The sequence below is a fragment of the Geotrypetes seraphini genome, chromosome 1 (genome assembly GCF_902459505.1).
Source record: "Geotrypetes seraphini chromosome 1, aGeoSer1.1, whole genome shotgun sequence".
NCBI classification, from domain to species: Eukaryota; Metazoa; Chordata; class Amphibia; order Gymnophiona; family Dermophiidae; genus Geotrypetes; species Geotrypetes seraphini.
Window position 1 is genome coordinate 123,476,843 of NC_047084.1, and position 269,141 is coordinate 123,745,983.

Here is a 269,141-nt window from a genome sequence, read left to right on the forward strand (position 1 = left end):
CAGCGAGAAAAACGTCCATCTGGACCTTAAGCCACTTTTTGGATGTTATTCTTTTTGAAAATGAGCTCTGTAACATTGCAGATAATGACAGATAAATGCCTGTATGGTATAAATGGTGGTAATATCAAGTTCAATAATCAACATAAACATTCATTCTGCCCAACAAGATAAACTCATAGATAAGATGTGATATCGCTTTTCCCCAAAAATAAGACAGTGTCTTATATTCATTTGGGGCCCAAAAAAGGCACTAGGTCTTATTTTCAGGTAGAGCTTATTTTTTTCATGTACATGATCATCTCTCCCTTCCTCTCCTTCACCCCAATTCTTCCTCTTTCCTTTCCCCCACATGTGTAATATCTTTCCTCCCCTCTCACCCATCCCCTTGTGCCTTCTCTATCTCTCCATTCCTGCCATCTCCGTGCAGCAGAACCCTTTCCCAGCTTCCATCCTTCCCTCCCTCACATCCCTAGTACAGCAGAACCCTTGAGCACCCACCGCTGCACCTGACACGCAACCGAATCGCCAAACCCCCGCTGACCCTCCATCCTTCCCTCCCAACCGAACCCTGCCGACTGCGACCATAATTATCTTGCTGCAGAGGAGCGTTGAGCCAGCAGCACTCACAGGCTGCTTCGCGCCCTTCTCACTGGGGCTTTCTGTGTACTGATGATGTCATCAGTACACAAAAGGCCCCAGGTCTTATTTTTGGGGAAACACGATGCTACATATGCATGCTTGATCTTGATTTGTCCTTGCCATTTTTAAGGCACATGTAAGTCTGCCTGGCTCTAGTATTGTTCTCCAACCGCTGAAGCTGTTGAGCTCTCGCCCATGATTTCTGCTGAAAACATTGAACTGCCCATGGAAGTGGAATTAGTTGGAAGACAACTATCTCCACTACCTGCTTATCTCATGGATTATAATAAACATGAAATTATTGATACTGATAAAGGTATAGACCAGTGTGTCGCAAAAGTTTTAAGGTGTGGCACACTAATCTCATGACCGCAGATGGAGGGCACCTAGAAATGCACAGACATCGATGTGATGATGTCATCATGTTGATGTCCACGCATGCGTGCATGTCCTACAGCCACAGACCTGAGCTTCCTATTATCGCCAGTGACGGGGGGGGGGGGGGGGGGGGGATACTACAGAAGAAGTGAGGCGAAGAAGCAGAGGCGCCAGCGAGAAGAAGTCTAACTACAGGATGTGCCTCTTGCCATGAGAGGCATGTCTTATAAGCAGTTAGCCAGTGCCGGCACCTCTCCTCCTCGCCAGTATCTCATGGCACACCTGGAATCTGCCGGGGCACAGTTTGCAATACACTGGTATAGACAATACACCATAAAAACTTCTAAGAACTGTGATCATATAACTCTGACTTTAATCTCACTTCACTGGCTTCAAGCACTATAGAAATAATTAATAGTAGACTGTCTTATTTTCCCTGGAGAAGGACATCATATTTGGGAAGATCAAAGGAACCAGGCGAAGAGGGCAACCTGCAATCAGATGGCTGGATAGGTTGAAAACAACCATGAGGATGACGCTGGAGGACCTTTCTGGACTAGCAAAAAACAGATTTCTTTTTAGATCCACAATTCAGCAAGTTGCTAGGACTTGAGCACAAGTCAATAGCACCTAACTAACTAGTAGTAGTAGAACAAAGAATCATCTTTAAGTTTCTCTGCCTAGTTTACAAAGCTCGTCATAATCTAGTCCACCTCCCACCCCCTGCCAATTTCTGCATTGTTACCAGCCTATCAGGATGCTACGTTCCTCTGTTGATCTTCTTCTGGTAGTTCCCTTCATATGATTGGTCTTATAGAAATCTCTCTTCAGTGTCATAGGACCTAAACTTTGGAAATGCTATGCCTTCAACTCTCCGTACATTGTCCATCTTTGGATCTTTCAAGAAAAAAACTCATCATATTTCTATATTTCTATAATGCAGGGGTTAGACCAGTACCTCTTATAGTGAACTTTGTTTTGGAACTGGATCATTATTGGGTACTGAAACTCTTTTCACCACAGAGATGTTTTATTTCATAACTGCAAGGTCAGAGTATACCCAGATGTGGCTAGAGCTACACAAAAGTGAAAGTGACAATTTTTGAAGTTGAGACTGCAGATTCTTCAGATTGGAGGACTTTTGGGTTAGATTTTCCTTGCAACTGTGTAGTGAAGTTTAATTCTGTGTAATATGTATATTTTGATCCTGAGCATTCGCTTGTCTTTTTCAAATCTAAATCTGCTGGTTCACTAGTTCTTATGTCGCAGAAACCTTCTATATCTGTACCATAATTTACCCCCTCCCCCCTTTTACTTAGCCATGGTAGAGGTTTCTACTACAACCCAAAGTGCTCCAACACTGCTCTGACACTCATCAAATTCTATGAGCATCAGAGCATTTAGCACCCCGGGTCGTGGTAGAAACCTCTAGCTTGGCTTAGTAGAAGAGGGCCTTAATTAGCCTGGTTTATTCCTTCTTTTTTCTTTAGGTCTCAAAGCTAGTTGTCTTTATTTTTCCTTGAATTGTGTTAATCCCCTTTCTTAAGGCCCCTTTTTGCAAAGCCGCAGGAGTGATGCTGCCATGGGAATTGAATGGGCTTCAGTGCATTTACCGAGGCAACATTGGTGCTATGGCTTTGTAAAAGGGGCCCTTATCGTGGACTGCTAGGAAAGAGCATCAAAGTGGTATGTTTTCCTTTTGATATTTGTTTCTTTCCCAGTTGGTTTTGGATTTTTTTATTTTTATCATTATTATTATTTTGCTCTCTTGTTTCTGTAACAAGAATTTTCTTGGTTCCAAATACCTATAAGAAAAAGATTGCAGATGGTGACATACAATAATTTTACAGTTGGTTGAAGACTAAGAGACTCCTTATCAAAACATAAAGACATCCGAAAACAAATCGCATAAACCAGCACTTGGATGTCCTAATTGCCAGTACATCCAAGTGCTGATTTTTGAAACTGACTTTCTTAACATTTTGCTAGGCTTCTTAGCTTCTGTGCATCTAATATTCTAGGGAGGGGCATGTTAGAGGCATGTTATGGGTGGGATTTGGGCATATTTAGACTTGGACATCTTGCATTGATAATTGAACCTTTCTCAAGACGACCAGGACAGTACTTAGGTGTTTGGAGCTAGACCTGTTTTAAAAGTGTCTCTTAGGATTGGCAATTTAAGTGATGCTATAGTGGATAAAATGTGCAGTCTTGGAGTCATTCTAAATTTCAACCTCTCCATGAAGCACCATATCTCAAGAGTGGTTTTTGTGGTTTCTATAAGTAAAGCATTATGAGACGTTTACATGTGAGCCTAACTTTTTCTAACTTTCGCTCAGTAGCTCAGGCCTGCATTTTTCCCTGTTTTGACTACTGTAAGAGCCTTTTAGTGGTAACCTCAAAGAAGCATCTGAAAGCCCTACAAGTTTCTCAAAATGCCACAACTAGAATCATCACTAATATTGTGAAATTTGACCATTTTACTCTGACTTTAATCTCACATCACTGGCCCCCACCCCCAATTTACCAAGCTACGTTCCTCTGGTGATCTTCTTCTAGTAGTTCCTTCCATATAGAAGATCTCTCTTCAATGTCATGGGACCTTCACTTTGAAATTCTGTGCCATCAGCTCTCCATACATTGTCCAGCTTTGGATCTTTCAAGAAAATACTCAAGACTATTATTTTCCTTCATGCCGATCGGGTCTTCATGAGTGTATCCACTGCCTAGCTGTCTTGGTTTGGTGTTTTTATTAATTATCACTAACTGTTCATTGTCTATTGTTTCATTTAATGCTGTGTATGTCTGTTGTAAATATCCATCTAGAACTTTGGATAGTGCGAAATAGAAATGTAGAAAATAAATGTACAATTGTTTAAAAATGAATGGAGCTATTCTAAAATTGGTCCTATAATGCCATGGTTTGTAATCATTTTACAAGGAAGGTTTGGTCAACTAGATCAAATGCAGCTGACAGGTTTAATGATACTGCCAGCGCAACTCAACCACTATTTAATACTGAGGGCTCCTTTTACTAAGGTGCGCTAGCATTTTTAACGCATGCATAAAATTACCACACGCTAAACAGCACAGTACGCTTCTAGAATAACACCAGCTCAATGCTGGCATTAAGGTCTAGCACGTGCTATTCCGTGCGTTAAGGCCCTAACGCACTTTTGTAAAAGGAGCCCTGAGTGTACCTCACTATGGAAACCTGTAACAATTGTCTTGTTACTAGGTCCAGAATGGAATTTAGATTGGTGTGGGTACAAAACTGAAGAACAGTCAACAAAAGTTGTTAGTTGTGTGAACACTATCTTCACTAATTTCGAGAGGAAAGGCAAATTAGATAGGGTTGAAAATTTGATGGAATGGATCAGCCCGCTGTGATCTTCTTCAGGAGAGGTTTTAAAATGGCATGTTTTCACATAGCTGGTACCAATCCAAAGTTAATGACCTCATTAATAATGGAAATCAACAACTGATTCAGTCCTAGGGAGGGAAGTTTCAGCCAATCAAACACAATGGGATCATGAGCATATATGGTAGATCAAATTTCAGATATAACTAATTGAAAATCTGACCATGAATGGTCAAATCCTATACTTCCAGAATTATCCAGCAAAGGAAACATATATCTGAGTATGCTACTTGAGAAGAAAAGTGTCTTCAATAGGTTCAAATATAGCTTTTTGATATAGCTTTCAATCCTTAACCCTTCTCCTCTGCCCTCCAAACCAGCCAGCTGATTAACTGTTCCTCTTAACTGTATCTATGGCATTCTGTTTTTCTGTCTTGCCTGTTTAGGCTGCCCTGTGAACTTCAATAAGATAAGTTGCTCAGCATTTCATATTCTGCTCTTTTCACTGGTTTTCAGCATTATATCTGCTTAATTTCTCTTCTCCTCTCGTTTCTTACTTAAAAAAAAAACCAAAAAAGCACAAAAAAATAAACCCTTCTCTTTCCTCTGTTAAATCTTATTTCCTCTTCCTCTTCATAGGAATAAGGGTAAGACTTTATTAACTCTAATTAAATCCTGGTGGCTGTGGCTCAGGGTGACTAAAGTAGGGAAAATCCTGTTATAAATCCTGTGTTTTAGGGTAGCAACTGATTTGTTATAGAACCTGCATTTCTGTTTAAAATACTGTGTTTTAGGTGGTATAGAGCCTATATTTCTTTCTTACTAGTTTTCAGCCATTGTTTTCTGCTGATTAGGGAGGGCTCTGTTTTACTTCTAAGGTTAATTGCATTATCTTTGGGTCATTGCTGTGAACAAGGCTGCCCTGTGAACTTCAATAAGATAAGTTGCTCAACATTTCATATTCTGCTCTTTTCACTGGTTTTCAGCATTATATCTGCTTAATTTCTCTTCTCCTCCCTGTTTGTTACTTAAAAAAAAAAAAAAAGCACAAAAAAATAAACCCTTCTCTTTCCTCTGTTAAATCTTATTTCCTCTTCCTCTTCATAGGAATAAGGGTAAGACTTATAGTTCCACCATATATAGAGACCCAAATCAGGACTACTCAAATCAAGTCACTTCACAACCAATCAAGATGACCTTTATTCTTTGCAATCACTGTGGTGCTTTAATTCCAAGACATACTATTTGGAGGCTTAAGGCTTGCCCCATCTGTCTTCAACTTGCTCGTATTAAGGAGGAGCTCTACAAACTTAAACATGAATTGAATACAATTAAAGCAGCTTTCATCACTCCACAAAATCATACCAACTTACCACCTCTACCTCAAAGAATAAAACAGCCCAGGAATAAATGGGTCACAGTAGGCTCAGGAAGACTGCGACATGTAACACAGAAACATCCACCTTCACAAATATTACCTCTACAGAATTCCTTCGCTCCACTAGTGCACTGCGATACTCAAGAAAACAGAAGGGAGGTGGGACTGGAACCAATGAAGGTAACTCAAGAGAGCAAGCGCACCCTAAGCACAAATAAAAAGGCCAAAAACAGAAAACTATTACTGTTGGGGGATTCCATCATCAGAGGCATTAACCTTGGAACACAAGGCAAGGAGACCAAAATAGTGAAATGTCTTCCAGGATCCTCAGCTACCAGGAGTTCCAGGCAAATACAGACTATAATTAAGGAAGAAACTAAGGATTTTAACACTGATGTTGTCATCCATCTGGGAACAAATGACCTGGCCAAAAATTCCACACTTGCAGCACAGAAAGCTTTTCGGGAGCTTGGTGAGGGCGTGAAACCTTTTGTAAACACTTTAGCTTTTTCTGAAATACTGCCTGCATATGGAAAGGGAGAGCAAAGAGTGAAACACACAGAGAACTTTAATAGATGGCACAAAGCCTGGTGTCATCAAGAAGGCTTCAGGTACATAGGAGGATGGGAAAATACATGGAAGGACAAGAAGCTATATTGCACTGATGGGCTACATATTACTACAGCAGGAAAAAGAAACCTTGCAGAGAAATTTAGACAATATTTTTATAGGCATTTAAACTAGAAGGTGGGGGTGGTGTATGTACGAAGGACAATTATAGAGACCACCCCTGGCAAAAGAAAAGATGTGATAGTAGTAAAGACTGCAACATAAGCAATATCAGCAACTCATTTCTTAGTATTACAATGGAAAGTGAAACGACACAAAAATCCATACAAAAAAGGAGATTATCGCTGAAAAATAGCTAGAAAGCGATGACCACAAATGCTCGCAGTCTAAGCAACAAAGTTCATGATCTGCAAGCCCTGATGTTAGAGGCAGATCTAGATATTGTCGCTATCACAGAGACATGGTTCAGTGAATCACATGGATGGGATGCAAACATACCGGGATATAATCTTTTTAGGAAGGACAGAGATGGTCAAAAAGGTGGAGGAGTAGCTCTCTATGTAAAGATCAATATCCAAGCGACCAAAATGCAAGGGACCTGGGGAGAGGAAGAAGCGATATGGATTGCTCTGAAAAGAGAAGATGGAACTTCTATCTATGTGGGTGTAGTCTACAGACCTCCGACTCAATCGCAGCAAATTGATAAGGATCTGATTGTGGATATCCAAAAGTTTGGAAGGAAAGAGGAGGTTCTGCTGTTGGGAGATTTCAACCTGCCGGATGCGGACTGGAATGTTCCATCTGCAGAATTGGAAAGAAGTAGGGAGATTGTGGATGCCTTTCAAGAGGCTCTGCTCAGACAAATGGTGACGGAACCGACAAGGGAAAAAGCGATATTGGATCTGGTCCTCACAAATGGAGAGAGTATCTCTAATGTTCGAGTGGGTGCTCACTTGGGAAGTAGCGATCATCAAACGGTTTGGTTTGATATAACGGCTAAAGTGGAGAGCGGCCGCACGATACTTAAAGTCCTAAATTTCAAAAGTACGGACTTTAATGCAATGGGAGAATACCTGAAGAAAGAGCTGTTAGGATGGGAGGACATGAGAGAAGTGGAAAGACAGTGGTCTAAGCTGAAAGGAGCGATAAAAATGGCTACAGACCTTTATGTAAAGAAAATCAATAAAAACAAGAGAAAAAGGAAGCCGATATGGTTCTCCAACCTAGTGGCTGAGAAAATAAAGGCAAAAGAGTTGGCGTTCATGAAATATAAAAAAAAACAAGAAGAGGAGAGCAGAAAGGACTACAGGGTGAAACTGAAAGAAGCCAAGAGAGAGATACGTCTGGCGAAAGCACAGGCGGAAGAACAAATGGCTAAAAATATAAAAAATGGAGACAAAAATTTTTTCAGATATATTAGTGAAAGGAGGAAGATGAAAAATGGAATTGCTAGGCTAAAAGATGCTGGGAACCAATATGTGGAAAGTGATGAGGAGAAAGCGAATGTGCTAAACAAATACTTCTGTTCTGTGTTCACAGAAGAAAATCCGGGAGAAGGACCGAGATTGTCTAGCAAAGTTACACGAGAAAATGGAGTACATTCTGCGCCGTTCACAGAGGACGGTGTTTATGAGCAACTTGAAAAACTGAAGGTGGACAAAGCGATGGGACCAGACGGGATTCATCCCAGGATACTAAGGGAGCTCAGAGAGATTCTGGCGAGTCCTATTAAAGACTTGTTCAACAAATCTCTGGAGACGGGAGTGATTCCTGGGGACTGGAGGAGAGCAGATGTGGTCCCTATTCATAAAAGTGGTCACAGGGATGAAGCAGGAAACTACAGGCCGGTGAGCCTCACTTCAGTTGTTGGAAAAATAATGGAAGTGTTGCTGAAAGAAAGGATAGTGTACTTCCTTGAATCTAATGGGTTACAGGATCCGAGGCAACATGGCTTTACAAAAGGTAAATCGTGCCAAACGAACCTGATTGAATTTTTTGATTGGGTGACCAGAGAGCTGGATCGAGGACATATGCTAGATGTAATTTACTTGGATTTCAGCAAAGCCTTTGATACAGTTCCTCATAGGAGGCTGTTGAACAAACTTGAAGGGCTGAAGTTAGGACCCAAAGTGGTGAACTGGGTCAGAAACTGGCTGTTGGACAGACGCCAGAGGGTGGTGGTTAATGGAAGTCCCTCGAAGGAAGGAAAGGTGAGTAGTGGAGTCCCTCAGGGATCAGTGCTGGGGCCAATCCTGTTCAATATGTTTGTGAGTGACATTGCTGAAGGGTTAGAAGGGAAAGTGTGCCTTTTTGCAGGTGATACCAAGATTTGTAACAGCGTAGACACCGAAGAGGGAGTGGAAAATATGAAAAAGGATCTGCAAAAGTTAGAGGAATGGTCTAATGCCTGGCAACTAAAATTCAATGCAAAGAAATGCAGAGTAATGCATTTGGGGATTAATAATAGGAAGGAACAGTATATGCTGGGAGGAGAGAAGCTGATATGCACGGACGGGGAGAGGGACCTTGGGGTGATAGTGTCTGAAGATCTAAAGGTGAAAAAGGTAATGTTAAGAAATTCTATTTTACGGAGAGGGTGGTGGATGCCTGGAATGCGCTCCCGAGAGAGGTGGTGGAGAGTAAAACTGTGACTGAGTTCAAAGAAGCGTGGGATGAACACAAAGGATCTAGAATCAGAAAATAAGATTAAATATGGAACTAAGGCCAGTACTGGGCAGACTTGCACGGTCTGTGTCTGTATATGGCCGTTTGGTGGAGGATGGGCTTTACCAGGGTTCAAACTCTACAGGAGAGATAGGCCACGCAAAAAAGGTGGAGGAATAGCACTAGATATAAAGGATTCCATACCTTCAACCAGGATGGAAACAACAGCAAGGGCGGATGACTTGGAATCACTATGGGTTAAGCTATCCGGAGGAACTGGAGCAGACATAAAATTGGGTCTATACTATCGCCCACCGGGACAAACGGAAGAAATCGACCAGGATCTGGAGGCTGAACAGGGGCAGATATGCAAAAGTGTGGTGGTGATGGGGGACTTCAACTACCCGGGAATAGACTGGAGTATAGGGCACTCAAACTGCATGAGGGAGACCAAATTCCTGGAGGTCACGAGGGACTGTTTCATGGAACAACTGGTCACGGAGCCAACACGGGGAGATGCCACTCTTGACCTAATCTTCACCGGACATGGGGGACCCGCTAAAGAGGTTGCGGTACTAGCCCTACTAGGAAACAGCGATCACAACACGATCCAGTACAGGCTAGAAATTAGATCATCAAAGGTGAAAAGAGCTACAACGACAGCACTGAACTTCAAAAAAAGGAATTATGATGCCATGAGGAAAATGGTGGGAAAGAAACTCAAGGACACCACAAGGAAGATGGAGTCCGTAGAAAAAGCCTGGACCTTACTCAAGGGCACGGTGCACGAAGCACAAAACCTGTGTGTCCCCAAGTTCAGGAAAGGATGCAAAAAAAAAAATAGAACAATAAACCCAGTGTGGATAACAAATGCAGTGAAAAAGGCGATAAGTGACAAGAAGGCATCATTCAAAAAATGGAAAAAGGACAAATCAGAGGTCAACCAAAAGGAGCACAAAAAACACCAAAAGGAGTGTCACCGAGTGGTTAGGAAAGCAAAAAGAGATTATGAAGAGAGACTGGCGGAGGAAGCAACAAACTTCAAATCATTCTTTAGGTACGTCAAGGGGAAGCAACCAGCTAGGGAGGAAGTGGGACCCTTGGATGATGGAGACAGAAAGGGAGTGGTAAAAGAAGAAAAGGAGATAGCTGACAGGCTAAATGAGTTCTTCACTTCAGTTTTCACGAGAGAGGACACAACAAACATTCCGGAACCCGAGGAGATCGTAAAAGGAGATCAGGATGAAAATCTGGTCCAACTAGAGGTGAACAAAGTGGATGTCCTCAGGCAGATAGACAGGCTAAAGAGCGACAAATCGCCAGGTCCGGACGGCATTCACCCAAGGGTACTCAAGGAACTAAGGAACGAAATAGCTGAGCCACTTAGACAAATATGCAACCTATCCTTAATAACTGGAGAAATTCCAGAAGACTGGAAAATAGCAAATGTCACGCCCATCTTCAAGAAAGGCTCAAGGGGAGACCCAGGAAACTACAGGCCGGTGAGCTTGACCTCGGTCCCGGGAAAGATGATGGAAGCGCTGATTAAAGACAGCGTCTGGGAATACATCGAAAACACTGGGCAGCTAAAGCCGAGCCAGCATGGCTTCTGCAAGGGCAGGTCATGCCTCACTAACTTATTCTTCTTCTTTGAGGGGGTAAACAGCCAGGTGGATAAAGGGGAATCAATAGACATCATTTACCTTGACTTCCAAAAAGCCTTTGACAAGGTACCACATGAAAGACTGCTAAGGAAGCTATGGAACCACGGGGTGCAAGGGGAGGTCCATCGATTGATCAAAAACTGGCTGGCGGACAGGAAACAGAGGGTTGGAATAAAGGGCCATTACTCAGACTGGCAATGGGTCATGAGCGGAGTGCCTCAGCGGAGGCAACTTCTTATGTTCTTATGAGGGCTTCAATGGTTGGGAGGATGTAGATGGGCTGGAGTGAGTCTTAACAGAGATTTCGGCAGTTGGAACCCAAGCACAGTACAGGGTAAAGCTTTGGATTCTTGCCCAGAAATAGCTAAGAAGAAAAAATTAAAAAATTTAAATTGAATCAGGATGGGCAGACTGGATGGACCATTCGGGTCATCTACTATGTTACTTCAGTAAAGCATTCGAAAGCGTACCACACCGCAGGTTGCTGAGCAAGATGAGTTCTATAGGATTGGGCGACACACTGGCTTGGAGGTAGGCTTTAGAGGGTAGTGGTGAACGGCACCCTCTCCGAAATGACAGAGGTAATCAGTGGAGTGCCGCAGGGCTCGGTCCTGGGCCCGATCCTATTCAACATCTTTATAAGAGACTTGGCAGAAGAGCTGCGAGGTAAAATAACATTATTCGCCGATGACGCCAAACTAAGCAATGTAGTGGGCAAAAGCACAGACATAAATTCAATGTCCGACAACATGATGCACGACCTACTCCTACTGGAGCGCTGGTCCAGGTCCTGGCAACTCAGCTTTAATGCCAAAAAAATGCAAAGTCATGCACCTGGGTAGCCAAAATCCATGCAAGACTTACACCCTTAATGGTGAGATCCTAACAAGAACTGAAGCAGAACGAGACTTAGGGGTGATCGTCAGTGAGAACATGAAGACTGCCAATCAAGTGGAGCAAGCTTCATCCAAGGCAAGGCAAATCATAGGTTGCATAAGCAGGAGTTTCGTCAGCCGTAAGCCTGAAGTCATTATGCCATTGTATAGATCAATGGTGAGGCCCCACCTGGAATACTGTGTGCAATTCTGGAGGCCGCATTACCGTAAGGATGTGCTGAGACTGGAGTCGGTCCAGAGAATGGCCACCCGGATGGTCTCGGGACTCAAGGTTCTTCCGTACGAGGAACGGCTGGATAAGTTGCAGCTGTACTCACTCGAGGAACGCAGAGAGAGGGGTGACATGATCGAGACATTCAAGTATCTCACAGGCCGCATCGAGGTGGAAGAAGATATCTTCTTTTTCAAGGGTCCCGCGGCAACAAGAGGACATCCGTGGAAAATCAGGGGCGGGAAACTGCACGGGGACACCAGGAAATTCTTTTTCACTGAAAGGGTGGTTGATCGCTGGAATAGTCTTCCACTTCAGGTGATTGAGGCCAGCAGCGTGCCTGATTTTAAGGCCAAATGGGATAGACACATGGGATCTATTTACAGAGAAAGGTAGGGGAGGGTCATTGGGGTGGGCAGACTAGATGGGCCGTGGCCCTTATCTGCCGTCTATTTCTATGTTATATGCTGAGCCTTCTGCGCAGGGTCTCCCGGGGGAGATATATTTGGACTCTGGATTTACCCGGTCTGGACCCTGCTCATTTGGCTATGCTGAATGCCCCGTTGTCGGAAGCGGAGGTGGATTTGGTTATTCATCAATGCCCAACTTTGAAGACACCAGGCCCAGATGGCTTTCGGGTGGAATTTTATAAGTTGATGCGATTGGATATTGTCGCGCCGCTCACGGCTATGTTCAATGTCATGGTGGATGCGGAGGCTATGCCGGCTTATCTCAATCTGGCCCAAATTATAGTTCTTCCTAAGCCGGGGCGAGACCCCGCTAGAGTGGAATTCTATCGACCCATTTCTTTGCTCAATTGTGAGGTGAAGATCTTCGCTAAGGTTTTGGCTAATCGGTTGGCTTGTGTTCTCCCTGAGTTCCTTCATGAGGCCCAGGTTGGGTTTGTGCGGGGACGTTCAGTTGAGAAGAATATGAGACGTATTCTGGCTTCTTTGGAACTTTGTACAAGCAATCAACTGCCTTCGCTTCTGGTCAGTTTTGACGCAGAAAAAGCCTTTGACCGGGTGCGTTGGGACTTTTTGCCACCGTGGCCAAGTATGGGTTTGCGGGACGTTTTGTTTCGGCGTTGAGGGCCTTATATGCTTCTCCGGCAGCAGTTCTTCTGGTGAATGGTTGTAGGTCTTTGTCGTTTGAGATTTCCTGCGGCACGAGACAAGGCTGTCCTTTGTCCCCGCTTTTGTTTATACTCACATTAGACCCCCTGTTGCGTGTGATCCATCTGACTCCTGAGGTGAAGGGGGTGACTCTCGGTTCCCGTTGTTTTAAGGTGGCGGCTTTCGTGGATAAACTAAACTAAACCTTAGGTTTATATACCGCACCATCTCCGTAGACGCAGAGCTCGGCACGGTTTACAGGATTTAGGATGAGAAAGGAACTCCAGTGGAGGGTTTAAAGCTTAGGTGTAAGAGGGTGGGGATGGGTGGGAGAGGCCAAAGAGGGGGAAGTGTTACAGTTTTGAGAATAGCCAGGTTTTTAGGTGTTTGTGGAAGAGTTGGAGGGAGCTTGAGGTTCGGAGTGGGGAGGTAAGGTTATTCCAGAGCTCAGTGATTCTAAAGGGGAGGGATGACCCTAGTTTGCCTGCATGTGAAATACCTTTTGTGGAAGGGAACGATAGTTTAAGAGTTTGGGAAGATCTGGAGGAGGTAGGAGTTGCGGAGTTCCAGGAAAGAGGAATAACGGCAGGAAGGATGCCATGTAGGATCTTGAAAGCTAGGCATGCACATTTGCAGTGGATCCTGGGGATTATTGGGAGCCAATGGAGCTTAGACAGGAGTGGCGAGACATGATCAAATTTGCTTTTTGCGAAAATAAGCTTAGCCGTGGCGTTCTGAATCCGCTGAAGTCTATGGAGGCTTTTCTTGGTTAGGCTGAGGAAGATAGAATTGCAATAGTCCAATCTGGAAAGGATGATGGATTGTACTAGGACGGCAAAGTGTTTTTGATGAAAGTAGGGTCTGACTTTCCTTAGCATATGAAGGCTGGAGAAGCATTTTTTTTACCAAGGAGTGGAGATGGTCGTTGAAGGATAGAGAGAAGTCCAAGGTGACACCCAGAACTTTGCTTGAGAACTCGAGCTGTAGTGAGGAGCCGGAGGACAATGGGATGGAGGAGGGTAAATGGTCTAATTTTAGGCCGAGCCAAAGGAGGGGATCCAGATGGGACAGTATCCTGCAATACTGAGAAAGGTGCGTAGAGCCTTGCAGTTATCAGGGAGACTACAGACGGCCTGGACCTGGGTGTGGGAAGGGACCTGGAACCCTGGGAAATGTGAAAGCCAAGGTAGATGACACGAGGAAGACATACTTGGAATCAGTGTAAATATGGCCACAGGAAAATTTAAAAGGCAGACCCACTATCTGAAAGACTCAGATAAATAATAATAATAACAGTTTATATACCGCAATACCGATAATCCATACACACAACGTCTCAGTAGAGACTTACTCCCCCTCCCTTCAGAATTTCACAGAGGAGAGAGAGTGACTTAAAGATCAAAGCAATCAAATTACAAATGTGGTTCTTTTCAGAATTCCTTAGGTTTAAAAATATACGTTCACACACATTGTCACTCAGTACTAACAAAATCGGCTACTACTCTGAACCAGGTCTGCAAACCCTGATTACCATGTATTGCAATTTACAGAAAAGATGGGCACTTAACCGCCACCTTTGTTAGGTCAAGTGTAATTAAAAGTTGATTATTCACCTAATCAGACATTCAGGGCATTACACAATTCTAAAAATACTTTATAAAACAAACATGGAGAAAAATTCATACTAGACAGACAGAACTCATAAAGAACCCAGAATAGACATACAAAGGATGGGGATTTTGAATGTCATGCACACACAAACTCCCCCCCCCCCCCACATACATGCAGATAAACAGTCCGTGCAAAAAGCAATCTTTGTACTTTTGTACAAGTTTAATCTCATATCTCTTTCTGATAGGCTTCCAGGTTCAGGAGCCCTTTTAATCAGGTCAGAATTCATGCTTTCAACATACGCGTATATTCTTGATTCCACTGCCTGCTCTGAGCAGCTACAAACACATAACAGTCATTAACGAGCCTAGCAGGCAAAAATCCAAGATATTTATTACCCCTCCTCCATCTTCCTTTACAAATACAGCACAATAGAAATATAGCCAGTTCTAACCAATTCCCTGACTCCTGAAATGTTCAACCTACACCGTTTTTTTTTTGTGTGTTTTTTTTTTTCAGGATGCATCAGAAGTACATCTTGACTCAGGGCTCATGCCTGTAAATACAAACAGCTTACGTCTATTGTCTAACAGATTACAGTGGTGCCTCGCATAACGAACGCCTCGCACAGCGAACGCTGCGCACAACGAACTTTATGTCTTGCTCCCTACAACGAACTTCGTTTCACACAACGAAGTCGCCCGAGCTGCATCCTTCCGCGCAGGCACTGCGCTTAACTGCCCTCTCTCCGCCTGGCTCCCTCTTGCCCCCCCGACTCCCCGACACGATCGGGGCAAAAAGGAGCCCAAGCCCTCTTGCCCCGCCGATTCCCCAACTCCCCGACAATATTGGGCCAGGAGGGAGCCCAAGTCCTCCTGGCCACGGCGACCCCCTAACCCCACCCTGCACTACATTACGGGCAGGAGGGATCCCAGGCCCTCCTGCCCTCGACGCAAACCCCCCCCCCCCCCCAACGACCGCCCCCCCCCCCAAGAACCTCCGACCGCCCCCCCCAGCCGACCCGCGACCCCCCTGGCCGACCCCCACGACACCCCCAACCCCCTTCCCCGTACCTTTCTGTAGTTGGCCGGACAGACGGGAGCCAAACCCGCCTGTCCGGCAGGCAGCCAACGACGGAATGAGGCCGGATTGGCCCATCCGTCCCAAAGCTCCGCCTACTGGTGGGGCCTAAGGCGCCTGGGCCAATCAGAATAGGCCCGGGAGCCTTAGGTCCCTCCTGGGGGCAGGGCCTGAGGCACATGGGCCCAACCCGACCATGTGCCTCAGGCCCTGCCCCCAGGAGGGACCTAAGGCTCCCGGGCCTATTCTGATTGGCCCAGGCGCCTTAGGCCCCACCAGTAGGCGGAGCTTTGGGACGGATGGGCCAATCCGGCCTCATTCCGTCGTTGGCTGCCTGCCGGACAGGCGGGTTTGGCTCCCGTCTGTCCGGCCAACTACAGAAAGGTACGGGGAAGGGGGTTGGGGGTGTCGTGGGGGTCGGCCAGGGGGGTCGCGGGTCGGCTGGGGGGGCGGTCGGAGGTTCTTGGGGGGGCTGTCGTTGGGGGGAGGGGGGGGTTGCGTCGAGGGCAGGAGGGCCTGGGATCCCTCCTGCCCGTAATGTAGTGCAGGGTGGGGTTAGGGGGTCGCCGTGGCCAGGAGGACTTGGGCTCCCTCCTGGCCCGATATTGTCGGGGAGTTGGGGAATCGGCGGGGCAAGAGGGCTTGGGCTCCCTTTTGCCCCGATCGTGTCGGGGAGTCGGGGGGGCAAGAGGGCTTGAGCTCCCTCTTGCCCCGATCGTGTCGGGGAGTCGGGGGGGCAAGAGGGCTTGAGCTCCCTCTTGCCCCGATCGTGTCGGGGGTGCCAGGGACCACACGGAGTCACCCACCGTACCACCCGATTCAGGTAAGCGCAGGTATCGGTGGGTGGCTTATTTGCGGGGGGGGGTGCCTTATTTTACATTTTTTTCTAAAAAGGGGGGGCTGTCTTATTTGATGGCCCTGCCTTATCATCGGGGAAACACGGTAGAAAAAAAAAAAAAAATGAACAGTTAAGTCCCAGTTTTTGCCGCTGAGACTCTGCCCTCTCTCACTGTAAAATTAGACTCTACTTAGTCTGTCTTTAAATTTAAAAAATGTGTGTTGTTTTAAAAAACAATTATGTTTTTAGATGTATCTAAATAAAAATAGTAACCAAAAATTTATCTTTTTTTATGTCACCTTAGCATATTTTATGCTACAGAACGAATTATTTTGTTTTACATGTATTCTTATGGGAAAACGCGTTTCACACAACGAACGTTTCACATAACAAACTTGCTCCTGGAACGGATTAAGTTCGTTGTGTGAGGCACCACTGTAGTTCAGTTTCGTTTCCCAGACAGACACAGGTCCTAGAATCTCTCCCCGCGGTTTCAATGAGGTATCAAGTCATTTACTAAGGCAAGGGAAGAGAAACAGGTGGAATGATCAATTCCTTACCAGTATGGTGGCCAACCCCAGACAAATACCTGTACGTTAAGCCAGGATTCGAGGAATCAGTTGAGCCAGTCCAAGATGTGAGTACTACCATTCTCAAGAGGAGATTAGCCGGCTGGCAGACAGATTCTCAGACCGGCACAAGTGACCAATCGAATAGCCAGCGGTCAAAAGACCTCCAAGTCCCTGTTCGGATGCGCCAAATGAAAGGTCATTTTGGGCAGGAAAAAACCTTAGAGACTTGAAGAAGGCACAGATGGTTTATTCAGCATATGCGGACCTCTGAGCTCCAAGCTGGCTCAGAAGTGCCAAAACCAGGAAGTTAGAGATATTTATTCATTTTCTGGCTATACAACTGAATTCTAGAAAAAGCTTTTCACGTGTTACTTTTCTTAACACTCATTGGTTCTAAGCTCACACTAGCAGGTCACTTATCTAACTCTGCAGTCTTTCTGTTACATGTCCAGGAGGGCGTAATACAATATTGTGTATACTGAGATAAGCATAAGAAGCTAAAATGCCCAAGCTAACACCCAGTGCAGGCAGGCTAGAACATCAGATAAGTTAGGTCTGCAGCTAAACATAATTCAGCATTTTATTAAAGAGAAAACTCAGTTCAACAGTTGGAAAACCAGTCCCAGACTCCTTCAGTTGAACTGAGAATTATTTCCTTTATCTTTTCTTTATTTCTAGTTGAATTAGCATCTTGTCTCCCCATTTAGTGGGCTTAAAAAGGATTTATGTATGATGAATTATGTAATGTGTATGTAGATTCTCTTTTTTTTTTCCTTTATATAATTGGATAATGTATTATTCAAACTATAATAAAAAATTAAAAAAAAAAAAGTTTCTGGATAGTGCTCGGGCCCTAAACACTGGAGAACCACCGGTGTGGATCAGTAACTGAAATGGGCTGAGCACAATGTTCACACTTTTTAAAACCCATCTGCGGGCGTGACATTGACGAGAAGACTACAACATTGCGATCGAAACCAGAGGCCAAGATGGTACAACAGGCCCCCACCGGGCCGAACCCGCGACAGGGGGAAAACAAAATTGGTCGTTTTTTGTTTTTTTTAATAAAAGAAAGGAATTAAAAGAAAAGGTGATTAAAAAGTCACAATCCGAGAGAGCAGGAAGGCAGCAAAAAGACAAACTTCAACAGCCGTTGAAAACGCGACTTCTTAGTTTCGCGGAGAATAAGAAACTGAAGGGACCGGGTGCCTCCATCGGATGGGAAGGCACTCACGCATGCGCAGGCTATTGTGAACTTTCTAAGACCTTAAAGTGGTGCTGCAGTTTTGAAGTGATCCGTACCAGGGCTCTGTTGATGACATCACCCATTAGTGAGAATATGCTGTCTGCTTGTCCTGGGATAAAATTTGTACCCAGGTAACAGTGTCCCATTGATTGTCCTCCTTCCACCAGGTCTCTGAAATGCCTATTATATTTACCTCATCATTCAGTGCTATATACTCTCTCCTACTTTATTTTTTAAACTTCTAGCATTTGTATCTGCTGAGATGATGACAGGGATAACTTCACATCTTTACTCTACTTTCCTCTTAAGCACTCTTGGCTTTCTTTCCCCATTTTCAAAACCTCCACTCTGAACCATCTGCTCCTGGGCGACTATCAGCTTTTCCCCCCCATCTTAGTTTAAAAGTTGCTGTATCTCCTTTTTAAACATTAGTGCCAGCAGCCTGGTTCTATTCCGATTAAGGTGGTCCATCCTTTTGGAATAGACTCTCCCTTCCCCAGGGTCAGGGGCATCTGTGCAAGAACACTTTGCAGGCAACACCGAATTGCATTTTAGAGACACTAACTGGGCTTTATGACCCAGATCGAGCTTTCTGCCTCTCCTGACCTGTGAAGTGACCCAAGGGGGCTAAGCCCCTGGCTCCCGCCCCCTAAATGCTTCACAGCAACATGGTACAAGGATTTTAGAGGTGGGAGACCTTTGGGACACTCTCAGAAACCTTTAGTTTTGCTGACTTCAGACCTACCCTGATTTTCCCATAGACAGTACACCAAGCTGTATTCACAGATCTGCTCAATTTCATTGCAGTTGGAAATGAATAGAATTCTTTTTTTTTTTTCAACATTTTATTGATAACTCTTCAAACAAATACAAGATATGGAAATCATACAGACAAACTAAAGGAAATTATCATATATAAATTTCCATCTAGCCGACATTATGAAAGGAAGGTGATCTATTTAAAAAAAGAAAATATACCACTCCCTCCGTATTCGCTGTGATAGGGGATTAACAGACCCACGAACACAGAAAAACCATGAATAACTTTTTCATATGTTATTCACTGTTTTCTATTAAAACCCATCGTGAATATGGTGAAACCATGAATAACATGGTGGGAGACCTGGCCTGTTCCTGAAGGAGAGGTAAAACACAGTGAAGAAAGTGCCGGGAATCAGCGATTCTCTCTGCAAACACTTGGAATCAGCGATTTCTCTATGCAAGCTGATGTAATTTTGGGGGAGGAGCCATCAAGCTAAAAACTGCAAATAATTGAAACTGTGATTGCTGAAACTGCGAATATGGAGGGAGAAGTGTATGCAATTATTCAGAAAATTAGAATAAAAATCAGCCATTTTCTCCTTCATGTATTTTAAGAAATTTTTCTAATTGTATTGGTTCCCAAAAAACAAAAATCCTTACTTTCAAAATTTAGAAAACATTTACAAGGAAACTTCAAAAAAAACAGTGGCACCTAAGGCCACAACTCTAGATTTCAATGTAGAAAAGGCTTTAAGTCTGAGTGAGCTGTATCACCTTGGCCACATCTGAAATGAACAAATTAGCTCCACAAAAACCCCTGACTTCTTTTAAAAATACAATATTAACATTTTATCACTTTCATTTAGGGAAGTCACTAAAAGGTCGGTTTCTAGTTTGTATCACATCTTGTGAAACTTCAAGAAAATTTGATAAAATTCATTGGCTGCAAACTGATCCAAACCCTGCTTAATTGGAAAATTCTTTTTTTTGTAGGAATATAACAATTAGATATGGAAAATGTATTAGCATTCTGTAAACCTAGGATCTTTATTTCCTCAAGAGAATCTCGGGTGAAATGAAATGAGTAATAGGAAAATTAACTAATCACAAGTTTCTAACTCTTGCTACATTCTCAATCATCTCAAGTTTCATATGTAAATTATAGGAATCTAATTGCAGAGGTGGAGAGCGTTTGCAGAGTGGAAACCTGAATTTCTACTACTTGTAAACGTTTATCAATTATTTGTATATATGAATCAACATTCTCCATTCTCTCAAAAATTTCCTTTGAAAAAGACTGACTTTGAATTATTGTTGATTTCAACAAAACCTCCATTCTGCAATTAATTTGGTACAAATCTTTCAAGGAAATATCCAGTGGTGTTTCTAATAAAACTGGATCCTCAGTCGTATCTGTTATATTCAACAATATTTGAAGCATTTTCATAAATGAAATTTTTACACTAGATATATTCTTAGAGAAGGAGATTACGGCTGAAAAATAGCTGGAAAGCGATGACCACAAATGCTCGCAGTCTAATCAATGAAGTTCATGATCTGCAAGCCCTGATGTTAGAGGCAGAAGTGGAAATTGTCGCTATCACAGAGACATGGATCAGTGAATCCCATGGATGGGATGCAAACATACTGGGATATAATCTTTTTAGAAAGGACTGAGATGGTCAAAAAGGTGGAGGAGTAGCTCTCTAAGTAAGGATTGATATCCAAGCAACTGAAATGCAAGGGACCTGGGGAGAAGAAGAAGCGATATGGATCACTCTGAAAAGAGAAGGTGGAGCTTCTATCTACGTGGGTGTAGTCAATAGACCTCTGACTCAATTGCAGCAAATTGATAATGAACCGATTGTAGATATCCAAAAGTTTGGAAAGAAAGAGGAGGTGCTGCTGTTGGGAGATTTCAACCTGCCGGATGCGGACTGGAACTTTCTGTCTGCGGAATTGGAAAGAAGTAGAGAGATTGTGGATGCCTTTCAAGAGGCTCAGCTCAGACAAATGGTGATGGAACCCATGAGGGAAAAAGCGATATTGGATCTGGTCTTCACAAATGGGGAGAGTATCTCTAATGTTCGAGTGGTTGCTCACCTGGGAAGTAGCGATCATCAAACGGTTTGGTTTGATATAACAGCTAAAGTGGTGAACGGCTGCACAATACTTAAGTCCTAGATTTCAAATGTACGGACTTTAATAAAATGGGAGAGTACCTGAAGAAAGAGCTGTTAGGATGGGAGGACATAAGAGAAGTGGAAAAACAGTGGTCTAAGCTGAAAGGAGCGATAAAAATGGCTACGGACTTTTATGTGAAGAAATAAATAAAAACAAGAGAAAAAGGAAACTGATATGGTTCGCCAAACTAGTGGTGGAGAAAAAAAAGGCGAAAGAGATGGCGTTCCTGAAATATAAAAAAAACCAAGAGGAGTACAGAAAGGACTACCGGGTGAAACTGAAAGCCAAGAGAGAGAGAGATGTCTGGCGAAAGCGCAGGCGGAAGAGCAAATGGCTAAAAATGTAAAAAAGGGAGACAAATTTTTTTCCAGATATATTAGTGAAAGGAGGAAGATGAAAAATGGAATTGCTAAACTAAAAGATGCTGGGAACTGATATGTGGAGAGTGACGAGGAAAAAGCAAATGTGCTAAACAAATACTCTGTTCTGTGTTCACGGAACAAAACCCTAGAGAAGGACCAAGATTGTATGGCAAAGTAACACAAGAAAATGGAGTAGATTCTGCACCGTTCACGGTGGAAAGTATTTATGAACAACTTGAAAAACTGAAGGTGGACAAAGCGATGGGACTGGACGGGATCCATCCCAGGATACTGAGGGAGCTCAGAGAGGTTCTGGTGGGTCCTTTTAAAGACTTGTTCAACAAATTTTTGGGAACTGGAGAGGTTCATGGGGATTGGAGGAGAGCGGATGTGGTACCTATTCACAAAAGTGGTCAGAGATGAAGCGGGAAACTACAGGTCGTTAAGCCTCACTTCAGTTGTTGGAAAAATAATGGAAGTGTTGCTGAAAAAAAGGATAGTGAACTTCCTAGAATCTAATGGGTTACAGGATCCGAGGCAACATGGCTTTACAAAAGGTAAATCGTGCCAAACGAACTTGATTGAATTTTTTGACTGGGTGACTAAAGAATTGGATCGAGGACATATGCTAGATATCATTTATTTAGATTTCAGCAAAGCCTTTGACATGGCTCCTCATAGGAGGCTCTTGAACAAACTTGAAGGGCTGAAGTAGGACCCAAAGTGGTGAACTGGATTAGAAACTGGCTGTCAGACAGACGCCAGAGGGTGGTGGTTAATGGAAGTTGCTTGGAGGAAGGAAAGTTGAGTAGTGGAGTCACTCAGGGTTCGGTGCTGGGGCCAATCCTGTTCAATATGTTTGTGAGTGACATTGCTGAAGGATTAGAAGGAAAAGTTTGCCTTTTTGCAGATGATAACAAGATTTGTAAAAGAGTAGACACTGAGGAGGGAATGGAAAACATGAAAAGGATCTGTAAAAATTAGAGGAATGGTCTAATATCTGGCAACTAAAATTCAATGCAAAGAAATGCAGAGTAATGCATTTGGGGATTAATAATCGGAAAGAATCGTATAAGCTGGGAGGTGAGAGGCTGATATGCATGGACGGGGAGAGGGACCTTAGGGTGATAGTGTCCAAAGATCTAAAAACGAAAAAAGTGTGACAAGGCAGTGGCTTCTGCCAGAAAGATGCTGGGATGTAGAAAGAGAGGCGTAGCCAGTAGAAGAATGAAGGTGTTGATGCCCCTGTACAGGTCATTGGTGAGGCCCCACTTGAAGCGATCCACAGGAGGGTGATGAAAATGGTATGAGGTTTGCGCCAAAAGATGTATGAGGACAGAATGGAAGCTCTGAATATGTATACCCTAGAGCACATGTGTCAAATACAGGGCCCGCGGGCTGAATCCGGCCTGCATTACTATATGTGGCCCGCGGCAAGGCTCCCAAACTTCCCCTTCTCACAGCCCAGCGTGTCTTCCCTCCTGCACTGGTCTGGTGTTCCGTCATGCTGGAGTCTGCCAGCCTCGGCAACAATTCGGCGGTGTTATGCGTGGCACCCCTTCCTGCTTTCTGTCTGCCGTGGTCCACCCGGACTTAAACAGGAAGTTGCGTGTCAGTGGAGACAGACCATGGCAGGCGAAAAACAGGAGGGGGAGCCATGTACATTGCTTGACTGTGAGAAGAGAGGGACCGGCGCTGGAGGGAAAGACATGCTGGGCTGTGAAGAGGGAGATGAAGGGAGAGAGGTTGGACCTGGGGTGGTGTAGAGGAAGAGGGAAAAAGATACTTGAAGGGAGAACCATTGGGAAGAGAAAGAGAGACATGGTGGACCTGGAGGGAAGGAGGCAGGCAGACAGAGGGAGAGATGGGATGGGGGCAATTGGGAAGAGAAAGGGAGAGAAGTTGGATCTGGAGATGGAAGGGAGGGAGAAATGTTAGGCCTGGGGGTGGAAGGGGAGAGAGATGCAGCATCTCTTTTTTCCCCTCCTTCCATCTCATTGTTCAGCATCAAGGGGGGAGGGAAGAAGAACAACAGAAAAGAGATGGAGCAAAATGTTGCACCAAGAGTAGAGGAGGAAAGATAAAAGGAAATAGGAGGCTGGGAAAGGAGTGAGATGGGAAATGGGAGAGCTACAGAATAAGAGAAGATGGAAAATTGATAGGTAGCTGAAAATTTAAAAAGAAGGAGAAGGATGAGAAAGAGGGCGAGATTTGAGTGGACAGAGGCATAAAAGAAAAAAGGAGAAAAGTTGATAGGGAAAAATCAATATGTTGGAGACAGGGACTGGAGCAAGAGAGAAGAGAAGAAGAAAAAAAAAAAAAGGATAGCAGACACTAGAAAGAGAATTAGAAGATAGAAAATAAATTTTTTTCTACCTTTTGTTGTCTGGTCATTTTGCTTTTGGTCCCAGTTTCTCTTTCTGATTTTGTGATTAGAAATGTACATCCTATCAGAGCTAGTATTAGATAGCAATGTGAAACTAGGACCTAAAAGAGAGTCTTTATTTTTGTATGCAACAGCCAGAGTGGGGTTGGAGAGGTTGCATCCCTGTACTTCTAATAAGACTAAACCCCCTTCCTTTGCTGGGGCAGTGATTGATCCGATGATCATAGAAGTCCTGTGAGCGTCGGAGCAGTTGCCGCCGCTGCCAGGGCCCACGCTGTGCATTAGTAAAAGCGGGAGTAAGTATCTTAATAAAAAATTTGGCCCGCGACTTAGCCTGTGTTTTAGATTTTGGCCCCTTATGTGATTTGAGTTTGACACCCCTGCCCTAGAGGAAAGGAGGGAGATATGATTCGGACGTTCAAATACTTGAAAGGTATTAATGTAGAACAAAATATTTTCCAGAGAAAGGAAAATGGTAAAACCAGAGGACATAATTTGAGGTTGAGAGGCTTACTGTAAGAAAATATAATTCTGAGCTGAAGAAAGCAAGAAAAAACTATTATGGAGGTAAAATTGCTAATTCTAATCATCAAAGTAGTATCTTATTTAGACTCTGGCGCAAACTGACCAATTATGATCACTCATCTTCTCAGGCTTTACTTCTCACAGCAGACTCTCTTGCTTCTTTTTTCGAAGAAAGCACAGTTACTTACCGTAACAGGTGTTATCCAGGGACAGCAGGCAGATATTCTTGACTGATGGGTGACGGCACCGATGGAGCCCCGGTACGGACAATTTTAGAGTGATTGCACTCTAAGAACTTGGAAAGTTCTAGCAGGCCGCACCGCGCACACGCGAGTGCCTTCCCACCCGACGGAGGCGCGCGGTCCCCAGTTAGGATAAGCCAGCTAAGAAGCCAACCCGGGGAGGTGGGTGGGACGCAAGAATATCTGCCTGCTGTCCCTGGATAACACCTGTTACAGTAAGTAACTGTGCTTTATCCTAGGACAAGCAGGCAGCATATTCTTGACTGATGGGTGACCTCCAAGCTAACAAAAAGAGGGATGGAGGGAAGGTTGGCCATTAAGAAAACAAATTTTGCAAAACAGATTGGCCGAAGTGTCCATCCCGTCTGGAGAATGCATCCAGACAATAATGAGATGTAAAAGTATGAACTGAGGACCAAGTAGCAGCCTTGCAGATTTCCTCAATAGGAGTGGAACGGAGGAAAGCTACAGATGCTGCCATAGCTCGAACTTTATGGGCCGTGACAGAACCTTCCAGTGATAGTCCGGTCTGAGCATAACAGAATGAAATGCACGCTGCCAGCCAATTAGACAACGTACGTTTAGAAACAGGACGCCCCAATTTATTCGGATCAAAGGATAGAAAGAGTTGGGGAGATGATCTGTGGGGCTTAGTACGCTCTAAATAGTAAGCTAGAGCCCGCTTACAGTCCAAAGTATGCAGAGCCTGTTCTCCAGAATGAGAGTGAGGTTTCGGAAAGAAGACAGGCAGAACAATGGATTGGTTGAGATGGAATTCCGAGACAACCTTAGGGAGAAACTTTGGATGTGTACGCAGAACCACCTTGTCATGATGAAAGACTGTAAAAGGTAGATCCGCAACTAGTGCATGTAGCTCACTGACCCTCCTGGCAGAGGTAAGGGCAATAAGAAAGAGCACTTTCCAAGTGAGGAACTTGAAAGGAGTTGTAGCCAGAGGTTCAAACGGAGGCTTCATTAAGGCTTCATTGAGATCCCAGACTACAGGAGGGGCCTTAAGAGGTGGTTTCACATTGAAAAGACCCCGCATAAATCTGGAAACCAAAGGATGAGCTGAGAGAAGTTTTCCATGAACTGGCTCATGAAAAGCAGCAATAGCACTGAGGTGGACTCTGATGGAAGTAGACTTGAGACCAGAGTCAGACAAAGAAAGAAGGTAATCCAACAAGGTCTCCACTGCCAGGGACGTAGGATTATGATGATGGAGAAGACACCAGGAAGAAAATCGTGTCCACTTCTGATGGTAACATTGCAGAGTGGCCGGTTTCCTGGAGGCATCCAGAATAGAACGAACGGGCTGAGACAACAGAGTATCACTTGAAGTCAGCCCGAGAGATACCAAGCTGTCAGGTGTAGAGACTGGAGGTTGGGATGTAGAAGGGTCTCCTGATGCTGTGTAAGTAGAGAAGGAAACAATGGAAGAAGAATAGGCTCCCTGGAACTGAGTTGAAGCCACCGTGGAGAGATGAGAATCATGGTGGCTTGTTCCCTCTTGAGCTTGAACAAGGTTCACAACATGAGAGGAAGCGGAGGGAAAGCATACAGGAACAGATTGGACCAATCCAGGAGAAATGCATCCGCTGCCAGACGGTGAGGAGAGCAGAGTCTGGAGCAGAAGAGGGACAGCTGGTGATTGTGAGGAGCTGCAAAGAGGTCTATCTGAGGAGTGTCCCACCGAGCGAAGATGGACTGTAGAGTTAAAGGATCGAGTGTCCACTCGTGAGGCTGGAGAATTCTGCTGAGCTTGTCTGCTAAGGAATTCTGTTCCCCCTGAATGTAGATAGCTTTCAGGAATAGTTGGTGATCTGTGGCCCAAGCCCAAATCTTCTGGGCTTCCTGGCACAAGAGGCGAGATCCTGTCCCACCCTGTTTGTTGATGTAGTATATCGCAACTTGATTGTCTGTGCACAGCAGGAGGACTTGAGGAAAGAGAAGATGTTGGAAGGCCTTGAGGGCATAAAACATCGCTCTGAGTTCCAGGAAATTGATGTGATGCTTCATTTCCTGGGCTGTCCAAAGACCTTGAGTTTGGAATTCGTTCAAATGAGCTCCCCAGGCATAAGGGGAGGCGTCGGTGGTGATGACAAGTTGATGAGGAGGTAGATGGAACAGAAGACCTCTGGAGAGATTTGAGGATATCAACCACCATTGTAGAGACTGACGAAGAGATTATGTCACAGATATGTGTCGTGAACACGGATCCGTTGCTTGGGACCACTGGGTAGCCAGGGTCCATTGAGGAGTGCGCAGGTGAAGACGTGCGAAGGGTGTGACATGAACTGTGGAGGCCATGTGACCCAAGAGTATCATCATTTGCTTGGCAGAGATGGAACTTTGCAGAAGTAGCTGCTGACATAGAGATTGAAGAGTTTGGAGACGGTTGGACGGCAGGAATGCCCTCATGAGAACTGTGTCCAGCACCGCTCCAATGAATTGAAGTCTCTGAGTGGGGATGAGATGAGATTTGGGTAGATTGATCTCGAACCCCAGAAGTTGCAGAAATAGGATGGTTTGGTTGGTGGCCAGGAGTACTGTCTGAGATGAATTGGCCTTGATTAACCAATCGTCCAGGTAAGGAAAGACCTGAAGGTGGTGAGAGCGTAGAAAGGCAGCCATCACAATCAGACATTTGGTGAACACTCTTGGAGAGGAGGCAAGACCGAAGAGCAGCACCTTGTATTGGTAATGACAATGATTGATCATGAAGCGGAGGTACTGTCTGGAGGCCAAATTGACCGGTATGTGAGTGTATGCCTCTTTGAGATCGAGGGAGCATAGCCAGTCGCCCTGATGGAGAAGAGGGTAGAGAGTGGCCAGAGAAAGCATCCTGAATTTTTCTTTGACCAAGCATTTGTTGAGATCTCCTGTTTTTTTTGGGGGGACTAGAAAGTAACGGGAGTAGAATCCCTGCCCCTTTTGATCTAGAGGAACTTCCTCTATGGCGTTCAGAAGGAGGGATTGAACCTCCTGAAGAAGGAGGGAAGACCGAGGAGTGTTCAAAGCAGACTCTCTTGGCAGACTTTGGGCAGGAAGTGTATGAAAGTTGAGAGAGTAGCCGTGGCGGATGATATTGAGGACCCATTGATCCGAGGTGATGATCTCCCAACGGCTGAGGAAAGAAGTAAGACGGCCACCTATAGGTTGAGGTAGGTGGGCAGATGGTAGGTAACTGGCTATGCCCTGGAGAACTAAGTCAAAAGGGCTGTGTGGACTTTTGCTGTGGAGGTGGCTTCGCAGGTTGCTGCTGTGGTGGCCTAGGGGTCTGTCGTTGTTGCTGACGTTGGCGCCTAGGTTGTTGGGCAGCTGATGGCAAGGGACGAGCCACATAACGGCATTGATAGGCCGACTGCTGTCTGAAAGGCCGCGCTGGTGGAGTCTTCTTTTTTGTTTTTAGCAAAGTACCCCATCTAGTCTCATGGGCGGAGAGCTTTTGGGTGGTAGAGTCCATGGATTCCCCAAAAAGTTCATCCCCCAGGCATGGTGCATTGGCCAACCGATCTTGATGGTTGACATCAAGCTCCGACACTCTGAGCCAAGCAAGGCAGCGCATAGCGACAGACATGGCCGTTGCTCTGGTAGTAAGTTCGAAGGTGTCATATATTGAGCAAACCATAAACTTACGGAGTTTGAAGAGAGATGACGAGCAGTGGTGAAAAGCCTGTCGTTTTCGTTCAGGAAGGTACTTTTCAAATGAAGCCATGGTGGTAAGAAGATGCTTAAGATAGAAAGAAAAATGAAAAGCATAATTACCAGATCTGTTAGCTAGCATTGCGTTCTGGTATAACCGTTTACCAAACTTATCCATGGCTTTACCTTCCCTGCCAGGAGGGACAGAAGCGTATACACTAGCTCCGGCAGACTTTTTGAGCGTAGATTCCACAAGAAGGGATTCATGTGGAAGCTGCGGCTTATCAAATCCAGGGATATGAATCACTTTGTATAAAGAATCCAATTTACGAGGAGCTCCTGGGATGGTCAAGGGAGTCTCCAGGTTTTTATAAAAGGTTTCCCTCAAGATGTCATGGAGGGGTAGTTTGAGAAATTCCTTTGGAGGCTGGTCAAAATCCAATGCATCAAGGAAGGCTTTGGATTTTTTAGACTCAGCCTCCAAAGGAATAGACAGAGATTCGCACATCTCTTTCAGGAAGGAAGTGAAAGATGTCGAATCTTGTTTGAGGATGGATCGGGGGCAGCAGGATCATCCTCATCCGAGGAACACTCACCCTCAGAAAGAAAAGGCTCTTCGGAGTCACCCCACAGATCAGGGTCCCTAATATGGGAGCTACGGTCTCGAGACTCCGGAGTGGAGGGTTCCAGGTGTCGGGTTTTGCGTGCCGACTTACCTGACCTCATAGACACGGTATCGGGAGATGTTACAGGCTGCATGGGTGCCGAAGTCTGAACAGCCTGGTGTTGCGCTCTCGGTTCCAGTGCGAGGACTGGCATCGAGACCAATGAAGCGGAGTGGACCGGTACCGACAAAGTGGACGCAGACAAAAGAGGCTGCTCCACTGCCGGTACCGGTGGCTCAGACCGGACCGGGACTGGAAGGCTCGGTGCCAAGAGAGCAGGAAGGAGCTGCTGTAACTGCTCCTTTAGCTGCACCTGCAGGACGGCTGCAATGCGTTCGTCCAGAGAAGGCACCGGTACCGCCTTTTTCTTCTGCGGTACCTGTGGTGCCGCTCGACACCCCAAAGATGAGGAGCCCGAGGTCGAGGGACTCACCTCAATAGGGGCGGAGCGCTTCTGCGGGCGCCTCGCGGTCGGCAGGACTGGGCTCGCTGCTATCGAGACCGGAGGACGCTCCAGCGGGGATGGCTTCTTAGCCGGCTTAAATGGGTGTTGCGACGCCGGCGCGGCGTCGACGAAGTGGGTGCCGATTGAGTTGGGGTTGATGCCGCCGGGTCAGACATATCGGCACCAAAAAGCAACCGTTGCTGGATTTGTCGGTTTTTTAATGTACGTTTTTTTAAAGTGGCACAGCGGGTGCAGGTGGAAGCCTGATGCTCTGGACCTAAGCACTGTAAGCACCAGTTGTGCGGGTCCGTAAGAGAGATAGGCCGTGCACACCGCTGGCACTTTTTAAACCCTGGCTGGGGGGGCATGAAAGTAAAAACGGCTTCTGCCAAATTGAAGGCCGAGGCCTCAATGGTGGCAGCAGGCCCCGCCGGGGCAAAACCGAAGAAAGAAAAGAAAAAAGAAAGTAGTAATTTTTTTTTAACAAGAAAATAATAAAAGAAAAAAAGGAAATACAATTTCCTAACAGATTTCGCGAGCGGGAAGGCGTCAGGAAAAAATCTTTTCAACAGCCGTTGAAAAGTGCGACTTCTTAGCTCCGCGGAAACTAAGAAACTGGGGACCGCGCGCCTCCGTCGGGCGGGAAGGCACTCGCGAGTGCGCGGTGCGGCCTGCTAGAACTTTCCAAGTTCTTAGAGTGCAATCACTCTAAAATTGTCCGTACCGGGGCTCCGTCGGTGCCGTCACCCATCAGTCAAGAATATGCTGCCTGCTTGTCCTGGGATAAAAAATTGTTACTATTAGGAATTATTTTTCTGCAGTGAATCTTGGCCTCTTTTTAAGGGATTCTAAGGATAATTCTATGTTGACGCCAGCTGATCGTTTCTGGTATTCATTTGACTCAGTATCTGAATCTCAAGTCTCAAAACTTTGTGCAAAATTGATGAGATGTAAATGTATTCTTGAGGGGAGAGTGTGGTGCAGTGGTTAAAGCTACAGCCTCAGCACCCTGGGGTTGTGGGTTCAAACCCACGCTGCTCCTTGTGACCCTGGGCAAGTCACTTAATCCCCCATTGCCCCAGGTACATTAGATAGATTGTGAGCCTACCAGGACAGACAGGGAAAAATGCTTGAGTACCTGGATGATCTCATGTAAACCGTTCTGAGCTCTCCTGGGAGAACGGTATAGAAAATTGAATAAATAAATAAATCCTTTTCTCTCTTATCTTTTTTTGTCAATATTCCAACTCAGGCGATCAATTGGCTGACTATATTAAATTACACTTTGGAAACAGGATTTTTTTCGCATGATATGGGAATAATAAGTCTTACTCCCCTTCTGAACTGCTACCTCCCACTATAGACTGATTGCTAGTATACCTCTCTTAACTAAACTTATAGAATCAATTGTTGCCACCCAAATCTCAAGTTATCTGGAGAAATTTTCTATTCTTTTGCCTTTTCAGCATGGGTTCCGTCCGAATTTCAGTACAGAAACTCTTCTGGATTCACTTCTTTCTAAGATTCAACAGCTACAGTCTAATAAGAAGCATGCTATCTTACTTCAGTTCAATCTCTTTGGAGCTTGATGTGGTTAATCACAGTATTCTGCATTACCTGCTTTCAGAAATCAGCCTTGATCAAATTGTTCTAGACTGGTTTGACAAATTACTATCTTCTCGCTTTTATTCAGTCAATATGAAAGGCTTCAATTCAAAATCGTGGAGAGCCCTCTGTGGTGTCTCCAATCTTATTTAACATCTACACGAGTTCATTGAAACATTACAATTTGAATACCCGAGAAACTTTACTAACATATGCTGATGATATCTTCATATTACTTGAAGTTGATCCACATCTCGATAATTTAATATTAACCATTTTATTACTAAACTTAAGTCCTGGGCGACCATGGTCCAGATGAAATTAAATGGCTTGGCCCAAAGTTAGATTCTCTTCTTTCTGCTTTGATCTTAGACTCAGGAAAATCTTTGAAAATTGAGTTTTCCTCGTTAATACTTGGTATTATTGATTCTTCACTTACATTAAAGGGCCAACTAAATTCGCTTATTAAAAAGTGTTTTTTCAGCCTCCATGCTATGAGAAGAGTGAGAGCACTTTTTCCACCAACAACACTTCTTTGTATTGGTTCAATCAATCATGTTGTCAAGGCTAGATTACTGTAATTCAGTGTATTTGAGTCTTACAAAGGTTAGTCTGCAGAGACTTCAATTAATACAGAACACTGCAGCTAAACTTATCTATGGTAACAGTAAATTTGATCACGTAACCCCTCTGCTCAAGGAATTACATTGGCTTCCAGTGTATCTCAGAGTTCAATTTAAGTGCATTTATATTGAATTTAAGATCCTATTTGGCATTTTTGCCACTTTGATCCCTTTAGACTGGAATGTTCATAGATCTCATCTTGCCAGAAGTTCTCAAAAATTAAAACTTATTTCCCTCTCTTAGTGATTTAGTTATTCCTTTGCTTTTAAATTAACTGAAATCTGGAATGCTTTACCGCTTACATTAATAAGTTTAGGTTCTTTTGCTTTATTCCAGAAAGTTCTGAAAACTTTTTTGTTTGCTAAACATTTTGGAAATTAACTATTTCAGTCTACTTTTCTTGTCAAATTTATGTATTATGTTTTACATTATTGTAAACCAAATTGAGCTCCACTTGGTTGATGACTCAGTCTATAAAACTAAGTTTTAGTTTAGTTCGGGATCCAAGATGGATGCCACTACCTGCTAGCTGAGAGGACGCCTTCGATTTTCGTCTTACTTTTCCTGTAAAGGGATGAGAGGTGCTCTCCACCCATGCTGAAGAGAAGGGGGAAGAGCGTCGGTGGAGCTTCCGGGAGCCACCAACTATTACCATAGACAATTTTCTTAGACGCCTTCAACAAGGACAGATGCCGTCGGGGAATCGCCTGCTGGAGCTGCCAGCAGGGAGTAATGCTGGGGCGGCTGTTCCTGGGCTAGATGTCATGCTGAGCCCTGACATAAGAACATAAGAAGTGCCTCCGCCGGGTCAGACCATAGGTCCATCCTGCCCGGCAGTCCGCTCCCGCGGCGGCCCAAACAGGTCACGACCTGTCTGAATCACCAGAAGGGGCTCCCTTGCCACCTTGGTTTCTCATTGAAGTCCTATCTTCCCATCGTAGTCCTAACCCTCCAGTCTTGCACATGCACGACCTGTTGGGTTTCTATACTTATTACCTGGTTAGCTTTCTATACTTGTGTTACATCCCAGCTCCTCCCTCAGTATCCCACAATCCCTTTATCCCTCAGGAATCCGTCCAATCCCTGTTTGAATCCCTGTACTGTACTCTGCCTGATCACTTCCTCCGGTAGCGCATTCCAAGTGTCCACGACCCTTTGGGTGAAAAAAAACTTCCTTGCATTTGTTTTGAACCTATCTCCCTTCAGTTTCTCCGAATGCCCCCTCGTACTTGTTGTCCCCTTTAGTCTGAAGAATCTGTCCCTATCCACCCTCTCTATGCCACTCATGATCTTGAAGGTCTCTATCATATCTCCCCTGAGCCTCCTTTTTTCCAGAGAGAAGAGCCCCAGCCTATCCAACCTCTCGGCGTATGGGCAGTGTTCCAGCCCTTTTACCAGTTTCGTTGCTCTCCTTTGGACTCTCTCAAGTACCGCCATGTCCTTCTTGAGGTGTGGCGACCAATACTGAACGCAGTATTCCAGATGTGGACGCACCATCGCTCGATACAATGGCATGATGACTTCCCGCGTCCTGGTTGTTATGCCCCTCTTTATGATGCCCAGCATCCTGTTGGCTTTTTTCGAGGCTGCTGCGCACTGTGCAGATGGCTTCAGTGATGCATCCACCAGCACACCCAAGTCTCTCTCAAGTCTGCTGTCTCCCAACAATGCCCCCCCCAATTTGTAGTTGAACAACGGGTTATTTTTCCCTATATGCATGACCTTGCATTTTTCCACGTTAAAGCACATTTGCCATTTGTTTACCCAGTCTTCCAGCTTGTCCAGGTACCTTTGCAGGTCCTCACACTCCTCCCTGGACCTAACTCTACCGCACAGTTTGGTATCGTCTGCAAATTTTATAACCTCGCACTTTGCCTCCTTTTCCAGATCATTGATAAATATGTTGAAGAGTAACGGCCCCAGCACCGATCCCTGTGGCACACCGCTCGTGACTCCCCGCCAGTCAGAATATTGGCCCTTCACTCCGACCCTCTGCAGTCTACCCGACAACCAGTGCTTGATCCATCTGTGCACATCCCCTCCCACCCTGTGGTTCCACAGCTTCCTAAGCAGCCTTTCATGTGGCACCTTGTCGAAAGCCTTTTGACCTCAGGACTCCGCCTCTACAGCTGACACCGCAAAAAGAAAGCTCCCCGCGAGAAGAGACTATCCCGGAAGAGGAAGTTTTCTCAATCTTGGAGGCCAGCATATCGGAGGGCTTGCCTGTGGAAACAGCACGGAGAGGTAATTCCTCTCTAAATGAAAATGCGGTAGGGACATCTTTGGCTCATGAGGCACAAGCGTCTCAGGAGGTAAAACAATCTAAAGAACTGTACTGTGTTACACCTGCAGTAGCTTTTTCTCCTAAACTCCCAGAGGTTACCCTAGATGCCTTTGGGACTTGGTGACAAATTTAGGTAGCTCTCTTAGTCCACGAATAGTGTGTTTGGACAAAGAAGTGAAAACTCAGAAAGAAGAAATTAAGCTTTTAAAACAGGATTTGGCACTGGTGACAGCAGACAGTAAAAAAATGGATAAAGAGATAACCACAGTTAAACAAAATCAAGATTTAATCGTAAAAGACAATGTTATATTGAGGAGGAAGATTGAGGTCCTTGAGAATAGTAATAGTGTTAACAATTTACGCCTGATAAATTTTCCCAAGATTTCCTCAATCACCCCTCGTGATATGATTAAACGTTATTTCATGGAAGTATTGGAAATACCAGAAAATTCCCTACCTCCCCTTACAAGGGTCCCATTATCTATCTATGAAGTCTCAAGAAATTCAGGACCGTGACCATCAAGAAAGTCCTTTGGATGTTTTTGCACTTTTGGAGAAATCCGATACAGAAGTAGCTTCTCCAGCTACTTTATTGTTGACTGTAGCGTTATCTCCAGATAAAGATTGGATTCTTAAATTGTTCTTTAAAAATAGAATTAAGGACTTTCTGGGGTTTAAAATACAGATTTTCCCTGACGTTTCGAGAAAAACACAGAAGAGGAGACGAGAATTTCTAATGTTGAAACCAGGGGGAACCCAACTAGGGGGTATCTTCTTTTTACGGTACCCTTGCAAGTGTATTATCAGATACTGTTCTTTTAAATATGTGTTTGTAGATCCTTCTCACTTAGTTAGTGTTCTCTCCCTAAGACGCCTGGAAAAGGAAGGTATAATAACTACTACCGTATAGAATGAATAAGTCCCTTGTTTCAGTAGCAGATATACATATCTTTATTATAAATATTATGCTTTAATAATTACTCTTTTTTTCTACTTCTTGGACCACTTATGAGGACTTGTGTAATTAAGGTTATTTGATGATTTTTGTTTAAATTGTTATGTCTCAGATTATGCTCTCTGTACAAGAAGTTAAGCTTGGAACATAATTTTGAAATTTAATAAAATATAAGTTAAAAAAAAAAAATAATTTAGTTTTAGTTTGGTAGACTCAAGAGCAATGTAAGAAAATTCTACTTTACAGAGAGGGTGATGGATGCCTGGAATGCGAGAGAGGTGGTGGAGAGGAAAACAGTGACGGAGTTCAAAAAAGTGTGGGATGAACACAGAGGATGATGGCAGATGACTACTACTGAAGTCTCCATCAAAGCTCACTCCAGCCCATCTTCACCCTCCCATTGAAGACCTCCCCAGCCCATCCTCAACCAAAAGGACATATACAGACACAGACCGTGCAAGTCTGCCTAGTAGTGGCCTTAGTTCTTCAATATTTACTATTATTTTCTGATTCTAGATCAGGGGTTTTCTTGAGAGCCGTATTCCAGTCGATTCTTCAGGATTTCCCCAATGAATATGCATTGAAAGCAGTGCATGCAAATAGATCACATGCATATTCATTGGGGAAATCCTAAAAACCCGACTGGAATACGGCTCTTGAGGACCGGAGTTCCCTACCCCTGATCTAGAATCAGAAAATAATAGTAAATATTGAAGAACTAAGGCCACTACTGGGCAGATTTGCACGGTCTGTGTCTGTATATGGCCTTTTAGTTGAGGATGGGCTGGGGAGAGCTTCAATGGCTGGGAGGGTGAAGATGGGTTGGAGTGAGCTTTGATGGAGATTTCAGTAGTGGCCATCTGCCATCATCTACTATGTAAGAAGCAAAATCAGGACCTAATTCAGGTCCTGAAGTCCAAGAAAATACTGGAGGAAAAGGCGGCATACACTCAGGAAAGCTAAGCGATGCTCCTGAAATAGGTTCAGGTGTAATAGATTGCAAAGGAGACAAACCCAAGGTGGCCACATATCTGTCCATCAGTCCTGATGAAACCAGGAGTAGAGACTTTATTTTTAACTTTGCATTTCTGAATATGGATAAACGTAAACAGCTCATCCAAATTGTTATTATATGTTGCTCCTCATTGCTCAAAGGGGCTTCCAAGGAGCCTAGCATGCCCCTGTGGCCGCACGCCACAACAGCGTCAGCAATTTCACTAAAAAGCTCCGGACCCCAGTGATGTCACTGGGTGTTCTTACTTGCACCAGATGAAATCACTAAAAGTGCTCCAAAGATAGCACTGCTGGAGCACAGAGCCAGGTTTATATCACAGAAGCAAATCTCCTCACTGTTGGACACCGTCAGCAAGCACCTCCTCCGACTGAGCTCCAGCAGAGTTGGCAATTTCACTGAAAAGTTCAGGACCCCAATGATGTCACTGGGTGTCCTTACTTGCGCCAGATGAAATTACTAAAAGCACTCTAAGTACAGCAAATTGCTGGTGGAAACAAGAGCAAACAGCCAGGTTGATATCACAGAAGCAAATCTCCCCACCGTTGGACGCCGTCAGCAAGCACCTCCTCCCGGAGAAGGGATTTCTGCCTCAGACAAGCAAGGCAAGATCCAGGGCTCGCCTCTTCAGGCTGCCTTTTATTCAGTTACCAAAAACCTGAAATCCTCAACCCTTCATGTTTCTTCATGATTCTTTGGGGGTGGGGGATACAGCTGATCTCCGCCAGGCCTCCCAGCCAGTCACAGGATCAGATCAGCTTGTGCACATATGCCCAAATGCAGGGGTGAGCACTGCTCCTAAGGAACCTACCTATTCCTGAGCTCCAAGTGTTAGAGCAGGTCACTCAGACAGGTGTTCTTTTAAAGGTATGACCCTCTTGGCTTCAGACCCCAAAGTCTGGCCTTTCTCCTAGGCAGAGCTGTCCCAGGACTATTGTGAACCTTTTAGCACAGTGAAGCCTCGAACAAGAACAGATTACATCTCAAAAAATCAATCTAGTGCAGAACAGATGAAAAGAGATCTTCTCAACTTGTTTGCAGAAGTTAAAACTGAGGAGAGGGAGTGCTGCCTGGAGAGACAAGGGAGTGAAGAAAATGATTGATGTCTTCTGCAAGCAACTCACAAGTTGAGGTGCTTAAACCCATCCATCCATAAGGAATCATATGCTGTTTGCACAGGAAAGCACAGTTACTTACCGTAACAGGTGTTATCCAGGGACAGCAGGCATATATTCTCACATGTGGGTGTTCAATTTCACATGTGGGTGACGTCATCTACGGAGCCCCAGCGCGGACAGCTTTTCAAGCAAACTTGATTGAAGTTTCAAGTTTGCACACTGCACCACGCATGTGTTAGCCTTCTTGCCCACTAGAGGGCGCATCCCCACCTCGTGGTCCTCAGTTCCATAACCAGCAAAGAAGCCATCCCCGGGGAGGTGGGCGGGTTGTGAGAATATATGCCTGCTGTCCCTGGATAACACCTGTTACGGTAAGTAACTGTGCTTTATCCCAGGACAAGCAGGCATGATATTCTCACATGTGGGTGACCTCCAAGCCAACCAAAAAGGGTAGGTGGGAGGATGGCAATTTATGAAAACAGGTTACGTAACACCGACTGGCCAAACCGGCCGTCGCTTCTGGACAAAGTGTCCAGACAGTAGTGGGAGGTGAACGTATGAACCGAAGACCAAGTGGCAGCTTTACATATGTCCTCCATAGGCGTTGATCGGAGGAAAGCAACCGAAGCTGCCATCGCTCGGACCTTATGCCCCGTGACTCGACCCGAGAGCGGGAGACCAGCCTGAGCGTAGCAAAAAGAAATACAAGCAGCTAACCAGTTGGACAAGGTGCGCTTGGAAACCGGATGCCCCACCCGATTAGGATCAAAGGACAAAAACAATTGAGGAACCTTCCGATGAGACTTAGTACGTTGGAGATAAAAAGCCAACGCCCTCTTACAGTCAAGCGTGTGAAGCGCCGCCTCATCAGGATGAGAGTGGGGCTTCGGGAAAAATACCGGAAGAACAATAGACTGATTGAGGTGGAAATCAGACACAACCTTAGGCAAAAATTTAGGATGGGTGCGAAGAACCACCTTGTCATGATGAAACACAGTGAAAGGAGGATCCGCAACCAAAGCCTGCAGCTCGCTAATCCGACGAGCGGACGTGAGCGCAATCAAAAAGACCACTTTCCAAGTGAGAAACTTAAGAAGAGATTTGTCGATAGGCTCAAAAGGCAGCTTCATCAGTTGAGCTAAGACCACATTAAGATCCCACACTACAGGAGGAGGTTTCAGAGGAGGATGGACATTCACAAGACCCCTCATGAAACGAGAAACCAGAGGATGCAGAGAGAGGGAACGACCCTCGAGATGTCGATGGAATGCTGCAATGGCACTGAGATGCACTCGAATGGAAGTCGTCTTCAGACCAGAATTCGACAGATGCAACAGATATTCCAGCACCGAAGACACGGGAACCGAACTTGGGTCCAGGTGGTTCGAGAAGCACCAGGATGAAAATCTGGTCCACTTCTGGGAATAACAAAGCCTAGTCGAGACCTTCCGAGAGGCCTCCAAAATTTCCCGTACTGACTGAGAAACAGGAACCGAAGTCAAGGGGAAAGGAACCAAGCCGTCAGATGTAAAGACTGAAGATTGGGATGTAACAGCGAACCCCGACTCTGAGACAGCGGAGAGGGAAAGACAGGCAGAAGTAGAGGTTCCCTGACACTGAGTTGAAGCAGCAGGGAAAACCAGTGCTGTCTGGGCCAACGAGGCGCAATGAGAATCATAGTGGCTCCGGTCGATTTGAGATGCAGCAGCGTTCTCAAGATCAGAGGAAAAGGAGGGAACGCATAAAGGAACCTCCCTTCCCAGTCGAGAAGAAATGCATCGGCCTCGAGACGGTCCCGGGAGTACATCCGAGAACAGTAGAGGGGTAGTTTGTGAGTCTCGGGTGAGGCAAACAGATCCACCTGAGGAGTCCCCCAGTGGTCGAAGACCTTGCGTAGAACCCGGGAGTTCAGCGACCACTCGTGCGGCTGGAGAAGACGACTGAGTTTGTCTGCCAGACAATTCATCTCTCCCTGAATGTAAACCGCACGCAAGAATATGTTCTGAGAGACTGCCCATGTCCAAAGGCGCAGGGCTTCCTGGCACAGAGGCCAAGAGCCCGTCCCCCCTTGCTTGTTTACATAATACATAGCCACCTGGTTGTCTGTCCTGACGAGCACTACTTGATCGCGCAGGAGATGACAGAAAGCTCGAGCAGCCAGAAAAATGGCACGAAGCTCCAACACATTGATGTGACAACGACGGTCCTCGGCCGACCATAGACCCTGCGTTCGAAGACCGTCGAGATGTGCCCCCCACGCATACTCTGAAGAGTCCGTTGTCAGGACTTTGCGATGCGGAGGAACGCGAAAGAGCAAACCCCCGGAAAGATTGGAAGAGTTGGTCCACCAACGGAGCGAGCGTCTCAAAGAAGGAGTCACCATTATTGGACGAGATACTGGGTCGCGATCCTGACGCCACTGCGAGGCCAACGTCCACTGAGGAAGCCTCAGATGCAATCGGGCGAACGGCGTCACCTGGACCGTCGATGCCATGTGACCCAGAAGCACCATCATGCGCTGAGCCGATACTACAGGCATCAGCGAGACCTGATGACCCAATCGAAGCAGTGCCTCCAACCGAGGAGAGGGGAGGAACGCTCGGAGGAGAACCGTGTCCAGCACGGCTCCTATAAACTGGAGGGATTGAGCCGGGCACAAGTGAGACTTGGGAAAGTTCACTTCGAACCCTAGACCCTGAAGAAGTGAGATAGTCTGTTGGGTCGCTGAAATAACTCCCTCCCTGGTCGGGGCCTTGATCAGCCAATCGTCCAGATAGGGAAAGACCTGCATCCCCCGGGAGCGCAGGGCAGCCGCGACCACCACCATACACTTCGTGAACACCCGAGGGGACGAAGCCAGGCCGAAAGGGAGGACCCGGTACTGGAGGTGTAACTCTCCCACTTGAAATCTTAAAAACTTGCGAAAGTCGGGATGCACTGGAACATGGGTATACGCTTCCTTCAAGTCCAGGGAGCACATCCAATCCCCCTCCTCCAGCAGAGGATACAGAATCGGAAGCGATAACATACGGAACTTCTCCCGGACCAGGAACTTGTTGAGCTTCCGGAGGTCCAAAATAGGGCGCAAGTCCCCGGTCTTCTTTGGGACCAAAAAGTAACGGGAGTAAAACCCCCTGCCCCTCTGGTCGCGAGGCACCAATTCGACTGCCCGGAGGCGCAACAATGCCCTGGCTGCGTCCAGGAGAAGGGTCAACTGGCTCCGATTGGGCGGGCAAACTCCGGGTGGCATGTCTGGAGGCTGCACGGAGAAATTGAGCGAATAGCCCTCTGAGACGGTCCGGAGCACCCATGCGTCTGACGTAATCTCTGACTAAGCCCCGGCAAAGGCCGTGAGCCGACCCCCGATGGGAAGGGGGTTTAGCGACACTGCGGCGGGGGCCAGCCCCCAGCCACCTATCCCGTCAAAAGGACGGCGCAGGCTTGGAAGCCCCCTGCGCAGCGGGCTTGGAGGGACCTCCCCTACCCTGTTGGGGTGGACGTCGGGGTGGAGGTCTCGAAAAAGCCGGCGTTGTTTTCTGGGGGTACCGCCTAGGAGGCTGCCGAAAAGCCCTTTGCGGCGTGGTCTTAGGCTTGGGGCGCACCAGGGAAGCTAGAGAGCGCTCTTGGTCCGAAAGCCTCTTGGTCGCCGCCTCCAAGGAGTCGTCGAACAACTCCGACCCCACGCAGGGTAGATTCGCCAATCGCTCCTGCAGGTTGGGGGTCCATCTCGAGGGTACGCAGCCACGCCAGCCGGCGCATAGCTACCGCACAGGCCGATACCCTCGAGGCAAGTTCAAATGCGTCGTATACCGCATGGAACAGATACAGGCGCAGTTGGGAAAGGTTCGACATAAAGGTGGCGAACCTGTCCCTATGAGAATCCGGGATCACCACCTGGAATTCGGGAAGGTCCTTCACCATTGTTCTTAAGTATGAAGAATAGGAAAAAGCATAATTTAGGACCCTCGTCGCCATCTGAGAATTCGCATAAAGGCGACGGCCAAATTTATCGAGGGTCCGACCTTCCCTCCCAGGGGGGACCGCAGCAGAGACCCTGGAAGGTTGTGACCTCTTAAGCGCCGACTCCACCAGGAGCGATTGGTGCGAGAGTTGCCCCTTGTCAAACCCCTTAGGAGGAATCGTCCGGTATTTTGATTCCATCTTGGTGGGCACTACCGCGACTGTAAGAGGGGCCTCCAAATTCCGAAGCAAGGTCTGATGGAGGACCTTGTTCAGCGGGAGGCGAGGGGATTCCCGTGGGGGAGCAGGAAGATCCTGCTCCTCCAAAAATTCTTTAGTATAATGGGAACCCGCCAACAGGTCCACCCCCAAAGCCTTCGCCATATCATGCACAAACTTTGAAAAAGATGAAGTTCTTGCAGGCGGAGAAGGTGTCCGAGATCTCCCCGTCGAGCCGAAGGGAGAGGCCTGGAGAGAGTACCTCAGCTCCTTACCGGATCCCGATCCCCACGAGGCACGGTCCCGTGACCTCGAAGGGGTTGGGGACCGAGCCCGCCTGAAGGAACCCCTGGGGGAACCCCCCGGGGTGCGGGGTATGGAGGCCCGTCCCTTCCGTCCCGGCGAGGAGGCACGGGAACTCTCCCCGATCGGGGACCGCAACAGATTGGGGTTATCGAGGCGGAGTTCCTCGACCCGTAAGGACTCGCCCTCGGGCGTCGTCGAGCGACCGCGCCTCCGAGGCGAGGCCCGAGACCGCTTGGCCTTCTTCGGCCGGCGCCTCGCCCGAGGCTTGCCCGAAGGCGAGGAGCCCCGCGAGGACCTCGAGGACGAGGTAGACGAGATCCTCCGCACCCGGCGCAGCTTGTCCCGGGACTGCACTCTACACTCAGGCTGTCCCATCGAGGTCGGGTCCGAGGGGAGCGCCGAGGTCGAGGGTGCCTCGGGCGCCGAAGCCCCGGTACCCGAGGCCGAGGACGCCACCTGCGGGGCCGCCGAGACCGAAGCAGTCGAGGCCGAAGCCTGCTGCAGGTGCTCAATGGCCCCGGACAGCTCCGAGTAGATTAACGCCCGGAGCAAGTCCTGGAATGCCGGGATCGACAGCCCCGGCGGCAACACCTGTCGATGCTCCTCAGAGGGCGACCTCGGTCTCGAGTATTCCCTCGGGGCTATCGACTTAGATACCTTGGGCTGGGCAGAGGCCGATGCCCCCGCTGACGAAGAGCCCGAGGATGGCTTCCTGGTTGATCCTGGAGCTGAGGAGGGAAGTGGAGACTTACCCGAGGCCTGTTTTTGCGAGGCAACCGGCTTCGAGGGCAGCGAAGGTGTAGCAGAGGGACCCGATGCCGAGGTCGAGGCTGAGGCCGGGGCCGAAGCCGAACTCGAGGCCTTCCCCGTCGGGGTCTCGACGGCGAAAAGTTCCGCCATGCGGGCCTTGCGACGTGTAAGAGCCCTTTTCTGGAAGGTGGCACACTTAGCACACGATGCTGTCGGGTGTTGGGGCCCCAAGCACCTTAAACAGCACCTGTGAGGGTCTGTGATCGACAAAAGTCGGTCACACCGACCACACTTCTTAAATCCCGTTACGGGCCGGGACATGGGCCCAAAACGAGGCCGGGAACAGACGAGGTTCCTCGGCCACAGCTACCGGGAGCCCCCGGAGCGATCGAAAATGAAACACTTTTTTTTTTTTTTTTGAAAAACAAAGAAAACAAGGAAAGAAACAGTAGAAAACGCAGCGACCGCGTCGAAAATCAGTACACAGCTGCGGCGACAGAAGGCAAACACGAGCACAATTTTCCACAGGGCTTCTGGCTCCGCGGATGAAATTGAACTGAGGACCACGAGGTGGGAATGCGCCCTCTAGTGGGCAAGAAGGCTAGCACATGCGTGGTGCAGTGTGCAAACTTGAAACTTCAATCAAGTTTGCTTGAAAAGCTGTCCGCGCTGGGGCTCCGTAGATGACGTCACCCACATGTGAAATTGAACACCTACATGTGAGAATATCATGCCTGCTTGTCCTGGGATAATTAACATTTCCACATCACTGACTGGGAACAGTTTAGACTTAATCATTTTGCTGATTACATTAATGAATTAAAAAAAAAAACTGTACCCTTACAATCAAGATCTGACTTTTTTAAACCACTAAATTACATTACATTAGTGACATTTATTCCACCATTACCTAGCGGTTTAAGGCGGATTACATAAGTTATCTGGACATTTCCAGAAGTGTTACAGAGTAGAGCAGGTTATTTCGGGGGATTGAAATGCTTCCTGTGGTGTTAGCTTGTTTTGATGGATTTCTTGAATAGCAGGGCTCTTATTTCTTTTCGGAAAGTTTTGACAAATCTATTCTACTTGGAAGACAGAGATAAAGCAGATTTTCTTTTTTTTATTAGAAATTTAAAAATATTAAGACAAATATTTTTTTCCATTCAGAAGGAACCAACATTTCCATCTTTCATGATGTATTTCATCTGGAACCATTATTCAGGTTACAACTATACAGTTAACATTCTGTGGTACTTCCTGACTAGCACATTTGAGTCATCATGCACTTTAATTCAAAGCTTTTGTTTTTTGAATCAGCAATCATGTGCCATGATACAAAAGAGACAAATATATATTACTCCAATTCCCCCTTCCCCAAAGTTTGAAGGTGAATTTTTCTACTGCCCAGTGAAAATGCGATTAGTACGGCTTAGGAATTTCTGAGAGCAACTGTGCTTGATCAAGAAACAAGGAAGTAGTTGTTAAAAGTTAGAAGACCCAAATCTTATCATTTCTATCCATTTTTGCCCCTACTACCATACACGTGACTTAGGCCCAATGGACCACAGGGCATTACCTTAATCCTTTGTCATCTAAGTACTTTTAAAAAAGTTACAGATTTTTAAGTTTAACTGTCAGGCACTAAAAGGCTTGATCTTGTACAGTACAACACTTAAAATACAGTAACAATAGCATGGTGATTTTTAAAACTGTACATAACACTGGGATATTATGAGCTCAAGTTAGAGCCAGATGGAAATGAAGTTTTTCCTGCTCTGCCCTCTGACCATCGGAAAAGGATGTGGGATGTGAGAAAAGGAATTTAACTGTACTGTCAATATGGGCACTAAATATACACTAAAACTTCTTAAAACTCATCCAAGCAGGCATTTTGCTAATTTAAAAGAAAAACTACAATAAAAAGCCATGATCAATATTTTACATTACTTCATTCACAGCTATTAAAAGCAATACAAAAATAAGGCATATAGTAATTTATAAACCTAAGGTATTTTATTCTCAACACCATGATCTTCAATATATAAATTATGTTTTCTATATTACACCAACAAAATTGTTGACCAATAAAAAATAATGTTAAGGGTTTTACACACAATCTATTTTAGATACATCTTGGAGCATGCCCTTGTTCAGGGCAAATGTCAGAATGGGACCAGCCACTATTTGTTCCTATTACCTGCAACAAGAAAAATGTGTTTTAGTAAATATACACATACATAAACATTCATATCCCCCTGTTCTTATGGAAGATCTTTATAAATCAATTGCTAAGAGAAGATTAGATTCTTACCTTGATAATTTTCTTTCCAGTATAAAGGAACATGAGTTAACCAGTAGGTTATTCACCTCTACCTGCAAGTTTTTGCAAAAGTAATCATCTACAGATTTTCAGCTCTGCTTCCTTGTGTCAATTGGGAGTCCATCTCCCCAGTTTAGCTATTGATCACCCCTATAAAAGGAGAAACAACAAGGAGAGCAAGGGAAACCCCCCAACTAAGTCAAGCCTTTTCTGCTCTGCAACAAAAACAATTAACCTCCTTGAAACTCAATACAAGCATGGCGGACCCAAACAAGCCACCTTCCTGAGTGAATTAGCACTCACATTTATACAGCTATTATAGGCTCTCCTGTGGACTGCTATAGCGAGTTATTACATCACTTATTGTGCTTGCTGGAGAGGTTTAAAAAAAAAAAATAAAAAAAATTCTACATACTCTCTTGGCTGCTCCAAGGCAAGCATTTGGGGAGACACATACATGTCTGAAACAGGGAGCAGGCTAAATTGATATTTAACATAACAACATAAACCGTGCCTCTGCTGGGTTAGACCAGAGGTCCATCATGCCCAGCAGTCCGCTCACACGGCGCCCATCAGGTCCAGGACCTGTATAGTAGCCCTCTATCTATACCCTTCTATCCCCTTTTCCTTCAGAAAATTATCCAATCCCTTCTTGAACTCCAATACCATACCCTGCCCTATCACGTCCTCTGGAAGCGCATTCCAGGTGTCCACCACCCATTGGGTGAAGAAGAACTTCCTAGCATTGGTTCTGAATCTGTCCACTTTTAATTTTCCAAATGCCCTCTCGTTCTTGTAGTTGTCGAAAGTTTGAATAATCTGTCCTTCTCCACTTTCTCTATGCCCTTTGTGATCTTGTAAGTCTCTATCATATCACCTCTAAATCTCCGCTTCTCCAGCAAAAAAGCCCCAGTCTCTCTAATCTTTCAGCTTATGAAAGGTTTTCCATACCTTTTATCAAACGCGGCATCAGGGCAGGCATCAAAACTCATGCTCCTTTATACTGGCAAGATTATCGAGGTAAGAGAATAATCTTCCCTTCCAGTGCAAAAGGAACATGAGTCTTGACCAGTGAGACGTACCAAAGCTGTCTCTAGGGCGGGGCAGATGAACCTGTTGTTAGCACCAAAGCAGCATACATCTGCACTTTCATGTCCACTTTGTAAAAACTTTATGAAAGTATGGAGTGTGGACTATGTAGCTGCCCTATAACTCTCATTGGGACTGCCTGGGATTCTGCCTTGAAGCAACCACACTTCTGGTGGAACGTGCCTTCAAGGAGATTGGCAAAATAGCTATGCAGATCCATCTTGAAATTGAAGTCTTAGATGCTGGCTTCTCCTGGTCCCTCAGAACTGGTGATCCCAAAAGATTATCTGAAAGACGAAAATAATTTGTCACCTTGAGATAAAGGAGAACTAAACTAACTAAACTAAATCTTGGGTTTATATACCGCATCATCTCCACAGGTGGAGCTCGACACGGTTTACATGGTTAGTGAAGGAACGGAACTCCAGTAGATTTATAGAAGTAGGTAAGAAGAGAGGTTAGGTGTGATAATACTAGGGAGGGGATGAGGTTACGTTTTGGAGAAGAGCCAGGTCTTCAGAAGCTTACGGAATGGTAGAAGGGGGCTCAAGTTGCGGAGAGGGGAAGGGAAACTATTCCATAACTGAGCGATTCTGAAGTGGAGGGAGGAACCGAGTTTTATTCTCATTTCTCTTGACTTAGCTGCTGCATTCGACACAATCGATCACTGCTTATTACTCCACCGCCTTTCTTCTATAGGCCTTACAGATCAAGTATTAGATTGGTTTCGTTCATACTTTACAGATAGATCTTCTAATGTGTTCTTCAACAATTCTTTTTCTAAGCTGTATCAAACTAATTATGGAATACCACAAGGGTCTATACTCTCACCATTATTGTTCAATATTTATTTGGCCCCTCTTTTAACACTCTGTCAATCCATAGGCTTCACAGTATATGCCTATGCAGATGATTTCCAACTTCTGCACACCATTGATCCCAACAGTTTGCAGGACATATCTGAAATTAATCATAAGTTAGCTAAAATTCATGAGTGGTTAAATAACAATCAACTCTCCTTAAGTATCAATAAAACCACAACTGTGCTTTTTTCAGGGAAAGAAGGAGTTCAACTTACTAGTCCAATTATAATTGATAATAAACCCCTTGATCAAACTACCAATACAAAAATCTTAGGAGTCTTAATAGACAACAACCTCACTTTCCGAGCACATATCAGTGCAATGGTTAAAAACTGTTTCTACAGATTAAGAATGATCCGTTCACTTGCTCCCCTTCTTGATTCATTCTCTCTTAATACATTAATTCATTCCTTAGTAATCTCAAAATTAGATTACTGTAACTCTTTATTAAAACCACTCAGCCTGTGCTCAAGCGGTTGATAAATCAGGGGTGATCCGAGCTCCCAGAGGAACGCATCCCAAGTTAAGTGTTAGTGCAGGACAGCTAGGCCTAGGTAGGTTCCCTGCGAAAGAGTAGTCCCCCCACTACAACCTTCTGAACTAGAGGCTATACCTTCTCCCAGGTAGAGCTGTCCCAAGATTTGGGAATCTCTAGGGCACCATGTAGCCTTGCACTTTGGATTAAAACCCGAAAATAATAAATCAATTGCACAGAAGAAATAAACCCCTTCTCAACTCACTTTCAGAAGGAAAAACTGAGGAGATGGGAACTGCCCAGTGACACCAGGAGGCAGAGCTGAAAAGCTGTAGATGATTGTTTTTGCAAACACTTGCGGGTAGAGGTGAAGAACCCACTGGTCAATACTTGTGTTCCTTTTGCACTGAAAAACTTTATAGGATGCAACCAGCCAGCCTCTTTCAAGTTTCAAGTTTATTAGGATTTTATATACCGCCTATCAAGGTTATCTAAGCGGTTTTTACAATCAGGTACTCAAGCATTTTCCCTCTCTGTCCCGGTGGGCTCACAATCTATCTAACGTACCTGGAGCTATGGAGGATTAAGTGACTTGCCCAGGGTCACAAGGAGCAGCGCGGGGTTTGAACCCAGAACCCCAGGGTGCTGAGGCTGTAGATCCAACCACTGCGCCACACACTCCTCAATGTTTATTATGACTTGATATACAGCTTTAATTACCAAGACGGTTTACATCTTAGAGAATTATTTAAAAAAATGATTAAAAGTCAGGGGGAGAACAAACATACTAAGAACTTATATCAAACATTGAACAGAAGGGAAATGAGTGAGGATACAATATTTAAAATAAAAGGAAAAACATCACTAGATGCAGCCTGCTTAAATAGTAGGTTTTTAACCATACACATGCAAGGCTCTTTCTTCTGTAAGCAGTGAGAGTTGTATTATCACCACTCCCAGGGCTTTCAACAATACTACACCTTATTCCACTCATCCTCTCTCAGTAGAGATATTGGGGGCCATGCTATTACACTGAATTCTTCATCCATAACCAGAAAACTGTAGCATCTCACAACAATACAAAAAACAACCCACTAACTATAGCTATCATTTATTTCTGATGCAGGTGTGTTATTTGGCTTGGAATATCCCCAGCTCTCACCCTTGGATGGGAATTAAAAATAGATAAAACAAGCATCTGGCAACATGGACAGGCTCAACAATGAATCTCAAGTTTTCTTGAATAATTCTTAGTATATGTGTCAAAAGTGATTCTAAACTATAGTAAACCTGCAACACAAAAGGAATTAAGTCAAATTTCTACATAAATATAAGAAAACCAATATGCCAAATATGATGAAAATAGCTGAGAGCAATAGTGCCTTACACTATAGAAATGCAAGACTACTGTAAAGTATTAATTTACTTAGGAAACAGCACTTTCACTTCACTGTGAAAATTTCAAAGCTTAAAGCTGTTTTGCATCATTTTGATATAATTTCTATAAAACATATTAGACACATTCTTACCATCTTTAAGGGGTGTTTTAGGGACCATATTTTCTTTACTGTCATGTTGAAAAGCTTTTGAAGGATCAAACCGATGGATGTCCTGCATTGCATTCAATTGCTCCTGAAGTTTTTTCCCGGCTTGTCTCTCTTTGGCAAGCTGTGAACGCAATCTGGAAACGTCCTGTAGCACACAGAAAGCAAGAGACATGGCTGCCTGATGTGCTCTTACTGTTAAACCTATTAAGTCTACTACTAAATAATTCTGGTGTGAAGAGTACCCTCTACTAAATTTAGTTTCCTGTATCTCGCGTTTTCAAAGACTGCTTTTAAGAAGTGAAGACTACACAATTTTCAGGTTTGCCCCATATTAATAAAAACTAACTCTATAATCTTCTCTCTTGTAAAACAGCATTCTTATGGATGGTTTCTATATCCCAACTTTCAAGTTGGATTGCAGAAGATACAAATCATTTTTCTCAGTTCCGCCTCCTTGTCTCCCTGGGTAATGTTAATTACAATCTGCTCTGCAATAGAAAACAGAAGGCAGTAAACATTCAAAAGAAACTGGCAATATAAAGGTGGAACCAAACTCTACATCTACCTGTGTGCAACAGCACCAATACTTACATAGCTCTTTGACAATAGTGCACTCTGTGGGAGACTCCAATATTCTGCCACCCAAAAAATTTATCTTCTCATCTCTGGCTGCCATGAGTCAAACTGCTGGAAATTCAGTGCACAAGGACACTCCTGCTTCTGAGAAAACGCTCTCTACATGATAGAGCCTGCAGCTCTGACATTCTCCGTGCCACAGCGACTGCTACTAAGAAGACTGTCTTCACAGTAAGATCCATGAGATAAGCTTCCAAAAAAGGCTCATATGGGGCTTCAGAGAAAGCTCTTAATACAATGTTAAGATTTCACGTAAGAAATGGCTGCCGTATGAGAGGGTGGAGCCTCAATACTCCCCTCAAGAACTCAAGAGCCGGATGAGAGGCTAAGGATGATTTGTCTGCTCTAGCCCTGAAGCAGGAAAGGCTGGCCACCTGAATCTTAAGAGATCTGACTGCCAAGCATTTCTCCAGCCCTTCCTGCAGGAAGAATAGTCCTTTGAAAATGGAAGCCTGGCTTGTATCTAACCGTCTATCCTTACACCACTGCTGAAAAAGTTTCCACCCCTTATCACAGGCTGCTATAGTCACTGGCTTCTTAGACCTTAGGAGAGTCGTGATACCTTATCTGAATATTCCCTTTGCGCCACGGCAGTGCACTCAAAAGCCATGCCATAAAACCAAAGCATTTTGGATTGTCTAGAGCAGTGGTTCCCAAACCTTTCCTGGGAGACCCCCAGCCAGTCAAGTTTTCAAGATATCCCTAATGAATATGCATGAGAGAGATTTTCATATAATGGAAGTGACAGGTATGCAAATCTCTCTCATGCATATTCATTAGGGATATCTTGAAAACCTGACTGGCTGGGGGTCCCCCAGGACAGGTTTGGGAACCACTGGTCTAGAGTTATAGGCCCTTGCGATAGAAGGCCCGGATGCAGCGACAGTCTGAGACAGCTGTCTTGCTGTAACTGGACTAGATCCGCATACCGTGGATGATGCAGCCAATCTGGGGCTACGAGGATCATGAATCCCTGATGGGCCACTATCTTGCAAATGATCCAGCTTATCAATCATGGAGGACACACAGAAGAGATCTTGTTGGACAAGTGTGCACTAGAGCATCCATCCTAACGCTTCCCCCAGCTCGAATATTCGACTGTAAAATAAGAGGGGCTTTCCTGCTGGCCACCAATGCCATGAGGTCAACCATCGGCTGTCCCTAATGACTCACAATGCAGTTGAATGCTCTCTGCAACACAGACCATTTTCCTGTCTGCTGAGATAGTCAGTGTGGATGTTGTCTACTCCTGCTACATGAGCCACAGTTATGGTCTGCAAGTGGACTTCCACCCAGTGGAACAATTGGGACTCCAGCTTCAGTTGAGCACTCTTGGTTCTCCCTTGCCTGTTGACGTACACCACGGCTATAGCATTGTCTAAGAAAACTGACTGCTTTTCCCTTCAGCCTTCTCTAAAAGAAGCCTAGGGCTAACCAAATGGCTCTCAACTCCAGTTTGTTGATGGACCACGTCCTCTATGATGGCAACCATCGGCCTTGTGCTGGATGGCTCTCGCAGTGACCCTTCCCCGATCAGTTGCTAGGACTTATCTAGAGAGGAAGGCCTCTGGAGAGCGACTCTGGCTAGAGCCACCATTGTAAACTGACACTGTCAGTCCATGGCGCTCTGTAGAGGACATAGGTGAGCTCTCTCTCCCATGGAATCACCTCTATGGTCACTACTAGGACCTGTAGATAACTCCAGGCCTGGCCTAGCCAAAAGCTCCCTGCACTGCTACCTGATCTTCAGTTTGTGTGGCTCTGTAAGAAAGGCATGTTGTGTTGAACAGGACACCCAAATACTCCAGACACTGAGTTGGCTTCAGGTTGCTCTTTTTGAAAATTGATAATCCACCCCAGATCCTGCAAGAGCTGAACTATCTGAGTCACCGCCTGGTGACAGTCTAGCTCGGATGGCAATCTGCCAATCGTCCAAAGATGAACCTGAATTCCTGTGCTGCTGCCACCACCGTGACCTTGGTGAAAGTGTGAGGCGCAGTTGCCAAACTGAAAGACAGCACTAAGAACTGAAAATGATTCTCCAGCACATGGAACCCAAGGAATTCCTGTGTTCTGGGAAAATAGGAATATGCAAGTAGGCCTCCGTAAGATCCAATGAGGCCAAAAACTCACCTGACACAACCAAGGCGATCGCTGACCTTACTGTTTCCATCCTAAATCTTGACACCTTTAAGGCCGTATTAAAGGCCTTGAGATTCAGGACTGGTCTCCAATCGTCTGAATCTTTCTTGGACACGATAAAGTATATGGAGTAAAACTTGGAGCCAGAGTCTGCATCCGGAACCGGCTCTGTGGCTCCAATCTGTAATAGCCTTTATACTGTAGCTCTGACTTTAGCAGCTAGAGAGTCCAGAAAGACCTCCCTGAGGGGTCAACAGAACCCCAAGCTTGTATCCCTCTTGTATGATGTCTAGTACCCATTGGTCTGTGGAAATCTGAGCCCAAGTCTCACAGAACTCTGAAAGCCTTCCTCTGATATGGGAGAGCTCAGAGTCTGACCTGGCATCAAGTCTGCACTAGGTTGGCTACTGGACGAAAGCCTAATTGTGGAGCTCTTCGTGAGTTACTAAACCTTTGTCTAGAACCTTGAAAGGATCTTTGGGACACTCTTTCAGGATCACTCCCCCCTTTGCTAGGCAGAGAAGTACTCCTTTGTAACCTATGCCATCAGAGAATCCATCTTAGGAAGTGTAAACAGCTGTTGAAACTCAGCAGCCAAGGGATATAGTTTCATTAACACCCTGGCCCCAGTGAGAGGACCCTCTGGTGTTTCTCAATGCTCTATCATTCTGGTAATCTCTGGGTGTGAAAGGAAGCACATGGACTGATTTGGTACTGCATAACAGCGAAAGCTAGGCAGAAGACACCTGTGGGGACACTAGGTCCAACTCCCACAGAGACACTGTCATGACCTCAGTCAAATCCGCTGGTTTGAAAAGTTTGTGCAGTCGGATCCTTTCCCTGGTTTGGGGCTGCCACTGAATTCTGGTTGTCAGACCCAAACTGAGAAACAGACTCTTCCACTGAAGAAGCCTCTTTGGAGAGCAGAGGAATGGGATCAGACCCTAAATCATCCCAGTCCCCTTCAAACTAGACCTCCTAGTCCTGCTGGACTACCGGCTGCCCCAGGACCCACTCTGAGAAAGGGAATCCCTCTAAGCACTTGCCGGCTGCCACCCAGCAAGTGCAGATGACCCTTTATATTTCTGGTATGCTGCATACATCAAATTCACAAAATATGGGTCAAAGACCTGATCTGGATCCTACCAGGACCTCTGACAGTCTCCCATGTACCTCCTACACAGCTCCAGCAGGGTTTTACTGCCCAGCTCTGGAGGTTTCTGTGACCCCAAACCCATGGAGAGAGCAGAGGGGGCTAAGCCCAAGGCACCTTCTCCCCCCCGCATGCCCCTCTGCATATGGACGCTTCTCAGACAACCATCCAGCGCATTCCTGGTATGATATAGGGGCCAAATCAACTGAGGAGTCCATTAAAATAAATTTAAACCAAAATAAAGGTGTTTTGAGGCTTTTAAAACAAAAATTGGGAAATCCAAGATGGCCACAATAGTTGCTTTTTGCCATGAGAAAAGGCCTATGGGAGCAAAATTAACCCAATGACTCTGGGACTCCCAGTCTCAGCCTCTTCCTGCATACCTGCTAGAGAACACAGGGTAAAAATTTGTCCTAGTCCCCGCCCTGTCTCCATGACCACCATCCCTGTCACCGTCCTGTCCCCACAGCATCCATACAAGCCTCAGTACTGAAATATTTAGCTTATAAATCAAAGCTCTGGCTGCTGAACTAGAGAAAGATGTTCAGCTGGCAGGGCTTTGTTTATAAATTTTTATAAAACACAACTACTATACCAGAAAGTATTTCTTCACAGAGAGAGTGGTTGATCATTGGAACAAGCTTCCAATGCAGGTGATCGAGGCAGACAGCGTGCCAGACTTTAAGAATAAATGGGATACCCATGTGGGATCCCTACGAGGGTCAAGATAAGGAAATTGGGTCATTAGGGCATAGACAGGGGGTGGGTAAGCAGAGTGGGCAGACTTGATGGGCTGTAGCCCTTTTCTGCCGTTATCTTCTATGTTTCTATGTTTACCACTTTATCCTAAAGCAAAAAAAGAAAAAAATAAATATAAATTTTTTTTCTACCTTTGTTGTCTGGTTTCTGCTTCCCTCATCTTCTCATTCAATTCCTTCAATCCACTGTCTGTCTTCTTGCTGCATCTTCCATTTACTCTGTTACTGTGCCTCTCTCTTCACCCCCCACAAAATTGGTCTGGCACCCATCTTCTTCCCTCCGCTCCCTTATAGTCTGGCATCTCTGTCTTCTTCCCACCCTCTGTCTTCCCCATGTCCTTTCAGCATCTTCTCCCCACCCTCTGTCTTCCCCATTTTCTTTCAGTGTCCTTCTCCCCACTCTGTCTTCCCCTTGTCCTCTCAGTGTCTTCTCCCCACCCTCTGTCTTCCCCATGTCCCTTCAGCGTCTTCTCCCCACCCTCTGTCTTCCCCATGTCCTTTCAGCGTCTTTTCCCCACCCTCTGTCTTCCCCATATCCTTTCAGCGTCTTCTCCTCACCCTCGGTCTTTCCCATGTCCTTTCAGCGTCTTCTCCCCACCCTCTGTCTTTCCCATGTCCTTTCAGCGTCTTCTCTCCATCCTGTCTTCCCCATGTCCCTTCCGCGTCTTCTCCCCACTCTCTCTTCCCCATATCCCTTCAGCATCTTCTCCCCACTGTCTTCCCCATTCCCTTCAGCGTCTTCTCAATTTTCTATACCATTCTCCCAAGGGAGCTCAGAACGGTTTACATGAACTTATTCAGGTACTCAAGCAATTTTCCCTGTCTGTCCCAACGGGCTCACAATCTATCTAATGTACCTGGGGCAATGGAGGGATTAAATGACTTGCCCAGGGTCACAACTTCAGGCTGCTGAGGCTGTAGCTTTAACCACTGCGCCACACTCTCCCCAGACAGAGCTGTCATAGGACTAATGGGAAATACTTAGCACGGGAAAGCCTTGCAAAAAAAATAAGAAATCCGATGCAGAGCAGATGAAGACACTTTCTCAATTTGCTTGCAGAAGTTAAGACTGAGGAGAGAAGGCACTACCCAGGGAGACAAGGAGGCGGAGATGAGAAAAATGATTGGCATCTTCTGCAATCCAACTCGTGAGTTGGGGTATAGAACCCATTTGTAAGGAATCATATGCTGCAGAATATCTCTATGATGAATCTTAGCTGCATCTGAAGCAACACTGCAATACTGATATGCATAGAATAACTTCCTTATAGTCACATAGGATATCACAACAGTAGTGCTATCAGAGTCAACACACAGTAAATGAAAAACAAATATTGCCAGATAAAGATCAATACTGCCCAAAATCTCCCCAAAATTCTGCTTTAGACACTTCAAAAGACACCCAAAGGAGCAGAGAAAGTCAATGGGTTCTCAGAGAGAGCTATGCCGCACTTAAAGCAAGGTTAACAAACAGAACCAAGGACAACTTTCAAAATATATAATTAACGCGAGAGGTATACCCTCAGTGTGAGGAGTTAGCGAAATTGAGAAAATTCCCCAGCGCTTAACTGAATTGGTATATGAGCTCCATTACTCACTACACCTGCAAACCATCACTGGGTACACCACGTGTGCATTAAACAATTAGTGATCAATGTATAACTGAAAGTGATACTTAATAATTTAATATGCTTTAAAAGTGCAACACGGAAAGCACCCATCACTCCACAAAATCATACCAACTTACCACCTCTACTTCAAAGAATAAAACCACCCAGAAATAAATAGGTCTTAGTAGGCTCAGGAAGACTGCAACATGTAACACAGAAACATCCACCTTCACAAATATTACCTCTACAGAATTCCTTTGCTCCACTAGTGCACTGCAATACTCAAGAAAACAGACTTGAGGTGGGACTTGAACCAGTGAAGATAACGAGAGAGAGGAAGTTTCTCTAAGCTCAAATAAAAAAAGCCCAAAACAGAAAGCTATTGCTGCTGAGGGATTCTATCATCAAAGGCATTAACCTTGGAACACAAGGCGATGAAACCAAAACAGTGAAATGTCTTCCAGGATCCTCAGCTACCCAGGAGTTTCAGGCAAATACAGACAATAATTAAGGAAGATACTAAGGATTCTAACACTGATGTTCTTATCCATCTGGGAACAAATGACCTGGCCAACAAATCCACACTTGCAGCGTAGAAAGCTTTTCAGGAGCTTGGTAAAGGCTTGAAACCTTTTGTAAAGACTGTAGCTTTTTCAGAAGTACTGCCTGCATATAGAAAGGAAGAACAAAGAGTAAAAAACACAGAGGACTTCAATAGATGGCTCAAAGCCTGGTGTCATGATGTACCATTGATCTGACCCGGCAATGGCTGTTCTAATGTCATCAAGAAGACTTTAAGTACATAGGTGGTGGGGAAATATATGGAAAGACAAGAGACTGACTACACTGTAAAAATGGATTACATCTTACTATATCAGGAAAAAGAATCCATAGAAACATAGAAAGATGACGGCAGATAAGGGCCATAGCCCATCAAGTCTGCCCACACTATTTACCCACCCTCTTAAGTCTACTGACCCCTTAAAGTATAATTGTGATTATACTGTCACTCTACTGACCCGCTCATTCAGTCCTAGTGACCCTATCCCTTGGCATGACCTCGCAGGGATCCCACATAGGTATCCCATTTGTTCTTGAAGTCTGGGATGCTGCGTGCCTCGACCACCTGCACTGGAAGCTTGTTCCAGTGCTCAATCACTCTCTCCGTGAAGAAGTACTTCCTGGCGTCTCTACGAAACTTCCCTCCCCTGAGCTTGAGCGGATGTCCTCTTTTGGTTGAGGGTCCCTTGAGAAGAAAGATATCATCTTCCACCTCGACCCGTCCCGTGATGTACTTAAATGTCTCAATCATGTCTCCCCTCTCCCTACGCTCCTCGAGAGTGTAAAGCTGCAATTTGCTCAGTCTTTCCTCGTACGGGATACCCTTTAGCCCCGAGACCATCCTGGTGGCCATCCGCTGAACCGATTCAACTCTGAGCACATCCTTACGGTAATGTGGCCTCCAGAATTGCACACAGTATTCCAGATGCGGTCTCACCATGGCTCTGTACAATGGCATCATGACTTCAGGTTTCCTGTTGACGAAGCTTCTCTTGATACAACCTATCATTTGCCGTGCTTTAGATGAAGCCTTCTCCACTTGAGTGGCTGCTTTCATGTCAGCACTGATGATTACTCCTAAGTCTCGTTCTGCCGTAGTCCTGGCTAAAGTTTCTCCATTCAGGGTGTAAGTTTTGCAAGGATTTCCGTTACCGAGATGCATGACCTTACATTTCTTGGCGTTGAAGCCCAGCTGCCAGATCAAGGACCAATTTTCTAAAGTACGCAGGTCTTGCTCCATAGCATCCTGAAGATTATAGCCATTTACTATATTGCATAGTTTGGCGTCATCAGCGAATAAGGTTACCTTGCCTTGAAGCCCTTGAGTTAGATCCCCAATGAATATGTTGAAGAGGAGTGGGCCCAGGACCGAACCCTGTGGCACTCCGCTGGTCACCTCCGACATTTTAGAGAGGGTACCGTTGACCACCACCCTCTGAAGTCTGCCACTAAGCCAATCTTTAACCCATGCAGTTAGAGTCTCTCCTAATCCCATCGATTTCATCTTGTTCAGCAGCCTGCGGTGTGGGACGCTGTCAAACGCTTTGCTGAAGTCCAGGTACACGACGTCCAAGGACTCTCCTGAGTCCAGTCTTCTTGTTACCCAGTCAAAGAAGCTGATTAGATTGGACTGACATGACCTACCCTTGGTGAATCCATGTTGGCTGGGATCCCGGAGATTTCCCTCGTTCAGGATCGTATCTAATTTATACTTAATTAGTGTTTCCATGAGTTTACACACTATTGAGGTGAGGCTTACCGGTCTATAGTTCGCAGCCTCAGCCCTGCAACCCTTTTTATGTAGAGGAACGACGTTGGCTGTTTTCCAGTCCAACGGAACTTTCCCTGTACTTAGTGAGAGATTGAAGAGCACTGCCAACGGTTCCGCCAAGACATCTCTCAATTCTCTGAGCACTCTTGGGTGTAAATTGTCCGGTCCCATGGCCTTGTTTACCTTTAGCCTTGCCAGTTCGTTGTAGACGTCCCTTGCTGAGAAATTTAGACAAGTTTCTAGGCATTTAAACTAGAAGGTGGGGGTGGCAGATGTATGAAATATAATTTTGGAGGCTACCCCCAGCAAAAGACAAGATGTGATGGTAGTACAGATAGCAACGTAAACAATATTAGCAACTCGCTTCTTAGCAATGTAACAGGAAATGAAACTAAACAAACCTACACAAATATCGTTGCTATCACAGAGACATGGTTCAGTGACTCCCATGGATGCAAATATATATCGGGATATAATCTTTTTAGGAAGCACAAAGATGGTCAACGAGGAGAAGTAGCTCTCTATGTAAAGATAAATATTCAAGCAACTGAAAAGCAGGGGACCTGGGGAGAGGAAGAAGCAATATGGATCGCTCTGAAAAGAGAAGATAGAACTTCTATCTACGTGGGTGTGGTCAACAGACCTCAGACTCAATCGCAGCAAATTGATAAATATCTGATTGTGGATATCCAAAAGTTTGGAAAGAAAAAGGAGGTGCTGCTGGGCGACTTCAATCTGCCGGATGCGGACTGGAACGTTCTGTCTGCGGAATCGGAAAGAAGTAGGGAGATTGTGGATGACTTTCAAAAGGCTCTGCTTGTACAAATGGTGACGGAACCCACGAGGAAAAAAATCGATACTAGATCTGGTCCTCACAAATGGGGAGAATATCTCTAAAGTTAAAAGGGGATAGATTCCGTACGAACATAAGGAAGTTCTTCTTTACCCAGAGAGTGGTAGAGAACTGGAATGCTCTTCCGGAATCTGTCATAGGGGAAATCACCCTCCAGGGATTCAAGACAAAGTTAGACAAGTTCCTGCTGAACCGGAATGTACTTAGGTAGGGCTAGTCTCAGTTAAGGCGCTGGTCTTTGACCAGAGGGCTGCCGCATGAGCAGACTGCTGGGCACGATGGACCACTGGTCTGACCCAGCAGCGGCAATTTTTATGTTCCGAGTGGGTGCCCACCTGGGCAATAGCGATCATTAAACGGTTTGGTTTGATATAATGGCTAAAGTGGAGGGCAGCCACATAAAACTCAAAGTCTTAGATTTCAATAAAATGGGAGAGTACCTGAAGAAAGAGCTGTTAGGATGGGAGAACATTAGGGAAGTTGAAAAACAGTGGTCTAAGTTGAAAGAAGCAATAAAAATAGCAACGGACCTTTATGTGAAGAAAATAAATAAAAACAAGAGAAAAAGGAAACCAATATGGTTCTCTAAACTTGTGGCAGAGAAAATAAATGCAAAAGAGCTGGCGTTTGTGAAATATAAAAATATTCAAGAAGAGAAGTACAGAAAGGACTACTGGGCAAAACTGAAAGAAGCCAAGAGAGATACATCTGGCGAAAGCACAAGCAGAAGAGCAAATGGCTAGAAATGTAAAAAGGGAGAAAAATTTTTTTTCAGACATATTAGTGAAAGGAAAATGATAAAAAATAGAATTGCGAGACAAAAAGATGATATGTATCGATATGTGGAGAGGGATGAGAAAAAAGCAAAACATGTTAAATATTTCTGTTCTGTGTTCACGGAAGATGATCCTGGAGAAGGACCGAGATTGTCTTGCAAAATTACACATGAGAATGGAGTAGATACTGTGCCGTTCACTGAAGAAAGTGTTTATAAACAAATTGAAAAATTGAGGTGGACAAAGTGATGGGACCGGATGGGATCCATCCCAGGATATTGAGGGAGCTCAGAGAGGTTCTGGCAGGTACTATTAAAGATTTGATCAACAACTCTTTGAAGGGATTGGAGAAGAGCAGATGTGGTGCCGATTCACAAAAGTGGTCACAGAGATGAAGCAGGAAACTACAGACCGGTAAGCCTCACTTCGGTTATTGGAAAAATAATGGAAGCATTGCTGAAAGAAAGGATAGTGAAATTCCTTGAATCAAATGGGTTACAAGATCCGAGGTAACATGCCAGACAAATCTGATTGAATTTTTTGATTGGGTGACCGGAGAATTGGATCAAGGGCATATGCTAGATGTATTTTACTTAGATTTCAGCAAAGCCGGTTATGGGAGGAAGTTTTGGACTTCCGGTGATGTCACTAACCTTGATGGCGGGTTGAGGAGGGAGCGCTGTCCTCGGCGGCTCCGAACCCCCTTCCATGTAAAGTTTAAGTGGAAAGAAAAAAAAAAGAAAGAAGGCAGTATTTGAAGATTCTTTGGAGAATTGGGAGAAAAGATACCGGCAAAAAAACCCCAAAAACCTGAGGAAAGTCGCTCTCCAGGAAAGAGGGCAGGAGAAAAGTGGCCTCCGGTGTGGACTGGGAAACGCCCATGAGATGCCATGCGAGTCGGGAGAGAATGATTCAAAGGAGGAGATAGAACGAACGGTTCTGCCCCGGAGGAGACATGGAGACCCAGCAGTTTCGGCCATAAAGGAAGAATTTCAGCAGTGGGCCCTGGAAATAAAGAGTGAAGTAGCTGTGGTGAAGGGGAAAATCAAAAACGCTGTAAAAGAAATAAGGCAAGATTTGGCGGACCTGTTTGGATGAGATGGTGAGCAAGATATAATGTTGAAGACAATAGGCGTTCAACATCTACAAAGGCATTCTTCCCTCATTACTTGAGACAAGTGCAAGCCTAAATGGAACCATGGAGAGAGATTTTCTCCTTGTCCATACTGGATTGAATGAGTAGAAGCTAATATGTAAAGCATTCTGGAAAGAGAGAAACAGCTAGGAGAGGAAACCAAGAGTAGAGGAGTTCACTCATTAAATTCAAGTCAAGATTGGAACCTCCTGATGATGTTATTTCCTTAAATGTACTTTTTCTTTCCTTAAAGATTGTAGTTCACCCCTCTTCCATTTTGTATCGCTAATTACTTGTGTACATACATTGCATGTTTATGTGTACAAATTGTTTGTCTCCCAATTTTAAATTGTCATATACATTGAAGTATTTGATATTGCGTGTACAACAAACTTTTCCAGCCTGATTTAGCCCCCATTTCTAAACGTAATATGTCTTATCTCTCATATAGCAGTAATTTGCAGAGAATTAGTTTGCCCCGAGAAAGACTCTCAACCCCTTTTGTACAATTTTAAATTGCTGTTCTGGTGAAAGTTTGTTTTTTTTTCCTCTTCCTAATCCAAGTTCAAAAATGAGAAGCATGTCAGTATTCTTACAGTCAAGTCTCCTCCCCTCCCTCCAAATTCACAAAACTCCCAGCCGTTTTCTAGGGGAGAATGTTAGAATGCTGATCACAATTTCCTGACCCTTGCATTACCAACACAGGCTATCACACATAGGCTGGGCAAAAAGATGACACCCAAAAGGTACTTTCATATTCACCCATAGCACAACTCCCCAAATACTTCTACTTACTTGCCACCCAATCACACTCCCTACTCCCCACCTAACAATTTCTACTCCTACATCTAAACACATGGCTAAGCATAACACTCCCAAACATGCCTCCAAATGTCACTATGTAAGATGCTCTGCATTCTCTTCCTACTTTCCTCAGGAAGCCACAAACACTTGTCTGTGCACTAAACTTGCAAACCTGTTTGAGTTCAGTGTTCTCTTCTTTTAGTTTCATGACATGCTTGATTTTCTGCTTTTGATTTTGATGACCCAATAGTTTTGCATATGCATCACTCAGTTTGTTCAGTTGATTTTGGGCTGCACCGTGCTCATTAAGCAAAGCATTCTTCTCAGCCTCAAATGCATCCAGTTGTTGCTGAAACAAACAAGACTAGTTTAAATATTCTGTGGAATTATAATTTCCACTAATTTGAAACCATTTTACAGTTGTTTAGTACTATGATGAAGGCGTCATTAAGATGCCAGAAAGATGCCTTTATCTTACCAGATGAGTACCCCTCAATAACACTGCATGTCAGTACTGCATCCTTTAAAAAAGAAACTGGCTATTTGTCTTTTTGAGGCAATGTTGCATAAGGCACATTCCTCAGCTTATGCTGTAGCTATAGCTGTTATCATAAGTTTACATATCCCTGGCAGAATTTGTAAGATGTGTATGATTTGTGGAAAATATGAGTGATTCTCTAAGACAACATTCTTTAGGAATATTGGTCAGCTGAAGCTTTTTATCATGGAATTGTGTGTCCTTTAGAAATCATAACTGAACCCCCTACAGATTGCCCTGATAAGTTTGAGCTGATAATATACACTTAAGTTGGCACACAGGCTGAGATGGCAAGGAGAAATTAGGTTCTTACCTGCTAATTTTCTTTCTGTTAGCCTGTAGACCGGTATAGTTCTTTACAGATGGGTTTATATCTCACTATGACCAGCAGGTGGAGACAGATGAAAACTTGGTTGTAGTATATTAGCTGAGGCTCCCCTTTCCTAAACCAGTTTGCCAAATAGCCAAGCAGAACTAAGAAAAAACTAACTGGTAAACAGTAAAAACACTCCGAACAGGAGGTTAAAAACAACAAAACAAATGGAACAACTGTTGGAACATGTATAGAACTAGAATCCTGCAGTGAAAATGTCCCCACAGCTCACCAGCTGAGCCACAGCCACTGTTCTTATATCTCCCCAGCCCAAGAAAAATACTAGAACCCGCAGAAAAAAACACAATTTGCATGCAAGCAAAAACCCACAAAAACCGCATAACGACAGAATGGGTGGGGAACTATACCAGTCTACAGGCTAAGAGAAAGAAAATTAGCAGGTAAGAACCTAATTTCTCCTTTCGTGTCGCCTTTACAGATGGGACGTACCAAAGCAGAACCCATCATGGGTGGGACCCTCGAAGGGCTGACATCAGAACACGCTCACCGAACACCGTGTCCCGACACGCTTGAACATAGTGTCTGACAAAGGAATGCAAGGAAGACCAAACTGCAGCTTTACAAATATCCACTGGAGGCACTAGAGAAGACTTAGCCCAAGAAGCTGCCTGACCCCAAGTGGAATGAGCCTTGAGAAATTCTGCCACAGGCTTTTTCTGAAGAAGGTATGCAGAAGCAATAGTCTTCTTAATCCAGTGCGCAATGGTATCCTTGGAAGCACCATTCCCCTTACGACGATCCGCTAAAAGGACAAAGATGATCTGATTTTTTGATCTCCTAGGTCCTCTGCACATAAAAGCAAATGACCCGACTCACATCCAACTTGCGCATCTGTTTCTATTCAGAAGATCCCTCCCAATTATCCAACACTGGGAGGACCACTGACTGATTGACATGAAAAGGAGACACTACTGTTGGCAGAAAAGAAGGAACAGGCCGCAACACAACCCACTCCCTAGAAAACTCCAGAAAGGGAGACCTACAAAAGAACACTTGCAGCTCAGCAACACATCTAGCTGATGTAAAAGCCACCAAGAAGACCGCTTTAAGGAAAAGGTCCTTCAACGAGTAGGCACCCAAAGACTCACATAGAGGGCACATCAGCATGGACAAGACCAGAGTAAGATCCCAAGAAGGAATAGACTGTCACATGGGAGGCTTAAGCAATTTGGCTGCCAGCAAGAAGCGAATGACATCAGGAAAGACGGTCAAATGCTGACCTTGTATCAATCCACGAAAGGCTGACAAGGCTGCAAGCTGAACTCAGAAAGAAGACCAAGCCAGGCCCCTGTCCAAGCCATCCTGCAAAAACTCCAAGATGGTAAACAGGGAAGTACAGCATATCACTCTTCAAATAGACACCAAACCCTCACATAATCCCGAGAAATGGAAAGGCTCTGGGACCCCAAAAGGGTTGAGATGAATATCCCTTCTTACCTAGGCGATTCCTTTCAAAAGCCAAGCCGTAAGACAAAAGGAACCCGGATCAAACATTGGAATGGGACCCTGAGGCAGAAGGTTGGGCAAGAGAGGCAGAGGATCCACTACCAGATGCCTCACCAGGTCTGCGTACCACGGATGCCTGGGCCAATCCGGAGCCATCAGAATCACTAGGCCCGGATGACGAACAATGCGGAGGGTAAACAGCCAGGTGGATAAAGGGGAATCCATAGACATCATTTACCTTGACTTCCAAAAAGCCTTCGACAAGGTACCACACGAAAGACTGCTAAGGAAGCTATGGAACCATGGGGTGCAAGGGGTGGTCCATCGATGGATCAAAAACTGGCTGGCGGACAGGAAACAGAGGGTTGGAGTATAGGGCCATTACTCGGATTGGAAATGGGTCACGAGCAGGGGTCGATGCTGGAACCGCTTCTGTTCAATATATTTATTAATGACCTGGAGGCGGGAACAAAATGTGAGGTTATTAAATTTGCAGATGACACTAAACTATACAGCAGGGTCAAAACCATGGAGGACTGCGAAGACCTCCAAAAAGATCTGACAACACTGGAAGAGTGGGCCAAAAAGTGGCAAATGAGCTTCAACATAGGGAAATGCAAGGTCATGCATGTTGGGAAGAAGAACCCAATGTTCACTTACAAGATGGGGGGATCACCGCTAGGGGTGAGCAACCTTGAAAGAGACCTGGGAGTGATGGTGGACACAACATTGAAGGCGTCGGCGAAGTGCGCCACAGTCTCAAGGAAAGCGAACAGAATGTTGGGTATCATTAAGAAAGGTATCACGACCAGGACGAAGGAAGTTATCCTGCTACTGTATCGTGCAATGGTGCGCCCACACCTGGAGTACTGTGTCCAGTATTGGTCGCCGTACCTCAAGAAGGATATGGCGGTACTTGAGAGAGTCCAGAGAAGAGCAACTAAGCTAATAAAGGGTATGGGGGACCTCTCATATATTGACAGACTGAAAAAGCTGGGGCTTTTCTCGCTGGAAAAGCAACGACTTAGAGGAGACATGATAGAAACCTTCAAGATCATGAAGGGCATAGAAAAAGTGGACAGGGACAGATTTTTCAAACTATGGGGAACCACAAGTACAAGGGGGCACTCGGAGAAATTGAGAGGGGAAAGGTTTAGAACAAATGCCAGGAAGTCCTTTTTCACCCAGAGGGTGGTGGATACATGGAACGCGCTACCGGAGGATGTGATAAGCAGAAGCAAGCTACAGGGCTTCAAAGTAGGTCTGGACAGGTACCTGGAGGACAAAGGGATTGAGGGGTACAGATAAGAGTAGAGGTAAGGTTATAGGGATAGGATTAGAGGTAATTTGTAAAATTAGTCAGAGACCACTGTTCAGGCAGTGGGCCTGATGGGCCGCCGCGAGAGCGGACCGCTGAGCGAGATGGACCTCTGGTCTGACTCAGCGGAGGCAACTTCTTATGTTCTTAGGAGAACTCTCCCCACTAATGGCCATGAAGGGAACACATACAACAGACCCTCCGTTGGCCATGGTTGAACCAGAACATCCAGACCCTCGGCCTGACCATCTCTGTGACGACTGAAGCAGTGGGGTGTTTTGGCGTTGACACTCATGGCTATCAGGTCCATGAGAGGCTGACCCCAAGGTTGCACTATCAACTGAAAAGCCACTTGACTGAGGCACCACTCTCCGGGATCTACATTACATTACATTATTGACTTCTATTCCGCCCGTACCTTGCAGTTCTGGGCGGATAACAAAAGAGACATCTGGACATTTCCAGGAGAAATTACAAAAACTAAACTAAACTAAACCTTAGGTTTATATACCGCACCATCTCCGCAGACGCAGAGCTCGGCACGGTTTACAGGATTTAGAATGAGAAAGGAAGGGATACAGCATGGAAGATTGGGCTATTCCAGTAGATTTACAATTTGGGGAGATGTACAAATTGGAGAAAGTGCAGTTCCGGTATATATAGAGTTTGGGAAGCAGTTGACATGCTTGAGGCTTTGAAGAGTAAGGATAACTGGAGAAGGGGAGAGGTTGAGGGAATTATATGGAGGGGAGTCCAGGGTTAGAGTTTAAGACATCTGGATAGATTTTTTGAATAGTTGGGTTTTGATTTCTTTACAAAAAGATTTGAAGTCGCTTGTTGTTATTAGCAGGTTGGAGATGGTATGGTCCAGTTTCGCTGTATGCGTCGCTAGTAGACTGTCAAATATTTTCTTGCACTGGGTGCCTTTGAGTGGGGGGTAGGTAAATGGGGTCTTAGTTCTTCTTTGTCTAGTGGTGAGGTTTTGGTTCAGGCGGTTGTTTAGGTATTTGGGGGCTGTGCCATTTATTGCTTTGATTAATAGACAGTATAATTTGAATTGAATTTGCGCTTGTATTGGTAACCAGTGTGAGTCTAGGTAGGCAGTGGTGACGTGGTCAAATTTTTTTAGCGAGTAGGTCAATCTTAGTGCAGTGTTTTGGATTGTCTGTATTTGTTTTATCATGTTAGCAGGGCATGGTAGATAGAGTTGCAGTAGTCCAATAGACCTAGGACTAGGGATTGGACTATGAGCCTATATTGCTCTTTGTTGAAGAATTTTCTGATTTTTCGTAGATTGCGCATGGTTAGAAATGCTTTCTGGGTGGTCTTGTTGATTTGGGCCTGCATTGTGCAGCATCTATCTATTGTTACTCCTAGGAGTTTAAGGGTGGGTTGTATAGGGTATTTGGAGGTGTTATTTCTAGTTCTGTGATGAAGGGGTTTTTGTCCTTTTCGAGCAGTAGACATAAGAACATAAGAAGTTGCCCCCGCTGAGTCAGACCAGAGGTCCATCTTGCTCAGCGGTCCGCTCCTGCGGCGGCCCATCAGGCCTAGTGCCTGAATAGTGGTCCCTGATTAATTTTGTAACTTACCTCTAATCCCATCCCTATAATCTACCTTTACTCTTATCTGTACCCCTCAATCCCTTTGTCTTCCAAGTACCTATCCAAAGCTTCTTTGAACCCCTGTAGCGTGCTCCTGTTTATCACATCCTCTGGTAGCGCGTTCCATGTATCCACCACCCTCTGTGTGAAAAAGAACTTCCTGGCGTTTGTTCTAAACCTCTCCCCTTTCAATTTCTGAGTGCCCCCTTGTACTTATTGATCCCCTTAATTAGAAAAATCTGTCCCTGTCTATTTTTTCTATGCCCTTCATGATCTTGTAGGTTTCTATCATGTCTCCTCTAAGTCTCCGCTTTTCCAGGGAGAAAAGCCCTAGCTTTTTCAGTCTGTCAGTATATGAGAGGTCCTCCATGCCCTTTATTAGCTTAGTTGCTCTTCTCTGGACCCTCTCAAGTACCTCCATGTCCTTCTTGAGGTACGGCGACCAGATCTGAACACAGTACTCCAGGTGACAGAGCTAAGCCGGGAGACATTTTGTTTTATCTGTGTTCAGCTTCAATTTGTGGTCTGCCATCCATTTTTCCACTGCTTGTAGAGTTTTTTTCCAATTTTTCTGTAGAAGTGGGGTCAGGAGAATTGAAGGGTAGAAGTATGGTGATAGAGGCGTGCGAGCACTGCTCCGCCCCTCCCCTGAACCAGCAGGGAGTAAGATACATTTTACAGCAGCAGGCCACCCATTTCATCGGTAGCCCGCCCAAGAAGAGGCATGTGAGCCCTGCTCTACCCCTCTCCTGAGCCAACGAGGAGAAAGATATGATCCCTTACTAAAAACTACTGCCTACCTCTATCCAAGTTTCACATGAAACTAACACCTATTAAGCTGTTACGCTATTATACTGCAAGAAATTGCCTAACCCCTCCTTGCTTATCTCACTAGCAGCAGTTGGTTATTTAGTCTTAATCAACCCAGATTGTTTGTTCCCTGGTTTCTTTTTTTTCTCCTAGTTTCTTTTTTCTCTATTCTCTCCTCCAGTTGTCTCAATAGTAACAATTTGGCACCAAGCTCCTGGCTTAGCTCTGTCATACTTCACCTCTTCCCTGTTGTACTTCGGTCCACTCACATCGTGGGGACCAACGATGTGAGTGGACGGAAGTACAACAGGGAAGAGGTGAAGGACCAGCTCCGCTCACTTGGAAGAAAACTCAAGGTCAGGGAGGTGAAAGTGGCTTTCTCCGAGATCCTCCCGGTACCGAGAGCGGATGGAAAGAGACAGGATGAGCTGCGAGCAATTAATGCCTGGATGAGACGATGGTGTAATGAGGAAGGTTTCGACTTCGTGCGAAACTGGACAGCATTCTGGGGAAGAAGCAGATACTATAGAAAGGACGGCCTACACCTTCACCACGCAAGGAGCAAGAGTATTGGCTGAAAACATTAAGAAGTCCATTGAGAAGGCTTTAAACTAAGAATCAGGGGAGAGCTGACAGTCGACAACCAGTCGATGGCCTGGGCATCAGGTGACTCCAAAGAAGGAACTACAAGTGACTGCTCAAATAAAGGGGAGGAGCATGTTGAAATCAAAACTGGCAGAAAAAGAGCGCAAATAGATCCAAAAAGGGAGCAAATTGTTGAAAATAGGGATGCGAAGCTTAAAAAGTCCAAGAAAGTAGCACGAAAGGAGCTCAAGTGTATGTACACGAATGCCAGAAGCTTGAGAAACAAAATGGGAGAACTGGAAGCACTAGCAAGACGAGAAGAATTAGATATCATTGGAATTACAGAAACATGGTGGAAAGAGGAAAATGAATGGGACACAGTACTGCAGGGCTACAAACTATATAGAAAAGATAGAATAGGTCAAAAAGGGGGAGGTATTGCCCTCTATGTCCATGAAGGAGTAGAGTCTATCAGAGAAGGAAAGACAGAAGAAAAAGAAAAACTGGAATCCCTCTGGATTAAGATTCCCAGACAATACGAAGCAGACACAAAAATTGGACTCTTTTACCGACCCCCAGGACAGACGGAGGAAACAGATGCTGAAATGATTGAGGAAATCAACCATAGATGTAAAATGGGTAACGTAACGATCATGGGAGACTTTAACTTTCCAGGAATAAACTGGAACCTTGGAACCTCAAACTGCGGCAAGGAAACAAAATTCCTGGAAACAATAGGGGACTGTTTCCTGGAACAAATGGTAGAAGAACCGACAAGAGGAACCGCAACTTTGGACTTGGTCCTGAATGGCATAACTGGAAGGACATCAGAAGTAGAAGTCACGGTCCCGCTGGGGACGAGCGATCACAGCATGATCAACTTTAAAATAGGCATCGGGAAGGGGAAACGTACCAAGACTCAAACCACGACCTTTAACTTCAAAAAAGGGAAATATGACACTATGAGAGCCATGGTAAAAAAACGGCTCAAGAAAAGGAAGGATAAACTCAAAACGGTCGAACAAGCATGGTCCCTACTTAAAAATACCATCATTGAAGCACAGAATCTCTACATCCCGCAGATATCCAAAGGAAGGAAAAATAAGAACAAAGGAGAACCAGCTTGGCTAACTAAGGAGGTGAAAGATGCGATAAGGGAAAAGAGGAACTCGTTTAAAAAATGGAAACAGGAACAAACAACAGAGGTCTGGAACAGTCACAAGGTTGACCAGAAGAAATGTCACAAGGCGGTAAGGGAGGCCAAAAAGGTCTATGAGGAAAAGATTGCGCAAGAAGCCAAGAACTTCAAGCCCTTTTTTAGATATATAAAAGGAAAAAAACCAGCACAAGAGGAAGTGGGCCCTCTCGACGACCTAGGAAAGAAAGGGTACATCAAGAAAGACAAACAGATTGCAGATAGACTAAATTCGTTCTTTGCGTCTGTCAGCAAAGCTTTCGATAGCGTACCACACCGCAGGCTGTTGAGCAAAATGAGGTCTATAGGATTGGGTGACACTTTGACAAAATGGGTTGAGAACTGGCTTGGAGGCAGGCTTCAGCGGGTGGTGGTGAACGGCACCACCTCTGAAATGACGGAGGTGATCAGTGGAGTGCCGCAAGGCTCGGTCATGGGCCCGATCCTGTTCAATATCTTTATAAGAGACTTGGCAGAAGGGCTTCGAGGTAAAATAACGTTATTCGCAGATGACGCCAAACTATGCAATGTAGTAGAAAGGAGTGCAACGGTCAAAAACTCAATGTCTGACAATATGACGCATGACCTACTCCTATTGGAGCACTGGTCTAGGATCTGGCAACTAGGTTTCAATGCCAAAAAATGCAAAGTCATGCACCTTGGCAGCCAAATTCCATGCAAAAGTTACACCCTTAATGGCGAGATCCTAGCAAGGACTGTAGCAGAACGGGACTTAGGGGTGATCATCAGTGAAGACATGAAGACTGCCAATCAAGTGGAGCAGGCTTCATCTAAGGCTAGACAAATCATAGGGTGTATACGTAGGGGTTTTGTCAATCATAAGCCTGAAGTCATTATGCCATTGTATAGATCCATGGTGAGTCCCCATCTGGAATACTGTGTACAATTCTGGAGGCCTCATTACCGCTGGAGTCGGTCCAGCGAATGGCCACCCGGATGGTCTCAGGACTCAAGGACCTCCCGTACGAGGAACGGCTGGATAAGTTGCGGCTATACTCACTCGAGGAACGCAGAGAGAGGGGAGACATGATCGAGACGTTCAAATATCTCACGGGCCGTATCAAAGTGGAAGAAGATATCTTCTTTTTCAAAGGTCCCACGGCTACAAGAGGGCATCCGTGGAAAATCAGGGGAGGGAAGCTGCACGGTGACACCAGAAAGTACTTTTTCACCGAGAGAGTGGTAGATCGCTGGAATGGTCTTCCACTTCAGGTGATTGAGGCCAGCAGCGTGCCCGATTTTAAGACAAAATGGGATAGTCACGTGGGTTCTCTTCACAGAGAAAGGTAGGGGAGGGTCATTAAGGTGGGCAGACTAGATGGGCTGTGGCCCTTATCTGCCGTCTATTTCTATGTCTTTACCAAAGAGAACACTGCAACAATACCTGAACCAGGGAGAGTATTCAAGGGAGAAATTGAGGAAAGCCTCACCACAGTGAATGTGGATTTGGACATGATATACTATCAGATCGATAAACTAAAAAGCGATAAATCCCCTGGACCGGATGGAATTCACCCGAGAGTGCTAAAGGAGCTTAAGGTAGAAATTAGAGAACTGTTACAATCCATAGCTAGCTTGTCAATTAGAACCGGACAAATACCAGACGACTGGAGGATAGCAAATGTCATCCCAATCTTCAAAAAGGGATCAAGGGGAGAACCAGGAAACTACAGACATGTGAGTCTTACGTCGGTTCCTGGGAAGATGGTTGAAGCACTAATCAAGGATAACATAGTGCAGCACCTGGATAATCATGACCTGATGAGAGCTAGTCAACACGGTTTCAGGAAGGGGAAGTCATGTTTGACAAATTTGCTTCAATTTTTTGAGAAGGTGAACCAACATATTGATAGTGGAGAACCGGTGGATATCGTATACTTGGACTTCCAGAAAGCATTCGACAAGGTACCACACGCAAGGCTCATGAGGAAACTACAAAGACATGGTATAAAAGGGGATATACTAAGATGGATAGGCAAATGGCTGGAGAACAGATTGCAGAGGGTGAGCATAAATGGGAAGTTCTCGGACTAGGAGAAGGTGACGAGCGGAGTGCCCCAGGGATCGGTTCTTGGGCCCATCTTGTTCAATATCTACATAAATGACCTAGAAGAGGAAACAACAAGTAACATAATCAAGTTTGCAGATGACACAAAACTATGTCGGGCAGTTGGGTCGCAAATGGACAGAGATGCACTTCAAAGAGATTTGAACCAACTGGAGAAATGGGCAGAAAAGTGGCAGATGAAATTTAATATAGAAAAATGCAAAGTGATGCACCTGGGCAGGCAAAAAAAGAACAAGAATATAAAATGTTAGGTGTAACATTGGGCAAGAGCGAACAAGAAAGGGACCTGGGGGTACTGAAGGACAGGACCCTCAAGCCGTCGGCTCAATGTGCAGCGGCGGCAAAGAAAGCAAACAGGTTGTTGGGTATGATAAAGAAGGGCATCATGAGTAGATCGGCGGATGTCATAATGCCGCTTTATAGAGCAATGGTCAGACCACACTTGGAATACTGTGTCCAACACTGGTCTCCCTACCTAAAGAAGGATATAACCCTACTAGAGAGGGTGCAGAGATGAGCCACAAAACTAATAGAAGGTATGAAGAATTTGAGTTACGAAGAACGCCTCGAAAAACTAGGATTGTTTACCCTCCAGAAGAGAAGGCTGCGAGGGGATATGATAGAGACTTTTAAAATACTAAAAGGTTTCGACAAAATGGAGCAAGAATCTTCGTTATTCACATTGTCAACAGTGACTCAAACAAGAGGTCATGGACTAAAACTTAGGGGAGGCAGACTCAGGACTAATATCCGGAAGTTCTGCTTCACACAGCGAGTGGTGGACGCCTGGAATGCTCTCCCGGAGGAGGTTGTGACAGAGACCACCATTCTGGGATTCAAGGGCAAGTTGGATGCACATCTTCATGCAAATCACATTGAGGGATACGGGTGAACAAGGTGTCCATTAGAGAACACTTAGCTTGGCCTCTGCGTGTGCGGATCGCCGGACTAGATGGACCTAGGGTCTGATCCGGTGAAGGCATTTCTTATGTTCTTATGACCCTCCATTAGACTCCAGCTGCAACGATAGGACTTAGCCAGGACTTGATAGTGAGTCTCTCTCGAAATCCCTCCGACCCAACTCCTCAAACCCCCATCCTATCATGTTCCCAACTCTCCAGGCCACCCCCTTCTCCACCCCCCTCCCACCAATTTTCAAACCACCCTCCTCCCTGCCCCCATTCCTACCACATCCCCAACACTCCTTACGACACTATACTTCACCATCCCCCATCATTACAGGCCAAGGCAGATATGGTGATCTCACCTCCCAACACAAAAGAAGCCGTACCAGAAACCCTGCCAACCTCATCCCCATTCTACCCTCCCCACAAGCCCCCTCCAGCAATATTCTCAAACTGGCACTCAATGCAAGATCAGTTAACAACAAAACCTTCCTCCTACACGACCTCATCTGTGACAAGACTTGGAACGCCCTCATGATCACTGAAACCTGGCTCCAAGACAATGATGGGATAGCACTAGGCGAACTATGTCCTCCAGGCTACCAGGCCCTAGCCTGCTCACGTACCTCTGGGAAAGGAGGTGGAGTGACTACCATCATCAAGACCTCCGTCACACCAAAACTGATAAATTCCATCAATATTCCCTCCCTAGAAGCACTTGCGTTGACCATAGGCCACAAACACAAAATCGCCCTCATACTCCTCTAAAAAGCCCCCAGTAGATACCCTAGACCCTCCTCGAATTCATCACTGAACTATCCATCTCTCACAAACACGTGACCATCCTGGGAGATTTCAATTTCCCAGACTACCCCAACACCTCAGGACAAAATGACAGCTTCCTCTTCTCCCTCACTGACCTGGGATTTTATCAAGCTATAACCACCCCTACGCACTCAGCAGGCAACATCTTAGACTTAATCTTCACCCTCAGAGGCCCAACTGCAGAGCCCCAACAAACAACCTACACCACCACACCTGTCCCATGGTCAGACCACCACCTCATTGAATTCCAACTCCCATTCGAAACTACCCTAGCCCCGTGTAAAGACCCTACCCCTCCCACCCTACACCAACTCCCTAACTCAGTCAGCCCTCCAGCCATGGCCGCTGGCATTCGCACCCTAAATGAAACCTGCACCCAGCATCCCCACTCCATTGACCTAGCAGCACATGGCACTCCAACATCCAATCCCTCTATAACAGCCTTGCCCAGACAAAAACAACTCGAATAACCACTAACAAAGCACCTGCTCCCTGGTACACCTCCGATCCATAAAACGATCTCTGAGGACCTCCGATCCATAAAACGATCTCTGAGGAAAGCAGAAAGGAACTGGATCAAACATCTGAACTCAGAAAACGAAGCCCACTGGAATAACACATCCATCACCTACAAAGCTGCCATCCTAGAAGCGAAGAAGACCTACTACTCTCGCCTCTTACAACCAGCCCCTTCTAGATCCAAACAACTGTTTACCCTCACAAACCAACTCTTCACCAACACCCAAAGAAAAACCCACAACAACCAAACAGAACTTGATAGCGAGACTCTCTCGAACTTCTTCCAGTCCAAAGTACAAACCATCCGTGATAATCTTGACACCAACACCAAACCCACTCCTGCTCACCCCCAGCCTATCCCAAATACCCCTTCCTCTACCACTCTCTCCCAATTTAATATAGCCACTCATGCCGAGGTTCTCGAAACCCTGAGAGAACTCAAACCCTCCAACACCATCCTCGATCCCTGCCCATCCAGCCTCCTGCTGTCCACAGAAGACGCCATGGCAGAATCCATCCTCCCCATCATTAACACCTCCCTCTCCACAGGGACAGTTCCCCTCAGCTGGAAATCAGCTATTATCAAACCCACTCTCAAAAAACCCACCCTTGATCCTAACGAACCCGGCAACTATCGCCCGGTCTCCAACCTCCCATTTGTCTCCAAACTCCTAGAACGAATTGTGCTCCACTGACTACACCCTTTCATTGAAAAACAAGCTGCTCTGTCCCCTGCTCAATCCGGCTTCTGAAAAGGCTACAGCACAGAGTCAGTACTCCTAGATATTGATGACAGATGGTCAATACTCGACAAAGGCAGTGATGCCCTACTAGTCCTACTTGACCTCAGTGCTGCCTGTCAACCACCACCTCCTCACATCCAGACTCTATGACCTCGGAATCAAGGACACTGCCCTCCAATGGGTCACCTCCTTCCTCCATCAAAGGACCCAGACTGTCCTACTAGGGACACACAAATCTAACCCCAAGCCTATCAAATATGGCGTTCCCCAAGGCGCCCTTCTATCCCCCCTCCTATTCAACCTCTACATCAGGCCTGTCATTGATATAGCGCAGAAATACAGCATTAAAATCCACTCCTATGCAGATGACATCCAGCTGCTCCTCCCACTAGGCGAGAATCGATCGTCCCAAATTGCTAACCTCCAACACTGCCTCTCTGACATGAAAACCTGGATGTCAAACAACAAACTACAACTGAACGCCTCTAAAACCGAACTCTTATGGATCAGGAAAAAAAGCACCAAATACACACGCCCTACACTTGCATGGGACTCTACTCTACTAACGGCAACAGATCAAGTACGCAGCCTAGGAGTAACCTTAGACGGACACCTATCCCTATCCGCCCACATATCCCAAGTAGTCTCCACCTCCTTCTACTACCTCCGCCAACTGAGAAGGATCAAACCCTACATCTCCACACCTGACCTGGCCCAACTCCTCTATGCATATGTCTTCTCAGAATGGATTACTGCAACTCCCTATTTAATGGACTAACCAAAAATAATCTCAAGCGCCTTCAACGGGTCCAAAATGCAGCTATCCGCCTCCTACACAGCCTCAACTACCATGATCCCATCTCCCCAGCACTCCGCGCTGAACACTGGCTCCCAATTAGCCAGTGCTGTGCTTTCAAGGCCCTGGCAATAGCGCATAAAATAATTGATACCACCACCACCTCCTACATAAAATCCAAGCTACCCATCTACACCCCCACCCTCCACTCAGAATCGGAGATACGCCTATGAATTCCCCCCGGAAGGTCCCTCCTCTCAGAAACCGCCCGCAAACGCTCCTACAGCCACTTCATTCCCCATCTCTGGAACCAACTCCCCCCGCAACTCAGACTACAGAACTCATTAATGACATTCCGAAAAATGGTAAAGACCCTCCTCATCAACTAAAGGTCACCCTCAGTCTACACCCCTCCCCTTAAGCCCCACCTCTACTCTTCTCTCTCCTGTCTATCTTCTCCCTAAATTTCGGTATAGTCCTCTCTCAGCCTGTACTCTAATAAATTGTATTTAAGCTCAAATAACTTGTATTTAAACTAAACTACTTACATTTAAACTACTGCTCTTAATTTGCTGTATACTCCCTGTAATTAAATTGCTACACAGTCTTGTATGTCCAATCATTTAAATCTATTGTATAAACTTATATGTCCAATTACATTCCATTGTGTATGTTTACTTGTAGACTGTTCTGAGCTACTGGGAGGACAGGATAAAAATCTAAACAAACAAATAAATAATTAATTAATAAAATGTTGTCAGCATAGCTAAATGAAGTTACATTTAGGTTATCTAGGGTAGAACCAAGGGAAGATAAAAAGAGGTTGATGAAGAGAATAGGTGAGAGTGGTGAGACTTGAGGAACTCCACAGGGTTTTGATTTAAGATCGTTTGACTTTACTCTATATGTTCTGGATTTAAGGAATCCTTGGAACCAGTTAAGTACCCTGCCTGAAATCCCTATGGCTTCTAGTATCTGTAGTAGAATGGTGTGGTCAACCAGATCGAATGCTGCAGATAGATCAAGTTGAATTATTAGCATCCTTCTTCCTAGCACGTGACAACTTAGAAAGTCCGCCTGAACATTCTCCACTTCTGCTATGTGGGAAGACGAGATGTCCAGAAGATAAGACTCTGCCCAGACCATGAGCAGAGCCGCCTCTTGCACCACCAGAGTGCTCTTGGGCCCCCCGCTGATTCATAGGCCATGCTACTGCATTGTCTGAAAGGACCCTGACTGACTTGCCCATCAAGAAGGATCAGAAGGCTAACAGTGCCAAATGGATGGCTCTGGTCTCCAGAACATTGATCGACCAGGACGCCTCCTCTGTGGACCAGGTGGCCTGAACTGAGTGACCCAGACACTGAGCCCCCCCCAACCTAAGAGAATGACATCCATGAAAAGCACTGTCCACTGTGGCTAATCCAGACTCGCCCCTTGGACTAGATGGGGGGTCTGAAGCTAACAACAAAGACTGCAGCGAGCCAAGCTCCTCAAAGGAACAGGATGATCCAGACTGAGCCTCTGGGGCGACCACCTGCAAAGAAGAGCATACTGAAGAGGACACATATGGGCACGAGCTCCCCGCTGGTGGTATCCGTTCCCCCGAGATGATCCTGGTGGTCACCCCAAAGGTCCAGGTTCTCATTCACAAATTCTCACTCCTCTTGAGAAAAATCATTGTCCCAAGAGACCCGGGGCAGCTTGGACGAGAGAGGAGTAGCGGGGGACAAAACAGGTGCTGTGTGGGGCCGAACCGTAGAGGATGTCAAGGGCAGAGCAGCCCCCCCCCCCCCCCCCCCCAAGACCTACCAGGGCGGAAGTGGGACCTCTGGCTGCAAGCAAATAAGCCTTGCACAAGGCTAACATGAAATCAGAGGTAAAAAAAACCCTGGCGGCTCCAAGGGACTCACTGCCACAGCAGGGGACCCAGCAGAAACCTGTCCCTGTCTCTCCAATACAGGGAGAAGGTCGCCTGAGGCTAAAGAAAAAATGGAGCTGAAACCACTAAAATTGGAGCTCCAGAGGCCCTTAGCATCTGGGAAGCCTGAACTGTCTCAGCCGCTAAAGCAGGCAAGCTAGCAGCAGCTGTAAGGGAGTTCCCAGCTGCTTCGGAATTAAGAGAATCCTTTTTAGCCAGACTGTAGGAGGCTGGAAAACCTTCCGCGTGGGCGTCGGGGGAAGCCCAGCCTTCCCCGCGATCAGCTGCCAACTTGCGAGGCACTTGTGGCGGGGTTTGGAGCACAATGAGCACTTTTTCCCCTGTGAAGTGCTCATTGTGCTGTAAATGCTTCCTAGCTAGAAAAGAAGTGCTAATTAGTGAAAAATACAGCACATGTAAAGGGAAATAGCCCTTTAGACCGGTACAACCTCAGGATTTGTTATTTATTTTTCTCTCAGAACAAACCTCACTGGCAACAGTATCGGTGGCCAAGCTGAGGCACCTCTAGAAAAACTTGGGGAGGTGGGGGAAGGGACCCAGCACAAGACCTGCTGGATTTGACACCCCCAAGGTCAGACAAATCCCCAAACAAGACCCGTCCAAGCTCTATTCGGCAATAAAAGGGGACCAGGAGTCTAGAACAAATTCCAACAGGCCTAGGCCTAACAGGGGGAGCTACGTTAGCCTTACCACACTGCTTTGGAGACTGACAAAGACTGGTTTAGGAGAGGGGAGCCTCAGCTAATATACAACAACCAAGTTTTGGTCTCTGTCTCCACCTGCTGGTCATAGTAAAATATAAACCCATCTGTAAAGAACTATACCGGTCTATCAGGCGACACAGAATGAAGATTACGCACCCATACCTGTGACTTGTTTGATTGTAAATAGTGTCTGTATATAAACAGTCAATGAGTTTCTTAGCACTTGAGAAACCCTTGTGCATTTCATCCAGGGCTGCATTGACTTTGCTGGTTACTGAAGGATAAGGAAAGCAAAGAACTGTCAAAAGGAACTGCAAGCAAAAATATTTCAACTTTATAAATCAGGAGAAGGATATAAAAAGATATCCAAAGATTTGACAATGCCAATCAATACTGTTCAGACTGATTAAGAAGTGGAAAATTAAGGGTCCTGTTAATACCAAGCCATAGTCAGAAAAATTTCAGACAACTGCCAGGAAACTTTATAGGACTGCAAAGAAAAACCCACAAGCAACTTCTACTGAAATCAGGCTTCCCTGTGGTGTGGCCATTTCAGCATACACAAAAAGGCGATACTTGAAAATGGGTTGCATGATAGAGTTGTCAGAAAAAAGGCATTGCTGCTCCACTGCTACAAAACAGCCCACTTACAATATGCCAGAGAAGCCTCAAAACTTGTGGAACAAAACAATTTGGTGTGATGAGACCATAATTGAACTTTAGTGTCTCAACCATAAACACTATGTTTGCAAAGGAGTCAACAAGGCCTATGAAAAGCACACTGTCCCTACTGTGAAGCACAGAGGTGGATCTCTGCTTCTTTTTTTTAAAGGGGGGGAGGTTTGAGTGACCTACAGCAGCATAGGTAATTTATTCAAAATTGATGACAGGATGAATGCAGCATCTTATCAGAAAATATGGAGAAATTAGGTTCTTACCTGCTAATTTTCTTTTTGACTCTTCAGATCGGTACAGCCTTCACTGATGCGTAATAGCTCACCATGACCATCAGGTGGTTATAGTACTTAATACCTGCCCCTCCCACTATCTGTCTGCCGAATAGCCAAGCAGAACTAAGAAAAGCTAATTAGAAACAGTAACAACACTCCTAACAGGAGTAACAACTAATATACAGGAACGCTGTTGGAAAATGCATAGAATAGGCCCCTGCAGCAAAATGTCCCACAGCTCGCCAGCTGAGCCACAGCCGCTGTTCTTTGATCTCCCCAACCCTAGAAAAATACTAGAACCAGTAGAAAAATCAATATCTTCACATGAAAAAACCCGCAAGAACAAGCGCCAGACAGGGTGGGGTGCTATACCAGTCTGGGGAGTCTAAAAGAAAGAAAATTATTAGGTAAAAACCAGTGTTCCCTCTAAGCGGGCGGGTGTTGTGAGCAAACTTTTTTCACTGTGAGCTAAAAATATCGGGCGCCAGCAAGTTATGAGCCAAATAAATATGTTGCTTTCTACCACAGAACTTCCTTACGTTTGTATGGAATCTATCCCCTTTCAACTTTAGAGAGTGCCCTCTCGTTCTCCCTGCCTTAGCTACTAAGTCTATTCCCTTCAGTACCTTGAATGTTTCTATCATGTCCCCTCTCAATCTCCTCTGCTCAAGGGAGAAGAGGCCCAGTTTCTCTAATCTTTCGCTGTACGGCAACTCCTCCAGCCCCTTAACCATTTTAGTTGCTCTTCTCTGGATCCTTTCGAGTAGTACCGTGTCCTTCTTAAAGTACCAGTGCTGGACGCAGTACTCCAGGTGAGGGCGTACCATGGCCCGGTACAGCAGCATGATAACCTTCTCTGTCTCTTCAGTCCAGCATCTGCCCCTTCCATTCACTGTCTGTCTTTCCCTGCCATCTCTCCTCCTGCCCCCCCCCACCCCCCAATTTGGTCTAGCATCCATCATCTTCCTTCTGTTCCCCTCATGGTCTGGCATCTCTATCCTTCCCTCCCCCCTGTGGTTTTTAGCATATCTCTCTTCTCATTTCCTCCACTCAGATCTGATCATTCTCTGCTCTCTCTTCCCTTTTCTTCTCTGGTCTTCCTTCTCTATTTTCTGCCTCCATCTAAATTAAATTCTTTCTTACTATTTAGTCCCGTTTCCCTCTTTTCACTGTGTCTACACACAGCTTGTCACCCCTTTCCCTCACCCCTCCATTATCTTACTATTTTCTTCCCCCTTTATTTATCTCCTCCTTCCATCCAGTATGTGTTCTTTCCCCACTTCCATTCAGCATCTGCTCTCCCTTCTCAACTGACATCCATCTGCCTTCTGCTCTCTCTCCCTTCTTCTCACTTCCATCATCTGTCCCCTTCTCTCTCTCTCTCATCTCCTCCATTCCATCATCTGCCCCTTCTCTCTCTCTCTCTCTCTCCCCCCCCCCCAACTTCCATCATCTGCCCCCCTTCCCCTCACCTTTGTGGGTCACTTTCTTTCCCCTGAGGGTGGCTCATGTCACAGGGGAAGCTTTGGCCGAGCAGAACCGCTTGATTGACAGTGGAACTTACTTGATTGATGTCGATGCTGGGGCCCGTTGCCGTTTGAAGGAAAAAAAAAAAAGGTGGAAAAAAGGAACCTGTAAAGGCGAGAGGAAGGGAAACCTCCAGGACAGCTGCTTTTTGCCCTCCTTCAGCGGCCCAAGAGTTCAGACCAGCAGCGGCAGCTCTGTATGCTTTTAACTTCGGCACAGAGCTGCCCCTAATCAATAGTTTAGCGCGGTTTCATGAGGCAGCCTCGGGGCCTTTGATAGCCGGCCCGCTTCGATGATGCGATGTGGGCCGGCCTAGCAAAGGCCCCGAGGCTGCCTTATGAAACCGCGCTAAACTATTGATTAGGGGCAGCTCTGTGCCGAAGTTAAAAGCATACACAGCTGCCGCTGCTGGTCTGGAGGTGCGGAGACAAGACAGGAGGCAAACGCGGTGGAAGGCAGGAGTCCCGGCGAAGGCAGGAGTCCCGGCACAGCGACTGCAACAGGAAGTTGCAAGTCAGCTGACGCCGGCCTTTCGTTGCGGCGGGGACCGAATCCTTCGCGGACCGGCAAGATTTTGTTTGCGGACCGGCGGTTGAAGAACTGTGCTCTACACTGTGTGCGCTGTGACGAGAAACTTGTGCGCTGCGAGGTAATATTTTGTGCGTGAGCGCACCCCAGCGCAGCTTAGCGGGAACACTGGTAAAAACCTAATTTCTCCTCTGTCACCTCTCCAGACCGGTACAGACTTCACTGATGGGACGTACCAAAGAAGTACCCATCACGGGTGGGACCCCCAAGAGCCGACACCAGAACATGCTCACCGAACACTGCGTCCTGATGCGCCTGAACATCCACACGGTAATGACAAACAAATGATGCAGAGAAACCGCAGCTTTACAGATATCCACCGAAGGCACAAGAAGCTGCCTGATCCCAAGTGGAATGAGCCTTGAGAAATTCCGGAACAGACTTCTCAAGAAGATACACAGAAGCGATAAGCCTCCTCGATCCAGCGTGCAATGGTAGCCTTGGAAGCGCTGCCCCCTTACGAGGACCCGCTAAGAGGACAAAGAGATGATCCGCAGTCCGCTGAACATAACAGCGAAGGACCTGACAGACATCCAACTTGGGCAACTGCCTCTGCTCCAAAGAGCCCTCCCGACTTCCTAAAACTGGGAGGACTACAGACTGATTAACATGAAAAGGCAAAATCACCTTTGGCAGAAAAGGAAGGAATAGGTCACAACACAACATGCTCCTTAGAAAACTCCAGAAAGTGAGGCCTACAAGAGAAAACCTGCAGCTCAAAAACACATCTCACAGAAGTAATAGCCACCAAAAAGACCGCTTTAAGAGTAAGGTCCTTCAACGAGCAGGAACCTAGGGGCTCAAAAGGAAGGTGCATAAGCACGGACAGGACCAGATTGAGATCCCAAGACGGAACTGAAGGCCGTACCGGAGGCCGAAGCAATTTGGCCGCCCTCAAAAAGCGAACCACGTTCAGAAGAGATGTTAAGCACTGTCCCTACAGCAACCCACAAAAAGCGGACAAGGCCGCAAGATGAACCCAGAGAGAAGACCAGGCCAAGGCCTTGTCCAGTTATCCTGCAAGAAATCCAAGATGTTAGGCAAAGAGGCGCGAAAGGAAACCACTCCACATGCAGCACTCCACTCCTTAAATATACGCCACATACGCACATAAGCCCTGAAGTGGAAAGTCTGTGGGACCACAAGAGAGTGGAGATCACTATCTGAATAACCATTCTTACCTAAGAGTTCCCGCTCAAGAGCCAAGCCTTAAGACAAAAGGAATCGAACATTGGAATGGGACCCAGAGTCTGAAGGTCGGGCAAAAATGGAAGAGGACCTGCCATGAGATGACGAACCGATCCGCATACCACAGGTGCCGGGGTCAATCCAAGATCACGCAGCCAGGATGCCGAGTAATGCAAAGAACTCTGCCCACTATCGGCCACAGAGGAAACACGTACAGCAGACCTGCCATCAGCCAAGGCTGTACCAGATCATCCAGTCCCCTGGGCAGAGTTGCATCTTCTGGACATTTCTGCTTCCCACATAGCATGAGTGGAGACTGTTCAGGTGGACTTCCTCAGTCGTCATGTGCTAGATCCTGGAGAGTGGTGTATCGGAATCGAAGCCTTCGAGTTGGTGGTGCAGACTTCGGGTCAGCTGGTTATGGACCTGATGGCCATGGATGTCAACGCCAAAGTGTCCCGGTTCTTCATTCAGCGCAGGGATGTTCAATCAGGTTCGTTTGGCACGATTTACCTTTTGTAAAGCCATATTGCCTCGGATCCTGTAACCCATTAGATTCAAGGAAGTACACTATCCTTTCTTTCAGCAACACTTCCATTATTTTTCCAACAACTGAAGTGAGGCTCACCGGCCTGTAGTTTCCTGCTTCATCCCTGTGACCACTTTTATGAATAGGGACCACATCCGCTCTCCTCCAATCCCCAGGAATCACTCCCGTCTCCAGAGATTTGTTGAACAAGTCTTTAATAGGACTCGCCAGAACCTCTCTGAGCTCCCTTAGTATCATGGGATGGATCCCGTCTGGTCCCATCGCTTTGTCCACCTTCATTTTTTAAAGTTGCTCATAAACACCCTCCTCCGTGAACGGCGCAGAATCTACTCCATTTTCTCGTGTAACTTTGCCAGACAATTAGAGTTAATAAAGTCTTACCCTTATTCCTATGAAGAGGAAGAGGAAATAAGATTTAACAGAGGAAAGAGAAGGGTTTATTTTTTTGTGCTTTTTTGGTTTTTTTTTAAAGTAAGAAACAGGGAGGAGAAGAGAAATTAAGCAGATGTAATGCTGAAAACCAGTGAATATGAAATGCAGAGCAACTTGTCTTATTGAAGTTCACAGGGCAGCCTTGTTCACAGAACAAGAAAATAGTGTGAACCTAAACTGAGGGAAGGGAACATTCAAGTAATGCTGTTACTTGCAGGGTGCCAATCTATAGCTTCATTCATCCCATGTGGAAAGTAGGACTGTAAGTTAAAGATCCAATACTGTTCCCTGGCAAGTAGAAAATTTATTTTGTTTCCTTGGAACTTGTTCGCAATTTGTTAAATGATAGTCCACCGCATTTCTGCAAACAGGTGACCAGTGTCTGTAGTGTGGTTTACCATCGGAGCATTTTCCCTTAGATTTTTCATACACCTTCTGTGTTCATTGGTCCACACGAGGATGGCCCAGGTGGTGCTGCCTATATATAAAAAATTGCAAATCCATTGTATGATATAGATAACATATGTACTGTCTATTTGTAATGTAGAACATAAGAACATAAGAAATGCCCTCACCGGATCAGACCGAGGTCCATCTAGTCCGGTGCTCCGCACACGCGGTGGCCAAATTAGGTACTCCTTTTTGGAGACCCGACTTTACCGTATCCCTCAATATGATATGCAAGAAGGTGTGCATCCAACTTGTGCTTGAATCCCAGTATCGTAGTCTCCGCCACAACCTCCTCCGGGAGTGCATTCCAAGCACCCACCACTCGCTGAGTGAAACAGAACTTCCTGAGATTTGTCCTAAACTTGCTACCACTCAGTTTCAGGCTATGACCTCTTGTCCGTGTCACATCTGAAAATGTTAGCATTTCTGCTTCTTGGTCTATCTTATCAAATCCTTTTAATATTTTAAAAGTCTCTATCAAATCCCCTCTCAGTCTTCTCTTCTCGAGGGTAAACAGTCCCAGTTTTCCGAGTCGTTCTTTGTAGCTCAAATGCTCCATTCCTTTGACGAGTTTCGTGGCTCGCCTCTGCACTTTCTCCAACAGAATTATATCCCTCTTGAGGTATGGACACCAGTGTTGGACACAATATTCCAAGTGCGGTCTGACCATTGTTCTATAAAGTGGCATTATGACATCTTCCGATCTACTCGTGATCCCCTTCTTAATTATGCCTAACATCCTGTTTGCTTTCTTCGCCGCCACCACACATTGTACCGATGGCTTTAGGGTATTGTCAATCAGTACCCCTAAATCTCTTTCTTGTTCGCATTTTGCTAATGTCACCCCCAACATCTTGTACTCATGTTCCTTGTTTTTCTTTCCTAGATGCATCACCTTGCATTTGCTTATGTTAAAGTTCATCTGCCACTTTGTCGCCCACGTTTCCAGCTGGTTCAGATCTTTCTGGAGGTCCTCGCAGTCCCTTTGAGAACCAACCGCCCGACATAGTTTTGTATCATCCGCAAACTTTATTACATTACATGTTGTTTCCTCTTCTAGGTCGTTTATAAAAATATTGAACAAGATAGGTCTTTTCCCCGAGATACTCTCGGGATTGGCTGATTCCCTTTCTACTCACGTGAAGGCGGACTTGTTCCTCCTTTCGGTGTAAGATGGGATAGACCCTGTGTCAAACAACCTGCAGAATCACATGGTTAGATCCGTTTGTGATTAACAAGATATTATCCAGCTGAAATGAGGGGCCGGGGAGTGCTCCTGCATGACTTAAATACTCTCGCTCTTATTTGTAGCACACTGCACCGCGGAGAACCAGCATTTGGATTTACACTGCACCGGGAGATGCCCCCGAGGTTGCCCCTGACGAAGGCTACGAAATAGGGCGCTGTAGGGCGATCTGCTGGCACCCCGTAGAAACAACAGCGGTCAGCAGATAGAGACAAGTTCCTGAACTTCTTCTGAATGATGGTAAAACCGATAAGATTGAATATCACAGAAACTTCTCAAACGATGTCAAATTAGATGCGATTTTAAATTCTTGATCTTAAATTCTTCAGATTTATTATTTAAGACATCAGGGCATTTGGGCTGCTAGCTAGGTTTTTTGTAATAACTTAGTCAAAAAGAAAAAACCTTTAGCATATTAAATTATAGTTTTTATAGGAGGTTGGCCCACAGGATGTGTAAAGTGATGTAAGTGGGTAACGTCTGCCGGGCACTTCTGTGCTACTGGTGGTATTAAACCTGGGTGAACTCGCTTAAAAAAGTTTTAAGTTTGTGAGTTCCCACCTACTGATTGACACCCTGTAACAGTTGGGCTATACTCATTATAATGAGCTTGGCAGGCCCATAACCCTTGTGGTGCTCGAAGAATAAGAGAGCAGGTCTTTACCCAGAATTTCAAGATTTTTTTGACCCCTCTCGCTTAGAGTAAGGCTCTACCTATTTTGGACTTCACATTATCAAGTTTATCAAGTTTATTAAAATTTTTGATTAATCGCTTTGTCTTTTTTTCAAAGCGATGAACATATATATATATATATATATATAAATAGAAATAGTTAATATTACAATATAAAAATAGAAATTAAAACATTAATTATACATGACCTTAAAAAGAGACAAAAAAAAAAATAACTCCAATTCCAAAAAAAATCATAAAGAACCACTAGCATTAGCAACCAACTATAGGCCAGTAGCATCCATTCCATATTTTGTAAAAATCATGGAAGGATTGGTACATACCCAATTGATGGAATATCTTGATCAGTTCTCTCTTTTACATGAAACTCAATCTGGTTTCAGACCTCTATTTAGCACAGAGACAGTAATCGCGGCCATCTTGGATAATTTACGTTCCTTGTTTAGTAGGGGACTTAATGCCCTAATTATGCAATTTGATATGAGCTCTGCCTTTGACTTAGTGGACCATGGGAAACTGTTACAATGCTTAGATGCAATTGGTATTAGAAGCGAGGTGTTAAGACTGGTTCTGAAGTTTCCTTACGTCCCGCACCTATCAAGTACTAACTAAACTAAACTTTAAGTTTATATACCGCATCATCTTCATGGATATTGTAGAGCTCGGCACGGTTTACAAGAACTTAAAATATAGGAAGAGAAGGAAAAAAAAGGTTTACATGAACTTATATATAGAAGAGAAGAGTAAGGGGGGATAGAATTACATTTTAGTGAAAAACCAGGTTTTCAGTTGCTTGCGGAATAATTGGAGGGAGCCCAGGTTCCGCAGCGGGGTAGTAAGGTTGTTCCGAAGACCTGTGATACTGAAGAGAAGGGATTTTCCCAGTTTGCCTGCATTGCGAATACCATGTAGAGAGGGGAAGGATAATTTATACCTGGTCTGGTAAGTCAGGACTCGAGGAGTTATAAGATAGTGGGATTAAGAGAGGAAGAATGCCGTGAATGATCTTAAAAGCCAGGCAGGAGCATTTGAAATGGATTCTGGAAATCACTGGGAGCCAGTGAAGTTTGGCTAGGAGTGGGGAGACATGGTCAGACTTGCGTTTTGCAAAGATCAACTTGGCTGCAGTATTCTGGATTAGCTGGAGTCTTTGAAGACTTTTTTTTGATAGGCCTAAGTAGATGGCATTGCAGTAGTCTAATTTGGAAAGGATGATGGATTAGACAAGGACGGCGAAATGTTGTTGGCGAAAATAGGTTCTTACTTTCCTCAGCATGTGGAGACTGAAAAAGCATGATTTAGCCAAGGAGTTGAGGTGGTCATTGAGGGAGAGAAAAGAATCGATAATGATGCCAAGGACCTTGCTTGAGAACTCAAGCTGCAGTGCAGCGCCTGAGGGTAGTGCGAAGAGGGTGGGAAGGTGTTCTAATTTTTGGCCGAGACAGAGTAATTTTGTTTTTGATTCATTCAATTTCATCTGTACCGAGAAGGACCAGGAATGGAGTCTCATTATGCAAAGCTGTAATGTTCTCGTGGAGGTTGGTGAGGTTCTGGTCTTTCTCAAGGAGGACAAGGATGTCCATCAGCATATGTGTAGATTGTTTCAAGGGGGGATAATTGGAGGAGTTTCAGGGAGGACATATAGATGTTAAAGAGAATAGGGGATAGGGGTGATCCCTGAGGGACACCGCAAGATGGTGTCCAAGGAACGGACAAGGTGCCATTTGTGTTGACAGTGTAGAAGCAAGTGCGTAGGAAGTTTGAGAACCAGTTTAGGACGGTGGATTCAATTCCTATCTCGGAAAGTTGATAAAGTAGTATGTCGTGGTGGACAACATCGAAAGCTGCAGAGAGATCGAATTGTAATAGGACAGCGAATTTGTTACGAGAATGTAGTTGTTGCATCTTAGAAATTAAGGAAACTAGAAGGGATTCTGTGCTGAAGCTGGGTCTGAAGCCATATTGGTAGTGATGGAGGATGGAGAATCTCTCTAGGTAAGAAGAGAGCTGGGTGGCGATTATGGCCTCTAGCAGTTTCGTTAGGAGAGGGATATTTGCTATGGGGCGGTAGTTAGATAGTAAGGAAGGGTCGAAATCAGCTTTTTCAGAAGAGGGGACAAGGCAATGTGTCCCATTTCTGTGGAGAACAGGCCCGATAGTAAAGCAGAATTTATAAGCCTGGTAAGGGAGGAGATGGCCTGCACGGGAATGTTTTCGTAAAGGTAGGAAGGGAAAGGATCCAGAATGCAATTGCAGGATTTCAGTTTTCGACAGAGTTTAGAGATCTGGGATTCGGATACAAGTTCAAAGGCAGTCCAGGATCTATCAGAAGGTATAGGGTTGGAATCGCTGGGAGGCAGAGAATTGTAAGAGACTGCTGGGGGGAAAAGAACTCCGTAAAGTAGTAATCTTTTCATTGAAAAATTTAGCTAGGTCGTCTGCGGATGGGGGGGAAAGGTGGAGTCGTTTTTTGAGGTTAGGTTGCGCCAGATGTTGAACAGTGTACTATTTTGGTTTTTTGATCAGGTGATTTTATCTCCATAGAAATTCTTCCTTGCTTTTTTTAGTACTGTGTTATATAACTTGATGTTGTCTCTCCAGGATTGTCTGTCTGAAGGGGATTTCGATTTTTTCCATTTACGTTCCAGGGCTCGACATTTCTGCTTTAATTCCCTGTGGTATGGAAGATACCAGGGAGCCTTGCGGGAGTGGGAGATAGGTTTAGTAGACAAAGGTAGTCCCGGAAAGGGTTACCCAATTATGCCAGTTGGAATCTGGGTCGGCATGTTTAGGAAAAGGGGGGAGTTGGTTGAGAAATTGGGTCCAGAACAGTTCACTCATGATTTTTTTGCGGTAGGTGATAGAGTTTGTGGGTTGGAGTGGAGTGCCAAGATGAGACATGAAAATGGGAAGGCAGAAAGAGCCTAGAAGATGATCAGACCAGGGGCCATGTTCCCAACGGGCCTCTTCGGCAGAAGTTTTGTGCTCGGTCAGGTCAAGGAAGCTGATGATGTCTAGTGTATGCCCCTTATCGTGGGTAGGGGTGGGCGAAGGAGCGGTGAAGCCTAGGGAGGTGAGGAAGTCTTTAAATTCGGTTGCATCCTTGCTGGTGTTATCGTCTAGATCAGTGGTTCTTAACCTTGTTGGAGGTACTGAACCCCACCAGTTTCATATGCGTGTTCACCGAACCCTTCTTTATTGGAAAAATAAAATATGATTTTTACAAATTCAAAACATAGGTATACAGTGAGGGAAAAAATGATATCAATTTTGAAAACAAAAAAGTTCTCCTATATTTCGAATAATAATAACATAATAATGAAATTTACTGCAAATCAGTGTGACTTCTGCTGTTGCCTCTCGGAGACCAGTTCAGAAATGCGCAGCTTTACCTTGGCAAGTGCCACTCTCATGCCATTTTCACAACAAAGTCTGTTCCTTTTCTTCGTTTTTATGTCTAGCATCCTCGAAAAGGATTGCTCGCAAAGATATGTTGTAACAAACAGTATGAAAATTTCCAGAGCTTTCTTAGCAATAACAGGGTACGTTACCAATTGTTGACACCAAAACGTTGAGAGCATTGTTGTTCTGAAGAGTTGCTGTTGAACCTGGCTCTGCTGAATTTCAATGATTTCATCGAGGTATTCATCATTGACATCTGTTGTCTCAACACTAAACGTGAACGGCTGTCTCACCCATGCTGGATATGACTCTCTTGTAGGGAAGTATCCGTCGAGAGACTTTGCAAGCTCATCTAAGTGCGTGGCAATAGTTTGCTTAAGTTCCGCGGGTACAGAAATGTCTCCGATTCCAGATACATCTTCGATCTTACTTACACAGTTGTCTAGCAGGGGAAAGTTTGCGAAATTATCGTTTTCTGTTTGTCGTTTCCATAATGGTAGCTTTTTTTGAAAAGCTTTCAGGTTTTCTTCCGCTTCGATGATGTTGACTCCACCACCCTGCATCTGCTTATTGAGATGATTGAGAGCTGCAAAGATATCAGCCATGTGCGCTAAAATGAGAATGAACTCAGAATTTTTGAAGCAATCTGCATGACAATGTTGCTGCTCTTGCAAAAACAGAGCTAATTCCACACGCATGGCAAAAACACGATTCAGCACCTGTCCCCGGGATAACCACCGAACGTTAGAATGGTACAGAAGTACCTCGAATTCAGATCCCATTTCTTTACACAGCTCCTTGAAGATGAGGTGCTTCAGAGCATTATTTCGCACATAGTTCACGCATTCCACAACCATTTTTAAAACTTCTGCCAGTTTTGGAGGCAAGGTTTTTGTTGCCTACGTATGCCTGTACAGAATGCAATGTGTAACGATGATGTGTGGTGCATCGGCATTCACTAGCGCACCAAAACCGGACTTTCTTCCGAGCATGGCTGGAGCTCCGTCCGAACAAACTGCAGAAACCATATCCCACGAAAGATTGTTGTCTTTGAAGAAGTCATCCACAAGTTTCTTCACATCAGTTGCCTTAGTTGTTGTTGTAAGAGGCTTACAAAATAAAAAATCTTCCTTTATCACGTCGTCTTTCACATAGCGCACGAATACTGCAAGCTGGCTTAGATTGGAAACGTCTGTGGTCTCGTCGAGTTGAAGGCTGAATTTTGCCGGGCTTGAAATCAGATCTGCAACTACTTGAGCCAAGATGTCTTTGCTCATGTCCTCTATTCTGTTGCTGATGATGTCATTTGAAAGAGGAATTTCAGATAACTGAACTTTAGCCGCTTTTCCCAGCATGATATTCGCCATCTTCAACACAGCTGGTTTTATGAGTGTTTCACCAATGGTGTGTGGTTTGCCCTGCTTTGCGATCAGGTAAGCAACTTCGTACGATGCTGTGAGGATCGGTTTGTTGATGCGTACAAAGCCGAGAACAGGCAGAGTAGCCTTTTCATCGAATCTTGCTCTCTTCACCTTGAATTCAGCGAGCGTTGTGTTCTTGTATTTTCCATCTCCATGCAGCTTAAGGAAGTGTTCCCTTAGTTTTGCCGGAGCTAGACTAGAATTACTCAACTTGGCATTGCAAATCATGCAATTAGGACGCTGACTCCCATCACATTCCGTTATACATGTGAATCCATATTGTACATATTTGTCCGACCACTTTCGTATTTTGTTCGACATAATTAGTAAGGGATTAAAATATTAAGATAGGTATCACACGACGTACCATCACAACAGTTACAATTCGACTACTGTGCGCATCAAATCCCCTGCAGCACAGATAGGCCAAGCGATGTTGCGCGATCACCTGCAGCCAATTATAGACAAGCGGGGCGTATCATCACGAATCATAAGCACTTCGGTCATGTTCAATCATCTATAAGTTAAATCACAAATTTTGATCAGGAATTGACTGATGTATATAAGGCGTTAGTTACAGATTGATAGATCAAGAAACCGAGTACACGATCAGTCTTGATCAAAATCACTGAATAACTGATAGATGATTGAACGTGACCGAAGCGCTATACGAGTCGGAGGTGTGTTTTGACCTCCGCCGAACCCGCGAGACTGACTCACCGAACCCCTGGGGTTTGGTCGAACCCAGGTTAAGAACCACTGGTCTAGATGGAGATTAATATCTCCAATGATCAGTAGTCTCTGGAATTTTAGGAAGGACCTTGTTATGGTCTCAAGAACGAGTTCAGAGGATTTGTTCCAGGGGGTTGGTGGGCAGTAAAGTAACAGGATACCTAATGGGTAGGGATGAAGTTCATCGTTGACTGAAGCTAACATAAATTCTAAAGGAGGTATGGCTGCCCTTTTCAAGGAGCTGGACATCGAAGAATGATTTGTAAAACAAAGCCAGGCCTCCTCTTTTTCAGTTGATTCTAGGTGAGAAGAGGCCATAGTAGCCAGGGGGACAGAGTTCGTTTTGTGTGAATAAATCATCTTTTTCGATCCATGATTCTGTGATGCACAAGAAACCTGGATCGAAGTCTCCGAGTAGGTCTTTTAGTATTTGGGTCTTATTGCGGACTGATCTGGCGTTACAGTAGAGTGTTGGGACTGGGGTGAGAGAGTCGGAGGTAAGGTTGGGTAGGTTGGCTGGAGGAACAGGCTTTAAAGAGGTGTGATTGACTCCTCGGTGTTTTTTGAAAGGGTGGGTTCTAGTGCGTACTAGTACGGGGATTCTGAGACCAGGGCAGACGTTGTTGGAGTTTGTGGAGTGGGAAGGTTGGGGGGAGAGGTTTTTGGCAGTGGGAAGTGTTGGTGAAAGAGCAGAGAAGAAGAAGGAGGAGCCAGGAAGGTGGCTTCATTGTGGGATCAAGGAGAACTAATGAGAGGGGTTGGGGCAGAGCTTGCCAGGCAGGAGGGAGGAGAGTTGAGTATAGGTAAGGACTGAGTGAAACGGGAGAAGGACTAAGAACTGAAGAATGCGCACCTAGTTGTTTCTAGTGAGATACAAACGGGGGTGGAACTTAACAATTGCTAATAGTGAGATACAGACTGAGATGGAGCTTAGCAATTGTTAATTAGTAAGATAGGAATAGAGGTGGTGCTTAGCTGGGGAACGGTGGTAACTAGTGTGTATATGCAGTAGCTAGTCTGTATATGCGGAAGCAGGCTATATGTGGTAGCAGGCTATACATGCGGTAAACAGTGATGGGCAATACAGGCTATACATGCGGTGGCAGGCTAAACATGCAGTAGCTGGCTATATATGTAGTAGCAGAATGGGCAGTACAGGCTATACATGCGGTGGCAGGCTAAACATGCAGTAGCTGGCTATACATGCAGCTATACATGCTGCACAGGCTATACATGCGGTAACAGATTGTACATGCGGTGACTGGCTATACATATGGTTTTACATGCGGTAACAGGCTATAGATGCAGTCTGCATGTTTTAACAGGCTATAGGTGCGGTTTATAAGCAGGCTATACAAGCTATACAGGTTATATAGGGACAGGGAAAGCTGTGTTGAACCAGCTGATAGAATCCCCAGGAAGAGCAGCAGTTGGGAGAGACAAAAGAAAACACAGTTCCCTCAGAACCTGGGGTGCTTTTTCTCAAGTGACTTGGCACTAGAGGACAGCGTTAGAGTGGTCCCTCTTTGCTGCTGTGTTGAAACCAGCTGATAGAATCCTCAGGAAGAGCAGCAGTTGGGAGAGACGATAGAAAACACAGTTCCCACAGTTTTAATTACAATTTCTCTGATACCTGGAGTAATCCATCGGGCGTGTCCTCATTGCTTTTCAATGTTTACATGTCATCACTAGGTGCACAATTGTCCCAACTGGGGATAAAATTATTTAGTTACACAGGTGACTTTATGATCATTATCCCATTCGCTACCTCTCTCTCCGAAGTCACTCCTATGGCAACAGAAGTACTAAATGTGATGGAACAATGGATGACTGAATTTAGCCTGAAGCTTAATTCAGAAAAAACAAAATTCTTCGTAGCCTCGTTGTACCTACTTCATACTAAAACATCGCTATGCATCAATAAACTTAGTTACCTTATCCAATCTACTATGAAGGTATTGGGTGTAATATTAGACCAGGGCCTAACCATGAAAGACCAGGTGGACTCTTTGGTTAGAAAGGGTTTCTTTTCTCTCTGGAAGCTTCGGTCCATTAGAGCATATTTTGATGTTTCATCATTTAGAATTTTGGTACAATCCCTTATACTGAGCCAACTAGATTACTGCAATATCACCTATCTGGCAATTTCCCAGAAGAATATGCAGCGATTACAACTGGTGCAAAATGCAGCAGTCAGGCTGATTTTGGGGTTGAAGAAGTTTGATCATGTAACTCCTTCCTACTGACTCCTGCATTGACTGCCGATGGAGGCAGGTGTGAAGTTTAAGTTTGGATGTTTTTGCTTAAAAGTACTATTCTGCCTAGCCCCCAGATATATAACTGATTTTTTCTCTCTCTCAACTAATAGACATAAGAGAAGCTCAAACTTAAATTTTGTTTCTCCACCGGTTAGAGGATGTAAATTTAAAAGACATCATCAACATCTCTTCTCATATCAGGCAGCATTATGGGGTAAAGATCTGAAACAATTACTCATGCTTGCTAATACTTATGGGGAATTTAGGAGACACCTAAAAACATATCTGCTCTGCATAATCTTTCCCACAATAACTGACCGCTAGACTAGAGAATGACACGGTGGCGGTTTACCCGCGGCCACCGCATTTTAGCCGCGGGTCACCCGCCGAAAACGGGGAAGAAAACTAGCAGGCGCTGCGGCGACGGGGACAAGGCCATTCACCGCCCGCGGGGCGGTGAATGGTCTTGTCTCCGCAGTGAGGTATCAAGGATCGCGCGGTCCCCGCAGCCACCGCCCGCCCGCCCGTAGCATTTAGCCAGCTCCCTCCCTCCACCTCACCTTAAAATTTCGAGTTTTCCGGCTTCCTTTTTTCCGAGCCGCACGTGTTCAAAAATCCGTGCACACGCGGCTGCGCGAGTCAATCAATCTTCTCCTCTGACGCAACAGGAAGTTGCAGGAGAGGAGAAGTTTGATTGACTCGCGCAGCCGCGCGTGCACGGATTTTTGAACACGTGCGGCTCGGAAAAAAGGAAGCCGGAAAACTCAAAATTTAAGGTGAGGTGGAGGGAGGGAGCTGGCTAAATGCACGGCTTTTTGAACGCGTGCGGCTAGGGAAAAAGGAAGCCGGCAAACTCGGAACGAATATAAGGTGAGGTGGAGGGAGGGTGGGGGCTGCTGGACCATTCTTCATTACTTTGCCATACTAATTCCATTCTATGTTAGGTGCCACGGACTCAGATTCGAGTCCTAGCGATGATGAGTTAAAGATCCCAAAAGAAGCCAACTTCTAAATCCAGTGGTTAGAGTTACACTACACTCCTTGTGACCCTGGGCAAGTCACTTAATCCCTATTGCTTCTGACACAATGGGCAGTTCCAAAGACCAAGACTGGCCAGTGTCAAAGACAGGATGCTGAGCTTGATAGACCCTTAGTCTCCACTGTTTTTAGTGATCAACAAAGTTCTATGTTTCTATAATCACCCTAATTCTGTTATCATTGGACTAGATATTCAAAATTATTTAAATGGCCAGGACAGGCTCCTGGCTGTTCAAATCATCTGTCCAGGGCTAACCAGGCATTTTCAATCTTCATGTTCAGCCCAAATGGTGTCACACAATTCAGCAAAAATACCCAGTGTTGTTCCTCATAATTTAAATATTGCTCATAGAAGGAACAACATTGGGTATTTTTGCAAATGGAAGTTGGAGGGTTAATTCCCTTGAAACAGCCAATTGAGTGAAACATGAATTCATGCTGGGACACAAGATAGGTTGAATTTGTTTTGAATTTAAAAAGAAAAATGATCAATGAAGAATACTATAATGGCAAGAAAATATAATGATAAAACAGCAACTAATTTTGCCTATTTTTATATATTAAAAAAGTACTACATAAGGTGAATGTCCATATTGCTGTCTGTTGTTCTGCTGAGCACTGGCATTGAAACAGCAAAATGCATTTATTGCATACTTGTCCTCTGTCGGAAACATTATGGTGGTATATTAGTTGTGTTAATAAAAATTTATAAACAAAGCCCTGCCAGCTGAACATCTCTTTCTCTAGTTCAGCAGCAGGAACTTTGATTTATAAGAATGGAATACGCTAAATATTAGAGTACTAAGGCTTATATGGATGCTGCGGGGATGGTGACGGGGCGGTGAATGGGATGGCAGTGGCGGTGACGGGGCGGTGAAAGGGATGGCAGTGACGGTGACGGGGCGGTGAATGGAATGGCGGTGACAGGGCGGTGCAGAGGATGGTGGGCCGGGGACGGGGCGGTGACGGGGACAGATTTTTTCCCCGTGTCATTCTCTACGCTAGACTTTAACTCTGTTACTTCTACTTAATCTGTAGCATCTTTTCATCATTGTAAACTGCATACAACTTCACAGTCCTGCAGTATATAAACTGTTCATAACATCTTTTCTCACATCAGGCAGCATTATGGGGTAAAGATCTGGAACAATTGCTTATAGGGAATGTACTACTTATGGAGAAATTAGGAAACACCTAAAAACTTATCTGTTCCTGAAGTATTTAGGCAACTGACCTGTACAATCTTATTCCACAATAATTGATCTCTAGAGCTGTTAATCACTAGCTTTTAACTTTAATTCTACTCAATTTGTAGCATCTTTTAATCATTGAAAATCGTATAGAACTTCACGATCCTGCAGTATATAAACTATTATTATATTATGAATGAGTTGTGTATGGAAGGGGGGGAGGGTGCAGCATCTAACACCAGAGGAGGAGGGAGAGGATACTGTACTTAAAAAAAAAAAAAAAATGGGGGAAGTGGGAGAAGGCGGCACTGCGCCTAACACTAGGGATAGAGAAAGTGCTGCAACCAACATTGGGGTAAGAGACAGAGAAAGGGGATGAGGTGCACCTAACAGGTTAAGACGGAGAGGAGAGAAGTAGAGCATGAGGGAAAGTAAATTTGGGTCCTAAGGAAGACGATCAGCACTCAAAGCACACTGCTTTTTTCCTCTCTCTTTCTACACCTTATCCATTCTATTCTTTCATCTTTTTCACTGTTTTTTTCTGCCTTGCTATCTATCTTCTTTTATTCATTTGTTTTCCTTTGACGCTTTTTTCATTCTCCTCTCCCTTCTTTCGCACATTTTTCCTCACCCAGCACTCACCCTTCCTCACTCCTCATATGCTTCCCTCCTTCTGCTCGTATCACATATCCTTTACCTCTTTTTACCTCATTTCCCTTCCTTCACCTCACCTTCGCTGGCAATTCTCTGAGGCCGAGCCTTTCATCAAGTCACATGTGGCTAGTCTACCTGAAACTTCACCTCTGACATAACTTCCTGTTTCCGATTGCATCAGAGGAGAAGTTTTAAGCAGCCGCTGCCGCATGACTTGTTTAAAGGCTTGGCCTGGGAGAATAGCCGGTGAGGGGAATGGAGAGAGGCGTCGATCAGGAAGAAGGCGGGAGGAGGCTGCCACCAGCGTAGGTGGGAGGGAGGGGGGCCGCTGGACCGCGCACATTCCCTCACTTATCTGCGGAGACAAGGCCATTCACCACTCCACAGGGCAGTGAATGGCCTTGTCCCCGTAACCGCAGCGACCTTTTTTTTCTCCGTTTCAGCGGATTACCCACGGCTACCTGCAGGTAACAGCCACCGTGTCATTCTATATTCGTGACCTGTCAAGTGACACCCCTGAGGTTGGACGGACCCCCAAATAGGGTCCCTCCAAGCTCAGTCCAGCACCAGAACGAGGACAAGGAGCCCTAAACAAATTCCAACAGCCCTAACAAGGGGAGACTGGCACAGATCACCTACCACCTGCTGGAGACTGAGAGAAGACTGTTAGAAAGTGGGACGGACAGCTATTAAGTACTATAACCAAACGTTGGGCCTCAGTCTCCACCTGATGGTCATGGTGCACTACTACCCATCAGTGATGCCTGTACAGGTCTGGAGAGATGACAAAAATATATATTAAGGAAAGAAGGAAAAAAGAAAATACCCCAGTGAAAGTACAGAACATTAAAAACAAAATCCAAGAGATCCAAGAAAATGAAGTATTACAGTTACAATGTAAGGAAAAATAGAATAGTTAAACTCACTTGCATGCACAGGTTATAGAATGCAATCAGTTATGAACCTAACTGCTAACAGTTTGGCTGGTGTAAATGCTCATGCCTTTGAGCTAACAAGTGCTCATACCTGAAGATAGGGATAAAACTGCAAGCTTGATAGTGTTCTTTAACAGCAAAGGCATTCAATTGCCATTATAGAATTTACACTTACTGTGCATCCTGGAGCCTAACTTTAAGCAATATATAAAGAATTATCTCTTATGTGCTTGAAAGCCACTTGTTTTCAGTACTAAACTGATACTTATCAAAAAAATAGATGGAAAAAGAAGCTGTAAAGCGTACTGCTACAAACCTCCAAAAAGCTTCTTTTTTTAATTGTAGTAAACAACAAATCTGAAAAAGAGGGGAAAGGATCTCGGAAACCATGATCAGCAAGTCAAGAGTGTTCAGAGCCAGAGCCTGTCATAACATTAACAATCTATGCAGTCTTGGTATTATGACTCTTGAGAAAGCCGGTTATACAGGCAAAACGGATCCCATCGGGAAGAACTGTAATAAAAGATAAGTGTTTTGACTAATTTTTTGCTTGAAGAAAAAAAGGACACATTAAATGTAATGTGATTTATAAAGTGCACCTTTCATTTTTGAGTATATTGAGTTAAATAAGTGGTTTGAGTTCACCCAGTTATGTGCATGTATGAGGGGTTTTTCTTAGGATCAATGATCGAAATCTGGAACTGATAAGTCTCAGACTGTTTTCAATTCCTTATATACTGAGCAGGTTTCTGAGATCCATTTCCCCTCTTTTTCACATTTGTTGCTTGCTACAATTAAAAAGAAGCTATTTTGGTGGTTTGTAGCAATGGTCCATCAGCCCAGTAGCCCATCCTCATGGCCAATCCAGGTCCTGGTAAAAAACCAAATAGTAACATTCCAGAATCCCAAAGAGTAACAACAGATTCTAGAACCCCAAAGAATATCAAGATTCCATGCAGAAACTCAAAGAATAGCAAGATTCCAGAATCCCAAATACTGTAGTAGCAACATTCCATGTTACTGATCCAGGGCAAGCAGTGGCTTCCCCCATGTCAATAACAGACTATGGATTTTTCCTCCAGGAAATTGTCCAAACCTTTCTTAAGACTGGAAAAGTTAAGATGGTCAATAAGAGTTAATTTAGAGAACAGCTTTGCTGTTTAAAATTTTCAACAGCTGTCCCCTTAAAGATGAAAAATTGGTTGTATTTTATTCAATGCTTAATTTAAAAAAACAACAACAAACAAACCAAAAAAATAGTACAATTCTACATTAAGCAGCACACCTGGAAAGGTTTGATTTTATTGTGTAAATCTTCATAAAGAGTACGCCATGTGCAGATTTCTTCTCTAAGCTCAATAATTCTCTCATCGTTCACCGCCTCCTTCCTAGATATAAGTGATACAACTCTCAGTTTCAGGAACAAATCATAAATGATAAGATATGCATACAAGTCTTCCCAGATACAAAAACCTACTACATTACAACTTCATACAACTGAGAACAGCAGAAAAACAAGATTCACAAATACTCTAACCTTAAACGTTCAATCTCTTCAAGGTACTTCTTAATAGATTCATTCTGTTCTTCTATGAGGCTCTGAAATTCAGTTGTTTTCACAAGATGGGATTCTAAAGATTTTTTCATTTCAGCTTCCTTTCCTGCTAGTTTTGTCTGAGCATCCAGTAGCAGCCTTAAATATATAAAACAAAGAAAATTTCATTAGTTATAAATCAGCGTTTCTTAAGATTGATCTTTGTATGCTCTATCCAGCAGTATTCACTACTGGTCCTTGAGGTCCACAAATATTTTGGGTATCTAGACGGAGAAATTTGCATATACTAACTCCATCACATGCAGATCATTCACACATATTCATTAAGAATAGCCTGAAAAAATTAAATTTTAATTTTAATTTAATTCTTATATACCGCTAATAACCGTGAGGTTTCTAAGCGGTTTACAAAAATGATGCATTACAAAGATACAATAGATAAAAATAAATAAGATAGGTACTTGGAAAATTTCCCTAACTATCCCAAAGGCTCACAATCTAACTAAAGTACCTGAAGAAACAATTTATGAAAAATAAAAATAAAAATATAAAGACAGAGATAAATATGAATAGTCCAACAAGTAATATATAAATAACTATTTTACATCTTACAATTGAAAATATTCTAACATCAGCGAATATCAGGATACAATTACGAAGAGGGAATTTTTAGCAGACAGGGAATGTGGATATCTAGTGTGAGGAAGAAATTCAGGATAAGATGTTTAAATTATGTTCGCGGGAGAGTGTCTGGCTAGGACAAGAATTTCTTAAACAAAGTGGTCTTTAGTTCTTTCCGGAAGATGCTATAGGTCAACCTAGCGGTATCGATGAGATAGCCTAGCCATGATTGCTGTCTACCAGCTTGAAACTTGAAAGTTCTATCCAGGAAGGTTCGATATCTGCAGCCAGTGATTTTCGGGTATGCAAACAGGTTGTTGTTTCTGGTAGATCTAATGGGGGAATAGAATTCAAAATGAGGTAGGAGGTAATTAGGGGCCATTCTCCAGATTAATTTATAGCAAAACAGGAGAACTTGAATAGAATTCTTTCTTCGGGTGGTAACCAGTGTAGTCGTTTGTAAAAGGGACTAACGTGATCACTTTTTTTTAGTCCGAATATTAAGCGGATGGCCGTGTTTTGAATTATTCGCAGTTTTCTTACATTTTTTTTTAGGTATCCCCAAGTAAATAATGTCACAATAGTCCAGGGTGGATAGAATCAGCGACTGAACCAGTAATCTGAAGGATAGAGGGTCGAAATATTTTTTTATGGTTTTCAGTTTCCAAAGAGTGGAGAAGCATTTTTTAGTCACCGAGTTTATGTGATCGGACATAGTTAATTTGGTATCTAGAGTGACTCTTAATATTCTTATAGTTTTTAATATTGGGTGGTCGTGACCATTTATTTGTATTTTTATTGTGGTGATTTTTTCCTTTGGGCTAGCCAGGAAAATTTTAGTTTTTTCTGAGTTTAGTTTCAATTTAAAGTTTGTGGTCCATTGTTCAATTTCCGTCATAATGAAGGAGATGTGCTTGGATGTGGCATTCGTCACATTTGTTATTGGAATTAATATAGAGATGTCATCTGCATAAATGTAATATATTAGATTTAACTTTTGCAGTAGGTGACCTAGGGAGGAGATATATATATATATTGAACAAGGTGGGAGATAGTGGGGAGCCTTGAGGGACTCCCAAGGGACTTTTCCAGGATTCCGAGTAATTACCATTGTTGACCACTTGATATGATCGTTTAATTAAAAAGCCTTGAAACCAGGTCCATACACTTCCCGATATTCCCATTGCATCTAGACACGTGAGCATTATTTCATGATCCACTAGATCAAAAGCGCTACTAAAGTCTAATTGTAAGATCAGGGCGCTGGTGCCATGACTGAAGAGAGTGTATAGGTGATTAAGGAGAGAGCCAAGGACTGTCTCAGTGCTGAATTCTTTTCTAAAAGCTGATTGATGGTCATTTAAGAGATTGAATTTTTCTAAGTGATTTACAAGTTCCAGGTTGACCAGTCCTTCTAACATTTTGGTGAAGAAGGGGGTGCTCGCAATGGGTCTTTAATTGGACGTCAAAGTGAGTGAGGTCTTCTGGTCTTTGGGGATGGGTGTGATTAGAATGTGACCCATATTTTCCTGGTAAATTCCAGTTTTAAGTATGGATGTTGCCCAATTAAATAGATCCCTTTTGAATTCGGGAACTGCAACTTGCATGATCTGGGATGGACATTCATCTAGAAGACAATTTGATTTGGCGTATTTATTGAATAATGTGAGGAAGTTAGACCAATCAGGGTATTCGAATTCATTCCAGTACATATCGACATTGGGCTCTCTTTCCTGTGGAATGAACTGGAAAATGAAGTTGGGTGAAGGTGAAGATATTGAGGCTCTTAAATCAATGATTTTTTTGCTAAAGTGGTCAGCGAGGATGTTGACCGTTGGTATTCATTCATTTTGGATTTTAAGGATCTGTGTAGAGTCTGTTAATTTGTTCAATATTTTGAACAATTCTCTACTATTGATATTGACTGCTCCTATTTTTTTTGCATAACAGTTGCGACGCTTTTCTTTTATCAGGTTTTTGTAGATTTTCATTTTATGTTTCCAATTGGTTTTGTCATCCACATTTGCAGTTTTTAGCCATACTCTTTCGAGTTGTCTGAGTTCTTTTTTGAGGGCTAGTAGTTCGGCATCATACCATTCTTTAGACTCCCTTGTATTCTTTTTGTATGTTTGGACAGGAGCTATTTGGTTTAGTATATCTTTGGTTAATTTTTCCCATCTGGAAGGGAAATCGTGTTCTTCCTCTGATTTGGGGTGTAATTCATAATAGGTCCAGAATTCTGTTGGATTAGTGATTCTTCTGCGGGTGACAATTTTATTCTGTTTGGCTTTGTTTGTGTATTTTGCAATAGAGTTTTTCTTTTGCCAAAGTAGTTCAAAATTGTGAATGTAATGGTCTGACCATATGCATTTTTCCCAATTTCCTATGTGGTATTGAATCTTTGGATTAGTGAGGTCTTTATGGGAAAAGGTGACGATGTCCAGTTGGTGTCCCTTTTCATGTGTTACCTCTTTTCTTTCTTTTAAACTTTCCAGACCGGTTCAACTTCAGCTTACTGATGGGTTATATCTCATCATGACCAGCAGATGAAGACTGAGCCAAAACTTTAGAATAGCATTTAATAGCTGACCCTCCCTATATTCCTTCAGTTTGCCGAATAGCCAAGTAGAACTAAAAACTATAAATGGAGAACAAGACTCTGAACAAGAGTAAAAATTAATAAATATGAATGCTGTGGGAAAATGCAGAGAGACCCCCGTAGCAAAATGTCCCCACAGCTTGCCAGTTATGCCAGCAGAGCCACAGCCGCTGTTCTTTAATCTCCCCGGTCCTAGAAAAATACTAGAACCCGCAGAAAAAGCAAAATCTGCATGCGCAACAACAGCAAGAACAACATGAAACTAGAAGGTGGGGGTGGTGTATGTATGAAGGACAATTATAGAGGAGAAAACCAGGGGAAACAAAACCACAAGAACAAATATATACAAAATAGAGTGGAATTGTCCTAGTATGAAAGATGTACACAAAAACACCAATGTCTTTTACTTCATCTGGTAGTTCAAATGACTTTATTCATCCAATAACTCAACGACTCAACATGTACATGTTTCGGCCAAACAGGCCTGCCTCAGGAGTCTACAAATATATATTCAAACATAAAAATAAATTTTAAAATTTTATGCATCAGATCAAAAGACATAAAACATGCTGAAGAACTTTGAATAATAAAAAAATGAATACATATCCCATATACAAAACAAATATCACATATACAATACATTAAAACACTAATAATAAGAAAAATAGTTTTGAAATCATATTCCAAAAAATATAAGAATAAACTATATAAGAATAAAAACTATAATTCAACAAACCGAGGGGGTGTGGCTTGGCAGCGCACAAGATGGAGGCGTAACCGCAGCGCTCCTCTAATCCAGGCAACGAACAGGAAAACTGTTTAGTTCTACGGAGCTTTTTCAACCCCGAAAATATTGAAAGAAGTTGTTTAATATGGCTACAACAGGTCAAGCGAAGTCAGACATGGCAGGTATAACAGGAGGGGCGGCAAAATGTGTTAAACACGTTCAGCTGACGCTGTCAAAAGTGCCGATCCCAATTGAAGCCGCTGATATGTCTGACACTACGGATGTAACGGCGGAACTACTAAATATAAAACAAATCCTTCAGGAAAACGCTAATAGAATTATGGAAGTAAAAGTTGAAATTGTGAATCTAACTAAGCAAATGGAGATCGCGAATCAGAGGATGTCAAAGTTGGAAGACAGAGTGGAGCAGGTGAAATTTACTATGCAGCAGTGTAAAAAGGACAGCCAGACTATTATAGAAATGAAAAAACAACTTGAAGATTATGAGACTAGGGAAAGAAGAAAGAACATAAGACTTATTGGCCTGGCTGAAGGTTTGGAAGGGGGAGACACCATTCAGTTTTTGGAAAACCTGTTGCCTAAACTACTACAATTAAATTCAAAAGGGCCATTGGAAATAGAACGTGCTCACAGGATTCCAACAAGGCAGCCAGCAAGCCAAGTGAGCACAAGACCACTATCTTCAGGCTTCTACGTTTCCAATAGGCTTTAGAGATATTAAAATTGGCTAAAGCGGATAAAAACTTGAAATATAAGGGTTCTAAAATGTTGTTGGTGCCAGATTTTGTGAAGACAACGGTGAATACACGGAAGCAGTTTCTTATGTTCAGACCACAAATGAGAGAAAAAGGGTTTACTTATGGCTTATACTATCCAGCAACTATGAGAGTTACATGTGGAAATAAGACATTAAAGGATTTCTTGTCAAAGTCTGAGCCAATGTCTATTTAGAAATTAATAAGAGTATTAGATTCACTGGCATAATAATTATATGGAATCTGGCTTTATTAAATGAAGGAAATAAGGCTATCCGTGATACAGAGAAGGAGGAAAATAGTATGAATTTGGTACCTAAGTAATATGAATTTCTTTGTTTTTTGACAAATACTTATTCAAGTATGTTCTTCAATGCTTTATGGATGAAAAAGTTCAAGGTTCTTATTTTGATATGGTCGTTTATACATAAGGAAGATTCAATTCTGGATGTTTGAACTTTGATAAAATTTTCATAGACATGGAATATTTATTGTCAGTATATTATGCTTGGAGTCTTTCTCTTAAGAAAACTTATATTTATACTGATGAAGAAGGAAAAGGTGAACATATTGTCTAAACTTAGTTAATATAAATGCAGTTGCTGGAGAAAAGTTTTTAGAATTCTGAAAGATTTAAACAGTTTGTTGGGTTTTTTGGATTCAAGGAGAGGAAATTAATCTTTATATATATTTTAGATGTTTATGGGTCATGTGTACATTATTTGATATGGTTTGTCTGATTTGTTGTTCATTGACAGATCTTTATTGTTCTTTCTCAATGGGTAATGAATTGGGAGATGAGAATGTATGAAGTTATTATCAAATTTATTTAAAAACTACAGCGCCAGCACCTTCATTTGCTGCACGACCGGGCCGGCGTGGGAGCCCTGCTCCGCCCCCCCGATCTCGCAGGAGGACACCATAAATATTTAAAAACTACAGCGCCAGCACCTTCATTTGCTGCACGACCGGGCCGGCGTGGGAGCCCTGCTCCGCCCCCCCGATCCCGCAGGAGGACACCATAAATATTTAAAAACTACAGCGCCAGCACCTTCATTTGCTGCACGACCGGGCCGGCGTGGGAGCCCTGCTCCGCCCCCCCGATCTCGCAGGAGGACACCATAAATATTTAAAAACTACAGCGCCAGCACCTTCATTTGCTGCACGACCGGGCCGGCGTGGGAGCCCTGCTCCGCCCCCCCGATCCCGCAGGAGGACACCATAAATATTTAAAAACTACAGCGCCAGCACCTTCATTTGCTGCACGACCGGGCCGGCGTGGGAGCCCTGCTCCGCCCCCCCGATCCCGCAGGAGGACAAACACTTTAAAAAGACACAGCGCCAACGGCGCGCCGCCGTTCGGCGTGCCGACGAAGGCGCACGACAAAGGCGCCTGCGCCTTAGTGAGCGCCTTCGTGGAGCGCCTGAGAGGAGCACTTGCGGACCTGGGAACCGGGAACACCTACGCCCCAAAGACCACACCATAGGACCTCCTGCCGACTTCCAATATAAGGTAAGGAGCGTGAGATCCCCGCTCCTCCCCCTCCTCCCAGCATGAAAAAACCAGCCACTCCCGATCCAACCGGGACTCAAAGGGAGAACCATTCCTTCTACCTAACACTCCGAACCAGACATCAAAAATGAAGCTCTCCCTGCATACACACACACTAGCCACCCTTTTGATAATCCTTCTCATTTCTAGTTGGAAAGCAGCAGCAAATAACTTACCCACCACAACCACATCCTCCAGTACAACCAACTTCCAACTTCCCAACAGAAGAATACTCACATCAAGAAACTCGAACCACCACGCCAGCACTCAACACTCCATCACTGTTACCTGGAGAAGAAGATCAACACTTCCGAAAACAAAATCTCATCCAACTCCCACAACACTCATATACCCGGAAACAACTCACATCCCCCAGACCGACACAACCTCCCTTACATGTGCCTATGTTAACATCAGAGCACTAGGACCCAAAACAGAAAACATAAAAAATTGGATAAAAACAGAAAAACTTGACTGCCTATTCCTCACTGAAACCTGGTTAACCTCAGACACAGACCCCAGAATAAAAGAAGTATGCCCGCCGGGATACAAAATAACAGTAACCTGCAGAGAAAAAAAAAGAGGAGGAGGACTAGCAATAATAATCAAGAACTCCCTAACTCTAAACATACTTGAAAAAACATCCACTCCGCAAATGGATTTCCTAGCGTGTCATCTCACAAACCCAACACTAAAAAACTCACTAAACTTACTCTGCTACATAACACCAGGAAACTGGACCACAGTGAGACCTGAATTTGAAAACTTCATCTACCAAAACTCATTAACAGCAGAATATAACCTCATCCTAGGAGACCTAAACCTACACCTAGAAGACACAACCTCCACACCAGCAAATAACTGTCTATCCTTCCTCAATGCCTTATCCTTCCAGATCCTAAACCCACAAACCACCCATGAAAAAGGTCATCAACTGGACATTGCTGCATTCATGACTCACCAACTATCCAATCCAGCAATCCAAACTCCTAACGGAACATGGTCCCCATCCCTATGGTCAGACCACTACACATACAACTTCAACATCAATTGGACCAAGACCAAACACACACCTCAATCAAAAAAAACCACATATACCACACGCAAACATATCGACCCAACCATTTTTTGGTCAAATGTAGACGAAACTATCCAAGACTGCGACCCAAAAAACTTCATCCTCCACTGGAAAAATGTGTCCACCAACATCCTTGATGATCTGGCCCCCCTACAAACCAAAACCAGAACCAGCAGGAAATCAGACCAATGGTTTGATAATGAATTACTCCAACTCAAAAGACAGTGTAGAAGATTAGAAAGAAAATGGAGAAAAAAGAACCAAGATCAAACAAAAACCGACTGGAAAAAAATCAACAAACAATACAAAATTCTACTAAGGGATAAAAGGAAAAGCTACTATACCAATCTCATAGGCACGGAAACCCAAGATTCCAAAAAAATATTCCAAATCCTGAAAGAATTAACAGACACCAAACCATACACTACCACCACGAACACCCCTCCACCATCACCCACCCTCTTAGCAGAACACTTCAAGAACAAAATTACCAACACCAGAGCCACTCTCATACTTAACCCATCCCATCAAAACCCAATCACAATCCACCCTACAGGAAAAGAGGCAACCGCAGCAGACAGAATTTGGACTCAATTCCCCAACATACAATGGTCAGAATTCAACAAATTCTATAAAAAATACAGCCATGCCTCCTGTGACCTCAACCATTGCCCCTCATATCTTCTTACCACCTCTAGTGTAAAATTCCGCACCAAAATTCTACAATGGATTCAATTCACGCTCACAGAAGGCACATTCCCTGCTGACCTCAGCGAAATCGTCATCACCCCAATCCAAAAAGACCCAAAAGCACCACAAAACCACCCATCTAACTTTAGACCTATAGCCTCAATTCCGCTATATGTCAAAATTATAGAAGGCCTAGTAGCCAAACTCCTCACCGATTACATAGATGACCACAACCTACTCCACCCCATGCAATCAGGCTTCAGAACAAACTTCAGTACAGAGACACTACTAGGCTCCCTTATGGATACCGTCAGACAACAACTTAGTACAGGGAAAAAAATGCTTCTCATACAACTGGACCTAACTGCGGCATTCGACTTAGTGGACCACAACATCCTTCTACAGATCTTAGACGCAATAGGCATCTCAGATAAAGTATACTCTTGGTTTGAAGGATTCCTAAAACTCAGAACCTATAGTGTAAAATCAAACAAAGAAAAGTCAGAATCCTGGTCAAACCCCTGCGGCGTACCACAAGGATCTCCACTATCCCCTACCCTCTTCAATCTCTACACTGCTTCTCTAGGAACGCATCTGGACAATCTGGACATAACCACCTATAGTTATGCTGATGACATCACCATCCTCATCCCATACGATCATTCTAAACCTACCATGACAGACAAACTTCACCAAACACTTGAAACAGTCACAACCTGGATGAAAAATCACAAACTTAAACTCAACCAAGACAAAACCAAATTCATCCTCCTCGAAAATGACAAGGTCCAAACCACAACCAACTTAGATATAAACGCAATCAAATATCCCATCCAAACCACCATAAAACTACTTGGCATGACCATAGACAGATGCTGCACTATGCAACCGCAAATAAAACAATTCAGAAATCATTCGCAATCATGAGAAATCTGAGACAAGTCCGAAAATTCTTTGAAAGAACACAATTCCAACTTATAGTACAATCCCTAATACTAGGTATATTGGACTACTGTAACATCCTCTTCCTTCCTTGCCCTGCAACTACGATAAGACAACTCCAAACAATCCAAAATACAGCTCTGAGACTCATCTACTCACTGAAAAAACATGACCACATCACTGAAGCCTTCATCAACTCACATTGGCTTCCAATCCAAGAAAGAATCCAATTCAAATTCTACTGCATATTATTTAAAACCCTACACGGAGACAGCCCATCATATTTGAACAATCGCCTCATCCAAGCACCCACTACCAGACACAGAAAAACGCACTCCCCATTCATACCCCCCCCCAATCAAGGAAGTAAAAAGAACAAAACTACACGACGGCCTCCTAGCCACTCAAGCCGCAAGGCTGGACAACCAGATCTCCAACCTTCTGATGATCACCCCAGACTATAGGACGTTCAGAAAAGAAATAAAAACCACACTTTTCAAGAAATTCCTGAAACAGCAATAACACCACGACCTCTTAGTAACTCTAAAACTGACATTTGATCTACCCATTACTGCACTAATAATAACAAAAGAATCTCCACTATGACCACCTATTAACTCTTTTACAAACCACCTCACCCTCAACAACCCGCAAAATGTCTATAAGATCTAAAATTTACCTCTCTAGCTAATCATTGTAACTCTGTTCTTTTTTAAATTAACCTTTTGTAATCCGCCTTGAACCGCAAGGTAATGGCGGAATAGAAATCCCTAATGTAATGTAATGTAATTTGGGGGTATTAATTACATAAGTAAATATGGGGATTAAAATATATTGAATATATTAAAATATGAAATATAAAATATATTTGAAGTTTTAGATAAAAGTCAGGGGAGTATTATAAGAGGATTTGGTTGAAAAGTGTTTTATAAAATGGTCTTTATTGATCTTTCTTAATAGGTAATGATTTGGGTGGTTTGATTATATAAACTTAATATGTGGTGCAAATATTTTAGAAGGTTTAGATATTACTTCTGTGGGGAGGGGGAAAAATATAAAAAGGAAAAAAAAAGAAAATTTATAGATGGTAGGGAATAAAGAAGGACTGGATAGCCTGAAATAGCAAGTCCGGCTGCTGGAGGGAACTGTGATAGAACTAGAAGAACTCCTCGCCATGAAAGAAGAAAACCACAAGCAGGAGAAGTTGCTGGGGGAGTCCGAAGTTGCTGGGGGAGTCCAGTACCAGCGAAGTGATCAAGCAATGGAGAGATTCATCGAGGAAGCCCACTAGCAGCATGTGGAGGTCCCAGGGCTGGAGATCAGTACCCGAACAACAACCAAGGAAGAGGGCCCAGGTGATATGGAAGGAGGCACCACTACAATTGACGAAGAGGCTGAAGAGGAGGTCGAGGATGACCACACACTTAGCGGAAATGAGAGCACGCCTGGGGATGCACCACAGAAGAGGGAAGACAGGTCCTACACCATGGATATGTACTTGCGACCCCCTAAGAACCCCCGAATAAAGAAGACAGGGATCATTGTTGGAGATTCCATCATACGCAATGTGGACAGCCACATCGCAGGAGGAAGAGAAGATAGACTGGTCACCTGCCTGCCTGGTGCAAGAGTGAAGGATGTGGCCAGAAGGATCACCAGGATCATAGACAGCGCAGGAGGAGAGGACACTGCTGTGATTATCCACGTGGGAACCAACGATGTGAGCGGACAGAAGTACGACAGGGAAGAATTGAAGGGCCAACTTCACTCACTCGGAAGAAAACTGATGGTCAGGGAGGTGAAAGTGGCTTTCTCTGAAATCCTCCCGGTACCGAGAGCGGTTGGAAAAAGAAAGGATGAGCTGCGAGAAATCAATGCCTGGATGAGACGAAGGTGCGAAGAGGAGGGATTTGACTTCGTGCGCAACTGGACGGCATTCTGGGGAAGAAGCAGATACTATAGAAAGGACGGCCTACACCTTACCAAGCAAGGAGTGAGAGTCTTGGCTGAAAACATGAAGACCTAAGAGAAGGCTTTAAACCAAGGAACAGGGGAGAGCCGACAACCAGTTGATGGCCCGGGCATCAGGAGATCCCAAAGAAGGAACTACAAGCAACTGCTCAGATAAAGGGGAAGAGCATGTTGAAATCGAACGTGACAGAGAAAGAGCGCAAATAGATACAAAAAGGGCTGTGAAGACTAAAAAGTCCAAGAAGGTAGCACAAAGGGAGCTCAATTGTATGTACACAAATGCGCAAAGGGAGCTCAAATGTATGTACATGAATGCCAGAAGCTTGAGAAACAAAATGGGGGAACTGGAAGCACTAGCAAGACGAGAAAAACTAGATATCATTGGAATAACAGAAACATGGTGGAACGAGGAAAATGAATGGGACACAGTACTGCAGGGATACAAACTATACAGAAGAGATAGAATAGGGCAAAAAGGGGGAGGTATTGCCCTGTACATCCAAGAAGGAGTAGAGTCTATCAGAGAAGGGAAGACGGAAGGAAAAGAAAAACTGGAGTCCCTCTGGATAAAGATTCCTAGACAGAACGAAGCAGACACAAATATTGGCCTCTATTACCGACCCCCAGGACAGATGGAAAAAACAGACGCAGAAATGATAAGAGGAAATCAACCATGGATGTAGAATAGGTAACGTAACGATCATGAGAGACTTCAACTTTCCGGGGATAAACTGGAACCTAAGAACCTCAAACTGCGGCAGGGAAACAAAGTTCCTGGAAATGTTAGGGGACTGCTTCCTAGAACAAATGGTGGGAGAACCGACAAGAGGAACCGCAACCCTGGACTTGGCCCTAAATGGCATAACTGGAAGGACAACAGATGTAGAAGTAATAATAATAATAACAGTTTATATACCGCAGGACCGTGAAGCTCTATGCGGTTTACAATAGAAAGATTCCACAAATTGAATGGGACATTCATAGTTAGAGATTAGTGGTTAGCAGTTTACAGGATCAGATTTTGGGGTGAGGTTGTGATGGAATCGATTGTACAGATTCGTTACCTAGATACTTCAAGAACAGGTATGTTTTTAGATGTTTCCTAAATTCTCCATAGTTGTTTGCATGTATAATTAGTTTTTCCAGGTCTTTTCCAGGTTTTTCCAGGTCCATAAGGCTGCTTGATACGATAGAAGTTGTTGATGGTGTCTCTTAAATTTACATCCTCTAGCCGATGGGGAAACAAACTTCAGGTGTATTTTTCTCTTATGTCTGTTGGTTGAGAAGGAGAAGAGGTCAGTTATGTATTTAGGGGCTAGACCGGATAGTACCTTGAAGCAGAGACATCCCAGCTTGAACTTCGCATATGCCTCCATTGGCAGCCAGTGCAGGAGTCGGTAGGAAGGGGTTATGTGATCGGACTTCTTCAACTGCCGCATTTTGTATCAGTTGTAGTCTCTGCATTTTCTTTTGGGAGATTGCCAGATGGGCAATGTTACAATAATCAAGATGGCTTAGTATTAGAGATTGTATCAGAATTCTGAATGATGAAGCGTCAAAATATGCTCTAATGGACCTAAGTTTCCAGAGAGTAAAAAACCCCTTTCTGACTAGGGAGTCCACATGGTCTTTCATGGTTAGACCTTGGTCCAGTATTACCCCCAGAAACTTCATTGTAGATTGAATAGGGTAGCTGAGATTGTTGATGCGTAGTGGTGTTGTGGTAACAGGTGGATGTGGCGAGGCTATGAAGAATTTAGTTTTATCTGAATTAAGTTTCAGTCTGAATTCTGTGGTCCATTGTTCCATCAGGTTTAGTGCTTCTGTTGCCATGGGGGTGGTTTCAGAGGGAGAAGTATTGAACGGGATAATGATTGTAAAGTCATCCGCGTAACTGAATAATTTTATACCCCACTGGACCAGCTGCACGCCTAGTGATGATATGTAGACGTTGAAGAGCAGTGGGGATAAAGGAGACCCCTGTGGAATGCCAGATGGGTTTCTCCATGTTTTAGAGAGGTTATAATTGAAACGTACTTGATAGGTGCGGGACATAAGGAATCCTCGGTACCAGTCAAATACTTCTCCTCTGATGCCGATTGCGTCTAAACATTGTAGCAATTTCTCATGATCCACCAAGTCGAAAGCCGAGCTCATGTCAAATTGCATGATTAGGGCATTATGGCCCTTGCTGAATAAGGTGCGTAAGTAATCTAGGGTCGCCGCAATCACCGTCTCGGTGCTAAACAGAGGTCTGAAGCCAGACTGGGTTTCATGTAGTAGAGAGAACTGATCAAGGTAGTTCATCAACTGGGTATGTACTACACCTTCCATTATTTTTACGAAGAATGGAATGGATGCTGATGTTAGGGATTGTTTACGAAGTCACAGTCCCACTGGGGATGAGCGATCACAGCATGATCAATTTTAAAATTTGCATCTGGAAGGGGAAACGAACCAAGACCCAAACCACAACCTTTAACTTCAGAAAAGGGAAATATGACAGCATGAAAGCCATGGTTAAAAAACGGCTCAAGAAAAGGACAGCCGAAATCAAAACGGTCGATCAAGCATGGTCTCTACTAAAAAAATTCCATCACCGAAGCACAGAATCTCTACATTCCACAGATATCCAAAAAAAGGAAAAATAAGAACAAAGGAGAACCAGCTTGGCTAACTAAAGAGGTGAAGGATGCGGTAAGGGATAAGAGGAACTCGTTTAAAAAAGGGAAATGTGAACAAACAGCGGAGGCCTGGAACAGTCACAAGGTCTACCAGAAGAAGTATCACAAGGCGGTAAGAGATGCCAAAAAGGTCTATGAGGAAAAGATAGCGCAAGAAGCCAAAAACTTCAAGTCCTTTTTTAGATACATAAAAGGGAAAAAACCAGCAAAGGAGGCAATGGGCCCTCTCGATGACCAAGGAAGAAAAGAGTGCATCAAGGGAGACAAACAGATTGCAGACAGGCTAAATTCATTCTTTGCGTCTGTCTTTACCAATATCTGTCTTTACCAATATCTTCATAAATGATCTGGAAGAAGAAACAACAAGTAATATAATCAAGTTTGCAGATGATACAAAACTATGTCGGGCAGTTGGGTCACAAAAGGACAGTGAAAAACTCCAGAGAGATTTGAACCAGCTAGAGAAATGGGCGGAAAAGTGGCAGATGAAGTTTAATATAGAAAAATGCAAAGTGATGAACCTGGGCAGGAAAAACAAGGAACATGAATATAAAATGTTAGGTGTAACATTGGGCAAGAGCGAACAAGAAAGGGACCTGGGGGTACTGATAGATAGGACCCTGAAGCAGTCAGCTCAATGCGCAGCGGCGGCAAAGAAAGCAAACAGGATGTTGGGCATGATAAAGAAGGGAATCACGAGTAGATCGGCGGACGTCATAATGCTGCTTTACAGAGCAATGGTCAGACCACACTTGGAATACTGTATCCAACACTGGTCTCCCTACCTAAAGAAGGATATAACCCTGCTGGAGAGGGTGCAGAAGCGAGCCACAAAGCTAGTAAAAGGTATGGAGAATTTGAGCTACAAAGAACGCCTCAGAAAACTGGGCTTGTTCACCCTTGAGAAGAGAAGACTGAGGGGATATGATACAGACTTAAAATACTAAAAGGATTCAACAAAATAGAGCAAGAAACATCGTTATTCACATTGTCAAATGTGACTCGGACAAGAGGTCATGGACTGAAACTGAGGGGCAACAGGCCCAGGACAAATGTCAGAAAGTTCTGTTTCACACAGCGAGTGATGGACGCTTGGAATGCTCTTCCGGAGGAGGTTGTGACGGAGACCACTATTCTGGGATTCAAGGGTAAGTTGGATGCACACCTTCTTGCAAATCACATTGAGGGATATGGGTAAACAAGGTCTTCATCAGGGAACACGTAGCTTGGCCTCTGCGTGTGCGGGTCACCGGACTAGATGGACCTAAGGTCTGATCGGGTGATGGCATTTCTTATGTTCTTATATAAAGTAGCATTGAGGGGGTAAAATTCAGGCCTTTAAAAAAAAAAAAAAAAAAAAGGGGGGGGGGGGTAAAAAAAATGATGTAAAAGTAAGGATGTTCTATGTGTTTAAAATGAGTATTTAATATGAATGTTTTTAATGTTAATCAATAATTTGAGGGTATACATGAAATATTGGGTATTAATTTAGGACTTAGATGAATTCTTAGATATTTTGTTCCTAAGACATGCTATTTAAATAACTATTCTTTTTTGAATTAAATAATTAATGATACTTTATAGGAAATATTCATAGTTTGGGAAAAGAAAGACGCAGAAAATGAGAAAGGAGAGGTAGAAAATGATAATGAGATTAATTTAATGACTAAGGAGAAATTTATTAATTGTATTACTGGTATTTGGAGGATAGTAAAGAAATAGTATTTTCATTAATGTGATAAATATATAGATAAAGATGATGGAAAACCTCTTAAAATGATAGAATACATTCTTTTCTTAAGTATGTTGGATATTAGGAAATCTTGTAAGTTGTTAAATTAAAATATGGGTTTATTTTTGGAAAGATTGTTTCCGGGGGGGGGGGGGGGGGGGGTTGGGGAGGGGAAGAAATAAAGTTGCCTGGGGAAGGGGTATTGTGATTGCTAATCCTATGGTATCCTCTGGAAACTTCGCACCATCAAACTTTTTGACTTCCTCTCCTTCCGACTTCTGGTCCAATCACTAATCTTAAGCATCCTGGACTACTGCAATATTATATAACTAGGATCCTTTAAAAAAAAACCATCAAACGCCTAAGAATCGTTCAGAATGCTGCCGTGTGCCTCATCTACAACCTCAAAAAATCAGATCATGTAAGCCCTTATTACAAAAAACTGCACTGACTGCCGATGGAGGCAAGGATCATCTTCAAATTTGCTTGCCTCTGCTTCGAAACCTTAACAGGCTTGTCTCCGAACTACCTATCGGATCACTTTGAACGTTCAGGTCTCACCTGCACTCGTAATACCCACCTGTTTACCTTCCCATCCCTAAAGGGATGTGTCTACAAGAGGTTTCTAGATAGATCCCTGGCATTCCAAGCAGGCAAATGGAATAAATGTCTTACCACTTTCATCTCTAGCTCACGCTCCTACCAAACTTTCAGGAAATCAATCAAATCCTATCTCTTTGACAAATTCTTCTGACTTCCCCTCCCCCCCCCCCCGCCTTGTAACCCTGCCTTGTATCTCTGACATACCTCCAGATTTCCTGACCACTCCCTAAGCTATGCTGATTGACTTATTTGTAACATCACTTATATGTACAGTCTCTTACTCTGTTAACCGCTCTGAACTGTTATGGTACTGTGGTATACAAAAATAAAGTTATTATTATTATTTTATTTGGGGGAAGGGTATAGGGGTGGGGAGGGGGTTTTCAATTAGGGTATGGATGTGCAGGGGAAATATGAATCTATTGAGGTATTTGATGGTTTGTGGTATCTCTTATAGTCCTCTTTTATTACAATATTAAAATGGAGTTGAAAATTTTTTCGTTAAATGTTAATGGCCTCAATCATCCAATCAAAAAAAAGAAAATAATTTCCTTTCTGAAACAACAAAATGCAGATATATACTATATCCAAAAGACATATTTGTCGGCCATAGAAGCTAAGAAACTGGAAGGTGGTTGGGCAAAGCATTGTTTTTTTGTCCTGAAGGTGGGGGAAAAAGGCAGGGGTAGCCATTTTGGTGAATCCCTGTGGCTTATTGCTGTGCTAAGTGCTTTTATTGTTGGACATGTATTCTTTTCGGTTGCTGCCTATTTATCCATGTACTTCGATTGTTTCTCTTGTTGACTCCTTAATAAAAATGATTTTCAAAAAAATAAATAAAAATGTTCAGCTACTTTTAAAATGATGGCTTCAGATCCTTAAGGAAGATGGGTATATGTGGAAATGAGCCTGGGAAATACTATGTTGGCGCTATTTAATGTATATGTCCCAAATTCGAAGCAAAGTGAATTTTTCTGAACTGCAACAGTTGATACTACCACTGGCCGCTTCTAATTTAGTGGTGGAAGGGGATTTTAACGTTGTTATGGATCCACTGATGGATTAAAAAAAACCTAGTAAAATTATAAAATCATTAGGATTAGATAATTGTGTACATTCTTGTGATTTGAAAGTTATATAGCGGATACTTCATTTTAATGAGCGGGAATTTTCCTTTTGTTCCCAGGTTCACAAATCCTTTTCAAGAATAGATTATATTCAGGAAGGAGGCACTGGGTGCACTAAGGACATAGGAAAGGGCATTAAGGACATAAAAGGCACTGAGGGTACTAAGAACATAGGAAGGGGCACTAAGGACATAGGAAGGAGGCACTGAGGGCACTACGGATATAGGAGGCACTGAGGACACTAAGGACATAGGATGGGACACTAAGGACATAGAAAGGCGACACTGGGGGCACTAAGGACATAGGAAGGAGGCACTGAGGGCACTAAGGAAATAGGATGGGACACTATGGACATAGGAAGGGGGCCACAGAGAGACAGGCCTGCCTGGCGCAACAGAGAAATACAGGCAGGGGGCTGGGGAGACAGAAAGAAAAATAAATAGACAGGGGGCCAGGGAGAGACACAGACAGAAAGAATGACAGACAGACAGCATCCAAAGAGAGAGCCAAAGAAAAAAACCCCAGACAAACAGACATCTACTCTAGCACCCGTTAATGTAATGGGCTTAAATACTAGTATATTTATAATCACATACTTTAAAAAAACTACTACATCTGCCTCTTAAACAACCAACAAAAACACATAAAAACCGGACATCTACATAAATTAATACTAATGCAGAACAGCAAAAAGAGCTCCGTTAAAATATAATTGGCAATAAAGATTGTTGAATACAAGCATACCTTGAGAGTTCTCCAAAATTATATGAATAGACATTGCTCATGTATTTGCAACAAAACTGTAAATTAAAAACAGGAGAAAATTTGCATAATACACTGCTCAGGGGGAAAAAAGAGGAATAGCAAGGGGATAGATAATTAATAATGCCTTGGAGAAACCAGGATGGAGTTAACCGTCTCCGACCCCGACATCTGGAAGTGGACCTGACCTCTGTTTTTTTTTTTGTCTGGAGGCTGGATCTGGGTCTAGAGGTAGAGTACGAGTAGGATTTGGTTGGGATGGGGGAGATTAGGGGCTATACAGGTGGGAGGATGTGTGCAGAGAGACAAATGGATGAGCTATGACTGGTGGGAAAATATGTATGGGTTTGATGAGCAATGGGAAAATATATGGTATGGAGTGCATTCATGGCAATTTTATGTTTAATACATGTTCGAGGACTAAACTCTCAGCGTAAGCGACAACTTTATTTTCAGGAGGCTGGTAGAGCTAAGATGACAATTGGTTTTTCACAAGAAACGCACATATTACCAACTCATGAGAGATTTTTTCATCATGCTCATTATAAAGAAATTTATTTTGCCTCTAACAAACTGAAACCTAAAACTAATGGAGTTGCTATTGTATTTGCCAACCGAATTGATGTTAAAGAGGTGATCTGCGATAAAGAAGGCTGATTTTTGCTTTTAAAAATATTTATGGAGGGTCAACTATACACTTTGTTAAATGTTTATGCCCCTAATGCAACTCAAGGTATCTTTTATAATAAAGTAAGAGATATCCTGACACAATATACAGAAGGTAAAATAGTAATAGGAGGTGATTTTAACATTACTTTAAATGTGAAGTTGAATAATTCCAACATTGGAGTGAATTATGGTAAATTTGAGCAACACCAATTACGTTAATTTATGGAATCATGGGATCTTATTGATATATGGAGACATCAACACCCGACAGAGACCGATTATACTTTTTATTTTGAAGTTCATTCTACATATTCCAGAATCGATCTCTGGCTGGTGGGGAAAGATTTTGTGGAGACTGTTAGTTCTTCTTCAATAGAAACTAGGATATAGTCTGATCATGCTCCAATTTGCTTTAATTTAGTGATGCAATCTGCCCAATCTGGAAGAAAATATTGGCGTTTAAATAATAGTCTTCTCCTAGATCTGGTTCAAATGCAACAACTGAGTAAGGATCTCGGAGAATACTTACAATTTAATGATACAGGAGACATCTCTCCAGAGACCCTTTGGGAATGTTTAAAAGTGGTAATGCGGGGTAAAATTATAGCCTTGGGGGCACATGTTCCAATCTCATCAGCTTCTTTGACTGGGTAACAAGGAAGCTGGATTTAGGAGAATCCCTAGACGTCGTGTACCTGGACTTCAGTAAAGCTTTTGATAGCGTCCCCCACCGCAGGTTATTGAGCAAGATGAAATCGATGGGATTAGGTGAAACACTAACCGCATGGGTCAATGATTGGCTAAGTGGTAGACTTCAGAGAGTGGTGGTTAACGGTATCCTCTCTAAAACGTCGGAGGTGACCAGTGGAGTGCCGCAGGGCTTGGTCTTGGGCCCGATCCTTTTCAATATATTCATAGGGGACCTGACCCAGGGGCTTCAAGGTAAAATAACATTGTTCGACGATGACGCCAAACTATGTAACATTGTAAGTAACAGCAATTTGTCAGACAGTATGACACAGGACCTGCTTTTATTGAAACATTGGTTCTTGACCTGGCAGCTGAGCTTCAATGCCAAAAAATGCAAGGTCATGCACCTTGGCAACAATAATCCGTGCAGAACGTACACATTGAATGGTGAGACCTTGGCTAGAACTGTAGCAGAATGAGATTTAGGGGTGATCATTAGTAAAGACACGAAAACTGCCAATCAAGTGGAGAAGGCTTCATCCAAGGCTAGACAAATGCTGGGTTGTATCCGTAGAAGTTTTGTTAGTCGGAAGACCGAGGTCCTAATGTCATTGTACAGAACCATGGTGAGACCTCATCTGGAGTACTGTGTGCAATTCTCCGTAAAGATTACCGTAAAGATGTGCTGAGAGTTGAGTCGGTTCAGCGTATGGCCACCAGGATTGTCTCAGGGCTCAAGGATCTCTCGTATGAGGAAAGGCTGAACAAATTGCGGCTATACTCTCTTGAATAACGCGGGGAGACATGATTGAGACATTTAAGTATATCACTGGTCGTCTCAAGGTTGAAGATGATATTTTCTTTCTTAAAGGACCCTCGGCCACAAGAGGGTATCTGCTGAAAATCAGGGGCGGAAAATTTCATGGCGACACCAGGAAGTACTTCTTTACCGAAAGAGTAGTTAATCATTGGAATGAGCTCCCAGTGCAGGTGATCGAGGCCAGTAGTGTGCCAGATTTTAAGAATAAATGGAATGCCCATGTCGGATCTCTAAGAGGGTAGAGTTAAGGGGATGGTCATCAGAGTGTGATCTCTCAGAGGGTTAAGGGGAGGGTCAATAGAGTGGGCAGATTTGATGGGCTATGGCCCTTTTCTGCCGTCATTTTTCTATGTTTCATGTTCGAAGGGGACGTATGCTTAAGATTGGAGAACTGCGAGATCATATTTATAAACTAGCATGGAACCGTAAGGGTGGGACTTTACTCCCTGAAAAAGAAGCAAAATTACAGCAACTTAAGTGAGATCTTCATTATCTTGGAGATAATAAATGTCAGACTCCAATGGTTATGCCAGGAATATTTTGAAACAAATAATAGAGCGGGTAGAATCTTGGCCCATAAGATAGAATCTTGGCCTATTTGTAAAGTTAAGAATTTCAATGAAATATTCTACATACTTCTCTCCTCTCCACTCCTTCCTGCCCTCCATAGTCCTCCCTACCCTTTTTTAGCCCCTTCCTCTGTAATGTCGCCAAGAGATTGTATAGGTATGTGCGACTCACAAATGGAAGAAAAAATGGAAAAAAAAAAGCTAAAGAAAAAAAAAGGACAGCTCCGCAAAGCTATTACTCGTATTCAAGGCCCGACTGGAGATTATACTACCTTAGGACAGATTCAGCAAGCTTTTATGAATTTTTATCAACAATTATATCAACCTGAACATACAGTGGAAGAAGCGGATATTCGTGCTTATTTGGATTCCATATAGCTACCTAGTCTTACTCCTGGGGAAACTCAGGAACTTTCCCTCCCCATTACAGTGGAAGAATTAACTTGGGCTATTAATGATATACCGGTGGGAAAATAGCCAGGATTAGATGGTTTTACTGCTAAATTTTATAAGACATTTCGAACAAATTTCATCCCCCCACTGTTGAAATTTTTCAATACTTTGGTAGATAGACAGGAACTGCCTTATTCATGCTGTTTAGTGGGTATAACTTTGATATTAAAACCAGGTAACGATCTGACATCCTGCTCTTCTTATAGACCCATATCAATACTAGATGTGGATTATAAATTGTTTACTAAGATTTTAGCTAAATGCTTACAAACATATATGCCACATCTAGTGGTTGATGATCAATCTGGATTCGTACAAGGTCGTCAGACTTTTGATAACATTTGCCGAGTCTGTCATATATTGCGTCAAATGGGTGGGAGGACGGCTAACGTCATTCCACTCCACAAGAAAGGCTCCAAGATGGAGACAGCAAACTACAGACCGGTGAGTCTAACATCGATAGTGAGCAAACTAATGGAAACTCTAATAAAACACCAATTGGATAAGATCCTGGATGAGGAGAATCTACGGGATCCCCGTCAACATGGATTTACAAAAGGGAGATCGTGCCAATCCAACCTGATCAGCTTCTTTGACTGGGTGACGGGGAAGCTAGATATTGGGGAGTCCCTGGACATCGTGTACCTGGACTTTAGCAAAGCATTCGATAGCGTACCACACCGCAGGTTGCTGAGCAAGATGAGTTCTATAGGATTAGGTGACACATTGACGAAATGGGTTGGGAACTGGCTTGGAGGTAGGCTTCAAAGGGTGATGGTGAACGGCACACCCTCTGAAATGACGGAGGTGATCAGTGGAGTGCCGCAGGGCTCGGTCTTGGGCCCAATCCTATTCAACATCTTTATAAGGGACTTGGCAGAAGGGCTTCGGGGTAAAATAACATTATTCGCCGATGACGCCAAACTAAGTAATGTAGTGGGCAAATGCACAATAGATGATGTTTCAATGCCCGACAACATGATGCACAACCTACTCCTACTGGAGCGCTGGTCTAGGTCCTGGCAACTCAACTTCAATGCCAAAAAATGCAAAGTTATGTACCTGGGCAACCAAAATCCATGCAAGACTTACACCCTAAATGGAGAGATCCTAACAAGAACTGAAGCAGAACGTGACCTAGGGGTGATCGTCAGTGAGGACATGAAGGCTGCCAATCAAGTGGAGCAAGCTTCATCTAAAGCAAGACAAGTCATAGGTTGCATACGCAGGGGTTTCGTCAGCCGAAAGTCATTATGCCGCTGTATAGATCCATGGTGAGGCCCCATCAGGAATACTGTGTGCAATTCTGGAGGCCGCATTATCGCAAGGATGTGCTGAGACTGGAGTCGGTTCAGAGAATGGCCACCCGGATGGTCTCGGGACTCAAGGATCTCCCATACGAGGAACGGCTAAACAAATTGCAGCTATACTCACTCGAGGAGCGCAGAGAGAGGGGGGACATGATCGAGACGTTCAAGTATCTCTCGGGCCGCATAGAGACGGAGGAAGATATCTTCCTTTTCAAGAGTCCCACGACAACAAGAGGGCATCCGTGGAAAATTAGGGGAGGGAAACTACGAGCTGACACCAGGAAATTCTTTTTCACAGAAAGGGTGGTTGATCGCTGGAATAGTCTTCCAATGCATGTGATCGAGGCCAGCAGCGTGCCTGATTTTAAGGCCAAATGGGATCGTCACATGGGATCTATTCACAGGGCGAAGGTAGGGGAGGGATCTATTCATAGGGCGAAGGTAGGGAAGGGACATTAAGGAGGGCAGACTAAATGGGCCTTGGCCCTTATCTGCCGTCTATTTCTATGTTTATCTGTTCCTAGTGTTAGAAATGTTGGGGATATCTGTAATTTTGGAACATTGGGGAATGTTGGGGATATCTGGAACATTGGCTTAGATTGCTATATATGGCCCCCTTGGCTTCAATCAATATCAATGGAGGCTATACTAAATGTTTTACTTTGAGGAGAGGGACTCGCCAAGGTTGTGCTTTGTCACCTGTTCTTTTTGCATTAGTTATGGAGCCTCTTGCACAATTGGTTTGACAAACTTCAAATATTGCAGGTATAAGCTGTGGTGGGTTAGAAACAAAAATATTATTATATGCAGATGATATTCTCTTTACAATACGAGATCCTTCCACCTCGCTGAAAGCTGTAGTAGAAGTTCTTACAGCTTTTGGACAGATATCAGGATTTCGGAAAATATGTCTAAGTCAAAAATTCTGGATCTTACCTTGTTAGATTTAGATTGTGGATGGATTTCTAGTAATTATTCCTTTAAATGGGCACAACAATCATTACGATATTTGGGGATCAATTTAACAAAACATGTAGATTTGCTATATGCAGCTATCCCCCACTTTTGAAAGTGATTTTGCAGGATATTGAAAGATGGAAACATTTAAACATCTCTTGGCTGGGCAGAGTACAAACAATAAAGATGGTGGTGCTCCCGAGGTTGTTATATCTCTTTTCAGCCTTACCGATTTCCTTACCCAAAAAATTCTTCCTACAGCTAGAGCGGAAGATATTCCCTTTTATTTGGCACCATAAGACTCCGAGAATTTCCCGAGCTATGACGTATCAACCTAGAAAACTGGGAGGAATGGCAGTATCATAATTTCAATATTATCATCAAGCTGCCCAATTACAATGGGATAGCAGAAATGGGATGGCAGAAATGGGATAGCAGAAAATCTTGGGTATGTATGGAACAGGAAATATTGGGAGCGCCCCCATTTTGGACGATACCTTGGCTCCAACTTTCACAACTTTCTGTAATAGCTAAGAATTCTAATTCTGTAATAAGAACATACTCTTGATTTGTGGATTCAGATACGCAGGCGATGTTACGGGGATAAAAAATATTTTATGGGGGCAGCTATTACATATATGCCCAATTTTACTCCAGGAGAAGTTGATGTGGCCTTTCATTTTTGGGGAAAGAAAGGTCTTAAAATATTAGGTCAATTGTTGGAAGACGGGAAAATTGTCCACTTTGAATTATTAAAAGAAGAATATGGCCTCGTACCAAGTGACTTATTCTATTACAGACAAATTGAAAGTTTTATTAGAAAAGTGGTTCTAAAAGAATTAGTTGTTTTTCAACACTGGGATTTGGGGAAGGCCATGTTACAAGACAGTGGGAGAGGAAGTATCACTAGATTATATAATGCACAATTGGAGCATCTTCATCCCCCTTTGAAATATAGACATCACTGAGAAAAGATCATAGGTAAAACTTATTCTGATAAGGAATGGCTAAAAATATTGCACTCTTTTTTATATGGTACTATAGCCAGTAATACAATAAAGAATGGATATAAGATTTTTTTTTGTTGGTATTATACACCAGCACGATTGCGAGCTATGTATGGGAATGGATCGGATAAATGTTGGAGGGGTTGCGTAGAAATAGGTAATTTCGAACATATTTGGTGGTAATGTAATGTAATTTATTTCTTATATACCGCTACATCCGTTAGGTTCTAAGCGGTTTACAGAAAATATACATTAAGATTAGAAATAAGAAAGGTACTTGAAAAATTCCCTTACTGTCCCGAAGGCTCACAATCTAACTAAAGTACCTGGAGGGTAATAGAGAAGTGAAAAGTAGAGTTAGAGGAAAAATAAAAATAAAATAAACATTTTAACAAGACAGCATTGATCTAAATACTTTGGAAGGTAGAAGAGAGGAGAGAAAGGAATAGAAGCATGATGAAGTGATGAAGTGGAGCAAGTAAGTTTAGGAGGAGCGATTGACGTTTCCAGAAAGGGCTTCTTCAGGGAAGAGACTTGGCCGACAGTCCCAGGATGCCTATGTCTCCTCCCCTGAGATGTTCTCCCATCCATGCATTCCCTCCCAGACACACTGCCCGTGCCCCAGCCGCTCCAAGGAGGCTGCCCCAGATGAGGCCCACGGTGAATGAAGGATTCTCTCCTCTGCGGGAAAGCCGCCTGGAGCCGACAGTCGATCTTCTTAGCGGATTGCAGGGGGGGAAGAGTTCACACTCTTGGTAGTATCGGGTCTGTGTGCTCTTGGTGGTTGTGGCTGGTCTCGTTGCTGCTTAGGTGTAAAAGCAGTTGATCTCCACTGCTGCTGATATTTAAAAGCAGGCAGATTGATCTCTCCAATGGACTGCAGGGGGAGGAGTTCACACTCCTGGCAGGATCGGGTCTGTGGGCTCTTGGTGGTTGCGGTAGGTCTCGCTGCTGCTTGTATGTAAAAGCAGTTGTTTTTCTACTGCTGCTGATATTTAAAGCAGGTAGATTGATCTCTTAAACGGGATATAGGGGGAGGAGCTCACATGCCTGGCTGGATCGGGGCAAGGGCTCCTATTATAGGCAGCTGGTCTTGCTGCTACTTAGGTGTTAAAGCAGTTGATCTTCCTAGCGGACTGCAGGAGGTGTGGAGCTCACACTCCTGTCATGATCTGGTCTATGGGCTCTTGGTAGTTGCGGTTGGTCCCAATGCTGCTTAGGTGTAAAAGCAGTTGTTCTCCCACTGCTGCTGATATTTAAAAGCAGGTAGATTGATCTATCCAATGGAATGCTGGGGGAAGATCTTATATGTCTGGCTGGATCGTGGCAAAGGGTTCCCGGTAGTGGCGGCTGGTCCTATTGCTGCTTAGGTGTAAAAACAGTTGATCTTCTTATCGGATTGTAGGGGGGGCGGATCTCACATTCCTGGCAGGTTCGGGTCTGTGGGTTCTTGGTGGTTGCGGATGGACCCGTTGCTGCTTAGGTGTAAAAGCAGTTGTTTTCCCAATGCTGCTGATATTTAAAAGCAATTTCTTTATAATGTCACTGGGGTACTAATAGTTAAATATTAGTGGAAGTCAGAAAAATATTAGAGTTCAAATAAAAGAACTGTCTTCTCATTCAAATTGGTAACCAAACTTCAGGATTGCAACCGTCACGTTTGAAAGTCACTCAGAGGTATAGAGTTCTTCAAGAAGAGAGTTGCGCCCTCTAGTGATGAACCAAAGTATATTTTTCAGTCGTTGCAACTTTATTAGTTCTGGTTACGCTCCAAGTTTGATTACAAAAGTAAATAAATAAATAAATAAATGTCTTTACAGTCTTTCAAACACTTGTATGAAAATACTTTGTTTTTTCTTATCTTTACAAATCTTTTCAAATGAACATCGCTCTGTGAGAAAATTGAGAGCAGTTTGATGCTATGTTTTCTCTGACAGTTTAAATTCACAGCACCGACAGCGTTCTTTTGACGATGTTACCACATCGCAAACTTGAAGCATTCTATCAGCATTGAAAAGGTTTTCCAATTTACATACAATAGGGTCTCCTGAAGAAGGAATCGAAACGGGGCCACGTAGAGACCCCGAACCTGTTATAAACTGAATTATCAAACTGCTCTCAATTTTCTCACAGAGCGATGTTCATTTGAAAAGATTTGTAAAGATAAGAAAAAACAAAGTATTTTCATACAAGTGTTTGAAAGACTGTAAAGACATTTATTTATTTATTTACTTTTGTAATCAAACTTGGAGCGTAACCAGAACTAATAAAGTTGCAACGACTGAAAAATATACTTTGGTTCATCACTAGAGGGCGCAACTCTCTTCTTGAAGAACTCTATACCTCTGAGTGACTTTCAAACGTGACGGTTGCAATCCTGAAGTTTGGTTACCAATTTGAATGAGAAGATATTTAAAAGCAGGCAGATTGATCTCTCCAACAAATTGTATGGTGAAGAGCATACATGTCTGGCTGGATTGGGACAAAAGCTCTCTGTATTAAAGCACAGACCTATTGAGATAAAGCAATCTCTTTTATTGAGGAAGTACTAGGTATCTCATAAGAACAAAAGCAGTGCCTCTGCCAGGTCAGACCAGAGGTCCATCAGGATCAGGAATTGGTTGGCGGACAGGAAGCAGAGGGTAGGAGTGAAGGGCCACTACTCAGACTGGAGGAAGGTCAGGATTGGTGTTCCGCAGGGGTCGGTGCTTGGACCGCTGCTATTCAATGTATTTATAAATGATTTAGAAAGAGGGATGAAGAGCGAAGTAATAAAATTTGCAGATGACACCAAGCTATTTAATGGGGCTAGGACTAAAGAGGACTGTGAAGATTTACAAAGAGACCTGAACAAACTAGGGGAGTGGGCGACGAGATGGTAGATGAAGTTCAATGTAGAGAAATGTAAAGTCCTACACGTAGGAAACAGAAACCTGAGGTACAGCTACAAGATGGGAGGGCTGTTATTGAGTGAGAGTACCCAAGAAAGGGTCTTGGGGATAATAGTTGACATGACAGTGAAGCTGTCGGCACAATGCGCAGCGGCCGCTAAGAAAGCGAATAGGAATAATCAAGAAGGGTATTACAAGCAGAACGAAAGAAGTTATCCTGCCGTTGTATCGGGCGATGGTGCGCCCGCATCTGGAGTACTGCATCCAATATTGGTTGCCGTACCTAAAGAAGGATATGGCGATACTCGAGAGGGTTCATAAGAGAGTGACGCATTTGATAAAAGGTATGGAAAACCTTTCATACGCTGAAAGATTAGAGAGACTGGGGATTTTTTCGCTGGAGAAGCAGAGACTTAGAGGGGATATGATAGAGACTTACAAGATCACGAAGGGCATAGAGAAAGTGGAGAGGGACAGATTCTTCAAACTTTCAACAACTACAAGAACGAGAGGGCATTTAGAAAAATTAAAAGGGGATAGATTCAGAACCAATGCTAGGAAGTTCTTCTTCATCCAACGGATGATGGACTCCTGGAACAGTATTGGAGATAAAGAAGGAATTGAACAAAGGTATAGAGGGCTATTATACTGGTCCTGGACCCGATGGGCTGCTAGGCATGATGGACCTCTGGTCTGACCCAGCAGAGGCACTGCTTATGTTCTTATGTTAAGTCCTCCTCTATCTATATATACTCTTCTATCCCCTTTTCCTTCAGGGAATTGTTTAATCCCTTTTTGAACCCCAATACTGTATTTTGTCCTATCACACCCTCTGGAAGCGCATTCCAGGTATCCACCACCTTTTGGGTAAAGGAAACTTCCTAGCATTGGTTCTAAATCTGTCCCCTTTCAACTTTTCCGAATGCCCTCTCGTTCTTGTAGTTTTCGAAAGTTTGAAGAAATCTGTCCCTCTCCACTTTCTCTATGCCCTTCATGATCTTGTAAGTCTCTATCATGTCCCCTCTAAGTCTCCACTTTTCCAGGGTAAAGAGCCCCAGTTTCTCTAATCTTTCAGCATATGAAAAGTTTTCCATACCTTTTATCAATCGTGTCACTCTTTTCTGAACCCTCTCGCAACGGCAGGATAACTTCTTTCGTTCTGGTTGTAATACCTTTCTTGATAGTACCTAGCATTCTATTCGCCTTCTTAGAGGCCACTGCGCACTGTGCCGATGGCTTCATTATCTTGTCCACTATTACACCCAAGTCCTTTTCTTGGGTACTTTCACCCATTACCAGCCCTTCCACCGTATAGCTGTACCTCGGGTTTCTGTTTCCTACATGCAGGACTTTACATTTCTCTATATTAAACTTCATCTGCCATCTCGTCGCCCACTCTCCTAGTTTGTTCAGGTCCCTTTGTAAATCTTCACAGTCCTCTTTAGTCCTAACTCCACTACATAGCTTGGTGTCGTCTGCGAATTTTATTACTTCGCACTTCGTCCCTGTTTCTAGATCATTTATAAATACATTGAACAGCAGCGGTCCGAGTACCCTAAAATCATGGAGTGCTGTTTGTTGAATAAGGGGCCAGACGCTCTGCCCTTGAAACATCAGAAATGTATACCTTTGATAATAACAGCAGGCCAATTTGTTTTGGCATCTGCCTGGAAACAAGTGGTTTACCAGGGTTACTAGTATTAGTGGCTAAAGTTCAATATATACAACAGATGTCTAAATTAACTGCTCTTCGGAGAAAACAGCTACAGAATTATAACACCATCTGGAGTGCATATAAAATTTGGATTAATTCTCAAAATGATAGTCCCAATTGATTTTTATATATAATATTTCGCCAACATTTTATGAATCTCCTGCACACATCTTCTCACTGGGGTTGGGGGGAATAGATATTTTAGAAAACATAGATAATTTATAATTCTAGGTATCTGTCATGGTATAAGTTATATAATGAAGCAATGTATTGTTTTGTACACAATTGTATAAGTCAGATGTTTTTAATTGCATTAATTTTCAATTAAAAAAAATGGCTACAGACCTTTACGTGAAGAAAATAAATAAAAACAAGAGAAAAAGGAAACCGATATGGCTCTCCAAACTAGTGGCGGAGAAAATAAAGGTGAAAGAGTTGGTATTCGTGAAATATAAAAATACCAAAGAAGAGGCGTGCAGAAAGGACTACATGGTAAAACTGAAAGAAGCCAAGAGAGAGATATGTTTTGCGAAAGCACAGGTGGAAGAACAAATGGCTAAAAATGTTAAAAAGGGAGACAAAAATTTTTTCAGATATTAGTGAAAGGAGAAAGATGAAAAATGGAACTGCTAAACTAAAGGATGCTGGGAACTGATATGTGGAGAGTGATGAGGTAAAAGCAAACGTGCTAAACAAATACTATCCGTGTCTCAGCTAGGTAAGCTGAGACGTTTGAGAAATTCATTGCTAGGTTTGGGAACTGTAATTACTCTGGCTGTGTTCACAAGGTGTGCAAAGTTTGAAAGTTTATTTTCCTGATATTTTTCATTTACCTTTACCCCTGGTGAAGAGGACTGTATTTAGACTGAAAAGTCTAGGGCAGTGGTTCCCAACCCTGTCCTGGAGGAACACCAGGCCAATTGGGTTTTCAGGCTAGCCCTAATGAATATGCATGAAGCAAATTTGCATGCCTATCACTTCCATCATATGCAAATCTCTCTCATGCATATTCATTAGGGCTAGCCTGAAAACCCGATTGGCCTGGTGTTCCTCCAGGACAGGGTTGGGAATCACTGGTCTAGGGTATTGAACTGTATGTGGCATTTGTAGCAAGCCATTCTGACAACTGCAAGCTATTTTGTATTTTATATTTTTTGCCATGACATGTGGGTGGCTGATGGTATTCAGACCCCCGGGTTCAATAAAGTACAAGAATATTATTTTGTAACAAGACTTACCTGTGTGGTCTTCTCTTTACAAGCTACTCTCAGTGTGGCCTGGCAGACTAGGTAGGCGCCTAGGTCTGTTATAACCTGAAAAGCCTTCCCCCAACCTGAGGAGGCCACGCCGACAGGCCAGAACTCAACACACCTAATCCCTCTGCTGGTTAGAGCAAGGGATAAGTGTGCCACAGTCTCCACCTGCTGATAGCAGTGAGGCATATTACCGGAACTATACCGGTCTATCAAGCGATACAGAATACGGTACAGTGTTCCCCCGGTCGTTTGCGGTCGGCGGTTCGCGGTCCCTGTCATTCATGGAATTTTCCGACTGCGAACTGCCGACAAGGAAAGGGCAGCGGAAGAGACAGGAGAGAGCAGCTGGAGCGCTGTGAGTGTAGGAAATCACTTGTGGTATGCTCCGACCGCCTCTTCCTGCACTAAGTCGGGCCTTATCCAATCAGGAGCTGCTTTGACACGCAGCTCCTGATTGGATAAGGCCCGACTTAGTGCATGGAGAGGCGATCGGAGCATACCGCGAGTGATTTCCTGCATTTGCGGCGCTCCAGCTGCTCTCCTGCTGCCCTCTTCAGGCTCCCCCGTGAAAAACCATATTTGCGGTTTTTCGAGATTCGAGGGGGTTCCTGGAACGGAACCCCGCGAATATCGGGGGAGTACTGTATTCCAATTATGTGGAATAGTCTCCCGATGGAGGTGAAGACTGTATCCGAATTCAAGTTAGCATGGGATAGACTTGTGGGATATCATAGGGAGTGAAGGAGATAGTGGATATTATGGATGGACAAACTGGATGAGCCATTCGGCCTTTATCTGTCATCATGTTTGTGTTTCTATATGTTATACGAGGGCCTCTACAATTGTGGCAGGAGTGAGGTAGTGGAATGGCTTACCTGGCCTTTTATGGTTATGTGCAAATAGATGGTCTAAAGAATGCTCAAAAAATCAGTTTTTTGCAACTGCTATTTTGCTGCCTAACTAGTTAAATTTGGACTTGTATGTAGATTGTGAGGATTTCACAGTGACATTTAATTTGTTTTAATGTATTTTTAAAATTATGTATATTCTTTATAAACCGCTTAGGTTTAGGCAGTATATAAATTTTAAAATAAATATTTTGAAATTGTTCCATCTAAGCCAGTGTTTTTCAACCGCTGTTCCGCGGCACACTAGTGTGCCGCGAGATGTTGCCTGGTGTGCCACAGGGCCGCCGGGCCCGGAGCTGACAGGGGGCCCGAGGCAGGGGCGCCAGTAGCTCGCCAAGGCAAAGTGAGTCGATCACCCAGGACTCACTTTGTCTTGGCGATCTAATCTATCGAGCCGATAAGTCTTCTTCTCCCCGACGTCAATTCTGCAGTCTGAGAGGAAGTTCGGGCCAGCCAATCGCTGCCTGGCTGGGCGGAACTTCCTCTCCGATTGCAGAATTGACGTCAGGGAGAGCATGCGTCGGCGTCGGCTTTGGGGCCTGTTATCCATTGGTGGGTCCTGTTCCCCGATGGCAGTGGCAGTGGCTTGGGGAACGGCAGGGAGAAAGAAAGAAAGGGGGCAGGCAGGGAAACAGAAGGAAAGAAGAGAAACAGAAAAAAAGAAAGAGAGGTCAGGGAGAGAGGAAGAAAAAGTTGGGGGAGGGAATGAGGTGTGGAGGAGAGAAAGCATACAGGCTGATAGAAGGGAAGAAAGATTGGATGCACAGTCAGAAGAAGAAAGTGCAACCAGAAATCACCAGACAAGGTAGGAAAAATGATTTTATTTTAAATTTAGCAAAGTAGAGGCAGTATTACCACAGTTTTCAAAGGAATTTGCCCAAATAACTTAATAGTTAACTGGGTAAATTCCCAGAGATGAAAACTTCCCTTCACTTACTATGCACAGTTCTGAATTTATATCTGCTGTCTATATTTTACAATATGGTCACCTTTTATTAAACCGCAATAGTGGTTTTTAGCGCTAAAAACTGCTATTGTGGTTTAATAAAAAGGATGGAGGGTATATTTGTCTATTTTTGTATGCTATAAAAACCAAATACAGAGAGAGACTGAGAGCTGTTGACGAAGAGCTACGTGTGTGTCTTTCTTCGATTCCAGCCAGAATATCAGCTTTGTGTTCAGCCAAACAGGCCCAGGTTTCGCACTGAATAAAGTATTTTATAATTTTTATTTCGTAATAAAGTAATTATAAAATACTTTCTTTGTGTTTATTTGATTCCTATTCAAAAGAATTACTTTATATATAGTCAATATAGGCAGAGAGTTAAATTTTTTAACATTTTCTAATGGTGGTGTGCCTCGTGATTTTTTTCATGAAACAAGTGTGCCTTTGCCCAAAAAAGGTTGAAAAACACTGATCTAAGCAATAATGCTGCCCCTTGCTGGATTATTTCAACACCACTACATTTAGGCATTATGGCCCAAATTCTGTAACCAGCGCCTAATGTTAGGCATCTATTTTGGAGGTGCCTATCTAAATTGAATAAGAAGCCCAATTAAGCTTTTTCATCAGCACTAATTGAAACTGAGGTGCCTAGTAAGAAAGAGCAATTCTGTAACAAGGCGCCTCTAAAAAAATAGGTGCTATGCATGTTAGGCGGCCTTGTACAGAATTGCTGCTCTTCTGAGCCTAAGTTTTAGTTGTGCCTAGAGCAGGCCTATTTACTGGGCGCCTCCAAAATAGGTGCCGCTCAGCATGATTCACTAAACAGCACCCAATTGGGCTAAACGGTGCCTAATTCAGCGTCTAACTTTTGGGCGCTTCTTATAGAATTTGCCCCTATCAGTTTATTGTGAATATTTACAAATGCACTATAGCCATGCCATTTTCCTTGTACCTGGCATACTCCTCTTCAGTTTTATCTTTAGCCATCTTCAGCTCTTGCAAGTGCTGACGGGTATCCTCAACAGCTTTCTCTGTCACTGTAGCTTTCTCTACTAAGAATGAATTCTTCATCTTCAAACGCTCAATTTCTTCAGTAACTGACACTTTATAACTAAAAACAAAGTAGGAAATTATTGGTAACCTCACATTTAGCAGACACTTCACAAACAGGGACAGTCTTGATTGCAAGGAGAAAAAGATGCTTAATTTCAGAAGATGCTCCTTGAAGACAGTTGTTCAGTAACAAGTGGGCAAAGCAGCCTTATTTGATACTAAACAGAAATGTCTAAAGCAGGGGTCAAGTGAACTATTTTGTGCGGCCCTGCTCACACTCGAGGGTTTTTCCTCTGCTACCCCCGGGTGATTTTCAGTCTTGCAGGTGATCGAGGCAAACAGCGTGTCAGATTTTAAAAGAAAATGTGATATTCACGTGGGATCTCTAAGGGTGTAAAGTCGGGGGGGGGGGGGTCATTAGAATGGGCAGACTTGATGGGCTATGGCCCTTTTCTGCCGTCATTTTTTATGTTTCTATGTTTCTAAATATATAACTGACCTTTTCTGCTTCTCTTCCAACAGGCATAAGAGAAGCTCACATTCGAACTTCGTTTCCCCCCCAGTTAGAGGATGTAAACTCAAACACCATCAACACCTTCTCTCACATCAGGGAGCATTATGGAGTAAAGATCTAAAACAATTGCTTTCGCCCACTACTTATGAGGAATTCAGAAACGCCTAAAAACATATCTGTTCCTGAAGTATCTAGACAACTGACCCGTATAACTCTTTCTTTTCAATAACGGTTCTCTGTTAAGTTCAATCAATTAGTACCATCTTTTAATCTTTGTAAACCGCATAGAACTTCACGGTTCTGCGGTATGTAAACTGTTATTATTATTAAAATCACAAATAGCTGTTGAGGAAAGGCTCTGGTGTTAATTTCATTCCCTCTCACCCACCCCAAGGCAGAGCTTTATGATTTATAGGCTCTTCAGCCAACCAGGAACAGGGCATTACTTTGGTAGGATTTTTCTGCCCTTTCTTTATTCTTCCAGGTGTAAGTACTTCTGCACCACTGGGAAACATTGTGGCCCCAAAGCAGCTGCTCAGGTTACAACTTCTGTCTCTAGGTAGACAGAAAATGTTATCCAGGCATAAGAACATAAGAATTTCCGCCGCTGGGTCAGACCAGTGGTCCATCATGCCCAGCAGTCTGCTCACGCGGTGGCCCTCTGATCAAAGATCAGTGCCCTAATTGAGACTAGCCCTACCTGAGCACGTTCCGGTTCAGCAGGAACTTGTCTAACTTTGTCTTGAATCCCTGGAGGAAGAGCGTTCCAGTTTTCTAACACTCTCTGGGTGAAGAACTTCCTTACGTTCGTACGGAATCTATCCCCTTTCAATTTTAGAGAGTGCCCTCTCGTTCTCCCTACCTTGGAGAGGGTGAACAACCTGTCCTTATCTACTAAGTGTATTCCCTTCAGTACCTTGAATGTTTCGATCATGTCCCCTCTCAATCTCCTATGTTCGAGGGAGAAAAGGCCCGGTTTCTATAATCTTTCACTGTACGGCAACTCCTCCAGTCCCTTAACCATCTTAGTCGCTCTTCTCTGGACCCTTTTGAATAGTACCATGTCCTTCTTCATGTACAGTGACCAGTGCTAGACGCAGTACTCCAGATGAGGGCACACCATGGCCCGGTACAGTGGCATAATAACCTTCTCCGATCTGTTTGTGATCCCCTTCTTTATCATTCCTAGCATTCTGTTTGCCCTTTTCACCGCCACCGCACATTGCGTGGACGGCTTTATTGACTTGTCGATCATAACTCCCAAGTCTCTTTCCTGGGAGGTCTCTCCAAGTACCGCCCCGGAAATCCTGTATTCATGCATGAGATTTTTGTTACCTACATGCATCACTTTACACTTATCCACGTTGAACCTCATCTGCCATGTTGATGCCCATTCCTCGAACCTGATTATGTCACGTTGCAGATTTTCACAATCCCCCTGTGTCTTCACTACTCTGAATAACTTTGTATCATCCGCAAATTTAATCACATCACTCGTCGTACCAATGTCCAGATCATTTATAAAGATGTTGAAGAGCACGGGTCCAAGCACTGAGCCCTGTGACACCCCACTGGTGACGCTCCTCCAGTCCGAGTATTGTCCATTTACTCCTACTCTCTGTTTCCTATGCTCCAGCCAGTTTTTAATCCATGTAATTTCATCCTCAATTCCGTGGCTCGCAATTTTCCGAAGCAGTTGTTCATGCAGAACCTTGTCAAACACCTTCTGAAAATCCAGATATACAATGTCGACCGGGTCGCCCTTGTCTATCTGCTTGTTTACTCCCTCAAAGAAGTGCAACAAGTTTGTCAAACATGATCTGCCTTTCCTAAAACCGTGTTGACTGGTCCTCATCAGCCTGTGTCTGTTAAGGTGATCAATGATGCGGTCTTTTATCAGCGACTCTACCATCTTTCCCGGTACCGAAGTCAGACTCACCGGTCTGTAATTTCCCGGATCTCCCCTTGAACCTTTCTTGAAGATCGGTGTAACATTCGCCACCTTCCAGTCTTCCGTAATCTTTCTCGATTTAATCGACAGATTGGCTATTAGTTGAAGCAGTTCAGCTATGGTCCCTTTCAGCTCCTTGATGACCCTTGGATGGATGCCATCCTGTCCCGGGGATTTATCGCTCTTAAGCCTATCAATCTGTCTACACACCTCCTCTAGACTGACCGTCAATCCTGTCAGCTTTCCGTCTTCGTTTCTAGCATATAGCCTGATGGTTCCGGTATGCTGTGTAGATCTTCTTCGGTAAATACAGACGCAAAAAACGTGTTCAGTTTGTTGGCGATTGCTTTGTCCTCCTTTAGCGCTCCCTTTATTCCATGGTATCCAATAACCAATTCCTAATCCACAACTGAACTTTGCCACCTATCCCATGACACTTCAATTTTCTTAGGAGCCTCTGATGAGGAACTATCAAAAGCTTCCTGAAAATCCAGATACACTATATCAACTGGTTCACATTTAACCACATGTTTATTCACACCTTCAAAGAAGTCAAGAAAATTTGTGAGGCAAGATCTTCCTCAGCTGAACCCATGCTGACTCTGTCTCATTAAATCATGTTTGTCTATGTGTTCCACAATTTTATTTTTTTATAATTGTTTCTACCATTTTGCCCAGCCCTGAAGTCAGGCTTACCGGTCTGTAATTTCCCAGATCTCCCCTAGAGCCCTTTTTAAAATTTGGCGTAACATTGGCCACCCTCCATAGTAACATACATAGTAACATAGTATGTTACTATGGAGGGTGGCCAATGTTACGCCAAATTTTAAAAAGGGTTCTAGGGGAGATCTGGGAAATTACAGACCGGTAAGCCTGACTTCAGGGCTGGGCAAAATGGTAGAAACAATTATAAAAAAATAAAATTGTGGAACACATAGACAAACATGATTTAATGAGACAGAGTCAGCATGGGTTTATGTGAAGAAAATCAATAAAAACAAGAGAAAAAGGAAGCCGATATGGTTCTCCCAACCTAGTGGCTGAGAAATAAAGGCAAAAGAGTTGGCGTTCATGAAATATAAAAAACCCAAGAAGAGGAGAGCAGAAAGGACTACAGGGTGAAACTGAAAGAAGCCAAGAGAGAGATACGTTTGGCGAAGGCACAGGCGGAAGAACAAATGGCTAAAAATGTAAAAAAGGGAGATAAAAATTTTTTCAGATATATTAGTGAAAGGAGGAAGATAAAAAATGGAATTGCTAGGCTAAAAGATGCTGGGAACAAATATGTGGAGAGTGATGAGGAGAAAGCAAATGTGCTAAACAAATACTTCTGTTCTGTGTTCACAGAAGAAAATCCTGGAGAAGGACCGAGATTGTCTGGCAAAGTTACACGAGAAAATGGAGTAGATTCTGCGCCGTTCACGGAGGAGGGTGTTTATGAGCAACTTGAAAAACTGAAGGTGGACAAAGCGATGGGACCAGACGGGATCCATCCCAGGATACTAAGGGAGCTCAGAGAGGTTCTGGCGAGTCCTATTAAAGACTTGTTCAACAAATCTCTGGAGACGGGAGTGATTCCTGGGGATTGGAGGAGAGCGGATGTGGTCCCTATTCATAAAAGTGGTCACAGGGATGAAGCAGGAAACTACAGGCCGGTGAGCCTCACTTCAGTTGTTGGAAAAATAATGGAAGTGTTGCTGAAAGAAAGGATAGTGTATTTCCTTGAATCTAATGGGTTACAGGATCCGAGGCAACATGGCTTTACAAAAGGTAAATCGTGCCAAACGAACCTGATTGAATTTTTTGATTGGGTGACCAGAGAGCTGGATCGAGGACATATGCTAGATGTAATTTACTTGGATTTCAGCAAAGCCTTTGATACAGTTCCTCATTGGAGGCTGTTGAACAAACTTGAAGGGCTGAAGTTAGGACCCAAAGTGGTGAACTGGGTCAGAACTGGCTGTCGGACAGACGCCAGAGGGTGGTGGTTAATGGAAGTCGCTCGAGGAAGGAAAGGTGACTAGTGGAGTCCCTCAGGGTTCGGTGCTGGGGCCAATCCTGTTCAATATGTATGTAAGTGACATTGCTGAAGGGTTAGAAGGAAAAGTGTGCCTTTTTGCAGATGATACCAAGATTTGTAACAGAGTAGACACGGAGAGGGAGTGGAAAATATGAAAAAGGATCTGCAAAAGTTAGAGGAATGGTCCTGGCAACTAAAATTCAATGCAAAGAAATGCAGAGTAATGCATTTGGGGATTAATAATAGGAAGGAACCGTATATGCTGGGAGGAGAGAAGCGGATATGCACGGACGGGGAGAGGGACCTTGGGGTGATAGTGTCCGAAGATCTAAAGGCGAAAAAAACAGTGTGACAAGGCAGTGGCTGCTGCCAGAAGGATTCTGGGCTGTATAAAGAGAGGCGTAGTCAGTAGAAGGAAGAAGGTGTTGATGCCCCTGTACAGGTTCATTGGTGAGGCCCCACTTGGAGTATTGTGTTCAGTTTTGGAGACTGTATCTGGCGAAAGACGTAAGAAGACTTGAGGCGGTCCAGAGGAGGGCGACGAAAAATGATAGGAGGCTTGCGCCAGAAGACGTATGAGGAGAGACTGGAAGCCCTGAATATGTATACCTTAGAGGAAAGGAGAGACAGGGGAGATATGATTCAGACGTTCAAATACTTAAAGGGTATTAATGTAGAACAAAATCTTTTCCAGAGAAAGGAAAATGGTAAAACCAGAGGACATAATTTGAGGTTGAGGGGTGGTAGATTCAGGGGCAATGTTAGGAAATTCTACTTTACGGAGAGGGTGGTGGATGCCTGGAATGCGCTCCCGAGAGAGGTGGTGGAGAGTAAAAACTGTGACTGAGTTCAAAGAAGCGTGGGATGAACACAGAAGATTTAGAATCAGAAAATAATATTAAATATTGAACTAGGCCAGTTACTGGGCAGACTTGTACGGTCTGTGTCTGTGTATGGCCGTTTGGTGGAGGATGGCAGGGGAGGGCTTCAATGGCTGGGAGGGTGTAGATGGGCTGGAGTAAGTCTTAACAGAGATTTTCGGCAGTTGGAACCCAAGCATAGTACCGGGTAAAGCTTTGGATTCTCGCCCAGAAATAGCTAAGAAGAAAAAAAATTTAAAAAAAATTAATTTAAATTAAAAAAAAAAAAAATTTAAATTGAATCAGGTTGGGCAGACTGGATGGACCATTCGGGTCTTTATCTGCCGTCATCTACTATGTTACTATGTAGGGGGAACCCTAGTGATTTTAGAGGTAGGGGAACATTAAGGCACAAGCAGAAACTTTCAAAGTTACAATTTACAGACCTACCCCCCCTTGATTCTCCTCATATGCCTTACTCACTGTGACCTGTGTTGGCAATGTGCTGCAGCCTGCCTCAGCTCCAAAAGGTAGCTGGATCTGGGAGAAGAAATTAGTGCATCATTACTAAATGCCCTTCCAGTGCTGAATCTTCGGGCTTTCAGTCTGTCTAAGCATCCAACACCCGCAGACATGAAAATAGGGGAGGCGAAACAGCCAGAAACCTGCTGAGCCTTATATGGGAGCCTAACAGTCTAAACTAAAACTAAACTAAACCTTAAGCTTATATATTGCATCTTCTCTATAAGGATAGAGTTTGGCACGGTTTACAAGAGTTTTGAAGAAAGGAAAATATAATAAGAATTAGTGATTATATAGAGAGCAGTGGAATTTACATTTTTGAAAATAGCCACGTTTGTTTTCAGTCTGCACTCCAGCTCCTGCAACACAGTAGGTGAGCAACACTACAAGGGGAATAGCCCCAAGTTCAAAAAATGCTTCTGCAGGCTAGCCAACAGGTACCACCTGTCAGCTGAAGACTTGTCTGCTTCTCCTCCACGTAGGCAGAGCTATACTGAGTGTGGTGAAGTGGTTTAAAGCTACAGTCTCAGCACCCTGATATTGTGGGTTCAAACCCACACTGCCTCCATGAGACCCTGGGCAAGTCATTCAATCTCCCCATTTCCCCAGGTACATTAGATAGATTGTTGAGCCCCGCCAGGACAGACAGGGAAAAATGCTTAAGTGAATAAATTCATGTAAACCATGCTGAGCTCCCCTGGGAAAACAGTATAGAAAATTGAAAAAAATAAACTAGGGGAGCTCTTAGCATCAAAATGAAGCAAAACGATCGCAAAGACCGCCAAACACTGACAAAAATAAAGAATAAGCATAGCCAATCAGAAAGACTCATTCAGGCTTGCATGCAGAAGGAAAAAAATGAAAGTGGGGGAGGGGGGGGGGGCAGCAGAGCCCTTTGGTGAAATAGAAGGGATTCAAAAGCCAGAGTGGTTTCCTTCTACATTGCTCACTGGCACTGGGATTATTACCCATCCTTCCAGAATGACATGCCTATTGCACTAGAAGTTTAATTACTTTAAGCTGAGAAGTTAACTAGTAACTACTTTTGAAATTAACAAACCTAATACTGTCTTTAAGTTATATATATTGTGTAAACCGCTATGAACTGCTGGTTAGATGGTATATAAAAAGAAATTATTATTATTATAAATTTTAATAATGGGAACAAAATCATATAATTGCTCTCACTCATTCAGCTTTGTTTGTAACTGAGCCAGCTCTTCACCATGCAGTTTATTCTCTTCCTCTAGCTGTGCTATGAACTTTTCAGCTTGCACTTCCTCAAGCTGTAATCTGTCCAATTCATCAAGTGCTCCTTCCAGCTCTTCCTCCAGGAGACCTCTCTCCTTCAGCATTTCCTCTGGGAGCTGGGATAGCTCTTGACGCAAAGAATTCGATACACCTGCACAAAAATAAATAAATAAAATGGAAAAATGATGCAAGATAGTTTTACTCCAATTTAGACTATTGAACATTTTTCCTTCTGGCTACATTTATGGTCATTCCAACAAAAGCTATTTTCTTCTGTTAAGTCCTGAAACAAAAGAAGTGGGTTTGTTCTCCATATCTATTTTTTAGATAATTTAAGTAGAATAGATTATCCCAGAATAAGCAGGCAACATATTCTCACTGATGGGTGATGTCACTGACGAAGCCCTGGTACGGGCCACTTTAAAAAGTGAATCACCACATTAAGAATTCAAAAAGTTTGCATAGCCCGAACCGCGCCTGCGTGAGTGCCTTCCTGCCCAATAAGGGCACACGATCCTTCAGTTTCTATAGTTTCCGCAGAGCTAAAAGTTGCGTTTCAACAGCTGTTGAAAAATTTTCTTTTCATTGCCTTCCCGCTCTCACGGTTTTCTTAATCAGTTTTTTTCTTTTCTTTCATTTTTAGTTAAAAAAATTAACACAACAAAAAACTAAACATTTATAGTTTATTTATTTTTTTCTTTTACCGTTGTTGGTTGGGATTGGTAGGGCCTTATGGGTTGCCATACTGTTTTCTCCCCACCTGCTCAATTTCCATCAGCGTGGTTGCTTTGCTGAGGAAGTTAGTCTTCACCGACATCCTTCTTTTGGTTCTAGCAATTGTCGGGACCTCGGCCTTGCCATTTTCTTCCCCTGCTCTTCTCACCATGTGCATATTTCATGCGGGTTCTTCAGAAGCAGTTTTCCGTCAGTGCCATCTGGAATCCGGCACCTGCTGACGTCAGTAATCCGGTAGACCAGCGTACTTCCAGCACCGCTTTTCCAGCTCGTACCGACATTGACGGGCCCTATCCTCTCTAGGTAAGTCGGCTCTCAACTTTCTCCTTTGGGCTTCAGGTCATTGTAGCAGTGAATCTAATCCTGCCAACCTTGGTCATTGTAGCAGTGAATCAATTCCTGCTGACCTCGATCAGCCCCATCTCTGGCTCCGCTTTGATGTCGATGAGTGTCCTTGATACGGGCATACTCATTCTTGGAAGCATGCAGCGACACCGATGGTACTGGTTCATGGGCTAATGGTGTTTTTTCTTTCCTGCTGAAGCATTTTTTTCCATTCCGCTCATGAAGTGTGCCTTGATACTGGCATTTTCATCTCTGGAGCATAGCACGATGGTATCGGCAATGCAGCCATCAGTACCGGTGCTTTCTTTTTCAGCAGTTTTCCTTCATGTTCACGACTTATGTCGACATCAACATGTTTAACTGTATGTTCAGTTGTTCCTGTTGACACCTAGGTCGATGTCGACTCCCATATCAATGTCGGCACCTTTGTCGACATCGACATGTTCAACTGTATTTTCAGTTGGTCATGTCGACACCGTTTCTTCTGGTGCTAATCCGGCTGAGTTCTTGCCCCCGGTAGCACTTTCAAGGGAGTCTCCTATTAATTTCGATGACTCATAACACAATGCCGATCTTTTATTATAGTTGCCGGCGATGTCAAATCGGTTATGGGAAAGCTTTGCAGTCATTAAGCTGTATTCAGCCTTCGACATCGACTCCACGATTGTGTAGTTTGGGATTGACTTTCTGTGAGGGGGGGGGGTGGTTAAACAACACCCCATATCTCTCTGAAGCGGTGGGTTTTTTCACTACATGCTTCTTTTTTCACTTCAGTAGGGTTGAGAATATATTTTATTACAGATTCCTTAGGGGACTGTATGTACCCAATGTCATTCCCTTGACTAAGGACTTTTATATTCCTTGACTTATAGTTATCTATACAAGGTTTTGTTTGACTCCTTTCCATGATAACAGGAACTTTTTGATATGCCTTTAGAAACAATAAGCTTGTTTTACAGAATTCCTACTGGTGGAGCCCATTCTACAGGCTTAGTGTGTCTTTCTTTCTGGGCAGAGTAGACAAGGCTAGGGACCGGTTAGCCAAATAGGCTTACTAGATTCCTATGTCGCCTATGTTTGCCTATTTTATTTGGCCATACATTTTGTGCACACGTTCCACGTTACCGCATTTTTATTTTCTCTGCTTACACATACGATGTCTATGGTTGTTCAGCACCTTTTTTTCTGTTCTTGCAGATCTTTCTGAAATTTGAGTGTCGGTTGTTTTACCATCACCCACCTAGGACAGGCTAGGCAATACGCCTTGTTTCGGAGGATGATTTCTTGGTGCTTCCAGGGCCATGCTTGAGACAGTCCTTCCTCAGCAGTTGCTGTTCAATGGACCAATGAGACTTTCTGGTCACTTCCAAGTAGCAGTCTTCAATTATTTATCTCCATCTTCTTCCCAATGGAGATCTGCGATTAAATTTTTTGCCTGTCTTACTCCTTCGGAAGGCTGCTTTAGTTCTTCATGCATCACTAAGAGCATCACCTCTGACTTTTCTTCATGGGGCAGGTTTTCTATACTCAATGTCTGCTCTCAGCCCCTTTTTTCCAAGAGATTCTATTTTGGATTTTGCACAGTCCTTCCTTGTTTTTTTTTTCTGCTGCCTGCCCTTGAGGGTTCTCTTCGATTAGTGGAGTTAGGGATTCTATCCCTTTTCTATTTGATTCTCAAGTACACCGGAGGACTGCGATTTTTCTAGCTCTTATCTTTTTTCTGGTCAAGAGGTTACTTCACGGCCTCATGGCTCTGCTTCCTGGATTTCAAGGAAGCCTTCACATATTCCAATTCATACGGCTTCCAATATATACTTTTCAGTTCAACTCAGCCGTTGCCATTACCAGTATAGGTCCTTACTTTCGGTCTGGCTTTTTCTCCCAGACTCTTCATGAAGTTTCTGATTGTGATGGCCGTTTCTATTTGATCACTCAGCCTTCAGGTCTTTTCTTTTTCTAGACATCTGATTTTTTCCAGGCTGTTTCTTCTTAGGAAGTGGTTCAACCAACATCTCAAACCATCTCCTTTCTTCTGGTTCTAGACTTTGAATTTAAATTCCCCCATATTCATGTCTATTTTTCATTGGGGTACTCCTAGACACCACTCTCATGAGAGCGTTTCTTCTTCCAGATCACTTTCAGACTCTCATCCATCTGTGTCCGCAGTTGTTTCCTTTTCCTGCCAGACATGATGGTTCTCTGAGCAACAGGGTTTTTCCTGTTATGCCACGGGTAGGACTACATTTTTTGTACTCCTCAGTGGACTTTTGTTTTCCAGTGGTCTCAGGCGACGGATCGTCTCTCAAAGCATGTCTATTTCTGACATCGTCTCATCTGCAGTTGCTTCAGTTATGCCTGATCTCCTCTAGTCTATCTGGAGGCTTCCCTTTTTTATTTGTCCCCTCCTTGCATGGTCATCATGACCGATGCCTCTTTTTCTGCATGGGGGGTTCATATGGACGATGTGCAGCCTTAGGGTCTTTCGACCGCCAAGGAATAGAAATTTCACATCAATTTCCTAGACTTCAGAGTGATGTTTTAGGCCCTCCTGGTTTTTTCATCACCTACTCTGCCCTCAACTCCTCCTTTGCACAATCAATCCAGTAGGTATGTACTACATAAACTAGCAAGGAGGCTCGGACTCTCTTCTGTTGTGTCAGGAGGCTCAACACATATGGACTATGGGTGACAGCTTGCAATCTGCTCTTGCTGCATGTCTGTATTAATGGATAGTAAAAATTCCATAGCAGACAACCTCAACAGAAATTCTTCAAAGACTGGACTCTCAACTCTACAGCTCTTCCAGTTCATCCATTGGTCTACAAGTGGACTTGTTTGCCCTTATTTTGCAATCACCCAGTTGTCCTGGTTTCGCTACAGACTTTCCTTCCTTCCTTCCTGTAAGATAGCAACTTTTTTCTCTGGATTGGAAGGGCATGTTATTTCTGTATGCATGCCCTACCACTTCTCCTGTTAGAGCATTTTAATTCAAGCTACCAGAGAAGAGTAGCCACCATATGTCTCTTTTCTCCATGGTGGCCCAGGCTACATGAGCTCTGCCTTCATCTTTCAACTTAGCTTCAGGAACCTGTATCTTTTCTGATATTCCATACTCGGTTCAATCTGACTCAGATCGTCCTCCGATTCATTCTAATCTGCACTGATTTCCATTGTCAATTGATTTTTCTCGGGCTGCGTCCTTCTACAGCTTATTTAGTTATCTTCAGGAAATTAGGCACTTAACAAGGTATTTCCATTAAAAGTGGTCTTGTTTTTTTCTTATTGGTATCTTTTTTTATTTTCATGTTCTACATTCCTACATAGTGGAATTGCTCATGGATTTTTCTTCTTCTTTTGTTTGCTTTAGTCTCGAGTCTAATATCTCTCGGACTTCTTTCAAGTGCCTTTGCATTTTTTTCCCTATCAGTCAAGGGTCAACCTCTTACTGCTTATCTTCTGGTTTCCAGATTCATGACAGGGGATTTTAGTGTGTAACCACACCTCATGTTTTCTCCTGTCGTTTGGACCCTATTTTTAGTCCCTTTTCACTTGGTCTCCAGGCTTATGATAGGGTTTTTTTCCCATGTGACACTACCTCCTCTAGTTCCTTCGTATCGTTTGGGACTTTACTGTAGTTCTTTCAAGTTTGTTGCAGCCATTTTTGGGCGGTTCATCTTTAGTTTCTTGCCTGGCAAGTGTTTCTTTATTGCTCTCATCTCTACCAGGAGGGTCAGTCAGTTACCTGTATTCATCCTTCGCAGTTTTTCATCATGCCAAGGGGGTTCTGCCGTCCATGTCCAAAGTTTCTTTTAAAAGCTGTCATTTTTCTTTTCACTCAGTTCTGCCTGTGTTATCTTTCTACACCTCATTCTCCTACTGGAGAACCTGCATTGTATACTTTGGACAGTACATAAGTTTGGCCTGCTACATTTGAGACCGAACAAAGCCTCAGCAACATTTTCTCTAACTTTTCTTTTGATTACAAAAGTTAGGTCATTCTTTTTCAACAGAACGATTTACACCTAGCTGTCTGTCTACATCTCGTTCTGCTATGTTCAGTCTGGCACGAGACAATCGTGTCAAAGTCCTCCAGAGTTAGAGCTCTGGCAGCATTTTGTTCATTTCCTTAGATCTACACTTGGGGTGTCCAACCTTTTGGCTTCCCTGGGCCGCATTGGCCCCCAAAAATTTTCTGGGGCCGCACAAACACTAACACTAGCTCATCAGCAAAAAAAAAGGTTGAGCAGGTGGCCCACCGGGTATTATTTTGAGGCCCTCGGTATGTTTATTATAATCACAAAAGTAAAATAAAACAGTTTCTTGATCATATATCTCTTTAGCTATAAATTACAATATTATTATTAAGACTTAGCCAAAAGGAAAGATTTAAAAACTATAAAGAGTTTTACCTCATGTAAAATTGTAATTTCTTTATTAAGACATTAACTATTTGGCCCTCCAAGTACCTACAAATCCAAAATGTGGCCCAGCAAAGGGTTTGAGTTTGAGACCACTGGTGTAGATGGACTAGAGCAGTGGTCTCAAACTCAAACCCTTTGCGGGGCCACATTTTGGATTTGTAGGTACTTGGAGGGCCACAGAAAAAATAGTTAATGCCTTATTAAAGAAATGACAATTTTGCATGAGGTAAAACTCTTTATAGTTTATAAAACATTCCTTTAACAGTTAAAAGGAAAGATACATAAACTATAAAGAGTTTTACCTCATGCAAAATTGTCATTTCTTTAATAAGACATTAACTATTTTTTCTGCGGCCCTCCAAGTACTCTATTTTTTTCTGCAGCACTCACATTTAATGTTCAATATCTTTTCTTTCTCAAAACTGGCACATTTCAATCACTAAATTGAAAATAAAATCATTTTCCTACCTTTGTTTGGTAATTTCATCAGTCTCTGGTTGCATTTTATTCTTCTGTCTGTGCATCCAATACTTCTTCCCTTCTTTCAGCCTCCTGTATGCTTCCTCTCCTCCAGACCTCATTCCCTCCCCCAACTTTTTCTTTCTTTCTCTGTCTGTCTTGCTCTAATTCCGTGCCCCATTTTTTGCTTTGTTTCTGGTTCCCTGTCCCCCTCCTTCTTTCTTCCTTCCTCCGTGCCCCATTTTTGCTTTTTTTTCTGCCTCCCTGTCCCCACCCCACCTTCTTTCTTTCTTTCTTCCTTCCTTCCTTCCCTCCCCCATGCCACCGCGGAATAAGCTGCTGCCGCTATCGGGAACAGGCCATCTCCCTGCTTCTCTTCTGCACGGGGCCGACCAACTCTCGCTGCCCGATGTCAATTCTAACGTCGGAAAGGATGTTCCGGGCAGCCAGGCAGCGATTGGCTAGCCAGAACGTCCTCTCGACGTCAGAATTGACGTCGGGCCGCCAGAGTTGGTCGGCCCTGCAGGGAAGAGAACAGTGGACCGCCCCCCCTTGGTACGCCACTGGAGCAGCAGCATGTCTGGCTGGCTTGTTCGTTCAAAGCCGTGGGTGGCGGCTCCTTGCGAGATCCGCACCTGCGTCTGAAGCCTCTTTGATGTTGTGACATCAGAGAGGCTTCTGATGCAGGAGTGGATATCGCAAGGAGCCGCCAACCTGCGGCTTTGAGCGAACGAGCCGGCTGCTGCTCCAAAAGGAAGATAATGATGGCCTCCAGACCGCGGGCCGCAAATAAAACCTGGAGAGCCACATGCGGCCCGCGTGTTTGAGACCGCTGGACTTTGATGGAGACTTCAGTAGTTGGAACATAAGAACAGTACCGGGCAGAGCTTTAGATTCTTGCCCAGAAATAGCTAAGGAGAAGAAGAAAAAAAAAAATACCCAACTAACTTAGATTGTATCAGGTTGGGCAGACTAGATGGACCATTTGGTTTTTTATCTGCCGTCATCTATTATGTTACTATGTTTCATAGTTTTTTTTGATTACATGCCTATCAAAATTCTAGGTGAAAGTACAATATTAATAAAAATAAGGGGTAGAATAGTTTAAAACACAGTTATCTTCAAACTATGGACAAACCATACAGATTATACATGGAAAGGGGGAAAGAACTACAATAAAGTTAAGAAAGGAAACATGTCAGGAACAAACACTAGGAAAGGGAAACACATGTTATGCTGCTGAATTTCTGTTAAAAAAAGAAGAGACTGGATGAGACAAATAGCAAATACAGAAAGAGTACCTGGCAGCCCTAGATATCTTTAAACAGAATGGAGTATCTAGAGTTCAAAGGCATCTTTGAATAAAAAACATTTTAATGCGCCTTTGAATTTCTCTAAATTGGTTTCAGATCTGATGTGTAAAGGTAAAGAATTCCAGATTGTGGGAGCCGTTACAGAAAATATTGTTGTACGGCGAGTGCCCATTATTTTCAACAAGGAAACAAAAGAAGATGTTGGTTTGAGGATCTAAGTGTCCTAGATGGTTAATGAGTGATAATCAATTTATCTATAAAAGCTGGTTCATTCGTTTCTTTCCCCATGTAAGGGGACTGTTTCAACTGTATTTCTGAACTTGAATAGTTTTGTTGCATGCTTTTATTGTTTAGGTCTAGAAAATGAAGGGGGGAAAAAGTATCTGCTTTTGCTCACCTCTTCTTCCTTGAGTAATGAGATAAGTGTCTCTCTCGTTTGGTTTAGAATTTTCAGGTTTTGTTGATCTTGGTTTAATTTCTCTTTCAGGAGCTGTAGCTCAGTATTTAGATTTTGCTCTTTTACTTGTCCTTCATTTAAAAGGTTTTCTGTAGGACAGGCAGAAAATTATAAGCATTGTAATTATTGGAGTCTTACTGCTATACAAGTAAAGAGCTCTTTCTACGAATATGGACATCAATTTGTTGCTTAAAGTATATTATAGTAGAAGTACTACAAAATCATATGATCAGCTTTATAGGATGACTGAATTTTGAATTTGACACCAAACCCAGACCAAAACCTGAAACTCACTCCCTCCACTCCAAACACCCATAAGCCCTCCTTGGATTTACATTAGGAAGGTCTGGTGGTGTCATAATGAACCCCATTCATTCCAGCCCAAGCCGATACTCTTTTCAGGCTGCTGAGACTGACACAAGAAGTCCCGGCAGCCATTTTGCATTTGGAACTAGCACAGGCAGGGGCTCTTGTCTGTGCTGGTTAGAATACCAGAAAGGCTGTCAGAACTCCCATAGCATTTACACAAGGCTGTCAAAGGAAATCTTGGCAGCTATTGTAGGGCAACAGCACAGACAGAAACAAATGGGGTTTGTTTTTGCTCCCCGAAGATGCCACTAAAGGTAGCCCAAGGGAGGAGTATCATAGGGGACTTTTGGTTGGGTGTGTGGGATGGAAAATTTGTTTTGGTTTCTACTGAAGTCAAGCAGCCAATTTTGGTCAGCGTTTCATTTTTGGCAGAAATCAAAATATGTTTGGTCAGGTTCTAATCAGCATAAAGATTACCTGGAAGGGTCATGATCAAAAAGTTTTTAAGTTTCACAAGGGAAGATATAGGTGATGGCCACCAGAAAAGCCATCTTTAAAATAAGGTCTTTCAGTGATTAAGGGGCTCAAAAAGGTGGACACACCAAACTGATAACACCAAGTTGATATTCTGAGATAAAACTGATGAATGAACTAGAGGGCAAATATGAACAATATTTCGGGCAAGACAAAATACTTGTCCTGAACTACGCTGCAGAAAATGTTTAAAGCTGTCATCTGCATGTGCACAAAGACAAGGATAAACCCTTCTCCAAAACGTCCTGCAAAAAATCCATAATCTGCTGTAAGGATGTCTGAAGCAGCACAATGAAAAGTACACCAGTCTTCAAATTACTCTACAGTAGACTCTTAAATACGCCATGGATGTAGAATGCTTCCTGGAACCTAACAAGGTCAAATCACTACCAGAGCTGTTTCATAAGAACATAAGAACTGCCTTCTCCGGATCAGACCTTCGGTCCATCAAGTCCGGCGATCCGCACACGCGGAGGCCCTGCCAGGTGTACACCTGGCTTAATTTATAGTCCACCATATCCTTATATGCCTCTCTTAAGGAGATATGCATCTAGTTTGCTCTTGAAGCCTAGGACGGTCGATTCCGTCATAATCTCCTCTGGGAGGGCATTCCAGGTGTCAACCACTCTCTGAGTGAAGCAGAACTTCCTGACATTAGTCCTGAACCTGTCCCCCCTTAGCTTCATTACATGTCCTCTAGTCCGTGTCAAATTGGACAATGTAAATAATCTTCTCTGCTCTATTTTGTCGATTCCTTTCAGTATTTTGAAGGTCTCGATCATATCCCCACGCAGTCTCCTTTTCTCAAGGGAGAACAATCCTAGTGTTATAAGTCTGTCCTCGTATTCCAGTTTCTCCATACCCTTCACCAGTTTTGTTGCTCGTCTCTGCACCCTCTCCAGCAGTTTTATATCCTTCTTTAGGTAGGGAGACCAATGTTGGACGCAGTATTCCAAGTGTGGTCTGACCATTGCCCTATAAAGCGGCATTATAACTTTCTCCGATCTACTCGAGATTCCTTTCTTTATCATGTCCAACATTCTATTTGCCTTCTTTGCCGCTGCCGCGCATTGTGCCGACGGCTTCAGGGTCCTATCTATCAGTACCCCAGGTCCTTTTCTTGTTCACTCTTCCCCAGAGTTGCACCTGACATTGTATACTCGTATTCCTTATTTTTATTGCCTAAATGCATTACCTTGCATTTCTCCACATTGAATTTCATCTGCCATTTCTCCGCCCATGTTTCTAACCGACACAAGTCGCTCTGGAGTTTCTCTCTATCATCCTGCGATCTGATCGCCCGGCATAGTTTTGTATCGTCTGCAAACTTGATGATCTCACTGGATGTTCCTTCCTCCAGGTCATTGATATAAATATTAAAATTAAGTCCTTTGTCAACAAATCCAGCAAAACGGGGAGTCTGAGCTGCCACCTGAAGGTGAACTAGATCCTTGTACAACGATTTGGGAGGCCAGTCCAGAGCAACAAGAATCACTATACCACAATGCCAACTGATTTTGAGATGAGCCCTGCCAATCAATGATCATAGAAGAAAGTACTACAAAAGGCTCTCAAGCAGCCAACACTGAGCTAGAGAACTGAGGCCCTCCACCTGGGAATCCATGAAATAGCTGCAGAACCGCAGGGCCTTGGCATTGCTCAAGGTGGCCATTAAGCCCATGACCAAGACCCCCTATCTGCAGACCACCACAGAGAAGGCATTGTCTCAAAATAACATTCCCCAGGCCTGCAATTCCAGGCTTGCTAAAAATCAGCCTGAACATTGTCTATGCCTGCCACACAGGCCATGGAGAGATTAGGGAGATTACCTTCCAACCAATTCAGAAGACACCCTGTCTCCTGGGTTACAAAACTACTCTTGGTACCTCCCTGATGATTGACAAACATCATATGTCACAGTCGTCGTTGTAAGGATTGTAATGGGCCCCACAATGTGAGGTTTGTAGGGATTATGTTGGGCTCACTTATAAAACGCCAGGTCCCAGGTTCAATACCCTCACAGAAGATTCACCAGGAAGTAGACTCAGATAAGAAGCACGGCCAGAGGTGATTGCATAAAGAATATATTATAGAAATAGGCTTACAGAAAAGTAAGATTCATAAAAGTTACACTTAAACATTAAAATTAATGAGAGATATAAGTTTTACAATTAGAGAGACTGCTTCTGTGTTCTTGTGAATGAGAGAGAGAGCACACACAAAGAAAGAGAGAAAAAAAAAGGGGGGTGGGGAGAGTGATGTCCCAAGCTTCAGGTAGAGAGCAAGAAGAGCAAGACCAGCAAGAAGGAGGGGGTGATGTTGCGAGGGGGCTTTTATAGTTTGGAAACTTATTCTAAATATAGAATCTATTGAGCTTCAATAGAAGTTAAGCATACCCATCCTTAGTAAACTTGTGCTAGACAGGAAAAGAATAGATGGAAGTCAAATGTAATTTCCAGTATGCCTCTGACAATAGTTTCTGATTAACCTTAGTTATCTGTGCACCTGGACCCATTGTATATCCTAAGCATCAGACATTAACACCTTTTCGCACCTTTTTATTGCCAGGTCCTCTAAGCACTGATTGAATTAGGGTTATTTGAAACAGTCTGCCTGGATGCTTACTGTATGTGATCTATCTGCATCAACATTCCAGAATCAGATTGATATAATTTCCCATAGGCCTTTGCTGACATTAGTTATGCCAACTGAAAATGCTGATTGCTAGCAATAGCTATGCTGACAGTCGTAATGTCTGTTGTTGCACTGCCCTGCTGTATAGTGAAATCAAGAAAAGGCTGTTAATGGCAGCTGAATAGCTCAGGTTGCCGACCTTGTGCTGACTGACCAAAGCAATGCACCCTCCAACTGGAAAGGCTGGTATTTGTCCACTAGGGCGGTTCTCAGTTCATTCCTTGCAAGAGACTATTGTAGCTGAGCCACCAATGCAGACTCCAATGACCTGAACCTCAAAGCGGGAGAACAAGTTCCAAGGAGCCTGTGGGGACCACATGTCCAGAAGAGCATGCTGCAAGGAATGCATACAAGTCCTGGCCCACTGAACCACATCCAAAGTTGCCACCATGGACCCAGGAATTGAAGATAAGTCTCATTCCAGAGAAAAAGAAAACCTCACCAACAGCCCTCACCTGATCCTAAAGCCCTGACTCTTGTTGAAAAGGCCTCCCAGAATATTCCAAGAACTGAAGGCACTAGATGACTCTTGGCCAGGCTGACCTCCCAGCCCAATGACTGCAACATCTGAACTACCCAACTTGTGGCTGCAGTACTTTTCCAGAGAGACTGAGCCCGAATAAGCTAATCAGTCAGGTAGGGGTGGACTAGGATAACCTCCTGACACAAGGCAGCCACAACCACCACCATAATTTTTGAGAAGGTATGAGGGGCTATGGCAAGGCCAAAAGGGAATGCAAATGTATCTCATGGTTTTCAAAGTTTTTTTTATTTAGGCGAGACCAGAGCAGGAGCCAGCTTCCTCAGGTGGGCTCCACAGCAAGCATGCACCAGACTTCCATGTGCTCTCTCAATGATGTTAGACCACACCAGTAAGTTGCTGAATAACTAAAATTTTTACTTCTCCTTGGAACACAGAAGGGGCAATACTCTTGAAACAGTTAACAGTTTCTTTCAACACCTCCAACCTACATACAAAGTCCCACTTTGATGTAAATAATTTTGATGTATGGAAATCTTCCTAGTCAGATGGATTCTAATTGAAAGTCCAAAGTCCAGGTCTAAATAGTGGGATATAAACCTAAACTAATTGTCTTTTGTGAGAACAAACTAGTTGTTCACATAAGAACTAAACTTCCCAACCGAAGCCAGGGTTTAAGACTCCTCTGGAGTGAGGTTAAAATTTTGAGACTACCCTCCAAGTAGAGGTCTGCACGGGAACGGGGATCGCGGGAATCCCGCAGGTCCCGCGGGATCACCCCCTGGCCCACGGGACTCCCAGGGGGACGCCCCCCTGGCCACAGGACTCCCACGGGGACGCCCCCTGACCCACAGGAGTCCAAACGGGGATGAAAACAGGCCTACCTAAATTCTGGCGATGCAGGCATGCAGTTTAAGTACAAGTCTGGCGTCGCGGCGGAAACAGCCATGCTGAGCAGTGAGCTCAGCACGTACACAGCTGAAAGCCTTGCTTGCTGATTGGTCCTGCGGCACGGCGGGGCGGGATCAGCAAGCAAGGCTCTCAGCTGTGTACGTGCTGAGCTCACTGCTCAGCATGGCTGTTTCCCGTCACGACGCTGGACTTGTACTTAAGCTGCATGCCTGCATCGCCAGAATTTAGGTAGGCCTGTTTTCATTCCCGTGGGAGTCCCGTGCTCTATGGCACCATACCTCCCTCATACAAAGGCCGGGAATGCAGAGTTGGTTCCGTTCTCGGTAGGGGATGCCTCGGTAGGCTGGATTATGTCACGGCACCGGCTCACTGCTCATCCACTGGGAACCCAGATTCGGTCCTGTTCTGGGTGGAGGACACTTGTGGGGTGAGGAGGGGAGGGGGGCTTGTTTGCGCCATCGTGCAGGCTCACCACTCTGCCTCTGCCGGCAAAAGCACAGTCTGTTCCATTCTAGGGGGAGAAAACCTAGCAGGGACCTGGCTGCACCACAATACTGGCTTCTAGAGCGCACAATGGACTAGGGGGGGGGGTGTCTAGCAGTGTGTGGCACCATTTGGACCCATGTAGACTTGCACGGCCATTCTGATGCTGACCTGAGGTCCCTTTCCATCCAGCATCTGTCCCTCTGTCTCCTGCTTCTGCCCAGCATCTGATCTGTCTCCTCTCTTCCTCCTTTCTGCCCCCTCTGTCATCCCATCCATCATCCATCCTTCTTTCTCCCCCTTCCATCCAGCATCTGCCCATCTTTCCCCCCTTTCAGCCCAGCATCTGCTTCATTTCTCTTTCTCACCCTTCTATTCAGTATCTGCCCCATCTTTCTCTTTCCTCCCTTCCATCCGTATCCTCCCCTTCCCCTCCTTTCCATTCAATGTCTTCCTCCCCTCTCCTTTTCTTTACATCCATCATCTGTCTTTTTCTCTCTCCCCAGGCATTCCAGCTTGTCTTATCTTTCCCCTTTCATCCAGTGTGTCTGATCCCTCCCCCTTTCTATCTACAGTCTGTCTCCTCTCACCTCCTACATCCAGTATCTACCCCCTCCCACCTGACACCTCAGCCGCCGCCAGACTGATGCAAAGCCTTCCCTCCGATGTCAGCTCTGACTTCAGAGGAAGACTTCTGGGTCGGCTACATATGGCGTGCTGCAGGCTGCCTCCAACCCCTGCTGTTATCTGGACTCAAATGAAGTGGTGGAAGGGAGTGCATTTTTGGACACAGAAATCATGAACTGGGGAGAGAGGAAGGGAGGGAAAGAGATGCTGAGGTGGGAGAGGGAATAGAAAGGGAGAATTGGGTGTGGGTGTGTCAATGAGCGGGAAAGAGAGATGGTTGTGTACACACGGCAAATGGAAGAAAGAGGAGAATTTTTGGTCGTAGGTAGGGAGGTACAGAATATGATAGTGAAGAAAAAGATGAGTGAGAAATGTGGCAAGGGAACAATGGGACAAATTGAAAGGGATGCAAGAGGGAGGAATGTTGGACAGTGGTGAAGGGAATGGAGGGAGAGATGTGGCATGGTGCTGGAGAGGGGTGATAGAAGGAGAAATGTTGGGCATGGGGCTGGTGGGCAGGCACGAAAGATGAGAAAGAGTTAAATGCTGGACCATGGTAGGGGGAACCAATGGACAGCAACAGAAGAATTTACAGAAGATGGGAAAGCGGAAAAAAGAAACTGGGACCAACTTTATGGAAAAATAAGTCTCCAGACAACAAAGGTAAAAAACAGAATTTATTGACTAAAATATGTTAGCTTTGGGAAATGTATATGGCAGATGTCTTTGTTTTGTGTTCAAAAGAAAAGGAAATGCATTTCTGGTTTTATTTCTACAGTGTTGAAGTACTTGCTGACCCTTGCTGTGACTGGTGGGGATCCCCAAGCACCGCCAGCAGAGGACCTCCTCTAGAGATGGCCAGAACTCCCCCCCTCCACCAAGCGCAGCAGTCGTTGGCAGCATCCATGAGCCACTGAGGTGCCAGCATCTGTGACTCAGGGACGCTACTGCTGCCTGCCAAGCTTGGCAAAAGGGACCCCCGGCCAACTGCAAAGGAAGTCCTCAGCTGACAGCTTGTGGGTTCTCATCAGCTGAGTATTTATATTTTATATTTACATTAGAGGTTCTGGTAGAAACTCATATTACAAAGTATGTATTCTTCCCAATTAATATTTCCAAATTAATAAAGTCTCTTTGCTTATTTGTAAATGGGTCTCTACCAGAGCCTTTAATTCAGTAGCATAATTAAATAAAATAACTATTTCTGAAGTTTATAGGGAAAGGTGGGGACGGAGGAGATTTCTCGTGGGGACGGAGGGGATTCCTCACGGGGACGGGTGGGATTCCTACCTCCAAGTAGTCCCAAGAGTGGCCTGGATTCTCACATTAATCTTGGGCCTCTGGAAATTGCTGAACCTCAAGACACAAGCCCTCTAACAGTTCCAGAGGTGCCATCAAGTCTGTATATCCCCCTGGTTCCCATGGAGATCCAGGTGCAGGAGGCTTTGTTTCAAATGTATAGGTCATAAATTCATTCTTCTAGCAGATTCAAATCACCTTAATCCAAACTGCCAAATCTGTGCGACACCAGAGATGGGGGACTGCCCCTAAGAACATAAGAATTGCCGCTGCTGGGTCAGACCAGTGGTCCATCGTGCCCAGCTGAAACTAGCCCTACCTGCGTACGTTCCGGTTCTTTGCCGCTGCTGGGTCAGACCAGTGGTCCATCGTGCCCAGCTGAAACTAGCCCTACCTGCGTACGTTCCGGTTCAGCAGGAACTTGTCTAACTTTGTCTTGAATCCCTGGAGGGTGTGTTCCCCTATGACAGACTCTGGAAGAGCGTTCCAGCTTTCTACCATTCTCTGGGTGAAGAAGAACTTCTTTACGTTTGTACGGAATCTATCCCCTTTCAACTTTAGAGAGTGCCTTCTCATTCGCCCTATCTTGGAGAGGGTGAACAACCTGTCTTTATCTACTAAGTCTATTCCCTTCAGAACATTGAATGTTTCGATCATGTCCCCTCTGAATCTCCTCTGTTCGAAGGAGAAGAGGCCCAGTTTCTCTAATCTTTTGCTGTACGGCAACTCCTCCAGCCCCTTAACCATCTTAGTCGCTTATCTCTGGACCCTTTCGAGTAGTACTGTGTCCTCCTTCATGTACGGCGATCAATGTTGGATGCAGTACTCCAGGTGAGGGTGCACCAAGGCCTGGTACAGCGACATGATAACCTTCTCTGATTTGTTTGTGATCCCCTTCTTTATCATTCCTAGCATTCTGTTCGCCCTTTTCACCGCCACACATTGCACAGACTGCTTCATCAACTTGTCGATCAGAACTCCCAAGTCTCTTTCCTGGGAGGTCTCTCCAAGTACCGCCCTGGACATCCTGTATTCGTGCATCCGGTTTTTGTTACTTACATGTATCACTTTACACTTACCCACGTTGAACCTCAGCCATGTTGATGCCCATTCCTCGAGCCTGATTTATGTCACGTTGCAGATCTTCGCAATCCCTGTGTCTTCACTACTCTGAATAACTTTGTATCATCCACAATTTTAATCACTTCACTCGTCGTACCTATGTTCAGATCATTTATAAAGATGTTGAAGAGCACAGGTCCAAGCACCGAGCCCTACAGCACCCCCCTGGTCCAGTCCGAGTATTGTCCCATTTACCCCCACTATCTGTTTCTTATGCTCCTGCCAGTTTTTAATCCACATATTTCACCCTCGATTCCATGGCTCGCAATTTTCTGAAGTAGTTGTTCATGCGGAACCTTGTTGAACGCCTTCTGAAAATCCAGATATACAATGTAGACTGGGTCGCCCTTTTCTATCTGCCTATTTACTCCCTCGAAGAAGTGCAGCAAGTTCATCAAACAAGATCTGCCTTTGCTGAAACCGTGCTGGCTGGTTCTCAGACCGTTTCCATCAAGGTGATCAATGATGCGGTCCTTTATCAACGCCTCTACCATCTTTTCCGGTACCGAGGTCAGACTCACCGGTCTGTAGTTACCCGGATACCCCCTCAAACCTTTCTTGAAGATCGGCGTAATATTCGCCACCTTCCAGTCCTCTGGAATCTTTCCCGATTCGATCGACAGATTGGCTATTAGTTGAAGATGTTCAGCTATAGTCCCTTTCAGTTTCTTGATGACCCTCGGATGGATGCCATCCAGTCTCGGGGATTTATCGCTCTTTAGCCTATGAATCTGCCTGAATACCTCATCTAGACTGACCGTCAACCCTGTCAGTTTCTCTTCTTCATTTCCAGCATACAGCCTGATGGGTTCCAGTATGCAGTGTATATCCTCTTCGGTAAATACGAACGCAAAAAATGTGTTCCGACTGTCGGCAATTTCTCTGTCTTCCTTTAGCACTTCCTTTATTCCACGGTCATCCAACGGTCCCACCACTTCCTTCATGGGTCGTTTTCCCTTAATATATCGAAAGACCAGCTTGAAGTTTTTTCCTTGTAGTCTCTTTTGGCCCCTTTACATAAGAACATAAGAACTGCCATCTCCGGATCAGACCTTCGGTCCATCAAGTTCAGTGATCTGCACACGCAGAGGCCCAGCCAGATGTACACCTGGCGTAATTTTAGTCACCCATATCCCTCTATGCCTCTAGTAAGTAGATGTGCATCTAGTTTGCTTTTAAATCCTAGAACGGTGGATTCCGCAATAACCTCCTCTGGGAGAGCATTCCAGGTGTCCACCACTCGTTGCATGAAGCAGAACTTCCTGATATTTGTCCTGGACTTGTACCCTCTTAGCTTCAGTTCATGTCCTCTTGTCCATGTCACATTGGACATTGTAAATAATTTTTTTTCCTGCTCTATTTTGTCGATTCCTTTCAGTATTTTGAAAGTCTAGATCATATCCCCTCGCAGTCTCCTTTTCTCAAGGGAGAACAATCCCAGTCTCTTAAGTCGTTCCTCTTTTTCCAAGTTCTCCATACCTTTTATTAGCTTCGTTGATCGTCACTGAACCCTCTCCAACAGTTTTATATCCTTTAGGTTGGGAGACCAATGTTGGACACAGTATTCCAAGTGTGGTCTGATCATTGCTCTATAAAGCGGTATTATAACTTTCTCCGATCTACTCGTGATTCCTTTCTTTATCATGTCTAACATTCTATTTGCTTTCTTTGCCGCTGCCGCACAATGTGCCGACGGTTTCAGGGTCCTATCTATCAGTACACCCAAGTCCTTTTCTTGTTCGCTCTTACCCAGAGTTGCACCTGACATTCCATACTTGTGTTCCTTGTTCTTTCTGCCTAAATGCATTACTTTGCACTTTTCCACATTAAACTTCATCTGCCATTTCTCCGCCCATTTCTCTAACTCACACAAGTCACTCTGGAGTTCCTTACTATCCTTCTGCGATCTGATTGCCCGGCATAGCTTTGTGTCATCTGCAAACTTGATGATCTCACTGGATGTTCCTTCTTCTAGGTCATTGATGAAAATATTAAATAAGATGGGCTCAAGTACCGAGCCCTGGGGCACACCGCTAGTCACTTTCTCCCAGTCTGAGAACTTCCCATTTATGTCCACTCTCTGCTTTCTGTTCTCCAGCCATTTGCCTATCCATCTTAGTATTATCTCCCTCTATTCCATGTCTTTGTAGTTTCCTGAGAAGTCTTTCATGTGGAACCTTGTCGAACGCTTTCTGGAAGTCCAAGTATATTATGTCCACCGGTTCTCCACTATCAATTTGTTTGTCATGGTCTCAAAAAATTGAAGTAAATTCGTCAAACATGATTTCCCTTTCCTGAAGCCATGTTGACTGGCTCTCATCAGGTCAAGTGCTCGACTATGCTATCTTTAATCAGTGCTTCAACCATCTTTCCAGGGACAGACGCAAGACTCACAGGTCTGTAGTTGCCCGGTTCTCCTCTTCATCCTTTTTTGAAAATTGGCATGGCATTCGCTATCTTCCAATCATCCGGTATCTGTCCAGTTCTAATTGACAGGTTGGCAAGTTTTTGCAAAAGCTTGAGAAATAGGCTGTGACATAGCAAATGAGGTTAAACGTGGATAAGTGTAAGGTGATGCAAGTCGATAACAAAAATCTCATTCATAAATACAGGATGTCCGGGGCTGTACTTGGAGAGACCACCCAGGAAAGAGACTTGGGAGTTCTGATCGACATGTCGATGAAGCCGTCTATGCAATGTGCGGCATTGGCTTAAAGGGCAAACAGAATGCTAGGAATGATTAAAAAGGGAATCACGAACAGATTGAAGAGGGTTATCATGCCGCTGTACCGGGCCATGGTGCGCCCTCACCTGGAACACTGGGTCCAGCACTGGTCACCGTACATGAAGAAGGACACGGTACTACTCGAAAGGGTCCAGAGAAGAGCGACTAAAATGGTTAAGGGACTGGAGGAGTTGCCATACAGTGAAAGATTGAAGAAACGGGGCCTCTTCTCCCTTGAAAAGAGGAGACAGAGGGGACTTGATCGAAACGTTCAAAATACTGAAGGGAATAGACTTAGTAGATAAAGACAGACTGTTCACCCTTTCCAAGTTAGGGAAAACGAGACGGCACTCTCTAAAGTGGAAAGGGTATAGATTCCTTACAAACAATAAGGAAATTCTTCTTCACCCAGACAGTGGTGGAAAACTGGAACGCTCTTCCGGAATCTGTTATAGGGGAAAACACACTTCAGGGTTTCAAAACAAAGTTGGACAAGTTCTTGCAAAACTGGAATATACGCAGGTGAGGCTAGACTCATTTAGAGCACTGGTCTTTGACCTGAGGGCTGCCGCGTGAGCGGATTGCTGGGCAGGATGGACTACTGGTCTGACCCAGCAGCGGAAATTCATATGTTCAGTTCTTTTAAGACTCTCGGGTGAATTCCATCTGGTCCAGGGGATTTGTTGCTTTTAAGAATGTCGATCTGGTAATATATATGGTCCAAGTCCACTTCTACTGTGGTGAGGCTGTCCTCTATTACTCCTTTGAACACTTTCACTGCTTCTGGTATTGTTGCAGTGTCCTCCTTCGTAAAGACAGACACAAATAAGGAATTTAGTCTGTCTGCAATTTGTTTGTCTTCCTTGATGTACCCTTTTCTTCCCTGGTCATACAGCAGTCCCACCGCCTCTTTTGCAGGTTTTTTTTCCTTTTACGTATCTAAAGAAGTGCTTGAAATTTTTGGCCTCTTGCGCTATTTTCTCCTCATAGTCCTTTTTGGCATCCCTCACTGCCTTGTGACATTTCTTCTGATCATCTTTGTGTTTGTTTAAAGGTTTATTAGATATTTGATGAATCGCTGAATCTGTTTACAAAGCGATGTACATTTTTTAAAGGAGTCCTTCTTTTCTATTATGGCATCCTTCACCTCTCTAGTAAGCCATGCCGGTTCTCCATTGCCTTTAGTTTTCCTTTCTTTGGAAATCCGCGGAATGTAGAGATTTTGTGCTTCTGTGATAGTATTTTTTCAGTAGGGACCATGCCTGATCTACCGTTTTAACTTTGTCTATCTTTTTCTTGAGCCGTTGTTTCACCATGGCTCTCATGCTATCATATCTTCCCTTTTTAAAGTTTAAGGTCGTGGTTAAGGTTTTAGTACGTTTCCCTTTCCCGATGTCAAGTTTAAAGTTGATCATGTTGTGATCACTCGTCCCCAGCAGGACCGTGACTTCTACTTCTTATGTTTGTCCCATAATGCCATTTAGGACCAAGTCCAAGGTGGCATTTCCTCTCGTCGGCTCTCCCACCATTTGTTACAGGAAGCAGTCCCCTAGCACTTCCAGGAACTTGGCCTCCTTGCCGCAGTTCGAGGTTCCCAGGTTCCAGTCTATCCCCAGGCAATTGAAGTCTCCCATGATTATTACATTACCTGTCTTACATTCTTGTTTAATTTCCTCTATCATTTCTGAGTCTGTCTCCTCCGTCTGTCCTGGGGGTCAATAGTAAAGGCCAATTTTTGTGTCTGCACCAATGTGTCTAGGAATCTTGATCCAGAGGGACTCCAGCTTCTCTGTCCTTTCTGTCGTAGCCTCTCTAACTACTCCATCCTGAACATATAGGGCAATACCTCCACCTTTCTGCCCTACTCTATCTCTTCTGTATAGTTTGTATCCTTGTGGCACCTGCGTTGATGATGTTTGTGCTTATTCCAGTTTTCATCTGTTTTTGACCTTTTCTATTCCTTAAACAAATTTTCTTGTCTCTGATCGCTTCCTTCACCTCTACAGTGAGCCACGCCTGTTCTTTGTTCTTTTTCCTCTTGGATCCTTTGTTGATACGCGGTATATATAGATTTTGCGCCTCGGTGACTGTGTCTTTAAAAAGGGACCAAGCTTGCTCTAGCGTTTTTACAGTGCTTATCCTCTCCTTAATCTTCTTCCCCACCATGAGTCTCATCCCTTCGTAATTTCTCTTTCGGAAGTTCAGCACCGTGGCTGTTGTTCTGGACCGATGTTTCCTCCCTGTGTCCAGGTCGAAGCGGATCATATTGTGGTCACTGCTTCCCAGCGTCCCTTCTACTTCTACACTTTGTGCCGGTCCTCGCAGTCCATTTAGAATTAAGTCCAGAATTGCATTTCCTCTTGTATTTTCCTTGACAAGTTGTCCCAGGTTGCAGAATACAGCACTAAATTTTAAAATGCAACCTTTAAACCAGGGGCACGATGGACCACTGGTCTGACCCGGCAGTGGCAATTCTTATGTTCTTAAACCAAACCGATGATCGCTACTTTCCAGGTAAGCACCCACTCATACATTAGATATACTCTCTCTGTTTGTGAGTACCAGATCCAATATTGCTTTTTCCCTTGTAGGTTCCATCACATTTGTCTGAGCAGAGACTCTTGAAAGGCATCCACAATCTCCCTACTTCTTTCCGATTCCACAGATGAACATTCAAGTCCGCATCCGGCAGATTGAAATCTCCCAACAGCAGCACCTCCTCTTTCCTTCCAAACTTTTGGATATCCACAATCAGATCTTTTATCAATTTGTTGCGATTGAGTCGGAGGTCTGTCGACTATACCCACGTAGATAGGAGTTCCATCTTCTTTTTTCAGAGTGATCCATATCGCTTCTTCTTCTCCCCAGGTCCCTTGCATTTCAGTCACTTGGATATTGATCCTTACATAGAGTTACTCCTCCAGCAGGTAAAATGTTGGTTGCTCCTACCAAAGACAGGTCCTCGCAGGAGGAAAGCTTATTGGACGGACCCAGACCCAGTTCTGAAAAAAATAGTGCAAAACTACAAAAAATCTTTGCAGACTCCTGCTGCATCCACATCATGGCAAAATAGCTAGAGCAGTGCTTCAGTTTGTCAGAGGACATCACAGCCCAAACACAAAGTGAAACCAACCGCTAACAAATATACAGACTCAGCCCAGCACAATAGAGGCGGCAGGTAGCTGACAAGAAAGGCTTTGTCTCTACTTCTACTCTTCTCTCCCCCAATCCCCCATAGTTGAGCTTAATTGGACAGACACACAAGCTCTCAAAATTGCTGTCTATGAAGAGCGAGCAACTGAGGAACCACTAGATTTGGGGTGAGGAAGTGATCCGGAATCTGGGTGTGGCACCCCCACGGGTCCCTGCCTCAGTCCAGCACATTTTAAATAATTAAAACTAGGCAGACAAGAATACCAAAAGTAAAGAGGGCTAAACAAAACCCCTCCAAGCCTAAAAAGGAATGGGACTGCACAGATTCACCATCTCAACCTGCTGGAGGCTGGCTCCACCTGCTAGTGGATGTGTATAATTCTTTATTTTGATTATTTGTTACAATACAATAAAGCACAGTTACTTACCGTAACAGGTGTTATCCAGGGACAGCAGGCAGATATTCTCTACATGTGGGTGATGTCATCCACGAAACCCCATCGTGGCCAGCTTTTCCAGCAAACTTGATTGAAGATCTTCAAAGTTTGCTAGTGCTGCACCATGCATATGCGAGTGCCTTCCCGTCAGGGCACGCGTCTCCTCAGCATGGCATCAGTTCAGATAGCTAGCAAAGAAGCCAACCAAGGGAGGTGGGAGGGTTGCAAGAATATCTGCCTGCTGTCCCTGGATAACACCTGTTACGGTAAGTAACTGTGCTTTATCCCAGGACAAGCAGACAGCATATTCTCTACATGTGGGTGACCTCCAAGCTAACCATAAAGGGACGGTGGGAGAGTTGGCAATTTAGGAGAACAGATTTTGCAAAACAGACTGGCCAAAATGGCCGTCACGTCTGGAAAAAGTATCCAGACAGTAGTGAGAGGTGAATGTATGAACCGAGGACCAAGTGGCAGCCTTGCAGATTTCTTCAATAGGAGTTCACCTGACGCCACCATTGCTCTGACCTTATGCCCCGTGATTCGACCCTGCAGAGGGAGACCAGCCTGAGCATAGCAGAAAGATATACAAGCAGCCAACCAGTTGGAGATGGTTCGCTTAGAAACAGGACGTCCCAATCGATTTGGATCAAAAGATATGAAAAGTTGAAGAGCAGTCCAATGATCCTGAGTGCGTTGCAAGTAGAAAGCCAACGCACGCTTACAGTCCAGAGTACGAAGCGCCACTTCTCCAGGATGAGAATGAGGCTTCGTAAAAAAACACAGGAAGAACAATGGATTGGTTGAGGTGGAAATCCGAAACCACTTTAGGCAAGAACTTAGGATGTGTACAGAGGACCACCTTATCATGATGAAAAACAGTAAAAGGTGGATCCGCAACCGAAGCTTGCAACTCACTGACCCTGCGAGCAGACGTGAGGGCAATAAGGAACACTACTTTCCATGTGACATACTTCAAATGTGCCCTATTGGCTCAAATGGGGGTTTAATCAACTGAGCAAGGACCACATTGAAATCTCAAACCACCGGAGGAGGTTTGAGCTTAGGATGGATATTGAAAAGACCCTTCATGAACCGGGAAACCACAGGATGAACAGAGAGAGGTTTTCTGTCACTTGGCTGATGAAAAGCAGCAATGACACTGAGGTGGGCTCGAATAGATATTGATCTGAGACCAGCCCCAGACAAGTGCAGTAGATAATACAGTACAGACAAGGAGGCAGATTGCAGTTCCTTGCGATGCGTAGCACACTAAGAAGTAAAGCTAGTCCACTTTTGAGTGTAACCCAGCCTAGTGGACCGTTTCCGAGAAGCCTCGAGAATATGCTGCACAGATTGTGAAAACTGGAATGGGGCAATCATGATGAGAGGAACCAAGCTGTTAAGTGTAGAGACTGCAGGTTGGGATGAAGCAGAGAACCTTGACTCTGAGTAAGCAGAGAAGGAAAAACAGATAGAAGCAGAGGCTCACTGGCACTGAGTTGCAGTAGAAGGGAGAACCACGGTTGTCTGGGCCAACAAGGAGCTATCAGAATCACAGTGGTGTAGTCCGACTTGAGCTTGACAAGAGTCATTTTTTTTTTTTTTTAAGTTTTTTATTGATTTTTTCACATATCAACAAGTGTTATAAATTTTCCATACATTTATCTTAACAATACACTTGATATCTCTATAATGTATTTTATATAAACCATATTTTATATTATTTTTCTTATGAATTTATATAACATATATATTGTAATGATTTTATCAATTATTATTTAATTATGAACCCTTTTCCCTCCCTTTATCACATTAATTTCTCATAAGACTATCATTCATTCATTATGATATATTTTTTATAATGTATAATAAAGAGAATAAATTCTTTACCCCTTCCCTCCCTCCCTTCTTTAACCATTATCTTATTATGGGAAAAAATTAAAATCAGTCATTGCAAAAATCTGTTAATGGTCCCCAAATCTTCTTGAACTTATCCATATATCCTTTTTGTGTTGCAAATGTACGCTCCATCTTATATATATGGCAAACTAAGTTCCACCAAAAATTATAGTTCAATCTGTCATAATTTTTCCAATTATGTGTAATTTGCTATACTGCTACTCCAGTCAATATAAATAAAAGTTTATTGTTATTTGATGAAATTTGACTTCGAGCTCTCATTGCAGTACCAAACAAAATCGTATCATATGTCAAGGCTACCGGATTTTCTAACATCCTATTAATTTGAGGCCAAATTGATTTCCAAAATATTAATATGAATGGACAATAGAATAAAAGATGATCTAATGTCCCTGCTTCAAGATGACAATGCCAGCATCTATTAGACTTAGAGCTATCTATTCTATGTAAACGTGTGGGGGTCCATAAAGCTCTATGTAAAATGAAAAACCAAGTTTGTCTCATAGAAGCTGACAGTGCACATCTTAACCTCCAAGACCAAAGTCGTGGCCATTGAGATGCATTAATCTGATGCTTAATCTCAATGCTCCAAATATCTCTAAGACCATTTTTTTTCTTTTTATGTACGAATCCAGATATTAATTTATACCACATTGCGGCCTGGTGACCCATGGAATCTATCTGAAAACATAAGAATTCCATACTATGATAGTTAAGATTTTTCCATTCAGGGAACCCTACCTGAATGGCCTGCTTCAATTGCATCCATCTGAAATATTGTGATTTATTCAAACCGAATTTATTTTGCAATTGTGAAAATTCAAGCAGTTTACCTTTATTTATTACATCTTCTAAAATCCGAATTCCAGCAATCATCCAATGTTTCCAGATAATTTTAAAACCGCCAATTTTGATCTTTGGATTGAGCCATATTGTTTGAGTCGTTGATTTAGTTATTGGAATAGGAGTTAGATTACTTATATATCTTATAGTTTTCCAAGTATCAACAAATATTTTGTGATCCTTATATAACCTTGGCATTTGAATACTGATAACATGACTCAGACGTAAAGGAAACATTAATCTCCATTCTAACCAGAACCAATCTGGTATATGTTCAATGGGCTCTGGGAGGATCCAATACATACCCTGACGCATAATATAGGCTTGATGGTACCTATAAAAATTTGGAAAATTTACCCCTCCCTCCGCAATTGGTCTTTGTAAAGATACTAGAGCAATTCTGGGGTTTTTTCCAAGCCAAATAAATTTTGTTAACATCTTATCCAATTTTTTGTAAAATGACCCCTGAAAAAAAATTGGTATCATACCCATTTGGTAACAAACTACTGGTAATATCATCATTTTTACAGTTTGTATTCTCCCCCACCAAGATATGCATAAAGGATTCCATTGTTCACACATTTCTGACACTTTTTGTAATAAATTTTTTTCATTAATTTTCATAGTCTCATCCACAGTTTTTGTAATCCAAATTCCTAAGTATTTTAATCCTTCTTCTTTCCAAATAAAAGAAAATGAGTCAAATAAACTTTTTGTACAATGTACATTGAGTGGAAGCACTTCTGATTTATTCCAGTTTATTTTATAACCTGAAAATTTTCCAAATTTTTCAATTAATTCAAGCAAATTTGGAATAGTTGTTTCCGGATTTCTCAAATAAAGTAAAATATCATCCGCATATGCTGATAACTTATATTCTCTATCTGAATGCGGAATATCCTGTATCTCCCTTACCTGTTCTATAGCTAATAATAAGGGTTCTAAAACGATATCAAAAAGCAAAGGAGATAGTGGGCATCCTTGTCTAACCCCCCTTTGTAGAATAAATCTTTCTGAAAAATTGTTATTGATATATAATCTAGCAGCAGGGGAGCTATACAATGCTTTTATTATTTGTATAAATCCGGATCCTATTCCAAACCATTCCATTGCCTGAAACATGAAGATCCATTCCACTCTATCAAAAGCTTTTTCAGCATCTAATGAAATAGAGAATGCTGGGTCATTAATGGATTTTGCCAGTCTAGTATTATGAGATGAGTGTCTTTGAGCAACGAAACCTGTCTGATGCATATCTATAATGAAAGGGAGAGCTTTAGCCAATCTTAATGCTAATGCCTTAGTTAAAATTTTTCCATCCACATTTATTAAAGAAATTGGTCTATAATTTGAAATCAAAGTGGGATCTTTATTTGGCTTAGGTAAAACTATAGTTATTGATTCAGCCATAGTACCTGTAATACAACCTTTATTTAGTTGTGTCTGATATAGTTTTAATAAAGCTTGACAAGAGTCTTGAGAATCAGAGGGAATGGAGGGAACGCATCGAGAAAACAGGTTTGTCCATTCCAGCAGGAAAGCAGCTGCCCCGAGTCGATGAGGAGAGTAAATCCTGGAGCAGAAGCGAGGCCATTCGTGTTTGAGGGGAGACGCAAACAGATCTATCTACGGAGTCCCCCACCAATCAAAACCTGACTGAGTGTCAAGAAACTGAATGTCCATTCGGGAGGTTTCAGAAGAAGACTCAAGTTGGCTGCCAGACAGTTGTGCTGGCCCTGAATGTAGACTGCTCTGAGAAAGACGTTGTGACTTATCGCCCAGGTCCAAATCTCCAGAGCTTCCCGGTACAGAGACAGGGAACCTGTGTCTCCCTGTATGTTGACATAATACATGGCCACATTGGTGTCTGTCCGAACAAGGACCACAGGGTCACGAAGCAGATGATGAAAAACTTTCAGACCACTGAAAATGGCTCGAAGCTCCAACAGAGTGATGTGAGAAAGGCAATCCGTGCTGGACCAAAGGCCTGGAGTACGGAGACCATCGAGATGAGCCCCCCAAGTGTAAGCGGAAGAGTCTGTCGTGAGGACCATCCGCGGATGGGACACATGAAACAGCAAACTTCTGGATAGAGTGGAAGAGGGCATCCACGATTGGAAAGACCGTCTCAAGGAAGGAGGCACTGCAATGTGAAAACGCCGAGTCTGTTACGGCGCTAGAAGAACCACATGGCGAGACGACGCTTCGATAAGCCTGTCATTGAAAAAAGGAAAGACCTGAAGATCCTGCGTCTGCATGGCTGCAGTCACCCCTACCAGGCATTGTGTGAAACTGTGGACGAGAAGGCAAGACCGAAAAGGACTGAATAGGAAGATTTCCCCACCCGAAATCTGAAGAATCTATGAGAGGCAGAATGAATTGGAAGATAAGGAAGCCTCCTGGAGATCAAGAGAGCATAACCACCGCCTTGAGCCCTCAAGTGATTTGAAGCAGGTAATCCTCCCTGATGGTGGTTAAGAACCCAGAGGTGGAGACCGCTCCCAGTTTTGTCGATAGAAAAGATGGGAATAAGAAATTGCAAAGATTAACCACAGCATAAGGCTGGGGAGCTTGCTGATGGAGCCGTTGAGGCTGTTTCCGAGGTGGAGGCCAGGAACAAGCCGTAGATTACTGTGAATACCGACACGGATGATGACATCCGCAAGGGATTCAGCAACAATTCATAACCCAGGCCAGGCAGATTGGCCAGTCGATCTGGAAGAGTGAAATCCAAGAACCAAAATCCGTAAACAAGCCCGATGTCCCAGTACCACAGAAGGGCAGTGACTGTGGATGAAAGGTCCACATCAACAGATGGCACCAGGACCATGTGTACTCAAGGGAGGTACAAGGGATGGGGTACAGATTCCGCTGCGTAATACAGGTAACAGAATACTTCTCATAGAAGGGTCAAAGAGGCAGAAGGAGCATGAGAAATTGAGTGCCCTCATATAAGCCTCGGAGAAACGGGAGAACCAGGATCCCCTACAGCATGCCTCGAAAGGGGAGGCCAGGATCTGGGAAAAAAGCTCGAGGTGGCGTGGAACGAGGCCGATGTGGACCTCTAGCACGAGACCCTACCTGGACTTGTACAGTCCCCGAAGAGCCTCGAAGCACGAGGAACAAAAGGGGATCAGAAACCTGCCTCAAAGGAAAGGAGAACCTCGAGGCAGAAACAGAGTGAGGTTTCTTAACAGCCCTGAAACTGGACAGCTAAAGTACAAGGCCTAGAATGACCAGGCGAAGATGCAGTCAAGGACGAGGCACAAAGCCTCAGAGACCAAGCATGGTGCACCTTGAGGACATGTTCCCTCAAGAGCCTCGAAGGACGAGGAAGAGAGGGATCCGAAACCCGCCTCAAGAAGGCCTTGAGCATGCGCAGATGCTCAAGGCCCGGCCCAGGCAAGAGGCGGGAGCTTGCTTTCACTCTCACAACCAGCAGAAGGGGTAAGGAGCGTGTTTGAGAGGAAGGGCGGGCGGATGCCGCTTTCAGCACGGGGGTGCGATACGGTTCTCGTGGGGGGGGGAGGGCAATGCCGGTTTTGGGGGTGCGATGCCAGTTAGAGCGGGGGGGGGAGTTGCTTGCCTATCGAAACATGCTCGGTTTGCGAAGCAAAAGTTTGCTGAGTGTTTTGCTCGTCTTGCAAAACACTCGCAAACCGGGTTACTCACAAACCAAGGTTCCACTGTATTCATGAATATCCACAAAAACTCTGTATATAAAATACATTGAAACAAATATAATGTAATTAATCAACCATGATCAAGTCCACATTATAATGGTCGCCAGCATTTTAAGTAGGAAATCAACTCTATCTGTCTACCATCTGCTATCAAGTGGCTGCTTTATATATTATACATCATCCTCCAAAACTAAAAATCAATATTGGAAATTAAACTTTCAACAAATCTTTCAATAAAATCTTCTAACTGGACTGGATCATAAAACACATATTTATCACTTCCATATGAGATAAGGCACTTGCATGGAAATTTCAAAAAGAAAGTAGCTCCAACTGCAAAACCTTGGGCTTTAGCTGGAGGAATTGCTTCCTTTTAAACTGGAGGAGGAGGAGGAGGAGATCTCTTTAGCTATCCGATCTCTTGCACACAACAAATCTCCAGGACCTGATGGGCTTACATCAGAATTCTACCAGGTCTTTATGCCTCGCCTTCTACCCCACCTCCATGCTTTCTTCTTGACTTTGATTGAACAGGGCTTTGGTAATGGAACGTTCACAGAAGAACATAAGAAACACCCTCACCAGATCAGACCGAGGTCCATCTAGTCCGGCGATCCGCACACGCGGCAGCCCATTTAGGTACTCCTTTTTGGAGACCCGGATTTACCGTATCCCTCAATATGATATGCAAGAAGGTGTGCATCCAACTTGCGTTTGAATCCCAGAACAGTAGTCTCCTCCACAACCTCCTCCGGGAGTGCATTCCAAGCCCCCACCACGCGCTGTGTGAAACAGAACTTCCTGACATTGGTCCTAAACCTGCTGCCACTCAGTTTCAGTCTATGTCCTCTTGTCCTCGTCACATCAGAATATTTCAGTAATGCTTCTTTTTGGTCTATTTTATCAAATCCTTTTAATATTTTAAAAGTCACTATCAAATCCCCTCTCAGTCTTCTCTTCTCAAGGGTAAACAGCCCCAGCTTCCTGAGTCGATCTTTGTAAGTCAAATTTTCCATTCCTTTGATAAGTTTCGTGGCTCGCCTCTGCACTTTTTCCAGCAGAGTTATATCCTTTTTAAGGTATGGAGACAATAATAGTTCTACCCAAAGAGGATAAAGACCCTACAGATGTGAGGAACTACAGACCATTATCCCTGATCAACTCAGATGTCAAGATTTTTGCTAAAGCTATCGTATCGAGATTACAAACTGTGCTTGATACCATCATAGCCCCAGACCAAACGGGTTTCATGACTTGTCGTCTCTCCAGTGAGAATACCAGGCTTTTTACGAACATTATCCATCAATCTCAAGTTTCTTCTCCACCTCTGGTTGCTCTTGGATTGGATGCGGAAAAAGCGTTTGATCGCATTGGACTTATATATTCCAAGTTCTTATGTTCTTAAGTACTTCATTGGTATGGCTTTCCCCCATATTTAATTTCTCTCATCTGGGTTCTTTATACTAATCCTTCCACTAAATTGTGTATCAATGACATATATTCTGCTCCTTTCAGGCCCGCTAGGAGCACACGACAAGGCTGCCCATTGTCTCCGCTCTTATTTAATATCGCGCTTGAACCCTTGCTCACTGCCATCCGCACTGATGTGAACATTACTGGATTTAAACTGGGCACTCTCTAAGTCAAATTATCTGCATATGCGGACGACGTCTTGATCTATGCATCACCATCCTCTGTACCCCGCATTTTAGAGGCGATATGAAGATATTCTACCATTTCTGGGTACAAGCTCAATCTCTCCAAGCCTGAATGTATGCCATTGAATTGTCCAGAAGTTGGCACAGATATCAAGGCGCTTGGACTCAAGTGGAATTGTGACAAGATTAAATATCTTGGGGTTTTCTTTAGTACATCCTTAGAGGATACCATCTATATATATATAAAATCGGAGGTATGTATGTGTGTATGTATGTATGTGTGTGTGTATGTGCCGCGATCACACAAAAACGGCTTGACCGATTTGAACGAAACTTGGTATGCAGTTCCCTCACTACCTGAGATGATATGTTCTGGGGGTCTCGTGGCCCACCTGCACACGTGGGCGGAGCTACAAACATAAAATCAGATTTCACCCATTCATGTCAATGGAAAAAATGTAAAAAGCTGCCATTCTCACAGTAATTCAAAAACGGCTTGACCGATTTGAACGAAACTTGGTATGCAGATCCCTCACTACCTGGGGTGATATGTTCTGGGGGTCTCGCGGCCCACCTGCACACGTGGGCGGAGCTACAAACAGAAAATCAGATTTCACCCATTCATGTCAATGGAAAAAATGTAAAAAGCTGACATTCTCACAGTAATTCAAAAACGGCTTGACCGATTTGAACGAAACTTGGTATGCAGATCCCTCACTACCTGGGGTGATATGTTCTGGGGGTCTCGCGGCCCACCTGCACACGTGGGCGGAGCTTCAAACAGAAAAATCAGATTTCACCCATTCATATCAATGGAAAAAATGTAAAAAGCTGCCATTCTCACAGTAATTCAAAAACGGCTTGACCGCTTTGAACGAAACTTGGTATGCAGATCCCTCACTACCTGGGGTGATATGTTCTGGGGGTCTCGCGGCCCACAATTCTATGTTGCTTGCTCAAGGGTGGGTTCACCCAAGAATTTATATGTTCTTGCTCCTGGAGGTGAAACTAAAAATGTTGTTTATAATCAAGTTTTGCGTTAGTTGTATTGTATTCATTTTGTCAAATATTTCACATTATAAGTTGAATATATGTGTGTGTGTTTATGTATGTATGTTTCAGCATAACTCTTCAATGCATGGACAGATTTCAACCAAACTTGACATACACATTACTTACTATCTGAGGACAAACACTGTGGGGGTGGGAAGGGGGGGATATGTAAAAATGATTGAAAATGACAGATTTTAGTATCTACCCCATAGTGTATTCGGGCTCACAGATGAATACTCAGCATAACTCTGAAATGCATGGAGAGATTTCAACCAAACTTGGTACACATATGACTTACTATTTGGGGAAAAATATTGTGCAGGTGGGACGGGGTAAAATACTGTGGGGGTGGGAAGGGGGTGATATGTTAAAATTATCAAAAGCGACAGATATTAATGTCCAACCCATAGTTTTCGGGCTCGCTGAGATGAATACCAACACTCCCGATGCCGTTTAAGTCTAAGTTCTGCCCCATAGAGAGGGACATTCCTTTGGGACATGTGGAGGGTAGGGGGTTGGGACATTGGGGTGGGGCATATGGGACATGTGGGGGGGGGGGTAACGTGGGGGGTGGGACATGTGGGACATAGTGGGGTGGGACATGTAGGGGGTTGGACATTTGGGGATAAATAAATATCCGGGCAACGCCGGGTAATCAGCTAGTTTCTTATAATAATGACTTTGTCATGAATAAAATTAAACGTATTCTTGCTGGCTGGACTCCATTACAACTTTTATGATGGGGACATCTTGATACCATTAAAATGATGGTTGTACTGGTGATTACCTACGTTATGGGAATGATCCCTTGTCTCTTTCAGAAATGCTTTTACAAGAAACTTGAATCCTTACTGACTGATTTCCTCTGGAATCATAAAGCGCCGCGCATTAGTTTACAGAAACTTAAATGCTTAAAGAAAGATGGCGGTGTGGCATTCCCTAGTTTATATGAATATCATGTGGCCTTCTTGAAGCGTCAGGGTGCTCTGTGGAATTACGTCTCCACTTGCGACTGATTACCACCTTGGTTGGCGTTGGAATCATTGCTCAGCTCTACGCCATTGAGATATATTCATCAGATGAAACACCAAACCCCGCTCCTGGCGAATCCTATCATATCTTCTACAATACAAGCTATACGTGAGGTCGATTATTTCTCTGACATCAAGTGGGAATCTTCCTCCTTGGCTCCTTTATGGAACAACCCTAAGATTAAAATTCAAAACAATCCGATATCATGGAAGCTTTGGCAAGAATGTAATATTTGGACGGTGAACCAACTTTACGATGGTAAACAGTGGTTCACTTATGCTGACATATGTAGAACATACAACTTACTTCCTTCACAGTTCTTTCGATGGCTCCAGCTCACCCATGCTATTAGGAAGGATCTTCTCTCGCTATACTCTTGCATTGGTTACTCCACACTTCTCTCATACTGTGATAAGTTCTCCTTTAAACGTCATAAAGCTTCTTCTTGGTACAAGTGTCTCCAACTTTGCAAATTCTCTCCAGATAGACACTTGAGAAAGATGTGGCAAGCAGAAACGAATCTGAATATGGATGATAAAAGCTGGAACTTTATATGGCTGAATTGTGGTAAGGTCCTTCACTTATCATCATTGTTGCAAACTGCATTCTTTACACTTCATAAAGCATACTGGATTCCACACCGTCTTGCAAAAATTGGATCCTCGTACCTGGATTTCTGCTACTCTTGCAAAGAAATTGGGAGCTCTTTCCGACACATGTTTTATGAATGTCCTCTCTTAGAGAAATTATGGAGAAGGATGTGGCAGACGATTACTGAGATTTTATCCATCAAACAACCCCTCTCCTTTGCTATAATAATTTTTGGATCTGAGGCGATCTCTCAACCTCTTAACTATTTTTTGGTGATTTGATTAAACGCCTATCAAAATACTAATACAGTAATTCACTACTGCTGCGAGGCCTATTGGTCCTAGCATTGAAAGTCATCTTAACCAACTGGAAAGATCTATCATCTGCCTCGTATTCTGCCTGGTGGGTTAATGTCTCTACCATTATAAAATACGAACATATACATGCTGAGAAATCTGGTTCCCTAAGAACATTCAATGAGGTATGGGCCCTCCTACTGAAATATTGCTTAGTAGGTTCCAGGTGATTTCAACCCTTGACACTACATAGGTTTTCCCTAACTCTGCTGGTATTTAAACACATGGGCATCAACTGTGTTACATCTTTTTGTTCTACCTCCCCTTAATGACATGAAAATGTATGCAGCGATACTTTCCTTCCATATCTTACCTTTCTCACTGTACTAAGTTTTACTCCTTTTATTCTTTGGATGTTGGCTCTACTTTGCCTTCCTGACATTGATGTTTTCCCTGTTTATTGATGTACTTTATTGTACTGTTAAATACCAATAAAAATACTGAACACAAAAAAAATAAACTGAGTATGTCTAGAGACATACGGAAAAATTATCACCTGCTGGCCATAAAACAGATCTTGTTTTATCAAAAAGTATAATTTCAAAATAGCTTTTTTTTCTAGCTCTGTCTTAAAGGCAACAAGAAGAGTTGCCCGCTTATTTATTATGTATTTAGAGGATTCAAGAAACTGTGATACATTCAAACTATCAGTTGACACTAATTTATCCATTTTACCTTCTTCTAGAATCAGAAAATATTAAATGTTGAACTAAAGCCAGTACTGTGCAGACTTGTACAGTCTGTATATGGTCGTTTGGGGGAGGATGGGCTGGAGAGGGCTTCAATGGCTGTGGGAGGGTGTAGATGGGCTGGGCTAGGTTTTGATGGAGATTTTGGCAGTTGGAACCCAAGTACAGTACCGGGTAGAGCTTTGGATTCTTGCCCAGAAATAGCTAAGAAAACATTTTTAAAAATTTAAATTGAATCAGGTTGGGCAGACTGGATGGACCATTCGGGTCTTTATCTGCCGTCATCTACTCTGTTATGTTACTATGTTCTACCATTTCTTTAGAAGCTCTTGAGATGTAATAGAGGTTATCAACTTCAAAAGCATCCACATTAGCATAATGTAATATCTCCCTCAAATACATTCTCAAGAGTTCTAACGGAGACAAATAATGTATAATAGGAAAATTTAATAAACGAAGGTTTTTAGCCCATATAGAATTCTCCATTTTCTCAAGCAGCATCAACTTATAAGGTACTTACAGCTTGATCCAATTTTTCTAATTTTTTTGCTGTTTCTCCAAATTTAACATCATGCTCATTAATTTTTAATGTTGTATCAGATGAAAATTGACAAATTCAAAATGTTTTTTTGTAATGATGACTCTATTCTGTTAACACTAAGCCATACATCATTTAGAGTGATCACTTTATCCTTAGGGAGGGCATATGAACCTTGCCCAGTGACCATCTGCACTGGGGTCAGCCCTTTAGCTCCCCCTAAGGATTGTCCTGAAACCTCCAGTCCAGATAATAAAGATGATTGCAGGGAATAAGCTACTCCCTCCTTCAAAGTGGGGGGATCTTCTGACCCTAAAGAATATGATAGTTGAGGAGGTGGTGAAGGCAGCTTGAGTATCTAAAGTTACCTGTTCTCCCACATGTGGCAAAACAGGGACCATAAGATGGCGATCCATCGGCCCCGACATCACAACAAATTGAATTACTTTGGCCTTCCTCTTGCCCATATTGGAAGGGTTCGATATCCCTGCTCCTCTTGGGCTCAAAAGGGGTGTGTCCCTTTAACCACACCCCTTCGGCTCGTGACCCAAAGCTCACAACAACGGGCCGCATACTGCGGTTGGCCGGTATTTTAAAGATCCAAGAAAGGACCCTCTCAGCTGGCTGGGTTGGTTAGCTAGCTGCGGGACTGCCTGTTCAGATGGAAAGTGGTTCAGCAGCACTAGCGACAGGCTCCCTCCGCGGCTGACTGGTGTTTTACAGATCCAAGAAAGGACCCTCTCAGCTGGCTGGGTTGGTTAGCTGCAGGACTGCCTGTCCCGATGGAAAGTGCTTCAGCAGCACTAGTGACCGCTGGTGGATGTGTATAATCCACTCGTCTGTGCCTATCTGGAGGGACGCTATAGAATTTTGTCTTTACTAAGATGTAAGAGTTACGTGTGCCAGAAGAAGTTACTTACCGTAACAGGTGTTATCCAGGGACAGCAGGCATATATTCTCACATGTGGGTGACGTCATCTACGGAGCCCCAGCGCGGACAGCTTTTCAAGCAAACTTGATTGAAGTTTCAAGTTTGTTACACTGCACCACGCATGTGCATGCCTTCTTGCCCACTAGAGGGCGCATCCCACCTCGTGGTCCTCAGTTCCATAACCAGCAAAGAAGCCATCCCCGGGGAGGAGGGCGGGTTGTGAGAATATATGCCTGCTGTCCCTGGATAACACCTGTTACGGTAAGTAACTGTGCTTTATCCCAGGACAAGCAGGCATGATATTCTCACATGTGGGTGACCTCCAAGCCAACCCAAAAAGGGCAGGTGGGAGGATGGCAATTTAGGAAAACAGATTACGTAACACCGACTGGCCAAACCGGCCGTCGTTTCTGGACAAAGTGTCCAGACAATAGTGGGAGGTGAACGTATGAACCGAAGACCAAGTGGCAGCTTTACATATGTCCTCCATAGGAGTAGATCGGAGGAAAGCAACCGAAGCTGCCATCGCCCGGACCTTATGCCCCGTGACACGACCCGGGAGCGTAAGACCAGCCTGAGCGTAGCAAAAAGAAATACAAGCCGCCAGCCAGTTGGACAAGGTACGCTTGGTAACAGGTTGTCCTAAACGATTAGGATCGAAGGACAAAAACAATTGAGGAACCTTCCTATGAGACCTGGTACGTTGGAGATAAAAAGCCAACGCCCTCTTACAGTCAAGCGTGTGAAGCGCCGTCTCGCCAGGATGGGAGTGGGGCTTAGGAAAGAACACAGGAAGGACAATGGACTGATTGAGGTGGAAATCAGACACAACTTTAGGTAAAAATTTAGGATGGGTGCGGAGAACCACCTTGTCATGATGGAACACAGTGAAAGGCGGATCCGCAACCAAAGCTTGCAACTCACTAATCCGTCGAGCAGATGTGAGGGCAATGAGAAATACCACCTTCCAAGTAAGATATTTCAGGAAAGACTTGTCGATAGGCTCAAAGGGAGGTTTCATCAATTGAGCCAAGACAACATTCAAATCCCAAACGACAGGAGGAGGCTTCAGAGGGGGACAAACATTGATTAGACCCTTCATGAAACGCGTCACCAGAGGATGAAGCGAAAGAGGACGTCCGTCCAAGTGCCGATGGAAAGCCGAAATGGCACTGAGATGTACCCGGACAGATGTCGTCTTCAGGCCTGAATTAGACAGATGTAACAAATAGTCCAGAACCGAAGACACCGGGACCGAATCCGGATCCAGATGACGTGAGGAACACCAGGAGGAAAACCTGGTCCACTTCTGGGAATAACAAAGCCTGGTCGAGACCTTGCACGAGGCTTCCAAAACGTCCCGCACCGACTGAGAGACCGGAACCGAAGTCAAGGGGAAAGGAACCAAGCGGTCAGGTGTAACGACTGAAGTTTGGGATGCAACAGCGAACCCCGACTCTGAGATAGCAGAGAGGGAAACACAAGCAGAAGCAGAGGCTCCCTGATACTGAGTTGAAGAAGCAGGGAGAACCAGTGTTGACGAGGTCACCGAGGCGCAATGAGAATCATAGTGGCTCTGGATTAGAGAGCTGCACGGGAACGGGGATGACGGGAATCCCGCGGGACCCGCGGGTATCCCGCGGGTTCCCCCTTTGGGTCACGGGGATCCCGTGGGGACGCCCCCTAGGGTCGCGGGGATCCCATGGGGACGCCCCCTAGGGTCGCGGGGATCCCGTGGGGACGCCTCCGAGGGTCGCGGGGTTCCTGCGGGGTTGGATCGCAGTACACTGCATTTGAGCCGCGAGGGTAGTCTCCTCCTCCTTACCTGCACTGTCGCAGCACACAGCCGAACGGAAGTCTTCCCGATGTCAGCGCTGACGTCGGAGGGAGGGCTTAAGCAAAGCCCTCCCTTCCTCCGACGTCAGCGCTGACATCAGGAAGACTTCCGGTCGGCTGTGAGCGGCAGGGCAGGTAGGAAGAAGGCAATGGCGAACGAAAGAGGGGGGAGGGGGCGGTCCGCCCCGAAGAATGTGCACAGCCGGTCAGGTCCCCCGATCGACCGACAACAGGCCCGGCCGACAAACCTCCCTGCCCTGTAGCCGCGAATCTAAATTACCTCTTACAGCAGCTTCAATACTCCAGCTGCTGTAAGAAGGTAATTTAGATTCGCGGCTACAAGACAGGGAGATTTGTCCGACCGGGCCTGTTCTGTTGTCGGTCGGGTGCGGAAACGCCACAAAGGTAAGGGGCAGGGAGGGAGGAAAGGTGGAGTGGAGAAGAAAAGACGCTTAAGGGGGGAGAAGGCCGCTGAAAGCACTGGGGAAGACAAAGGAGTGGAGAAGGACTCTGAAAGGACATGGGGTAAACGGGAGGAGGGGGGGGAAGGATGCTGAAAGCACATGTTGAAGACAGAGGGGGGTGAAGGACCCTGAAAGCACTGGGGAAGACAAAGGGGTGGAGAATGCCACTGAAAGGACATGGGGAAAACAGGGGTGGAGAAGGCCACTGAAAGGAAATGGGGAAAACAGGGGGGGAGAAGGCCGATGAAAGGATATGGGGAAGACAGAGGGGGGAGAAGGCCGCTGAAAGGACATGGGGAAGACAGAGGGGGGAGAAGGAAACTGAAAGGACATGGGGAAGGCAGAGGGGGGGAGAAGGATGCTGCCTGACAGGACATGGGGAAGATGGTGGGGGAGAAGGACACTGGAAAGAAATGGGGAAGAGGGAATGGGGAGAAGACCCTGGCAGGGAAGAAGACAGAGGTGCCAGACTATGGGGGGAGTGGAAGGAAAAAGATGGGTGCCAGACCAATTTGGGAGGGGGGAGAAAGGGAGAGGCACAGTAACAGAGCAAATGGAAGACACAGAGAGAAGAGAGGCAGTGGATGGAAGGAATTGAATGAGAATATGAAGAAAGCAGAAACCAGGCAACAAAGGTAGGAAAAAAATTCTTTTTTTTTTTTTTTGCTTAAGGATAAAGTAGTATATTAGTTGTGTTGATAAAAATTTATAAACATTAGAGGCTCTGGTAGAAACCCGTTTACAAAGTATGTATTCTTCCCAATTAATATTTCCAAATTAATAAAGTCTTTTTGCTTATTTTTAAATGGGTTTCTACCAGAGCCTTTAATTCAGTAGCATAATTAAATTAAATAACTATTTCTGTAGTTTATAGGGACGGGCGGGGACGTAGGGGATTCCTCGCGGGGACGTAGGGGATTCCTCGCGGGGACGGAGGGATTCCTCGCGGGGACGGGTGGGGATGGAGGGATTCCTCGCGGGGACGGGTGGGAGTCCTCACGGGGACGGGTGGGGACGGGTGGGACTTTGGCGGGGATGGGTGGGGACGGGTGGGATTTCTGTCCCCGCGCAACTCTCTACTCTGGATGATTTGAGACGAACCAAAGTCCTCAAGATCAGGGGAAAAGGAGGAAACGCGTAAAGGAACCTCCCTCCCCAGTCGAGAAGAAAGGCATCCGCTTCTAGATGGTCCGGGGCGTACATCCGAGAACAATACAGAGGCAGTTTGTGCGTCTCTGGGGAGGCAAACAGATCCACCTGTGGAGTCCCCCAGCGGTCAAAGACCTCGCGCAGGACTCTGGCATTGAGTGACCACTCGTGCGGCTGGAGAAGCCGACTGAGTTTGTCCGCCAAGCAGTTCTGTTCCCCCTGGATATAGACCGCCTGAAGGAAGATGTTCTGGGAGATCGCCCATTCCCAAAGGCGCAGAGCTTCCCGGCAAAGGGACCAAGAGCCTGTCCCACCTTGCTTGTTGACATAATACATGGCCACCTGGTTGTCCGTTCGCACGAGGACTACCTGATCGCGGAGCAGGTGGCAGAACGCCCGAGCCGCCAGAAAGATGGCGCGAAGCTCCAACACATTGATGTGACAGCGTCGGTCCTCCGCCGACCACAGGCCCTGGGTCCGCAGACCGTCGAGATGGGCTCCCCACGCGTACTCCGAGGAGTCCGTAGTCAGAACCTTGCGATGTGGAGGGACGAGAAAGAGCAAACCCCCGGAAAGATTCGAAGAGTCGGTCCACCAATGGAGCGAGCGTCTCAAAGAAAGAGTCACCGTTATGCAAGAAGAGACAGGATCGCACTCCTGACGCCACTGAGAGGCGAGAGTCCACTGAGGAATTCTCATGTGCAGTCTGGCGAACGGAGTGACGTGGACCGTAGAAGCCATGTGGCTCAGAAGCATCATCATGCGCTGAGCCGACACCACCGGTAGCTGCGAGATCAGACGGCCCAAACGAACCAGAGCCTCCAACCGAGGAGGAGGGAGGAATGAACGGAGGCGAACAGTGTCCAGCACTGCGCCTATAAACTGAAGTGATTGGGTCGGCCGCAACTGTGACTTGGGGAAGTTCACTTCGAACCCTAATCGCTGAAGGAAGGCGATAGACTGTAGGGTCGCTGAGATAACCCCTTCCCTGGTCGGGGCCTTGATCAGCCAATCGTCCAGGTAAGGGAAAACCTGAAACCCCCGGGACCTCAGTGCTGCAGCGACTACCACCATACACTTCGTGAAGACTCGAGGGGACGAGGCCAGGCCGAAGGGGAGGACCCTGTACTGTAGGTGTAGCTCGCCCACCTGGAACCGTAAGAATTTGCGGAAAGCGGGATGCACCGGAACATGGGTGTACGCTTCCTTCAGATCTAGGGAGCACATCCAGTCCCCTTCCTCCAAGAGAGGATATAATACAGGAAGTGACAACATCCGGAACTTCTCCTGGACCAAGAACTTGTTGAGCTTCCTGAGGTCTAGAATGGGGCGCAAGTCCCCGGTCTTCTTTGGGCCCAAAAAGTAACGGGAGTAAAACCCCCGCCCCCGCTGGTCGGGGGGTACAGGTTCCACCGCCCGAAGCCTCAACAAGGCCCTGGCCTCGGCCATGAGGACGGGGAGCTGGGTCCGGTTGCATGGGCAAGCCCCCGGTGACTGTTCCTGCGGCGCAGAGCAAAAGTTGAGAGAGTAGCCCTCGGAGACGGTCCGGAGCGCCCAAGCGTCGGATGTTATCTCGGTCCAGGCCGCGTAAAAGGACCGGAGTCGACCCCCTATGGGAAGGGGGTCCGGCGCGATCGCGGAGGGGGGCCGGCCCCATCCGCCTATCCCGTCAAAAGGACGGCGCAGGCTTGGCAGGACCCTGCGCTGGAGGTTTAGTTTGTCCCCCTCTGCCCTGTCGAGGGGGGCGCCGAGGCGGTGGCCTCGAAAAAGCCGGGGTCGACTTCTGAGGGTACCGCCTCGGGGGAGGCCGGAAAGGTTTCTGCGGCGTGGCTCGAGGTTTCGGACGGACCAAGGAGGCTAACGAGCGCTCCTGTTCCAAGAGACGTTTGGTCGCCGCCTCCAGGGATTCATCGAATAACTCGGACCCCACGCAAGGCAAGTCCGCAAGGCGTTCTTGCAGGTTTGGGTCCATATCGAGGGTGCGTAGCCACGCCAACCGGCGCATAGCTACCGCAAAAGCCGACACCCTCGATACCAGCTCAAACGTATCGTACACCACATGAAAAAGGTACAAACGCAATTGAGACAGGTTGGACATAAACCTGTCGAACCCTTCCTTGCGGGAGTCTGGCAAAGTCTCACGATATTGTGGCAGATCCTTTACCATGCCACGCAGATAGGAGGAAAAAGTAAAGGCATAATTCAACACCCTGGTTGCCATAAAGGAATTGGCATAGAGGCGACGACCAAACTTGTCAAGGGTCCGACCCTCCCTGCCGGGTGGAACCGCCGCAGAAACTCGGGAGGGTTGCGTCTTTTTGAGCGCAGACTCGACCAGTAGAGACTGGTGGGAGAGTTGAGCCCTCTCAAAACCCTTGGGAGGTATCGTCCTGTACTTTGACTCCATCTTAGACGGCACCGCTGTGACTGTAAGAGGGGAAGCCAGGTTCTTAAGCAAGGTCTGATGAAGGACCTTATTCAAGGGCAGCCGAGGGGATTCCCTTGGGGGAGTGGGAAGGTCCTGCTCCTCGAGGAACTCTTTGTTATATTGCGACCCAGCCATGAGTTCCAGACCCAAGGCACGTGCCATGTCCTGCACAAAGCTGGAGAAGGAGGACGGTCTGGCAGGCGGCGAGGGAGTTCTCGACCTCTCCGCCGAACAGAAGGGGGACGCCTCGTGAGAATAACGTGGCTCCCTACCGGACCCCGAGCCCCATGAGGCCAGATCTAATGGTCTCCGCCTCGAAGAACCCCTGGGAGACGTCCCAGGCGTTCGAGGGATCGAGGCACGCCCCCTTTTTCTCGGCGAGGAGTCACGAGACCCCCCTCTCGCAGGGGAACGAAGAAGCCTCGGGTTATCGAGACGAAGCTCCGAAATCCGCAAAGCCTCGCCCCTGAGCGGCGATGAGCGACCACGTCGCCGAGGAGAGCCTCGCGAACGCTTCGGCTTCCTCGGGCGACGCCTTGCCCGAGGCCGGTCCGAGGGCGAGGAACCCCGGGAGGACCTCGAGGAGGAGGAAATCCGTCTCACTCTGCGTACCTTGTCCCGAGGCCGTGTGCTGCTCACAGGCGGGGCCCCCGAGGCCGAGGTGGGTGGTGCCCCGGTACCCGAGACCGAGGGAGTCGAGACCGAGGCCGCCGAGGTCAGGGCCCCCGAGGTCAAAGCAGTTGAGGTCGCAGCCCGCTGCAGTTGTTCGAGGGCGCCAGACAGCTCCGAGGAAATCAATGCTCGGAGCAGGTCCTGGAACGCCGGAATCCCGACCATTGTAGGCAGGTCCGAGGCCGGGGGATGCTCCCTGGAGGGCGACCTCGGTCTCGAGTATTCCCTCGGGGCATTAGTGGCCGGAGTCCTGGGCGGGGCCGAGGACGACCCACCCGCCGCAGAGGAGCTCGAGGATGGCTTTTTTGAGGACCCTGGAGTCGGGGATGGAAAAGAGGACTTACCCGAGGCAGGTTTGGTCGCAGGCGTCGGCTTCGAGGTCGAAGTCGAGGGACGCGGCGAAGCCGAAGAGGCCGAGGTCAAGGCCGGGGCCGAAGCCGAAGAGGCCGAGGTCAAGGCCGGGGCCGAAGCCGACGTCGAGGCCTTCCCGGGCGCGGAGTCAACTGCGAAAAGCTCCGCCATCCTAGTGCGGCGTCGACGGAGCGCTCTGGCCTGAAAAGTGGAACACCGGTCGCAGGAAGAAGTCGGATGCTCGGGTCCAAGGCAGAGCAAGCACCACCGGTGGGGGTCTGTGATAGATAATAACCGCTCACACCGGGTGCATTTCTTAAAGCCCGTCAAGGGGCGGGACATGAAAATGAAAAGAGGCCGGGAACGAACGACGTCCCGTGGCCGCGGCTCTCGGGAGCCCCCGGAGCCGAACGGAATTTTTTTTTTTTTTTGACGATAAACGACGGTCAAAGATGGAAAAACAAGAAATAAAGCACAGCGACCGAGCTAAATAACCCAGACGCGGTGTCAGAAGGCAGAAAAATAGGAGCTCAATTTCCACAGGGCTTCTGGCTCCGCGGAAAAAACTGAACTGAGGACCACGAGGTGGGATGCGCCCTCTAGTGGGCAAGAAGGCATGCACATGCGTGGTGCAGTGTAGCAAACTTGAAACTTCAATCAAGTTTGCTTGAAAAGCTGTCCGCGCTGGGGCTCCGTAGATGACGTCACCCACATGTGAGAATATCATGCCTGCTTGTCCTGGGATAATAGGGTTTACCTGCTAATTTTATTTCTTTTAGTCTCTCTAGACCAGTACAGTTCTTGACTGGTGGGTAATAGCTCACTGTGACCAGCAAGTGGAGACTGAGACCAAAACTTTGGTTGTACTATATTAGCTGAGGCTCATCCTTCTAAACAAGTCTGCCCAATAGCCAAGCAGAACTAAGAAAAAACTAACATGTAATAGTACTAACACTTCAAAGAGGAGAATAAAAAATACATATAGTAATGCTGTTGGAAAATGCATAGAACCCTGCAGTGAAAATGTCCCCACAGCTCACCAGCTGAGCCACAGCCGCTGTAATTGTATCTCCCCAGCCCTAGAAAAATACTAGAACCCACAGAAAAGCAAAAATCTGTACGCGAACAAAAAAACGCAATCACCGCAGAAAGACAGATAGGGTGGGGAACTGTACCAGTCTAGAGAGACTAAAAGAAAGAAAATTAGCAGGTAAGAACCTAATTTCTCCTTTGTCGCTCTCTAGACTGGTACAGTTCTTTACTGATGGGACATACCAAAGCAGTATCCATCAAGGGTGAGACCCTTAAAGGGCCAACACCAGAACCCGCTCACCGAATACCGCGTCCCGATACACATGAACGTCCACATGGTAGTGTAGAACAAAAAAATGCAGAGATGACCAAACCGCAGCCTTACAAATATCTGCTGGAGGCACAAGAGAAGACTCAGCCAAAGAAGCTGCCTGACCCTAAGTGGAATGAGCCTTGAGAAATTCCAGAACAGGCTTTTTCTGAAGAAGGAATGTAGAAGTAATAGTCTCCTTAATACACCGCACAATGGTAGCCTTAGAAGCGCCATCCCCCGGAATGACAAAAAGATGATCTGACTTCTGCAACTCCTGGGTCAGCTGAACATAAGAGCGAAGGATCTGACAGACATCCAACTTGCATAACTGTCTCTGCTCTGAAGAACTCCCCCCCCCCATTCACCCAAAACTGGGAGAACTACAGATTGGTTAACATGAAAAGGTAAAACCACATTCGGCAGAAAAGAAGGAACTAGCCGTAGCACAACACGCTCCCAAGAAAACTCCTGAAAGGGAGGCCTACAAGAAAAAGACTGCAGCTCAGAAACCCGGCTAGCAGATGTAATAGCCACCAAAAAAAACCGCTTTAAGAGTAAGGTCCTTCAATGAGCAGATACCCAAAAGCTCAAAAGGTGGATGCAATAGCATGGACAAGACCAGATTAAGATCTCAAGAAGGAACATATGGTTGAATGGGGGGCTTGAGCAATTTGGCTGCCCCAAAAACTGAACCACCCCACTTTAAGAGCAAGGTCCTTCAATGAGCAGGCACCCAAAGGCTCAAAAGGTGGGCGCACCAGCCCAGACAAGACCAGATAAAGATCCCAAGATGTATCAAGCGGCTGAACAGAGGGCTGAAACAATTTGGCTGCCTGCAATAACCGAACCACATCGGGAATGGAAGTCAAACGCTGACCCATAACAACCCGCGAAAGGCATACAAGGCCGCAAGCTGAACCCGGAGAGACCAAGACAGTCCCCTGTCCAGGCCATCCTGCAACAACTCTAAGATGTTAGGCAAAGAAGCGTGAAAAGAGACCACTCCATGTGCAGCACACCACTCCTTAAAAGGACGCCAAACACTTAAAACCGAGAAGCCTCCGGGACCCCAAAAGGATAGAAATAGATTATTCAGGTAAAGTTGCTTTACCTAGGCACGCCCTTTCAAGAGCCAAGCCATAAGACAAAAGGGACCCAGATCGAACATTGGAATGGGGCCTCGAGTCAGAAGGTTGATCGAGAGAGGCAGTGGCAGAGGATCCGCCACAAGATGACGAACCAGATCCATGTACCACGGACGCCTGGGCCAGTCTGGAGCCACCAGGATCACAAGGCCGGGATGCCAAACAATGCGAAGAAGAACTCTGCCCACTAACGGCCATGGAGGAAACACGTACAGAAAACCCCGTTGGCTATGGCTAAACTAGAGCATCCAGCCCCTCAGCCTGACCATCTCTGCGACAACTAAAAAAGTGGGGCGTTTTGGCGTTGACATTCATGGCCATCAGGTTCGTGGAGGGGCTGATCCCAAATCTGCACTATTAACTGGCAAGCTGCAGAACTAAGAAACCACTCTTCGGGATCCAGCACGTGATGGCTGAGAAAATTCACACAATGTAAATTTAGTGAAGATATCTAAATATGAAGGAATACAAATGAAATTTTACTCTATTTTTTAGTGGTAATGGTTATCTTTCATTGACCAAACCTTCATTTAATTTAACTACTCTTACATATTACATTTAATAATTTACTCATATTGTATCAAATTTTTTCTGAACTTTTCAAAATCTAACTAATTTATAACTAATTTTTAAATATTTTCCTTTATTCTAAAAAGTTTTTCTGTTTATCAAGAAAACTTATATGCCAAAATCAATTTGCTGTCAGGAGATCTTTGGCATTGTGCTCAAACCGTATGCTGGAAAATACCCGACAATAAATAAAAAACCCTGAATAAGCCGTACTCAGCGGCGAAATGCGACCCATCAGTGTTGTGTACTATCTGTTAACCAACAGTATGCAGTGTGGGCCAGCATAAGCTATCAATTGAATGGCAAGATAAGTAAATTCTTTGATGCTTACTAATACCAGTATTTTGGAATTAAGCACAATGCCGAAGATTGCAGTAATATAACTAAACGTTGCCACAGATACTTTAATAGACCCAAAGACAAGACAACAAACTCTGTTAGCTCCGCCCCTCTCCCAGCCAGCTCGAAGTTAAGTTATTGTCACTCTTCGCCTTGGGTTCCTGATGAAGGGATTTTAAGTTCCCTGAAACTGGGCTTGGTTGAACCTGTTCTTGGCATCAGAGCATTGGATTTTTGTTCCCTGTGCCTTTTCAGCAAGTATTATGAAGACCTTCTGAAGATAAGTCGGCTGTTTTAATTTTTTCTTGTTGAGAGGAGTTGGCTGGGGGGTTCTCAGAGTGATTTCTGCTATTTATTTACACCTGTGTATTATTAGGTTTTCACTATGGTTTATCACTGATTTTGATTTATACACACGTGAGGCAACCAATGATGGTGTGCAGGCAGGGGCTTTGTTGCCTTTGCTTTCTAGTGTGAAGTGCTGGAGAAGTTCTCCCTTTGCTGACCCTCCACACTGAGGTTGCCCACATCACTCCATTTATTATTATTGGTTATTTTGTGATTATTATTGTTTAGCTCAGGTGTTTTTATAGGCAGTTTTCACCCTCAGAACCCTTAAGACTGTTGCCTTGTCTTTGGGTCTATTGTAATATAAACTATGGCATGTTTTTGATACTAAACAAGTATCGATCTCCTGACAGCAAATTTATGTTGGCAGGTTTCTGTTGGGTCCTGGAACTTCCTCTGTGACATCAGAATTGATGTCCGGGGGGCAGGGAGGGGAGAAGGGGGAGGCTTGTGGGCCAGGCGCTTGTGCACTGGCTGCACACACCTGGCTTTTGCGGCATCAGGGAAGCAGGGAGAAAGCAAAGGTAATGCGAGTATCATGGAGCCTGGGATGGGCTCCGCGATCAACTCGCATTACCCTTGCGATCTACTGGTCAATCGCAATCGACCTTTTGGGCACCCCTGATTTAGCTGCTTTAAAAAAAAAAAGGTTTGGACAAATTCCTGGAGGAAAAAAATACTGTAAACCATTAAAGTAGACCACAGGAAATCTTGCTACTTTTGGGACTCTCCCAATCTTGTGACCTGGATACTGCTAGATGAACCCTTGGTCTGACACGGCATGGCAATTATGTTCTATGTTAAAAATTGTGTATGGACAGCCATACAAAATCCTAACCAAATCATGTGTCTAGGAAATGTGCAGATATTTACTAGTCTTATAAATTACCGTACCTTTTTCTTGTTGATTTGACTGACATCTTATATTCAGCTCTTTGATTTGCTTAGACAACTCTTCCTCAATGGTTGAAATATCCAAATCCTTCTGCTTCAACCGGTCTTCTGACTGGCCAAGAATTAGTTTATACTTTTCAGCTTGTGCAGAGACTTCACTATACAAAATAAGTAGTGGAGTAAACAGAAGTATGGAAAAGTAGCTAACTGAAAAAAGCACAGCAATAAACTTGGCCATGTACTTTAACACAATCTTCATCACCACCTGACAGAAAATACTTAATGACAAGATTTTAAGATTCAGCCAAAACATACAATTCTGTACCTTTGTACAGTTAAGGATACTTTAGCCTTACAAAAAGTGTCAATATTTATGGCAATACTCTGGTATATCTACTATAAATTACAATCTTAGTTGTTATACTAAAACACAGATGCCAAATGTACTACATGTCACATTGCAGAGGGAAATTCCCTTATGGAAAATCAATGGACAACTTTTTTGAAGTAAGACAGCATGGCAATCAGTTAGAAACTCAGACTAATACAAACCATAAATCTTAGATAATTAGTCTGGCCATATACCGATAAGACTGAAGAATTTGTTGAACACTTATGAACAGATGATTTCTATTTTTAAGCACCTGCCACTAGGCAAAGAAAAGTTCTAATACATAAAGGTTACCCAATTTCTTCTCTACATTCCATGAGCTTTTTCTCCACTTCAGTCTTTTTTACCACCACCTTGTCCTTCTCTTGATCAGCAGCAATTCTGAAATGAGAAACGTGTTTCAGAGATGTCAATCTTTTTGCCTGTGAGTTTCCTTTTGCTTCTTTACATTTCCAACTCATCTTAAAGGCTGGAATTGGTTGTGCAAGCAGGTGGCCAACCATGGATTCTCTATTTTACCTCCCTCCAACTATAATCCAATCATTGCATCAACAACCCTTGGCCAAGAGTCATGCAGGAGGGCTTCTTCCAGAACTACCTGAAATGATGGGCCCTAACAATGATCATTAAATATCATTCTACTGTGCAATGATTAGGATTCCAACCACATAATTCCCAGATGACCTAGAAGGCAGAAGAAACTGGAAACTCGGATTCTTTGATATGACAATGTGCAGTGAGCTTGAGCGGACTGCTGGGCACGATGGACCGCTGGTCTGATCCAGCAGCAGCGATTCTTATGTTCTTAGTCACAACCACTGGGCAAAGTCAAGAATGCCAGTTTTGATTGTTTTTCTTGTACTCCTCGCATCTTTAAGAGTGTGTGTCTTATGGCAACAATTAGTACCTTCTTTCCCTACCCTAGATAGTATTTACGTATAGTGATGGTAAATGGGTCAGTCTTGTTCTGAGAAGCAGAAACAAGCAAAAAGTCCACCAGCGGAATTCCACAAAGACAGCAAACAAAAACTGTGGAACTGATGATCTTGGTGAAATCTTTATTTGAACAAGGTGCAGATTAAAAACCACAATAAAAACACAGTAAAAAATAGAGGTATAGACCCGACACAGGCCAGGTTTCGGTCATAGAAGACCTTCTTCCAGGGTCCTAAGGACAGACAAATCACCAATCTGCTATCTACGACCACAGACTACAAAACCTTCAAAAAAGAAACTAAAACCCTACTCTTCAAAAAACACATAAAACCTGTTTAACACGACAAGTTCCTTCCCTAACTCCACCTACCACACACTCCACCCATATCTAATCTAAAATGTTTCGAATTACCCAACATGTTGCTCCTTAAGTTCTCGACAATTCTTATGTAATTCTTAAGTTCTCGACAATTCTTATGTAATGCTTACGACAATTCTTATGTAATGTTACAATTCCTGTAACCTCCTGACAACTCTTGTGTAATCCGCCTTGAACCGCAAGGTAATGGCGGAATAGAAATCACTAATGTAATGTAGAAGAAATATAAAAGAGATAGGAGAAAGTGAATGGATATTGTACATGTCTCTGCAACAAATGGTGGGCTAGATGCCGCCATTGAACTATGAATATGTGAATACTAGTCTTTAAGCCCGTTATATTAACTGGTGCTAGAATAGATGTGTCTGTCTGTCTGTGTTTCTTTATCTCTCTCTCCTTGGCCGCTGTCTGTGTCCTTCTGTCTTCCTCCCCCCCCACGAGCAAAGGTGTCTGCCCCCAGCACACACCTCTCCCCCCCAAAGCAGCCCCCTTTCCCTCACTGTCTCTCCATGGCCCTCTTCTGTCTTCCCCCCCAGAGCAAAGCTGTCTGTCCCCAGCACATCTCCCCCCCAAAGCAGCCCCCTCTCCCTATCTCTCCATGGTCCCTTCTGTCTCCCCCCAGCACACCCCTCCCCCCAAAGCAGCCCCCTTTCCCTCTCCCTATCTCTCCATGGCCCCTTCTATCTCCCCCCCAGAGCAAAGCTGCCCCAAGCACACCCCTCCCCCCAAAGCAGCCCCCTTTCCCTCTCCCTGTCTCTTTATGGCCCCTTCTGTCTTCCCCCCCAGAGCAAAGCTCTCTGTCCCCAGCACACCTCACCCCCAAAGCAGCCCCCTTTCCCTCTCTCTATCTCTCCATGGCCCCTTCTGTCTCCCCCCAGCACACCCCTCCCCCCAAAGCAGCCCCCTTTCCCTCTCCTCCTGGCCCCCGGTATTGATCCGCTTCTTACCCTCCCTCCATCCCGGCGTCTTCTGGCCTGCTCCTCTTCAAAGCAGCCTGCAATCATGGTGGCCGTCTTTAGCGAATCTCGCAGGCTGCTCTCCAACTCGGTAGCACGTTCCCTCTGACACGATCCCGTGCGTCAAGAAGGAATATGCTACTGAGATTGGAGAGCGGCCTGCGAGGTTCTTTAAAGCCGGCCACCATCGCAGGCTGCTCTGAAGAGAAGGATCAGCAGCAGCGGCGAGTGAGGGCAGGACAGGCTGCTCTGAAGAGGAGGATCAGCGGTGGCGGCAGCAGCAGCGGCAAGTGAGGGCGGGAGGTGTGTTCCCTGCCAAGGACGCGGGCAGGGAGAGAGCTTGCCTGGCTTTCAAATGGTGAGTGAGGGCGTGAGGAAGGGAGAGGCCAGAATGTTCCCTGCCGCCGGGTTCTAAAATGGAACACGGCCACGGATCACACACCACAGCAGCAGGGAACACGAAACCCTAAGTGCACATGCGCACTTAGGGTTTTATTATATAGGATAATGGGAGAAGGGAAGTGATGTAATAGTGTAGAACCTCACAAATTGTGAACAGAAGAAATTATGATGTTGGCAAGAAGAGGAACTGTGTCAAAAAAAAGGATGCACGTGTAAAAGTTGCCATCAAAGATGGCCCTACCTTTTTTAAAAATAGGTTGACAGACCTGAAACATTGTCCTACCAACAAAAGCTAAAAATTATACTTCAGGGAGGAAATATTTACAGAATTATGAATTTTGAACAAGACTGAGGTGGATTCTCACTGTTCTGGCACAAACAACTCAGGTTTCTAAGACTCTGGTGGTTTGTTTTTCCAGCGTTTGTGCACTATACCTACCTATGTGCAAGACACAAAATAATTTGCATTTCAATCCAACCCTCAAAACCTTGACATAGAGAATGACATGGGGAAAAAATCTGTCACCGTCTTCACCCCTTCTCCTTGTGCTTGGTCCCCATCCCCAACCCATCCCTGCAAAAAGTCTGATCTCATCCGCACAAGCCTCAAATAGTTATGATTTTATATTGAACTTATTTTATTAAAGTATAAAAAGGAACAATATTCTGTACAATTTTCATTTTATAAACACAAATACAGAGCAAGGATCAACAAACCCGTCTCCCCTCCCCTTCACAAATATCCCCTCCACTATTGAGAAAACGGAATAAGCCCAATTATTACAGAATGCTACACAGAAAAATCATGCTAACAGAATACCATAGTCACACATGAAAGGAATAGTGTTAGGGCAGTGCAACTAGGACAACTGCCCCCTGGGTCAGACAGCCCTAAGCCAGCTGGAAACTAAAGAAGCATAGTCTGGGCTTTGTGGTTCCCAGTTATGTATTAACACCATCTCTAGCAGGATACATATTTCAAATCTGATATATTCTAATCACAAAATAGAAAATAACATTTCCTTCTGACGTCAACTCTGACAGACATCGGAGGGAAGCCTTCCAGGTTGGCTTCAGCAGAGTGGGTCATGCAGCTGTAGGGCAGGAAGGAGGCCTGTTTATAAATGGGATCTCCGGCAACGAACAACAGTGGCTCTACATTGGATACGAGGGTGGGGGACTGTTGGACCTGTGTTAGGGAGGGAAGCGAGGCAATTTGCAGCAGATCCTTTACTGCGGGATAAGACCATTTACCGTTCCATGGGGCGGCAACCAGTTGATTTTTCTCCTGTTCCTCCAGGTTACTGCTGCTAGCCATTGGTAACAGTCACTGTTTTATTCTCTATCTGGACACAAAAGTTGCTGAAGTTAAAAATTGAGTTCTAGTCTACTTGTGGGTTGTCTCCTGATAAGAAAACTATAAGGGATATTGTGACATTTGGAAAAAATGTCATTGTGGGGGTGCCAATTCACTTAAAGGACGTAGATGAAAAGCAAACCTTCAATGATTTTTTTCCTATACAGACAGGAGCTAGATCTCAGTCCTGACAGTGACTGATGATTAGTTAACATCACCGAACAGGGTTTTGATACAGTTAGTCTCAAAGAAACGTACACAAAAGACTTGAAGAATTGGCAATTGCCTTCATAAAATTACAATGGTTGTACTAATGTACCATGACATGCTGTCCAAGGATGAAATAGCATTTGAAGTCTGAACTTGAATGAAACACAAATGTGACTGAGAATGATCTTACTGTGAAAATAGTTTTTAAGTCCAGCCTCCTGATAAATGTGTAATTCTTTTGCTTTGCCTCCCATTTCTCTGAGCTGTCCTCCAATTCCTCAAGTACCAAAGCAGATGGTCAGCCCGGGGGAATAGGAAGGGGCGAGAAGACACTCCCTGAGAAACATGTCTACTCTGCTCATATCATTAACACAACACATAAATCAAAAACTTTGCAACCAACCTGTACTAAGAATTTGGGAGATTCTATAAATACCCACTAGATTCTTCAACACGGTAGTCACGTCCTCTATCCTTGTTAAAGCTGGATAAAGGAATGAAGCAAGATGTCCAGGTTCCTCAGCACATTTGATGCAGTAAGCAGGCAAATGAACATCTAAAAAGGGCAAGCTTCAGGAATTAAGTGTCTACTAGAAATAAGATTACCGAGGTAAGAACCTAATCTTTCCTTCTAGTGTGACACTTTGGCCCCGATTCTGCAAAGTGCGTCCCGATTTTAGGCAGCTGAAGGCGTCCTACAGTGTCTAATCAGCCAATCGGGATGCACTTAAAAAAAAAAAAAAAAAATGCTCCCCAGGCAGGCTGCCTATATTGAAGGCGCCTAGAGGAAGAGATGCTTACAATGTAGGCCAGCAAAATGCTGGCCTACACTGTAAGTAGACGCAGCCGTTATACTTATCGCGGCAAGGGATCTCCCTGCTGTGATAAGTATAACGGTCGCCTGTCCGATCGCTGGCAGGAGGTTGCCCAACCCCTCCTGCCTGAACGCCGCTCCCCCCCCCCCCCCCCAAATTCCAAATCGCCGGCAGGAGGGTGACCAACCCCTCCTGATGAAAAGCCGCATCCCCTCCAGAACCCCCACACTAACGCCCCCCCCGCGCTACCATCCCCCCCCGATGATCCCCCTAACCTCCCCCCAACTAACCTCTAAATTGTTGGCTGGACAGAAGGCTTTTGCTGCCGTCCAGCTGGTAGCCCGCCTTGTCAAAATGAGGCGGACCCGCTCCTTCAAAGCCCATCCCCACTAAGCTTAAGGCCTGATTGGCCCAGGTTCTAGAAGCCTGGACCAATCAGGCCTTAGGCATAGCGGGTCCGCCCATCTCCACTAACCCTAAGGCCTGATTGGCCCAGGCTTCTAGAGCCTACATTGTAAGTGTCTCTTCCTCTACTAGGGAGACGCGTAGGGCCGCCTAGGTTCGCCTAAGGCCCTTAGGCGAGCTTAGGCAGTCTTGCAGGCCTCCCTAGGCTCCTTGAGGCGCCTTCAATATAGGCGGCCTGCCTGGGGAGCATTTTTTTTTTATTTTTTTTTTAAACGTACATCCCGATTGGCTGATTAGACAGCTGTAGGACGCCTTCAGCTGCCTAAAATCGGGACGCACTTTGCAGAATCAGGGCCAAAGTGTCACACTAGAAGGAAAGATTAGGTTCAAACCCATGCTACTCCTTGTGACCCTGGGCAAGTCACTTAATCCCCCCATTGCCCCGGGTACATTAGAGAGATTGTGAACCCACTGGGACAGACAGGGAAAAATGCTTGAGTACTTGAATAAATTAATGTAAACCGTTCTGAGCTCCCTTGGGAGAACGGTATAGAAAATTGAATAAATAAATAAATGCCACAAGACCAAAGCATTTCAGATCCTGTGTGAGCAGTTACAGATGACATGGAAGTCTGAGATCGTGGTCCCTTTGCAGACAGACCAGGTCTGCATGCCATCGTTGTTTCGGCCAATCTGGTGCTACAAGAATCGCCAGACCTTGGTACATCATGATACTGCACAGAAGTTTGTATCATGGACCATGGAAGGAAGATGTAAAGAATTCCTGCTTCTTGGCTTGTATCTTCTATTAAAGAACAGAGTCACCTTTTTGTTGGCCACTGATGCCATCAGATCGAATGTCGGGTGCCCCCACCGATTCACAATGCAGGTGAAGGCTGTCTGAGACAGTGACCACTCCCTACAATCTAGGGTCTTATGCTGTGGAAACCCACTTGTACATTGGTCACTCAGTTGTTTTTTTTAATGAGAAAGGAGAAAAACCACAGACACTAAAGACCCCTTGAAATGGAAGGGAGGGTGGGGAAGGGTCCTGGGCCCCCCCACCCCCAGGTATCACCCCCAAACTGGTAGTACTCAACCAGACACCCCTAAGCTCAAAAAACTAATAATAAAGAAACACACTAACTTTTACGCCCAAAAATTTGGCTCCCTGAACACTAATAGTAGAAATCTCTTTGAACTAGTTAACAATCTCTACGCCATACAGGCCTTTTCCTGTTCGACCCTAGATTCACCACCATCTGCAGACGCTCTGGCTGAATTCTTAAACAACAAAATCAATAATTTGAGATCCAAACTAACAGGCTCCAAAACCAACATTTCGAACTACCCAGTTGCCCAATACAAAGATGAACCTAGGGTAGATATGTCCTGGAACAATTTTACCACTCCATTCTGCCAACAATTCTGTAAACTCTATATGAAATATGCGGATTCCTATTGCAGATTAGATTGCTGCCCACCAAACATTATGAAAGTCGCACCAGTCACCTTCAAAGCCAACCTATACAGTTGGCTTTCCTCCCTATTACTAACCGGTACATTCCCTGAGGATCTAGGCCAGATTCCGATCACACCGATCCTAAAAAATACTAATGAATCTATCAAGCTAACATCAAATTACAGACCTATTGCGAGTACCCCCTTATTCGTCAAGCTGATGGAAGGCTTGGTCAACCAAGAATTAGTAACGTATTTGGACAAATTTAGCATACTACAAAACAATCAGTCAGGTTTTCAGTCTGGGTTTAGCACTGAAACGGTCATTGCATCACTGCTAGATTTCCTTCATACCTCATTTAGTCAAGGCACAAGTGCACTAGTTCTGCAATTAGACTTAAGTAGTGCCTTCGATTTGATTGATCATGCTATTCTGATTGACTGTCTGGAGTCAATTGGTCTTTCAGGCAATGTGTTGAAATGGTTCCAGGGTTTTTTGAGTAAAAGATCATATCAAGTCTATATTGACAACAAATATTCCTGCAGCTGGGTAAACTCTTGCGGAGTCCCACAGGGCTCTCCTCTATCCCCTACATTGTTCAACATTTACCTTGCCTCATTGGGGAACTTACTGCAAAACTTAAAAGTTAAATTCTATATCTATGCAGACGATATCACAATAGTTATTTCCCTTACCACCCTGACTTCTGAGACAATGAATCAACTATCATCCATTCTAAAGCAAATCGAATTATGGATGACCGAATTCAAATTGAAACTCAACTCAGACAAAACCAATTTTTCCTGGCAAGCCCAAACGATAAAATTAAAGACACATTGATCTTCTTGAATGGTCAGGTCTTCCCTATTGACCATTACATAAAAATTCTGGGAGTGACTCTGGACCGCCACCTCACTCTAAATGTTCACACAGATTTACTGGTTACTCAGAACCATCAGAAAATACTTTGATGCAGCCTATTGGTTCAATCTTTCATCTTGAGCATGCTTGATTATTGCAACATGATTTACTTAGGATCCTTCAAAAAAAGCAATTTTAAGACTCAGAGTTATTCAGAATTCAGCAGTTCGATTGATTTTTGGGCTGAAGAAATGGGAACACATAAGTCCCTATTATCAAAAACTTCATTGGCTGCCCCTGGAAGCAATAGTTTTGTTTAAATTTTTCTGTCTTTGTTACAAATCAATATTTGGTCTGGCCCCCACGTACCTGGTTTCCCAATTTAATCTGGATAGTTCTATTAGGCTCACACGTAGAATTCATCTGTTCACCTATCCGACAATAAAGGCCTGCCACTACAAAAGATTCCTAGACAGAACGCTCGCCTTGCAGGCAGGCAAATGGAACGATTGGCTGGGTAAAACTATCACGCAATCCTCATCCTACCTCAATTTTAGAAAATCTGTAAAAACGAATCTGTTTAACCTAATTGTAACCTAAGAATTTTTATAAACTTTCCTTTTCTTCCTTTCTGTAAGCTTGTACGCGATGTCTTTGTATTGTGACCACTTCGCTGTTTGTCCAGCTCCTTTCGTTGTAAACTGCCTTGAATCATCATGGCTTATATTTGATAACAATGTAGTGTAAACTCTTCGCTGATTGTCCAGCACATCTTCTTGTAAACCGTCTCGAACTTTCATGGCTTTGGCAGTCTATAAGAATAAATTATTATTATTATTATCTGAAGCAAGCAACAGGAGCCCAGAGCCAAAGCAGAAACCAGGTGCTAAAAATATGCATCAATCCACCTGCTGAAGATAGAGCATACTAATTGACCAGGAGGCTTTCCATCCAAGAGGGGGGGACTTGCAAATAAGTACTCTATCTCCACCTGCTGGTAGATGGACACAATCCCACTGGTCTCTGTAGTCATCTACTGCTGACACTGAGGAAAAGCCACATTTAATTGAAAAATAAACACGAACAGAAGAGACAGGCTTCTACCATCTCACTTTTGAGAGACAACTGGGGAATTGGAGAACAGCCCAGATGGATAGGAGGCAGAGCAAAAGAATGCTAATGAGGCTCTATACAAGAATTCTCACGAGAAATGGGTTCAGGAATAAAGAGTGCGGCATTAGAACGACATAAGGAGAAATTAGGTTCTTACCTGCTAATTTTCTTTTAGTCTGTCCAGACCAGCACAGTTCACTGATGGGTAATAGTGCACCATGACCAGCAGGTGGAGACAGAGACAAACTTTTGGCTGTAGTACAAGTGGGCTGTGCAGTCTCTAATACACTCAGTCTGCCGAATAGCCAAGCAGAACTAAGAAATTAATAAACGTGAACAGCAATAACACTACCCAGAGGAGTAACAACTAACAGAGAAGGTGACTCATCAAAAGTGCGCCCCAACATTTGCGCACAGGACAAATGTGTGCCGCCGCTCTAACCACTCTGAGGCCTTCCTGTTTGCATTCTGAAGGGGGATCTGGGGGAAGAACCGCCCCATTACACTTACAACTCCATGCACTACCATTGAGGTAGGGGTTTGTAGTGGAAATCCTCCCCGTACACTTAAAACTCGCGGTCTCCTCCCGAAGCCCAACTCTTCCCCCACTAGCATTGCGCTCTCATTCGGAGTCTCAATGCGGTCTCAATTTGAAGATTGCCACAAAAAAAAACAAACAAACAAACTCATTACACTTACGCCCTGAAAATCCCACTTCTTTCATGTGCGCACTTGTCGGTGCACACATTTGACGGAGCGGAATTGTCGCGTTACAATTGTCCTGCACGCTATTGACAATGTACCAACAGAGAAATACTGTTGGAAATTGACTTGAAGGACCTTCGGAAACGTCCCCATAGCTCGCCAGCTGAGCCAAAGGCTGTTCTTTCAATCTCCCCTACCCTAATAAAAACATACACAGAAAAAACCACACTCTTCACGTGAATCCCAAAACAGACAACCTGTTTTCGTTCTTTTAGTCTTTCCCGTCCTGGGAGATGTGCCTGTCTAGGAGAGACTAAAAGAATAAAAATTAACAGGTAAGAACCTAATTTCTCCTTCTTCAGTGTCTCTCCAGACTGGTACAGATCACTGATGGGACATACCAAAGCAGTACCCATCATGGTTGGGACTGCTGAAGAGCCGCCACAAGAACATGCTCACCAAACAATGCATCCTGACATGCCTGAACATCCATGGAGAGAAGACCAAACCGCAGCTTTACAGATATCCAATGGAGGCACAAGAGAAGACTCAGCCCAAGAAGCTGCCTGACCCCGAGTGGAATGAGCCTTGGGAAATTCTGGAACAGGCTTCTTCTGAAGAAGGTATTCCAAAGCGATAGTCTCCTTGATCCAGCGCGTAATGGTAGCCTTGGAAGCATTGTCCCCCTTACGAGAACCAGCTAAGAGGATAAAGACGATTCGATTTCCGGAACTCCTGGGTCCACTGAACATAAGAGCGAAGGACCCAGCAGACATCCAACTTATGCATCTGCTCTGCTCTAAAGAGCCCTCCCAACTACCCAAGACTGGGAGGACCACGGACTGGTTGACATGAAAAGGCGAAACTACCTTCGGCAGAAAGGAAGAACAGGCTGCAGCAAAAAACATTCCCTAGAAAACTCCAGGAAGGGGGCCCACAAGAGAAAGCCTGCAACTTGGAAATGCATCTCGCAGAAGTAATGGCTGTCAGTATAGCTATTGCTAGCGATCAGCATTTTCAGTTGGCATAGTCAGGAACCTGAAACCGTTGGCTCAATGCGCAGCAGCGGCAAAGAAAGCAAACAAAATATTGGACATGATAAAGAAGGGGATCACAAGTAGACTGGTGGCCGTTATAATGCCGCTTTACAGAGCGATGGTCAGACCACATTTGGAATATTGTGTCCAACACTGGTCTCCATACTTAAAAAAGGATATAACCCTGCTGGAAAGGGTGCAGAGGTGAACCACGAAGCTAGTAAAAGGTATGGAAAATTTGAGCTACAAAGAACGCCTAGGAAAACTGGGACTGTTCACCCTTGAAAAGAGGAGACTACGAGGGGATATGATAGAGACTTTTAAAATACTAAAAGGATTTGACATAATAGAGCAAGAAACATCGTTATTCACTTTGTCAAATGTGACACGGACAAGAGGTCATGGACTGAAACTGAGGGGCAGCAGGCTCAGGACAAATGTTAGGAAGTTCTGTTTCGCACAGCGAGTGGTGGACGCTTGGAATGCTCTCCCGCAGGAGGTTGTGACGGAGACTACCATTCTGGGTTTCAAGCGCAAATTGGATGCACACCTCCTTGCAAAACACATTGAGGGATACGGGTAATCAGGGTCTCCATCTGGGAGCACCTGGCTTGGCCTCCGCATGTGCGGGTCGCCGGACTAGATGGACCTAGGGTCTGATCCGGTGAAGGCGTTCTTATGTTATGTTAATTTCAGCAAAGGCCTATAGGAAATTATATCAATCTGACTCTGGAATGTTGATGCAGATAGACCCTATATTCTCCTGCTCAGAATTCACATACATTAATCATCCAGCCAGACTGGATTGTTTATCAAGAAGATAGGCTGCTTGACTGGGACAAAGAAGCCAGAGACTAATCCCATCTACCATGCATGTAAGTATCACACCCTCCTTAGCAATTAAATTAACCATTGTTTCTTTTTTTTTTTTTTAATTCTTTATTCATTTTTAAACTTTCAACAAGTGTACAATATAAGTAATACATAGATTTACTAACATCACTTGATAAATCTATCAAGATCATAACAAATAGTTTACAAATTCTAAACTGGGAAATACAGTAGTTTCTATATTCAGAATAAGATTCCAAGCTACAAAAGCCTCCTCTCTGCAATACACATGAATCTATCTCTTTCTCTGTCTATCCTTCTCTTTATCTCTGGAACCCGAAGCATAGACCATCACCCCCCTCTCTTGGCTCTGGTCTCTCTTGTCTCTCTTGCTAGCTTGGGACATCACCCTCCCCACCCCCCTTTCTCTCTCTTTCTTTGTGTGTTCTTTCTCATTCACAAGAACACAGAAGTATTCTCTGTAATTGTAACTTTTATGAATCCTACTTTTCTGTATGTCTATTTCTTTGGGCTGAAAAAATGGGATCACATACTCCCTACTACCTAAAACTACACTGGCTGCCCCTGGAAGCAAGAGTGCTGTTCAAGTTTGCCTGCCTCTTTTTCAAATCCATCCATGGTTCAGCCCCCTTATACATGGTCCCCCACTTTACCATGTATCGTCCATCCAGACCCACTCGCAAAGCTCATCTCTTCAGCCATCCAACTCTAAAAGCCTGCCGTTACAAAAGACACCTGAACAAAACTCTTGCCTTCCAAGCAGGTCATCTTAATAACTGGCTATGTAATATTTTCTCGCGCTCTTCATCCTACCTAAACTGCAGAAAATTATTAAAAACTAATCTATTTAACCGATTTGTAACCCAAGACTCCTACCCTACCCTTCCCCCCTAGACCTCCTTTCTCCTCCCTTCCCACTCACCTTCTCCTGACCCTTACATTGCCCCAGCCCCCCTTCTTACCTCTATTAATTGTATCTATTCTGCTGATCGTTCCACTTACTGATTGTACTTGCTGATTGTACCTATTCGCTGATTGTCCAGTTCTTCTTCACTGTAAACCGCCTCAAACTTCTATGGCTTTGACGGTATATAAGAAATAAATTATTATTATTATTTCTATAATATATTCTTTATGCAATCACCTCTGGCTGTGCTTCTCATTTGATTCTATTCCTGGTGAATCTTTGCTGAGGGAATTGAACCTGGGACCTGGTGTTTATAAGGGCGCCTAACATAACCCCTACAAACCTCACATTGTGGGGGCCACTTCAGTCCTTACAATGGTCACAAAGACGACCGCCTTAAGTGTAAGGTCCTTCAAAAAGCAAGATTCCAGGGGCTCAAAGGGAGGGCGCACAAGCACAGACAGGACCAGATTATGATCCCAGGCCGGAACCAAAGGCCACATCTGAGACCGAAGTAATATGGCCGCACACAAAAAATGAATCATGTCCAGAGAAGAGGTTAAACGCCTACCATGCAGCAAACTATGAGCAGGGAATCTGCTTCTATTTAGGTGGGTGGGTGGTCAGGCTGCTAGAAGTCAAAGCAGCCATTTTGGTGAGTAAACTACACCAGGCAGGAGCAAGTAGGCTTATCTCCTGCCAGTTTCCCCCTAGACCACCAGGGAGCAACAAAAAGTAGGGGAGGGGTGTGGGAATAGCAGGTCCAATGAGAAATTCTGGCTAAGTGACTAGCACATGATGAATTAGGCCCAATTATTAAATGCTGTTTGCAGAAATAACCCAGTATTGAATATTCGGGGCTAATTCTACATGCGACAAATTGGAATTAAGAAAAAAAAAAAAGCTGACTGATGCAGACTGAGTATCAACCTGTTTGAGACTCTGGTGATAACGAAAATTCCTATTTTCTAGGCTCAACATAGGTGCTGTAGAACATCACCACAGAATAAGATTTCATATTTTCACAACATTAAGCCGTCTTAAGCCTCTCTATGGATTACACGCTGCTACTTTATCAATGCTCAAATTGTTTCATTTTCGGGATAAGAAGCTCAACTCTAAAAAGATTCTCATTAGGTTAATTTATTTAAAAATTTATATACCATTTATTACCTATACGGTTTACATAACAGGCATAAAATATGAACAAACATACATAGTACAATTATTACAAAACATCGCTGCTTTAAATAGGGTCAATAAATATCAGAGAATTTTCAACTCCAGTTAATAATACCTACAGTTTTTCTTCAAGCTGGGTTGCTTCTTCCAACGAATGTTCAAGATTCTTCTGAACCTTCTGCAGCTGTTCTTCCATTTCTTCCACTTTAGAAGTCAGAGTCTTAAAAATATATGAAGGATCCACATATTCAATTACCAGTACTTGGTAATATAGCATGAAATCTGAAAACATGCTCATCATTAACCCTAGCCTATCTGGGATTTAGGAGTTCTTGGTCTATTTACTTTCTAAAGTACTAGAGAGAATTTCATTATGCATGTGAAAGGCAAATATGGTAAAATGTGTTCTTATATGATTTCCCTTTCCTTGAGTCTGATAAGCCAGTCTAAATGAATGGATTTGTCCACAACCCACTGGAGATGGAGGCAAAGAAACATTAACAATTTAATATGATGTTATTACCATTTATCAGCTGTAAAACTTGCCAGTATACTAGAGGCCGACAAACTGGTTTCATCTAGAACCAGAACCACAAGAAAAGTGTGGCCCTGAACACCCCCCCCCACACACACACATACACACACACAAAGGCCTACTTTCTAAAGGCCCTGATGGTTTAATGGTTTCATCAGGGCAGGAACATCCTACATTATTCCTGCCCCCGATGGCTCCATCTTCTAAACCGCTACCATGACTTCCCATGACAATGAGGCTGCCATAGGAAGTTGCAACGGCAATTTAACACATACAGCCATCAGAGGAATGAGCAGGGGCAGGAGCAATGCAGTATGCTCCTGCTCCAAAAGTAGCCATTAGACCACAAGGGCCCTTAGAATGCAGGCCAAGAGAGAGCAGAGAAAGCTGGAGGGCAGCCTGCAGTGGTGGCAAGGATAGAGCTACTTTTTTGATCCCAACAAAATGCTCAGGCCGTTTTCAGCTAAACACAAAGCTTGAAACCAAAATTTAGTCGGCCTCTAGAGCAGTGTTTCTTAACTTCAAGCCAAGTACTCCCTAAGCCTAACAAATACCAACCGAGTACCCCTGCCCAAGCACCGTCCCTGACCCATAATGCAATTGTAATGCAATTTCTTCAATCCATTTTTCATACACAAACACAATATAATCTTAATGCATAATGGTAACCACAAAATTTAAAAAACACTGTACGCAGAGAAAATCTTAATTATCATTTATATTCAGGGGGTTTTCCAAAGAGGTCAAGGAAGATGACCGACAGCGCAAGCAGAGATTCACACGCTGCACTTGGCTGGCCCACAAGCCTTCCCTTCAACATCAACTCTGACGACGGAGAGGAGCTTTCCGGGACAGCTACTTATATGTAGTGTGCGAGTTGCTGCCTGCACTGTCCCTGCATAGGCGGCAGGAACAAGTAACTGGGTTGGCTTGGGGGGGGGTGCAGGCAGGCAAGGATCCCCGGAAGCAGCTGCTTCTACTGACGGGCAGGGAATATCGTCCGCAGTAGCCAGGCCGCGCTCCCCCAACAAGCGGCCCGCGTACCTCCAACAAAGGTATGCATACCACCTGTTGAGAAACACTGCTCTATAGTACACTATTGACAAAGCAGATCTGCAATACTTGAACACCATTAAAAAAAAAAAAATCAAAAAGAATGGAGCATTATTAAAAACGATAAAATAAAAACAGCAGAAGACGTGGAAGGGCATAATCGAAAGGAATGTCTAAGTCCGTTTTCGTCTAAGTCGCAAGTCGTTCAAAGTAAAAAAAACAGCTTAGGACACATTTTCAAAAAATATGGCCAAATTTTTTTTCGTTTCGAAAATCGTCCAAATATACATCCTGTCAATCTGATTGTTCAAGTCGCTAAATCGTCGATATTTATACCACATTTTCGTCCAAACCAAAAATGCCTAGAACAAGCCCTGTTGGACGTGGGAGGGGTCTGCAAAGTGATAGACTGAACACCCAGTTCATGGCACCTAAATAGTGGGGTACCTTACAGGGAACTGATGCGAACTTCACAAAAAGGGTGCCATGTCTTCATCTCACTACAGCTCCCTTATAGGTCATGGTGAGCCCCCCAAACCACCTCCAGAATCCCCTAGACCCACTTATCTACCACCCCAATAGCCCTTATGGCTGTAGGAGCCATTTATATGCCAGTACAAAAGGGTTTTGGGGCTGTATAGGGGAGTGCATGTTTCAATATCAATGCAGTGATTACAGGGGCTTATGGGCATGGGTCCTCCTCTCCATGGGTCCCTAACCCACCCCCCAAACAGCTTAAGATGCCTCTGTGCAGCACGACAAGACATTCCTATGCCTGGCTGCCAGGTGATGATGTTCTGGAGGCACAATGTTCAAGTTGTGATTAATATTTTTATGGGGTGGGGGAGGGTCAGTGATCACTGGGGTAGTGTGTGAGGGTCTGTATTATGTGTTTGCAGTGCTTATCTGGTGACTTTAGGTGGGTTTTTGTGACTTAGACCATGATTTAAATGGTCTAAGTCACAACGTCCAAGTTCCGTCAATCCTGTGCTGTATAACTTTCGGTTATACATGCAGTACGACTAAGTCTAAGCCGGCCTACGTCCTGCCCAACTCCCACCCTCGACACGCCCTATTTAGCAATGGTCGTTCAGCGGCACTATGAAGGCCTAGGTCGTTTAGAAATATGTCCAAAACCCGTTTTTATTATCGGCACTTGGAAGTATTTTGACAATGTTCGTCCAAGTGCCGACTTAGGCCGGTTTTTGGACGTTTTTCTCTTTCCATTATGAGCCCCCCCAAGGATATAGTTTGATAAAATACCAGGGAATAGAGTAAATTAGCCAAACAGTACAGCATTAACAGAGAAATAAACACAGCATTTTTACCATAGCATTATAATACAGCCACACAATACAGCACTAGAGAGCAGTATTAAAACAAGCTCCAAACCTTGAAGGGGCTGGGAAACTCTACAAAAGCCATCTCAAAAACAATCAAGAGGATTCTTGTAAATCGCTAAAGGCCACCAAGAGAAAAGTTTGACATTTCATTTTTCACCTTTTTCCTAGATTTTTCTATCTATTCAGAGGTACTCCCACCTCCATCCTGAAAGAATATGTTTCCTGAAGTACAGAATCCTTACTTTTGTACGAACCATCACTGTCTACACTAATAATCCTGGGATCACTAGTCCAGATCATCCAAAACTCCCAGCTAATGGAACCCAATTGGGGAAATACTACAACTTCAGTTGCCAAATCTTTTCCTCCTGTAGAAAACCTAGACCCTCTTATGTATACATGACATGGTAGCTTTGACATCCTAACATCTGGTGGTCAAGTCACCTAGCAATAGAACCTTCCTTTTACAGCTCTGTGAATGTTTTTGATGACATCTTTATGCCTCAGAAGGAAGGTCTGTATAGTTGCACCAATACTAATGTCCCAATCTCTCTTTCCAAATCAGAGGTTTTCAAAATAAGGCCTCAAATCATATCCAGTCCGGTTTTCACGACATCCACAATAAACGTTTCCATTGTATGTACAACTCTCATATATATTCAGAGATGGCCTGAAAATGCTAATATTAAAAAAAAAAAAAAAAAAAAAAAAAGCCAAAAACAAAACTGACAATATCACACAAGAAAGGAGAAATTAGGTTCTTACCTGCTAATTTACTTTCTCTTAGCTTCTCCAGACAGGTATAGGATCTTACAAATGGGTATATATTTCATCTTTACCAGCAGGTGGAGACAAACAAAACTGTGGAATAGTACATAATACGTACTTTCCCCTATTCCTATCAGTCTGCCGAATAGCCAAGCAGAACTAAGAACTTAAAACATAAACAAACAAGATTCCGAACAGGAGTAACAACTAACATACCCAAATGCTGTTGGAAAATGCAAAGGAGAGATCCTAGCAAGAAAATGTCCCCACAGCTCGCCAGCTATGTCAGCCGAGCCACAGCTGCTATTCTTCAATTCTCCCTGGCCCTAGAAAAATACTAGAACCTGCAGAAAAAACAAAATCTACCCGCGCAACAGCCACAAGAACAACACGACAATAGACAGGGTGGGGTCCTATACTGGTCTGGAGAAGCTAAAAAAGTAAATTAGCAGGTAAGAACCTAATTTCTCCTTCTTTAGCACTCTCCAGACCAGTATAGGAATTACAAGTGGAATGTACCAAAGCAGTCCCCATCATGGGTGGGACCCCCAAAGGGCCGGCACCAGAACACGCTCACCGAACACCACGTCCCGACGCACCTGAACATCCCATATAATAGTGTCTTACAAAGGAATGCAAGGAAGACCAAACAGCAGCCTTACAAATGTCCACTGGAGGCACTAGCGAAGACTCAGCCCAAGACGACCTATAGTGACTTCAGACTGTCTGCCCTTATTGGTAAAAGCAAACCGCTTTTATAAAGCGATCCCGCCCCACACGTTTTACCCCCTCCCCTCTCTCTCCTTTCTTCTTTTAACATGTAACTTTCCCCTCCCATTTCCCTTTTTCCCTCACTTTCATGTGTCCTGTTTATGTCCTTGGTGTGCACCTTTATTATTTTCTAATTATTTACTTATTATTTATCTTTTAAAATTTTTATTGTAAACCGGCCAGATACTTGCTGATGGTAGGTATATTAAAACTCAATAAACTTGAAACTTTGATAGCCCTCTGGTTCCGGCTGTTTCCTCCTTGTCTTACTCTTTAGCAAATTGAGTACCTGCCGGTGTCACACTCCTGAGGGGGTACTGGAACAACCGCTTTGACATCTAACAAGCGTTGAAGGGTCTGGCGAAAGGCCTACGTCTTCCATGCTGCCTGACATGGAGAAGCTAGAAAAAGATCTGGCAGACAGCGGGCAAACTCCAGAGCATATCCGTCCTGCTCTACCTCCAGGACCCACTGATCGGATGTGATTGCGGCCCACTTGGGGAAAAAACTTGTGCAGCAGGGCACCCACCAGAACCAGAGGGGGGTGCCAGCAAGGAGTCATTGTGCAGGACGAGCAGCGGTGGAACCGGCGGAGAGATTCCCAGCCCCCCAACGGGCCCCCCAAAAGGACTGCATGCGCTGATAAAAATGACCACGGGAAAATCCTGAATCCAGAAAAGTAGCAGCTCCACACCCAGGGCGGTAGCGGCAGTACTCCTGCAGACGTCCTGGGCATTGCTACCCCATGCCGCCATGGGTCCTCCCCAAATAAAAAGGACTCCAGAAAGTGAAATTTAGTGAGTTTAGGTTTGGACACGGCATCCACCGACCAAGCACAATGCCGCAAGGTATGACGTGTGGCCACTCAAAAAGCCACAAATCCGAATTCTGCACACAGTCATAAAGGGCATCCGAGAGGAACGAGGCAGTCATCTCAATCTTCACCACCTCCTGATCCATCAAGGACCAGTCATCAGACTCATGATCCAGGATATGCTCAGCCCATCAAAAAAATGGCGTGAACCACCAGCCCCCCACAAATAGCTGCCTGGACCCCAAGGCCAAGACCTCAAAATTCTGTTTAAGAATGGTCTCCAAGTTACGCTCCTCAGAGTCCTGCATGGCAAAACCACCCTCTACAGGAATGGTATGCCACTTAGCAATCGCCGAGACTACTGCATCCACCACTGGCGACTTCAAGGTAGCCCTAATAATAATAACAGTTTATATACCGCAGGACCGTGAAGTTCTATGCAGTTTACAATGGTTAAAAGATGTTACAAATTAAGTAGAATTAACAAAGTTAGAAGCTAGTTATTAACAGTGCTAGAGATCAGTTATTGTGGAGTAGGATTGTACAGGTTAGTTGCCTAAATACTTCAGGAACAGATATGTTTTTAGGTGTTTCCTAAATTCCCCATAAGTAGTAGGCGTGAGCAATTGTTCCAGAACTTTGCCCTATCCCACTCTGAGATGGGATACAAACGAGCCATGGCATGCGCCTACTGAACGGCATTTCCGGCGTATTCCACTGTGCCAGGACAAGATCCTGAATTTCCTGATGCATAGGAAAAGAGCGGGAAGCAGCACAGCTCCCCCAAAGAGGGTCCCCCACATGCATGGTCTCCAGTGGTGCCTCTTCGAAATGCAGCACCAAAGAGACCTGCTGAATCAGGTCTGGCAGCTTATCCCTCTGAAATAGGCGCACCACGGACGCCGCTTTGCCAGAAAGCGGGAAACCAGATGCCTTGCCACTAGCAGCTGTCCCCTTGAGAGGATCCTGGAACTCCTCAAAAGGGTCCAGGTCTTCATCCAGGCCGACACGCTCCTCCAACCACAAATCCTCAACCCAAGATACGCTCTGGCGCTTGGACGAGGGAGGAGAAAGAGAGGATGCCAAAGGTGTAGAGGAAGGCAAAGCCACAGGGGTGTGTGGAGGGGAACATTTAAACTGGATTCCGAGAGCCAATGGAGACTCAAAAGCAATGGAGTCACGTGGTCAAATTTGCTTTTTCCATAAATCAACTTCACAGCAGAATTCTGAATCAATTGTAGTCTTTGGAGGCAGATCTTTGTGATGCCAAGATAAATGGTATTACAATAATCTAGCCGAGATAGTATAATTGATTGGACCAAGACAGAAAAATGACGTTGATGGAAAAGAGATCTAACCTTCGTAAACTGAAAAATCACTTCTTAACCAGAGAGTTTATTTGATCCTTAAAGATAAGGGAAGAGTCAAAAAGTATTCCCAAAATCTTGGAGAAGAACACAATTTGTAGGAAGGCTCCAGAATCGAAAAGGAAGATAATCCAGTTTTGGGCCTAACCACAAAAGTTTAGTTTTGGCTGCATTTCATTTCATCTGGACAGACATAGCCCAAGTTTGACGTTTGGAAATACAGTGGTTTATTTTAAAAGTTAAAGTGGTAATATTTGAGTCAATTTTGATCAATATAAAGATGTCATCTGCATAGGTAAAAAGCGTTTCCCAAGCTGACAATTTGTAAGTATTCAAAGTTGTCATATAAAGATTGAACAAGATTGGGGAACTCCCAGGAGGATGCCAGGAATTAGAAATATTACCATCAATATTAACTGAGTAAGATCGAGACAGTAAAAATTTAGAAAACCAAACCTGATTAAGTTCGATATCTGAAAGTAATTGGAGCAGAATATCATGATGCACTACGTCAAAAGCCGCAGAGAAATCAAACTGAAGCAAAATTGAACATTTATTTTATAGTCGTAATTGTTGGATTTTAGAAAGAAGAGAAGGAAATCCATATTGAAAAGGCTGAAGTAGTGAGAATTTCTCCAGATAATTGGTAAGTTGACTAGCTACAATTGATTCTAACAACTTTGTCAACAATGGTATATTAGCAATTGGTCGATAATGAGAGGGGATAATAGGATCTAGATCTGATTTTTTCAGAAGGGGGAAGGAGTGTTATTTGCCCCATAGATTGCGTAAAGTATCAATTTTCCAGTGAGTAATTTAATAAAATGGTCAACTACATTGTGACCTGAAAAGGAATATTAAGAAAAAGATATGATGGAAAAGGATCCAATGAACATTTACACCTTCTCAACTTTTCACATAATTTGGATACTTGGTATTCAGAAACTGAATCAAAAGAGCACCAATAACGATCAACTGGTATCTCTAGTGTGGGATTTTTTTTTAATAAGAGGAGAAATACCCAATATTTCCTGTAGGAAAAGATTGCCTAATGAGAGCTTTTGTCTTGAAAAAAGCAGGCTACAACATCAGCAGAAGGAGATAGATTGCTCAGACTTTGAGTCAGAGATAGAAAACACCAGAATTTAAAAAGAGTACTACTCCTGAAAGGTCACTTGGACACACAAAGTCAGAGGCGTGAAGAAAGTACAAGAGGTTTATTCACAGCATACTGGACTCGAGTGCAGTTAACAGCCTGCCTACTAGAGTGTCAGAAACAGGAAATACACGAACTTTTATGCCCTTTTCGCAAACTAATATATGCATAAACTACAATTTTCATTTGTTACTTCTATAACTTTTCTACAATTATTATTGGTCCTAAGCCAGCACTTATGATAGGTTCAGGGCTACAACTTATAGTCCTATAGGAAACTAGCTCATTTCTCTGCTTATCTAAATCTTACAGCTCTAAATGTTACATGTACATAAGGGCAGGGTACATCATGGCTCAAACTCTTATCTATTTAGCTTTCAATGTGGTAAGGCAGGGACATACATTTCAGGCAGATGAGGTCAATAGATTGTACACTGTTTTCAGCTATGTAGGCCAGAGCAATATTTTAAACAACAGTTAACCATTTCATGACCCTACATTCCCCCCTTTCAGGCTGGCGTACCTAAGGAGCCAAGCCTGACAAAATAAAGTTAGGGGTCAGGAAAGTCGGGGTCCCCAGTGGGTAAGGGACAATACTGGGAGAGGGCAAGGGCCAATGCAGCAGTGGAATGGTTGACAGCAGAGTCCATAGTTCAGTGGAGCAGCTTTATGGCTATTTTAGCAAAAATGACATGCAACAGAAAGACTGCGGGGCCTAGATAACTGACTTGCTAGTGACCTGCTAGTGTGAGCTGAGGACCAATGATTGTTAAGAAAAGTAACACGTGAAAAGTTTTTTCTAGAATTCAGTTGTATAGCCAGAAGAATGTATAAATATCTCTGTAACATCCTGTTTTCGGCACTTCTGAAGCCAGCTTGGAGCTCGGGAATCGCATACGTATGCTAATAAACTATCTGTGCCTTCTTCAAGTCTCTAGATTTTTTGGCTGCTCAAAGTGACCTTTCACTCCGATAATTAGACTTAGCTATTTTACATCCATAACAGGTTTTTCTTGCTTTCCTAAGTTCAAGATTATATTTTCTAATTGCAGATCTCCAATTTAATTTATCTGTGTCTGAATGAGATCTTTTCCATTTCTTTTCTAACCTCCTACAAAGCACAGTTACTTACCGTAACAGGTGTTATCCAGGGACAGCAGGTAGATATTCTCACATCATCCACGGAGCCCCGACGCGGACAGCTTTTCAAGCAAACTTGAAAGAAAATTCAAGCTTGCTGTGCTGCACCACGCATGTGCATGCCTTCCCGCTCCACTAGAGGGCGCATCCCCACCTCGTGGTCCTCAGTTCACATAGCCAGCAAAGAAGCCATCCCTGGGGAGGAGGGCAGGTTGTGAGAATATCTGCCTGCTGTCCCTGGATAACACCTGTTACGGTATGTAACTGTGCTTTATCCCAGGACAAGCAGGCAGCATATTCTCACATGTGGGTGACCTCCAAGCCAACCAAAAAAGGGAAGGTGGGAGGATGGCAATTTAAGAAAACAGATTACGCAAAACCGACTGGCCAAACCGGCCGTCGCTCCTGGACAGAGTATCCAGGCAGTAGTGGGAGGTGAAAGTATGAACCGAAGACCAAGTGGCGGCTTTGCAGATGTCCTCAACAGGTGTAGACCTGAGGAAAGCAACAGAAGCCGCCATCGCTCGGACCTTATGCCCCGTGATCCGACCATGCAGCGCGAGACCAGCCTGAGCGTAGCAAAAGGAAATACGTACCAGCATCCGCAGGATCAGAGGAAAAGGCGGAAACGCGTAGAGGAACTTCCCCTCCCAATCAAGGAGGAAGGCATCGGCCTCGAGACGATCCAGGGAGTACATCCGGGAACAGAAGAGAGGCAGTTTGTGATTGAGGGGGGGAGGCGAACAGATCTATCTGAGGCGTCCCCCACCGCCCGAACACCTGTCGCAAGACCCGAGAATGAAGCGACCACTCGTGCGGCTGGAGGAGGCGGCTGAGCTTGTCCACCAGAAGTTCCGCTCCCCTTGAATATAAACCGCTCGAAGAAAGGTGTTTTGGGAAATCGCCCACTCCCAGAGACAAAGAGCTTCCTGACACAGGGACCAGGACCCCGTACCCCCTTGCTTGTTTATATAATACATCGCCACCTGATTGTCCGTACGGACTAGAACTACCCGATCGTGAAGCAGGTGGCGGAAGGCCACAGCGGCCAGATAAATGGCCCGAAGCTCCAAAACGTTGGTGTGACAGCGACGGTCCTCCGCTGACCACATTCCCTGAGTGCGCAGCCCATCCAGATGAGCCCCCCAAGCGTACTCCGAAGAATCCGTGGTTAGGACCTTGTGGTGCGGAGGGGCGAGAAAGAGCAAACCCTTGGAAAGATTGGAAGAGTTGGTCCACCAATGGAGCGAGCGTCTCAAAGAGGGAGTCACTGTCACGGGACTGGAGATCGGGTCCTGGTCCTGACGCCACTGAGAGGCCAACGTCCACTGAGGGATCCGCAGATGTAATCGGGCAAACGGTGTGACATGGACTGTAGAAGCCATATGACCCAGCAGAATCATCGTGCGTTTCGCCGAGACCGAGGGCAGCAGAGAAACTTGCTGACTCAGACAGACGAGGGTCTCCAATCGAGGAGGAGGAAGGAAGGAACGGAGGCGAACCGTGTCCAGCACGGCCCCGATGAACTGTAGAGATTGAGAGGGGCACAACTGGGATTTTGGAAAGTTTACCTCGAACCCCAGATTCTGAAGAAGGATAATAGTCTGTCGGGTCGCTAAGATAACCGCCTCCCTGGATGGTGCTTTGATTAACCAATCGTCCAGGTAAGGAAACACCTGAAGCCCCCGGGACCGCAGGGCCACTGCGACAACCACTAAGCACTTCGTGAAGACTCGAGGGGACGAAGCCAGTCCGAAGGGGAGGACCCGATATTGGAGGTGCAACTCCCCCACCTGAAAGCGCAAACATTTGCGAAAGGCAGGATGCACCAGAACATGGGTGTAAGCCTCCTTCAGGTCGAGGGAGCACATCCAGTTCCCCTCGTCGAGTAGCAGGTACAGAACCGGAAAGGAGAGCATTCTGAACTTCTCTTGGACAAGGTACTTGATGAGCCGCCGGAGGTCCAAGATGGGGCGAAGATCCCTGGTCTTCTTGGGGACCAAGAAGTAGCAGGAATAGAACCCCCTGCCCCGCTGACAAGGAAGGACACGCTCCACTGCCTGGAGGCGCAACAATGCTCTGGCCTCCGACAGCAGAAGCGGGAGCTGCGCCCGGTTGGAAGGACACGCGCCGGGCGGACTTTCTGGAGGAACCTCCCAGAAGTTGAGGGAGTAACCCTCGGACACAACCCGGAGGATCCAAGCGTCTGAGGTGAGAAGGGTCCAAGCGGGATAGAAGGCGCGGAGACGGCCCTCGATGGGTAGTGGGGTCGACGTTAGTGCGGAGGGGGCCCGCCCCCAACCACTCAGAGCGTCAAAAAGACGGGGCGGTCTTAGACACCACCTGCGTCTGAGGTTTCTGCTGCGCCCGAGACTGCTGAGGCGGCCTCCAAGGAAGTGGTCTCGAGAAAGCCGGTGTAGTCTTTTGAGGGTAGCGCCTAAGCGGAGCCCGGTAGGTCTTAGGAACAGAGGGTTTCGCCTTAGGACACACCAGGGAAGCGAAAGAACGCTCGTGCTCCGAGAGGCGCTTCGTGGCCGCCTCGAGAGATTCATCGAAGAGCTCAGAGCCCACACAGGGCAGATTGGCTAGGCGCTCCTGAAGATTAGGATCCATATCCACGATCCTGAGCCACGCCAGCCGGCGCATAGCTACAGCGAAAGTGGAGACCCTGGAGGTGAGCTCAAAGGCATCATAGGTAGCATGAAATAAGTAAAGACGGAGCTGGGAGAGGGACTCGACCAGCCGTCCAAAGTCGTCTCGGTGCGAAGCCGGCAGGACCCCGTGAAAGGTCGGCAAGGACTTCACCAGCTGGCGGAGGTAAGATGTAAACGTGAAGGCGTAATTCAGAACCCGATTAGCCATCATGGAATTCTGATAAAGCCTCCACCCAAACTTATCAAGCGTGCGGCCCTCGCAGCCCGGCAGAACCGCAGCCAAAACCCTAGAAGGGTGAGATTTCTTGAGCGAGGACTCCACCATCAACGACTGGTGGGATAACTGTGCCCGCTCAAACCTCTTACAGGGCACAGTACGGTATTTAGCCTCCATTTTGGATGAAACTGCAGTCACCGCATACAGGGATTCAAGGTTCCTCAAAAACGCCTGCCGGAGCACCGGATTTAACGGGAGGCGGGGAGATTCCCTGGGCGGGGAAGGCAGATCCAGCTCCGCCAGGAACTCTTTGGAATATTGGGAACCAGCCATAAGGTCCAAATCCAAGGCCTGTCCCATATCCAGAACAAACTTCGAAAACGAGGAAGGTCGCACACCGGACCGATCCTCCTCCGGGGTAGGCGAGTGAGAACAACGAGCCGCCGAGAAAGAGGGCGAGGCCTCGCGAGAATATCGGGGCTCACGGCCAGCACCAGGATCCGACCCCCAAGAGGCAGCGCCGAGAGAACGCGCCAGGGTCGGGGACCTCCGAGGTCCCGAGGAGCCCCTCGGGGAAGACCTCAGGGTCCGGGGCACCGAAACCCTCCGACGCCTCGGAGAGGGATCCCGGGAGCCCCGGATCGAACTCTTCCGAGGGGGCGACCGAAGCAACCTCGGGTTCGAAAGAGAAAGGTCAGAGACCCGAAGTGCCTCGACGGTCCGGGCCGGCGGGGAGTGACCCCGCCTCGAAGGGGATCCCCGAGAGCGTTTAGGACGCTTAGAATGGTGCTTCGATCGAAGCTGGCCCGGGGGTGAAGAACCCCCCCGAGGCCCTGGAGTAAGACTCCGAGGACGAAAGCCGTCGGGTCCGGCACACCTTGCCCCGGGGCACCCGAACGCCCCGCTCAGGCTGGTCCGAGGCCGAGGTCGAGGCAGGCTGCAAGTGGGCTAAAGCCGAGGACAACTCCGAAGAAATCAGAGCCCGGAGCATGTCCTGAAAAACCGGAACCGCCATCATGGACGGCATATCGGTGGCAGCAGTACACTCCACTGAGGGTGACCTCGGTACCAAGTATTCCCTAGGAATGGATACGGATCCCGACTTGGAGGACCGGGCCAGGGGTGTCCCACCAGGCCCAGCCGAGGCCCCCGAGGATGGCTTCTTCGTTGGAATGGCACCTGAGGAGAAAAGCGGGGACTTACCCTGAGAAGGCTTCAAGCCTGAAGACGAGGGTTTTGAGGCTGAGGACAGTCGGGGCGGGGCCGAGGAGACCGAGGCCGAGGTCAAGGCCGGGGCCGACGTCGAGCCCGCCAATGGCTCCACCACAAACAAATCCGCCATGTGTGCACGATGGCAGCGGAGAGCCCGAGACTGAAAAGTCGAACACCGGGGGCTCGAATCGGTAGGGTGGTCAGTCCCCAAACACAAAAGGCACCACCGATGGGAGTGATCGACAATAGCTGATCACACTTGGTGCACTTTTTAAACCCCGACAAGGGCCGGGACATGAAAAACAAAAACAGGCCGCGACCAAATGAGGCCACGCGGCAACGGCCACCCGGGAGCCCCCGGATGCCGAACAACAAAACAAAGAACTTTTATTTATTTTATAAGACAAAACAAAAAAAGAAGAGCGAACACGAACGCGCACAGCGACCCCGAACAAAAAGACAAGGCCGCGGTGCTAGAAGACAAGTAACCGGAGAAACACAAAATCAGGGCTTCTGGCTCCGCGGAAACTTTAGAACTGAGGACCACAAGGTGGGGATGCGCCCTCTAGTGGAGCGGGAAGGCATGCACATGCGTGGTGCAGCACAGCAAGCTTGAATTTTCTTTCAAGTTTGCTTGAAAAGCTGTCCGCTTCGGGGCTCCGTGGATGACGTCACCCACATGTGAGAATATGCTGCCTGCTTGTCCTGGGATAATTTTGTTTTAGGGCTCTATGAATAGGTAAGAACCACGGTGCATTCCGAGCATAGGAGATTGTTTTGGTGATAACTGGCGCCAAGGATTGATAGGCATATTCTGTAATAGATCTCCAATTATGCCAGCTATCATCAATAGTGTGCTCCCTAGGAGAGCTGGAGAGAGAATCTAAAACTTTAGACCAAAAATATTCAGGACAGATTTTCTTTCTAAATGTGACAGTTTTTCCTGCAAAAATTGTGTTGGAATATGGGACATAGTGAAACACACTTTCACAAGACAGAGAAAAGAGCAATGTCATAAGAATGTAGGCAGTACTGCTTTAGTTCAAAGCAGTATGTTCCAAATGAACTGGAGGAAAAGCCTCAGACAAATGCCCTCCCACCACCACAATGGTGGATAAAGGTGGTTAGGTGGTAACCTCACTGGCAAAAACCTCCGTCGCACTCCCAGATTAGAAAAACTATAAGCAGGGCTGTCTATGCATGGTTGATAGAAGAAAAAACTTTCAACTTATCTCTGTTGATCGGTACACCGACGGTGGCCAGCATTTCACTAACTTGCTGCCTCAGGGCTCGCCAAAAGAACTTCAAAGAACTTTTAAGCCCATCCGACATCACAGATTCATATTTAACCATTGCTCAACTCGCTGGACACTTTAAATGTGTCAAATGTTCCACTTGTTCAATAACACGGGAACTCATGGATTTTTTTGTTCATCCAAGGACAGGTCAAACCTTTAGGCTGAAACACACAACCTCATGTAACTCGACTTTTGTGGTCTATGTTTTTATTTGCCCATGTCCCAAAATCTATGTGGGCCAGACCATTCGCCCTTTTAGAATACGGGCCACTGCGCACAAAAGTTGCATTCGGAATAACAGACTTCAAGCCCCTATGGTCACACATTGTTTGGAGTACAATCACGTTTTCACAGATTTACAATGTTGTGTGATCGATCACATTAACGATAGCTGCACTGACCGACAACAGCGACTCATGCGGGCTGAACAAGCATGGATTTATAAATTGAACAGCCAGGAACCGAATGGGCTGAATCTAAAACTAGAATGGAATGTTTTCTTCTGACTCTTTCGTGATTTTCACTCCTCATTGTAGGATTAAATTACATAGACCGATAGGAATTTTTCTCTTTATTCTTTGCTTGAAAAATGAAAAATATGAAATAAAAACACAAAAGCCAAGAGAAAACCCTCAAAACATAATAAAATAAATAAAGAACAAAAACAAATAGAAAGTTCAGAAATTCTTTAATTGTATTCCAATTGTCAGTAGCTTAGTCAGCATTTTTACTGCACAACTACTTCCGGGGTTTGACATCATCCCCCGGGAGTTCTTAACCCAGTAAAGTCATGGTGCAGCCATCTTTTTGATCAGAAGAGACGTTACGGCGTCCTGCATAAAAGGTATGTCATAGTGGCTTCCTAAGATTTTTATTAAGTTATGCTTAAGTCCAGTTTATTGAAGTAATTTTCTTTTCTGGCCCTAGTTTTGATCGGACTGTGATACACCCTGAGGCAGCAAGTTAGTGAAACGCTGGCCACCGTCGGTGTACCGATCAACAGAGATAAGTTGAAAGTTTTTTTTTCTATCAACCATGCATAGACAGCCCTGCTTATAGTTTTTCTAATCTGGGAGTGCGACGGAGGTTTTTGCCAGTGAGGTTACCACCTAACCACCTTTATCCACCATTGTGGTGGTGGGAGGGCATTTGTCTGAGGCTTTTCCTCCAGTTCATTTGGAACATACTGCTTTGAACTAAAGCAGTACTGCCTACATTCTTATGACATTGCTCTTTTCTCTGTCTTGTGAAAGTGTGTTTCACTATATTATTGATTTTTCACATATCCGAGTATTTTTTGCTATATATTTAGGGAATATGGGACATATACATGGGAAGTGAAAATTCACCAAGAAAATGGTCAGTCCAGGGGACTTGCTGCCAACGAACAGTGTCAGAGGTTTGTTGAACAGTATGGTCTAAAAAGTGACAATATCTAATGTGTGACTTTTTTATGGGTAGGGGAAATAGATGGTAAAGAAAAACCCAATGACTGAAGAAAAGAAAGGAAGTCAGAGACCTCCTTATTGTTGGTATCTTCAAGATGCAAATTTATGTCCCCTATCACCAGAAGTCTATGAAATTTAATTGAAGCATTAGCAATCGTATCAGAGATGAAGGTAGATGACCTAATCCAAGGAATAAGGGAATGATATAAGAGGAGGATACCCAAAGGGTGTGAGAAAAACTCATCCTTAACAGATGCAAGCAAAAACTAAATCTGGGCTATTAACCTTTTCAAGTAATTGAACATTAAAAAAATGATTTAAAAATTAAAGCACGTCCGCCATCCTTTTTATTATTTCTTAAAGACAGTAGACCCCTAAAACCCTGGGGACAAATATCATTTTGGATAAATGTATCATCCTGAGAAATCCTAGATTCAGTAATACATACTAAACCTGGGTCTAAGTCAGTTAACAGGTCTTTGATGATCTGCTGTTTGTTACAAACAGATCTGGCATTACAATACAGGACTGGATCCGGAGTAAGTGAGTCTAGAAAGACTTTTGAATCATTTTTAACTGGCTGTGTAGCTTTCAGAGTTATTAAATTTCTAGGGGAGATCAGTTTCTTGTAAGACGGTTTTCTATTACTCAAGATAACAGGACTTTTCTGACCCAAACAAGAACAGTCTGCTAAAACTGATTCAATAGAATTTAAAGGTGATAAAATTACTGAGTGTATGTTGCCAACATTCCAACAGAATAGGAAAGCAACAAGGCAAAATATAAAATCCATATTACAAATGAGTACAAAACAATTATAAAAAGCATTAAAAAATAAAACTAAAATTAAGAGAAATTATATGGATTGGCAATTAGCAATAAACATTATTCGATAATTGATAGTTCTAAGCAACATTAATAAGCTAAAGAATTAATATCACCTGCTAATCTACCTTCAGCTGAGGAAATCCCTCCGTGGGTGGAGGGGGAAGACCGAGCTTCCCCACTGCTCCCAGTTGACTCGCAAGGCACTAGCGGCGGGGAGCTCTGGACACCTGCAGCTGCCGCCTACGGAGCTCCACTACCGCACCAGCCTATACACAACTTGCACAGGCCAGCTGCGAGTACCTCGCATCTGGAGCAGAATGAGCACTTTTTTCCTGCAAAGTGCTCATTGCTCCACATGCGACCTAGCTAAGAAAAAGTGCCAGTTAGTTGAAAAATACAGTATAATACAGCAATTTTAAAGGGAAAGCAACTCTTCAGACCGGCACTTCCTCAGGATTTTTTTTTTTTTTTACAAAACAGACTCCACTGGCTCTCAAAGCAGTATGCCTTGCTTGAATTAGGGGGCAAGGCTTACTGCTGAGGCACCTCTAAAAAAATGTTGAGGAGGTGGAGGAAAGGGGGGGAAGGGATCCAGCACTAGACCCGCCGGGTTTGACACCCCTCAATGTCGATCGATCGGACCCCAAACAGGGTCCACCCAAGCTCAATCCGGCACAAAAACGGGGACCAGGATCCCTAAACAAATTCCAACAGCCCTACCACGTGAGATGGGTACAGCTCCCCACACCTGCTGAGACTGAAAGAAGGCTGATAGGAATAGGGGAACGTATGCATTATGTACTATTCCAGAGTTTTGTTTCAGTCTCCACCTGCTGGTCATGATGAGATATATACCGCTTGTAAGATCCTATACCGGTCTGGAGAGTGCTAAAGAAGCAGATATTGTAGGTCAGTGTTCTTCAACCAGTATAGGACAGTGTTCTTCAACCCGTGGACCGGGAGAAATAAAAGAATTACTTTGTGGACCAGCAAATTACTAAGATTGAAATTTTTAAAACCCATTTCCGCCCCGTCTCCGCAAGCTAGGTCCCCACAAGCCATCTGATCCCATCCGCACAAGCCTCAGTTATGATTTTATATTGAACGTATTTTATTAAAGTATAAAAAGAAACAATATTCTGTACAATTGTCATTTTATAAATACAAATATACAGAGCAAGGACCAACAAAACCCCGGCCTCCCCTTCCCTTCACATATATCCCCTCTACTATCAAGAAAACTGAACAAGCCAAATTATTACAGAACTAGTCTTTAAGCCCGTTATATTAACGGGTGCGAGAATATATGTCTATCTTTCTTTCTGTCTCTCTCCCTCCGGCTGTCTTTCTTTCTGTCTGTCTCACTCCCTGGCCCCCTTTGGCTATCTGTCTCTCTCCCTGCTCCTGTGTCTTTCTTACTTTCTTTCTGTCTCCCTCCCTACTTCCCTGTGCAGCAGCTGCAGCATTGCCTCTCCCTCCATTTCTCTGTGCAATAGCATTTTTTCCCTTCCCCCTCCCCACTTCCCTGTGCAGAAGCCGAAGCAGCATTCCCTTCCCCTCCATTTCCTTGTGTAGCAGCATTTTTTCCCTCCCCCCTACTTCCCTGTGCAAAAGCTGAAGCAGCATTCCCTCCCCCTCCATGTCCCGGTGCAGCAGCATTTTTTTTCCATCCACCTTCCCTGTGCAGCAGCCATAGCATTCCCTCCCCCTCCATTTCCGTGTTCAGCAGCATTTTTCCCCTCCCCCCACTTCCCTGTGCAGCAGCCACAGCATTCTCTCCCCCTCCATATCCCTTTCAGCAGCATTTTTTCCCCTCACTTCCCTGTGCAGTAGCCACAGCATTCCCTCCCCCTCCATTTCCCTGTTCAGCAGCATTTTATCCCCTCCCCCCACTTCCCTGTGCAGCAGCCACAGCATCCCCTCCCCCTCCATTTCCCTGTTCAGCAGCATTTTTCCCCTCCCCCCACTTCCCTGTGCAGCAGCCACAGCATTCCCTCCCCCTCCATTTCCCTGTGCAGCAACAGGATTTCTCCATCCCCCTAATCTTCCCGCGGTCTGGCCGACTCCCTTGCCGGAGTTATTTTTCAGTTTAAAGGTACCACTACGGCTCCTCTAACGATCCCTGCCTGCATCAGAAGTCTTCTCTGAAGCAGGTGCGGCTCGTGACAGGAGCCGCAGCAGCACCTGTAAACTGAAAAATAACTCCGGCAAGGGAGCCGGCCAACTGGCAGTTCAATTCGGAGCTTCGGTCTGCCCTGCTCCCTGTGTGCCTTGCCGTATTGTATTTTTTTGTTGAAAGACGCGGCAGCGACTCCTCATGATCCCCATCTGCGTCGGAAGTCGATGCAGGCAGGGATCGTGAGAGGAGCCACCGTCGCATCTTTCAACTTAAAAATATAATACCGCAAGGCGAGCAGGGAGCAGGCCAGATCGAACAGCAGGACGAAAAACAACCCTAAACAGAATCCATTCCATGCAATACCTTGAGATTCAGCATCACTCTAGCCCCTACCAGCAGCCAATATGTAATATAATAAAACGGTCGCCGCGCATGCGCACTCCTACCTGTGGGGCCCTAAAGCGCATGGAAAACGGAACACGGAGGAGGGAGTGCGCATGCGCAGCTAGCGTTTTATTATATTAGATGCCACACAGAAATATCATGCTAACAGAATACTGCAGTCACACATGACAGGAATAGTGTTAGAGAAGTGCTCCCTGGTCAGAGATAGTCCCCAGTTATATGTCTAGCAGGATATATAGTTCAAATCCGATATATTCTAATGACAAAATAAAAATAAAATGATTTTTTTCTAACTTTTGTTGTCTCTGGTTTCTGCTTTCATCTTTTTTTCTCTCTTTTCCTTCCAGCGTCTGCCCTATCTCTTCAATCCAGCATCTGCCATTCCACCCACTGTCTGCCCCTTCCAGAAACTGTCTGTCTCCCCCTGCCATCTCTCCTCTAGACCCCCCGCTCTTTGGTTTGGCATCCATCATCTTCCCTCTATTCCCTCAAGGGCTGGCATCTTTCTCCTTTCATCTCTCTTTCCCTACCCCCTGTGGTTTTTAGCATCTCTTTCTTCTCATTTCCTCCGCTCAATCTGATATCTCTGTCTCCTTCCCCGTTCCCTGGCATCTCTCCCTCTTCCCTTTCCTTTTCTTCTCTAGTCTTCCTTCTTTATTTTCTGCCTCCGTCTAAATTAAATTCTTTCTTACTATGCAGTCCTCAGTTTCCCTCTTTTCACTGTGTCTACCCACAGCATGCCCTCTTCTCTCTCCCCTTCTCCCCACTTCCATCATCTCCCTTTCTCCTCACTTCCATCATCTCCCCACTTCCATCATCTGCCCCTTCTCTCTTTTTCCCCTCCACTTCCATCATCTGCCCCCTTCTCTCAATATCTCCATCCACCATAGGCCCCATCTCTCTCCCTTCCTTTCACCTTTCTTTCCGATTTTGGAAACAAGACGGGCAACGCCACCTCCACCGGGCACTCAAGATCGGCAACGGGCCTCCTCTTCCCCGGGCATCAACAGCACTTCAGATCGGCAACGCAGTGCTCAGTCCAAAGCACTGACTCTAACTGCCTGGGTGGAAACAGGACGCTGCATCAGAGGGGAAGCTTTGGGCTGAGCACCGCTTTGCCAATCTGAAGTGCTGTTGATGAGGGAAGAGGAGGCCCGTTGCTGAACTTGAGTGCCCCAAGAGGGGGGACCCGATGCTGATGCTGCCCATCGCCATTGCAGCCCAGACGCTGATGGTCCCAATCCGATCTCGCTGGCCCTGCTCAGACCGGCAGGAATTTTCTGCGGACCGGCACCAGTCTGCAGACCAGCGGTTAAAGAACACTGTTGTAGGACAATAGGAGAAGTTCTCACATATGAGCGATGTTATCTGAAGGAGCCCAGAGCAGATGTGATCCTCAGCTTTTGTTAGAAGAATTTTAGAGTTGGACTGCACATGCCTTCTTGCCTATACATGTCATGCAGGACCAAAATGGTCCAATACAATAGCTAAGAGAATGCAACTCCTACGTGCCCATATTCTCAGAAAATTTTCATACCTTGATCTAAGGCTAACAGCTGAAAGACATCATACAAGGACCTACTTGAATCTGATCCTGAGCATCTGCTAGATAACCCTGAAGCAATATATTTTCCTTTCGCAAGTCTTCCACCAAAGCTGAGGGTGAAAGAAAAAAAAATAATATAAATAGTAATATAATCAAAATAGTTGCTATGTATGCACATGCTCTCAGGTGTTTCAATAGCTACTACAGAAGATTACTTGCCATGTAATTTGTCCAACTCTTTTTCCAAATCTTCATTGTGTAGATTAGCATACTGGCAAATGTCTTCTGTAAAAGCAACAAACAAAATATTTCCCATGCTCACATCAATAAGATTGCTCACCCCCATACAAGCAAGTGGTTTACTGTTACTGCAGAAGGCCCAGTTGCATGTGCAGATGTGTTATAAAGCCAATGATTTTGCATGTAAACCAAAAAAAAAGTGGCACTCAAGGGCTTAATATCAAAGCAACATGGTTACAAAATATGACAACTTGTTACACATGTGCACATTAAGGGGCACCCAAAAAATTCAACTATCAGATTAACCTGCTGATTTTTCCACACAATAGAACAGATTTTAACAACTGAATCAAACTGCAACTTTGTTAAAGCCTTTAGGTCTGATAGCAAATTGCTATTAAAATACCATATACAGTATAGCAATGTTACTTACCGTAACAGTTGTTATCCAGGGACAGCAGGCAGCTATTCTCACTAGTGGGTGACGTCATCCAACGGAGCCCCGATGCGGACATCTCACAAGCATACTTGCTTGTAGAAACTCTTAGAAGTTTCGAGTTGCCCACACCGCGCATGCACGAATGCCTTCCCGCCCGATGAACTGGGCGTGTCTCCTCAGTTCAAATAGCTAGCAGAGAAGCCAACCCAGGGGAGGTGGGTGGGACGTGAGAATAGCTGCCTGCTGTCCCTGGATAACAACTGTTACGGTAAGTAACATTGCTTTATCCCAGGACAAGCAGGCAGGTATTCTCACTAGTGGGTGACCTCCAAGCTAACCCAAATGGGATGGTGGGAGAGTTGGCAACTTAGGAGAATAAATTTTGTAATACTGTTTGGCCAAACTGTCCATCCCGTCTGGAGAAGGTATCCAGACAATAGTGTGAGGTGAAGGTATGAACCGAGGACCAAGTGGCAGCTTTACAAATCTCCTCAATCGGTGTCAATCTGAGGAAAGCTACAGAGGCTGCCATTGCTCTGACCTTATGGGCTGTGACTTTACTGTGAAGGGGTAATCCAGCCTGGGCATAGCAGAAAGAGATACAAGCCGCCATCCAGTTGGAGATGGTGCGCTTAGTGACAGGGCGTCCCAACTTGTTCGGATCGAAGGAGATGAAAAGTTGATCAGCAGTTCTGTGAGGCTTGGTGCGTTCCAGGTAGAAAGCCAAAGCACGCTTACAGTCCAGAGTATGAAGGGCAGATTCTCCAAGGTAAGAATGTGGCTTCGGAAAGAACACTGGAAGAACGATGGATTGGTTGAGATGAAATTCTGAGACAACTTTAGGAAGGAATTTCGGATGAGTGCGGAGAACCACCTTGTCATGATGGAATACTGTAAAAGGTGGATCCGCAACCAAGGCTTGGAGCTCACTGACTCATCGAACAGAAGTGAGGCCAATGAGAAACACCATTTTCCAAGTGAGATACTTCAGATGAGCCTTGTGAAGAGGTTCAAATGGAGGCTTCATAAGTTGTGAAAGAACAACATTGAGGTCCCAAACCACTGGAGGCGGTTTGAGAGGAGGATTGACATGGGAAAGTCCTTTCATGAATCTGGAAACCACAGGATGAGAAGAGAGGGGTTTCCCTTGAAAAGGCTGATGGAAAGCAGCAATTGCACTGAGATGGACTCATATGGAGGAAGACTTGAGGCCAGACTGAGACTCGCTCGTCCAGCGAAGGCACCGGTACCGCCTTTTTCTTCTGCGGTACCTGTGGTGCCGCTCTATGCTCCGAGGATGAGGAACCCGATGTCGAGGGGCTCACCTCAATAGGAGCGGAGCGCTTCCGTGGGCGCCTCGAGGTCGGCAGGATTGGACTCGCTGCTACTGAGACCGGAGGACGCTCCAACGGAGATGGCTTCTTAGCCAGCTTACCTGAGTGTTGCGGTGTCGTGCGGCGTCGACGAAGTGGGTGCCGACTGAGGTGATGTCGCTGTCGCAGGGTCAGACATATCGGCACTGAAAAGCAAACATTGTTGGATTTGTCGGTTTTTTAATGTACGTTTTTTCAAAGTGGCACAGCGGGTGCAGGTAGACGCCTGACGCTCTGGACCCAGGCACTGTAAGCACCAATTGTGCGGGTCCGTAAGAGAGATAGGCCGTGCACACCGCTGGCACTTTTTAAAACCTGGCTGGGGGGGCATGAAAGGAAAAACGGCTTCTGCCAAATCGAAGGCCGAGGCCTCGATGGCGGCAGTAGGCCCCGCTGGGGCAAAACCGACAAAATGAAGAAAAAAGAAAAAAACTGTTTGTTTGTTTGTTTTTTTTTAAAGAAAATAATAAAAGAAAAAAAGGAAATATAATTTCCAAAAAGATTTCATGAGCGGGAAGGCGACAGAAAAAAATCTTTTCAACAGCCGTTGAAAAGTGCGACTTCTTAGCTCCGTGGAAACTAAGAAACTGGGGACCGCGCGCCTCTGTCGTGCGGGAAGGCACTCGCGCGTGCGCGGTGCGGTCTACTAGAACTTTCCAAGTTCTTAGAGTGCAATCACTCTAAAATTGTCCGTACCGGGGCTCCGTCGGTGCCGTCACCCAACAGTCAAGAATATGCTGCCTGCTTGTCCTGGGATAATGCGGATTTTCATTTTTTGAAACTGGCATATGTGGAAGTCCTCAAAATGGGTCAGAAAAATGGACATTCTAAAAAATTTCAAAGTTTAGTCTTCTGTGGTTCCTGTAATAATGAAGCTATCCCCATTAAAAGTTTGTATACAGTATTTTGTGACATGACTTTGTTCTGAAATATATGATTTCAACTTAGCTTATATGCTCTCGTTACTTTATAATTTCATTTTAAGTTTTGGGATTTTTCAAAAAAAAAAAAAAAAATTTGGTATTTACCAGTTTAAAGAGTCATCTAGAAAAAATTTCAAACTATTAGAAAGAGCATGTTTCATACCCCCATGAAAAAAATGGTTTTTCAAAGCCAGCAAATAATGCAAAAAAAAAAAATAAATAAATAAGGGTCAAACTTTAATAAGGCAAACACAACAAAAAATCCAACAGGACTGCAGTAAAAGTATCAAGCAAAAAGCGATAAAAATGCAGCAACAATGTACAAGACACCAAGTTCATGATTAAAAAACAAGATTTTTATGCGCAATCCTTAAAACATTAAAGAGTTTGTATCCAAAATATGGTTCAGTATTGTGGAGAACTGGGACCCGACATAGTCCGTGTTTCGAACACACACTCCTTCCCTCAGGAGTCCTAAAAAGTGTTCAAACCACTTGTGGGGGAACCATTAGAATACAACTGGAAACAAAAACGGTCTGTTGAACTGGATTACACGACGGGTGAACTACTGTACCCTTTGCACTGGAAACATGATTATCCTGCTAAAATATTTATTCATTCAGTTTTCTACACTGTTCTCCCAGTTTACATTTAATATATTCAGGTACATTTTTCCTTGTCTGTCCTGGTGGGCTAACAATCTATCTAATGTGCCTGAGGCAATTGGAGGGGGGAATTAGGTGACTTGGCCAGGGTCACAAAGAGCAGCATGGGTTTCAACCCACAACCTCAGGGTGCTGAGGTTGTAGCTTTAACCACTGTGCCACATAAAACTCCATTCAAAAGGGAAGGGATGGCCAAGGAGTTACAGTAATGGGGAATTAGGGCACCAAAGGAATTAGGGCATCTCCTACTGATGACCCTCATAACCCTGGGCAAGTTTCCCCATTTTTTTCTGGTACCCACTTTACACCTCAATCTTTATGTAAAATGCTTATAATCTTTATAAAACACAGGAACATAAGGTAACTTACCTAGAGATTTATTTCTTTCTTGCATAGCAATCATGGTAGCTTGGGAGGCTTCCAGATCAACCTGCAATACTTTAATCTGACCTTCTAAGTTAAACTGCAAGAAGCTAAATTCCTGTAAATAAAAGAGCAAATAAGTTTTAAAAAAGACAACCCCTAGCATAATAGTATAAAAAGTCAGCACAGTTTATGTTGGGTAGGGAGAGATGTGGAAAATATAATTAAAGACCACTGTTTTAATAGTTTTCCACAATTCCGTTTTCTATATCTCCCTCCACAGTTGGGGTATACTTTTGACGCATTAGAACAGGGGTGCCCAAATGGTCAATCGTGATCAACCAGTAGATTGCAAAGGCAACGCGAGTCGATCACGTTGCCTTTGCTTTCATCTTCCTTCATCCCCGAGACAGGCCAGGCACGTACAAGAGCCTGACCCACAAGCCTTCACCTCCGACATCAATTATGACATTGGAGAGGAAGCTCTGGGCCAGCCAATCGCTGCCTGGCTGGCCTGGAATTTCCTCTCCGACATCTGAATTGACGTCGGAGGTAAAGGCTTGTGGGCCTGGCGCTTCTATGCGCCTTGCCTGGCTCAGGGAGGAAGGAAAAAAATTGGCATAGTGGCTTGGGGAGGGGGCAGCAGGGAGAGAGAGAAAAAGAATCGGGGAAGTGGAGAAATCGGCGCGAAGGCTTAGGGGGGAAGGGGGAGAGAGAAAGACAGAAAAGCAATGTTACTTACCGTAACAGTTGTTATCCAGGGACAGCAGGCAGCTATTCTCAATAATGGGTGACGTGATCCAACGGAGCCTCGATACAGACGCCTCACAAGCAGTCTTGCTTGAAGAAACTTGAAGTTTCGAGTTGCCTGCATCGTGCATGTTCGAGTGCCTTCCCGCCCAGACCAGGCGCGTCTCCTCAGTTCAGATAGCTAGCAGAGAAGCCAACCCAGGGGAGGTGGATGGGACGTGAGAATAGCTGCCTGCTGTCCCTGGATAACAACTGTTACGGTAAGTAACATTGCTTTATCCCCGGACAAGCAGGCAGATATTCTCATTAATGGGTGACCTCCAAGCTAACCTTAATGGGATGGTGGGAGTGTTGGCAACTTAGGAGAATAAATTTTGCAATACTGTTTGGCCAAACTGTCCATCCCGTCTGGAGAAAGTATCCAGACAATAGTGAGAAGTGAAGGTGTGAACCAAGGACCAAGTGGCAGCTTTACAATCTCCTCAATCGGTGTTGATCTGAGGAAAGCTACAGAAGCTGACATAGCTCTGACCTTATGGGCTGTGACTTTACTGTCAAGGGGCAATCCAGCCTGAGTATAGCAGAATGAGATGCAAGCCGCCATCCAGTTGGAGATGGTGCGCTTAGAAATAGGACATCCCAACTTGTTCAGATCAAAGGAGATGAAAAGTTGATCAGCAGTTCTGTGAGGTTTGGTGCGTTCTAGGTAGAAAGCCAAAGCACGCTTACAGTCCAGAGTATGAAGGGCAGATTCTCCAGGGTGAGAATGTGGCTTCGGAAAGAACACTGGAAGAACAATAGATTGGTTGAGATGAAATTCTGAGACAACTTTAGGAAGGAATTTCGGATGAGTGCGGAGAACAACTTTGTCATGATGGAATACTGTAAAAGGTAGATCCGCAACCAAGGCTTGGAGGTCACTGACTCGTCGAGCAGAAGTGAGGCCAATGAGAAACACCACTTTCCAAGTGAGATACTTCAGATGAGCCTTGTGAAGAGGTTCAAATGGAGGCTTCATAAGTTGTGAAAGAACAACATTGAGGTCCCAAACCACTGGAGGCAGTTTGAGAGGAGGATTGACATGGAAAAGTCCTTTCATGAATCTGGAAACCACAGGATGAGCAGAGAGGGGTTTCCCTTGAAGAGGCTGATGGAAAGCAGCAATTGCACTGAGGTGGACTTGTATGGAGGAAGACTTGAGGCCAGACTGAGACAAGTGTAAAAGGTAATCCAAAACCGAAGGCAAGGAGGAGTGTTGAGGCTCCTGATGCTGAGAAACGCACCAAACAGAGAATCTAGGCCATTTTTGGTGGTAGCATTGCCTAGTAGCAGGCTTCCTGGAAGCTTCCATGACATCCCTCACGGGTTGGGAAAACTGTAGAGGGGTTACATTGAGAGGCCCAAGCTGTCGGGTGTAAGGACTGCAGGTTGGGATGAAGCAGAGATCCCTGATGCTGTGTAAGTAGCGAGGGAAAAACTGGTAGAAGGAACGGCTCCCTGGTGCTGAGTTGAAGTAGAAGGGAGTACCAAGATTGTCTGGGCCACCGTGGAGCAATCAGAATCATAGTGGCATGGTCTGACTTCAGCTTGACTAGGGTCCTTTGAATAAGAGGAAATGGAGGAAACGCATATTGAAAGAGATTCGTCCAATCCAGAAGGAATGCATCTGCCTCGAGGCGATGAGGCGTGTAGATCCTGGAGCAGAACTGGGGCAGTTTGAAGTTGTGGGGGGCCGCAAAGAAGTTGATCTGAGGCTTTCCCCACTGAGAGAAGATGTGATGGAGGGGCGTGGAGTGGAGAGTCCACTCGTGAGGTTGCAGAAGACGACTCAAGTTGTCCGCTAAGGCATTGTCTGCCACCTGAATGTAGACAGCCTTGAGGAAAGTGTTGTGGTGAATCGCCCAATCCCACACTTTCAGAGCTTCTTGGCAGAGGGAGGCCGATCCCGTGCCCCCTGTTTGTTGACATAGTACATGGTGACTTGATTGTCTGTGCAAATGAGGACAACTTGGTCGCGGAGCAGATGTTGAAAAGCATTGAGAGCATTGAAGATCGCCCTGAGTTCCAGGAGATTGATGTGGCACTGGCGGTCCGTGGTGGTCCAGTAACTCTGAGTGCGGAGACCGTCCAGATGAGCCCCCCAAGCATATGTCGGTCGTGAAGACTTTCCGATGGTGGGGTGTTTAGAACAATAAACCTCTGGATAGATTGGATGATAGCATCCACCAGCGAAGAGACTGTTGCAGAGCAGGTGTGACCTGGATGTGTCGAGTCAGAGGGTCGGACATCTGCAACCACTGAGATGCCAGGGTCCACTGAGGGATCCGGAGGTGAAGTCTGGCAAAAGGAATCACGTGAACTGTAGAGGCCATGTGGCCTAGAAGAATCATCATTTGTCTCGCCGAGATGGACGGGTGAGAAGACACTGAGTGGCAAAGGTGAAGGAGGGCATCCAGGCGTGGAGGAGGGAGGAACGCTCTGAATTGGGTAGTATCCAGAACAACACCGATGAAGGGAAGAGTCTGGGAAGGCTGTAGATGGGATTTTGGGAAGTTTATCTCGAATCCCAGATGCTGCAGCAACCAAATCGTCTTCTGGGTCGTGAGGAAGGCTTCCTGAGACGTGGAATCCTTGATGAGCCAGTCGTCCAGGTAGGGAAACACCTGGAGACCATGGCTCCTGAGTGCTGCGGTCACCACCACTAGGCACTTGGTGAAGACTCTGGGTGACGAGGCCAGGCTGAAAGGAAGCACTCGGTATTGAAGATGCAGATGTCCCACCCGGAATCTGAGGTATTGGCGGGAGGCCGTATGAATGGGAATGCGAGTGTAGGCCTCCTTTAAATCCAGAAAGTATAATCAGTCGTACTGCTCAATAAGGGGGATACAGGGATGTCAGGGTCAACATGCAAAATTTTTCTTTGACCAGAAATTTGTTGAGTACCCTGAGGTCTAAGAGGGGCACAGATCGCCCGTCTTCTTCGGAACAAGGAAGTACCGGGAGTAAAACCCCTTGTTCTGTTGGTTCAGAGGAACCGGCTCGACAGCCCCGAGCTGCAATAAAGCCTGGGCTTCCTGAAGAAGAAGGGTGGTCTGGGTCAAGTTGGAAGGATACTCTTTAGGAGGGTGCTCCGGAGGAACTTGATGGAACTGAAGAGAGTATCCTTCCTTGATGATGGAGAGAACCCAGAAGTCGGTGGTAATAGTCATCCATCGATGGTAAAAGTGATGGAGACGACCTCCGATCGGAGGGGCAACTGAAAATGGCAGAACGACAGATGTTATGCCCTCTATGAGACAGTCAAAAGGGCTGGGGAGCTTTAGGGACAGTAGATGGCTGAGGCTTCTGCTGGTGTTTTTGAGGGTGCTGTCTCTTCACAGGCTGTCTGACGGGGGGAGCCTGTTTAGGAGGGTAACGCCGCTGGTATATCAACGGTGGTCGTGATGGACGAGGAGGAGCAGGCTTGGGCTTCGGATGCAGGATGGACTGGAAGGATTTCTCATGGTCCGAGAGCTTCTTGGTTGACGCCTCGTTGGACTCGAAGAGGTCGGTGCCAGCGCATGACTCATTGGCAAGCCTGTCCTGGAGGTTGGGGTCCATGTCGATGGTTCTCAGCCACGCCAGCCGACGCATAGCCACCGAACCTGCTGTAGCTCGAGCCGAAAGCTCAAAGGCGTCGTAGGAGGATTGCATCAGTTGCAACTGGAGTTGGGATAACGAGGCCAGCACCTCCTGGTACTCGAAATGTGCCCTAGGATCCAAATAGGGCATGTACTTCTGGAGTACTGATAGAAAGAACTCAAAATATGTTGGGAGGCTGGGGAGCTGCGGATGATGTCGAAGGCGAAGGTCCTTTCGATGACGACTGCTCCGTCGAGGACTCCATGAACAGCGATTCCCACAAGGCGCAACGGCGCTTGAAAGCACGTGCGGTGAGTGTGGAGCAAGGCCGGCACGATTTCAGGAGATGTTCAGGCCCAAAACACCGAACACTGGGCAGGGCTGATGCTGTCGATGCTCATCTCTCCACCCTTGTTCTCGTTGCGCGGCCGGTGGCAGAAACAGTGTAGAGCTAGAGCTGGCCGTGGACCGGGAGTTGCTGGCTCAGCGGCGGCAGTTGCACGTGCTTTTCACACACTACGGCGACAACAGCTCGCTGACGGTGCAAGGCTTTCGGCAGCTCCTGCTCAGCATCGGTTTTGGGCAAGTCAAGTCAAGTGGCTAGTCAAGTCAAGTGGCTACCAGGGGAAGAGGAGGTGGAAGATGCCCAGCACCGGGGCTGGAACCACCGTGACCATGGCTCTGGATGCCCTTCTCCTGTTGCCCACTGCAGCTTGGCTCTGGCAGCGCCCACAAGCCCCAAACCGCTAACCAGACACAACTATCCCAAGGCCATTACAGCTGGAGCCCCAGGAGGTGAGACACCGAGTGCCACTGTGACTAAATTAATTCATTATTTGCCTGTGACTTTCTGGTATTTAGGATTAACTCTTTCCATTCAACCCTTGACTTTAAACACACAAGTCTGGAAGTCTAAGCACATTTATTTATTTATATTTACAGGTATTTGGGAACATAAAACATAGTGAAAGCTACTTCCGACCGGTGATAGGACAATAGCGCGCGAGACTTTGGCGTGCCCACATTTCAGCACAGACAAATCGGCGCAAGACCCCAGAGCGCCGCCTAAAAAGTTACTTTTAAAGAGCTCTGACGGGGGGGGGGGGAACCTCCCCACTTTACTTCATATTTTTTGCACTGCCGTTGGGGGGGTGTCATTATAGAGAAAACTGAACATTTTCCTAAAAAAAAAAAATTAAAAAAAAAAAAAAAAAAAAAAAAAAAAATCGGGAAAAAGTTAAGTTTACTCTAAAATGGAGGGTTCCAACCCCACAACTCCCCCCAATGGCAGCGCGAACAGTATGAAGTAAACTGGGGAGGGGGTTCCCCACTCACACCCCGCATCGGAGCTCTTTAAAAGTAACTTTTTAGGCGGCCTGCTGGAGTCTTGTGCTGATTTGTCTGCACTGAAATGTCGGTGTGCTGAAGTCCTGCGCACGAATGACTATGAACCGTTGCGACCTTGCCCCCCTCCCCCCCGAAAAAAATGATTCTGCAGTGGGAGGGTCGTAACTGGTGTTATTTAATAGAGTAGGGACTGGATGCTTGAAGAATGTATGGTAGTTCTGGGGTTATTGATGCAGTTGCAGTGCTGTAGAGAAACACTTTTCTAGATTATACATCTTATTGTTTGGGGGTGTATTGGGGGAGGCTTATCCTTGCTTTTAAAGTTGGACTTATAAATGTATTTTGCATTATTATTATTTTTGTATTAATAGGATTTTTATAATTTTGACATTGGGGAGGAGTATTTTAATGGTTGTACAGTAGGGTTGTGTGTACATGAAAAATGAATGGAAGAAATTGCATTACAATTAGTACTATTATAATGGGAGTGGGGTCAGGGACGGAGCTTGGACTGAGGTACCCAGTTGGTATTTGTTAGACTTAGGGGGGTATTTGGCTTGAAGAAGTTGAGAAACATTGGTCTCTAGGTGACTAGTATGGAGTCCACTAAGTAAGGGTCCCTTTTACAAAGCCACAGTAGCAATTCTCCCATGGCAAATGCACCAAAGTCCATTCAATTCCTATGGGCTTCAGTGCATTTGCTGTGGCAGAATTGCTATCGCAGCTTTGTAGAAGGAGCCCTAAGGCAGGAACTACTGTCTGTGTGTGTGTGGGGGGGGGGGGGCAGGTTACGATCCCTGGCGGCAGCCAGACCATGTACCTCCAACAAGGCGTCCCGTGTACCCCCAAGGTTACGCGTATCGCGTGTTAAGAAACACTGTTCTACAACAGAAGCACAGACCGCAAGATACCATTTCAAGAACACCAACCTTATCTCTTGCATCCATCTTAGTCTTGGTTTCCATCAGTTCCATGCAGAGACTACTTATTTTCTTCTTTGTGCCATCATCTGAGAACTTGGAAAATACATGAAAGAATTTTAATAGATTATTGCCCTCAAAATGAAGCAGCTAAATATTAACTATTTTGCCAGCTAAATATTAACTACTTTGCCAACAAACATGGAGTCATTATCTAACACAAAGTGAAAATTTCACTTATACCTGGGTCACAGGTTGAAAGTATATACACAAGATTCAAATATTTATAATGTACAAAACAGTACAGGTACAAGATCCTTTATCTGAAATTCCAAAAATTGAAAAGCTCCGAAAACTATTTGATGTGAATTAGAAGTAGTCAGTTTCCCCGTGACCCAAGCTGAAACCAATGCAAGTGCGTTCATTTCTCCTATTCTCTGCACAATTCAAGTCAGAGGACTGAAAAATTGCAAAGATTTGCAGATTCCACTCAAAGTTGCAATTTTATGGTCTTATTGTCTTTTTCTGACTTAACATTATCATTCCAAAATCCAAAAACTGATATATGCCTGGTCACAAGGATTTCAGATAAAGGATCTTGTACCTGTATGTAATAAGGACCAACCATCCAACTACAGACCCATAGCCTCAATCCCACTGTATGTCAAGCTGATGGAAGGCCTTATAGCCAAAACCTTAACCTCGTACCTAGAAAACCACAACTTACTCCACCCCACACAGTCTGGCTTCAGAGCCAACTACAGCATAGAGGGAGAGAGAGATGGATTGGTAGAGAGAGGTAGTGGTAGAGAGAGAGGTAGTGGTAGAGAGAGAGGTAGTGGTAGAGAGAGAGAAAGTGGTAGAGAGAGAGAAAGACCTGGAAGAAAGGAGAACAAATGCTAGACATGGGGGGGTGTCGTAAGCAGAACAAAGACAGAGAGAGATAGGCCTGGACCAAAAGGGAAAGACAGGAGGCAGATGCTGGACTGTGGGAGGTGCAAACAGAAGAGACAGAGGGGGAGAGACCTTGAGGAAGAACAGAGATGCAAGATCATAACAGAGGAGGGAGAGAGAGGGAGACAAGTTGTCAATAGGGGTGGAAGAGAGAGGAAGAAAAGTTGGACTCTGAGGGACAGAGAGATGTTGGTTGAGGAAGGGAATGAGGTCTGGAGGAGAGGAAGCATGCAAGAGGCAGAAAGAAAAAAAAATGTTTTATGCATAGTCAGAAGGAAGTCCTACCAGAAACTAATTAAATCACCAGACAACAAAGGTAGGAAAAATGATTTTATTTTCAATTTAGTGATCAAAATGTCAGTTTTGAGAATTTATAATCTGCTGTCTATTTTTCTATAGTTGTTCCTGAGGTGGCATTGCATATTTTAAAGCCATCTGCCTTGACCTCTTTGAAAAATAAAACAAATATAAATAATAACTAGCCATTTCTCTGCATACAGTGTGCTTTGTATTTTTTTTTTAATTTTGTAGTTACCATTATGAATAAGATTATATTGCTTGTACATGAAAAATGAAATAAATTGCATTACAAGTACTATTATAATGGGGGGGTCAGGGACAGAGCTTGGGCTGGAGTACTTGGTTGATATTTGTTAGACTTAGGGGATACTTGGCTTGAAAAATTTGAGAAACACTGGTCTAGGTGACTATGGAGTTCCCTCAGTAAGGGCCCCTTTTACAAAGCCACAGTAGCGATTTGTGGAATAAAATTGCACACCAACAATTCTCTGGATCTCTGCTGTGTTTGTTGGTTTCTTGACTTGAATGTAGAGGTTTCTCGCCTGGTTTTTCTTGTTAACCTTTTTTGATAGAGGGATTATTCATTATGAATTTGTACCAAATGGACAAAACCAAGTTTATTATTTGGAAATGCTGAAAACGCAGTGTGAAAAAAGTTAAGACAAAAATGACCTGAACTTTTTGCCAACAACTCATGGCTCTTGCATCATGACAATGCACCAACTCAAATGGCACAGTCTTCGAGGGAGTTTTTAGCCAAAAAAACAAACAACTGTATTGAACACTCTCCCAACTCACCTGGATCTGGCCCCCCCAATGACTTTTTTCTTTACCCAAAGATAAAGGAAATATTGAAAGGAATGCATTTTGATGATATTCAGGACATCAAGGGTAATATGATGGGAATTCCAAAAAAAGAATTGCTTGAAAGGTGGACAGGGGAACAAGTTTTTCCTCATCCCCATGGGAACTTATTTTCCTGTCCTGGCGAGTTCTTTACTTGTCCCTGCCCTGTTCGTTTCAAGCTCTGTCCTCAACTGCATTTGAGATTTGTGCTGTTAAGGCTGAGCTTACAGGAATGGGGCAGGGACAACGACAAAACTCACAGGGACAGGACGGGGAAAAATTTGTCCCCATGTCATTCTATAGGTGACTGAGTTCAAAGAAGGGTGGGATGAACATGGAGGATCTAGAATCAGAAAATAATATTAAATATTGAACTAAGGCTCGATCTGTATATGGCCATTTGGGGGGAGGATGGGCTGGAGAGGGTTTCAATGGCTGGGAGGGTGTAGATGGGCTGGAGTAGGTTTTGACGGAGATTTCGGCAGTTGGAACCCAAACACAGTACCAGGTAGAGCTTTGGATTCTTGCACAGAAACAGCTAAGAAGAAAAATCTTAAAAAATTTAAATTGAATCAGGTTGGGCAGACTGGATGGACCATTCGGGTCTTTATCTGCCATCATCTACTATGTTACTATGTTATAGTGCTGGCGTTAGTGCATAGCTTCCAAAGGGGAGTACTTTCAACGTAACCTTAGTGATATTCAGCAATGAGGCATGTAGCACTTTTTCTACAATGAGTTCACAAACTTAATTGTCAGACCTCATATATATCATATAGCTTAACCTGGATTAAGAACAGGTTCCATTTTTTTTAAACCATTCTTTAAGTTGAATTTGTATGCAACTTGAATCCTGGTATCCTTCCCACCTTTTCCACAACCTTGAGGCCCCTCTTGCATCCTTTTCCATCCATTCCATTGTTCCCTCTCAACCACCACATCCAACATTACTCTCATCTCTCTTCCCCACTCCTCTCCTACCACCATGTCCAATAATTCTTTTTCCCTTCCTAAGCCCAACAGTTCTTTTCTTTCTTCATCTTCCCATGTGACCATCTCTCTTTCCCTCTCACTTGGATACCTAATTCTCTTTTTCTATTCCTCCCCCACCTCGACATTTCTTTCCCTTACTCCCACTATTCTTCCATCCCATGGCCCAAGTTCATGCTACTTTCTCCCTCCATTCTGTGTCCCAAGTTTATGCCCCCTCCCTTCTTCCTTCGTCTGAAATTTGTTCTCCCTCCCATGTCCCAACACATCCCTTTCCCTCCATTCTGTGCCCCAAGTACGTGCCTCCATCCAGCGGGGTTCACCTTCTTCTGGCCTGCTCCCTCCTCCTTCCAGCTGCAATCATTTCTCTTCACAAAGCTGAGGGCAGCGGCTCCTACCCGCACCCCACAGCTGAGCCGGAAGCCTTCCCTCTGATGTCGGAGGAAGTTCCTCCTGACAAAAAACCTGCTTCTTCCAAGCCACCTGACAAGAAGAGAGGAAACGATCTAGCAAGGACCAGGAAGATTCCAGAGCATATCCATCCTGAATCACTTCCAGGACTCACTGATCTGTTGTGATCTTGGCCCACCCCTGCTAAAACCCGCACAACCGGGCTCCCACCGGCACCAGGAGAAGGGCCCACAAGGAGTCATTGGGCTGGGCGAGTGGCGGTGCGGTGCCTCTGGGGGGGGAGTCACGATCCCCTGGCGAGCACCCCAAAAGGAATGAATGTGCTAAAGGAAACGGCTTCTGGGAGAAAAAGAAGCCACTCCCCCACCCCCCATCCAGGGCGGAAGCACCGAAAATCACACAAACCACCGCCGGGCAACAGCACCCTGCAAAGGCGGATGAGGACTGTCCTCAGGAAGACGGGGCACCTTAGAGTCCATCAAGGCCTGAACCAATTTGTCCCAGCTCCTCAACAAACATGAAAGATTCTGGAAACAGAAATTTACTAAGTTTAGTCTTAGACACTATCCACCGACCAACCCCAAAACTACAGGGTATGGCAAGACACCACTCCAAGAGCCATCAACTTGGCCGAAGCCCACAACAGATAATATATGACATCCAAGAGATAAGAAGCACCCAGCTCAATTTTAGCAACCAAGGACCAGTCAGACTCCCAGTCAAAAACTCGCTTGGACCACCAAAAATAAGCCCAGGATACCAGACCGCCAAGGCAGCTACATCAAAACTCTGCTTAAGGAGACTCCAACTTACGATCCTGAGAGTTCCACAAGGTCGACCCACCTCCATATGTCTACTTGCAATAGCAGAGACCACTGCACCAACCACAGGAGATTTAGGAGATTTAAAGGTATCCCTATCTCCATCTGGAATGGGATAAAGCCGAGCCGTGGACCACATCAAATGAAAAGGAGGCCAACCGGATCCCCCGAAGGGGGTCCACCACACGAGTGTGTATGGGGGGGGTCCTTTGAATCCTCCTCAAAGCGCAAAACCAATGAAACCTGAAGATAAGCTCCTGTAGCTCTTCCTGGTAAAAATATGCACCACAGATGCATCCTTGACAGCCGGCATCTCCGTAAAACAAATGTCCGCCCCCCCCCTTCCCAAGGATCTTGGATGTCCAACAAGGGGTCCAAGTCCTCATCAGGTGAAAACACATCTGCCCACAAAAAAAATCCTCATCCCATGAGACCCGCGGCACTTGGATGAAGATGGGGGAACTGGACCGGAGCAGACGCCAAGGGGGGCTGAATAGGGGTGGATGTGGAAGGTCAAAGCCCCCCCCCCCCCCGAGATCCCCAGGGAAGAAACAGGACCCATGGCCCCTGCAAGTAAGCCTTGTACATGGCTAACAAAATCTGGGGCAAACCCCCTGATGGCAAAGCAGGGCTCACTACCAAGGAAGGAGACACAGCAGAAACCTGTTCCTGTCTCTAAGATAGGGGGAAGGTCACCTGAGGATGCAGACAAGATGGCGTAGCTTCCTGCCAAAACAGGCGAAAAACCTGCCGAAATAAAAAAACCTCAGTTTCTGTGCCAGTCTGGAGGGACAATAAAGAAGGGTTAGATTTCTGTCTCCATGCAACTCTAATCTTGACAATTTTAAAAAGAACTTAAAGAGCTTTTTATTCACAGACGCTTTTAATTTGTAAATCGCTTTTTAGACCTTTTCTTTTAACCTTATCCTTGAAATTATCTATTATTCTTTGTGTATTTTTTATCTAGTTTTTTTTTGTGTGTTTTTTTTTTGCTTTTTTTGTTTTATAATTAATTATTTTGTTAAATTGCTTATTTTTAATACTTTGTTAAAATTACATGTTATTTTATTTATTGTAATTCGCTTAGAAAATCTTTAATTAAGCATTTAATCAAGAATAAATAAAACTTGAAACTTGAAAAAACTTAATATACACCAGGAGTCACAGCGGTTTCCAAATAAACATACATAGATCAAAAACAAAAAAACAAATCATTTCTTCAAAATAATATCAACACATATGAAAACAAGACCTACATATTTATTCTTCAATATGTTCTATCAGGTTTTTTTTGTTTGTTTTTTTTAAAGGGAAGGAGAGAAAGGAGAGAATTTGAGCAAGGCCATCCAAACAAGACAAAATAGCTCCAAATCCTGGAACAATCCCAATGCTCAGTGGCACCACTGGAGATGGGCACGTTTCCTAGAATAAGGTGAAGGATTTTGCACCTGCTAGTTACGGTAGCTTTGGCGAGTCCCAACTTCAAGATCTTGAGTAGGGGAAAAGTGCCTCTTCCCCAGCTTAACTGGCATGTTAAACTTTGGGCAGTTCCACCCAAAAACAAATACGCAAAGTACATGCAAAATATATTCAAAGTGTTCAATTTAGACCCATTTGCAGCCCTCAAAAACGAAGTATACCTCCTTTTAAGCACTCAGTGCAGTTAACACAATATAAAAATAAGTGCATTCAATAACCACAAAAAATCTTACTTACTGTTGATCCAAGAGATACATGTTTATGAATACGTGCTGATGTAGTCAGAGCCTTCTCACTCTCTTCCTGCTGTGGAGCACTGCCACACACATCTCCTTCTGAAGAGCAGAAATATTAAAATGAAAGGGCTACGAAAACAACCAAGTGTTATTTAACAAAAACTATACAAATGCCATTTCTCATCCTTTTACTTATAACCATTCTGATTTACTTCGTTTCATAACTATAATGAAATGGTGTTGATCCTGAAAACACAATTTCTACAAGGAATATGCATGAGATCTATTTGCAAAGAGTTTTTATTCATATTCATTGGAGAACTCCTGACTGGGTGAAGACAGATATTGGATACCCTTGTAGATCCTGCATCAATATTTTGAGAAAAAGCACAGTTACTTACCGTAACAGGTGTTATCCAGGGACAGCAGGCAGATATTCTCTACATGTGGGTGACGACATCCACGGAGCCCCGACGCGGACAGCTTTTCAAGCAAACTTGATTGAAGATTCAAGTTTGCTGGTGCTGCACCACGCATGTGTGTGCCTTCCCGCTCCACTAGAGGGCGCATCCCCTCCTCATGGTCTTCAGTTCAGATAGCTAGCAAAGAAGCCAACCCCGGGGAGGTGGGAGGGTTGCGAGAATATCTGCCTGCTGTCCCTGAATAACACCTGTTACGGTAAGTAACTGTGCTTTATCCCAGGACAAGCAGGCAGCATATTCTCTACATGTGGGTGACCTCCAAGCTAACGAAAGAGGGACGGAGGGAAGTTGGCAATTTAGGAAAACAGATTACGCAAAACCGACTGGCCAACTGGCCATCGCTCCTGGACAAAGTATCCAGACAGTAAAGAGAGGTGAAGGTATGAACCGAAGACCAAGTGGCAGCCTTGCAGATCTCCTCAATAGGCGTGGACCTGAGGAAAGTGACAGAAGCCACCATTGCTTGGACTTTATGTCCCGTGACCCGACCCTGCAGCGAGAAACCAGCATAGCAGAAGGAAATACAAGCAGCCAACCAGTTGGACAAGGTGCGCTTGGAAACAGGACGGCCCAACCGATTAGGATCAAAAGACAAGAAAAGTTGAGGAACCTTCCGATAAGACTGGGTTCGTTGGAGATAGAAAGCCAATGACTATTTACAATCAAGAGTGTGAAGCGCCACTTCACCAGGATGAGAATGGGGCTTAGGGAAGAACACCGGAAGAATGATAGACTGATTAAGGTGAAAATCTGACACCACCTCAGGCAAGAACTTGGGATGAGTGCGGAGGACCACCTTGTCATGATGAAAAACAGTAAAAGGAGGGTCCGCAACCAAAGCCTGTAGCTCACTAACCCTGCGAGCAGAGGTGAGGGCAACCAGGAAGATCACTTTCTAAGTAAGGAACTTCAGATGAGCTGTGTCCATTGGCTCAAAAGGAGGTTTCATCAATTGAGCGAGAACCACATTGAGATCCCAAACCACAGGGGGAGGTTTGAGAGGAGGATGGACATTCAAGAGACCCCACATGAAACGAGAAACCAAGGGGTGGACAGAAAGCGACTTCCCATCAAGCTGCCGATGGAAGGCAGCAATTGCACTAAGATGGACACGAACAGAATTGGTCTTGAGGCCAGACCTAGACAAATGAAGCAAATAATCCAAAACCGATGATACAGAAGCAGACGAGGGTTCTACCCGATTCGAAGCACACCACATGGCGAATCTAGTCCACTTCTGGGCATAACACTGTCTAGTGGAAGCTTTCCGAGAAGCTTCCAGAACATCCCTCACCGACTGAGACAACTCAAGGGAAGGAGTCAAGTGGAAAGGAACCAAGCCGTCAGATGTAGAGACTGCAGTTTGGGATGCAACAGCGAACCCCAACTCTGAGACAGCAGAGAAGGAAACACAGGCAGAAGCAGAGGCTCCCTGACACTGAGTTGAAGGAGCAGGGAAAACCAAGGCTGCCGAGGCCACCGAGGAACGATCAGAATCATGGAGGCGCGGGCCGACTTGAGATGGACAAGCGTCCTCAGAATCAACGGGAAGGGTGGAAACGCATATAGGATCCCACTGCAGGCCCACTAATGGAGGAACCATGATATTCTGCTGCCTACCTGTACTACTAAAGGGCTTGGCCGACTCATTGGGATCCTTCATCAGTCCCATGGAGGACAAGGATCCAGAATCCCAAGAGTGCCATTAAAGGGCACAACATTCTAAGCCTCAGGAGCTAAAGGGAAAGTGAAGAACACTTGTTAAAAATGGAACTAGCCTCAAATCATTCAACCTAGACCTACCTCACAGATGAGCACAGGGGGAACTAGCCTCAAATCATTCAACCTAGACCTACCTCACAGATGAGCATAGGCACTTCTCAGAGAGAACCTGGGGCCTGGTTGAGCCATACCTTAAGGCCACATCAACCACCCAGTGCTGCAGCTATTGACAGGCTACCACCAATTGAGAGGATATCAAAACACATTGAGCACAGTGCATGACTGAACTCCCACGTACCAAGGCCTATAATTGAGGAGGCAAGACCTGCTTAAGGAGCCATTTCCACCTTCCTGTTGACATATTTTAGCACTGAACTCCTTTCTATGAGAATCAGCTTGATCACTCCTGGGCTTAAGGAACAGAACATCTTGTCCAAGTCCTTCCAAGGCAAGGGATAGAGCCTCCCATGCCACTGACACAATATGGATAAGAGCCCTGTGCATCAGGAACAGCCTTCAGAGGCCTATGAAAACATTCAAGCATGGAGTTCTGGTCTGAAAGAGCCACCTGGGAGGCTAAAGGGATATGAAGAGTTTCAGTCACCAGATCAATGAACTGACCAAGTTCTTTTTGCAAAAATAGCTGATAACCAGGGGATTCTTCCCCCTTCCTGTGTATCTGGGTATCCCTCCTCCAGAAGGAAATCATCTTCTGCCAGCCACCAGGGGGTTCCAAGCAAGACTGTGCCAATATCTCTACTTGGAAAATGAGTTCCTTAACCTGACATCAAGATCCCAGAGGACCCGAGTGCATAGGGGGACCCCACTTCCAAAGGAAAAGCCTCTGCCAATTTCTTCCTAATGCAAGCCATATTGGTCTGACATTTGACCCTTGAAGATCTCACCAGAAGCCCCCAAAGCTTTCAGTAGACCTAAGTGGACAGAAGACCTACCCTCCTCCCCTGTACCAACAGCCCCACTGACACCCTGCTGCTCTGAGAAAATAGAAGGCTAGCAGCAACATGGCCCTATTTATGCCAAGTTTTCGATGCTCACAAGCAACATGTTAGGGGCGAGGAGCAGGCTAAAACAATCCACCCAGTGCAGACCCATCACAACTAGCATTAAAAGGAGCTCACAGCAGTGCTGAGCTGCCAGCTCTCCAATACAGTGCATTGCTGGCCTTCAGGGACCTAGTAGCTGGGGCAAACTGCTTCCTCTCCCTGCAATTGGGACCCAGCTATATCCTTACTGGGGATCTTCCCAGAACTGCCAGCTATCTCTAGGAACTCCGATGACATACAGATATGCTTCTCTTTAGCTGGTTTACTTTCAGTTGCTGCATTAATATTTGAGTGTGCATGAAGTGGTTCTCAACCTATCCAATCAGATTTTCAGGATATCACCACAATAAGTTTGCATGAGAGATTTGCAAACAATGGTGAGATAGTGTATGCAAATTTGATCTCACACAGATTCATTGTGGGGATTCTGAAAACCTGAATGGCCAAGTGTGTCCCAAGGACTGGGTTAAGAACCCCCAGCTTATAGCTTTATTCACCTATTATTTTTTTTTAATCTGCTGAACCTCTTTTCCCCCAACACAGGCCCCAAAGTGACTACACTTCCCCCTCCATATTCGCGAATTCTGCATAATCATTAGGGCTATCCTGAAAACCTGATTGGCCTGGTGGACCTCCAGGACAGGATTGGGAACCACTGGCCTAAAGCAGAGGTAGGCAATTCCAGTCCTTGAGATACCCACAATAAATATGCAAATCCATCTCATAAGAACATAAGAAATGCCCTCACCGAATCAGACCTTTGGTCCATCCAGTCCGGTGACCTGCACATGCGGAGGCCAATCTAGGTGTTCCTTGATGGAGACCTAGGAGTTCCCTTATGATGACCATATTTAGCCTTATCCCTCAATGTGATTTGCAAGGAGGTGTGCATCCAACTTGCACTTGAATCCCATAATGGAGATTTCCATCACAACCTCCTCCATTCCAAACATCCACCAATTGCTGTATGAAACAGAACTTCCTGACATTCGTCCTGGGCCTGTCGCCCCTCAATTTCAGCCCGTGCCCTCTTGTCCGAGTCTCATTTGACAACGTGAATAACGATGCTTCTTGCTCTATTTTATCGAGTCCTTTTAGTATTTTGAAAGTCTCTATCATATCCCCTCGCAGTCTTCTCTTCTCAAGGGTGAACAAGCTTAGTTTTCCGAGGCGTTCTTTGTAGCTCAAATTTCCCATACCTTTTACTAGCTTCGTGGCTCGCCTCTGCACCATCTCCAGCAGGGTTATATCCTTCTTTAGGTGAGACCAGTGTTGGACACAGTACTCCAGGTGTGGTCTGACCATTGCTCTGTAAAGCAGCATTATAACATCCGCCGATCTACTAGAGATACCCTTCTTTATCATGCCCAACATCCTGTTGGCTTTCTTTGCCGCCGCTGCACATTGTGCCAACATATTCATTGTGGATATCCTGAAAACCTGACCTGGCTCCAGCTCTCGAGGACCAGAATTGCCTAGCCCTGGCCTAGAGGGGAGGTAACAAGTTTTAGTAGCCCTGCAGCCGAGGTTAAAAAGGATGCAAGATCCACAAGTTCAGCCTCAAGAGGGATTGTACAAGAAAGGGACAATTGTTGGGCGTGAGTGAAGAAAGAAACAGAGAGAAAGCACAGTCAAAAGGAAGTACAACCAGAGACTCATGAAATCACCAAACAAAGGTAGGAAAAATGAATTTATTTTCTGTTTTGTGATTACAATATGTCAGATTTGAAATGTGTATCCTGCCAGAGCTGGTTTTAGACCGCAAACATGAGCTAGGATTTAACAGAGAGGAAAAGTATTTTTTTGTTTATACCACAGCGCCAGTGTGGATAGGAAAGGGCAAAGGGGTGAAGAGGCTATAAAATAAACCCACAAGGATGTTTGGGAAAAAAAAAGATTTGATAGGCTCAATCGAATCAATTTTTTTTCCTGAATCGGGCAGCTCTAGTCTGTACTAGTGTAGAAAGATAAACAACAACAACAACAAAAATCTCTTACCTTTCATCTTTCTAAACCTTTGTGATTTCTCAAAGGAAACAGGCCCTTTTAGACTATTGAGGCTTTTTACATCATACGATCCTGGAGGAGGAGCACAACCTAGGAACCATGAAACAAAATGTTCAATAGAGTCAAAATGATCAGGAAACAGGACATTTAATTTTTTTTTTTAATGTGTTACTGTTTAAAAGTTAGTTACAAAGATTGAGTAATTGTATAACTTGGGATATTTTTGTAAATGTTGAAATTATTTGGCGTTGCATGTAAGAGGCCATCTATAAAAGGAAATGAAATATGTTGGTTTCCCTCAATATTATGGTATTCTACTGTAACACTGTAAATGACAAAAAGACCTCAACGATCCATCCAGTCTGCCCATTAGTTATTCTCATTAGAAATACATAATTAAGTTAACTAGTCTCTTCTTTAATGATGTTTACAGGAAGTGGCAACATTTATTGACTACAGTAGTCTTCTAAGATTGTGTTTAAGGGTATTTAATCAAAACGACCACTAAAAAAAATTATAAAGTTTTTGGGGGGGAGGATCACATTACAACAACCAGAGCAAGCTTTATATAAATTTACTATATTGTACCTGGAAAAAAAAACACTCTCAAAGCTTGTAATGATCTTCAAAACCTTCATCCTTTCACTCCAAGGCCCAGAGCTCAGCTTAGATATAATCCAGATCAACTTTATTGCCAGCCTAGTTGAACTTGGCGCTCGGGACTACATCTCCTCTCCAAGCCCGGTACATGCCCTATTTAAATCAGCCTCTTGCGGCGCATGTTCACCGGATTGTACTGCTCACCACTAGTATGCTAGTGCGCTATTGATTTTACTGTCACAGCTAGTCTTTTTAGTGGCTTAAGATTTGATTTTACTGTTTTGTTCTGTTTTTAGTCTTTGTTTTAAGTTACCTGTTCAATTTGATTTTTAGATCTTAGCCTTGCCTTGATCTTCCGCCGCAAAGCGGCAGCGTTCAGGATTACATCTCCTCTCCAAGCCCGGTACATGCCCTATTTAAATCAGCCTCTTGTGGCACACGCCGCAAAGAAGCGCCTGCACTGTGTGCGCCATTAAAAAATAATAATAAATCGCCGACTTGTATCTTCAGCAAATTTTTACTATTTTCTTGGCTATTTTGCCTTTCAATAATGAATGCTTCAGTAGTTCAATCGGCTGCTGGCTATCCTATGGGGGAAAGTATACCAGTGCATTGGGGACACCGACCAGCTCACTCCCACAGATATGTCCCAGCCTGCTCTAATCAGACTGCTATCCAAATTCCCTCTTTGTTTTCTTACAAAAATTAAATACCTTAATATAGGCCTTATCAATGCAAGATCTGTAAAAAGTAATTGCCATATTATCAAAGATTTCATCATTCAAATTTCGTTTGACCTACTCTATTACAGAAACTTGATTGTTAGATGGCGATGAGGCTGGGTTTACTTTTCAATTTAATCATTGCATTGGAAAAAGGGGAGGTGGTATTGCAGTAATTTATAGACATCAGTTGGTTAAACAATTTGGAAAATCACCCTCCCGGGCTCCAATAGAATATTTGCAATTCGAAGTCAAAACCTGAATTCGATATACAGTACTTCTCCTTTATATGCCATCCCCCATAACTCGGGATTTGGTTATGCACTTAGTCATTACTCATGGAGTTTAGTACAATATCACAAAATCTACTAATTCTGGGAGATTTTAATATTCACTTTGATAACCCTGAGAATTTGCTTACATCAGATCTGCTTAATTTTTCTTCTAATTTAGATCTAATTCCTAGAATTTCCGAATCAAACCCATGCAGCAGGGCATACCATAGATATGGTCTTCACGTCTAAAAAATCTTTTTGCGAAGTTTTCATCTCCAAAAGTTACTCCAGTCCCTTGGATGGATCATAGCTTAATTTCCCTACAATTTGAACATAAATCAAACACTAGCATATATCAGGGAAAAAAAACCTATGCCTATCGGGATTTTAGCAACCTAGAGGAATCTAAAATAAATTCTACAATTGATTTATTTCTTGAAGATTTTACAAATTTATCTTTTGAGGATCAAATAGTTAGTTGGGATAACCTATGTAGGACTGTTTTAGACAAGCTAGTCCCAATAGTAACTAAAACTATCACTAGAAAACAAAGAAATCCATGGTATACAACCGAATTGTCATTTATCAAAAAGCAATTGCAATACTTAGAAAGAAAATGGCGGCAGGAGAAAACATCCATTAATCAATCAAGATATCAAACCCAAGTTCAATATTACAAAAATAAAATAAGAGACAAAGAAAAAATATTATGCCTCTCACATTCGAACAGCAAATAACTCCTCTACATTATTTTCTATTTTAAAATCTTTAACGATTTTTAAACCCCGCTCAGCTCAGGGTGCAATTAGTGCTCTGTCAGCCCAAGATCTGGTCAATTCTTTCATAGAGAAAATCCAAGGGATCAGGAATAAATTTTCAGATACTTCAATACTGGAGTCCGATTTTTCCACCATAATTTCCTGTATCCCAATTTAACACAGTTACTTACCGTAACAGGTGTTATCCAGGGACAACAGGCAGATATTCTCTACATGTGGGCGACGTCATCAACGGAAGCCCGAGCGGACAGTCTTGCAAGCAAACTTGCTTGAAGATCTTCAAGCTTGCGCGTGTGCCTTCCCGCCCGAGTCAGGGTGCGCATCTCCTCAGCATGGCCTCAGTTCAGATAGCTAGCAAAGAAGCCAACCAGGGGAGGTGGGTGAGTTGCGAGAATATCTGCCTGCTGTCCCTGGATAATACCTGTTATGGTAAGTAACTGTGCTTTATCCCAGGACAAGCAGGCAGCATATTCTCTACCTGTGGGTGACCTCCAAGCTAACCAAAAAGGGATGGTGGGAGTGTTGGCAATTTATGAGAACAGATTATGCAAAACAGACTGGCCAAACTTGCCGTCCCATCTGGAAAAGGTATCCAGACAGTAGTGAGAGGTGAAGGTATGAACCGAGGACCAAGTGACAACCTTGCAGATTTCCTCAACAGGAGTTGATCTGAGGAAAGCTACAGACGCTGCCATCGCTCTGACTTTATGCCCCATGACCCGACCCTGCAGAGAGAGACCAGCCTGAGCATAGCAGAAAGAGATACAAGCAGCCAACCAGTTGAAGATGGTTCGCTTAGACACGAGACTCCCCAACCGATTCAGATCAAAAGATATGAAGAGTTGAGGAGCAGTCCGATGAGCCCGAGTGTATTGCAAGTAGAAAGCCAACGCACACTTACAAGTTTCAAGTTTATTAGGATTTTATATACCGTCTATCAAGGTTATCTAAGCGGTTTTACAATTAAGTACTCAAGCATTTTCCCTATCTGTCTCGATGGGCTCACAATTTATCTAACGTACCTGGGGCTATGGAGGATTAAGTGACTTGCCCAGGGTCACAAGGAGCAGCGTGGGATTTGAACCCACAACCCCAGGGCGTGGAGGCTGTAGCTTCAACCACCACACCACACACTCCTCCACCACCTTGTCATGATGAAAAACAGTGAAAGGCGGATCCGCCACCAAGGCTTGCAGCTCACTGACACTGCGAGCAGATGTGAGAGCAATAAGAAACACCACCTTCCAAGTGAGATACTTCAAATGAGACCAGTCGAACGGCAAGGACAACGTTGAGATCCCAAACGACCGGAGGTGGTTTGAAAGGAGGATGGACATTGAAAAGACCCTGCATAAATCAAGAAACCACCGGATGTACAGAGAGCGGTTTCCCATCAAGCGGATGATGAAAAGCAGCAATGGCACTGAGGTGGACTCGAATAGATGTTGACTTGAGACCAGACTGAGACAAATGCAGTAGATAGTCCAGCACGGAAGACAAGGAGGCAGAATGCGGCTCCATGTGGAACGTAGCGCACCAAGAGGAAAATCTGGTCCACTTTTGAGAATAACACTGCCTAGTGGACCGCTTTCTGGAAGCCTTGAGAACATTCCTAACAGACTGATAGAACTGGAACGAGGCAGTTAGGTGATGAGGTACCAAGCTGTCAAGTGCAGAGACTGCAGGTTGGGATGAAGAAGAGAGCCGTGACTCTGAGAAAGCAGAGAAGGAAAAACCGGAAGAAGCAGAGGCTCCCTGGCACTGAGTCGAAGTAGCAGGGAAAACCAGGGTTGTATGGGCCACAGAGGAGCTATCAGAATCATGGTGGCGTGAACGGACTTGAGCATGACGAGAGTCTTCAGAATCAGAGGGAATGGAGGGAATGTATAGAGAAACAGGTCCGTCCAGTCCAGAAGGAAAGCATCCGCCTCGAGGCAGTGAGGAGAATAAATCCTGGAGCAGAAATGAGGCAACTTGTGGTTGAGGGGGGACGCAAACAGATCTACTTGCGGGGTCCCCCACCGAGCAAACACCTGACGCAGAGTTGACGAATTGAGGGACCATTCGTGAGGCTGTAGAAGGCAACTCAGTTTGTCCGCCAAACAGTTTTGCTGGCCCTGAATGTAAACCGCTCTGAGAAAGATGTTGATGGATCAACCAATCCCAAATCCTCAGAGCTTCCCGGCAAAGAGACAGGGAACCCGTACCCACCTACTTGTTTACATAATACATGGCCACTTGGTTGTCTGTCCGAACAAGGACCATGTGGTTGCGAAACAGATGAAGGAAAGCCTTGAGAGTGTTGAAAATGGCTCAAAGCTCCAACAGATTGATGTGACAGCGCCTCTCCTCGCTGGACCTAGGGCCCTGGGTCTGGAGGCCGTCGAGGCGAGCCCCCCAAGCGTAGGTGGAAGAGTCCGTCGTCGGGATCTGCGGAGGACACGCATGAAACAGAAAACCTCTGGAAAGACTGGAGAGATTGTTTCAATAAAGGAGTCACCGTAATACGGCGAGAGACCAGATCGTGATTCTGTCGCCACTACGAGGCCAGGGTCTACTGAGGAACTCGAAGGTGAAGTCTGGCAAAAGGTGTCACATGAACGGTGGAGGCCATGTGCCCCAGCAGGACCATCATGCTGTTGGCTGAGATGGTCAAAAGAAGAGACACACTCCAGCAAAGGCGGACGAGAGCCTCCTGATGTGGCCAAGGCAGAAACGAGCGGAGACAAAGCATATCCAACACCACTCCGATGAACTGGAGAGACTGGGACGGACACAACTGGGGACTTGTGGGAAGTTAATCTCGAATCCCAGACGTTGAAGAACAGAATAGTCTGTTGGGTCGCTGAAATAACCTCCAGTTGAGACGACGCTTTGATGAGCCAGTCGTTGAGATAAGGGAAAACCTGAAAGCCCTGTGTCCGCAGGGCTGCAGCTACCAGCACTAGACACTTCGTGAAAACCCTCCAGGAGGAAGCGAGCCCGAAAGGGAGAAACCGATACTGAAGATGGAGATTCCCCACCCAAACCTCAGAAACTGGCGAGGCCAGATGAATCGGGATGCGAGTATAGGCCTCTTTGAGATCTAGGGAGCATAACCAGTCCCCCTCGTCCATCAGGGGGTACAAAGTCGGAAGAGAGAACATGCAAAGCTTTTCCCTGACCAGACATTTTTTGAGCGCTCTCGGGTCCAAAATGGGGTGCAAGTCCCCGGTCTTCTTGGGAACCAGAAAAAAACGGGAATAAAACCCCGAGTTCTGCTGGCACACAGGAACCTTCTCGACAGCCCGGAGGCGGAGAAGAGCTTGAGCCTCCTGAAGCAGAAGGGTAAGTTGCGACCTGTCGAAAGGAAACTCTCTTAGGGGCTGATCTGGAGGCACATGCTGGAAGTGAAGAGAGTACTCCTCCCGAATTATGGCGAGAACCCAGGAGTCTGATGTAATAGGCTCCCACTGATGATAAAAATGATGGAGCCCACCCCCAATGGGTAGGGGGGGGAAGGCTGGTGGACGAAAGGGACCGGTGTGCTCCGACTGGAATTGTCAAAAAGACGGCGCCGGCTTGGCCGCCACAAGCGTCTGAGATTTAGAGGGGCGCTGCTGCTGCCGTCAGGGAGGCGGATGGGAGAGAGCGGGTAACGCCGAGGAGGAAGCTTATACAGCTTAGCAGGAGGGGCTCACACCTTAGGCCGCACCAGGGAGGCGAAGGACCGCTCTTGCTCCAAAAGGCATTTCATGGCTGCCTCAAACGAGTCAAAAGTGCTCGTTCCCCAAACAAGGAAGATTTGCCAGATGATCCTGTAAATTGCGATCCATATCCACGATGCGCAGCCAGGCCAAGCAGCACTTCGCCACCGCAAAGGCTGTGACCCTAGCTGACAGTTCAAAGGCGTCATACGTGGCCTGGGCATATAGAGACGAATCTGGGACAGCGTCTCCAAAAGTTGACCCAAGTCCAGGTGTCAGTAAGCGGGCAAGTCAGGGAGAAAAGACTGCAGGATCTTCAGGCAGTGTTTGAAATAGGAGGTGAAATTAAAGTTGTAATTAAGGACACGGTTTGCCATCATCGAGTTCTGATAGAGACGGCGGCCAAATTTGTCCCATCGTCTGCCCTTCCCTGCCCAGAGGGACGGCAGCATAGACCCTGGAGGGATTAGATTTCTTTAATGAAGAGTCCATGACCAAGGACTGATGGGAAAGCCCTTACACAGGACCATGCGATAGCGAGATTCTATCTTGGAAGGGATGGCAGGAATGGCATAGGGGGTCTCCAGATTCCTGAAGAAAAACTGTTTCAACACCTGATTCAGGGGTAGATGCAAAGACTCCCTGGGTATATCGGGATTCGGACTGTAGATCCAGCTGAAGAGCCTTAACCATGTCCGAGACAAACCTTGCGAAGGAGGAGGTCAGAGAAAAAGAAAGGGCCTCGTGCGGATAAGAAGAACCGGAACGTTGAGCCGCCAAAAAGGAAGGGGACGCTTCCTGAGAATACAGAGCAGGCAAATCAGAGTCTCGAGAAAAGGACAACGAGGAAGTCCTGCTCCGCAGCCTTGGGAGGGGGGGTGGAAAAAAGAACACCCGTGCCTCATCATGTGGGGAGAAGATCCCGGAATTCGAGGAACAGGAGAAGGATACCTCCCAGATGTCTTCGATGGAGGGGTGCTCAACTTTGACAAGCCGCACCCCAACGAGATAGAAGGGGAAGGTGGCCGTCGAAAACGAGACCAATAACAGCACAATCTTTCTTAAAGACAGTACAGTATACTTCCCCCTCCAAATCTGCGGTTTCAGCATCCGCGGATTTGGTTATTCATGATTTTTAAACAAAAAACCATTTTAATTTTTTAGGCTATTTTAAGCCCTATAAGCCACCCCCTTAAGCCTTACCTGGTGGTGAGATCACTCATAGAAAAATCCTCTAGAGACTACAGGAGCTCAAGGCAGCCATTTCCTGTGAGCAATCTGCACGGGGCAGGAGCGTTGGAAGATCGCTCCTGCCCCGAAAACCTGCTAGACCACCAGATAAGGCTTATGGGGGGCTTAAAGGGCTTAAAATAGTCAGGGGGAAGTAGGGGTTAGGAGCAGAGCTAGCCCGAATATTATTTGTGTTTTTTTTTATATTCGCGGGCCAGCTCTGCCCCTAACCCCCGTGGATACGGAGGGAGAAGTGTACTGCTGTTATGGTATCCTGTCTTGACCTGAGGCAAGGGGTTTAGCCTTAAAAAAATAAAAAAAATTGCCTTATTTCCTATTTATAAACTTTAATCAATAGTTACACTACTACTCGATTCTACGTAAAGCAACAACAAAAAAAGTTTTTCTACCTTTTGTCGTTTCTGCTTTAATCATCTTCTCTTCCCTCTCTTCAGCCAGCCAGGTCTCCTTGAGCACCTTCCTCTCCCGGGTCACAAAAAAAAAAAATTCTAGGGAAACAAAACCTTCCCCTGCCTCAGGACTTCAGGAATACTCAATCTACCTCCCAATCATGAATCTCCTACTAATCTACCTAATAAGCGGTAACAAAGACGTTCACTCTCTCTACCCTCAATTACAATCCATCCACCACCCAGTTCTATCTTTCCCCTACACCACCAACCTAAAAGAAGAAACTACAAATCATAGTAATGTAATCTCATATAAAAAAAAAGACACCACCATACCCTTAAAAAAAGAACAAGGGAAATAAAAACCATCAAAACCACTAACTCAACAGTAAATGCTGCAACCACCTCCATCCCCTGTGCATATCTTAATACCAGATCTGTTAGAAACAAGGCATTCCTCATAAATGACTGGATCACCAGCAAACAAATAGCCTGCCTCTTTCTAACTGAAACTTGGTTACTATCTGAAGATGATCCTATTATATCTGGTCTTCTACCAAACAATTCCAAAATCCTTACGTTAAACCGCACAGGAAAAACAGGAGGAGGATTAGCCATAATCCTTAAAGAAGGATTCGAGTTCGAACTTCTAGATTCTAAAATGATCGATAACCTAGAAATCCTAGCCTGTAAAATCAATAATATCCAGCTAGAAGAATCCTTATTCTACATCCCGCCTAAAAGCTGGCCCAAAGCCAAAGAAGACTTCTGCGAATTCGTCCTACACAATTCTATCAGCCCCAACTACAACATTATCACAGGGGACATAAATTTACACCTAGATGAAGAGAACAACACAGACGCAAAAGAGCTTTAAAACTTCCTAACTCTACTCAACTACAACATCCCCGTACCCACACAAACTCACGAAAAAGGCCATCATTTAGACTTAGTTGCCATGTCCACAAAGGAAAACCTTGACCCAATCATCTCTCTGACTGAAGGCACCTGGCATCACGACATCTGGTCCGACCACTTCACCTATTATTTTAAGCTGATCTGGTCACACCGAAAATCTAAAACACGTCTGATGATAAAAAAAGAACATCAAACAAGAGGTTATATTAATCCAGAAGAATACTGGTCAGAATACAAACTGCATACAGTAATAGAGGAAGGAATAGACTTCTTGGACCATTGGAATACAACCAGTACTTCCATCCTAGATAAAATCGCCCCATACATAAAAGCAAAAGCAACGCAAACAAATACAACAAATGGTTTGACACCGAACTATTAAAAACGAAACAAACAGCTAGGCGACTAGAAAGGATTTGGAATAAAACAGGAGAACTGACAGACCGCAACAAATGGAGAGACTACATAAAAACCTACAAACAACTGATAAAAGACAAACGCAAAGCGTTCTACTCCACCAAAATTAACTTATCATGCAAAGGTTCACAAGGAATCAATACAAAAGAGTTATTCAACATAGTCACAAACCTATTTGACAACACCCGCTACACCACACCTGAGCACAACACGAAGTTACCCACCGCGAAGGACCTAGCTCTTTATTTTGATTCCAAAATTAAAAATCTAAAAAATAACTGTATAATCAATAACGATGTAACAATCATTCCCAGCAACTACCAAATAGCTAACTCACATGACAATGAAATACCTACAGACATGATCTGGAGTTAACATAACATAAGAACATAAGCAGTGCCTCCGCCGGGTCAGACCATAGGTCCATCCTGCCCGGCAGTCCGCTCCCGCGGCGGCCCAAACAGGTCACGACCTGTCTGCATCACCAGAAGGGGCTCCCTTGCCACCTTGGTTTCTCATTTAAGTCCTATCTTCCCATCGTAGTCCTAACCCTCCGGTCTTGCACATGTACGACCTGTTGGGTTTCTATACTTATTACCTGGTTAGCTTTCTATACCTGTGTTACATCCCAGCATCTCTCTCAGTATCCCACGATCCCTTTATCCCTCAGGAATCCGTCCAATCCCTGTTTGAATCCCTGTACCGTACTCTGCCTGATCACTTCCTCCGGTAGCGCATTCCATGTGTCCACGACCCTTTGGGTGAAAAAAAACTTCCTTGCATTTGTTTTGAACCTATCTCCCTTCAGTTTCTCCGAATGCCCCCTCGTACTTGTTGTCCCCTTCAGTCTGAAGAATCTGTCCCTATCCACCCTCTCTATGCCCCTCATGATCTTGAAGGTCTCTATCATATCTCCCCTGAGCCTCCTTTTTTCCAGAGAGAAGAGCCCCAGTACTGAACGCAGTATTCCAGATGTGGACGCACCATCGCTCGATACAATGGCATGATGACTTCCCGCGTCCTGGTTGTTATGCCCCTCTTTATGATGCCCAGCATCCTGTTGGCTTTTTTCGAGGCTGCTGCGCACTGTGCAGATGGCTTCAGTGATGCATCCACCAGTACACCCAAGTCTCTCTCAAGTCTGCTGTCTCCCAACAATGCCCCCCCCAATTTGTAGTTGAACAACGGGTTCTTTTTCCCTATATGCATGACCTTGCATTTTTCCACGTTAAAGCGCATTTGCCATTTGTTTGCCCAGTCTTCCAGCTTGTCCAGGTCCCTTTGCAGGTCCTCACACTCCTCCCTGGACCTAACTCTACCGCACAATTTGGTATCGTCTGCAAATTTTATAACTTCGCACTTTGCCTCCTTTTCCAGGTCATTGATAAATATGTTGAAGAGTAACGGCCCCAGCACCGATCCCTGTGGCACACCGCTCGTGACTCCCTGCCATTCAGAATATTGGCCCTTCACTCCGACCCTTTGCAGTCTACCCGACAACCAGTGCTTGATCCATCTGTGCACATCCCCTCCAACCCCGTGGTTCCACAGCTTCCTAAGCAGCCTTTCGTGTGGCACCTTGTCGAAAGCCTTTTGAAAATCGAGGTAAATGATGTCTATAGGTTCCCCATTGTCCACCCGACTGCTTATTCCCTCGAAGAAGTACAGAAGGTTCGTTAAGCATGACCTTCCCTTACAGAATCCATGCTGGCTTGTTCTCAGTAGGCCATTTCTCTCGATGTGCTCGCAAATACTGTCCTTGATCATAGCTTCCACCATCTTCCCTGTAATTGAAGTCAGGCTCACCGGCCTGTAGTTCCCGGGGTCACCCCTCGATCCCTTCTTGAAGATAGGTGTGACATTCGCCAATTTCCAGTCCTCTGGTACCTCTCCAGTTTTCAAGGATAGGTTGCAAACATGCTGGATTGTGCCCGCTATTTCTTGTCTTAGTTCCTTCAGAACCCTTGGGTGGATCCCGTCCGGGCCCGGCGATTTGCCGCATTTTAACCTGTCTATCTGTTTGAGGACATCCTCCTTACTTACCTCTATGTGTTCCAATTTTTCAGCCTGTTCCCCGCTCATGAGTTCCTCTGAGTCCGGTATATTAGATGTGTCTTCTCTCGTGAAAACCGACGAGAAGAACGTGTTCAACCTCTCAGCTACCTGTTTATCCTCCTTAATCACTCCCTTTCTATCCCCATCGTCCAACGGCCCCACCTCCTCTCTCGCTGGTCGCTTCCCCTTTACGTAACTGAAGAATGCCTTGAAGTTTTTCGCCTCCCTGGCCAGCCCCTCTTCATATTTCCCTTTTGCTTTTCTAACCTCTCGGTGGCATTCCTTTTGGCATTTCCTGTGCGCCTGGTGATTTTCCTCCGTTGGGTCCTTTTTCCATCGCCGGAAGGATACTTTTTTGTCATTTATTGCCCTCTTTACTTCTGTTGAGATCCAAACCGGGTCCTTTGACCGCTTGTTCTTGCCGCCTTTTCTGAAACTGGGGACGTACTTTCTTTGTGCTTCCTGCAGGGTGTCCCTGAATAGGGTCCAGGCGCTTCCTACAGTCTCCATCCTAAGGATGTTTCTGAGCTTCCTCCCCACCATTTCCCTCATAGCAACATAGTTCCCTTTCCTGAAATTGAGCGCAGTCGTTGCGGTCCTCCTTCCTGTGGGTGTCCCTCTCCGGCCCTGCAAGAAAAACAAAAACAGAAAAAGAAGAGTAAAGGCAGAAACCGCCGAGGTCTGCCTCGTGCCCTGGCTTCCCTTCTTCTTAAAGGGGAGCCCGGGCGCCGATGCGACCTATGACGCGGTGAGGGGGCGGAGCTATCTCTCGCCGGTCCTCCTGCCTGCTCTGGCTTCCTCTCCTGCCCTCTCCGGCCCTGCAAGAAAAACAAAAACAGAAAAAGAAGAGTAAAGGCAGAAACCGCCGAGGTCTGCCTCGTGCCCTGGCTTCCCTTCTTCACCAAACTCTACAACAAATACTTTAAATCTCACTGCATCCTAGATACGTGCCCTCCGGAGATTATGAAAGCGGCACCACCAGAATTCAAAATATCACTATTACATTACCTAACCCACAACCTAAAAAATGGGACTTTCCTCACTAACAATGGCCAAATAATAATAACCCCCATTCCAAAAAATAGAAAAGAATCCTCAGCGCTAATAATAAACTACAGACCAATAGCATCTATCCCATTCATTGTAAAAATCATGGAAGGACTAGTACACACTCAACTAATGAACTTCCTTAATCAATTCTCTCTCCTGCATGAAACTTCAATCCGGCTTTAGAACCCTATTCAGTACGGAGACAGTAATCGCTGCCATCCTAGACTATCTGCGCCTATTATTTAGTAAGGGCTTCAACGCCCTGATCATGCAATTCGACATGAACTCTGCATTCGACTTGGTAGACCATGAGAAAATGATGCAATGCTTAGACGCCATTGGTATCAGAGCTGAGGTACTAAACTGGTTTCGTGACTTCCTCACATCCCGTTCTTACTAGGTACGCTTTAACAACGAACACTCCGACACCTGGAGCAACTCATCCGGAGTGCCACAAGGGTCACCGCTTTCCCCACTGCTTTTCAATATCTACATGTCCTCATTAGGTGTGAAACTAACCCAGCTAGGAATAAAACTATTCAGCTACGCAGTTGACTTTACGATCATCATCCCATTTGCCAACTCCATCTCGGAAACCATTCCCAAGGCATCCGATGCCATAAATGAGATGGAACAATGGATGACAGATCTCAAGCTCAACCCAGAAAAAACAAAATTCTTTGTTGCCTCCCCTCACCCACTTGACAATAAAACCCTGCTATGCATCAATAAACTCAACTACCCTATTCAGCCCACCATGAAAATACTAGGTGTTATTCTAGACCAATGCCTAACAATGAAGAAACAAGTGGATTCCCTATTCATAAAAGATTTCCTTACTCTCTGGAAACTCAGAACCATTAAATCATACTTCGATACGTCAACATTCAGAATCCTAGTGCAATCCCTCATACTGAGTCAGCTTGACTACTGCAACATCGCCTATCTAGCAATCTCACAAAAGAATATGAGACGTCTCCAAATAATGCAAAATGCTGCGGTCAGACTTATCTTCGGGCTGAAGAAATTCGACCACGTGACACCCTACTATCGGCAGCTGCACTGGCTACCAACGGAAGCCCGAGTAAGGTTTAAATTTGCCTGTCTCTGCTTCAAAGTACTATACGGCCTGACCCCCAAGTACATAACGGACCTTTTCGCATTTTTTAATAACAAACTCAAGAGAAACACACACCCAAAACTCATTTCCCCTCCAGTTAGAGGCTGCAAAATGAAAAAAACACCACAAACACCTTCTCTCTCATCAAGCAGTCCTATGGGGCAAAGACCTAGACCAACTACTTTCGCCCACTACATACGGGGAATTCAGGAAACGCCTAAAAACATATCTGTTCCAGAAATACCTAAACAATTGACCCGCTCTCCCTCTCCCTCCCCCCTCCCTATTCCACCTGAACTTACAGCACTGTTATAAATATAATCTGTTATCTTCATCTTATCGTAACTTTACGTTGCTATTTATCCCCAACAGGTCCTATCGGACATTACCTACTAAAATGTACATATTACATTTTCGCTCAGCAAATTGAATTTCTATACTATTGCCTCCTGAGGTCTCTGATCTCTGTATTTCCTCTGAATATCTACTTATTGTATTTCGCTGAATGTCCAGCACTCTTGATTGTAAACCGCCTAGAAGTCACAAGATTGTGGCGGTATAGAAGAATAAAGTTATTATTATTATTCTATTCAGCGTTTGTCCTCGCGCCTTCCATGCAACATCTCTCTCTTTGCCCCTTCTATCTACTGTCTACCCTCTCTCTGCCCCTTGCATCCACTGTCCACCCTCTCTCTGTTCCATATGGCATCTTCCCTCTTTATATGTCCTTTCAATAAACTGTATATCCTGTGCCCTTTCTCTCCTTTTTACATGATTCATTTCAGCTTAACCCCCCTCTCCATTTTTTTTGTCTCCACCCTCTCCCCTATGCTCTGGCATCTCTCTCTTCTCCTTTCCTTCCCTCCATCCCACTCCACCCCATGGACCGGCATCTCTATCTCCATCCCTTCTCTTCCCCCATGCATATCTCTCCTCTCCTATCTCTCCCTCCTTCTCTGGCACCTCCTCTCCTTTCTTTCCCTCTGGTCTGGCATTTTATGTCTCAGTTTCCCTTCCCTCCCCCCATGCCCTGACATCTCTCTCCTCTTATCTCCCCCTCCCACTCCATTATCTGGCATCTCTTCTTCCTTTCTCTCCTTCCTTCCTCCTGGTCTGGCATCCGTCTCCTCCCCCTCCCCCATATACCCCGACATCTCTCCCTCCCCTTCAGTCTGGTAGTTCCTTTAATTTTCTGCCCTCCCATGGTCTTGGCATCTCTTTCCTCTCCTCTCCCTAGTCTTCCCTCTCCCCTCTATTGGGTACAGCAGCAGCACTTCCCCCTCCCTTCCCCCTTTGGGTGCAGCAGCAGCACTTCACTTCCCCTCCCCAATTGGGTGTAGCAGCACTTCTCCTCACCTTCTCCCTCCCCAATTGGGTGCAGCAGCAGCATTTCTCTTCCCCCTCACCCCAATTGGGTGCAGCAGCCACACTTATCTTCCCTTCCCCCCTCCCCAATTGTGTGCACCAGCAGCTTTTCTCTTCCCCCCAAAAAAAATTAGGTGCAGCTTGCTGCAACATTTCTCTTCTCCATCCCCCCCAAAGATGTCTGCAACAGAACATTTATCTTCCCCCTCCCCCCATTGGGTGCAGCAGCAGCATTTCTCTCCCCCAAAACATTGGGTGCAGCAGCAGCATTTTCTTCCCATCGGCAGAGTCACAAGCTTCCCTCCATAGGTCAGCGACAGGGAAGATTACAACGTGCTGCTCTTGTTTGCTTCGGGCCGTCCTCGTTGCCGGGTTCTGCCTTCGCGGAAACAGAAAGTAGGCAAGACCTGGCAGCGAGGAAGGCCCAAAGCAAGTAAAAGCAGCGAGTTGTAAGCTTCCCTCCGGGGCTCTAATGTGTGCTTGCCGCTTCCCTTCTCTCCCCCCACGGGACATAACTTCTGGTTTCAGAGGGAAGAGAAAGGAAGCCGGCAAGCACACATTAGAGCCCTGGAGCAAAAAGGCAGGAGTCAAACACAGTTTTCGGCGGCGAGTCAGCCTGGGAAGGACAGCAGGATTTGCCAGGCAATCATCTAAATTAGCTGGGCGGAGTGTCCGGCTAAAAGGCCTTAGGGAGAACACCGGCGCAGTTCATGAGATCATCCAGGCTTTTTCCAAATAAAGGAAGTCAGGCCAGAGTAGCTTCAAAGGTGGAATCTTCTAGTCCAGAGCATTCTACAAGCAGAAATTGAATAAGCTTTTGCTTTACCCAGGACCCGCATAATATCAGAGTGTCAACTACATAATCCACACCAGAAAAAAAAGAAGCTTGGAGGGGGGAACCATCTCCCTCACTCTCCAAAGTGCATAGTCTGACTCTAGACAGATAGAAAACAAAACCAAAACTGCAGTGAAATGTACAAGGTGCAGGGATTTAATGAAAGTCATAAAAACATGTATAACATACATAAAATAAATTTAAAAAATCCAAAAACTGGTCCTAGTATTCATGTGGACCGGACCCAACACGGTCCTTGTTTTGAAGAACACTTCTTCCTCAGGGGTCCTACAAAAAATGGTATCATAAGACAGGTGTGAAACATGTGTAAGTGATACTGTGAGGTATAAAACCAAATGGTGAGTACAAGAAGAAAGAATGAAAATTGCATAAAATAAATGGATATAGTGGAAAAATTAAAACATGAAATGAATCCAAAGACTAGTGGAATAGCATACATCGACCAGCAGGTGGAGATAGAGAATTGATTAACAGGTGGTCATCTTGGATAGAATATCTCCTGCAGCTTCAATATTGCTCATTGCCTAATCATCCGGAACCAGAAAATTCACAGAATGCAAAAAACTTCTTTCCCCTAACAAATTTCAAAGATAGTAATGCAGAACACAACTACCAACTATAACAAAACTTCTGAAACAAGCAAAAGACAACCCAACAGACAAGAGGCAGTAAGGGCAGGGCTCTGGATTCATCTGCTGCGTCTAAAGGAAAGAAAATTAACAGGTAAGACATAATTTTTCCTTCCTTAGCAATGGCAGCAGATGAATCCAGAGACTAATGGCTTTCCTCTAAAACATGGCTTTTCTCTAAAACCTAACACTCCCCCCCTCTCCTGACATCCTAGCCCTCTAACATTCTCCTCTCCTCTGATCTTCATCCAGCCCTTCCTTGGAGTTCCTTTCTCATTACAATTCCTGTAAACCATGCCGAGCTCCACAACTATGGAGATGGTGCGGTATACAAACCCAAGATTTAGTTTAGTTTAATGGGATGTAGCAAAGCAATCCTCAAACAGGGTGGGAAGCAAAAGCCGCCTCCGCGATGACAGAAGCACCGAAAGCAGCCTCCGCACGTGCCGCCACATCCAATCTGTAATGTTTAGATAAGGTATTCTTAGAAGACCAAGTAGCTGCACGACAAATCTCCTCCAAGGAAAATCCCCTAAACTCAGCCCAGGAAGTAGCTATCGCTCTAGTGGAATGAGCATGAAGACTTTCCAGTAAACGCTTCCTCGCCACCAAGTAAGTGGAAGTAATGGTCTCCCTGATCCACCAAGCAATGGGAGCTTTGGACGCTGCCATACCTTTGTTGCGACCCGCAAACAGCACAAAGAGGTGATCCGAACGGCGAAACTCGAAAGTAATCTGCAGATAGTGAAGAAGAATTCAGACGCTGCAGGACCAAGCGGAGACCGATGATGTAGAAGCTAAGTGGTTAACACTGAAATCAACCATACATGAAGCAACTAGCCGCTTCATAAAATCAGTAAATAAACGACAAAGACCCCAATGGTTCACCGCGGAGATCTCGCACCTCATTAAGGAGAAGAAAAAAGCGTTTCTCTCCTACAAGCGCACGGAGAAAAGAGAGGCAAAAGTAGAATATAGGACCAGGTCTACAGCGGTCAAAATGGCAGTTAGGGAGGCAAAACTTCGAGTGGAAGAAATTCTGGCAAAAAAACATTAAAAAGGGGGACAAATCCTTCTTCAGGTATATTAGTGACAGAAAAAGGAACACAGGCGGGATAGTACGCCTTAGAAGACCGGACGGAAGTTACGTGGAAGCAGATTCCGATAAAGCCGAACTACTGAATGAATACTTCTGCTCAGTCTTCACCTGTGAGGCACCGAGACACGGTCCGTAGTTGAAGGCAACACAAAGCACAGAAGACCCGTTTCAGAATTCACACCAGGTGAATTTTACAGTGAACTGGCAAGACTCAAGGTGAACAAAGCCATGGGACCAGACAATTTGCACCCAAGAGTGCTCAGAGAATTGAGCGATGTCCTGGCGAAACCGTTGGCTGAGCTATTCAATCTCTCCCTAAGTAAGGGGAAAGTTCCCCTGGACTGGAAATTAGCTAATGTCGTTCCTCTGCATAAAAAGGGTTGCAGGGCAGAGGCTGCGAATTATAGACCGGTGAGTCTCACATCAATAGTGTGCAAACTCATGGAAACACTAATTAAAAGCAAATTGGACACGATCTTGAATGAAGGGAATCTTCGGGATCCCAGTCAGCATGGATTCACCAAGGGTAGGTCCTGCCAATCCAATCTCATCAGCTTCTTTGACTGGGTAACAAGAAAGTTGGACTTGGGAGAGTCTTTGGACGTCGTGTACCTGGACTTCAGTAAAGCTTTTGACAGTGTCCCACACCGCAGGCTGCTAAGCAAGATGGAATCGATGGGGTTAGGAGAGACACTAACTGCATGGGTCAATAATTGGCTGAGTGGCAGACTTCAGAGGGAGGTGGTTAATGGTACCCTCTCTAAAACATCGGAGGTGACCAGTGGAGTGCCGCAGGGCTCGGTCCTGGGTCCACTCCTTTTCAACATATTCATAGGGGATCTGACTCAAGGGCTTCAAAGTAAAATAACACTATTCGCCGATGACGCCAAACTATGTAATATAGTAAGTGAATGCAGTTTACAGAATTATATGGCGCAGGACCTGCTTACATTGGAAAGTTGGTCCTCAACCTGACAGCTAAGCTTCAATGCTAAGAAATGTAAGGTCATGCACCTCGGAAGTGGAAATCCATGCAGGACGTACTTCTTGAACGGAGAAACTTTAACTAGGACTTCAGCAGAACGAGATTTAGGAGTAATCATCAGTGCAGACATGAAAACTGCCAATCAAGTGGAGAAGGCTTCATCTAAGGCAAGGCAGATATTGGGTTGTATCAATAGAAGTTTCGTCCGCCGAAAGCCTGAAGTCATAATGCCGTTGTACAGGGCCATGGCGAGACCTCATCTGGAGTACTGTGTGCAATTCTGGAGGCCACATTACAGTAAAGATGTGCGCAGAATTGAATCGGTTCAGCGGACGGCCACCAAGATGATCTCAGGGCTCAAGGGTCTCTCGTATGAAGAGAGACTGAACAAATTGCAGCTCTACACTCTTGAGGAACGTAGGGAGAGGGGAGACATGATCGAAACATTTAAGTACCTCACGGGACGTGTCGAAGTGGAAGATGATATTTTCTTTCTCAAGGGACCCTCGGCCACAAGAGGGCACCCGCTCAAACTCAGGGGCGGAAAATTTCATGGCGACACCAGAAAGTATTTCTTCACAGAGAGAGTGGTTGATCATTGGAACAAGCTTCCAGTGCAGGTGATCGAGGCAGACAGCGTGCCAGACTTTAAGAATAAATGGGATACCCATGTGGGATCCCTACGAGGGTCAAGATAAGGAAATTGGGTCATTAGGGCATAGACAGGGGGTGGGTAAGCAGAGTGGGCAGACTTGATGGGCTGTAGCCCTTTTCTGCCGTCATCTTCTATGTTTCTATATCTAGGAAACAGAGCGAAGAAAAACGCACCGCCGCCCCCCCCCTCCCCGTCCTGCTTCCAAAACGTAGGAAGGAAGAGAGACTGGTTGACATGGAAGGAAGAGATAACCTTCAGAAGAAACAAAGGCACAGTCCAAATCAAGACCTCTGAATCTGAAATTTGCAAAAAAAGGTCCCTGTATGATGATGCCTGCAACTCAGAAACCCGCCAGGCAGAAGCCATAGCTACAAGAAACACTGCTTTCAACGTGACATCCTTTAGAGTCGCAGTGGACAAAGGCTCAAATGGGGCCCTCTGTAAGCCTCTAAGTATTACCCTAAGGCTCCACTCTGGACAGAGCTTCTTAACAAGCTGACGAATATGTTGTACCCCTTTCAGAAACCAAACCACAACAGGCTGAGCCGCAAGGGAAGAACGAGACATACGGCCTCTGTAACATAAGAGAATTGTAAGCCAAGCCCTCGATAACTCCATCTTGTAGAAAAGATAGAATGTTAGCTAAAGAAGCATGGAAAGGAGAAATACCCTGATCACCGAACCAAGATTCAAACACTCTCCATACTCTAGCATAAGACGCAGAAGTAGATCTCTTTTTTTGCTTGAAGAGTCGAAATAACCTGCTCAGAATAACCCCTACGTCTCAGCCACGACCTTTCAAGAGCCAGGCCTTAAGACCAAAGCGAGACAGATTTTCCATGTCGATCGGTCCCTGATGAAGTAAATCCGGAGTCACCAGAAACCGCAACTGATCACCCGTCAAAAGGCACATCAGATCCGCATACCAAGGTCGGTGCAGGCAGTCCGGAGCTACTAATATCACCGATCCCTGATCTCGAGCTACACGATGGAGGACACAACCTATCATTGGCCAAGGGGGAAACACATAAGAACATAAGAAGTTGCCACCACTGGGTCAAACCAGAGGTCCATCGCGCCCAGCGATCCGCTCCCGCGGCGGCTCATCAGGTCTGTGACCTGTGAAGTGGTTCCTGACCATTTCTGTAACCTACCTCTACATCTATCTGTAACCCTCAATCCCCTCATCCTTTAAGAACCTATCTAAACTTTCCTTGAAACCCTGTATTGTGCTCTGGCCTATCACAACCTCCGGAAGCGCGTTCCATGTGTCCACCATCCTCTGGGTAAAAAAGAACTTCCTCGCATTTGTTCTAAACCTGTCCCCTCTCAATTTCTCCGAGTGACCCCTTGTACTTGTGGTTCCCCACAGTCTGAAGAATCTGTCCCTGTCCACCTTCTCTATGCCCCTCAGGATATTGAAGATTTCTATCATGTCTCCTCTAAGTCTCCGCTTTTCCAGGGAGAACAGCCCCAGCATTTTCAACCTGTCAGCGTATGAAAAGTTTTCCATACCATTTACCAGTTTAGTTGCTCTCCTCTGGACCCCTTCAAGTACTGCCATGTCCTTCTTGAGGTTTGGCGACCAGTACTGGACACAGTACTTCAGATGTGGGCGCACCATTGCACGATATAGCAGTATGATGACTTCCTTCGTCCTGGTCGTGATACCCTTTTTAATGATACCCAACATTCTGTTCGCTTTCTTTGAGGCTGTCGCACATTGTGCTGATGCTTTCAATGTTGTGTCCACCATCACCTCCAGGTCTCTTTCAAGGTTGCTCACCCCTAGCAGTGATCCTCCCTTTTTGTAGCTGAACATCAGGTTCTTTTTCCCTAAATGCATGACCTTGCATTTCTCCATGTTCCAGTGTTCTCCCTAGCATTGCCCAGCTACTTTAAGTGAGCGCCCGGCTGCCATTTTGCAGCTGCAGAGACCGCACCGGACCCGTTCCGGGATCTGACATCGGACTCGCGACTCGGCGGTGGTTCGCGCATGAATTGTCAAGCCTGTACCCCGTACTTGAAGATGAACATACCTTTCCTGCCTGAACCACAACTTCAGCAGCATTTAATTCAGCACGCAAACTTCGGATAATGCCTGTTCTTCCGCTCAGATCAGGTCTAACTGAGCATGACCAGAAGAACCAGCATTAGCGACCAAAGGATTTTCCACGAATCACGCCACTGCTCACGGTGGAGTACGGGCGGGTAATGGGTAATTTGCATAGCGCGCCAAGGGGTTGTATTTCGATTGGTCCAACGCCTTAGCACGCTATGCAAATTACCCCTTCCCCGCCCCTACTCCTTCACCGTGAGCAGGGAAGGGTAATTTGCATAGTGTTTTAACATCAACCTATTAAAACATTTTCACCCACACTCCAAAGGTCCGCCCCTTCAACGACCGAACTTTTGTTTCCCGCTGTGCTGAGTGACCAGGCAGAAAGTTTTGGGCGGGTTAGGTTGATGGTTCTTTCTAACTTCCCTCTGTGCTTTCAGCAGGGTATTTTTGGAGAGAAAAAAAGTTGTAAGCTCTTTCAAGCAGAGACTATTTTCTTACTTTTAACTCTGTGCAGCCTGCATTGTCTGGTAGACCTATAGAAATATTTAATAGCAGTAGGTCCTCCAGAAAGGGGGGGGGGGGTTTAAAAAAAAAAAAAAAAAAAACAGTCCAGGGCCAGACTTGGCTGTGCTTTTCTCTCTTTGTGACTCTGCAGCGCTGCGTACATCCGAGAGCGCTATAGAAATATTTAATAGCAGTAGGTCCTACAGAAAGGGGAAAAAAAGAGTCCAGGGCCAGACTTGGCTGTGCTTTTCCCTCTTTGTGACTCTGTGCAGAGCTGCGTACATCTGAGAACGCTATAGAAATATTTAATAGCAGTAGGTCCTCCAGAAAGGGGGGGGAAAAAAAAAAAAAAAAAAAGAGTCCAGGGCCAGACTTGGCTGTGCCTTTCCCTCTTCTTTCATCACAGAGTGTTTGGGGCAGGTTAAGCCCAGACGAGGAAAAAATAAAAATCCTTGTAGCACTCACTGGTTCCTGTTAAAGTGACACCTCTGCCATTCCTTTTTTTTTTCATATCTTGCCCTGCCGTAGTGTAAGTGTGCACTGAATAACCAATAGGCTCCCACATTACCACTCAAAAGTCTTATTCATAGGTACTTTTCATTTTACCAATATGAGTAAAAAAAGTGTTCAGAAAACAACACTGCTCAGTTATTTCAGAAAAGAGACGCCACAAACCAATGAAGGTGCAGCGTCAACTGCTGATGTGGCAATTTCAGACAAAGACATTGCAGAGGCTGGTCCATTTGGGGAAATCTTTTCAGCACACACTCTGCCAATTGATAAATCTAAGCACTGCTTATCCGGCATAAACAAACAATGGTTTAAAGAGTTTGATTGGCTAATGGTCAAAGAAAATGGTATGTGGTGCTCATTGTGCATGAAATATTCAAACAAACACCTCCCTAGGAGGGAGTTACCTTGGGTAAATGTGCCATGCACAAGAATTCGAAAAGAAAGCTTGCTGGACCATGAAAAAAGTAACACACACATTGAGTCTTCTTCTGATCTTTTAGGAAAGCGTGTACTAGAGCAAACTGGAATCGGTCAAATTGAAAGATCTATATCTATGTTAAATAACTTACAGAGAGATGCCTTTGTGGGAGCTTTAAGATCCATGTATTGGTTGGCAAAAAATGAGTTACCACTTGAAAAGCTGTTGGAAAAGAAATGGGTTGTTCCTTTTTACAACATCTCAATGTTGGTAAAAATGCACATTACACCTCAGAAAGAATAATGCAAGAGCTGCTGGATGTCTTAGCATCAGAAATAAAAGTCTAACATACTGAAAAATATGCACGCTGAAAATTTTTTCAGTATTCTGTGTGATGAAACCACAGACATCTCAGTTGTAAAGCAATTAATTATTTACATTAAATATGTTTGCCAGGTCATTAAACAGGTCAAAATTAGTTTTGTATCAACCCGCAATATGAGTGATGGCAAAGCAGAGACTGAGTGAGACTATGGACATACTAGGCTTGAAAACTGCTAATCTGGTTGGACTAGGGTCAGATGGAGCAGCTGTTATGACTGGGAAACAGAAAGGTGTGGCAAAACTGTTTAAAGATAAAACATCTGGACTCTTGGTCAACTGCCACTGTGTAAACCATCAATTGGCCCTTGCAAGTGCCCAAGCAGCAGCTGCCATACCTTATTTAACAAAGCTGAATGACATCTTAAGGCAGCTGTTCTATTTCTTCCAAAATTCTTCAGTTTAACAGAAATGCAAAATATTCTGAACATTCCCCAGATTAAGCTGAAAATGGCCAGTGACACTAGATGGCTGTCTCATGCCTCTGCAGTACAGTCACTACGACAGTGCATGATGAGTGTCATAGCTGCGCTGGAAAGAGAGGCCACTGAACGAAATGACATCACAGCTGAAGGATTAAGCAGATGTATTAAAACGTACAATTTTGTTTCCTCTCTGATGATGCTTTCAGATGTATTACCTTTGTTGTTCAACTTATGTAAGGCTTGGCAAAGGCAAGATGTCAATCTTACCGAAATTGAGCCAATTTTGCTCGCCACAAAATTGTCAATCATGCAGTTGAAAGACACTCCTGGGAGATATTTTCATAGCCTTCATCTTTGTCTGGCAGAAGAATAGTCAGATCTCCGCATTGTCTATACACAGAGTGATGTAATGGCATTCAAAATTGCAATATATGATAAATACCTAGAGACAGTTGTCAAGCACCTAGATGCAAGATTCCCTGATATGCCAATTATTTCCAGCTTTTCAAAAGTTTTCAATGCAGAAACTCACGATTCAAGCGAGTCTGCTGAAATTACTTTTGCTCATTACTCCAAAAATGGTAGCCCTCCAATTTTAAAATATGAAAGTAGCAGGCAAGAATGGACAGTTGCATCAAAAATGATCAGAAGTCAATCATACAAAGACTTCAATCCAAAACAAATTTTACTAAAAATGCAACAACATCAGAGCTCAAAGAGTCGTTTCCAAATTTAGCCAAACTAGCTCATATTGGGTTAGTGATCCCAGTGAGCACAGCTGAATGTGAAAGGGGGTTTTCTGCCCTTAAAAGGATCAAGTCATGTTTGAGTAATCGCATGAATGAAAGCACACTAAATAATCTCATGCTGATCTCCTTGGAGGACCCAGATCCCGAGGACTTTGATTATGGGAAAGCTGCAGACAACTGGGCCTCTAGGAAAAAAATAAGAATAAATATTTAACTGAAGACACCTTCTGTATATGCAAGTTGGCTTTGAAGGTAAAATTATGTCCTTACCTGATAATTTTCTTTCCTTTAGTCACAGCAGATGAATCCAGAAACTAGCGAGATGTATCAAAGCAGTCCAAACATAGGGAGAGAAATAAAGAAGCGAACGGGAAATCCTTCGCCCCCAAATCCTGCCCTGTAGCACGTGTCCAAGGAGATTCTACATTCCAGAGAGTATGTTACCCACGATCATACAGAGGCTACCCTCCCTAGCCTATGTGAAAAGGAGCCATCCTTGCCTGAGAGCACCATGCTGTGGAAAACACAGCTACATCCCATGAATAGAATGAGTGCAAAGCAGCCTCCCATCATATCTGACAGGCCCCAAATATCCTCCTGTGGAATGGAACCATCATGCCTGGCAATGGTCCTTAGCTGATGTCAAAACCCATGAGCACCACCGCAGACCAGACCTTTTCCTCGCAAGGGTCTAGGGCATCAAGCCTTGAAACGGGACAAGGGAAGACTCCTCCTCTAACTGAAGGCCTCTGAAGCACAAATCTATACAGCTCCCTCAGGAGGCAAACTGTTGACCAAAGTCAAGAAGAATGCCAGAGGAGAAGCAATATAACAAAACTGTACCTGGGCCCCGAAGTGACAAGTGCCTTTCCCAGAGCCCCCAAATAGATACAGCAACAACATCAGACACTAAGATATCTGATCCAACTTTTAGCCCACTGCTCCACATGAATGACCCAGAAGGAGTAGAAAGAAAAAAACTCTGATCCAGAGAGAAAGAGCTGCAGCTAGCCCACAACTAGCCTAGCCCCAGCTGTCAGCCGGCCGGGATTAAACAAGGTACACTAGGCTGCCAGTGAAATGGTGCCCCAACCAAGGCCAACCTCAACTAGGGCTTGCTGAATAGTGAGGGCAAAGGAATCACTGCCGGAGGCGGTATCCCTACTCCAAGAGGAGAAAGACTGACAGCGGTGGCACCGGCAACTGCAGTGACACCCCCCCTCTTTTGTGGCGGGAGGGAAGGGCCTTGGCCGACCGCTCTCAGGGCCTGTTGCTGCCCGTGCGCAACTATAGCTGAAGCAGCCTCGGTTGTCCTACGCAACAAAGTAGAAACAAACTCCTCCCACCGGCACCTCTCCAAAGAGAATGGTGACTTCTTTAGCCCCGCACTCACAGAACAAGTGAGCTTATAGAACTTAGGTAGCCAGGTTCTTCAGGGGGGGAGGGGTGAAGGGACCCGAGAGCCAGGTGTTACCCCCCAAAATGGCACTGTACAACCCCCATCCCGCAGCTCAACTGAGGCCTGAGCCGCAGGAACCTTTCTCCTCCACCGAGGCCTAAAGCCACAGAAACATTTCTCCCCCACCGAGGCCTAAAGCCACAGAAACATTTCTCCCCCACCGAGGCCTAAGCCACAGTAACATTTCTCCCCTGAGGCCTAAGCCACAGAAATATCTTTCAAAATCCACCGTAGAATCCAGGAGCTGTGAGGAACCCCTGTAGTCCAGAAGGCACCACATCTAGTAGAGTAATGGACCTGGGAGGTTTCCAGGTGTTAACTTGAAGAGGGTGAGGTAGGGACGCTGGGAGGGCCCAGGTGTACCTTCAAAGCTGAAACTTGATGGATGTAATCCTACTAGTTTCTGGATTCATCTGCTGTTGATGATGAAGAATATTTTTTTCTTTTTCTTCATTAAGTTTCCCATATATTTTTTTTCATTGTTTTCACTTTTCTTCCTGACAGCGACAATACTTGTGGTGCTTGGTTTAGGTTATAACAATTGTTATTTAAAATTTTTGTTAGGATTGCAAGATCCTGAAAAATATTCTGGCACAAATATTCTGGCATAAGTAAAAAAGGATGGAAAATAATTAATGATAATAAACTAATAAAAATAGTACACATTTAATTTTCCCCACCACCAAATTTCCCCGTCCCACCCCACCCGGCTACTTTTTCATGCCACCCGGCTGGAAAAAATTTCTGGGGAGAACATTGGTTGCATTGTATGCAGAGTCTGGTTTCTTGGTTCAGTTTAACTTTTGTCTACATATTTCTATTTTTAGTTTGTGATTATTTCATATTGGGTGAGGGTGTATCTGTGTTCTGTGTGTATGAAAAGGACATGGCTTTTTGTTAGCATCGACTACAGGATCAATTGACTGTGTAGGATCTGGTTTGTTTAGTTTTACAATGCGTGTGTTGGTGTTCTAGTGCTCACTGCAGTGTTTAAGATGCTGCCTTTTCCTAGATGCACCCTTATTGTGTGACTCATGGATTATTACTAAAAATATCTTTTTTTTATTTAGAGGAGGGGGTTGTTAAAAAAATGATTAGCACTGGCTGTCATACATACTAGGTACACCACTGGATTTAATGACTCTATTCTAACTTTACTGTTGACGTAGGTGTTGTCCCCCCCAACACACAGACACACATTATAAAGAATTAAATTAAAGTTGTATTATCATCAAGTAGCTTTCAAATGACATTATAAGCAAATAAAAATAAAATATTTTTAATACATTGCTAATTATTACCTGCATCTTTACCTATACTGTTTTGCCCTAGCTCTTACTTTGCACTATAGCAAAATAAAAAAGAAGCAGATAAAGATCAATCACACAGGTGTCCTTCAAGGCTCAGTAACACCTCTCCATAAATTATGTGGAAGAGGTCTGGAAGTGGGGATAGCATCTATTTCATATCCTCAGTGAGACCTCAGGAAGGAATCTAGTGATCAAAACATTATTAGAGGTGTTGTACAGCCATTTCTTGTATGACTGGATGAGCTATATTTATCTTTTTTTTTTTAGTTGTTTAAATTCATGCAATAATAAATGGTTAGATTGAACCTAATGACT

At 44.9% G+C, this 269,141-nt stretch overlaps 1 protein-coding gene across 2 annotated transcripts; it reads right to left on the reverse strand.

Moving 5' to 3' along the window:
• Positions 1–44,263: 44,263 nt before the first annotated feature.
• HMMR (hyaluronan mediated motility receptor) lies at positions 44,264–242,246 on the reverse strand. 2 transcript variants are annotated; one of them, XM_033937736.1, is made up of 17 exons: positions 242,146–242,246; positions 236,881–236,978; positions 230,852–230,938; positions 224,211–224,322; positions 220,421–220,486; positions 220,238–220,311; positions 199,647–199,747; positions 186,243–186,329; positions 185,558–185,715; positions 145,881–146,032; positions 138,151–138,362; positions 130,995–131,153; positions 97,971–98,126; positions 97,719–97,821; positions 60,938–61,114; positions 48,549–48,711; positions 44,264–44,469 (listed from the first exon to the last, which is right to left on the reverse strand). In XM_033937736.1, the coding sequence occupies exons 1-17, from the start codon at positions 242,150–242,152 to the stop codon at positions 44,453–44,455; spliced, it is 1,929 nt and encodes a 642-aa protein (XP_033793627.1). In that variant the 5' UTR covers positions 242,153–242,246; the 3' UTR covers positions 44,264–44,452. The 2 variants fall into 2 exon arrangements, with proteins under 2 accessions (XP_033793627.1, XP_033793638.1); XM_033937747.1 differs by lacking the exon at positions 60,938–61,114.
• Positions 242,247–269,141: the final 26,895 nt, after the last annotated feature.

Coding starts and splice junctions, on each gene's coding strand:
- HMMR (XM_033937736.1), bottom strand. Junction 186,330..199,646: donor ACCCAGCTTGAAGAAAAACT/GTAGGTATTATT, acceptor TTCTCATTTCAG/AATTGCTGCTGATCAAGAGA. Junction 61,115..97,718: donor ATAAAATCAAACCTTTCCAG/GTGTGCTGCTTA, acceptor TGTTTGTTTCAG/CAACAACTGGATGCATTTGA.